This window comes from Hyperoodon ampullatus (assembly GCF_949752795.1).
Source record: "Hyperoodon ampullatus genome assembly, chromosome: 4".
In the NCBI taxonomy this organism is placed as follows: Eukaryota; Metazoa; Chordata; class Mammalia; order Artiodactyla; family Ziphiidae; genus Hyperoodon; species Hyperoodon ampullatus.
The window spans coordinates 106,270,731-106,559,088 of record NC_136917.1 but is presented as its reverse complement, the minus strand read 5'-3'; the positions used below and the strand labels follow the sequence as shown (position 1 = coordinate 106,559,088).

At 35.6% G+C, this 288,358-nt stretch overlaps 2 protein-coding genes and 1 pseudogene across 9 annotated transcripts; 2 read left to right on the top strand and 1 right to left on the bottom strand.

Moving 5' to 3' along the window:
• Positions 1–88,252: 88,252 nt before the first annotated feature.
• Positions 88,253–195,123, top strand: RASA1 (RAS p21 protein activator 1; the record flags this gene model as incomplete). Of its 3 annotated transcripts, none has more annotated exons than XM_079702325.1 (25): positions 88,253–88,770; positions 137,370–137,522; positions 138,514–138,653; positions 139,265–139,331; positions 143,046–143,160; positions 146,274–146,305; positions 150,639–150,691; positions 153,036–153,186; positions 157,071–157,149; positions 163,033–163,153; positions 163,767–163,923; positions 175,452–175,539; positions 177,570–177,647; positions 179,438–179,595; positions 180,101–180,177; positions 181,493–181,665; positions 182,193–182,352; positions 183,484–183,626; positions 185,094–185,209; positions 185,969–186,055; positions 188,547–188,614; positions 190,142–190,230; positions 191,496–191,573; positions 193,752–193,886; positions 195,040–195,123. In XM_079702325.1, the coding sequence occupies 25 exons, from the start codon at positions 88,253–88,255 to the stop codon at positions 195,121–195,123; spliced, it is 3,120 nt and encodes a 1,039-aa protein (XP_079558451.1). The 3 variants fall into 3 exon arrangements, with proteins under 3 accessions (XP_079558451.1, XP_079558450.1, XP_079558452.1); XM_079702324.1 differs by having other exon boundaries at positions 143,046–143,163; XM_079702326.1 differs by lacking the exon at positions 191,496–191,573 and having other exon boundaries at positions 143,046–143,163.
• A 1,549-nt stretch (positions 195,124–196,672) lies between these two features.
• CCNH (cyclin H) lies at positions 196,673–221,955 on the bottom strand (the record flags this gene model as incomplete). 5 transcript variants are annotated; one of them, XM_079702327.1, is made up of 10 exons in its annotated part: positions 196,673–197,072; positions 197,946–197,969; positions 198,536–198,611; positions 201,669–201,780; positions 203,943–204,013; positions 207,170–207,333; positions 210,507–210,717; positions 211,796–211,869; positions 219,854–219,976; positions 221,839–221,955. In XM_079702327.1, 10 exons carry the CDS (start codon positions 221,953–221,955, stop codon positions 197,028–197,030), a joined length of 1,017 nt encoding a protein of 338 aa, XP_079558453.1. In that variant the 3' UTR covers positions 196,673–197,027. The 5 variants fall into 5 exon arrangements, with proteins under 5 accessions (XP_079558453.1, XP_079558454.1, XP_079558455.1 ...); XM_079702328.1 differs by lacking the exon at positions 196,673–197,072 and having other exon boundaries at positions 197,812–197,969; positions 219,854–219,982; XM_079702329.1 differs by lacking the exon at positions 196,673–197,072 and having other exon boundaries at positions 197,812–197,969; positions 198,551–198,611.
• A 48,262-nt stretch (positions 221,956–270,217) lies between these two features.
• On the top strand, positions 270,218–271,363 carry LOC307051817 (large ribosomal subunit protein uL30-like; annotated as a pseudogene). The gene is made up of 2 exons: positions 270,218–270,282; positions 270,692–271,363. The product of its transcript is annotated as a large ribosomal subunit protein uL30-like (transcript).
• Positions 271,364–288,358: the final 16,995 nt, after the last annotated feature.

Below are 288,358 nucleotides of genomic sequence, written 5' to 3'. Positions count from 1 at the left end.
TTTAAATGGAATAGTGAGTTATTTCTGCACAGCAGCCCAGCTCCAAATACCTATTTGCTAAAAGAGTCCTGACTATCCTACAAAAAATAAGGGCCCATGATCCTCTCTTCAAGGCAACTGAGGTAATAAGACATGTGTTCCTGCTGCTGTTACTGAAACCTGAGACTCATGGGCAGAACTGCTCTTCATTCCCTGCAGGATGAGACAGGGGCAGTTTCTCCGGGGGCCTCTAGGCTGCCTTGACTGTGCCCATCCTCCTTTTATACTATCAGCTTGCCTAGTAACCTATCTGGAATAGTGAGAAAATATAATCATTTAATTCCCCTTCTACGAGTTTTTCTTCCCTACTGGGCCTAGGGCTTGCTTTGTTCTAATTGCATCATATAAATCTGTAAGACAAATTTTTAAGGATTTCTCCTCTTTTAACATTAATATACCTTGTTGAGATAATTCCTTAAGCCATTATTTGCTGATAACATTACAAGGATGGACTGAATCTGTGCTTCTTAAATTGAGGCACACATTCTGTGATTTATGCAGTAGTATGGTGGGTACCTAAAGCCACAAGGGAAATATATCACATCTACTGGTAGTATCAATTTTACTTGGTGAAGAGGAATTTAAAGGCTTACCTCATTGTGACCTAGACAGAACTACATAATCTGTATCTCCCCTCCACTCTTTTTTTTTTCCTCTGACCTCATCTCCTCCTATTCAATCCATCACTCACAGTGTTCCTGTCACACCTTGTTCCTTGAGCAACTCATGCTCCTGCCTCAGGGCCTTTGCACTTGCTGTTTACTCTGCCTGAAATGTTCTTCATGCAGATATCTGGATGGATGGCTATCTCACTTCCTTCAGGTCTTAACTCACTTGTCCCTTCTCAGTGAGGACTTTCTTGGCCACTCTATTAAAAATTATACATCTCCATCTTACATTTTCCAATCCTCCATGTTTGATTTACTTTTTCTCCATAGCACTTACTGCAATTTAAAATACTGTACATTTTATTATTTACTTTTGTTATCTTTATATTCCATTAAAATGTGAGCTCCATGAAAGCAGAGGGTTTTTTAATTATAGAAAGATACACAATAGTTGAAAGAATATTATAGTGAACCTCTACTATCACTCAGCTCTAATAATTTTTAATATTTAGCCAATCTTGTTTCTTCAATTTCCCTGACATATTTTATTTCTTATAAGTATTTAGAAGCAAATCTTAGACATAAGAGTTCATGTTATTTCACCTATAAATTCTTCAGTGTGTATCTTAACTGATATGACCGTGTTTTTGACATTTTTAAAGTTATCAGAGCATTATCACATTAAATTAATATTAACTCTCTTGTATTATTTATTCTGTTTGTATTCAAATTGTTCTGATTAATTACATATATACACATTTGATTTATTTCCACTGGGATCCTAACAAGATCCACACATTACACTTGATTTTTCCTCCTAAGTCTTTCTTTTCCCATGTGTTATACATGTGTTGGGAAAACTTTGTCCCCTAGCATGTCCCACATTCTGGATTTAGTAGATTGCTTTCTTGAAGTATCTTCCCCTTAATATTTTCTAAAGTCAAGTTGTTATATACAGAGATTTAATTAGATTCAGGTTCATCTTTATAGGCAAGAATTCTGTGTTATTTCCTGCTGTACAACATCACGGGGCACAGAATGACTGGTTGGCACACCTTAGTGATGCTGGGATAAATCAGAAGGTTAATGTAGTATGATCCCGATTCCTTCATTATGACATTTCCTGACAAAATTTTACTTGATGTGTAGCATCCAGTGATTATTGTTCCCTACATTAGTTATTTTATTCTGGTACTTCTTGTTCATTTATTATCTGGAATTCAGCTTTAAATGCCCATTCTCCTGAACCTCCCTCTTTGAGTGATATAAATTTTTGAAGTATTGTCTAGGATTCACATAAACATAGTAGTTAAGGGCTTTTGACTTCTCTTTACCAAATTTTGGCAGCCAAGATACACTTCTTCTATGAATCCTCCTTGGAAAACATTAAAAACCACTCATCTACACTATGATATCTTTATTTGTGATAATATAAAATTAGTTAATCAATTATTAAAAATTACTGAGACCTTACTATGTGTCAGACACTGTCTTAGGTGCTGGGAATACATTGTTGTCATGGACTGTCAGTATATAGTAGGATTAATAGAAATTAAAAATGGAAATGCACTCTGGTAGCCAGCATCAAAAATGGCTCCCAGCACATTCACAGAAAGAGAGACAAGATGAAAAGACAGAGGGCTATGTATCAGATGAAGGAAAAAGATGAAACCCCAGAAAAACAACTAAATGAAGTAGAGATAGGCAACCTTCCAGAAAAAGAATTCAGAATAATGATAGTGAAGATGATCCAAGACCTCGGAAACAGAATGGAGGAAAAGATCAAGAAGATGAAAGACATGTTTAACAAAGACCTAGAAGAATTAAAGAACAAACAAACAGAGATGAACAATACAATAAATGAAATGGAAAATACACTAGAAGAAATCAATAGCAGAATAACTGAGGCAGAAGAACGTTTAAGTGACCTGGAAGACAGAATGGTGGAATTCACTGCTGCGGAACAGAATAAAGAAAAAAGAATGAAAAGAAATGAAGACAGCCTAAGAGACCTCTGGGAAAACATTAAATGCAACAACATTCACATTATAGCAGTCCCAGAAGGAGACGAGAGAGAGAAAGGACCAGAGAAAATATTTGAAGAGATTATAGTTGAAAACTTCCCTAACATGGGAAAGGAAATAGCCACCCAAGTCCAGGAAGCACAGCGAGTCCCATACAGGATAAACCCAAGGAGAAACATGCCGAGACACATGGTAATCAAATTGGCAAAAAATAAAGACAAAGAAAAATTATTGAAAGCATCAAGGGAAAAATGACAAATAACGTACAATAGAACTCCCATAAGGTTAACAGCTGATTTCTCAGCAGAAACTCTACAAGCCAGAAGGGAGTCACATGATATACTTAAAGTGATGAAAGGGAAAAACCTACAATAAAGATTACTCTACCCAGCAAGGATCTCAATCAGATTCGATGGAGAAATCAAAAGCTTTACAGACAAGCAAAAACTAAGAGAATTCAGCACCACCAAACCAGCTCTACAACAAATGACAAAGAAACTTCCCTAAGAGGGAAACACAAGAGAAGAAAAGGACCTACATAAACAAACCCAAAACAATTAAGAAAATGCTAATAGGAACATACATATCAATAATTACCTTAAATGTGAATGGATTAAATGCTCCAACCAAAAGACTCAGGCTTGCTGAATGGATACAAAAACAAGACCCATATATATACTGTCTACAAGAGACGCACTTCAGACCTAGGGACACATATAGACTAAAAGTGAAGGGATGAAAAAAGATATTCCATGCAAATGGAAATCAGAAGAAAGCTGGAGTAGCAGTACTCATATCAGATAAAATAGACTTTAAAATAAAGAATGTTACAAGAGACAAGGAAGAACACTACATAATGATCAAAGGATCAATCCAAGAACAAGATATAACAATTATAAATATATATGTACCCAACACAGGAGCACCTCAATACATAAGGCAACTGCTAACAACTATAAAAGAGGAAATCGACAGTAACACAATAATAGTGGAGGACTTTAACACCTCACTTACACCAATGGACAGATCATCCAAAATGAAAGTAAATAAGGAAACAGAAGCTTTAAATGACACTGTAGACCATTTACATTTAATTGATATTCATAGGACATTCTTTTGAAAAACAGCAGATTACACTTTCTTCTCAAGTTTACACAGGACATTCTCCAGGATAGATCATTTCTTGGGTCACAAATCAAGCCTCAGTAGATTTAAGAATATTGAAATCATATCAAGCATCTTTTCTGACCACTATGCTATGAGATTAGAAATCAATGACAAGAAAAAAAACATAAAAAACACAAACACATGGAGGTTAAACACTATGTTACTAAATAACCAAAAGATCACTGAAGAAATCAAAGACGAAGTCAAAAAATACCTAGAGGCAAATGACAATGAAAACACGATGATCCAAAACCTATGGGATGCAGCAAAAGCAGTTCTAAGAGGGAAGTTTATAGCTATACAATCCTACCTCAAGAAACAAGAAAAATCTCAAATAAACAATCTAACCTTACACCTGAAGGAACTGGAGAAAGAAGAACAAACAAAACCCAAAGTTAGTAGAAGGAAAGAAACCATAAAGGTCAGAGCAGAAAGAAAAGAAATAGAAACAAAGAAAACAATAGCAAAGATCAATAAAACTAAAAGCTGGTTCTTTGAGAAGATAAACAAAATTGATAAAACATTACCAAGACTCATGAAAAAAAAAGAGGGAGAGGACTCAAATCAATAAAATTAGAAATGAAAAAGGAGCAGTTACAACAGACACCACAGAAATAAAAAGCATCCTAAGAGAATACTACAAGCAACTCTTTGCCAATAAAATGGAAAACCTGGAAGAAATAGACAAATTCTTAGAAAGGTATAACCTTCCAAGACTGAACCAGGAAGAGATAGGAAATATGAACAGAACAATCACAAGTAATGAAATTGAAACTGTGATTAAAAATCTTCCAACAAACAAAAGTCCAGGACCAGATGGCTTCACAGGTGAATTCTATCAAACATTTAGAGAAGAGCTAACACCCATCCTTCTCAAACTCTTCCAAAAAATTGCAGAGGAAGGAACACTCCCAAACCCATTCTATGAGGCCACCATCACCCTGATATCAAAACAAGACAACCATACTACAAAAAAAGAAAATTACAGACCAATATCACTGAAGAATATAGATGCAAAAATCCTCAGCAAAATACTAGCAAACAGAATCCAACAACACATTAAAAGGACCCTACCTCATGATCAAGTGGGATTTATCCCAGGGATGCAAGGATTCTTCAATATATGCAAATCAATCAATGTGATACACCATATTAACAAATTGAAGCATAAAAACCATATGATCATCTCAATAGATGCAGAAAAAGCTTTTGACAAAATTCAACACCCATGTATAATAAAAACTCTCCAGAAAGTGGGCATAGAGGGAACCTACCTCAACATAATTAAGGCCATATACGACAAACCCACAGCAAACATCATTCTCAATGGTGAAAAACTGAAACCATTTCCTCTAAGATCAGGAACAAAACAGGGGTGTCCACTCTCGCCACTTTTGTTCAACATAGTTTTGGAAGTCCTAGCCACAGCAATCAGAGAAAAAAAAAGAAATAAAAGGAATACAAATTGGAAAAGAAGCAGTAAAACTGTCACTGTTTGCAGATGACATGATACTATACTTGGAGAATCCTAAAGATGCCACCAGAAAACTACTAGAGCTAATCAATGAATTTGGTAAAGTTGCCAGATACAAAATTAATGCACAGAAATCTCTTACATTCCTATACACTAATGATGAAATATCTGAAAGAGAAATTAAGGAAACACTCCCATTTACCATTGCAACAAAAAGAATAAAATAGATAGGAATAAACCTACCTAGGGAGACAAAAGACCTGAGGCAGAAAACTATAAGACACTGTTGAAAGAAATTAAAGATGATACCAACAGATGGAGAGATATACCATGTTCTTGGATTGGAAGAATCAATACTGTGAAAATAACTAAACTACACAAAGCAATCTACAGCTTCAGTGCAATCCCTATCAAGTTACCAATGGCATTTTTTATGGAACTAGAACAAAAATTCTTAAAATTTATATGGAGACACAAAAGACCCCTAATAGCCAAAGCAGTCTTGAGGGGAAAAAGCAGAGCTGGAGGAATCAGACTCCCAGACTTCAGACTATACTACTAAGCTACAGTAATCAAGACAGTATGGTACTGGCACAAAAACAGAAACATAGATCAATGGAACAAGATAGAAAGCCCAGAGATAAACCCACACACCTATGATCAACTAATCTATGACAAAGGAAGCAAGGATATACAATGGAGAAAAGTCAGTGTCTTCAATAAGTGGTGCTAGGAAAACTGGACAGCTATGTGTAAAAGAATGAAATTAGAACGCTCCCTAACACCATACAGAAAAATAAACTCAAAATGGATTAGAGAACTAAATGTAAGACTGGACACTATAACACTCTTAGAGGAAAACATAGGAAGAGCACACTTTCACATAAATCACAACAAGATCTTTTTTGATCCACCTCCTACAGTAATGGAAATAAAAACAAAAATAAACAAATGGGACATAATGAGAGTTTAAAGCTTTGGCACAGCAAAGGAAACCATAAACAAGATGAAAAGACAACCCTCAGAATGGCAGAAAATATTTGCAAACGAATCAATGGAAAAAGGGTTAATCTCCAAAATATATAAACAGCTCATGCTGCTCACTGTTGAAAAAACAAACAACGCAATCCAAAAATGGGCTGACAACCTAAATAGACATTTCTCCAAAGAAGACATACAGATGGCGAAGAAACACATGAAAAGCTGCTCAACGTCACTAATTATTAGAGAAATGCAAATCAAAACTACAATGAGTTACCACCTCACACCATTTAGAATGGGCATCATCAGAAAATCTACAAACAACAAATGCTGGAGAAGGTGTGCAGAAAAGAGAACCCCCTCACACTGTTGGTGGGAATGTAAATTTTTACAGCCACTAAGGGGAACAGTATGGAGATTCCTTAAAAAACTAATAATAAAATTACCATATGATTCAGCAATCCCAGTACTGGGTATATACCTAGAGAAAAACCATAATTGAAAAAGACACATGCACCCCAATGTTCTTTGCAGCACTATTTACAATAGCCAGGTCATGGAAACAACCTAAATGCCCATTGACAGACAAATGGATAAAGATGTTGTACATATATACAATGGAATATTACTCAGCCATAAAACAAAATGAAATTGAGCTATTTGTAATGAGGTGGATAGACCTAGAGTCTGTCATACAGAGTGAAGTAAGTCAGAAAGAGAAAGACAAATACCGTATGCTAACACATATATATGGAATTTAAGAAAAAAAAATGTCATGAAGAACCTAGGGGTAAAACAGGAATAAAGACACAGACTTACTTGAGAATGGACTTGAAGATATGGGGAGGGGGAAGGGTAAGCTGTGACAAACGAGAGAGAGAGGCATGGACATATATACACTACAAAACGTAAGGTAGATAGATAGTGGGAAGCAGCCGCATAGCACAGGGAGATCAGCTCGGTGCTTTGTGACCCCCTGGAGGGGTGGGATAGGGAGGGTGGGAGGGAGGGGGATGCAAGAGGGAAGGGATATGGGAACAGATATATATGTACAACTGATTAACTTTGTTATAAAGCAGAAACTAATAAAAAAATTTTTAAAGAGCAACAAAAATATTAAACAACTAGAAATAGTTATTCCTAAAATAAATTGAAACATAACTTTTTAAAAAATGCATAATTTATAGTACAAAAACTTAAGTACTCCTAAAAAACCCAAAAGTTGATTTGAATGAACTGTGTCATTCCATGTTTTTAAATGGAAAAAAAATTATAAAGATATTAATTCTACCTAAGTTAGTTCACAAATTCAACCAAATCTCAATAAAATCCCAAGAGAAATTTTTTAAAGAAACGGCCAGACTGATACTAAAGTTCACACAGAAAAATTAAAAAGTAAGAATGGCCAGGAGAACTTTTATAAACAAGGGTGGTAAGGAGCAGCTCACCAAGCAATATATTAAATTATATTATGAAGCCTTGATCATTAACATAGTGTAGTAATGGTACATGAATAGACACACCAATGGAACAGAATATAAAGGTCAGAAATATACTCAATGTACATAAGAATTCAGTGGCATCTTAAATCAGTGAAATAAAGGTGGACTTTTTATTTCATTTTATTGTTTTTGAATTTTATTTTATTTTTTATACAGCAGGTTCTTATTACATATCCATTTTATACATAGTAGTGTATATATGTCAATCACAATCTCCCAATTCATCATACCACCACCAACCCCCCGCCCCCACCCACCACTTTCCCCCCTTGGTGTCCATACGTTTGTTCTCTACATCTGTGTCTCTATTTCTGCCCTGCAAACCAGTTCATCTGTACCATTTTTCTAGGTTTCACATATATATGTTAATATATGATATTTGTTTTTCTCTTTCTGACTTACTTCACTCTGTATGACAGTCTCTAGATCCAACCACATCTCTACAAATGACCCAATTTCATTCCTTTTTATGGCTGAGTAATATTCCATTGTATATATGTACCACATCTTCTTTATCAATTTGTCTGTCGATGGGCATTTAGGTTGCTTCCATGACCTAGCTATTGTACATACTGCTACACTGAACATTGGAGTGCATGCATCTTTTTGAATTATTTTTTTCTTGGGGTATATGCCCAGTAGTGGGATTGCTAGGTTGTATGGTAGTTCTAGTTTTAGTTTTTTAAGGAACATCCATACTGTTCTCCATAGTGGCTGTATCAATTTACATTCCCACCAACAGTGCAAGAGAGTTCCCTTTTCTCCACACCCTCTCCAGCATTTGTTGTTTGTAGATTTTCTGATGATGCCCATTCTAACTGGTGTGAGGTGGTACCTCATTGTAGTTCTGATTTACATTTCTCTAATAATTAGTGATGTTGAGCAGCTTTTCATGTGCTTCTTGGCCATCTGTATGTCTTCTTTGGAGAAATGTCTATTGAGGTCTCTGCCCATTTTTTGATTGGGTTGTTTGTTTTCATAATATTGAGCAGCATGAGCTGTTTTATATTTTGGATATTAATCCTTTGTCCATTGTTTCATTTGCAAATATTTTCCCCCATTCTGAGGGTTGTCTTTTTGTCTTGTTTGTAGTTTGCTTTGCTTTGCAAAAGCTTTTAAGTTTCATTAGGTCCCATTTGTTTATTTTTATTTCCATTACTGTAGGAGGTGGATCAAAAAATATCTTGCTGTGATTTATGTGAAAGTGTGTTCTTCCTATGTTTTCCTCTAAGAGTTTTATACTGTCCAGTCTTACATTTAGGTCTCTAATCCGTTTTGAGTTTATTTTTGTGTATGGTGTTAGGGAGTGTTCTAATTTCATTCTTTTACATGTAGCTGTCCAGTTTTCCTAGCACCATTTATTGAAGAGACTGTCTTTTCTCCATTGCCTCCTTGCCTCTTTTTTCATAGATTAATTGACCATAGGTGCATGAGTTTATCTCTGAGCTTTCTATCATGTTCCATTGATATATACTTTTGTTTTAATGCCAGTAAAAGGTAGACTTTTTAATAAATGGTGTTGAGATAATTGAGTAGCCAAGATAAGTTTAAATCAATACCCTACACTAAGATAAATTCTCAAAGGATATAATATTTAGATGAAAAAGCAAGGTCGCAAACATACAAGAAGAAGCATAGTTAATTTTTTTAATATTTATTTATTTTATTTATTTTTTTGGCTGCATTGGGTCTTAGTTGCAGTTTGTGGGGTCTTTGTTGAGGTATCTTTTGTTGCAGTGCAGACTCTTCGTTGTGGCACGCAGGTTTCTCTCTAGTTGTGACACCCAGGCTTCACTCTAATTGTGGGTTTTCTCTCTCCAGTTGTGGCACACGGGCTCCAGGGCACATGGGCTCTGTAGTTTGCAGCACACAGGCTCTCTTTGAGGCGCATGAGCTCAGTAGTTATGGTGCGCGGGCTTAGTTGCCCCACGGCATGTGGGATCTTAGTTCCCTGGCCAGAGATCAAACCTGTGTCCCCTGCATTGGAAGGTGGATTCTTTACCACTGGACCACCAGGGAAGTCCCAAAAGCATAGGTAATTTTTTTTATAACCTTGTAATGAAGAAGGCCTGTCTAGCTATGATTCAAATTCCAGAAGCCATTGAAAGCTGATAAAATTATGCTCCATAAAAATCATCTTTTATAAGGCAAACAAGGAGCATAAGTCAAAGACAAACTACAAAAGTAGGAAAAAATACATGTAATTCAGACACCAGAAAAAGAAGTAATTGCCCTTAAATTTTTTTTAAAAAGGTTGAGGGACAGACAAAATGCCACAATGGAAAAAATGGGCTAATGGGCAAAGGATAGGAACAGACAATTCACAGCAAAAGAAGTAAAGTTTGCCTTTAAACGTATGAAAAATGTCTGTACATCAAAAGACATGATAAAATTTATTTAAAAACTCAATAAAATATCTACACAGAGAATTTGTGTTCATCCTCAAATTAATGAGAAAAGGATGAACAACTCAACAGAACAAAGAGGCAAAATACTTGAACTGGCAATTCATAGTAAATATTAATCAGCAGTGAGAATATGAAAAACTCCCACTTCAGTACTAATCAGGAAAATGCAAATTAACACTATGACAGCATTTTACACCCATCAACTTGTCAAAAATTAAAAGCAGTTGCTACAAGTTGGAAATAACCTAAACATCTATCAACAAAAGACAGATCTTGGGGATTCCCTGGTGGCAGAGTGGTTAAGAATCCACCTGCCAATGCAGGGGACACGGGTTTGAGCCCTGGTCCAGGAAGATCCCACGTGCCGCAGAGTAACTAAGCCCGTGCGCCACAGCTACTGAGCCTATGCTCTAGAAGAGCCCGCAAGCCACAGCTACTGAAGCCTGCTCACCTAGAGTCGGTTCTCCACAGCAAGAGAAGCCACTGCAATGAGAAGCCCACGCACCTCAGCGAAGACCCAATGAAGCCAAAAATAAATTTAAAAAAAAAGACAGATCAAAAATAGTGTTCTATTCAAACAAAGAAATATTCTAGAACAATGAAAATAATATTGAGTGAAAATATAAGTTTTCACAACAGTATATGGAATTTTAAAACATGTCAAATAACACCAAATATTGCTTTGAGACACACATTTATTTAGTAAACATGTAAAGATATAAATAGGAATGAAAAACACAAATTCAGGACTCAGGAGAAAAAGAGAAAAGAGGGAAAATGGATTGGTAAATATAATTAGGGATTCAACTGTATTTATGATTTTCTATTTCTTTACAGTTTTTATATGTCTGAAATATTTCATGAAAAAGGAGATAAAAGGAAAAGAGAACATAAGCTTTTTGAAATCAAAACAAAACTCAATTCCAACCTCACCTCTGCAACTTACTCGTGTGGGACCTTGACTAGGTTGTTTGATTTCTCAGCTTCCTCAACTGTAAAATGAGGATAATAATATGCCTACTTCCTGAAACTGTATATCAGCAGCTAGCAAAGTAACAAGCACGTGATATGCACTTAATGTATTTGATATTTTCCTGAATTATTTCACTAAGGACAATATTGGTTAATAAGTGTGTATATGTATTGATACATTCCAAATGTGTGTGAATATGTTTGTGTGTTTACAGGGCATATACTTCTTAGTTTTTTTTGGAGCACAGCACTTGGGTTCTTAGAATTTTACTATCCTTTTTTACATATTACCTTTTTATTTTGCACTTCCTGTTTTAATTTTAAACATAAGAGGGACAATTTCTAGACAATCAATAGAACAGCTGCCAGGGGAAAAAATAGAAATGAAATGGCTAAATGATTGAAGGTTGACACTTAAAAGAATAGTTTTACCATTAACAGTTGTGTATCCCAGAAATAAAATATCTGATAAATACATAATAACAATGACCAAAATTGCTATCCAATACTGAAAATTCATAGCTACAGAGCTGAGAACTATTGAAAAACAATGACAAAATTTCAGTATTGACCTTAATTTTCGAAATGGGTTATAGTCAACGTGAATAGGAACAGGGAAAATAATAATAAATCCCCCACAAAGTCTAAATTTTATGCCATTTAAGACATAAATGAACACTGTGAAATATTCTTTAGCAATCATGTTAAGCTTTCAAAACATGTTTTGGAAATTGAACAAGTAAATGGCAATGTTCTCCTTTATCTCTAATAATTGGTCTCCATTCTTTCTGTTCTTGTCCTGTGATCTTGATGTACCCACAAATACCACACTGAGTCCCCCTCACACACATACACACACACACACACACACATCAGTCTTTTGTCTCTCCTCCTCTCAGTGGTGTAGTCCTTTTCTCTTCTCTATGTGATGAGAGAGCTTATGAAATTAGAAAGCCTGGGTACGCTTCTGTGAGGTCACATTTGCTGAATGTGACACATTGGATAACTTTTTGTCTCTCTGAGCTTTAGTTTTCTTACTGTAAAATAGGGATTAAAGTGAGCTTACATCTATCACAGACCTTTAAGGAAAAATTTTGAAGCATCATCCAAATGCACGATATTATTATTTATTTTGAGAAATACTGTGGCCTGAGTAGTAAAAAGGATCAGTTTCTCGGTACTTTTTCTCCCAGAAAACAAAATAAAACCTTGGTCTGTTTGGCTTTCTGTTTCTGTACCTCCCAGCTACAGCAAAAGTAGATATGTATGAAAATCACTGTATTGCCTTACTTAAGCTGATATGTACTTCCCAGTTCATGTGGATTACATAAACCTTCACTTATTCATTTAACAAATACTAATTGAGCACCTTTTGTACCTTGTACATGTCAGGCACTGTGGTAGGTATTTTGGACACATCTGTGAAAATAAAGATTCTTGCTCTCTTGGAGCTCAGCATTCAACTGGGGTGGAGGATGTAACAGATAATAAATAATAAATATTGAAAATAATTAACATTGACTGTATGTTAGAGGATGGTAGTGCTATGGGAAAAAGGATTAGAGCAGGTAGAGGGGCTTCAGAAAGCTGTTGGGAAGGGGTTGTCAGCTGATAGAAGGGGGGGGCTGGTTACATCATCTGTACGTCTCCATGAGAAAGTGACTTTTGAGCAAAAACTTGAAGGATGAGGGAATTACCCAGGAGAATATCTGGAGAAGAAAGTCCATGAAAGGGAATACGGTCTGCTTTTCATATCCCTGGGTTTAGCACCTGCATTCAATTCAATCCATAGTTGGTTGAATCCACAGATGCCAAAAGTGGATATGGAGAGCTGACTGTATTCATTGTTCTACTGCCATTTTATATAAGGAACTTGAGCATCCAGGGATTTGGCATCCATTCCTGGAACCAATACCCCACGGACACCGAGGGACAACTGTTCTGAAAGCCAAAGCCCCAAGATGGAGCTTTCTTGGCATGTTTGAAACCACAACTAAGCCCTTGTGTCTGGAGAGGAGTTCAGGGAGAGTAGCAGGAAAGGAAACTGGAAAATTACATCTTCCCTCAAACCACCTTACCTACAACTCATGACTCTTATCAAAACTTTCAAAGATAAACTTCTTTATTCTGTACATTTTTAAAGCAAGAAACCTTCAGTTTTTGTTCCAATGCCCAGAATTATTTCAATGAATATGTGACAATTTCTTATGTGTTACCCATTACTGGTAGGAGAACATACTTGGTGTCCTGCCATTTACTATTCTCCTTCAGCCCTTTCCCCCTTTATGACTATAATCATCTCACACACACCCTACATTTTCTTTAATAGCTGCTTCCAGTAGGTTATAGTTTGCTCTCCAGGTTTTATCCCTACTCTTCATCAAAGTCTCTCAAAATGATTATTCCAGAGGGAAAACCTTCTCTTTCCCTTTATGCCCTTCATCCATCTGCCCAAAGAAAACACCCATTAACCAGAGAGAAAACTTAATGGGTCCTCATTCCTGTTTCATTACAAGGGAGGGAAGAACATGACGAACCCAAGTTACGGATCACATAAATTTAAAAAATCAAATTTATATTTATTAGATAAACCTGTTCTGTATTTTGCCAGGTTTGCACTAGGAAAGGTTTAGATTTTTTCTGAGAAATTTTAATAAAACATAAACTGTTTCCACTAAGATTATCTTTAAAAATTTAGACTATCTGATCTTTAGGGCAGGACTTTTTGAAGAGTTGTAATTATTTTTTAACACCTCTGTAATACATCATTATGCTGTTTTATAGCACATTTGGGTAAAAACTATTTTATTCATTTTATCCAAATCCTGTCATCATATACATTGGCATTAAATGATTTTGTTTAGGATTCTACTTTTAAGTAGCTGAGTGTCAAAATAACAAAAATAACTTGAAAGAATGTTTTAAGAAAAATAAACAAAGAGAAAACAAGCCTCCTCCAGTGTGGCAGGTTTCTATGGATGCAATCCTGTATATTGTAGAAGATCATGTCACTGCGGAATTTAGTATAAGGAGGGCATTTGAGAGAGCTTGCCTTCTTTGCTGAGTCAGAGTCATTAATTGGTACAATTCAAAGAAAGAACCCTGAAAATTTATAGTCATCTATTCTTACCTAACTTGCTACCATCAGTATGCTTAATTCTGATTTATGCACTCTCCTCCCTCTTTGTAGACACATTTCCTCTCCTGGAAATGCTATATTTCCTAACGGCAATGGGTAGAATCATCACTATTTTCCAACCCTCTCAGAAGTAGCTAGACATTGTTTCTGATGCACTACCCTCCCAGAGATCAAGCTGATGGTTTCTACTTGTTGACAAAACCCAAGGTTTACATTGTGTGTGGGCCACCTTTCAGGTTCCCTTGAGAAGAGTAAAATGGATCTGGCCAAAACACACATGCTACAAAGTTCTCTTCTGCCAGTTTTCAAGACCAGCATGATTCTTCTTTGATCAAAATGATCATATTAACCAGTCAATCAATGATAAAGGATAGAGGAAAATAAAAAGTGCATATCTTGAAAGCGAAAGGGGAAAAAATAATGAAAAAAATATTAGCAGATTTAACTATATAATGAATTTGTCTTTATAAACTAAATTATTTCCATATATCAAAAATATCATAAATACATAAGGTGTGTCTCTGGAAAGAAATACAAGAAATGTGTTTCAGTGGTTGTCTCCACTGAAGGAAACACTAAGAGATTAATTTTAAAGACAATAGTCTACTTCCTTGATAGTAGCACAGTGAAATGGGCACTCTCATAAACTGTTAGTAAAAATCTAAACTGAGCACACTGTCAGAAAAGCATTTGCAATATCAATCAAGGACTTTAAAATTTCTTATGCCTTTTGTCCCAGTAATTCCATTTTTTAAGAATTTATTCTAAGAAAATAGGCTAAAATATAGAGGAGTGTTTTTATGCAAAGCCTGTTACTGAAATATTTTTTATAAAAGTGAAAAGGTAGGAAAACTTAAAGGCCCCAAATTAGGTAATCCTTTTCCTATTTCCTGATTATTTTGCACAGACATTTATTATAGCAGCCATCATACTGGGTTATTTTTATTTGCATGGATATCTCCTTAAGAAACTGAGTGCTCAGAGTGGGACAAAGAATTTTCATCTCTTAGATCCCATAGCCTGCTATAATATAATAATTGGGGTCCACAAAGCTCTCAGTTAACACTTGTAAAATTAGTGAAACTTCGTTCAACTATGCAATTCATAATGATCACTAAGATCATTATTTCTCCCCACCTCCCACTGCCTACATACCCATAAACATAATGAGAATAGTTCAATCCATTTGTCAGTTCAGCTAAATCAGACTTTCAAAAACAAACTGAATTTAAGGATGTCCATTTGTACATATAGATAGAGCTATTGGCACAGCCATAAACAAACTGAATTGTATCTCAGTGTATAACCATGGTTAGTATTGATGTAAAGATAATCAGTAAGACAAGATAAAATGTTTCAAGTCAGATTTAAAATTTGATATGAATATCAGTGCTTGGAAAGCCAACAGATTCTATGTTAGAGGGATCCCAGAAGACATGTGAAACTGACACAATGTGAAATAAAAAATTGCAGAGTTTAGACGTAAATTTATAAAAAATAATTACAGAGTTTAGAAAATCAATGTCATATATGCATATGTACATACCAAGCTTCAGGTAATTTTCTATACCTTAAAAATAATTGTTTTTAATACAATTAAAATAACTACTAAGCTGTTGTAAAAGGCATTCTATTAAATTTAAGCCTCCTAGCTGAGCTCAATCACATCCCAGGGCAATGAGAAAAATTTCAGGCCAGTTCACACAACGCTGTTGGAAAACTATTTTAGACTGTCATTTGGAAGTTGTCTGCACACAGAAGAGTAACAGCTGCAATTCACTTCAATCCAATTCTGCTCTTGGCAATTTACTCTAAGATGTGCCAATCTTCAGTAAATTATATGAGGAGGGAACAATTCAATCATTATTTACCCAAATTGTAACGCATTCCTATCTTACTCCAGGAATAAAATTCAATAAATCAATAATTGGAAGGGTTGATGTGTGGAGGATTAAAGTACCCACACATGCAACTTTTATTCAGGGTTTTGGAGTGGGAGGAGGTAGAAAATTATTTCAGTATTAAAGAATTGGAATATTAGTGGAGTTTTTTTAAAGCGTGAAGAATTAATTCCACTTAATTTCTGAGAATCTCTCAATGTCATATAACTGGATAATGTATTAAAATATACAAGAAAAAATAAATGATGGGAAAGAAGAGAAAATTTCCCTTAAACAACTCAAGCAATTCCTCTAAGAAGGAGAAAGTAGGAAAGGAGGGAGGGAGGGAGGAAGGGAAGGAGGGAGAGAGGGAGGGCAGCCAGAAGGAAAGAACTTTTATAGCACCTAAGCCACCATCTTTCAGAGCATTGACTACCTCCTGGCCAGGTGGGCAGCAGACAAGCTCATGGCCACCCTGAAGGCAGAGAGTATCGCACACCAGGAATATGAACCTTAAAGTAAAAAGCCCCAGAATTTTGAAACTCAGTTTTACTATTACCAGCTGAGACAATCTGTTCAAAATAATTTCTTTTAAGTCTCCACTTCTACATATGAAAATGAGCTTTATTCATACCGTAATACCTTATAGAGTAAAATAATATATTTTCTGCTTAACAAATGTTTATCTAAGTGCCACTCAGTAAATAACACATTTCCTTCTTCTCAGAGCTACAAGGGAAGAAAAGGTGCATACCAATCAAAACTATTTCCAGTTGCAGACTTTATTTTCTGAACTCTTCAAAGATTGGTGTTGGCACTTTTTAGATGAATGAAATGCATGTAGCTCTAGGAATCCTGTATATGAAGCTGAGTCTTAATTAAGGACTCATATGAGTCTAAGACTCCATGTAGAGTGCAACTGAGTTTTATATCCTAAGGAGGCTGTTTGAATATACAGTTGAGCCTTGAACATCACAGGGATTATGGGGTGCTAACTCCCTACACAAAAATCCAAGTATAATTTATATTTGGCCCTCCATATATTCAGTTCCCCCATATCTGAGGTTCCTCCCGTGTCTGCTGTTCTGCATCTGCAGATTGAACCAATCACAGATCGTGTAGTACTGTAGTAAGTATTTATTGAAGAAAAGTTGCATATGAGTGGACCTGTGCAGTTCAACCCCCTGTTATTGAAGGGTCAGTGGTATTTCCTTGCATTCAGTCATTCAGATAAAGTTTGTAATATAATTTTTAGATAATGTAGGTTTGAATATATTAAAGAAGTGGATAATTTAATATGACTTGGGAAAAATGATAGCACTCATAACCCATGTTTCCAGGCCATGTTGGCCTGAAGGAACAATTAAAGCATTGTGTCAGAGTCAGAGTAAAGACAACATCGAACAGCAAAATGAATGGAACATTTTTCCACTGGTCAATCCTTCATCAGTTCATTCATTCAACAAACATTTTATTGAGTATTGTATATGAAACAAACACTCTGCTAGGGCTAGGCCCGTGAGCCATGGCTGCTGAGCCTGCGTGTCCGGAGCCTGTGCTCCGCAACGGGAGAGGCCACAACAGTGAGAGGCCCGTGTACCGCAAAAAAAAAAAAAAATTGACAGGACATAGTAATGAATCGGGTATGGGTGCAAGACACAAGGGGTAGTCAAGGGTTTTGACAACTGGACAGAGGAGAATGCCATTCATTTGGAGAATACTGGAAACTTACAATGAACCCAGTGGGTAATATTTATTGAGCATTTATTATGCAAGTCATTTTTCTAAATCTTTTACACATTTCATAAAATGTATTCTTTACAACTCTATGACATAAGTATTATTACTGTCTTCTCCATCTCAAAGACGAGGAACTGAAGCAAAGAAAGATTAAGTGGCATGTCCATTTACACGTAGAAACAAGTAATGGTCTAGGTTTTGAGTCTGGAGCCAGGCTTTTAATCACTTTACTATGCTGCCCCCATGTTCATAAATGTCTCCAACTGCCCTGCCCCCAGATTTGTTGCCCTTGGGTTGCTCAAACAAAAGGAACTTGTTGTCCTTCCCACCTCATGGCTTTCATTCTCTGGTGTTCACAACAATAGCTTCCTAATAGCTAAATTGCTATCAATTCTCCACGCCAAAAAATATTTCTATCTCTGTGTTGATATCACCTTTCCAGGCCTTAAATTGGGGTTGAAGGAGGCAGACAAAAATATTCCAATTTGCATTCCTAAAAATCAAATATAGGTTTATGGACAAAACAGATGGTCTTAGTCTGCTCAGACTGCCATAGCAAAGTACCGTAGACTGACTTAACCAACAGAAATTTATTTATTCACAGTTCTTGAGGCTGGAAGTTCAAGATCAGGGTGCCAGTATGGTCAGGTTCTGGTAAGGTCTCCCTTCCTGACTTGCAGATGGCCACCTTCTTGCTGTAACCTCATGTGACCTTTCCGAAGTGTGTGCACTGGAGGAGAGAGAGACAGAGATTTTTGTTCCTTTTCTATAAGGCCACTGATCCTTTTAAAGTAGGATCCCAGCATTATGAATTTTTTTTTAACATTGGTTACCTCCTAAAAGCCCTATCTCTAAATACAGTCATATTAAGGTAAGGGCTTGGGCATATGATTTTGGCAGAGGGGAAACAATTTAGTCCATAGCGTGCACCCAGGGATATTCTTTTTTTTTTTTTTAACATCTTTATTGTATTATAATTGCTTTACAATGGTGTGTTAGTTTCTGCTTTATAACAAAGTGAATCAACTATATGTATACATATATCCTCATATGCCCTCCTTCTTGCATCTCCCTCCCACCCTCCCTATCCCACCCCTCTAGGTGGTCACAAAGCACCAAGCTGATCTCCCTGTGCTATGCTGCTTCTTCCCACTAGCTATCTGTTTTACATTTGGTAGTACATATAACTCCATGCCACTCTCTCACTTCATCCCAGCTTACCCTTCCCCCTCCCCATGTCCTCAAGCCATTCTCATTGTCTGCGTCTTTATTCCTGTCCTGCCCCTAGTTTCTTCATAACCTTTTTTTTTCATTCCATATATATGTGTTAACATATGGTATTTGTTTTTCTCTTTCTGACTTACTTCACTCTGTATGACAGACTCTAGGTCCATCCACCTCACTACAAATAACTCAATTTTGTTTCTTTTTATGACTGGGTAATATTCCATTGTATATATGTGCCACATCTTCTTTATCCATTCATCTGTCGATGAACACTTAGGTTGCTTCCACGTCCTGCACATTGTAAATAGAGCTACAATAATCATTGTGGTACATGTCTATTTTTGAATTATGGTTTTCTCAGGGTATATGCTCAGTAGTGGGATTGCTGGGTCACATGGTACTGCTATTTTTAGATTTTTAAGGAACCTCCATACTGTTCTCCAGAGTGGCTGTATTAATTTAGATTCCCACCAACAGTGCAAGAGGGTTCCCTTTTCTCCACACCCTCTCCAGCATTTATTGTTTGTAGATTTTTTGATGTTGGCCATTATGACTGGTATGAGGTGATCCCTCATTGTGGTTTTGATTTACATTTCTCTAATGATTAGCGATATTGAGCATCCTTTCATCTCTTCATTGGCAATCTGTATATCTTCTTTGGAGAAATGTCTATTTAGGTCTTCTGCTCATTTGTGGATTGGGTTGTTTGTTTTTTTGATTGAGCTGAATAAGCTGCTTGTATACTTTGGAGATTAATCCTTTGTCAGTTGCTTCGTTTGCAAATATTTTCTCCCATTCTGAAGGTTGTCTTTTCGTCTTGTTTATGGTTTCCTTTGCTGTGCAAAAGCTTTTAAGTTTCATTAGGTCCCATTTGTTGATTTTTGTTTTTATTTCCATTTCTCTAGGAGGTGGGTCAAAAAGGATCTTGCTATGATTTATGTCATAGAGTGTTCTGCCTATGTTTTCCTCTAAGAGTTTGATAGTGTCTGGCCTTACATTTAGGTCTTTAATCCAATTTGAGATTATTTTTCTGTATGGTGTTAGGGAGTTTTCTAATTTCATTCTTTTACATGTAGCTGTCCAGTTTTCTCAACACCACTTATTGAAGAGGCTGTCTTTTCTCCATTGTATATTCTTCCCTCCTTTATCAAAGATAAGGTGACCATATGTCTGTGGGTTTACCTCTGGACTTTCTGTCCTGTTCCATTGACCTATATTTCTGTTTTTGTGCCACTACCATACTGTCTTGATTACTGTAGCTTTGTAGTATAGTCTGAATTCCAGGAGCCTGATTCCTCCAGCTCCATTTTTCTTTCTCAAGATTGCTTTGGCTATTCAGTGTCTTTTGTGTTTCCATACAAACTGAAATTTTTTGTTCTAGTTCTGGAAAAAATGCCATTGGTAGTTTGATAGGGATTGCATTGAATCTGTAGATTGCCTTGGCTAGTATAGTCATTTTCACAATACTGATTCTTCAATTCAAGAACATGGTATAGCTCTCCATCTGTTTGTGTCATCTTTGATTTTTTCATCAGTGTCTTATAGTTTTCTGAGTACAGGTCTTTTGCCTCCTTAGGTAGGTTTATTCCTAGGTATTTTATTCTTTTTGTTGCAGTGATGAATGAGATTGTTTCCTTAATTTCTCTTCCTGATCTTTTGTTGTTAATGTATAGGAATGCAAGAGATTTCTGTGCACTAATTTTGTATCCTTCAACTTTACCAAATTCATTGATTAGCTCTAGTAGTTTTCTGGTAGCATCTTTAGGATTCTCTATGTATATTATCATGTCATCTGAAACCAGTGACAGTTTTACTTCTTCTTTTCCAATTTGGATTCCTTTTATTTCTTTTTCTTCTCTGATTGCTGTGGCTAAAATTTTCAAGCCTATGTTGAATAGTAGTGGTGTGATTGGGCAACCTTGTCTTGTTCCTGATCTTAGAGGAAATGGTTTCAGTTTTTCACCATTGAGAATGATGTTGGCTGTGGGTTTGTCATATATGGCCTTTATTATGTTGAGGTAGGTTCCCTCTATGCATACTTTCTGGAAAGTTTTTTATCATAAGTGGGTGTTGAATTTTGTCAAAAGCTTTTTCTGCATGAGATTATCATGTGGTTTTACTCCTTCAGTTTGTTAATATGGTGTATCACATTGATTGATTTGCATATATTGAAGAATCCTTGCATTCCTGGGATAAACCCCAATTGATCATGGTGTATGATCCTTTTAATGTGCTGTTGGATTCTGTTTGCTAGTATTTTGTTGAGAATTTTTGCATCTATGTTCATCAGTGATATTGACCTGAAAAACTGTAAAAAATACAAACTCATGGAGGCTAAACCATACACTACTAAATAACCAAGGTATCACTGAAGAAATCAAAGAGGAAATCAAAAAATACCTAGAAAGAAATGACAATGAAAACACGATGACCGAAAACCTATAGGATGCAGCAAAAGCAGTTCTAAGAGGGAAGTTTATAACAATACAATCCTACCTCAATAAACAAGAAATATCTCAAATAAACAAAGTAACCTTATACCTAAAGCAATTATAGAATGAAGAACCAAAAAAAAAAACACCCCAGAGTTAGCAGAAGGAAAGAAATCATAAAGATCAGATCAGAAATAAATGAAAAAGAAATGAAAGAAACAGTAGCAAAGATCAATAAAACTAAAACGTGGTTCTTTGAGAAGCTGAACAAAATTGATAAGCCATTAACCAGACTCATCAAGAAAAAAAGGGAGAAGACTCAAATCAACAGAATTCAAAATGTAAAAGGAGAAGTAAGAACTGATGCTGCAGAAATACAAAGGATCATGAGAGATTACTACAAGTAACTCTATGCCAATAAAATGGACAACCTGGAAGAAATGGACAAATTCTTAGAAAAGCACAACTTTTGGAGACTGAACCAGGAAGAAATAGAAAATATGAACAGACCAATCACAAGCACTGAAATTGAAACTGTGATTAAAAATCTTCCATCAAACCAAAGCTCAGGACCAGATGGCTTCACAGGCGAATTCTATCAAACATTTACAGAAGAGCTAACACCTATCCTCAAGCTCTTCCAAAATATAGCAGAGGGAGGAACACTCCCAAACTCATTCTACAAGGCCACCATCACCCTGATACCAAAACCAGACAAAGATGTCACAGAAAAGGGATATTCTTATTTAAGAAAAATAATACAGAATTAGTACAGGCCTCTCAAAGGCCCCTGAAACTGTACTTTCAACAGCTTCACAGTAATTCTGCCTATGTTTAGGAGGCCCATTAGACTTCCATTCAGATCTAACTTGGAGGGGTTGGGGAAAGAGTGCAGCAAACTCATTGAAAAGAAGACTTGGGAAGACTTATCTTAGTTCAATGAGCATGACTGAATAAAGCAGGAGGCCAACCCTGCAGGAAATGTTGACAACAGCTGCTTCTGGATGCTTCAGAAACCCCAAGCCCTCAATTGCAGTGATGATCACTAATGTCCATTTCAAAAATGGAGGCTAAGAGGACTTGCTCAATATCACAGATGCAGTACCTCCTACGGACTCCAGAAATAGAACAGGTTTTGAAGTGAGTTGGAAGGCCAAATATAGCAGGTGGGGGTATCTGCCAGAGAAGGCACTGAAACTGTGATTCTCCATGCCCCATTCCCGAACTGGTGAATCCTGGGGGCACATGAATTACATCCCCTTGTGACCTCACCCAAGTTAGCATGACTCTAATTCTAATAGTCAATTTAGACTAAAATATTCTTCTTCCACCAATGTTAAACTCTAAGAGTCAGTCTCATGCAGAGTATTCATGTATTCTCATTTTTAATAGCATGACTCTAAGCACATCCCCTCTATGAGGATGACCAACTGTTGTGGTTTGTCCAGGACTGAGGGGTTTGGGGGGATGCAGTCCTTTCAGTGCTAAAACCTGAACAGTCTGGGCCAACTGGGACACCTTGTCACCCTAAGTCTAACTCCTACTCTAAGCAGGTAGGAGATTCCTGCTAGATGGGACTGGTGAAAATATTGCCATCACGTCCCCAAAACAGGGTACCTGAACCCAGCAGGTAATTCTTAGTTCTGATTTCACTCAGAGGCAGATCTTTCTTCTTCTTTAGACTCCTGAGAGATAAAGAAAGGCTATGCTGCAAGTGCTGATTCTCTTTCCCTCTTCACGTAGCCTGCCTGGATTCCTCACCACTTCGCACCAAAATCATTTCTGTGACTTTAACATTTGTGGATCTAGAATTTTGTCTTAAGAAGTATATTGCACATATTTTCAATGTTTTAGAAAGAAAATAGTTATTTTTGTCATTGGACTATTAGGTTCAAAGTATAGTTTGTTTTGTATTCCCCTGAACTGTTTGATGTCTGAAAAGTAAACAATCAGGCTAAAGGTTTCTAAAATCCGATATGATTTTTGAGAAAATATTTATTGAGCACAGCAGTTTTCCTCTCCAGGTTCCCTTGATAATACTGGTTCTCTACTTCAGACTTCTAAATGCAAAATGTTGAGATTGGAATGCTGTGTTCAGTGCTCTCAACCAAGAGCTCCCCTTGGGCAAAACGACTTCCTCCCTCATGTTCTCGTCTGTCCGTGGGCTCGCCGCTTCTACAGTTCTTGCTTCCATCAGTTACTTCTCTGTAAGTTAAAACCTTTCCATCATCCTCATGCGGGGAAAAAACCACTCATAGAACAATCTCAATTATTTTCCAACATTAAAAAACAACAACAACTTGATTGAGAAAGTACATGATAAAAGAGGGTAGTAGTAAAATAATGATGGCAGCTTCTCTGGCTACTACTTTATGCAAGTCTAAGAATATAGGAGCAACCGTACTTTTTTAACCTCTTGTTTTATGCTACAACAATATCTTAAAGAACACTATATCTCAAAACAGACCATCATCTATTAATAATATCTACATTTCAGTGGGGAATACAACGTTCAGAATCTAGTTATTTGTTAGTGGTTCATTTTTTAATGAGATGCTATTATCTTTCCAGCAACTAATGGAAAATACCCCAAGACCTGGTGCCATCAGATGCATTTTAGAAAATTACTATTTTACTGTTTTATGAGAACTATTATGCTTATTTTAATTGATGGGGCTTACATTAACTCAACAGAAAATAAATATTTTAAAGGAACTAGTGGCAGTGATGTTTGCAATTTTTTTTTCAAAAAATTATAATGTCAGCAGCTGTCAAATAGCTTGTGTGTGTGTGTGTGTGTATGTGTGTGTATTGTGACATGCATAAGAGACTTCGTTTTATCTTCTGACCTTGACTTAATCACAGAGGCTGGAAGAAATCATAGAGATCTTCTAGTCCGACACCTCATTTTACAGACAGTGAACATTTTAATGACTTTCCCAAGGCCAAAAAGCTGGGCTGAGGCAGATCCAGAGCTAGGGCCCGGGTTTCCTGGTTTCCAAACCAGTGCTTGTCCCAACCAGCCAAACTCCACGATTTTTCAATGGAGTCCTTTCATCTTCCCGTCCACAAATATATTTACAGGATAAGGAGAATGAGCTACTCACATCATAGTCCCCTTCAGGAAAAAGTGGGGCTGAATGATAGCTTCAAAGTGGAAGGCTTAAGACCTGAATTCTAATAAAACAGATGACATAAGATATAAATATCTGTTGAAATTTCAGGCAAGAAGAGGCGCTCCTGTCTCTTTTTCTTGTCCTCTTCGGGAAACAAAATCGAAAACAAAACAAAGAAAGGAAAGAAAAGAAAAATTCTAAATTTCTTGAGTTTCAGGAAAAATGCTCTATTAGTGAGTCAGACTTTCAAAATAATGTTAGCAAAGGAAGTGACTGTCAATGTGTGGGAGAGATTTTTTTTTTAGAAGTCACATAAAAAAAATATCTCTGTGTGTACAGTTCTGAAACATTCTTCCTCCACTCTTAAAGGCTTCCTCAAATGTCCAGGCTGCCATGGACTAATTTAGATTTATTTTGCTTTTCCACCTCCTGCTTCATGCACCCCAAGATTCAGCCCAAGAACACTATTATTTTCTTCCAATAGTCCATGTACTTTAAAACTTCTGCAACTTTGCTATTGCTCTTTTTTTTTGCCTGAAATGTCATTTCCCTCCTTCTTCTCCACTTGCCAGAATCTTAAGCATCCTTCAACACCTGATTTAATATCACCTCTTCCTTAAAGCCTTTCTGATCTGCATATTTGTAATTAGTAACTACTCCCCGTAACTCTTTGGTTGTACCTCTTTGAGATATTAATCCAGTCTACCTTGTTCTGTAGAGTACATGTGTGTCGTCCCTGCTAGATTCCAATCTATATGAGGTGTGGGAAAATATCTCATTTTATACGTGCTAGGGACATGCTGTACCAGGGATTCCAGAGTCAAATGAACAGGCCCTTGGCTTCAAGAAACTATCTAATGTCTAGCGTGGGGACTTAGGTTATATTCCCCTGTCAGAAAGCAGACTTTGACAAAAGGATTTGGATGCTAGTAGTTTATCTGAGAAGTGAGGAGTGAGGAAGTGAGATAGTAAAGGAAAGAAAGCCAAAAGGGACACATTATTAGTGATCAGGTTTCCGTGGAAACAAAGAGTTGGGATTGCCAGGGGCTGGTGGGGGTAAGCGGGGGGGGGGGGGGCGGGGGCGGGGGGAGGAGTGTTAGTCAAAGGATACAAACTTTAGGTTATAAGATGAATAAGTTCTGTGGGTCTAATGTACAAATTCTGACTATAGTTAATAATACTGTATTGTGCACTTGAAATTTGCTAAGAGAGTAATCTTAAGCATTCTAGACATTCTCATGACAAAAAAAAACCATAGTAACTATGTGAGGGGATGGATGTGTTAATTAACTTGATTGTGGTAATCATTTCACAATGTCTATGCATATCAGATTATCTTATTGCACTTTAAATATTTACAATTGTATATGTCAATTATACCTCAGTAAAGCTGGGGAAAAAATAATGAACAGGTTTCCACTGTGGGCAGTCAGGGCCCAGTCCTGCTGGGGACCCTCTGAGAAACCATGTAGAACATGCCTGAGATGAGGAACTGAGGTATAAAGCCCACAGTTCTGCCCTCCTTGTTTGAGGGTTGCTCCTAGGTGGTTAACTGCAAGTCCCAGCTGTCCAGCCCGGCATTCCTCCCTGTAACCAGAGAAGGCCCTGGGGCAGAGACACAAGTGCTCGAGGCCAGGAAGCTGTCGCAGGTATTGCTTGTCCACCACCGCTGCAGATGACCTCAGGGTGGGCCAGAAGGACACAGATCAGCTGCGGGGCCATAAATGGTTACTGTTGAGTTTACTTAACCTGTTTAGTTCAAGTAAATCTAGTTACTACCCTTAATGATAGGTAAATGCTGAGAAAGTATTGACTTTACTCTTTTCTAAGGAAACTGAAGGTGTTTTTCTCAGTATAATTTCTTTACCAAACCGAAGTATGTATCAGATTTGATTTTCCATTAATTACTGAATTATAAAAAATTTTTAATCTCATGAAGAAATTAGATTGTTCCTGATATAGGCCACTTGCCAAGATTAGGTTTGGAAACTGAGTCTTGTCAGCAACATACTCTTCATTTTCCTTGAGACTTTATCTTTCTCTTTTTTAAGAGAAAGATGGTAATTATAGAAACATTATAAAATACATAAGAGAAAAAGAAAAAATAAAATAATTTATTGGTTCCACTAAATACCTGTACAGAAAAAATAACATAATATCATTCTGACTGTAGGTCCCAAGCATTTCCCCTTCAGTAATAAGACTATCTACTAAACTCTGCTTCACCTATGTTATATTAGTGGTAAATTTATTATATTATTAAAGGCTACACTAATTACCTATCATTTTAAAAAGACTTCTCTTCTTATGCATTATCAGCAGCCTAGAGAAAATATTGCTGCTTATATTGCAGACATGTAGAATTTTTAAAACTATTCGTTACTGATTTCTAATTATTCTATACTATGGTAAGAGATTATAGTTGACCTGATGTTAATATTTGGAACATGTTAAAACTTCATCCTGGCCTAATACATGACTTTTTTTGAATATTCCACAGATTTCTCAAAAACATTTTGTAGCCTCAGCTTTTTGAAGGGTATGTTTGTGCTACCTTCTTCACACTAAAATCTTGAGGATTTCTTAGGTAACAGTATTGTACTACACTTTGCGTATACATTTATTAACCAAACACTATAATAGCATTCAATGAGTGTACCAGTTTTGTCAGTTACGATGCCCTTAGAGAGGTTTTAGGTAGAATCTGTTCTTCTACTCATTACAAACTTGAAAGAATAAATTTCTCTGAATGTCATCCAGAGCATGTTGAGACAGATTTTTCCAGGAGGACAGCAGAATAGGGGAACTGTATGTTCAGAATATATGCATAGAAATACAATCCCTTCAATCCTAGTGCACACTGTGGAGGATGCAGGGAACACACTCTGTCAGAAGGATACCTCTGACAAAGTATACTGCTCAGAATTGAACCCCAAATTCAGAAAGCGTTCCTCAGTATTTCTCATGAGGCCAGCTGTATTCTTCCTGAAGCTCCCATGTTCCCTTAACGTTTACAGAGAACACAGTATTGATAAAGAAAGTTGTGAATATAAAAGAAGACATGTAGTCCTAGCATCTTCTAGTCATTCTCAAAGGGGATGACACAAAAACTATTTGGTAAATAATCTGTAACCAAAGTATGCCATCTGTTTAAAAAATGCATTATTGGCAGTTTTCAATAGATTTTCCATTACATTCTCTGAAGAACTAAGTACTTACAAATCCAGAAATGTTCCTGTAGCTATAAGAAAAAAATATTAAAGATATATAAAAGAAATGAACTTGGGTCCTTGTGCAATACATCTTTTGTGATACAGAGACCACAAGTGGATTGTGAAAAAGACTCTTTAAGTAGTAATGAAATTCAGCTCCTACAGACAGTCAACGACTTTCTATTCTTTCTGGGAAGAAAGTCTTTGTAAAACTTGACCTTGCTGGAGCTCTGAGTATGAATCCAACACTGGAGTCTTTTCCCAGGGTTTTAGCCACCCAATTGTCTATAAGACAGAAAGCCCTATATTTAATGCTGTTATCTTGCATACTTTAGCTTTCTGTCACGAAAGATCACCAATTGTATACCACCTCTCCTATTGATGTTAATATTAGAAAATGTGCTTCTCTGAGAAAATATGTTTGTCCCATGTTCAGCTAGCAGACTCATGACTTTGGGACAGTACCTGTGGTTAAACTGAGATATGGCTATAGTAATTTTGCCGGGCAGAGAAATTTTTCACTCAGGATAACAATGAGACATTAGATGACATTACTTCACAGTTTAAGAAACTGATTTCCTATCCTGAAAGAGTTAATTACTACGGTTTACCAAGAAATCCATATTCCAAGAAAGTGGTTTATAGATTAGAACAGTATCACCATTTTCTAATGTAAACTCTGAAATACATTGCCCAAGGCCTAAAGAAGTTAGTATCTGTGGGTTTTGGTGTTGTGTGGAGACATATCCCCCAATTTCTTAAGTACATTTGTACACACACACACACACACACACACACAATGCCAAACTGGAGAAAAGGGAATTTTCTTTTCTCCTCAAGAGCAGCAGCTAATTTTTTTTAATATCATGAGAGGGAGAGAGAGAGACAAAGAGAACTGGTTATAATATAATCTTTCCCCCTTTTCTGTAATATTTGACTATTACTCTGAGTTTAAGGAAGCTATACAATTCTCTTACTTCAATAGCTGATAATCCAAGCAAAGCCACATTTAGGGGACAATCTCCTGAACGTGTTATCAAGAACATCAAAATTAGTAATTTGATTCAGACTTAAAATGTATAAAGTTTAGAGTTGCAGAGGCAAAAACAAAGATTAATGCTGTCATTTCCAATGAGATAAATTAAAAACATCTTGAATGTTTTCACTTGTTCTATCTAAGCTTTCAAGGGTGCTAGAATGCTATTGCTAAAACAGAAAAATTCAGATGAAAAGAATTTAAATTTGTTCCCTAACATTGTGATGAAAGAATAGTCAGGCGTATTTTCATTCATGAGGGAAAAAATGTGACTAAAAATAAGATGTATCAACTATTAAATCTTGCTCTAAGTTACATTTAGTAGTTTAGAATATATACATTCTTACTGGCTTTTAAAATTAACACTAGAGGACTTCCCTGTTGGCACAGTGGCTAAGAATCCGCCTGCCAATGCAGGAGACACGGGTTCGAGCCATGGTCCAGGAAGATCCCATATGACGCGGAGCAACTAAGCCTATGTGCCACAACTTCTGAGCCTGTGCTCTAGAGCCTATGAGCCACAACTACTGAAGCTCATGCGCTTAGAGCCCGTGCTCCACAACAAGAGAAGCCACTGCAATGACAGGCCCGCACATCGCAACAAAGAGTAGCCCCGCTTGCGGCAACTAGAGAAAGCCTGCATGCAGGAACGAAGACCCAATGCAGCCAAAAAGAAATAAATAAATAAGTTTATAAAAATAAATAAATTAAATTAACACTGGAAATGTTAGAGTAATATTTTTTAATTACCCATTTCATCCTTAAAAATAAACGTATGAATCTACATTCTATATCCTAGAGGCTAAAAGTCTAGTGATTTAAATAATTGGCTAATCTAATGTGTTCTGTGTTCCAGAATATTCTGCCTCAGGTTTACTTGTAATATTATTTGATTTACTCTATATTCTCAGAATACACCAAAAATTTATATGTATTATAAACAGGTATATTGGAAACAGAACGTGTACACACATAAAAGACATTTCATCCAGCCAAGAAATAGTCACTGAGCATTTACCATGTTCTAGGCACAGTGATAGATCTCTTCAAATAATGTTTATTTAGAGAGTATCTTCATCTCATCAAGTAATTAGCTATTATGCTTAAGTATTTAGTATATTTGTGTATAGGGAATATTCCCTACACACACACACACACACACAGAATGCCAAAATAAAACACTTTAAAATTACTTAATTACTTATATTTTATTATTTTTCTGGAGAAAACCTATGCTGTTATAATTTATTTCAGATAGATAAAGGCTTACTTAAGAAGGGTTTACTTTTCTATTACAAAAGTGCATTTTTTATTCAATGATTTTTTAAGTGATAATATCAAATTCACATAATACACTGGTGTGGCTTTAAGACACAAACACAAAATGTAAAAGATCTGCTTATTAATATCGTAAGTCTGAGCTCAGTCATTCAACAAATATTTATTTAATACTTATTCTGTTCCGGGAATTGTTTTAAGCCCTGGAAATGCAGCAGTTAACTAAACAGAGATCCTGCCTTCATGGAACTTAGCACTATTATGCAATGCTGTGGAATCAGTCTTGCAGTTTTCTGGATTATCTTTATCATATGCTCTTAGAACTTCGATTATGCATCTTGCAATCAGACCATATGTCATACTCCATGGACTGTTAATAAATATTCATCAAGCAGTCTAATAAGTCCTAGAAAGAGAAAGCCTTCCATTCTGTTTTTGATGAACTATATACATGATAATCCAGATTGATGTCTGTGAGTCAGATGTATTATTTAAGTTGTTAGTTGGTTTTTATAGAACTGAAATTACATTATGAGTCTTAAAAGAATCAGTTACCAAGGTAAGAAAATGAGTATTGAAAGCATTCCTATGTGCTTGATTTATTTTCCAAGTAGACTTGTAAAATATTTACAAACTTGTCATCTTTATAAAGCCATTACTAATTGTTCCACTTGCAAACATAGAATTAAAAGCAAGGCTTATGACTCCAACACTATTACAGTAGCAGGAAAAAATGTCCAGCCATAGGGCTAGAAACGTGGAATTGGTTTTGGTTTGAGCAATGATAATTATTCTACTGACATCTAGAAATAATATATACCAGACTTTATCTTACTCTTACATAAAATGAATCACTATAATTAATAACATTTTTAAAATACCAATATTACCATGCACTGTACATTTCATATACATCGTCTTTTTTCTTTACAGTATGGCTCTCTACAAGATGGGCATTATTCTCCCATTTTGCTGATGAGGGAACTGAAACTAAGGGAGGTGAAGTGACCTGTTCAAAACCATAGAGCAAAGACAACATTCAGGATGTGCATTTTGAACCATTGGATCATTTGTCCCCAAAGTACCAAACTCATTGGTAACTATTTAGCCTACCAAGCACACTAAATCAGGCCTGGATGTCAAAGTAGAAAGTCTGTAGTACAGCATATAATTCAGTCAACTGGAGCAACATAAATGATTTGAAAATTTTTTTACTTGTATTAGTGTCTGAGATATTTTAGACAGAAGCTACCTATTTCCTCAGCTTTCTACTTTAACTTTTCTTCACATTAATCCATAAAAGGAATGAGCCTGAAAACACAGATAATCACAACTAAGCCCTTAGTCATTGTTATTTTATTATGAATGTACTTGGAGATAACCTTCTCTTAAATTCTCTGAGTTACCTAAACAGTCCCAGAAAATCCTATAACGTGACCAATGGTCTAAATTAAATACATACATACAATCATACATACATATACTATAAGCCAGATTTGTAGTATCTTAAACTACAACCAAGTACAGCTGAGTAATGGGATGTAACAACAGTTTCCAAATTCCACTCCTCCCCTTCCCTACAGTATCTTGCTCCCCTACTTCAGAAAAATAGTTTACTCAAGATGAAGTTACAGTTTAGCATGACAAATACATAAAAGGGAAAGAGGTTACTTTTCCCACTGCCAGTGTCTTTTGGAGATGATCCTAATACAAATTGTGTTTTTGGGGTGGCTTATACTTGCAATGTTTTTCTTAATTATGAATAAAAATGCTCAATGGGCAAACAGTGGAATATGTAGAAATAGTTCTCATTGAAGTCTTATGTTCTAGATGGTGAGAAACAGCTGGAACTTAGAATTGACAAATAGACATTTAAGGTAATGAAAAGTTTGGCAGTATACTTGGCCATAGTATACATTCAAGACAGCAATTTTGAAATCCATCTGCCTTATTTTGTAAGCAGCCTTTGTTGGAGCTGTTTCCAAGTGGGTGAGATTCATTTAAATCATTTCCTCCACCCAAAGAACCAGACCTTGACAGACATGGACTAAACGAATCTAACCTGTTTTCGAATATCAGGATCTACTAGGAAGCCAGCCAGCCAAGAAGAAATAACAACTTTCTAGTGTAGGAGAAACAAAATCACATAGAGCAGAGCCAAGGGAAAATGTAGTTAAGGAAGATCACACTGATCTCCATCAAAAGTAGGCTGAAATTGTAGGAGTCCCAAAATCAACTTTTGATTAATGATGTGGAAGAGAAGAGGGCAATGAAACATGTACGTGGAAAGAGAAAAAAAATGCCTTTCTTTAAATTGTTTGGTGAGTCCTTCAGAGGTAAGGCCTGGCTGAATGCCAAAAGCAACAAGAAGAATCTCTGGCAAGTATTTTGCCAACCCATACCTGAAGGCTAGTACTTGTGTGATGGGACCATGTTGGGATTAGCCTAGGGGCAGAGAGTGCTCTTAAAAAAAAAAAAAAAAAAGTATGTTTGAGGCAGAGGTAGTGCTAGAACTGGAAATTCTAGACTAAAATTAAGACAAGAAGAGAAATGATACTTTCATTTCCACTTTCCAATAAATACTGACATATGGACCTTGACAATATCATTAGATGGAATCTTTCAAAAAATTTGCAGAGAAACTGAGCCTATGGAAAACATGAAGATATTTTCATATAAACTCTGAAATGGGAATATAGCAGGTGAAAAACAAAGATTCTCACTGGTGTATATTTATGATGCTAAATTGCCCTATCCAAGAAGAGGTAATGTCTTTCTTTTTGTTGTGGGGTCTCCACAACATTTTTAGGTCCTTGTCCCCACAGTGAGCCACAGCCACCCCCTGCTGCTGCAAGAGACCCTCCAACACTAGCAGCCATGTGGCTGACAGGGTCTTGGTGCTCCAGCAGGGTGTCAGGCCTGTGTTTTTGAGGTGGGAGAGCCGAGTTCAGGACATTGGTCCACTAGAGACCTCCCAGCTCCACGTAATATCAAACGGCAAAAGCTCTCCCAGAGATCTCCATCTCAACGCTAAGAACCAGGTCCACTCAACAACCAGCAAGCTACAGTGCTGGACACCCTATGCCAAACAACTAGCAAGATGAGAACACAACCCCACCCATTAGAAGAAAGGCTGCCTAAAATCATAATAAGGTCACAAACACGCCAAAACATACCACCGGACATGGTCCTGCCCACCAGAAAGACAAGATCCAGCCTCATCCACCAGAACACAGGCACCAATTCCCTCCACCAGGAAGCTTACACAACCCACTGAACCAACCACAGCCCCTGGAGGCAGACACCAAAAACAACAGGAATTACAAACCTGCAGCCTGTGAAAAGGAGACCCCAAACACAGGAAGTTAAGCAAAATGAGAAGACAGAGGAACACACAGCAGATGAAGGAGCAAGGTAAAAACTCACCAGACCAAACAAATGAAGAGAAAATAGGCAGTCTACCTGAAAAAGAATTCATAATAATGACAGTAAGGATGATCCAAAATCTTGGAAATAGAATAGAGAAAATAAAAGAAACCTTTAACAAGGACCTAGAAGAACTGAAGAGCAAACAAACAATGATGAACAACACAATAAATGAAATTAAAAAATCTCTAGGAGGAATCAATAGCAGAATAACTCAGGCAGAAGAACAGAAAAGTGACCTGGAAGATAAAATAGTGGAAATAACTACCACAGAGCAGAATAAAGAAAAAAGAGTGAAAAGAATTGAGGACAGTCTCAGAGACCTCTGGGACAACATTAAATGCACCAATATTTGAATTATAGGGGTCCCAGGAGAAGAAGAGGAAAAGAAAGGGACTGAGAAGATATTTGAAGAGATTACAGTTGGAAACTTCCCTAATATGGGAAAGGAAATAGTCAATCAAGTCCAGGTAGCACAGAGAGTCCCATACAGGATAAATCCAAGGAGAAACACGCCAAGACACATATTAATCAAACTATCAAAAATTAAATACAAAGAAAAAATATTAAAGGCAGCAAAGGAAAAGCAACAAATAACATGCAAGGGAATCTCCATAAGGTTAACAGCTGATCTTTCAGCAGAAACTCTGCAAGCCAGAAGGGAGTGGCAGGACATATTTAAAGTGATGAAAGGGAAAAACCTACAACCAAGATTACTCTACCCAGCAAGGAATTCATTCAGATTCAATGGAGAATTTAAAACCTTTACAGACAAGCAAAAGCTAAGAGAATTCAGCACCACCAAACCAGCTTCACAGCAAATGCTAAAGGAACTACTCTAGGCAGGAAACACAAGAGAAGGAAAAGACCTACAATAAAAAACCCAACAATTAAGAAAATGGTAGTAGGAACATACATATCGATAATTATCTTAAATGTAAATGGATTAAATGCTCCAACCTAAAGACATAGACTGGCTGAATCGATACAAAAACAAGACCTGTATATATGCTATCTACAAGAGACCCACTTCAGACCTAGGGACACATACAGACGGAAAGTGAGGGGATGGAAAAAGATATTCCATGCAAATGGAAATCAAAGGAAAGATGGAGGAGCAATTCTCATATCAGACAAAATAGACTTTAAAATAAAGACTATTACAAGAGACAAAGAAGGACATGACATAATGATCAAGGGATCAATCCAAGAAGAAGATATAACAGTTGTAAATATTTATGCACCCAACATAGGAGCACCTCAACATAAGGCAAATACTAACAGCCATAAAAAGTGAAATCGACAGTAACACAATCAGAGTAGGGGAATTTAACACCCCACTTTCACCAATGGACAGATCATCCAAAATGAAAATAAATAAGGAAACACAAGCTTTAAATGATACATTAAGCAAGATGAACTTAATTGATATTTATAGGACATTCCATCCAAAACAACTGAATACACTTTCTTCTCAAGTGCTCATGGAACATTCTCCAGGATAGATCATATCTTGGGTCACAAATCAAGCCTTGGTAAATTTAAGAAAATTGAAATCGTATCAAGTATCTTTTCTGACCACAATGCTATGAGACTAGATATCAATTACAGGAAAAAATCTGTAAAAAATACAAACACATGGAGGCTAAATAATACACTACTTAATACCGAAGTGATCACTGAAGAAATCAAAGAGGAAATCAAAAAATACCTGGAAACAAATGACAATGAAAACACAACGACCCAAAACCTATGGGATGCAGCAAAAGCAGTTCTAAGAGGGAAGTTTATAGCAATACAATCCTACCTCAAGAAACAAGAAACACCTCAAATAAACAACCTAACCTTACACCTAAAGCAATTAGAGAAAGAAGAACAAAAAAACCCCCCAAAGTTAGCAGTCAGTGCTCTGAATCACCTCTCCACGCACACCCTGAAACAATGGTCCCTTGCCTCTTCAGCAGCTCCAGACTTTTTCGCGGACTCCCTCCCGGCTAGCTGTGGCGCACTAGCCCCCTTCAGGCTGTGTTCACGCCGCCAACCCCAGTCCTCTCTCTGGGATCTGACCTCCAAAACCCAAGCCTCTGCTCCCAGCTCCCACCCGCCCTGGCGGGTGAGCAGACAAGCCTCTCGGGCTGGTGAGTGCTGGTTGGCACCGATCCTCTGTGCAGGAATCTCTCCGTTTTGCCCTCTGCACCCCTGTTGCTGCGCTCTCCTCCGTGGCTCCGAAGCTTCCCCCCTCTGCCCAGCCCCCATCTCTGCCAGTGAAGGGGCTTCCTAGTGTGTGGAAACGTTTCCTCCTTCACAGCTCCCTCCAGAGGTGCAGGTCCCGTCCCTATTCTTTTGTCTCTGTTTTTTTCTTTTGCCCTACCCAGGTAGGTGGGGAGCTTCTTGCCTTTTGGGAAGACTGAGGTCTTCTGCCAGTGTTCAGTAGGTGTTCTGTGGGAGTTGTTCCACATGTAGATGTATTTCTGATGTATTTGTGGGGAGGAAGGTGATCTCCACGTCTTACTCCTCCGCCATCTTGAAAGTCTCTACTGAACAATTTTTACTAGGATTATTAAACTTTTTTAAAAGGATTCGATATTATGTATTCTCTATTCAAGTGCAATAGAATTTAAAGGAGAGAACAATAAATGTTAGTTGGAATAAATGGGAAGGATTAAAGGGATTTTCAAGGACAAGTGGAATTGAACATAAAGTGCTAAGGATGAGAGTATTTAGAAAAGCAAATATACACTATTAAGAACTGAAGTGTTGCATTTTGAGGGACTGTGAAACTAACTTGATTAACATGTGGCAGGGGTGCTGGTGAAGCTGTGAGAAGACAGTGGCAATAGTAGGGAATTCTGGGAAATAAATGCAGATGGTTAATGATTATTGAAAGTTTTGCCTGCCAATGACTTTTGCCCAAACTGTGGACAAATTGTTGTTGAATGGAATGCTGTTGGGTGTTTCTCAGCATGGTAACCTGATAAAAGTGGTCTTTAAGGGAAATTGATCTGCCATCGCTATGTACAATAAATAAGGGAAAGAGCCAAGGCAACCACTCTGCAGGAGGTTTTAGAGTAACTTATGCTTACAGTGCCTAAAGGTGGATTCCAAAAAATGGCAGATACTAGACTAGAGTGGGAGACATTAGTGTGTACTCAGGTTTAGCTTAATATAGATACAGATGGATACATATAGAAATATTTATAGATATGTGTATATACATAGACTAGTACACATACATATATTGCCTTTCTTTGTCAGGTGAGAGGCTCTAAAAGCAACAATATCCCAGCAGCAATGGGCACACCAAGTGCCCAAATCTTGGTTTCTGATACCATTCTCCAAAAAAGGAACTTGGACTCCTGGAGAAATGGTTGATTCAATAGCTATGCATTATGATAGAAAGAATAATGCACCCCCCAGGATGTTCACATCCTAATTCCCAGAACCTTTTAATGTTATTTTAAATGGCAAAGAGACATTAAGGTAGCAGACAGGGTTAAGGTTGCTGATCAGCTGACTTCAATATGCAGAGATTGTCGTGGATTTTCCGGGTAGGCCCAATGTAATTACAAGGGTCTTAAAATGTGGAAGAGGGAGGCAGAAGAGAAGAGCCGAAGAGATGACAGCATGAGAAGGATCCAAGCTGACATTGCTGGCTTTCAAGATGAAGGAATGAGGCTGTGAGTCAAGAATGCCACCAAACTTTAGAAGATGGGAAAGACAAAAAAAAAAAAGAAAGAAAGAAAGAAAGAAAGAAAAAAACAAATTCTCCTCTAGAGCCTCCAGAAGGAATGAAGCCCTACCTATACATCAGTGTTAGTCCAATGAGACCCATCTTGGAATTCTAACCTCCAGAATTATAAGATAATAACTTTTGTTTTATTTTAAGCCAGTAAGTTTGTGGTAAGTTTTTGCAATAGTAGTATGAAACTAGTACCACCAAAAATATACAAGATGACCCTAGCACATCTTAGTGTCAGAAAGTAAGGAAGTGTTACAAACTATAATGGAAAAGAATCAAAAACAAAAACAAAAACAAACAAAATATATATATATACATATATATGTGTATTATGAATCACTTTGCTGTACACCTGAAACTAACACAATATTGTAAATCAATTATACTTCAATAAAAAACAATTTTTTTAAGAAAGTAAGTAGGCATTTAAAATACACACACACATCAAGGAAATATGTCAAAGGGGAATAGGAGCTAAGTAGAAGATCTCCCAATTGCTGAAGCTGGAACAATTTGAACAAGAAAATTAATAGCATAGTATAGTATTATAACTCTAAGTATAAAACAAATATCCATGAGTCCATGTTGATATAAATTAAATAAATAAATGGGAAGACTATCCAAACTCCATGCAGAATTCCAAATAATTCATTAGATACTCTGTCTTCAAGGGGAGCATAACTACCTACTCTTTCAGTGTGGGCTGCACATAGTGACTTTCTTCCAAAAAATATGGTATAGAAAGGGGGAAAAGAGAGTAACTTGATAGTGGAGAAATCTGACTAACACAACCTCACCTAGATGATCAAGGTTAACACTAACAGTAGTTTAATCATGTTGACAGCATCTACTTTTTTTTTTTAACATCTTTATTGGAGTATAATTGCTTTACAATGGTGTGTTAGTTTCTGCTTTATAACAAAGTGAATCAGCTATACATATACATATATCCCCATATCTCCTCCCTCTTGCATCTCCCTCCCACCCACCCTATCCCACCCCTCTAGGTGGGCACAGAGCACTGAGCTGATCTCCCTGTGCTATGTGGCTGCTTCTCACTAGCTATCTATTTTACATTTGGTAGTATATATAAGTCCATGCCATCTCTCACTTCATCCCAGCTTACCCTTCCTCCTCCCGTGTGACAGCATCTACTTGTGATGTGATGTGATGTGATGAGAATAGCACCTTACTTTGGTAGTCTTCCTTTCCAAAACTTACCTCAGTCTAATCATGAGAAAAACTTTAGACAAACCCCAGCTGAGGGGAAATCTACAAAATACCTGACCAGTATTCCTCAAAACTGCAGGGTCATCAGCAACAAGGAAAGTCTGAGAAACTGTCACAGCCTAAATGAGCCTAAGGAGACATAAATGTAATGTGGTATCCTGGATGGGACTCTGAAACAGAAAAGACAGGTAAAAACTAAGGAAGTCTGAATAAAGTATGGAGTTTAGTGAATAATGCATCAATATTGTTTCATTAGTTGTACCAAATGTACCATACTAATGTTAAATGCTAATAATCGGGGAAATTTGGTATAGAGTATAATGGAACTCTTTGTACTAGCTTTCAATGTTTCTGTAATTCTAAAGCTATTCTAAGATAAAAGGGTTATTTTTTAATGGCAGAGAGACTTTATAGGAAGAAATGTTTTATGCAAGATTTTAGAGGAAGTAAAATCTGGGTTGGTGATTAATTGAATAAAGGAGATGAAAAAATAATGAATGAGTCATAGATAAGGCTTGAATGGCCAGGAGAATGTAATGCCAGTGACAAAGAGGAAAAATGAGAGAGGAAGCTTGCTGGTGGTTAAGCAAACGATAAATTTGGGACACAATAAATTTGAGACAAAAATGGATAACTCAAGTGTAAATATAATCAGTAGCTGGAGATAAAGAATTTGATGTTGGGCAAAAGTTCATGAATGGAAATGTGTATTTAGATTTAATTAGTCAACCAGTAGATATACATAGAACAAATGCTTTTAAGACCTTGTATGAAAAAGGGGAAGGGAGTGTATACTAACATGCAAATTATTGGAGAGTCAAGGCTTATGTCTCCATAAAGGGAACAACAGAAAAAAGTGCCTGTGTCAAATAAGTTCGGAAAAATAAGCAGCATTTAAGAGTTTAATATAGATTCCCCAGCATGCACACTTCGTTAGTATAAATGGGATCTCTGAGGAAACAGATGGCATTATAAACTGAATGTTTGTGTTCCCTCAAAATTCACGTGCTTAAGTCCTAACCCCCAATGTTGATGTATTTGGAGGTGGTGCCATTAAGAAAGTAATTAAAATTAAATGTGGTCATAAAGGAGGGGCCCTGATCCAATAGAATTAGGATCTTTATAAGAAGAGACACCAGAGAGCCCTTTCTCCACCCGCCTTCCCCCTCCCTGCGTACACACCAAGGAAACGCCATGTGAAGGCATAGTGAGAAGACAGCCACCTGCAAAGAAGGAATAGGGCCCTCATCAGAAACTAAATCAACTGAAACCTTAATCTTGGACTTTTAGGCTCCAGAACTGTAAGAAAATAAAATTCTGGTGTTTAAGCCTGTGATACTTTGTTATGGCAGCCTGAACAGACTAATACAGATGATCATAAGAGAGCAAATGAGGAAATGTGAATAAGAGAGTGGTAAGAAGAAAACCAAGATAATATAGCAGCAAGGAAACCAAGGAAATAGACTTTATTTATTCATATATATTTATTGAGAATTTATCTTGTGCCAGACACTGTATAAGACATAATACATAATAAATAATGCACAACTCCTACCTACATACAAGTTATATTCTGTGATGAATCACAAACAAGAAATAATAGATAAATAAGTAACCAGATAGAGATCATAATAAGTACTCTGAAGGGAGATGCAATAAAGAATAACTACATATGATGCAGGTATGTCTTGAATAGTCAAGGAAGAACTGTCTGGGGAGATGACATTTAAGCTGAGACCTAAAGAATGAAACTGAGCTAGATGTGCAAAATGCTGAGGTATGAGCTTTGTAGGCAAGGAAAACAGGAAGTACAAAGGCTGTGGTGTCAAAACGCACTTGGGGAATTTGAGAAACAGAAAAGAGGCCAATGGGATCGGCATATTGTAATCAAGGGAGAATGTGATGGAGATATCTTTGTAAAGATAGATGAAAGCCACATCATACAATCTTGTAGGCCAGCCTAAGAAGTATGGCTCTATTTCTAAGATGCTGAGAAGCCATTGAATGGATCTAAGGAACAAGAGACATGGCCTGATTCATGTTTTTAAGTGATACCTCTGATTAGAATGTGAAAAAATATTTTTGAATTAGAACAAGATGGGAGTCAAAGAGACCAGTTGAGACCTATTTCAAATTGCACAGAAAAAAGATTATGGTGGCTTAATTTAAGATGATGGTATATAGGTTGAGGGAAGTGGCAAAGTCAGATATTTTTTGGTCATAGAAACAAAAGAACTGGATGATGGCTGGATGTGGGGAATTGCAGAAAGAGAGGAATTAAAGCTGATAATTAAGTTTTATGCAAGAAAGTGGATGAATAGTGGTGCCAAATGCTGAGATGAAGAAGAGTAGGTGAAGATAGATTTGTGAAGAAAATCAAAATCTCAGTTTGGAACATTGGGCAAGAAATTTAATTTTGAAATCCATTAGCATACTTCAGTCAACCCTCTCTGTCCATGGGTTCTGGATACATGGATTCAACCAACCATGGATCAAAAATATTCAGAAAAAAAATTCCAGAAAGCCCCAAAAAGCAAAACTTGAATTTGCTGCTCTGGCAACTCTGACATAGTATTTACATTTTATTTACAACTGTTTACATAGCATTTACATTGTATCAGGTATTAAAGTAATCTAGAGATGATGTAGAGTATGCAGGAGGGTGTTTATTGGTTATATGCAAATACTATGCCATTTTATATAAGGGACTTGATCATCTGAAGATTTTAGTATTCGTGGGAGCTCCTGGAACCAATCCCTCGTGGATACCAAAGGACAACTGTAAAAATTCTTAAATCTATGAAAGTGAATAAGATCACTTAAGAAAAAGTTCTGACAGAATTTAAAAGAGGACTAGCTCTGAGCTTTGGCAAAGAGAAGGAACAACAGTGAGGTAAGAGAAAAATCAGGAGAGTGTGGTGTCAGAGAGCCAAGAGAAGAAAAGATTCCAAGTAGGGTGTGTCTGGCTGTGTCATATGCTGTCAAGGCATCTAGTGAGATGACAGAGGAGTTAAGTTTGGCGATATGGAGATGGTGGGAGATCTTGACAAAAGGAGTTTCAGTGCAGAGGTGGAAATGGAAGCTAGATTAGAATGGGGTGAAGAATTAATTAGAAGTAATAAAGAGGTGATAGTGAGCAATGATAACATGTTCCATATGTTTAACAGAAAGGTACAGAGAAATTAGGCAATATCTGTAAAAGAATGTGAGGTCAACAGAAGTGTGTTTATTTTTTTAACATGGGACATATTAGTATGTTAATTGGCATGATCCAGTAGAGAGGGTGAGAGGTAGAGGAGACAGATGTAGATCCTAGTTCACAAGAAAGCAAGAGAAGATTAAATCCAGAGAAAAGTAGAAGGGCTTGCACTTGATAGGGGCAGGGGTATTTCCTTCAGTGGAACCACAGGGCATAGGTTCTGTTTGGCTAGATTTAGGGTGGGAAGATGAGGAAGTTTGCCACTGATGCATCCTATTTTCTCAGTTAAGCTCAGGGAACAGGTGTTAAGGATAAAGAGAAGGTTTAAAACAGTCATCTGAAAAAGTGAAAAGCAAATTTACTAGGAAAACATACAAGAGTACTAGGCAGGATTGAATGGGCATTTGAAGTTTTGGTCATGAATTTCAAGTACTATCAGTCAGTCTTGCTTTTTTCCATCAATGTTAACCTACTGAAGTGCAAGCAAGGAGAGGGGTCTGTAGATTGGATTACAGTGGGTTAAAGAATTACAGCAATGGGAGAACAGGATGAGTGAAATAGAGCAGGAGGTGATGGTCATAAAGTAAGATACTTTAAATAAAGATTTAGGAGGTGGTTTATTTACTGATGATGACAAATTCCAGTGCTCATGTGAGTAGGTGGCAAAGGTGGAGTTGAGGAAGAGAGTGAAGGAGAGGTCAAGGAACAGAGAGGCTTAAGTTTAGGGTATTTCATCCACATGGTTCTTACAATCACTAAGAACAATGACAGGAATTAAGATATACAGGAAGGCAGTGAGTCAGTGGTTGAAATCTTAAATGAATGAGGAGAAATGATTAGGAAGGTAGCTAGGAATTATCACCAAGAAGTCATAGGTAGTAAAACTAGATAGGAACCCACAGAGTACACGTTCAGCTAAGTTTATAAGTCTATTGTCCTGAAGACAATGCAGCATGGCTCTATAAAGAAAAATGTATATATATATATATATACTATTACATAACCAATAATGTTTTCTAAAGTGAGTGTCTTTATTTTTGTAAATCACATACTCCTATCAATCAAGAATTTTGAGCATATACTATAATATTTATTTATTTCTAAATTACATATGTGCTACTCTAAAGATATTTATTATGAAAGACATTTTAAAGGATGAAATTTATATGAAATAAACTATACTTAAACCTATTTCATTATTACTATTACAAAATCTTTTTGCTCTCACTAGAAAATTACTATTAATAATTTTATAATTGAAAATATTTTTTTACATCCTGTAAAAAATATTTTTTTTACATCCTGATTTAAACTTTATAACTGAGTGATCTGACAGTCTGGTACTAAGTTTAGTTTATATCAATATATGTTTTTAATGACTTTCCTAACTGAAAGAGAAACTTCACAAAAATATTTACATCCAAATGAAAGAAGTTTTTTGTTGGCTGTGTTTACCAAATTCTGATACTCATTTTTTAATCCTATCTCCCAAGTATACAAATATTTTCAATAATTTTATATAGTAAATTTGTTCTTATTTTTTATTGAAATATAATTGATTTACAATGTTGTGTTGATTTCTGCTGTACAGCAAAGTGAGTCAGTTATACATACATATACATTCTTTTTTTAATATTCTTTTCCATTATGGATTATCATAGGATACTGAATATAGTTCTCTGCACCATACACTAGGACCTTGTTGTTTATCTATTCCATATATAATAGCTTACATCTGCTAATCCCACCCTCCCACTCCACCCCTCCCCCAACCCCCTCCCCCTTAGCAACCACAAGTCTGTTCTCTATGTCCATGAGTCTGTTTCTGTTTTGTAGATAGGTTCATTTGTGTGATATTATAGATTCCACATATAAGTGATATCATATGGTCTATGTCTTTCTCATTCTGTCTTACTTCACTTAGTATGATAATTCTAGTTGCATCCATGTTGCTGCAAATGGCATTATTTCATTCTTTTTTTATGGCTGAGTAGTATTCCATTGTGTATATGTACTACATCTTCTTTATCCATTCATCTGTCCATGTACATTTAGGTTGTTTCCATGTTTTGGCTATTGTGAATAGTGCTGCTATGAGCATAGGGGTGCATGTATCTTTTTGGATTAGAGTTTTGTCTGGATATATGCCCAAGAATGGGATTGCTGTATCATATGGTAATTCTATTTTTAGTTTTCTGAGGAACCTCCATACTGTTTTCCATAGTGGCTCTACCAACTTACATTTTCACCAACAGTGTAGGAGGGTTCCTTTTTCTCCATATCCTCTCCAACATTTGGATCTGTAGAGTTTTTAATGATGGCCATTCTGACCAGTGTGAGGTGGTACCTCATTATAGTTTTGATTTGCATTTCTTTAATAATTAGTGATGTTGAACATCTTTTCATGTGCCTGCTGGCCATATGTATGTCTTCTTCGGGAAAATGTCTATTTAGGTCTTCTGCTCATTTTTCAATTGTGTTGTTTTTTTGTTGTTGTTGTTATTGAGTTATATGAGCTTTTTGTATATTTTTGAAATTAAGCCTTGTTGGTCACATCATTCGTAAATATTTTCTGCCAGTCCATAGGTTATCTTTTCATTTTGTTTATGATTTCATTTGCTGTTACAAAAGCCTGTAATTTTGATTAGGTTTGTTTATTTTTGCTTTTATTTCTATTGCCTTGGGAGACTTATCTAAGAAAACACTGGTATGATTTATGTCAGAGAATATTTTGCCTATGATCTCTTCTAGTAGTTTTATGGTGCCAAGCCTTTAAGCCATTTTGAGTTTATTTTTGTGTATGGTGAGAGAGTGTGTTCTAACTTCACTGATTTACATGTGGCTGTCCAAATTTTCCAACACCACTTGCCAAAAAGACTGTCTTTTTCCCATTGTATATTCTAGCCTCTTTTGCTGAAGATTAGTTGATCATAGGTGCGTGGGTTTATTTCTCAGCTCTCTATTCTGTTCCAATGATCCATATGTCTATTTTTGTGCCAATATCACACTTTTTTTGATTACTGTAGCTTTGTAGTATTGTCTGAAGTCTGGGAGGGTTTTGTCTCCTGCTATGTTCTTTTTCTTCAGAATTGCTTTGGCAATTTTCTGTCTTTTATGGTTCCATATAAATTTTAATATTATTTGTTCTAGTTTTGTGGAAAATGTTATGAGTAATTTGATAAGGATTACATTAAGTCTGTAGCTTGCTTTGGGTAGCGTGGCCATTTAAACACTATTAATTCTTCCAATCCAAGAGCATAAGATATCTTTCCATTTCTTTGAATCATCTTCAGTTTCCTTTATTAATGTTTTATTGGTCTCAGCATTTAAGTCTTTCATGTCCTTGGTCAGGTTTATTCCTAAGTATTTTACTTTGGGGGGTGTGATTTTGAAAGGTATTGTTTTTTGACATTCCCTTTCTGATATTTCATTGTTAGTGTAAAGAAATGCAACTGATTTCTGTATGTTAATCTTGTATTCTCCTACCTTGCTGAATTCATTTATCAGTTTTAGTAGTTTTTGTGTGGAGTCTTTAGGGCTTTCTACATATAGAATCATGTCATCTGCATACGATGACAATTTTACCTCTTCCTTTCCAATTTGGATAATTTTATTTCTTTTTCTTGTCTGATTGCTGTGGCTAGGACTTCCAATACTATGTTGAATAGAAGAGGTAAGAGTGGACATCCTTGTCTTGTTCCAGATTTTAGTGGGAAGGCTTTCAGCTTTTCATCATTGAGTATTATACTGGCTGTGGGTTTGTCATAAATAATTTTTATTATATTGAAATACGTCCCCTTTGTCTCCACTTTGGTAAGAGTTTTTATCATGAATGGATGTTGAATTTGTCAAATGCTTTTTTTACATCTATTGAGATGATCATGTGGTTTTTGTCTTTTATTTATGTGGTGTATCACATTGATTAATTTGCATATATTGAACTTGTGAACTTGCGATGAATCCCCTTTGGTTGTGGTGTATGATCTTTTTTATGTGTTGTTGGATTCAGTTTACTAATATTTTGTTGAGAATTTTTGCATCTATATTCATCAAAGATATTGGCCTGTAATTTTCTTTTTTGGTGGTGTCTTTGTCTGGTTTTGTTATCAGGATGATGTTGGCTTCATAGAATGTCATTAGAAGTGTTCTCTCCTCTTCAGTTTTTTGGAAGAGTTTGAGAAGGATTGGTATAGTAAGCTCTTCTTTGTATGTTTGGTAGAATTCCCCTGTGAAGCCATCTGGTCCTGGACTTTTGTTTGTAGAGAGTTTTTAAATTACAGATTCTATTTCACCTCTAGTAATCAGTCTGTTCAAATTATCTATTTCTTCTTGATTCAATTTTGGTGGGCTACACGTTTCTAGAAACTTGTCCATTTCCTCTAGGTTGTCAAATTTGTTGGCATATAATTGTTCATAGTACTCCCTATGGTTTTTTTGTATTTCTGCAGTTAGTTGTTATGTCCACTTTTTCATTTCTTATTTTGTTCATTTGGGTTCTCTCTATTTTCTTCTCAGTAAGCCTGGCCAGAGGTTTGTCAGTCTTGTTTACCCTTTCAAAGAACCAGCTCTTGGTTTTATTGATTTTTTTCTATTTCTTTGTAATCTCTATATTATTTATTTCCTCTCTGTTCTTTATTATTTCCTTCCTTCTGCTGACTTCAGGTTTTGTTCCTCTTTTGCTAATTCTTTTAAGTGGTAGGTTACATTGTTTGAGATTTTTCTTGTTTTTTGAGGAAGGCCTGTATCGCTATGAACTTCCCTCTAAGAACTGCTTTCACTGCATCCCATAGATTTTGTATGATTGTGTTTTTAATTGTCATTTGTCTCAAGGTATTTTTAAATTTCCTCTTTGACTTCATCATTGACAGTAAATTTCAATTTACATTGATATCAATCAGCTTTCCTATAAACCAACAAAATGATATATTTTAACATTTGTAGCAAATGAATTTAAAACTCAGTAAATTATTTGGATCATTTAGAATAAATTGGAAAATTCTTTTTTAAGTGTGCAGATAAAGGAGCTTTATAGGTGCTGTACTTAATCATTTTCAGCCATGATATCCCATAAACATGGAAAATTTTACAAAGATTTGTATTCAAAATTCTCTCCCCATAACACACATTTCTCTCAAAAATAAGTTGATTTTTCACTAACTGCTAAAGTACTATTTTTATCTTTAAGGAACAAATTAAATATAAGCATTTTTTTTTCTAAAAAATCTTCTGGGTAAAATACATACTTGGAACAATTGTCTTTTTGTGATGAAAAATGACTTACTCATCTTGGCCTCATCAGTCCTTGGGACCTTTGTGCACTTACTCCAGCACCTATTGCAGCAACATTCTATGTGGACTTCAACCAACTTCACACACATGCAAGCTAACAGTGCCTCTCCTCCAGCCCTGGGACTCTCTTTTGATGCTGAAGCATAAGATGCTACAGGACTGCTTGGCAGTCATGCAAAAGTCAGAAGTGTAGGGGAATTAAAGCCCCACAGGCTGAACCTTTGTATTAGTTAGAGTTCTCCAGGGAAACAGAATCAATAGTATATATGCATATATAAAATGAGATTTATTATAAGATATTGGCTTGTGTGATGATGGGGCTAGGAAGTCCCACAATCTGCTATTTGCAAGATGAAGACCTAGGAAAGCCAGTGGTGCAGTTTGAAAGCCTGAGAGCTGGAGCCCTGCGTCTGAAGTTTTGAGAGCCAGGATCACCAAGGGCAGTAGAAGATCCATGTCCCATCTCAAGTATGCATTCAGGCAGACAGTGAATTCAACTTTTGTCTGCTTTTTGTTCTTTTTGAACCTTCTACAAATCAGATGGTCCCCCCAACCCCAACACTGGGGAGGACAATCTGCTTTAATTAGTGCACCAATTCAAATCTAATCTCTTCCAGAAACACCTTCACAGACACACCCAGAAATAATGTTTAACCAGGTGTCTTGGACATCCAGTGGCCAGATAAGTGGACAGATAACATTAACCATCACAATCTTTCATTAAAAGAAGGAGGCCAGAAGACTATCACTTCCTAATTTGTCTTCCCAAGGGATGATGAAGGGAGGATGAAGTCACTTATACTGTTTCATGGAAGATGATTTCATAGACTGAGCTGTGGCATTTGATACTAATGGTGACAAACTTGATAATGCAACTTAATATTGGCTCTTTCTCATTCCCTGCCACACTCCCCTTTTCTGTCACATGAGACTATAACACATAAACCTTCCCTTCAGACTCTGAACCTAATCTAATATAAATACTTTTCCCTGAGATAAGTTATAAACCTTTTATTGTATAAAATACATTCATGGTAATAGTTCTTCTAATTATATACTATTTCACATAATATAGGAGGTATAACCACCTGATCTATTCAACCAAAAACATATAAACTGCATTACGTGGTAATATGATTTTACACAAATGTGGATGCCAGTGTAAAATCTTCCACACTGTGGTACTCTTTCCTCAATCATACCTCACATTCTGTAAGTAAAGTGTGAACATCTGTCAGAAGGTCTGATTTTAGTCAGATCCATATATATGGATCTCCAGTCAATCCATATATTAAACATAAGTAAAGTTTAATATCTCTATCTGTATTGAGTTGACTACACACCCCTTCTTGGGGACATACATCTTACTAGGGAGATAAGTGTTCTAGAAGTTACAGTCAATGTCTCTATTGCAACAGTTACCTCCATGATAGTAGTGAAGTCATTAGTCAACTATTTCCCACAAAGAAAGAGTTATAGCCAAATAAGTGGGAAAAATAATATTCACAAATTGCCAAAATTAACTTTAATTGCTTCCTGAAATGATACAAGGCAATGCTTTTTAGAGCAGAGGATTATTTTCTTAAACAGTATTTCCTAACTTCTTACTCAACATCTAAATATAAATTAATTGTTCATTTTGAGATAAATTGTTCTATCAAAGATTTTGTGTATCATCTACCACTAATTTCATATTTTAAGTACAGCTATTAATTCTGAGCCTCAATTGAAAATATTTGGCATTATACCCAGACTTATTCAAATTATATCTCCTCTGATATTAGTCATCTCCTGCTCAACTCATTTATACTTTAGCATTTAAACTGATATTTTCTGTTCTATAAAAAGTAATATTATTTCACAAATTTTTAAGAATATGTGTTTAGTTCATAATAAATTTTTCAGACATTAGGGAAAGTTTACCTCAGAAAACAGGCAAAATTCTAACAGCTACATACTGGCTAAAGATAAAAAATCACAGATTAAGTAAATACTGTTGTTTAAAGTTATAATTTAAATACCATTCATAATTAAGTATATTAAAAAGTGTGATGTCTAACTTAAATAATTGTATATCAACAGATGACATTCCAATTATAACCTCCAATTAGCAGGAATATTATGTAGATCTTTTTAAAAATGTTCATTTGTTCACTCTCATCTTTCTAGTCTAAGATGACTGCCCTATGCAGCCAGTCATAGTATTGTTTTTACAAGTAATGTACTATTCACTATAACATTTATAAAGCAAACAAACTGTTTTCAGATTAACTCTTCCAGACAGATGGTTCATAATTAGGCCACTCTCTTAGCGTGGGTTCGCTGGAAACCATGGCCTGGTAACACCTTATGGGCTATTACTTTATCATAGATTCCAGTTCCAAGGAAGCAAGAGTGAGAAAAATAGTGTGTGAGGCAGAGCGCGTTAGAAGAGTGCATTACCCAGTTGCCATTGTTTGGTACTGAGCACAACTGATTGCTTGTCATAGGACTGTCTTCCAAGATACTATATAAATCACTTCTTCTCCAGACACTCCATAAAAGAAGGGAGAAGGATTTACATGCCAGTTCTTATTTCCCATTACAAGAAGTTCTCTGCACAGGAAATTACTCTGTTGCTCTCCCAAGCTAGGCCTGCCTGGGTTATGAGGGGGTCCTATAGCCTCTTATGATTCAGAGGCAACAGGGAAGTCCTGGTGTAGAAGGTGAGAGGCAAATGACACAGGCTTGAGGAGAAGTGCTGTTGCATTGTAGCCCTGAGGAATTGGTTATGTGGATGCAGCAGAGCACGGCCTATAGAGAGTTCATGACAACAGCAGTGGCTGGGGTAAGACAAGCATGTTTGAGGAAATGCCAAAGAGTTGTCTTATGGAGTTGCCAACTGTGTGTCTATTTTCCTCACTTAAAAAAAAAAAAATTCAAAAAGTAACACAGACTCAACATAGAAAAGGAATATTTTAGAAAGAAAAACACAACCAAAAATTACTATTTATGTTTACTTGAATTCTCTTCCAAAATTGTAGTTTCTTTTTATTGTTCACATAATGGATATCTAACTTTTTCTAAAACTACTTACTTAAGTATATAAACATACAGTCTCATGGTAAAATTTCAAAAATACAGAAAAATATAGTTACAAGTGAGAAAGCAACCTTCATTTCTCTAGCCTTCTTGCCCCAAACCCTCACCCTTGTCCAAAATAATAGTTTGGTGTAGTATTCTATCAACCCATTTTATATATATATATATATATATATATATATATATATATATATATATACACACACACACACACACACATATATACACATATAGTGTATAAATTATTCACTTTATTTTTTAATAAGTAAGGTTTTATATACATAAATAGTCTGTGACCCGCATTATTCAATTACATCTCTGATACATTTCCATGTTAGAATACCTCAAAATATGCCAATTTTTTAATAGTTTTAAGTATTACATAGTATGAATACATGTAATGAATGTAGCAGTAATGTTTTAATGAATATTTGTGAAGTTTTCATTTTTTCACCATTGTAAACAATTCTCAATGAACATTTTTGTATGTGTGTCTTTATACACATTATTTTTTAAGGGTATGGGTTCTGACAAATCACCTGGGTTCAAATCCCAGCTCTCCTACTTCCTAACTCTGTGTGACCATGGACACGTGGAAAACCTCTCTGGTCCTCAGTTTTCTCATTTGTAGAATAAACAATAGTAGTATTTACCTGATAGATAGTTGTGAGAATAAGTTTGGAGTATTCAGAAAATCCCTAGCACGTTGGAAGCATCCAATTTGTGTTAGATATTATTACATGCAAGTATTTCTGTAGATACGTTTCTTAAGTAGGATGGATAGTTAAAGGGTATATGCATTATACCTTTGTATAGATACTGCCAAGTTACCCTACAAAAAAGCAGTACCAATTTAAACTGCCATTAACAATGTATGAGAGTGCCCAAGTCCATACATCTTGTCAGTATTGGATATTATCACTTTTAATTTTTGTCAGTGTAATGAATAAAAAAATACTTTATTCTTGCATATTCCTGATTACTGGTAAACTTGATCATGTTTTCATAGCTGTTAGTCATTTATACTTCTGTGAATTGCTTGTTCATATCCTTTGGCCATGTTTACATTGGGTTGTCTTGATCTTATTTGTTTGTGGGTCTTTTTTATATAATATAGATATTAAAAATTGATATGTATAGTGCAAATACTTCTCTGCAGTCAGTGGTTTGTCTTTTAAGGTTTTTTTTTATGGTTTCCTTTATCTTGCAGACATTTTAATTTTATGTGCTCAAATCTACCAACATTTCCATTATGGTTTCTGATTTCTGGGCCTGGCTTAGTGAAGATTTCCCTATGTAAAAATTATGAAAATAGTTTCTTATATTTTCTTCTAATATATTTATATTCATTGGTTTTATTTAATGCTAATTTGTCTTGAAATTTTTTGTGTGTATGGACTAAACTTCAAGATTTTTAGTTGTTTTACTGATCTATTAATATATTCACATAAACACTTCTCCACTTCTGCTTTTCCTTCACTGTTTTTTAAATTTTTAAAATAATTTTTTGTTTTTATTGAAGTATATTTGATTTACAATATTGCACTAGTTTCAAGTGTACAGCATAGTGATTCATTTTTTGCAGATTATATTCCATTATCAGTTATTACAAGATATTGAATATAATTCCCTGTGCTATACAGTAAACCCTTGTTGCTTATCTATTGATATTTTATGTTTAGTAGTTTGTATCTGTTTATCCCATACTCTTAATTTGTCTGTCCACACTTCCTTCTCCCCTTTGGTAACCGTAAGTTTGTCTGTGAGTCTTTCTGTTTTGTATATAGATTTATATATATTATTTTTTAGATTCCACGTATAAGGGATATCATATAGTATTTGTCTTTGTCTACTGATTTCACTAAGTATAATATTCTCTAGGTCCATCCATGTTGCTGCAATGGCAATATTTCATTCTTTATTATGGCTAAGTAATATTTCATTTTATATATATGTATATATATACATATACATAAGATTTATATATATATATATATATACACATTTATATATATATATAACACATCTTCTTAAGCCAATTGTCTGTTGATGGGCACTTGGGTGACTTCTTATTAAAATGATACATTCTCAATATTAAAAGTTTAAACAATAAGGAAACTTGAAATAAAAACATCACCCCAGTTCCCACTGTCAACAAATTTTCACTGAGTGCCTACTTTGTACACTGAACTAGACACTGAAGATCTAGCAGTGAATAAATCCAATAAATTTTCCCGCCCTCATGGTACTTATATTCTAGAGGGTCAAAAATCATATTTAACATTGGAATAAAAATCATCCCAGACATCTCTTTACACAAATATATACAAATGAGAGAATAGTTTGATAGAGAGAAGAAATATGTTATAATGAGATGACACAGCCTGTTTCAAATAAAAATATTAAAGTTAATTTTACTGAATTTACCAAAGGTGAAAGGTCCTAAAGTGACTGAAACAATTAACATCAGATAAATATTTCTTGATCTCAAAAGATATTAAGGGGTTTTTGAATCACTCTAGCTTGAGGAAATATTAAAATCATTGAGTCTGAAGTCATTGTGTAGTTTTTTTAATTCCTTATTTTAATTTTAGCCATTTGTTGATTGACTCCCTAATAATAAATAGAGGAAACCAGCATGCTTAAAAGCTTCCTCCTGTCTCCTTTTTATCATCTCCCAATCCTATTGGTATTTATTCCCTCAGTTTGAATAATATCTACCCTCTGTCCTCTGACATAATATCCACATTGCTTAGTCTTAGTTCTGTATTTAAATGGATTTAATATTCAATAGAGTCCTTTTATCACAATTTCCCCATTCCTGAGTTGTATTGTAATTTTTTTTTTTTTTTTTTTTTTTTTTTTTTTGGTTTGGCTGGATTTATTTGAATCACACCTCTTCCCTGGGTCTCCAGCCTGCCAGCCCTACCTGCAGATTTGGACTTGCCAAACCTGCACAATTCTGTGAGCTAATTTATTTAAAAGTTCTCTCTCTCTCTTTTTATGTATATATCCTGTTGATTCTGTTTCTCTGGAGAACCCTGACTACTACAGTAGTAAGAATTCTTTCATTATTTTCTTCTCATAAATATTTCATGGTTATTCTCATATTCCAAATGAAATTAAAAGTTATCTTGTGAATTTCCATAAGAAATACTATTAGAATTTTTAATTGGATTACATTAAATTTGTATATTAATTTTTTAATAATTGATATTGTTACAAAAATTATTTTTTCCCTCCAGAAATAAGGCAAATCTTCCCAGTGATTCAGAGCTTTATGTATGTTCGTCCAAAACTTTTGTAACTTTCTTAATAGAAATTATACACATTCTCTTCTTTGCTTTTATTCTCAAATCATAAATATTTCAAGCATACTGTCAAATATGTAGAATAGTATAACGACCATATACTCAGAATTCAGATGTAAACAATATAAATGTATTCCCATGCTTGTTTTAAATTTTTATTTAAATAAATAAAACATTCGAATACACTTGCTACTCCTTTGGTAGTTGTCCCCAAATTCCATTTCCTTCACAACATTACTAATCACTAGTCTGTAGTTGATATTCCTTCTTACTCATATTTTTATGCCTTCTAGATAAATATGGGAGCCTAAACAATATGAAAATTAGTTTGTATGTTAAAATTTATATAAAAGGTTTGATATATTATATATATTATCATTTTGCAACTTGTTCTTTTGATTCAAAAATACATTTTTGAGAAATATCTGTATGGATACATATAGGTCTAATTTACTTATTTAACTTGATCTATATCATTCTACTGTGTAAATATTAAAAAATGTATTATTTGTTCATTAAGGGACAATTAGATTGTTTGCAGTGTTTTATGATCAATGTTGCGTTGTGGACCTTATGCATATCTCCTTGTACACATGTGCAAGATTTCCTATAGGATATAAAATAGATACCCAATTTCCAGTTTTTAGCATAAGAACATGTTCAGCTTTACTATATATTGACAAATTGCTCACCAATGCAGTTTGCCAAATAGGGTTGTTATCCAACCAAACTTAAGTCAACTCGCCCATGCAATAAGGCCAATCTACTGACACCAGGTTGTGGTGAAGGAAAGTGCAGCATTTATTGCAGGGCACCAAGCAAGGAGTACAAGGAGCTAGTGCTTAAAAGACCCGAACTCTCCTATGGATTTCAGGGAAAGGTTTTTAAAGACAGGGTGAGGGAGAGGGGTTGTGGGGTGCATGATCAGCTTGTGGACATTCTGATTGGTTAGTGGTGAGGTAGTCTGGAGTCAGTATCATCAGCCTTCTGGTTCCAACCCGTCTGGGGTCTATGTGCTTGTGGACAGCACACAGTTAAATTCTTCCACCTGGTGAGGGTTTCAGTATCTGCAAAACAGCTCAGAGGACGTGGCTCAGAATATTATCTATATCCCTTGAGAGGGAACTAAAGGTCTTGCTTGACTGTTTTCCTTTCTTTCTGCATTTTCTCATTTCTCTGATTAAAATTATTTTTTGGAACTTTGGGAAGGCCTAGGAGGCTAAAGTTTTTCTGCCAACAACAGACAGGTAGAGGAAATGGGGAGGGGTGGGGTCCTGCTCAGTTACAGGATGGCATTTGGCTGCATGTGTAAAAGAACCTAACTATAGCAACTGATATGTTTACAATTCTCTTTGTCTTTTATTCTTGGTGACGGGATAGTTGCCACAGCTCCAGCCATCATTTTTAAGTACAAATAAGGAAGTAGAGTGGATAGGACAGAGACAGCAAAAGTTTGCACAAAAACAACACCAAAATATTTCTCCTTATGTCTCATTGGCCAGAAAAGTTTCATACAGAGCTGCTATCTGCAAGGATGGCTGAGAGAGAGGGGAAAAGTCATGTCTGGGTCAGACTAGTCATGAGTCATCATTGGGACTCTACCTCTTTTTGTTCTGGACAATATTGTGCGTTTATTCTTTAGGAAGAAAGAGGGATGGATATTGGATAGGCAGTTAACAGTGTCTGCTATAGTAGTTGTTCAAATTCATGCTTTTATTAGCGACTTTTTGGTTTTGTTTGATTTGGGGGTATGTATGTGTGTGTGTGTGTGTGTTTTACATGCTAACACTTTAAGGCTTTTTTTTTTCTAGTTAATTCAAGTTTTGTATATCTGTTCTGTGTTATAGGTAAACTCAATTGTTCACACTGGCATTTTTCTTTTTTTTTTTTTTTTTTTTTTTTTTTTTTGCGGTATACGGGCCTCTCACTGTTGTGGCCTCTCCCGTTGCGGAGCACAGGCTCCGGACGTGCAGGCCCAGCGGCCACTGCTCACGGGCCCAGCCGCTCCGCAGCATGTGGGATCCTCCCGGACCGGGGCACGAACCCGTGTCCTCTGCATCGGCAGGCAGACTCCCAACCACTGCGCCACCAGGGAAGCCCCACACTGGCATTTTTCTGATACTAAAATAGTTGAGCATTTTTTCATATGTTTATTAGCCATCTGGGTCTCTTCTGTGAACTGTGTTTATGTCTCTTTTGTTATTCTTCATCTGTTTGAGGAGCTCTTTATGTAGTCTAGACATGAAGTATTTTATAAATTGTATACATTGTAAATATAACAAGTCTGTGACTAGTCTTTCAATTTTATTTTGATGTCTTTATTGGAACATAGATTATTAATTTAATGTTATCTAATTGTCAATATTTTCCTTTTTGTGCCTGGTTTATGAAATCCTTCCCTATCCTAAAGTCATAAATTCTCTGATATTTTTCTAAAACTTTTAAAGTTTTGCTCTTTACATTTAAATTTCATTCATCTAGATTATATTCTCAGAAATAGTGTAAAGCAGAGATTTTATTTTTTCCCATGCAGTAAACAGTTATCCCAGCATCATTTATTGAGTAGGGTTTTTGTTGTTGTTGTTGTTTTAGGTTGTTTTTAGCCCTGAATTATAATGTCATGCCTGTCATATACCAAGTTCTCACATATGTGTGTCTGTTCCTATTTCTGGGTTTTGTTTTATTGGTCTATAAATTTATTCATGAAACAACAACACAGCTTTACTAATTTAACTTTAGGATATCAATATTTAGTAGGGCTATATCAGTGACACATTTACGCATTGCATGGGAAAACATTAAGTCATCGTATAAACCTCATTAACAGCTGACATACAGATATTCTATTGATTTTGGCACCTTGCTCTTATATTCAGGAACTCTGCTTAACTTTCATATTAGTTCTAGTTGTTTGGTTGTAGATATTATTGGATTTCTGTACAAATAATCTTTGAATAATAAATATTTGATTCTTCCTAATTCATACAACTGTTATTTCTTTCTTATTTTATTTCACTGGTTAGAAACTCCAGAGCAATGATGATTACTGGTGGAGATAATAGGTATTATTTGCTCATTACTAATACTAATGGGAATGTTATAATGCTCAAACATTAATCCTGGGATAAACCATCCTCAACCATAATGTATTTTTTATTTTTTATTTTATTTTTTGTGTGTGTGTGTGTGGTACGCGGGCCTCTCACTGTTGTGGCCTCTCCCGTTGCGGAGCACAGGCTCCGGATGCGCAGGCTCAGCAGCCATGGCTCACGGGCCCAGCCGCTCTGTGGCATATGGGATCCTCCCAGACCGGGGCACGAACCCGTATCCCCTGCATCGGCAGGCGGACTCTCAACCACTGCGCCACCAGGGAGGCCCCATAATGTATTTTTTAAAATACTTGTTAGATACAATTGGTCAACACTTTAAGATATTTGCTTGTGTACTCATAACGGAGGTTAAGCTATCATTGTTCTTTCTCTTACTTGCTTTTCTAGTTCTGGTACGTAATATACATTAACCCCATAAAAGCAGCTGTAGAATTTCCCTCTTTTTCTACTTTAAAAAAAAATTTCTGCACAAAAAAGGAATTTTTCTGTCCTCTGAAGTATTGGTAAAGCCTGCCTGTAAGATATTCTGGACTTGGTGCCTTTATTTGTGATAGATTTTTGTCTGCTAACTCACTTTCTCTGGTGGTTGTTCCATCAGATACAAGTTTATTCCTTTTGAGTTAATTTAGGTAATCTAAATTTTTATAGAAAATTTTCCATTTGAGTTAGTCTTAAAATTTGTTTTTATAAAATTTAACATATAATTTTCTTATGATCTTGGTATTTTAATTTGTACTATACCTGTAATTATTTTATTTCTATTCTTAATATTATTTATTAATGTCCTCTCTTTGCATTATTCATCATTCTTTCTGATGGTCTTTTATTTTTATTACTCTTTGGGAAGATCCAGCTTTTGGTTTATTGATCAATGTACTTAGTCAAGGACCCAATCATCTTTCTTCTTATGGCATACAATCTTCATCATGTGGTCTCCACGGTCACCCCAAAATGGGAACAGAAAATGGAGGATGGGGCACATAAATTATTTCTGTGTACCAGGACTAGAAGTGACATAGGTCATTTCTGTCCACATCACCCCCAACCCAAGTGTAAGACATCTGAGAAATGTATTTGAACTGCTGGTCCAGAAGAAAAGGAGAAAAGGAATGTTATGTGACCATTTCACTCTTAGTTCTACATGAAGAATATACTCATCTTCTCCCCAGGGAAGACAACCCAAAGTGCCTTCCAGTCAGTGCATTCTAAGTCCAAAATATCCTAGGAATGTGCAGTCTTCTCCAATACGTGACTATTTGGCTTCTCCTAAAATGGAATCCTATGAATGAAAAACAAGCTTATCTTCACCACCACTCCCAAACACACAAACACACATCTAATATAAAATATTGGATCACAAACAGGATAACTGTGATAAAAACTCTGATCAGTATGGGGGAAAATGGAAGACATGTAGCAATACATAATGCATATCTGTCTTCAACAACATATCTCAAATATCACTGCAGAATGGAAGAGTCTGAAAGGTCACACATCAAAAGAGTTAATATATCAGACCTAGAAGTGGCAAATGTCACTTGGATATATTCCATTGGCTAAAATTCAGCTACACCGTTCTAATAAAATTATAGGAAGCCTATGGAAGAATTTTAGCTGCGCACCAAAAAAGAAGAGAAGAAAATGAATATTGTTAAGCTCCAGCAGTCCTTGTCTTCACAGTGAATTGATCCTTTTATCATTAAGTAGTCAGCTTCTTTAACCCTAATAGTGATATAGCTATAAAGTGTTTTTTCTAATACCAATATTACTCTGCCAGATTTATTTTGGTTTCTTTGTGTAACCTTTTTCACCCCATTATTATCACCTCATTACTTTCAATTTGTTGAGATTATTATATTTTAGGTGTGTTTCTTGAAAAAAAATTATAGCTTAAACTTAGATTTTTAAAAATCTAGTCTGAGAATCTCTGTATTTTGCAGGTGAAGTTAATCCATTTTCATTTTTACAAGTTTGGTGCTAGGAAACAAATATCTTCAAAGGATAAAACTGTCTTTTAAGATTTATTGCAAAATAAAGACAGTTATCAGGAAAAAAAACCTAGTTTACCACTTGCAGACCCTCCTTAAAAGAAATGCTAAAGTATATGGGATGCAAGAAGCAATCTCTGTGTTTTAAAAAACGTGGTAAACATGTTGATAAATCTTATTAAGCACTGTAAAAAATGACTAATCTTAGAGTGCTTAAAAACAAGGAGGACTTAAAATACAGTATAACTAAATATAGGAGTGGGATATCAAGCTTAAAATATTTCAAAGTAGTTGACTTTGGAGGGGACAGGAGAGAAATATTTGTGGAAACTGTGGGCTACAGGAATAGGTTTGGCAACTACTAATAAAGAGAGAAGAAAGTCACAGGAGTATTTCTGGATGAAGCACTTTCTCTAGCAGGACATGAATCAAAGTAATTCTAGGTAATATAGTAAGGTAGGCTAACAGCTCCGAAGAAAGAACTCAAAGTGTACAATGGCTCAGACACAATAAAACTTTATTTTTCTCGCAGTAAACAGACCAAGGCAGCTGCAGGTTCCTGGGTGGAGATGAAAGGGATTCTGCTCCATGCAATCATTCAGGGACCCAGACAGAAGAAGGCTTTTCCATATCTTCCACAAATAACTTCCAAGGTCACGTTGAGCATCAACATCTATCCAGTGAGAAGGAAAGGAGCATGTTGTGCCTTTCTCAATGCATCATAGCAGGAGGCAATGATGCTGATGTGTCTCAAAGTAACATCATCAGTATGGGACGTGTCAGCATCGTGAGCCTCCTGCTATGATGCAATGAGAAAGGCACATCAATTCTGTGGTGAACTTGCCAAAAATGCCTAACCTGAATGTAATCCTAAGGAGACGTTAGATAAACCCAAACTGAGTCAGATTCTTCAAAATATATGACTTGTACTCTTCAAAAGTGTCAAGGTCATTGAAGACAAGGAAAGACTGAGAATCTCTCAGATTGGAGGAGACCAAGGAGACATGACAACTAAATGTAATGTATGATCAATTAATGACACTTTAATAAGATCTACAGATTAATAGTTATTAATTTCCTGCTCTATAATCGTCCTGTGATGTTAACATTTGAACTATCTAGGTGAAGTAAATATAGAAATTCTTTGTAATATTTAATAATTTCTTATAATCCTGAAATTTTTTTTCAAAATGAAAAAAATTTTTTAATGAATAAGCAAATTAAGTCCCATCATGCTTCCACACAGATGGACAGCTGTTGTCTGACATAAAAAGTATTGTGAAGACCACTCAGGTGCCACTACTCTTTGTTTTTCATCCTATATCTAGAGTATCATTAGATTAGCTGCACCCGTGTAATTTTTTTTAATAACTAGGGTGACCCCTACCCTTTCTGGAGTGTAGCTAACACACACGTTTACCTGAGAATATAAGTGTTTAATCCCCAACTGTCCTGCAATAGCAGGCATCCAGATCACAAATCTAACGTCTTTGGAAGTTCCCACACTCTCTCAGTTATGCCTCCGGTATTCCTCTCGGGCTCTTTAGTGTCTGGAGAGCCAGGGAAGTCCAGTCTGCCTCCAAGCATTAGCTATAGAAGAGTGCGGTATAGAAGCTGGGTGACGTCTTGGGTTTTCTAATGCCTCAGATTCTAAGGTCGTATTGTCTCCAGCAATCTTGACTGGTCCTAATCCAGGATTATATTCAGGTAACAGAAGTTTTACCTGAACTAATCAGGGTCCTTTGAGTTAAAGGACATGGAACAGTTGAGATTAGGGATAGAGTGGACCAGTGCTGTTGAGCCCAAGATGAAATGGGAATACATCATTTTCTGTATGAGTGATACAAGCTCAGAGAGGAGGCAATAGTGAAGACTCTCAGGTGGAAAGGATGGGCTACAAGAAAAGAGTTGGCAAGTGTTCTCATTTATTAGAAAAGAAAATCAGAAGTGTGTTCTCTGATGGGGCACTTTGTCTAGGGTACTGAATTTAGTTAAGGTAGACTAAACTGACTAAGACTTGTAATAAGTTGACCCTAAATTTATAATTGTTCAAACATAATGGAAATTTATTTCTCTCATACATAAACAGACCAAGGCAGCTGAAGATTTTTAGGTGGCATTGGGGTTTATTTGCCCCACCACAGTCATTCAGCACTTCAAACTGTAGCAGACTTTACCAACTTCCACTTATGCCTTCCAAGATCATCCTTTAGCAAGTGAAAGAGGAAAGGAGAATGTAGGATCACATGGACCTGGTCTAAAAATGACACACTACACTTTCTTAGATTCCACTGACTAGAATTCAGTTGTATGGACATACCTAAATGCAAGGAACGCTGGGTAATGTTAGTGGTTTGTCCTGGAATAAAAGAAAAAGGTCATAGTGAGCAGAGGTTGTGCCTGTGTCAAAGACTCCCATACACGCATGTGCTTTGTAAACAACTAAATTTTTACCATTTCTTTCTAGGCGCTATTATTGCAACCCCCCCAAAGTTGGTTCCTCTTCACTACCTTTTTCAAATTCATCCTTCCTATCCTTCTGTAATGAACTTGGATGTTGTATGAAGTATTTAAACATCATGAAATCAATGTGAAGCATTCATCCCTTGCAAGATCCATCAGATTCCCTTTGTTTTGTAGTTGCTCCCTTTGATTTCTTTCAGTTGACACTGAGAGACAAAGCAAAGAAATTCATGCAAAGAAGTTTCTATGAAATAGTGCAAACCCTTCACCACTTTTGGAAAGAAGATGAATACAATTTTTTAATAATGCAAACCCCTAAGCATTATCTTTATAAATGAAATACAGCGTGCTGTAGTAAGAATACAGGCAAATTATGGGCTGTCTATATATTAAGATACTAAATGGAAACAAATTTATTTTTGCAACTATAGCCACTCTCTCTCTTGACTGTTCCATTCTTCAATCCAAAAGTGTATTGGATTCCAAAAGTGTATTGGATTCAGAATTAGAAGACTCAGTTCTAGTTCCTGTTCTGCCACTTAGTAACTGGAATTTTGGCAACCTAATTTCTCTATATAATTTATTCATCTGTAAAATGGGGATAACAAGAACTGCTTTGCCTCACCAGGATGTTATGAAGTAGAAATGAAATACAATATACGACAACCTTATAAATCACTATACATATTACATTTTTACATGATCACTAATGGTCTTAGGATCAGAGTGACAAGGATCTGATCCAGGGTGTTTTCTTATTTCTGACATTACCTCATGCTCTTGGCCATGGTTGTTGACCTTCAGGGCATTGTGCCAGAGATACCTTTTTGTGTTTTTATTCCGTTCCTGGTTTCCTGCTAGGATGTGTTTTTTTACTTCTGTTTTTTAAGCAAAATTTCATTCTTTAGCAAATGCACTTCAGTTGATTGTAGTTTTTATTTTTATACTACCAGAGCTCTGTCATTTGTAAATCTATTTTATTAAATTTAAAAATCAACTCATTTCAAAATGATTAAATAATTTTAAAAGACTATTAGAAATACTCCAAAGGTTTTACAAAAAAAAAAAAAGGAAATCCATTGCTGCATCTTAATTACAAAAAATTTTTGACAAAATTTAGTTAATATGAAAAGAAAACATTATAATGAAGGAAACGACTAAATTTCATATGATCAATGGTAATACATAAAAATATGTATGTATATCTAATTATTTAGTATAAGGAAAATATATATGAAAAGGCAATAAGTTTTCCATGCCCACAAATGTTCCTTTATTTTCAGATCACTGCTGCAAAGTTACTGGTTTACTCAGACTTTCCCTAGGAAACAGTCACCATCTGCCTGATTAGTCTGTTTCCTTGGTATCCTGCCCATTCTAGCTATTTAAGTTTCTGCTCTATTTTGAGAAATGTACTCATTAGGATGGTCACATCTGTTATCATTTGAAAAGAAGTACACATATTCAAAAAACATATAATAGAGCCTTGATATTTTATTAACTATAAACAGGAAAATCTCCTTTCAACTATCTTACCCTTAAGTGCTAACAAAAGATGGCATGATCTCTAAGGTCCCTCTCTCAAATTCCATGAATCTGAAATAAAAAAGGAGTGTTCAAATAGTAAAATGACAACTTATACATTTTCATTATGTACATATTTATAATCACATTAAAAAATACCATCTATTAAAATTATTTGACTGAATACTAGCAGAGAATAACATGTAAAACACCTATATTGGCCTATTCTGATGACAATTTATATCTGGTTATCTCCTAATGTTTCTGAAATGATAACATACTAGTATCTTACATATATATATATATATATATATATATATATATATACACACATATATATATATATATATATATATATATATATATATATATATGTATCCTAAACTTTCTAGAAATGTATGCTTCACATGCTTCATGTGGTATGGTATTTTTATATTGTTTTCCTCTAATGTATCCCATGTAACTGGCCACATAGTAAATATCTGACTCTTAGTTAGAATTCTTAGATGGCCTTCCAAGATTCCCGGCCCCTGATGTACGCATATCTTCTTCCACTTATTCAGTCAAAAAACATGTGTTGGTTTGAAGGGATTTTACAGATGTAATTAATGTCCCAAATCAATTGACTTTAAGATAAGGAAACCATCCTGGTGGGCCGGACCTGATCATATGAGTCTTTAATAACAGAGTTTTTCTCTGCTGATCACAGAAGAGGAAGTCAGAGAGACATATTTTGACTGGTCTACAAGATGGCAAAAGCCAGCTGTGCATAAGGTCATGTAGCAGGGAATGGTGGGCAGCTTCTAGGAGCTAAGAGCAGCCCACAGCTGAAGGCCAGCAAGAAAGCAGGGTGCTCAGTCCTGCAACCACAAGGGGTTGAATTCTGTCAACAACCTGAATGAGCTTGGATGGGAACCTGAGCCCCAGATAAGAAGTGCAGGCTCAGGTAACACCTTGACTTCAGCCCAGTGAGACCCGAAGCAGAGAATCCTATCATGTCGTGCCTGGACTTCTGACCTACAGAACTTACAAGTTCCCTTTGATCTGGCCACTCTTATGACCTCCTTTTTTTTTTAATCAAGAAAGAAGATCTACCACCCTTGGCAGATATATTTTGAGCAACTTTATATGTAGTAATTGGGAAGAAAAGTCAAAGAACATGTTATGAAAGTGACAACATGGTACAGTGAAAAACATTAATGAAACATCAAGGCAGAAAGAAGGGTTGCTAAACAACATTCTGATAGGGTTATGTTTCCCCTTGTCTTGGCCACTGATTACAAGAAGATTTTCTTAATTGAATTATTTAAATATAACAATGCCTGATTGAGTTCTGTAACTGTGATTTTTTTTTTTTTTTTTTTTTTTGGCTGTGTTGGGTCTTCATTGCTGTGCACAGGCTTTCTCTAGTTGTGGTGAGCGGGGGCTACTCTTCCTTGTGGTATACAGGCTTCTCATTGCAGTGGCTTCTCTTGTTGCAGAGCATGGGCTCTAGGCTGCACGGGCTTCAGTAGTTGTGGCACACAGGCTCAGTAGTTGTGGCTCTCAGGCTCTAGAGCACAGGCTCAGTAGTTGTAGTGTGTGGGCTTAGTTGCTCCTTGGCATGTGGGATTTTCCTGGACCAGGGATGGAACCCATGTCCCCTGAATTGGCAGGTGGATTCCTAACTACTGCACCATCAGGAAAGTCCTACCTGTGATTTTTTTAAAGGAAAAAAAGATTTGTTAAGGATTTCTATTCTATACAGAATAATAATTATATTCCATTAAACAGTTAATGTAAGTATATATATATATACTTTATTTAACAGTATATATATATGAATAAAGCATATTGACTATAAAGGCTAGTCAATGGGGTCCTCATCAATAAAATACTGAAAGTTATCATTAAGGACAGGTAAAAAATAATTTTTGTTCTGGTCTCTAAATTTCTCTTTTTGTACCATTGGTCTTCCATTGTTTCACTTTCAGTTAACCTCCTATCTTGATTCTATCTTTCATTACACAGAAATACAAACTGCTCTGGTTTTATTAGAATAAGTTCAATAGTTGAAGAAAGAGTGTTTGGGGTGTAACTGGAGCTGTTATTCAGTTATTTATGCTCTATTTAACAATATCTGTTCTGATTGGTTGCTATCCATGCATTACTAGTAGTTAAATATATTGACTGCAGTTACTTGGATATTAGTACCTTCAAATAAGCCTGGCCTAAAAAGGTAGGTTATGAAAATAATATGACATATATGAAAGTACTTTGAAAAAAGTTAAAAATATCATGTAAAACAAGATATTACTATACTGCACTTAAATGTATTATGTTGTCCCATAGTACCAGAAAACTTACTTACCTTTCACTTTGAGGAAGTCTAGGATTAAAACAACCTTGCTTTAGAGATCCTGAAATGGAACTAAAATATTCCTGTCATGATATCAGAACAAAGTGGACATAAAGGCAAGAAGCATTGTTAGAGATAAAGAGGAAATTTTATAACAATAAAGGGATTCATCCACTGGAAAAATATCATAATTCTAAATCTGTATGCACCTAAGAATATATATTTAAAATATATACAGCAAAAATTGACAAATCTCAAAGGAGAAATATACAAAGCCACAAACATAATAGGATACTAATAAAACTCCCAAGAGTCAATAAAAAGAGAAGATAGACTATCACTGTGGGTATAGAAAATTTAAACAACACAATGAACAAATTTGAACTAATCAGCATAGACAGAGCACTGCATCCAACAATGTCAGAATACAAATTCTTTTCAAGTGCTTATGAAATAAAATAAATAAAAAGCACAAAGATCATGAATAAATAAAACTGCTGTTGTTTGCAGATGATATGATTGTGTACACAGAATATCCAAAAGACAACATACCAAAATTAATCTCAGATGAATTGTAGAGCTAAATGTGAAAGGTAAATTATAAAGCTTCTAGAAGAAAACATAAAAGAATATCTTCATGTCTTTGGAGTAGACAAAGGTTTCTTAAATGGGACACAAAAGATGATAAACTAAAAGAAAAAAAGATGTTTGGCCTTCTTTAAAGCTTAAAAATTTTATTTACCAAAAGACACGATTAAGAAAGTAAAAAGGCAAGCTATAGCATGGAAAAATGTATTTGCTGTTTATATGTTTAACAAATACCTCATATCTAGAATACATAAAGAACTTATACAAATAAAAAAGAAAATGACTGATAATCCAATAGGTAACTGAACAAAAGACTTAATAAAGCACTTCACCAAAAATAGCCAATAAAATGCGAAGAAGGTGAACAACTTAAATATTTGTCAGGGTAATGCAAATTAAAACCATAAAGTAACAACACTCTATGTCACCAACATTGTTAAAATTAAAAAGAGACAATATCAAGTGCTGGTGAGGATGCAGAACAACTGGAACACATACATGCTCTTAAGAGTGTAAATTGGAGCAACCACTTTAGAAACGTTTGGCAGCATCTACTAAAGCTGAATATATGTATACCATATGTTCTAGGAATTCCACCTCTTGGCATAAACTCAAGAGAAATGTATATACATGTTCAACAAAAGACATGGGTAAAATGTAACATCACTATCTACAATAGCCAGAAACTGGAAACAAGCCAAATGTCCAACTATAGTGGAATCAATAATTATATGTTCATACTATAGAATAATATATGGCAATAAAAATGAATGAACTACAACTACAACAACATAAATGAATATCACAAACAAAATGTTGAGTAAAAGAATCCAGATATTAGAGAGAATATACTCTATGATTCTATTGATACAAGTGTAAAACAGGCAAAATGAATCTGTGGTGTTGGATTCAAGTTAGTGGTTACCACTGGGATAAAGGGTGTAGGAACTGGAAAGGGGTTTCTAAGATTCTATCATTGTTCTATTTATTGACCTTGTCACAGGTTACTTGGGAGTGCTCATTCTGTGAAAGTCAACTGAGCAGTACAGTTATTTGTATACTTCTATGCATATGTTATATATCAGTAATATTTTATTAAAAAGCAAAACTAAAGCACCATCCGTCTCACCAGCAAAAAACCTCAACAGAATAGCACTTCCCTTACCCGTCTCTATGTACCTGAAAATGTAGATTAACTGAAAATTAAACTTAAAATCTTGTTAAGCTGGGAAATGCAAATCAAAACCATAATAAGATATCATCCTCACACCAGTCAGAATGGCTATCATCAAAAAGAACCCAAAGAACAAATGTTGGTGAGGGTGTGGAGAAAAAAGACCTTCATACACTATTGGTGGGGGGAATGTAAATTGATGCAGCCACTGTGGGAAAAACATTATGGAGGTTTCTCAAACAACTAAAAATAGAACTACGTATAACCTGGCAATTCCACTCCTGAGTATATATCCCCAAAAACAAAAAACAAAAAACCCCCACTAATTTAAAAAGATACACATACCCCAGTGTTCATAGCAGCATTACTTACAATTGCCAAAATATGGAAGCAATCTAAGTGTCCAACAGATGAATGGATAAAGAAGATGTGGTACATATATACAATGGACTACTACTCAGCCATTAAAAAAGAATGAAACTTTGTCGTTTGTAACATGGATGGACTTGGAGGGCATTATGCTAAGTGAAATAAGCCAGACAGAGGAAGACAAATACTGTATGATATCTCTTATATGTGGAATCTAAAAAATAAAACAAACTAGTGAATATAACAAGAAAGAAACAGACCCACAGATATAGAGAACAAACTAGTGATTATCAGTGGGGAGAGGAAAGCAGGGAGGGCAAATATAGTGGTAGGGGATTAAGAGGTACAAACTATTAGGTATAAAATAAGCTACAAGGATATATTGTACAACACAGAGAATATAGCCAATATTTTATAACTATAAATGGAGTATAACCTTTAAAAATGGTGAGTCACTATACTGTACACCTGTAACTTATATAATATTGTACAACTATATACTTCAATAAAAAATAATAAAAATAAAAATAATAAAAAATTAAAATATACTCAATAACTACTAGAAAAATTTTAAAAAGATTGTTAAGCCTACTGCTAAAACTTCAGATAAAACTATATAAGCACTAAATATTCATTTGAAATCAAAAAGCATGCTACTAATCTATAGATATCACACACATACACACAAACATTTTCACTCCTTTGTTTGTAGTACCAAAGATGATTGTTTATAACTAATTAATATCTGGACATTAATTTGTACTTTAAACATGTGACTAAAAGTATTATCAATCAAATTATGTGATTAACAAATATTGAAGAGAAGGTTATGGTTTGTCAGTGATAATTAATCTTCTAATAGGATATTCTAAAAAATTAAAATGATAGTAATCCAGAGGCAATTCAGCTACTAATCTATGCCAGAGGCCATAAAGTCTAAGGTTTGGATAATTAAGGACAAAGAAATATATAAACTGGGGTAATCAGTGCCCCAAAATTTCAAAAGTAGGATAATGATACTAACATTTAGTATGCAAGATAAAGAAGCTGGTGGATTATAATAGAGTTATAGGTCCTGTGTTAGTTTTCTATTATTGCATAACGAATTGTCACAAATTTTGCAGCTTAAAAAAGGCACAAACTTTTTGTCATGGTTTCCGTGGGTCAGAAGTCAAGGTATGAGTTAACTGCATCCTCAACTCAGGCTCTCACCTGGGTGTCAGACGGAGTTCTGATCACATATAAAGCTCTGGAATCCCCTTCCAAGCTCACTGGTTATTGGCAGAATTCATTTTCTTGCCATTGCAGGACCGAGTTCCCTGCTTTTTTGCTGGCTGTCAGCTGGGACCTGTTCTCAGCTTCTAGAGGCTGCCCACCATTCCCTACCACATGGTTCTCTCCACAATATGGCAATTCTTCAAGGTCAGAAGGAGAATGTGTCCCTTCAGTCAGCTTAGGTGGAGTCGTATATAATATAACCTAATCAAGGGAGTAACTATCCTGTCATATTCATAGGTCCTGCCCATACTCTAGAGGAGGGTCTGTTTACCAGGGAGTGTGGATCCTAAGGTTCGTTTTAGAATCCTGCTTACATAGGTGCACATTAATCATATATGAATTTCCAACATAAGGAGACAATTTAATAAGCCATTCTGTCATGATGTGAAGATGAGAAAAGAATGTGAGAGACATATTTAAAGAAGGAGGAAGAGGAGGAGAAATAGTGATAGCTCAAAGTTAAAAACTACATAGATAAAACAATGCAAACATAAAATGATATAAATTGAACATTATTGTCCTAAAGTACAGTATACAATTTTAAAAGGGAAAGAAACCTATTTGGGTTACCAATATTTGCACTTTTTACCTTAAAATAGTTCATTTTAAGAAACATAACTCATGCAAGGATGTTTTTGAATTTTTATAATATCTTACAAAAAGGATAACTCTAGAGCTCATTCACAAAAAAATAGGACAAATTTTGTTGTAGCTAACATATCTGTGAAACATAAACTGTCATTGAATTTGTTTAATAACTACAAGTATTTACACATATCTTAAATTGTAGTCAACATTTCTAAAATAAAATGCAGCATTTTCTTCCCTGAAACCCCTGTTCCTTCCTAATTTATCTATTTCCATTCATGGCATCACCATCCTCCCAGTCACTAATAATAGAAACTTCAAAGTTATCTTCCATGCCCTTCCCTACCTTATCCCCATAACAAATAGAGTCACTAAGTTATATCATTCCCCTCATTCATTTAATAAACATTTACCAAGGACCTGCTGTCTTTAGGCACCATGCCAGGCATCAAAACTGGCACAATGAGTAAGTCATAACTCCTGCTTCTAGGACCTCAGGGCCCAGTATAGTGGTTTTACAATGTTTCCTTTAATTCCCATTGTCACTGCTCCTGCATTATGTCAAAAAACTCCAGACTAGTTGCCTTGCCTCTAAATTCTCCTTTTATCTAGTTTGCTCTGCATACTTCTGCCAGATGAATCATTCATTCATTCATTCAGTGGCCCCTCTGTTAGGCACTTGTCTAAATGCTAAGACTACAGCAGTGAAGAAGACAGCCAAAGTCCCTGCCCTCAGGGAGCATATGTTCTAGCAAGTAGGAGGATACATATGTAAAAGAGTGTATCATATAATATCGGAGAGCCACAATTACTCTACAGAGTCTCCTTCACTGTGTCACCCCATCTCAATCTTCATTTGCTTTTAATGCTTAAAAAATAAGTCCTTAACTTTTAGGACCTTCCTCAATGTGCTTTTTCCTCCTTTTCACTGCTCCTTTTTACAAATCATCCCCTTTAGTTAGGCTAGCTTTCTGACTTCATTTTACAGCTTACAAGCCCATGCCTACATTTCCTCCCTCTCTTCTGGCTTCTTTCTTCCCTCTACCTAATTCTACCTAAACATTCTCTCATTCATTACAAAATCTTTCCTGACTGATTCAACTCAAGGTGCTTTCCCTCTTCTGACCTACCCATAGTATTAAAGCTCATATTTTCTGGTAATATTGTTAGTTGCTTTTTTGAAAGTATATATGTTTCATATTTCCACCAGGTCTCCATCTCCTTTAGGGTAAGAACTGTTTCTTTTGTGTCTCAGAATCTTCAATACTAATTTTAATGAAGATACAAATGAACATTTCTGTCTTTCAGAATTAATCTCCTATCCAATACATAGTCCCTTTAGACAGTAGTCACTGTCAGATAATTAAATCATTTATATATAATTTTTCCTCACAAAATGGAGGGGTACTTCATGTAAAGAAAAAAATTACAATCACTAATACAAAAATAAGAAATTTGTGGGAAAAAAGTCTTGAAAAATTCCTATAGAAAGTCTATAAAAATAACAAGACCTCTGTGTCCAACCTATTTTTGTATTCCCCAGAGTGCATTCTTTCCAGAATTTTGTCATCTCCAAAGCACCATCATTTTGGCACCCTAGTCACTCACCCCATAATAACTATCTATATTGAGCACTAACTATGCTCTAGACACTGTTCTAAGCATTTTATGAATATTGTCTTCAAATCTTACACTCATCCTAAGATATCCACTATTACCGCCAAGTCACATAAAGACAGACTTCTGTTACCAGCAATATGGCAATCTATGTCTGAAAAACCTCCAAAAGAACACACCAAAAAAATGCTTGATAAAATATAAGAAACCTCCTTTTAAACACATAACTGAGCTTGCAACAAAGTAGAGGAAATCCCTAGATGTCAAACGTGAAGAGAAAACTAAAAACTATAGCTCAATGTGTGAACTGATGGTGGGGTTGTCTGAGGGAGGGCACAGGAATGGTTCTTACTCACTATAAGCATAGATATGGGGGGGACAAGAATTGGGCCAGGCAGGGTTGGGGGTTAGAACTGATCCTCTGCAAAAAGATGGACTCACTGCCATCCAGGGAAAGGGTGATGTAGAAAAAATTAACCAGTAACACTAAGAGACAGAAAAGCATGTCATCTCCCTGCATTCTGCTTGAGAAAATAGCCTCCCAGAATTTACCTCAGAACAGCACTCAGATTTGAGATTAGAATTTTTACTCTCTGTAGGGCCTGGAAAACTTTAAGCCAAGAAATTCCCAGCCTCGGTGCCAACTCCCTACCTCTTATTCATCTAAGGCCCACTCTCCTCTCCCTGTGTGTCCATTAATATCAAAGCTAATAATACTCATAGGGGGACTTGCAGAAGCAAACACCAAATCAGTCTATAAAATTTCTCTATCCTTGATAATATTCTTTGCTTTGGAATCTATTTTATCTGGTATTAACATAGCCACTCCAACCTTCTTTCCTTTGGTTAGTGTTAGCATTGTATATATTTTTTTCTGTCCTTTTACCTTAAAACTGTCTTGTTATTTAAAATGGGCTTTTTGTAGATAGTGCATAGTTAGGTCTTGCTTTTTATCCAATCTGTCAATCTCTGCCTTTTATTGTAATTAGGGTGCTTAGAGTTGAGGAGACTCTACAGGTCTCTAGAACTCTCTCTCTATGCAGCTCTCTCCTCCTTGATACTGTGCTGTATAAATTCCTGTCTCCTTGGCCTTTCACATTCCCAGTTCCACCTCTTTACCTCAAAAAACTGCCAGGCTCCTCCTGTGTGCTCTTTCTCTGGAAGGCTTCTTAATTGTGGAGCTCACCTCATTCATTTCCTATCTCTCAGGGGTCATTGTCTTTGTTCTTAATGTCTGTTGTCTTTAAAAACTGTTGCTCCATATGTTTTGTCCAGAATTTTAGCTGTTTCAGGCAGGAGAATAAATATAGTCCCTGTTACTTCATCTTGCCTACATGTAAAAATACAAACTTTTCTAGAAGCATAAGCATAGATATGGGGGGGACAAGGATTGGGCCAGGCAGGGTGTGTCCATGGTAGAAGGACACACCATGTAGGATTACCACAAATAAAGTTCTCATTACGATGCACTCACAATCCAAAATTATAAAACACATGAGGAAATAATCCATCATGTGTTAGTCAACACACACAAGAAATAGCATGCTTATATCCCAACAACTTTAGAAAGTAGAATTATTAGATATTGACTACAACTTAAGTATGTTACAAATAATTCAAGATTTTTTTAAGTAGAAAAATGACATTCTCAAACAGTATCAGTCAATTTTGAAAAAATACCAAGTGGAACTTCTAGAACTAAAAAATATAGTAATTTTAGTTATGTTATATAGAAATAGAAGTTTGTTAAGTTTGATTTGCTTAAAATCACCCTACCTGTATATGGTGAATGTGTGAAAACAATGCCTGTGATCTTTTTATTATACTGAATCCTGAGTTTAGTGGAAAAAATGAGTGAGCAAAGAGGGCTTTCCATATATAATGTCTCCTTCCAGTCTTTTGATTTTATATTAACTAATATTTGAGTCATTGATAATGAAATTAACATAACATCTTTATAATGGTGGCCTTAAAAAGCAGCATAAACACACGTGCTTTAGGCTAATGTGAGTGAAGCTCATTTTATAGAACTGAAACTTGAATAAAACTGGGACTACTTTATTTCAACTTCAGACCCATATCAACTTGGAAACACATCCAAAATAAATGTAGATGTAACTCTAAAAACAAATTACGCATATTCTGATCACCCTTCAAAAGTTCATGATAACCTTCTTTACACATCTTGCTTTCCCCCAAACTACTTTCTCTGCCTAATAAAATGAAACAAGCAACAATAACAAAACACAACTCTGCTCCCCTCCATATTGTTTTTTCTCCTGTCTATTCCTTCCTTATGATACCATTTCTTTATTATATAAAATCTTATTCCAGTTCCTCTCATTTACATCTTTGTGACATACTTGAAAACAATTTTGATTTTTAATTTTTGATTTTACTTGATCCCTTCTACCCCACTGTCTCCCTTTTTTTGTTGTTGTTGTTTTCTTAGATAGAGATGAAAATAAACATTATGTAGCTTTTGGTTTGAATCACGCATAGGAGGGATTTGGCTTAGCAACAAACCATACCACATTCAATAACCCTTGCCTCTTGTTCTTTTAATTAACATTTTTGCAGAAGTGAATCCTGGTAAAAATGAAGCTATATGATTAGAAAAATTTGAGTGAGAATTCAGTACAAGCATGGTTTTAATGTACATCATGCTATTTGTCTTAGCTCATTTCAAATCAAAGAGTATTTGAATCTTAGAATTGAAATGGAACTTAGAGGAGATATATATATATATATATATATATATATATATATATGTGTGTGTGTGTGTGTGTGTGTGTGTGTAATTGTTTTATTTATTTTGGTTCTTAACTAATCTAAATGCCATGCTGTTTTTATTTTAGATTCTAAATTTGCCTTAACGAGTCAAATGTATATTGAAGAGAAAGACCCAAAAGAAATAATAAATAGCTACAAAACTATGACATAATGTCCTAAAACTTGGGGTGTGATATTGACTCATAGAATCTAGTCAGTCACACTAATGGAGTGTTGTAATGTATCCTCAGTGTAATGAAAAGACCTTGTGTTTTCAAGAACTTTTGGTAGATGTCTTCAGATCCATTTTGTACTGTCCTACTTTCAGGCTTTTCCTTCTTCTGGGCTGGGCAAGTGTTATTTCCAAATGCTTGGGAAATGATAATTTTTTATTTCAGTTGTTGGTTGATATGAGTGCATCTCTCTGAGGTGAGCCCTTCTCAGCTCTTGCTGGAACCTCCTCCCCCATTGTTCTAAGGATCATTATACAAAGTGAGTTATAAATGACTAATCGAAGTTTAAAATGTTACTGTTTTCTATTCTATTTCTATGGAACTTTTCAGGTGTACATCAAAGTAGAGTGAATAGGATGATAAACCTACAAGTGTCATCATCACCCAGCTTCAACAAGTATTCACGTTTTGCCAAATTTTATAAAAAATTATGTTTTCTCAAATCTATTTATAAAGATGCATAATATTTTAAAGGAGCTCTTCCTATAATCTATGTGCCTAACTTAGATCAAAACTGCAAATGGTTGTATTCCATTTGTAAAGAGAATCATGATCCACTCAGAGGAAAAGGGGATGCATGAAGCATATCTCCACTACAGAAAGCAGTGAGTGATTCCTTCTTTTGTTAAAAAATACAGTGTTTAACTACAAAAAGCTCCTGTTTAATTTTCAAAAAATGCAGTGCCAGAAATCTTTTTGACACACAAAAAATTTTTCAACAAAATTTTGGATAAATCAATATATTTCACATATATTTATGGAAGTTTCTCTTTTCCTCCTTGGTATTTTCACTCTAAAGTGGATGTTTATATGAGGTGAAAGAAGGAAGAGGCATTTTGAGAAGGTCGATTTTGATCTCCCATTATCCAAACTTTTAAATATAATAAAAGCTTTCCCAAATGCCAAAGATAATTATAATATGAGAGGCTTATTGGTACTTCCTCATTTTAATAATACCTCACTCTGAGAGTCAAAGATTTTTTCAAAGCAGTGTAGGTGTGTAATGGGAGAAAAAGCAGACAGTAATAAATGCAGAAAAGGAGGAAGTTATATTTAGAGAGAGAGAGAGAAAAAAGGTGGATGACTACTTCACTCCTTATTCCAAAACAAATTCCAGATGAATTAAAGATTTGAAAAACACAGAAACTGAAACCATAAAAGCACCGGAAGATAACTTGGGAGAATTTCTAAAAATAGTCTTATAATGAAGGAGGTCTTTTTAACAATGACAAAAATCTAGAAGCCATAAAGAAACCCATATGGATCACGTGGCTGTGTTTAGTTGTAAGGATGTGTGGGAATTAAGTTTCTGTCAAATGGGAACAGGGTTGTTAAAGACTGGCTTGGAGCAGTTAGGATTCCTTGCTCAAGAGAGCTCATTGCTCTCCTGAAGAATTCATGATTCAATTAGCAGGAAAGGAGGTGGGAAGAGGTTTGTGGATAAACAACTAACAGGATCTGCCATAGTCACTGTGTCCATTCCCTGCAGAATCTTTAAATTTTGTCATAATATTTCCTGATCTTATCTTCTCCTAATATTTTAATTACAGAGGTAAAAATAAATGCTACTGTATCAAAAAATTAATCAAAAATATAAATTATAAAATATGTGCTATGATAGAATATGAGACTAACATAAAAGTTTTAGGTAAGTACTAATGTTATAACATGGAACAATGGAAGTCTTAATTAAAGAAAGTATATTTACCTAGTCTGTATAAAATGAAAGAAAATGTTAATATTTTATCAACTTAACCACAAAAGAAAAATTTCAAATCAATTTAAAAATAAAAATAATTACTATAAGGAAGAGCAAATTGTTTCAGATCAAAATGAATTACAGAAAATTAATTCCTTTAATAAATCTCAGAACTCTTCTTCACATCAGATGAATAATATAATATGAAATCTTTATAGCTGCAAAATATAGAAAAGAAAATAATAAGTATAACCATATAATCTTCCAATAATTATTTAGCTAGTTAAATTTATTCCTGTGATGTTATAATGATTGGTTTAGTAGAACATTTTATAAAGCTAAATATACTTACATCATCTAAGAACAAAGATTATATAAGCCACATATTGTGCATGACTTCAGTCAGAAAGCTCAGGAAATAAGCTCATCAATATATAATGCATTTAAGAAACTTCAGACCAAAATCATCTCATGGTTTGGTTAATGCCAAGTCTTAAAATTCTGATTATTTTACTTGAAGAAAGCACAATTTTAAACAAATCAGACTATGTGAATAAGTCATAAATTTTTAACTACTAGGAAAATAACATGGCACTGTATTTTTCAACCTACTATGTTTGTTTTGTTATTTCAGCAAAAAAATTCTTGACCAGATTTTCTGGTTTGTCAAGCATTCCAAAAAGTATAGAAATTTAGTGGATATCCTTTTTATTAAGTAAGACATAAAAAGTATTTATACCAAATATCAAAGTACAAATTCAGAAACCCTCATCAGCTTTAGGACTTATTAATAAACAAAGTGAATGGAGATATGGCAAAATTGAAAACATAAAATCAGTTCGAATACCAAGGTCTAAAAGAACAAAAAATCTAGACAAACAAAAATTAATTATCTATGATATCTATTACGATTGCTCAAAATCTGTAGAAAATTAATGCATCTTGACCTTCCAATGGCTCTGTAGACAGTTATGTAGATAAATCTGATTTTAAAGCCTTTTCATTCTTCAATAATCTTCATAATCTTATGGAAGATTTTTTTTGTTATTCCATATGGTAACAAAAGCTCATTTATAATTCAGATTTTAGGCTATATAAAGTTGCATCATTCTCAATCCATTAACATAATCCTAAATCACCATTACTTTTCACTATATTTGATTCTATTCATTATAGGCCCATCACCTTTATTAGTCAACTTTGCTTCAAGAACAAATGATCCTAGAAATCTGTTACTTAAAATAACAATGGCTTATTTCTTGCTCACATTACATGTTGGCCAACAAGTTTGCCTGTTATATTTTCTTATTCATATTCTGGGACCTCGACTGGAGGAACAGTCTCTGGGTAGAACACTCTGTTCTTATTGGCAATGAGAAAGAGCAAGATTGTTGGCAGAAATATCCAGTGGTATGTGTCGCTTCTGTTTACACATCATTGGCCAAAGCAAATCACATGACCAAACCTGACAGTGGGTCAGTAAAGTATACTTCACTGAGCAGGGGGCACTGCAAGTCCCAGGGCAATGAGTAGGGACACATAATCCCTCTTAAAGATAAGCAGGGAGCAACTCAGGAGGAATATAATCTACCAGTCCTATCCTCTTAGGCTTAATATATTGGAGTCATTAAAAAAAAAAAGGAGGGCTTCCCTGGTGGCGCAATGGTTGAGAATCCGCCTGCCGATGCAGGGGACATGGGTTCGTGCCCCGGTCTGGGAAGATCCCACATGCCGCGGAGCGGCTAGGCCCGTGAGCCATGGCCGCTGAGCCTGCGCATCCGGAGCCTGTGCTCCGCAACGGGAGAGGCCACAACAGTGAGAGGCCCGCGTACCGCAAAAAAAAAAAAAAAAAAAAAAAAAAGGAAAAGAAAAGCCTTTGTCTTCTTTGCTTCTCACACCCAGTCAGTTACAAACTCTCTTTAATTCTTCCCCTGGAGTATTGCTTGATTCGGAGATCATCCTAATAAGGATCTATAATCCAAGACAAGTTAGAGAATACTAAGTGGGAACATGGTTGCTTTGAATGGACTCCAAAAAATAGCTTCATAAAAATTACATCTTAGTCTACTGAAAGAATTTACAGATGTGATAATGGATTCCCTGATAAGCTGAATGAGTTGTTGTAATGATTACAAGAGAAACCAGAAGATAGATGTTGGATATATGTTCTGATTAGAAGAGCACTGTAGTATAGGGTGACCTGGCAAGTAGTTTAAACTTGGGAGCTTTGGTTTTCTTATTTACTGAATGGAAATAGTATTATTTCCATAAGTTCGCTGACAGGATTAAATGAGATGAGATGTAACACAGAGTAGAATTTTAAAATATTAGCTCTTTCCTCTATTAAAAAAAAAAGTTTCCAGAAATGCGTAATAAATATATCAGTGCTTAACAAAACGTTAGAAAACATCATTAACCAATTGTCTTGAGTTTAGAATGAAAACAATGATTAGTTATGTTCACCAAGAAGAAATTCATAACAAAATATATGAAGCTCTCCTTTGTTTCATTTTGGGTTTTTTTTGATAAAGTTATTAAATTGATAGATGGAAAAATGCTATAGACATTCTTTTTGAAATTAGAAAGTATTTTTCAAAATCACTTGTAATATACATAGAAATAAGATAAAGGTAGGTTAAGAGGATTTATTGCTTGTTGAAAAAATACTCCTAAATAGTATTTAAAAATGGATTCAGGTCCACACAGAGAGGTTTCTGCTTTGTAGTCTTTCATTGTATTATTGATTTGGATTTGAGTGATGATATACATGATTTGCTTTTCACATATTTGGACACTGTTTCTGCCAGAGTTCTCCAGAGAAACAGAACTAATATGAAATAGAAAGATGATAGTTATATAGATAGATAAATAGATAGATAGATAAATAGACCTACATATCTATCTATATCTATATCTCTCTAAAGAGATCTCTCTATAAATCTGTATTTATCTCTATCTATATAAGATATATGATGTGATATGATATTTATGATGTATATATGTGTGTGTGTGTATATATATATATCTATATATATATCTATATATATCTCTATATATATATCTCAGAGAGAGGAATTGAGATTTTATTTTTAGGAATTTCCTTACATAATTGTGGAGAAGGCCAGCTAAAAATCTATAGGGCAGGTCAGCAAACTGGAAACTTGATAGGGGCTGACAGTACAGTCTTGAGGCAGAATTTCTTCAGCAAGAAATCTGTTTTTGCTCTTAAAGCCTTAAGCTGATTGGATGAGGCCTACTCACATTAAGAGTACTCTTCTTTATTTATAGTCAACTGTTAACCACATCTTCAGAATTCCTTCACAGCAACACCTAGACAGTATTTAATTAAATAACTAAGTATCATAGCCTAGCCAGGTTGACACATAAAATTAATCAGCACAGATACCAAAAATGTGGAAGAAACAGTCAACATATTTTATTACATAATGTGGATTTTTTAAAAAAAATCTTAAAAGCTTGAAATATTAAACCCACATTTAAAGAATGCACCAGATTAAATTCTATGAGTTGCATAAACACAGCACTGGGGAGACTTCACTTGGTGAGCACTCAGAGGGAAAATATTTCAATAGTAATGACTCTAAACTCAACGTTTTTCAACAATGGGTGTGAATTGCCAAGAAGTCTATTCATTCCTTCCATTCTTCCTTCCTTCTTCCTTTTTTTTTCTATTCTTCTTTCTTTCCACAGAGATTTGTTGAGAACTTACTAGGTGGAAGGCACTGCCCTAGGCAAGCAGAACATAGCAGTTAATACAGGCAGAAATCCTGCACTCATGAAGCGTATGATCTATTTGTGGAGGTAGACAAGAAACAAGTAAACAAATGAAAATATGCCATAACTTCAGGCACTGAAAAGCACTAAGAAGGAAAGTCAAACAGTGTAAGTGGAGGTTTGTTGTAGTTAAAGTAGTCAGTGCAGGACTTTATGAGGATGTGACATTTGAGCAGGCTTCAGGGAAGGGAGGAAGTAAGCCAGCAAAGCTCTGTTGAAGAGCATTTCACGCAGAGTGTATAGTAAGTCTAAAGGCTCTGAGATAGTAGGCTTTTTGGTATATTCAGTAAACAGCAAGACATTCAGTGTGAGAAGACTACAGTAGAGGGGTAGAAGTGTGTGGTAGGTCTTAGGGTTATGAGAGAGGAAGAGGTCATGTCATGGAGGACCTTACAGATCCTCCTGTAAGGAGGAAGAAGTTTGCATTCTATTATGTGTGATAGGAGGATCTTAAAAAGGGATGTGAGGTGACTTGATTTACATTTTAAAAAGGTCATTCTGGCTAATGTGTATAGAATAGGCAAGAGGAGTAAAAGTGGAAACAGGAAGATTGTTAGAAGAGTCTATTATAAAAGTCTAGGTAAGAGATGATGGTAGCTTAGACTGGGGTGTTAGCAATTAAGATTGAAATATAGTTAAATACAGGGTATCTTTTGAAGGCAGAACTGACAGGACATGTAGATGAATTAAATGTGGGATGTGAGAAAAAGAGAGGAATCAATGATGTTATTTAGGTTTTTGGCCAGTAAAGGAGCGGAGATACCATTTGCTACCTGAGGATACTGGGGAGGAGCTTTTATGCATAGGAAATTCAAGAGTTCTAGTTTGAACATGAGATATTCAAATGGAGTTGCCAAGGGACAGTTTGAGCTAAGAGGAGATGCTGGGGTTGGAGATATTAATTTGGGAGTTATTTGCATATATATGGTATTTAAAGTTATGGATCTAGACCACATTATTTAGGAAGAGTAGTAGACAGTGAAAAAACCAAGGGTACTTCCAACATTTAGAACTTAAAAAGGTGTCTTGAAGAACTTATTAGTTATCTTCAAGTATTATAAGGGCTCTATGTTTAATATAAATTTAGAAACATGAATCAGGACTAATGTGAGGAAGTCACCAGGAGCACATTTCTGTTCATTAAAGGGAACCACTTTTTAACACTTATAGCTAATGCCATCTTATGAACATGGAATCACTGCAAATGTTCATATTTTCACCAAGTCACAGACTTTCTAGAAAGGCCTTTTGTATTGGGTAGGACTTATTCTATATAAATTCCAATGTCATGTTCAAGATTTAAGACTCAATGTTCATCCTTCAATTTTTGTTTTCATGATGGTTTTCCTTATTCAACAATCTTCAGAAGGTGCCTATTTGCATCAAGATAAAATCCAAATGCCTCTGATTAACTTTTAAAAACTTCCTTGACTTTGCCCTAACTTACAACTTCATCTTCCTTTGTGATTATGAATTCTCTGCTCTAGTAAGGCTGCTTCTTCCTTCTTTACCACAGAAAAATGTTCATCTTGTCTTCTTACCTTTTCTTATCTACTTGCCTGAGAGATCCAGTCCCTTTCCTTTCACTATTAAAGGAGTTAGAAACTCAAGGAAAAGCTTTGCCCTTTTTCTCTAGGACATAATCTATCTGACTCTTCTGAACTGCCATTGTGGTAATATAACATGTTAACTCATGTTAACAATCACATATTGAATTTTTCATTGTAGTGTGTTATTTTGTTACCACTTCATAAGTGCATATCTCATCCTCTCAACAAGAATTTTATTCATTGTAATAGATACAGTTTATTGAGTTCCTACTTTGTTCCATTATCTTCTTATCTCAAATCCTCATAAAAACCTCCTGAAGGTAGGTGTAGAAGCTCTCATCGCCTCACCCACATTCCCTTGTCACTCTCCATTCTAGTGCATGGCCATGGAATCTCCCTGGTAACTCTCTGGGAGCTTTGCTTTCTCTCACCTGCGACATGGGACATCTCAGAAGTACAGCAAGTTAAAGAATCTAGGAGCAGCCTTCACCAAAGGTGGAAGGGAGTTGGGGGATAAGTACCTCAGCTTCCTCACTCCTCATGTAGTATAACTCTGAGGTGTGTTTAACAAGATTTCCCCTAGTTCCTCATTGGATTGAGCTCGCACCCCTTGCCCACAGTGATTACCTACTTGATGACATACCCTTTATTGGCTTCCTTCCCTTCCCTGTCTCACTTCCCTCTGCAGTGGAGTTTCTTGGGATGATCTCTCAAATAATTTATAATCCAATTCTAGTCTTGGGGTCTGATTCTGGGGGAACCCAACCTCACATTAGGTATTGCTATCCACACAGGTAACAGATGAGGAAACTGAGACTCAGAGAGGTTAAGCAACTTGACCAGAGTTATAGAGCTAGCAGTGGCAGAGGAGGGATTTAAATACAATCTCTATGTCCAAGCAACTCAGGTTTGGAGCTGATTTACTATCTATGTTATCATACTGTAATGCTCTGTGAACACTCAACAAAGAATCTGTCAAGTGACTATAAAAACCATAAAGATTTCAAGTCAGTTTAGCTTTTATGTCCAATGCATAACCACTTTTGCTTCTATCCTATTATTTAGCTGAAAATACATGTTAAAAAAAAAGGACAAAATATATTTGAATCAAGCAATAAATAGTCCTAGAAAGTCACTCCCTCTGGTCAGCATTGCTCCAGTGATAATATTCATGACTGGGAAATGGGTTCTCATCCCAGCCACACCATGATTAACACTGAATAAGCTTCCTAGCCATTTGTGCTAAATAGCCTTAGTTAGATCATAGAATAGGATAACTGAAATACAAAATGACTCCAGTATAACAAACAACATGCCTATATTTACCAGAAATAAATTCTTCATCACAGGGGTTCTCAAACCCTGGTGTAAGTAGTGCCAAGCCCCTACCCTTTGGCATTCACCTGTTCTACGCAGGCAGTGGTCTCTCACTGCAAACACCAGTTCCTTTCTACCTGTGGGCTTTCTCTAGCCAGGGGAGATGCTCAGGCTGCACACAGGGCAGTCTGGAGGTGTTGGAAAGGAGATGCTTTCAGAAGCAGCCCTCAAGCAATGACAAACAGGAGCTCAAGAATAAAAACCAGTTTCAGTGTCCTTCAGGTGTGTCAGCTCTCAGAGTTCTGTGCTATCTCCCAGAGCTCCCCGGTAGGATCAAGCCCCAGCTGCTCTCAGCAGTGACCAGATCCTTAACACATCTTGTATTAACTTCCTTCCCTTCCCTACTCTCCTACTGAAATTTCCCGGGATCACCTCCCAAATAAACAATGTAACACTCAAGTCTTAGTTTCAGAGTCTGCTTCTGGGGAAACCCAAACTAGGATACCTGGTCTGCAAACCAATGCCAATTTTTAAAAGTACATGGAAAAATGAAAAAGGACATAATATACCATGCACATTTCATGAAGCTAAATTTATGTAATTCAAAAGACTTTGCTTATTTTCTGAAATTATTTCCTTCCCTTTTCTTTTTGTTTTTTCCCTCTCTCCCTGTCCCCTATTCCCCGACCCCGCTTTTCACTATTTCTGCTAGAAATGTCTTTTCCTTTTATGAAATAGAGTTGTGGGAAATGATAGTTAATAATAACAAAATACTCCTCACTTCACAAAATTCATAATTCAGTAGTCTCTCAATTATGTTGAAGCTTTAGTAGTCTGTAAAATCCAGAAATCTGGAAGTTACTGCTGTACTACATGTTATATTTCATTGTTATTTTCACAATCAAAGAATGAAGAGAAAGTTAAAATATTAAAAAGTTGTGTTAAGATAACAAGTGAAATTGAGTTCTTCAAAAATGTGAATTAAGAAATAATTATAGTTAGAAATATTAGAAAGGTAGTTTTAGTTAGGTAAAGTTACATTACTCACAATTTCTTTTGATGTACTTAAAACTCACCTTGGGGCTTCCCTGGTGGCGCAGTGGTTGAGAGTCCGCCTGCCGATGCAGGGGAAATGGGTTCGTGCCCCGGTCTGGGAAGATCCCACATGCCGCGGAGCGGCTGGGCCCGTGAGCCATGGCTGCTGGGCCTGTGTGTCCGGAGCCTGTGCTCCGCAACGGGAGAGGCCACAACAGTGAGAGGCCCACATACCGTAAAAAAAAAAAACAAAAAAAAAAAAACAAAAAAAAACCTCACCTTGTTTTATCTATAATTATCTCAAGGCTCTATTTAACCCTTTCATTGTATAGTTACTTTAAAGCCTATTAAAAAGGTTTGTGTATTTGATATACTAACTAAATTCAGAGATGAATGGGTTACTGGGAGATTCTCAGGTAGACCCAAGAATGCCACCTGAATTGAGACTTTGCAAGATTCCTAAGGTGAAGAGGCCAAAGGTTAGTTGGATTCCATGACTGTGTTTCAGGTGGTATTTAAATTGTTACAGACAGAGGCAAAGAATGGGAGTGTAATCATGAGGAGAATGTGAACTGGAGTCCTATACCACCTTGAGTCCCCCATTTCCCTTGCCCTGAAACCATTCCACTTCCTTTTCTCTCTTACTTCTAGCATGAAGCACTATCATGTAAAGGAACCAGGTTCAGAAAGGAAAAATAGAACTATTCCTGGTTAGAGGAAATTAGTAGGCAAAGAAAAACAGACTAAAATTGATGAAGGGGAAGAATTTCTGATATAGAATAATGAAAAATCAGCAAAATAAAGACCAAAGGATAAAAATAAACTAAATAATAAAAAATAAAGATATTTTTCTACTCTTCTTTCAAGAGAAGGGATATTTAGATCTAATTGATCTAAGTTCCTTTAACCATATGTAAGTTTAAATGTTTTAAGAGGGCTCCCAATAATTTTCTTTGAAGTTTATTTTACTGCCTCAGAGATCATACTATTCTTTAATTTCTCCATGGTGTTTATAATTTTCATCAAGCTTAGTTATTATACCACATACTGTAATCTCTGCAGAGCTATTTACTTTTTCATCAAAATAATTTCCATTAACCTGTATCTCCTCAATGTTATTTGCTCAAAACAACTCCCTAATAAGGAAATTTGTGCTCTTGAAAATTTTAAGATGAGGTCAACAAATGCAGTAAGGATATTAGGGGTTAGGAGTAAAGGCTTCTTTTCAAAATTCTGAGGTCAATGAAACCTTTTGACACTCTTTAGAGAAACTTGGAAGCCTATTTGTTTAGCTGAGTATGCACTAGGGCATGAAACACAATAATACTCTTTATCACTTCTTGCTTAGTTTTCCCTTCAGGAACTACTCAGATATTTGATCTAAATTCCTTGAGTTTCTCTAAAATTGTATTACTGAGTCAGAATACCTTTTCACATATTGAGTTATCAAAACTGCAAAATGTTTTGGAATGTATTACATTCATATTTGAGTGGCCAATAAAATAAGAATGAGCCAAATTCATTTTTTAAAAAATTGTGGGGCTTCCCTGGTGGCGCAGTGGTTGAGAGTCCGCCTGCAGATGCAGGGGACACGGGTTCGTGCCCCGATCCGGGAAGATCCCACATGCCGCGGAGTGGCTGGGCCCGTGAGCCATGGCCGCTCAGCCTGCACGTCCGGAGCCTGTGCTCCGCAACAGGAGAGGCCACAACAGTGAGAGGCCCGCGTACCGCAAAATAAATAAATAAATAAATAAATAAATAAATAAATAAATAAATAAATAAATAATTGTGTTCAGATTCTTTTCACCCATGTCTTTGCCCAGCATTTCTGATTGTTTATGCTTCATTAAATACTATGCTTAATTCCATATCTGGAATAACTTTTCTCAAATCACAGATATCAAAAATTGTTTTACTAAAAGTAAAAGCTATTTTGAATTTTCCTCTCTTTTGTATACTGTTTTTCAGTGCCTCCCTGTTTAATATTATCTGTGAATTTAATTAACAGACTGTTTACTTCCCTTTGTTAAGTAATGTTACATAACACCACACCTAACACCAGTCCCTGCAGAAACTCTGTAACGCCCTTCTCCAAATAAATATTTCATAGGTTTTTGGGTTTTTTTAGTTTTCTTCAGTTTTTGACTCGTGAAACTTCAAGGAGTGTATCTATGTCAGGAAATTCAGGGGCTTGGAAGAAAAGGAGAGGGAAACACAGAAGAAACTGAGAGAAATTAGCAGAAAAACAAAAACAAAAACATGAGACTATAGAGACTATAAATGAGAGATGGGCAGGTCAAGGTGAATAGAGAAAGAAAAAAGGCAATAGATAAAAATAAAGGAGGTAAAACATTTAGCCCTTTTGGACAAAATTAAAAGTCAGTGAAGATAGAAGACTGATTTGAGATTAGGGAAATACACAAAGAATAGTAAAGATCAAGGCCTAGATCCATCCAATAAATGGAGTATATAAAAAGATTTGAAAATATCTCATCAAAAATATTTGGTAATCTCTTTAGATGAAAAGGACAACACTACTCTAAGACTGAATATAATGTAAGATATTGGTATTGGTTGGTATAGGTTGATAGACAAATAGACATAGTAGATCCCACTGGTTGAGCAATTGATGTCTAAAGATGTGAGCTGATCTAATCCAGGATTTGTTAAAAGAATGGAGACCTGTTCAAAGCAATTGGCAAGGATGCATAGCATTGGGCTAGGCAGTAGGATAGACCACAGGTTGAATCTGCAGTATACCTTTGTAGTAACTAGAAAACAATATAAATCAGTATGTAATTGGTGTTGGACTACATTAAATATTGGCCTTTAGATGCTAAAGAATTTTCAAAAAGGGGGAAGGACATAATTCCGCAAATTAGAGTAGTGAATCTGACCTGGAATCTCAGGCATAATACCTATGTTGTGTGAGCACTTAGAAAATATCAGTAATAAGCCAGAGCTGGTGATTACCTACCAGTTTAATGTCCTACTTTCAGAGGCTGATGATGGTGTTGCATACCATTTTCTTGTTTAGCGTACTATAATATAGTGGTTCTTAAACTTAAATGTACAAATCTTGGAGGGCACATTAAAACACAGATTACTGCATTTTCTGATTCAGAGGGTCTAGGGTTGGATGGGGTCCAAGAATTTGCATTTCTAACAAGTTCCTAGGATATTGCTGATCTGAGACCACTCTTGGGATTAGTCAGTCCATCTTCACTCTCCCAGGTAGTATACTGCATAAGAGGTGAGCAGAATGAAGGAGTCCTTAGGATTACTGGTAATCACATTGTCACTGATTTGGCAAATAGCGTTATGGAAATAGACATTTCTAAAGGAAAATGTCTTGTGTGCACCTTGCCACCTTGTTTACTGGTCTTTTCCTTCTTCCCTTGGCCTCTATTTCAGACCCTTCCCATTCTTAATGTGCTTCTTGTTGACTATCCTTAGCAGAGAAAATATTGATCTCAAAGATCAATATTTAATGGTATTTAATGTGGGATTCCTCCTGGGAGAATGCAAAATATAAGAATAATATATGAATCCAAAAGGGCAAATCAGATACTGGAATTTCAAAAAATGGGAACGATTCCTCCACCTATGTTTATACATATTCCAGTAGAAAAGACAAAACAAAAACCATTCTCTTCGGCTATATTAAGAGTGAAATATATTAAGAGTGAAATTTCAGTTTATTGATAATTTTTGAAACCATACATAATAACTGACACTTTGGGACCTTCTTGACATCTGCCAGTTGAAAGTGCTCTGTGCATTCACATGTACATCGTGGAGTATGCCCTGCCGTGCTTTGCACACAAACGAGGACAAAAGCGCGTTGATTAGTGATGTCTGGGGCACCTCTCCTCTCCACACCTTATTAGCTACCCAACAGACTTGCAATGGCAAGGTAGTGTGTGTGAAAAAGAGAAAGAAAAAGAGAAAGGGAATAGAGGGGGAGAGTGGGAGAAGAAAACAAAACGTGTACGGTGGTAGAAATCTGACTTCAAACAACCACTATTTCTACTAAAATTCTTAGCCCTCCCCATATGCCCCCCCATTATCCATTTCGCTTTCTTTGAGTTTCAGAACCCAGTTTTAAAAATTTCATTTTATTTTTTAGCTTGTAAGAGTCATATAGCAATTTATACTATGAAAAGAAAACGGAAACAGTAACAGTACGGTCTCGACCTTCCAAGCGGGCCGCCCCCTCCAACCCCCCACCTCCGAGGGCCTTGAATGTCTGGTTTCTGCGCCGCCGGCCACGGGTGTTTGTTTTACCGGTCAGGAAGCAAGGAATTGGCTTCGCGGCATCTTCCTTTCCCTCTCCCCGGTATTCCCTCTTCAACCCCTCCTTGTCTCTCCCGTCTCTCCTGTTTTCACCCCGCTGAGCGGCCGCGTGCTCTGGACCCACTCCTCCCCTCCTCCGCCTCACCGGCCCTTCAAACAAAGCCCAGGGAGGCCGGCGCGCTAGAGATGCGGCCGCGCCGCCACGCGCTCCAACCGGAGCGGGACAGCAAGCGCGGCCGCGCACCGCGCGTCCCCGCCGCTTCCTTCCCTCCCGACTCTTCCTTTTCCTTCTCCAGGCCCAGCCCCCCAACCCCCGCGCCGGGAAGGCGCCTGCGCAGAAGCTGCCCTCTCTCTCCTCCTCCCTCGCCCTTCCTTCCCTCTGCTCCTCCTCCCGTGCCCCGCCTTCCTTTCTCTCTCGTCGATTTCACTGAGCGCTCCAGGTTGCGAGCAGTTCAGTCCGTTTCCCCACTACCCCGCCCCCCTTCCTCTTTTCTCCCCACCCCTCGCGTCTCAGCCCCGTGGAGGATGAAGCGGCTGCAGTGGCCCCAGCCCCAGCAGCGGCACCGGCGGTGGCTGCGGTGGGGGTGGCCGGAACTGGGGTGGTGAAGAAGCGGTGGCGGCGGCGGCCGTGGCGGTGGCTGAAGGAGCAGCAGCCGCCCCAGCCGCTTCCCCTGTGCTTCCCTTCCTCTTGAGTGCAGCCAGGAAGTTTTTCGCTTCTGTGCATGTGTGTGTGCGTGAGTGTGGGTGTGTAAGGTGAAGATTTGGGCGGCGTTTGTGCAGGCGTTGGGTTTTTTGCCCACTTCTCTTCCCGTAACCCGGGTAGCTCCCGAGCCTGGGCTGTGGCCCGAAGAGGGGGCGCGGCGGCGGGCTCTCTCCTTTTGTTGTTGTTTCCTCCGCCTGGGGAGCTGAAGAGGGGACGCGCCTGGGTGGGGCGGCTCGGAGCCCGGGCCTGGTGGCCCCCGGGGCTCCCGGGCGGGCAGGGTAGGGCAGAGTAGAGCGGGCTTCAACATGATGGCGGCCGAGGCCGGCAGTGAGGAGGGCGGCCCGGTCACCGCCGGGGCAGCAGGAGGCGGCGGGGCCGCGGGCTCCAGTGCCTATCCGGCAGTGTGCCGGGTGAAGATACCCGCCGCCCTGTCTGTGGCAGCCGCCCCCTTTCCTGGGCTGGCGGAGGCTGGAGTGGCCGGGACTCTGGGTGGCGGAGCCGCTTTGGGGTCAGGGTTCCTGGGACCCGGGTCTGTGGCGGGGGCACTCGGGGGAGCCGGACTGTCAGCGGGAGGTTCTGCTGCTGGCGTGGCTGGTGCTGCCGCCGCCGGACCTGGCGGGGAGATGGCTCTCACCAAGGGGACCACTTCGTTGCCTGCTGAGACCTTCGGGGCAGGCGGCGGATTCCCTCCTTTGCCGCCTCCTCCTCAGCTGCCCCCTTTGGGCGCGGGCCTGGGAACAGTGGACGAAGGTGACTCTCTGGATGGACCAGAATACGAGGAGGAAGAGGTGGCCATCCCGCTGACCGCTCCGCCAACTAACCAGTAAGTCAAAACCGGTGTTTTGGGGGAAGCTGACTCCTGGAAAGAAGTGGGAAAACATGCCTCGTTCTTTCAGCTGTTACTCGTTGTGAAAAGTTTTGAAGCTTATGGTTCTGTGCATAGGGATTTAATTTGATCACTCATCTTCCCTACAGGCACACTCCCTGGCGGCTTGGTATATTTACTGCTCCTCTGGGGAGATGTAAAGTTTTAAAGATGGGAAGCATGGGAAAATGTGTATCCAGTGAGAACCGGATATAGTTCTGCCCCTTCCAAATTGAGGTGGCGTCCTGGGATTCAGCTGAGCTTGCAGCTACCAAGGCAGTCGTAGTCTATATTAACCTGGTTGTGTTCCCTGTTGAAGCTAGATGACTAGTGAGAAGCTTCGAATACAAGCATTTAAATGAGTATTGTGTTAATATCATTCGAAACATGCATTGGTCAGAATGCTTTGTTTTTGTTGCACTGCAAATCCCAGCTTCTGCCTGTTGAAAGCATTGAGATGCAGAGAAGTCTTTGGATCACTTTTGAAAACGTGGGTCAGCGAGAAAGGGAAGGAGTTCTGTTAATTACAGGTGTGGTTAAGGGCTCATACTCCAACAATATTTGTAACTTGTGCCGTAGAATTCCCATTTATTAATATTAGTGTAATTATTCTATAAGTTGAAGCTTTCTAAGCACAATATTGGAGCAAAACAAAATTAATAGTGTGCTTCCCTTCAACACTTTGTTGGTGGCAAATACAGTATTCTATTTGAAAATTAATTTTGACAGTCTGCTGCGGAATATATATGACAAATGACTTTTCTATATATAGTACCTCCCCCTTGTTCTCTTCATAAGTGAACTTAGGTATGTATTTGTAAAGCTGGACCTTGATGAGAGGAAAATGTTGATAGGAAGAGGTAATAGTAGGTAAAACTTGCTTTATAGATCCCTCATATCTGTCTTAATTTTCCTTTAGAATGTTGACAACCTTGGTGAGTATCAGAAGAAGAAAGATTTGGTTTCTGTGTTGACAGTCACTCTAGACAATTCCAGGTTTTTTTGTTTTTTCGTGGGTTTTTTTTTTTTTGATAATCTTCTTTGGAAGATTTAAAAAGGACTTAACGAATGAGGACATTTTTGACTTAGGCTACATCTTTTGATGGAAAAGTAAAGTTAGTCTTACTTAGGTCAGCCATGGTATAGGGGTGTTGTATTCCTTTTGTATTATTCATTGTGAGTTCAATTTTTTGGTCTGATTTTATACCAACTTATCGTTTCACATCTGTGTATTGCAGACTTTTCTGAAGGTGTTCTGAGAGTGTTAAAAATTTAAAATATACTGCACTGTTTAAACACCTTCAAGCCTTTTTGAAAAAAACTTAAGTATTAAGGTTCCTGTGGTTTCGATAAAGTGCAACTTTTCATTACGAAAGAATATAGTCTTATGCCAGTTATTTACTAAATTGAATTAGGCATATTTAGTATATTGCAGTTTTAAATATTTTTAAAGATAGAATTTATTTTGTAGAGCAGTTTTAGCTTCACGGCAGAATTGAGCAGAAAACACGTAGTGTTCCCATTAAATATTTAATAATAAACATGAGTGAGTAGATAGGAAAAATGTTTCTGAGAAGTCCATTTGAGATTTTCATCATTATTGTTTGTATTTGGGAATAAAAATATTATTTGTGTGACTGTCTATATGAGAATTGTACCTGTTCTAAAAGGTATCCTCCATTTCTAGTATGTTTTTTAAATTTGCCACTGAGAAGTACAAATTTCCCTCTTTTCTTTATCTTAGATATCAACCCAAAGTCACTGGAGGCAATACAGTGTAGTGGTTAAGCGTGCAAATTCTGAAGTTAGACAAGATTTGGGTTGGAATCCTGACTCTGCTACTTACTAGCTGTGTGATCTTGGAAAGGTCAGTTTCCCCATCTGTAAAATGGGGACAATAATGGTGTCTCCCTCATATGGTCGTTTTTGTTTGTTTTTTTTTGCCGTGCGCGGGCCAATCACTGTTGTGACCTCTCCCGTTGCGGAGCACAGGCTCCGGACGCGCAGGCTCAGCGGCCATGGCTCACGGGCCCAGCCGCTCCGCGGCATGTGGGATCTTCCCGGACCGGGGCACGAACCCATGTCCCCTGCATCAGCAGGCGGACTCTCAACCACTGCGCCACCAGGGAAGCCCCATATGGTCGTTTTTAAGGTTAATGAGAACCCCCTGAACATATTCAGCACAGTACCTGGCACATAGTAAGTGTTCAATAAATTAGTAGTCTCCCCAAATAATAATATGTAATTTTATTGTCATTAAATTGCCTACTAATTCTATTGCTATAGGAACTCCCTTACTAATAACTATTTGAGAGAATGTTTTGAACTCTGAAGGCCTGTCTACCATGATTGATTATATCAAAAATTTTATTTTAAATTCATAAAGCTTCTAGCAGGCTAAGCAGGTTTAGAGATGGAATTCAAGTGTTTTCTATAAATTCCTATTTTTAAATAAAAGGAAAAGCCTAACGACTTTGTTAAATTATGTCAAATCTTTCATAAAAGTATTGAAGAAATGCTTTTGGACTAATATATGATTACTAGTGACTGGTCACCTTAGTTGTTGATAGCATGATATTAAGGAGGTTCAGGTCATAGGATCGAGTCCACAGTGGTTTGTTAGATAGACCAGGGTTCCCTGGTCATGGAGTTCAACCATGTGTCCAGCTGGTTCAGTGCTGTTGGTCACAAGAGAGTCAAGTGACAATATGTAGACAGACCAGTGCAAATATAATAACACTATTAGTATTTTGTACCTTGTCTTTCTGTGTGCATGGTGAATCATTAGTCTCATGTTTATTACTGAGCATTTTCATTAGTTGGGTTAAGGCCAGAAAAGTTTGTATAATTGTAACTATTACATGTATTTGAATATTCTTTTTTTTTTGCAAATTTTGAGGAAAAAAATTTTAAAAAGAAAAAAAATTCTCCCCATATATTTTTATGCTATAAAAGGTTCTGTATCTAAAACTGCTAACAAAGGTTTTTTTCAATACAGGTACTCCCTGTATTGTTATGTAGCTGCTTTTCATGGTCCTTGTTATTTCTTTCTCTTTTCCCCAGGGGTGAGGGGTTATAGGAAAGGAGAATAGTTCCCTTAGTCCACCATCAATTATGTATAGAGATTTTTAACTATGAGCCTGCAGTAGCAGGAGGCTCTTGGGCTGAATCCAACTGACAGATATATATTGCTTGCTCGTAGTGTATTTGGAGCATTTAGTGATTACTTGCCACCATTTAAGAATAGGAAAACTTCATGTTTAAGATACGAAGTCTCGATTTCTAGCATCACTTGAGAAATCAGAGGAGTTGGCTTTACCTGGTTGCTGTTCCTGCTTAAGAATAGATTTCTAGAGCTGAGTAGTGATTGCCCCATTTAGGTGAATTCTGAGCTCTACAGTTAACTGTGGTTTCTACCAGGCCTGTTTTGCCTTTGATGTTATTTGCCTGGCATCTGGCTTAACTAGATCTTACCCTGGACCTAAAACGCAGGCTTTCTCAAGCCTGAAAGTTGAAGACAAAAGAAATAAGGAATGTAAATAATACCTTTCTTTTCCTTAAGAATCATCTTACTGTTTCTACAAAAATAAAATCATTCTTAAGTCAAATAATTGTTAAATATTAGTACTAAGACATGTAGCATTCATTAACTTTGTCACCGATTGCATTGTAACTCTGGGTGAGTCATTATTTCTTAATAAAAATGGGGGTGAGAATTGAAGAGATTCGTTATGGACAAAGTGGTTTCTGACCAGGACCAGGTATTTTTGCTATGAGTGGTAGAGCAATGTAGTAGGAGCTTAATTTAAGGGATACAACAATGAGTAAGATACCCCTTTTCTTAATGAGTCTCTCTTCCCGGAGAGTTTTAGATCTAGTAGAAAGTTAAGTAACCAATTACTGTCATTCAGGTTAGCTTAAGATAAATATCATGAGTGAAGTATGAGCAAAGGGTCATGGGGGTTAAAAGAATAAGATATTTATATAATTAGGATCAGTAAAGTCTTAGAGGAAAAGTAGCAGGTATGTTTTCAATGCTGCTTAATTTATTCTGAACAAGAGGTACTTGGTTCCTATGCCCTTTGCCTAAAGATTCTGTCAGGTAAAAAAATTACAAATTAATGAGTATAAACTTTTGACCTTTAGTGAGGAGTCTGTCCTACTGAACTCTTAATTATTTACCTGTGGTCTGGGGTAGGTTGAAGGGGGTGCCTATAGTTACTGAGAATACACAGCACTACCAAAGACTTGAATTGGTCTGGATCATTGATTAGCCACTCTAGGGAAACCAGGCAAACATTATTGACAGAGCCAAAAAAAAAAAAAAAGACCCAAAAGCCAAAACAACAGCAACAAAAAAACCTGACAGGGGTAAGTTAGGAAGAAGAAGGGGAAAATAAAGAGGTCTTTTGGTTGCTTTGCTCCCTATCTCTTTACTAGCCATTAGGGAAATGAGGGAATGCCTTTAAGAGCAGCTCAAATACTCCAAACAGTACCTCGGTGGGGGCAGGTGATGGAACTTAGAGTGATTATTGTCAGGTATTACTGATGACATTTCTTGGTTGCTTACTACCTAACAGGAACTTGTCTAATTGGTTTACATGTGTTGTTGTAGTTGCCTATTGCTTCACTCCAAAACTTAGTTGCTGAAACATTTATTTGCTCTTGATTCTAAAATTTGGGCAGGGCTTGTTGGGGACTGCTCCATGTTTCACCTGTTGGCTATAATGTCCAAGGTATCTTTTTAACTCATAAGTCTGGTACCTCAGCTGGGATGGCTGGAACAGCTGGTGGATAGCTGGGCATCTGTGTGTGTATGTGTGTATCTGTATCCATGTCTCCCCCAACCCCAACCTCTCCATTTCATTAGCTTGAACTTCTCCACAGCATGGCAGATGTGTTCCATGAGGGAGCATTCCCAGAGGATAGGCCTCACCATGCCAACACTTATTAAGCCTCTCTGTTCTTCATGTTTGCTAACGTTCCAATGGCCAATGCTGATCACGTGAGTCAGTCTAGATTTAGTGTGGGAGTGGGCTATAAAAGGGCACCAATACTAGAAGGTGAGATTTCTTGGGGGCATCAGAGTAACTGCCTACTGCATATATTATTCATTTACAAGGAAATATTAGATAATATTAGAATACTAGTGGTTAGGGAGAGCGTGGGAGAAAGGGCAAGTACTTTGAAGTTTTTCCCTTAGGGTCTACAGGTAAATTGTCTTTCATCGAGTGGTCCAAATATCCCCACAATATATTTTGCTTCTGACCACCATTATCTTAATTTTAAACCAAAGATACTGAATATGGATGTTGGCTATGGCTCATTGTTTGAATATGCCAATGAATGTATGGTAGGTGTGTTATCTTGAAATCACCTGCAGTACATTTCAGTTGTGGGCTAAATAAAAAATAGTTGTTACCAGGTAAAATTTATGGATAACTTCTCCATATGTCTAATCACATCTCAATGGGGTTTGGAGTATGCTTTTAGGTGTTCCAGTGATTACATGATTTTGTGAGTAAAACAATGAACATTGTGGGGGACAGAAAGAAATATAAAAGAAAGTACAATGTAGCTGGACAATAAGGCATTAATGATATAGAAATAAGATGATAAAATTAATCTACGGACACATTGTACTAATTTTTCAAATTAGAGGATAGTTTTGGAAGAGTTGAAAGAATGAGAGTGTATGAAAGTGATTTTGAAATTTTATACTGTAATTCTCTTTTACTAAAGTTTTATAGAAAGTTTAATTAGCTTTTGTAGCATCAGTATTTGATGTTATAGTAGTCCCCCCTTATCCACGTCTTCACTTTCCACGATTTCAGTTGCTCTCGGTTGACCATGGCTCAAAAATATTAAGCAGAAAATTCCAGAAATAAGCAATTTATGAGTTTTAAGAATTGTACACCTTTCAGAGTAGTGTGATGAAATCCTGCTCCATCCCGCCCAGGCATGAATCATACCTTTGTCCAACGTATCCTGCCATCACTTAGTGGTCCTACCTTGGTCGTCAGGTTGACTGTTTGCACTATCACAGTGCTTGTGTTCAAGTAAGCCTTATTTTACTTAATAATGGCCCCAAAGCGGAAGAGTAGTGATGTTGGCAATTCGGATATTCCAGAGAAGCTGTAAAGTGCTTACTTTAAGTGAAAAGGTGAAAGTTTCCTACTTAATAGGGGATGAAAAAAATCATATGCAGAGCTTACTAAGATCTACAGTAAGAACGAATCTTCTATCTGTGAAATTGTGAAGGAAAAAGAAATTCATGATAGTTTTGCTGTTGCACCTCAAACTGCAAAAGTTATGACCACAGTGTGTGATAGTGCTTAGTTGAGGTGGAAAAGGCGTTACATTTTACAGAAAGATATTTTGAGAGAGACTACATTCATGTAATGTTTATTACAGTATATCGTTATAATTGTTCTATTTTATTATAGAACATATAATAAATGTTATTGTTATTGTTGTTAATCTCTTACTGTGCCTAATTTATAAATAGGTATCTATATATGGGAAAAATAGAGTATGTATGGGATTCGGTACTAATTTGAGGTTTCAGGCATGCCTGGGAGTCTTGGAATGTATCCCCTGAGGATAAGAGAAGACTACTGTGTAATCAGGAGAGTGATATGCATAGATACATAGTATTTTAGTGAAAGAGGAAACTCTTTCATTGACCATTGCAGAAGTAGACTCTGATAGAGTGGCTTGCTTAATGTCAAAGAGCTAGGTGGATCTGGGAGAGAATCCAGTTCCCATGATTTTTCAGATATGTTTAGATTTGAGTAATATTTAATTAATTTTTGTGGGGGAAGGAAGTGGAAAGGCAGAGGCCCATTACTGAGTATCATTTACTATATTCTAGGCACTTTACATAGGTTATCTCATTCTCATAACTATACAGTGAGAATAGATATTATCCACATTTTTTTTGTTGTTGAGAAAACTGGTGGAACTGGAATTCTAATGCAAATACTCTACTTGTTCCATTCCAGTGCATATAATACACACATATATACGTGCACCCATACAAAACTTAATATACTCCAGGACTGGCTAGTCATTGGGTGTTGGACTGAATTATATCTCTCCAAAATTCATAGGTTGAAGCCCTAACCCCCCATGTGACGGTGTATGGAGTTAGGACCTTTAAGGTGGTAATTAAGGTTAAATGAGGTCATAAAGGTGGATCCATAATTCTATAGGACTGGTGTTCTCATATGAAGAGGAGGAGACAAATGGGAGCACATGTGAACAGAGAAAAGGCCATATGAGTTCACAGTGAGAAGGTAGCTATCTATATGTAAGCCAAGGAGAGATGCCTCACTTAGAAACCAACTCTGTTGGCACCTTAATCTTGGACTCAGCCTCCAGAACTGTGAGAAAATAAATTTCTGTTGTTTAAGCCATCTAGTATATGGAATTTTGTTTTGATATCCTGAGTTGACTGATACACTGTGTAAACCTGCATCTTTAAAAATGGCTTTGGAGGATTTGGAGCAGATTAAATGCTCATTTACTACTTGAGAAACAGGGTCTTCATTCTTTTATTTCCTATTTTTCACCGTAGGAAAGAAGAACTTTCCTTATACTTTAGCTTCATTCTTCATGAGTTCGTGACTTAACATATCCTCTTTTGGCTATACTTGTCTTGAAAGTTGGAAAGCATTTAAATGCATGTCTGATTATTATAGTGTAAAAAGATCCTACACAAGACCGTGGGTGGTAGCTGTAGAAAACCTATGGGTGAGACATTACTCCAGCAGATTTTCTGTATTCACTCTGTGTTCATTGTTGTAACATTCAGTGTTACTTTTAAAATTCTTTTCTCTTATGTATCTGTCTCTAGCTAAGGGAAAGACCTAGAGATATCCCTCTCAATTCTTTTAAGTCTTCTTTGTAGGTATAGCCCACTACACTGGGTTCACAGTTAAGATACTTGTATGATAGTAGAACCATACCTCTCTTCCATCCATGTCTATCTACCTAAATATTGATTTGTCTCTCAGATTTTCCAGTTAAACTTCTTATTTTGAGGTAATTGTAGATTCATAGTTAGTTGTAAGAAATAATGCAGAGATGTTTCCTTCCCCTATTTTTCCAGATATATGGCAATATCTCGTGATATCACAACTAGGAATCAATTTCATTGATATAGTTCATTTATTCAGATTTCACCAGTTCTACATACACTGTGTGTGTGTGTGTGTGTGTGGTGTTTATTTAAATCTATGCAGTTTTTTGTTTGTTTGTTTGTTTGTTTTTGCGGTACGTGGGCCTCTCACTGCTGTGGCCTCTCCTGTTGCGGAGCACAGGCTCCGGACGCGCAGGCTCACCGGCCATGGCTCACGGGCCCAGCCGCTCCGTGGCATGTGGAATCCTCCCGGACCGGGGCCCGAACCCATGTCCCCTGCATCGGCAGGCGGACTCTCAACCACTGTGCCACCAGGGAAGCCCAAATCTATGCAGTTTTATCACATGGGTAGATTTGTGTAATCATCACCACAGTAAAGATACAGAACAATTTCATTACTCCCAGGATCCCTTGTGTTGGCCTTTTATAACTAGACCCACCTTTCTCCATCTTTAACCCCTGGCAACCACTAATCTGTTCTTCATTTTGTCATTTCCAAAAGATTATATAAATGGACTCATACAGCTTGTAACCTTTTTTTTTTTTTTGGTCAACATCTTTACTGGAGTATAATTGCTTTACATTGTTGTTAGTTGCCGCTGTATAACAAAGTGAATCAGCTGTACGTATACATATGTCCCCACATCCCCTCCCTGTTGTGTCTCCCTCCCACCCTCCCTATCCACCCCTCTAGGTGGTCACAAAGCACTGAGCTGATCTCCCTGTGCTATGCAGCTGCTTCCCACTAGCTATCTATTTTACATTTGGTAGTGTATATATGTCCATGCCACTCTCTCACTTCATCCCAGTTTACCCTTCCCCCTCCCCATGTCCTCAAGTCCATTCTCTATGTCTGCGTCTTTATTCCTGTCCTGCCCCTAGGTGCTTCAGAACCATTTTTTTTTTTTTTTTTTTTTTTAGATTCCATACATACACGTGTTAGCGTACAGTATTTGTTTTTCTTTTTCTGACTGACTTCACTCTGTGTGACAGTCTCTAGGTCCATCCACCTCACTACAAATAATTCAATTTCATTTCTTTTTATGGCTGAGTAATATTCCATTGTATATATGTGCCACATCTTCTTTATCCATTCATCTGTCGATGGAGACTTAGGTTGCTTCCATGTCCTGGCTATTATAAATAGTTCATACAGCATGTAACCTTTTGGAATAGCATTTGTCACTGAACACAGTTCCCTCAAGATTTATTCAAGTTGTTGCTTGTATCAATACTTTGTACCTTTTTGTTGCTGAGTACTATTCCATGGTATGGATATACTACAGTTTGTTTAATCATTCACTCATCAGAGAACATTTGGATAATTTCCAGTTTTAGATATTATGAAAAAAAGCTGCTATGAACCTTTGTGTTTATGTTTTTGTGTGAACATAAGTTTTCATTTCTGTCAGATAAATGTCCAGGAGTGCAAATGCTGGATCGTGTGGTAATTGCATATTGAGTTTTATAAGAAACTGCCGATCTGTTTTCTAGAGTAGCTGTATCCTTTTACATTCTCACTAACAATTCATGAGTGATCCTGATTCCCTATGTCCTCACTACTAACCATTTTTTATTTTAGCAATTCTCATTGCCTAGTGATCACTAGATGCCTAGTGATATCTCATTGTGGTTTTGATATGCATTTTTCCTAACGATTGATGATATTGAAACTCTTTATGTGCTAATTTGCTATCTGTATATCCTCTTGTGTGAAATGTCTGTTCATCTCTTTTGCCCATTTTCCAATAAGATTGTTTGTTTATTATTGAGTTTTAAGAGTTCTTTATGTATTCTAAATATTAGTCCTTTATCTGATAATGTGGTTTGCAAATATTTTCTCCTATTCTGTAGCTTGTCTTTTTCTCCTTTTAACAGGGTCTTTCACAGAGCAAAAGTTTTTAATTTTTATAAGGCTTAAGTTATTAATATTTTCTTCTATAGGTTGTGCTTTTAGAGGCAAGTCTAAGAACTCTTTGCCTAGCCTGGATCACAAAGATTTTCTCCTATGATTGTTTCCAAATGTTTTGTATTTTTATGTTTTACAGTTAAGTCCATGATCCATTTTGATTTCTTTTTTATAAAAGGTATGGTTTAGATTGAGGTTCATATTTTTGCCCAGGAATATCCGATTACTCTAACACCATTTGTTGAAAAGGCAAATATCTTTCTTCCATTGAATTGCTTTTGCACTTTCATAAAAAATTAATTGGGCATATATGTGTGGGTTTACTTCTGGGTTCTTTATTGTATTCTGTTGTTCTGTATGTCTCCATTTGCTGATATCACACCTTGATAACCATAGCTACGTAGTAAGCCTTAATATTGGGTAGAGTGATTCCCTTTTCAATATGTTTTTAGCTATTCTAAGACATGTCTTTATGTATAAATTTTAGAACAAGCTTGTCCATGTCTACAAAAACTTTGTTGAAATTTCATAGGAATTGCATTAAACCTATAGATCAGTTTTGGGAGAACTGACATCTTTACTATATTGACATGGTATGTTTCCATTTATTTAGTTCTTCTTTGATTGCTTTAATCAGCATTTTGTAATTTTTAGTATATCAATCCTGTATGCCTATTGTTTAATTTGTACTTATTTTTTGTTTTGTTTTGTTTTATTTGGAGCAATTTTGTAAATGTTATTATGTTTTTAAGTTTCCACATGTTTCTTGTTAGTATATAGAAATGCTTGATTGATTTTTGTATGTTGGTCTTCTATCTTGTGACCTTGCTAAACTCATCTTTTAGTTCTAAGAGACTTTTTACAGATTCCTTGGGATTTTCTACATAGACAATCATGTCTACTGCAAATAGGGGCCGTTTTTTTCTTTCTTTCTGATCTGTATGACTTTTATTTCTTTTTCTTGTCATATTGCAGTGGCTAGAACTTATAGTACTACATTGAATGAGAGTGGTGAGAGCAGACATCCTTGCTTTGTTCCTTGTCTTAGGTGGAAAGCATTTAAATGTGTTTTACCATTAAATATGATGTTAACTGTAGCTGTTTTGGGGGGAGAGTGGATAGATACTCTTTATCAAGTTGAGGTTAATCACCTCTCTTCCTAGTTTACTGTGAGTTTTTACCATGAATGGGTGCTGGATATTTTCAAATTCTCTTTTCTTGGTCAATTTATAGGATCATATGATATTTTCCTTAGCATGTTGAGATGGTAGCTTACACTGATTTTTTTAATGTTGAACCAGCCTTGCATAGCTGGAATAAATCTCAGTAGGTTATAGTGTATAATGTTTTTCAAGAATTGCTGAAACTCATGTTTTTGATGTGTTGAGAGTGTTTGTGTCTAAGTTCATGAGAGATATTGGTCTGTAGTTTTCTTGTGATATCTTTGTCTTGTTTCACTATTTGAATAATACTGGCCTCATAGTACGGGGTAGGACATGTTCCCTACTCTTCTGTTCTTTGGAAGAGTTTGTGAAGTATTGGTATTAATATTTGGTAGAATTCTCTAGTGAAAACATCTCAGTCTGGGATTTATTTTTTTTGGAGATTTTAAATTATGAATTCATTTTAAATAGTTATACGGTTATACATCTTATTTATATTATTTTGGTTGGATTTTGGTAGTAAGTGGGTTCATTTCTTCTAATTTGTCTAACATAGCAGAATAAACTTGTTTGCATTATTACCTAGTACCCTTTTGATGGCTGTAGAATAGTTAGTGATATTCTCTTTTATTCTTGATACTTGAATTTGTGTCTTAACTCTGTTTTGTTTTATCAGTCTTGTTAAAGCGTTATCATTTCTATTAATTTTTTCAAAGGGTTAGCTTTTTGTTTCATTGATTTTTTTTCTTTATGGCCTTGTTTTCAATTTCATTGATTTTTGCTCTTATTTTTATTGTTCTTTTTTTCTGATTGCTTTGGGTTTATTTTGTTCTTGTTTTTCTAGTTTCTTGAGGAAGGAATTTAAGATTATTGATTTGAGACTTTCCCTGTTTCCTAGAGTAAGCATTTAATGCTATACTTTTCCCTCTTAACACTTCTTTAGCCATATTCTGCATCTTTTGATATGTTGCCTTTTCATTTTCACTCAGTTCTGTTTCTTTTTTTAACTTTACGTTGAGACTTACGTTTTGACTCATGAATTGTTTGAAGTGTGTTGTTTCATTTCCAAGTGTTTTAAGATTTACCAGTTGTTTTTCTGTTATTGATTTTTCGTTAGAGTCCATTATGGTCAGAGAACATACCCTTATGATTTCAGTACTTTTAAATTTGTTGAAGTTTTTTTTATAGTCTGGGATTTGGATATGGTCTATCTTGGTGAATGTTCCATGGATGCTTGAAAAAAATGTGTATTTGGCTGTTCTTTGGTGGAATGTTCTATATATGTCAATTAGATTCTTCTGTTTGATTGTTTTGTTTAGAACTTTTAAATCTTTCCTCATTTTCTGTTTAGTATTTCTGTGAGTTTCTGAGATAGGAGTCTTAAAGTTCCCACTATAATTTTGAATTTATCTATTTTTTCTTTCAGCTCTATCAGTTTTTGCTTCATGTATTTTGGAGCTCTGTTGTTTGGGTGTACACATTTAGGATTGTTATGTATTTCTGGTGGATAGATCCTTTTATCATTATTTAATGTCTCTAGCAATTTTGTCTCGTCTCTAGCAATTGTCTTTGCTCTAAAGTCTATCTAATATTAATATAGCAACTCCTGCTTTTATTTTGTTTACATGTACATTTTTACATCATTTTACTTTCAATGTGTCTTATTTTAAGTGATCTAATTATAGAGAGCTTATAGTTGGGTCTTTTTTTTTTTAGTTCATGCTGTTAATCTGTCTTTACTTGGTGTATTAAATATTTATGTTTACAGTAATTATTGATATTTTAGGGCTTAAGTCTGCCATTTTACTTTTTGTTTTCTGTTTGTTCTCTTTCTCATTTCTCTTTTCTTGCTTTCCTATGGGTTACTCAAACATTTGTTAGGATTTCATCCTGACGTATTTATAGTGTTTTTTCAATATATCACTTTGTAGATACTAAAATAACATATGTAATTTACCACAGTCTATGGGTATAAGCATTTTATCAATTCAAGTGAAGTGGGGAAACTATTCTTCCACTTAGATCCCTTTACCTTCCCACTTTGTAAATATGTTCTCTTGACTATTTCTTCTACATACATTGGGCAGCTTTTCAGATGGTGTTAATATTTTTGTTATTGTGGTAAAATATACATGACATAAAACTTATTTTAATCATTTTTAGGTGTATAGTTCTGTGGTATAAAGTACATTCACATTGTTGTTCAACCATTATCACCATCTTTCTCCAGAACTTTTCCATCTTCCCCAGCTAAAACTGTACCCATTATACACTAACTTTCCGATCCCCTTTTCCTCAGCCCCTGGCAACCACCATTTTACTTTCTGTTTCTATGAATTTGACTACTCTAGGTACCTCACATAAATGGAATCATAGAATATTTTCCTTTTGTAACTGACTTGTTTCACTTAGCATGTCTTCAAGGTTCATCTGTGTTGTAGCATTTGTTAGAACTTGTTTCTAAAGTCTGAATACCATTCTAGCCTTATCGCACATTTTGTTTATCCATTTATCTGTTTCTGGGCGCTTGGGTTGCTTCCACTTTTTGGATATTGTGAATAATGCTGCTTGAACATAGTGTATAAATATCTGTTTTAGTCACTGCTTTCATTTTGGGAATAGGAATTTTTGGGTCATAGGGTATTTCTGTGTTTAAGTTTTTGAGGAATTGCCATATCATTTTCGATAGCAGCTATACCATTTTATAGTCTCATTAGCAATGTATGAGGGTTCTAACTGCTCCATATCCTCACCATCACTTGTATTTTCTTTTTTTTTTTCTTTGTTTGTTTTTTGGATTTTTTTGGAGATGAAATAGCTATCCTGATGGGTGTGAAATGGTTTCTCATTGTGCTTTTGACTTGCATTTTCCTAATGAATAGTGATATTGAGCATCTTTTCATGTACTTATTGTCCTTTTTTCTATCTTCATTGTAGAAATGTCTCTTTTCAAGTCCTTTGCCCATTTTTAAATCAGGTTTGTTTTTGTTAAGTTGTAGGAGTTCTTTATATATTCTGGATATCAGTCCCTTTTCAGGTAAATTGTTTGCAAATATTTTCTCCTGTTCTAAGGGATTGCTTTTTCACTCTTTTGATAGTGTCTTTTGATATGCAGAGGTTTTTAATTTTGATGAACTCCAGTTTTTTATGCTTGTATAATTTTTATTCCATTCATCTGTTATGGTTTTAAAACCTCTTGAGTAGAAAGTTAGTCTGTTGCATTTACCCATATTTTTGCTTTTCTCATTGTGCTTTCTTCTTTCCTGATGTTCCAAGAGTCCTTGTTTTATCAATTGAAGAACTTCCATAGGCATTCTTGAAGGATACATCTGGTAGTGACAATTTCTTTTAGTTTTCCTTTGTCTGCTGTGTCTTTATTTCCCCTTCATTCCTGAAAGATAATTTTGTCAGACACAGAATTCATGGTTAACAGTTCTTTTCTTTAAGCACTTGAAAAATTTTTTGTTACTTTCTTCTGACCTTTGTGGTTTCAGATTAGAAAACTGCTGTCATTTGAGTTGGTGTTCCCTATAGGTAATGCGTCCTTTCGATGTGGTTGCTTTCAGGTTTTTCTTTGTCTTTGGTTTCAGATATGTATGTGAAGGTGTAACTTCTGTGGGTTTACCTGTTTGTGGTTTGCTCACTTTAATCTGTAGCTTTACATCTTTCTCCAAATTTGGAAGTTTTCAGCCATTTGTTGAATACTCTTCAACTCTACTCTTTTTCTCTTCTTTTCATGGGGCTCAAAATGATATGGATCTAGATCTTTCATTATTGCCCCATCCATCTACGAGACCTTGTTGTTTTCAGTGATTTTTCTCTTTTTTGTTCATATTGGGTAAATTCTGTTGATCTGTCCTCAAGTTCACTTATTCTGTTCTCCATAATTCCTACTATTGAGCCCATCTAATAAGTTTTTGGTTTTCTTTCTCATTGTAGTTTTCAGCTCTGTAATTTCTTTTTGGTTTTTTTTTTTTATAATTTCTATTTCTTGGATTGAATTTTGTCTGTTTCAAGAGAATTTGTAATTGATTGATGGAAAATTTTTATGATGGCTGCTTTACAATCTTTGTCATATAATTCCAATGTCTGATTCATATCAGTGTTGGCATCTGTTAATTGTCTTTTTCTCATTCAAGTAGTGATTTTTTTGGTTCTTAGCATGATGGATGATTTTTGATTGTATGTTGGACATTTTGTCTTCCATGTAATGTTTTTAAAATCAGTTTGTCCCGTAAGTATGTTTTTTTTTTTTTTTTAATTTGGCTGCACTGGGTCTTAGTTGCAGCATGCAGGATCGTTTTTCTGTTACGGCATGTGGGCTGTTTAGTTGCAGCATGTGGGCTCTATTAGTTGCGGCATGCAGGATCTAGTTCCCTGACCAGGGATTGAACCCGGGCCCCGTGCATTGGGAGCGCAGAGTCTTAGCCACTGGAACCCCACCAGGGAACTCCCCCCATAAGTATGATTAATATATATTTACTGTAGAAAATTTGGGGACTATTGAGAAATACAAAGAAAAAAATCACTTCTATTGCCAAAGATAGTTCCTGTTATGAATAATACATAACATTTATCTGAAAGGAAATAGGTACAGGTATGCTTTGGAGGTATTATATTGCAAGTTCCATTTCAGACTACCACAATAAAGTGAACATCACAATAAAGCAAGTCACAGGAATTTTTTTGATATACTATTAAATTAATTTTAATTTATCCATATTAAAATTATGTTTATGGTGGTGGGATGAATTGGGAGATTGGGATTGACATATATACACTAATATGTATAAAATAGATAACTAATAAGAACCTGCTGTATAAAAAATAAAGTAAAATTCAAAAAAAAGGTACAGAAAATTATATATGAATTCAGAGAATACATGTGATCATTAAAAAAAATTATGTTTACACTGAACTGTAGTGTCTGTTAAGAGTGCAATAGCATTATGTCTAAAAAATGCACATACCTTAATTAAAAAATACTTTATTGCTAAAAAAAATTAACCATTATCTAAACCTTTAGCAAGTCATAGTAGTAACATCAAAGATCACTGATCACAGATCACCATAACAAATCAGTAATAATGAAAAAGTTTGAAATATTGTGAGAATTACCAAAATGTGACACAGAGACACAAAGTGAGCAAATGCTGTTGGAAAGATGGACTTGCTCCATGCAGGGTTACCACAAACCGTCAATATGTTAAAAAACAATTATTTGCAAAGGACAATAAAGTAAAGCACAATAAAATGAGATATGCCTGTGTATATCCCCATCCCCTCAAATATAATTGTAGCTAACACTTTCACAGATGAGGAAATTCAGGTAAGGAGAGTTTTAGGTAACTTTCCCAGATCACAAAACTACCAAATGATTCAAACGCAAACTTTTGATTCCTGGGTTTATGCGTTTAACCACTGTGGTACAGTCTCTCTTGTTCTGTTTTTTTCTTTCTCCCCCCATACCACTTCAGAAAAATTGTTTCAATAGGAGAATGAACTTACTTTGGGAGGGATAATCAATAGGTTAACAGCCCTCTAAAAGGCATTTTGAATAGTGTTTAAGTAGTTCAATATATATGTCTATAGATACTTGAATGTGTTTATATACATATATATACACATATGTGTGTGTGTGTGTGTATATACACACATGCATTTTGGAAGATTATCTTAGGTAATAGAGAAAGGAGTTTTGATACCTCTTGTTAGGCATCCACTTGGGAATATTTAAATAAATGAATACCTCCTTCCATTTGAATGGGAAGCAATAACAGGCTTTTTTTTCTTTTTACAGGCTTTTATGTTCCTTGAAAAGAAAGTTGTGTTTTTGTTTTTGTTTTAAGTAAGTCACTATTAGCTTCCTTACTCATTTATTGAGGAACAAATTGTGTAGAAATTCTTCCATGCATTATTTCACTTAGGTGACTATAAGGTCACCCATCACATGTATGTAGTGAGCTTGGTTGTTTATCCATATCAGCGAGTTTTAGGGTAGCTGTCTAAGAATGGATTTAGGGGAAATTCCTAATTATTGGGTTAAATAGTGACTGTATGAGGGCTTAGGAATAACTCACTACCTTTTAGTTTCTACGTAAGAAAACTAATCCAGTTATCTAAAGTGCAATTGCTACTTTATGTATTTACTTATGGGACACAGCAATGGTAGGATGATGGTAAGAGAAATTAAATATCAAGAGAAATTAAATCTTCAGCAATTCTTTGGAATCCTATTAGAATTCTCTACATTTGTCATTGCTGGCAACTAAAGATGAGTTAACGATGTGGTTTGATGTTTGCTTTTAGTCATTACATAAATTTGACTTTTCATGGAATTCAGGAAAAAGGAACACACTTGACAGGGGCTGTATCCTCTAGTTAATAGTAGAATTCATGAATATTATCCTCAGAATATTTTCATCATGAAACCATTTTTGAAATAACTATAAAAGTGAATAGCATTTAAAATACCTAATCATTTTATTTGACACTGTTTTTTAGGGACCTATTCTGTGTAATTTGATGAAATAACATTTATCACTATAGAGTCAGAAATCATACAAAGTCTTAGAGTTCTGTGGAGAAATAGCACAATACGTTTTAATAAATTAATATTAACTTTCATGGAAATAATATTGTTTGCCTAGTGCACAGGGCCTGTGAATGAGTATAGTGGATGAGAGGTTGAAATGTAATAGCTAGCAGACATATCTTGATATGTTGTAAATGCCATGGTAAGGAAGGAGCCTGAGCATTGTCCTGTAGGCATGTGGAATCCATAGAATGCAATCTTTTTCTACTTTTCAAAAATTTTTTTTAAGATTGCAGTCAATTTGTCCTTTTCTCCTTTCCCACTTCAATGTAATCATTTACTGCGATGGTTCTTTTCTACTTCCTAAATTGTTTTGGAATCTAACTTTTAAAAAATCTCCTGTGGCTTCAAACCCTCATTTTCTCTTTCCTTCTGTTGGGGCAATCATTAATTTTTCCCTGTCCCTGATCTCTCTCTTTGCCAATTAATAATTCATTTTGCAGTGGTTTTCAAAATTTTCTAATTTCATCCAAGTAAAAATTAAGAAATTTATTGTACATTGTGACAAAACTTGGGTGTGCGTAAATACAAAAAAAAAACCCCAAAAATTGCATGAAAAATACCCCTATTTATTTATTTATTTATTTATGGCTGTGTTGGGTCTTCGTTTCTGTGCGAGGGCTTTCTCTAGTTGCGGCGAGCGGGGGCCACTCTTCATCGCGGTGCGCGGGCCTCTCACTGTCGCGGCCCCTCCCGTTGCGGAGCACAGGCTCCAGACGCGCAGGCTCAGTAGTTGTGGCGCACGGGCTTAGTTGCTCCGCGGCATGTGGGATCTTCCCAGACCAGGGCCCGAACCCGTGTCCCCTGCATTGGCAGGGAGATTCTTAACCACTGCGCCACCAGGGAAGCCCCGAAAAATACCCTTTTTAATGACTACTTCTGATACATTTTGCTGTCTTTTTTTTTTTAACTCTGTTCTATTCTACTTAAAAAAAAAAACAAAAACATATTGGTGGAGAGTAACTAAATTGAATTTGAGACTCCCAGCAGTTTTCAAAACTGCTTTATATTACTACCAGCATGATTTTTTAAATACAGACTTTATTGTACACTCTCTTGAGACCTTTCCGTGAGTCTCCATTGTCTAAGTGAGTAGTGGCTTTCAAACCTAATTTTGACCGTGACTCACCAGAAGAAATAGATTTTACATTTGTGACCCATCGCACACATATAAACAAACATATATAACAGAAACAAAGTTTAATGAAACAGTACTTACTCTTACTACCTGGGATACACTCTATTTATTGTTCTTTTCTATTTCACTTTATTCGAAAAAAGAGAACAAAACTGATTGTGACCTACTAAATTGATTTCTTGACCCAATGGCTTGAGACCTGCAGGTTGAGATAAGAAAATTAAAGCTTTATTATGACATATAATGCCATTTTACACTGTTCTCCAATAATTAATTTTTAATCAATACTATGCTGTTTATTCCTTAAACTTGCCATGGTATTTTCTATTGCTCCATTTACTATTCTGTCTGGGGTGCCCTCTCTCTTCCTTGATTGTGTGACAAACTTTGTTCATTCTTCTGAATTTAGCTGAGACGTTACTGAAGGTGGTGGAGAATGACAAAAATAAAAGCTTCTCAAGAAATGATGACAGGGATCTCATCAAACAAACTCGGGAAGAAATGTTTTCTTAGAGAAGTAAACCACAATATCTCAAATTAATGTGGTGACTTAAAGATGCTTTCTGTTTAGAAAGATCTGACAGTAACAAGTTGGTGGTATTGACATATTTAAAGAATGGAGATTATAGCAAGTGACATAGTCATATTGGACTCATAGAAAATGGAGCTTTATTCAGGGTAAGTGTGTCAGTGATCATCTAAGTTCAAGGGAGTGGGAGCCGAAGGATGAAACCTCTTTGTTTCTGGTGCAGTTTTTTTTTTTTTATTTTTTAAAAAATGTTTTCATTCTATATATGAATTATATATATCCTTTGTGCAGATTTCGTGCTCAGTAAGCAACCTCCCCCCACAATTTTTTAAGTTGGAAAATCTGCAGAAAAGTTATAAGAAAAGTGTACCGAGTAACTATATATCCTTTACCTTGACAGTTTGCCACATTTCGTTTAGCCTTTTATCTTTATACATCCACATATTGTATATTATTTTTACTAAACTGTGAGTTACTTGCAGAGATAATGTCACTTTCCTCTTAAATACCTTATCTTATATATCCTAAGAATAAGGGCAATAGCTCACATAGTCAACTATAATGAATTAAACACTAACATAGTATTCATATTCAGATATCTTCAGTTATTCCTGTAATGTCCTATATATCTGTTTTTTTGTTTGTTTAATTCCATTTAATTGCTATATCTCTTTAGTCTCCTTTAACCTAGAATATTCCCATCAACTTCTTTTCCTTCCATGATATTGACCTTTTTTAAGAGTCTAGGACAGTTGTTTTGTAGGATATATCTCTATTTGTATTTGTCTGATTGCTTCCTCATAATTAGATTCAGGTTAACCATTCTTGGCAGGAATACTCCATTGGTTCTTGGTACATCATGTCCAGGGCATATGATGTCAGTTGTCTTATTGATGATGTATATAAGTTCGAACTTGTTTTAGGTAGATTCTACCATATTTTGCTATTAAAAGGTAATTAATAAATAATAAGTACCCAGGGGTTTTAGTATTCATTGATGATTTTTACCTGAATCAGTTATTACTCTGTTGTAATGGTATGGTAAAATGGTGATTATTATTTTTTCCTATTTATCATTCCTTTGAAATTTATTAGTTAGCATTCTTCATTACACAACCTTATAATTATAATTTGGCTTCCCACTTAACAGGCTTTCAGGGGGAAAGTAAGCTGGGAAAAGATGTGTGAAGACATTTTTTGTCGTTGTTAATAGAAAAATTGTTATTTTGGTTTCTGTATTAGTCACTTGTGAGCTTTGTTAGGATGGATCAACAGCCTCGAATCCAGTCTACTGTCGAAACTTGACTAATTTGAATTTGAGTAGCAGATCCTGGAGAAGTCACCTTGGCTATTGCTACTCTATGAGTCTCTTGGCAGCCAGCACCTTACCCTTTTGTTTCAGTGTTTTACAATGCTCTTTTCAAAATAATAAGGGCTGGGAGGATGCATATCAGAAAAGGTGTTAGATTTAATATTAAAGGTGATGGGTAATTAACAGGAATGCTATTTGGATATTAGAAAATAGTAAATGCTTGTAGATAGGCTTAAAGGAGTATTTTTTTTTTCCAACTCAGTTTTTTTAAAGTTAATAAACTTTATTATTTTTTTACAGTAATTTAAAGTTCAAGGAAAAATTGAACAAAAAGTACAGAGAGTTATTATATATCCCCTGTCCCCACACATGTACAACTTCCCCCACTATCAGCATCCCATACCACACTGGTACATTTGTTACACTCGAACCTACATTGACACATCCTTATCACTCAAAGTTCATGGTTTACATTAGGATTCACTGTTGGTGTTGTACATTTTATGGTTTTTGACAAATGTAAATGACGTGTGTCCACCACTGTAGTAACACAGGGAATAATTTCATTGCTTGTTCTGTCTGTTCATCCCTCCCCAACCCCCCTCAATCCTTGACAATCTTTTGTACTATCTCCATAGTTTTGCCTTTTCTGGAAGGTCATATAGTTGGAATCCTACAGTATGTAGCCTTTTCATCTTGGTTTTGTATACTTAGTAATATGTATTTAAGGTTCCTGTATGTCTTTTCATTGCTTGGTAGCTCATCTCTTTTTAGTGCTGAATATTTTTGCATTGTCTGAATATACTTCATTTTATTTATCCCTTCACCTACTGAAGGACATCTGGGTTGCTTCCATGTTTTGGCAGTTACCAATAAAGCTGCTATAAACATCCGTGGGCAGGTTTTTGTATGGACATAAGTTTTCAATTCATTTGACTAAATACCAAAGAGCGTAATTGCTGGGTTATGTGGTAAAGGGTATGTTTAGTTTTTGGAAACCCTGAACCTGCCCTCCAAAGTGGCTGTACCATTTTGCATTCCCACTATCAGTGAATGAAAGTTCCTGTTACTCCCCATTCAGGCCAGCATTTGTGTTGTCAACGTTCTAGATTTTGGCCATTCTACTAGTTGTCAGTCCTTTGGTAAATGTCTTTTGCAAATATTTTCTCTTACTCTGTGGCTTGCCTTTTCATTCTGTTGACATTGTCTTTCACAGGTCAGATATTTTGAATTTTAATGAAGTTTAGCTTACCTATTATTTTAATGCCTTTGGTGTTGTATCTTGAAAGTCATCACAATACCCACGCTCATTTAGATTTTCATCTATGTTATCTTCCAGGAGTTTTATAGTATTGTGCTTTACATTTAGGTCTGTGATCCGTTTTGAGTTGATTTTTGTGAAGGATGTAAAATCAGCCTAGATTCCTTTAGCTTATTTTATTTTTTTTGGCATTTGAATGTTCAGTTGTTCCAGCACCATTTGTTGAAAAGACTATCTTTCCTCTATTATATTGCCTTTGTTCCTTTGTCCAAGATCAGTTTGCCTATATTTATGTGAGTCTGGTACTGGGTTTTCTGTTTGTTTTCCATTAATCTGTTTGTTTATTCTTTCACCAATACCACTCTGTTTTGATTACTGTGGCTTTGTAGTAAATCTTGAAGTCAAATAATGTCAGTCCTCTGACTTTGTTTTTCTCTTTCAATATTGAGTTGGCTATTCTGGGTCTTTTGTCTCTCCATATAAACTGTATTTTATTTTATTTTTTTTTTTTGCGGTACACGGGCCTCTCACTGTTGTGGCCTCTCCCGTTGCAGAGCACAGGTGGCTCCAGACGCGCAGGCTCAGCGGCCATGGCTCATGGGCCCAGCCGCTCCGCGGCATGTGGGATCTTCCTAGACCGGGGCATGAACCTGTGTCCCCTGCATCGGCAGGTGGACGCTCAACCACTGAGCCACCAGGGAAGCCCTCCATATAAATTTTAGAGTTAGTTTGTTGATAGCCATAAAATAACTTGCTGGGGTTTCTTTGTGTGTGTGTGGTACATGGGCCTCTCACTGTTGTGGCCTCTCCCATTGCAGAGCACAGGCTCTGGACACGCAGGCTCAGCAGCCACAGCTCACGGGCCCAGCCGCTCCACGGCATGTGAGGTCTTCCTGGACCGGGGCACGAACCCGTGTCCCTGCATTAGCAGGCGGACTCTCAACCACTGTGCCACCAGGGAAGCCCCTTGCTGGGGTTTTGATTGAGATTTCCTAGAATGTATACATCAAGTTAGGAAGAAATGACATCTTGACAATAGTGAGTCTACTTAACTGTGGACATGGAATATTTCTCCATTTATTTAGTTCCTCCATGATTTTGTTCATCAGAGTTTTGTAGTTTTCCTCATATAGATCTTACACGTGTTCTGTTAGATTTATACCTGAGTATTTAATTTTTTGCTAATATAAATGGTAATGTGTTTTAAATTTAAAATTCCATTTGTTCATAGCTTGTATATAGGAAAGCTATATTTACCTTGTATCCTGAAATCTTGCTAAAATCTCTTATTAGTTCTAGCAGGTTTTTTGTTGATTGATTTGAATTTTCTTCATAGATAATCATTCCATATGTGAACAATGAGACAGTTTTCTTTCTTTCTTCCCAATTATATGCCTCTTATTTCCTTTTCTTGTCTAATGCATTAAGACTTCCAGTACAATATTGAAAAGGAGTGGTGTGAAAAGACATCCTTGGCTTGTTCCAAACTTAGTGAAAAACTTCAATTTTCTCACCATTAAGTGTGGTGTCACCTGTAGGTTTTTTGTAAAGTTCTTTAAAGTTGTGAGATCTTTATCACGTAAAGGAAGTTCCTTTGTGTTTCTAGATATTTGAGCAATTTTCTCTTATCATTAGTGAGTGTTGGACTTTGTCAAATGTTTTTCCTGCATCTATATGCTCATATGATTTTTTCTTTAGTGTGGTGATGTAATGGATTACATTGATTAATTTCCAAATGTTGAACCAGCGTTGCATACTTGGGAAAAATCTCACTTCCCCATGGTGTATAATTATTTTAATGTATTGTTGGATTTGATTTACTAATATTTTGTTAAGGAGTTTTACATCTGTGTTCATGAGATATTGGTCTGTAGTTTTTTCTTGAAATGTCTTTGTCTGGTTTTGGTTTTAGGATAATGCTGGTCTCATGGAAACAGGAAGTATTCCCTCTACTGTCTTCTGGAAGAGATTGTAGAGAATTGGTATAATTTCTTTCTTAAATGTTTGATGTTTGGTAGAATTAATCAGTGAACCCATCTAGGTCTCATGCTTTCTGGTTTTGAAGGTTAGTAATTATTGACTCAGTTTCTTTAGTTGATATAGGCCTATTCATATCATCTATTTCTTCTTGTGTGAATTTTGGCAAATTGTGTTTTTCACGGAATTGATCCATTTGATCTAGGTTATCAAATTGTGGGTGTAGAGTTTTTCATAGTGTTCCTTTATTATCCTTTTAATGTCCAGGGAATCAGTCATGATGTCCTATCTTTAATTTCTGATATTAATAATCTGTGTCTTCTTTCCTTTTTTCTTAGGCTGGTTAGAGGTTTTTCAGCTTTATTGATCTTTTCAAAGAACCAGCTTTGGATTCATTGATTTTTCTCTACTGATTTCCTATTTTCAATTTCAAAAAAACTGAGTTTTGCTCTAATTTATATTATTTATTTTCTTCTTACTTTGGGTTTAATTTGCTCTTCTTTTTCTAGTTTCCTAACATGGAAGTTTAGATCATTTATTTTATATCTTTTCTAATTTATGTATTTAGTGCTATAAATTTCCTTCTAAAAACTGTTTATGCTACATCCTGCTAATTTAATGAGTTGTATTTTCATTTTCATTTAGTTAAAAATATTTTTAAATTTCTTGAGATTTCTTCTTTGATGCATGTGTTATTTTAGAAGTGTGTTGTTCAGTCTCCAAGCATTTTGGAATTCTTGAGCTATCTTTCTGTTACTAATTCCTTTTTTAATCCCATTGTTGTATCATCTCTATTTTAAATTTAAGATGTTTTTATGGCCCATAATATGGTCTGTCTTGGTGAATGTTCCATGTGGGCTTTGGGAAGAACATGTTAACTGCTGTTGGATGAAATAGTCTATAGATGTCAGTTATATCCAGTTGATTGATGGTGTTGTTGAGTGTAACTGTGTCCTGATTTTCTGCTTGCTGGGTCTGTCCATTTCTGATAGAGGATTGCTGAAGTCTCCAACTATAACTGTGAATTCATGTGTTTCACCTTGCTGTTCCATCAGTTTTTTCCTCACAAATTTTGCTGCTCTGTTGTTAGGCATGTACACACTAAGGATTGCTATGTCTTCTTGGAATATTGATCTCTGTATCATTATTTAATGCCCCTCTCTATTCTATCCTTAATAAATTTCCTTGCTCTGTAATCTGCTCTGTCTGAAAGTAATATAGCTACTCCAGATTTTTTTTTTTTGATTAGTGTTAGCAAGGTATTTTTTCTGGATCTCTTTACTTTTTTTTCTTTTTTTTAACACATATTTACCTAGTTACTTTTTTGGGGTGGGTGGGTAATAAGAAAGTTTAAGCTCTCCATCTCTATCTTTTTAACTTTTAGTCTTTATGTGTCTTTATATTTAAAGTTGGTTTCTTATAGGAAACATACAGTTGGGTCTTGCTCTTTGATCCACTCTGACAATCTCTGTCTTCTAATTGGTACGTTAGATAATTGACTTTTAAAGTATTGATAATTATTACTATGATTAGATTAGTATCTACCATATTTGTTACTGTTTTCTATTTGTTGTCCTTGTTTTTGTTCTATTTATGTCTAACACATTTTTTTCCTGCCTTTTGTGGTTTCAATTGAGCATTTATATGATTCCATTTTCTCTCCTTTCTTAGCATGTCTGTCATAATTCTCATTTTACTTTTTTTAGTTTTTGCCCTAGAGGTTGCACTATACATTTACAACTAATCCAGGTCCACTTTCAAATAATATTATCCTGCTTCACAGATAGTGCAAGTACTTTACCATAACAAAGTATTACTAATTCCTCCCTCCTGTCCCTTGTATCATTCATTTTATTTATATATATGATATGTACATAAGCATACATAGTCAAATATATTGTTGCTATTATTTGGGACAGACTTTTATTTGTTAGATTAATTAAGAATAAGAAAAATACAACTTTCAGTCATACCTTCACTCATACGCTTCCTTTCTTTATGTAGATCTGAGCTTTTGACCTATATCATTTTTCTTTTCTTTGAAGAATTTTTAACATTTCTTGCAAAGCAGATCCATTGTGAACAAATTCCCTCAATTTTTGTCTGAGAAAGTATTTCTCCTGCACATTTTGCAGGGTACAGATTTCTAGGTTGGTTGTTTCTCTCAACACTTCAAATATTTCACTCCGTGTTCCTCTTGCTTGCATGGTTTCTGAGGATGTTAGATTTAATTTTAATCTTTGCTCCTCTCTAGGTGTAAGGTGTGTGTTTTTTTTCCCCTCTCTTGCTTCTTTCAAGATTTTTTCTTTGTCTTTGATTTTCTGAAGTTTGAATATGCTATGCCCAGGTGTAGTTCTTTTGGCATTTATCTTGCTTGGTGTTTTGAGTTGCCTGGATCTAGGGTTTGATATCTGACATTAAGGGAAATTCTCAGTCATTATTGCTTGGATATTGCTTCTCCTCCTTTCTCTTTTGTTTCTCCTTACGGTGTTCCCATTACATGTATATTATATCTTTTGTATTTGTCTCACAACTATATCTAAAAATCTGAACTCTCAAAAGTCTATTTTTTTAACTGAAAATGTAAATTTATAAATATATTTAGGAATTAGAACATTGTAGGTGGCAATTTTTGTATGCTATGAACATGCAGTTCATTATTTTGTGGTTTTATTTTACTTTGTACTTGTGTTTGCTTAAACAAAATGACGGCTTATAAACACATAGAATGCACTTTATTGCCCATGAGATATATATATATATATATATATATATATATATATCCTTCAGAAAAATTAAAAAGAAAATTAAAAATAAACCAACTAAATTCACAACTAAGTTCTTTGGATATTTAAAAGAATTTTTTTTTCCCCAGTTTTTTTCTCGTTGCTTTTCAGTTTCAGAAGTTTCTATTGTCATATCTTCAAGTTCAGAGATTTTTTTCCTCAGTTGTTTCCAGTCTACTAATGAACCTATCAAAGATCAAAGGCAGTCTTCATTTCTGTTACAGTGTTTTTGATCTCTAACATTTCTTTTTGAGTCTTTTGTAAAATTTGCATTTTTCTGCTTACATTATTCTTTTGTTTTTGCATGTTGTTTACTTTTTTCCATTAAAACTCTTAGCATATTAATCATGGTTTTTTAAAAAAGATTTCTGGTCTGATAATTCCAGCATTCCTGCCATATCTGACTCTGGTTCGGGGGCTTGCTCTATCTCTTCAAATTGTTTTTTTTTTTTTTTGCCTTTTAATGTGCCTTGTAATTTTTTGTTGAAAGGTGGACATGATGTACTGGGAAAAAGTAACTGTGGTACATAAACCTTTAATAAGGTAGTGCTAAGGTCTGGGAGGCAGAGGGAGGAAGTGTTCTATAGTGCTATGGTTAAGTCTTAGTCTTCTGGTGATCTCATGCCCCTGGATTGTGAACTTCAGTGCCTCTCAGTTGTTTCATTAAAACAGGATGGCTCTAGAGGATTGGACTTGGGTATTTCCCTTGCTTCAGGTGGGTTGGGACTCCTGATAAAACCCTAGCAAATTAGCCTCTGGTAAATTAATTTCTCCTGGGGACAGGCCTTGTTAAGAAAAACAGAATGCTCTGGTATATTTCAAAATGGTTTCTTTCCTTCTGCCTCCCAAAAGCATGAGGTGGTTTTTCTCAGATATTCACTGTGAGGACCTAGTAGAGCTTCTGAAAGTGTTGGGGTGCCCCCTTAATGCCTGGGTCACCCTGGAGTTAAAACTCCACAAGTTGTCCACACTGAGCCTTCAGTAATTTGTCAGATACAGTTCAGGTTTCCCTACTCTGGTGCTGGTTCTCTGGGGAGATTTCTGCTCAGGTAAAGTATGATTTGCTTCATCTGGCTGTCTGTCTCTCAATTTGGGGGGCAGCAGTTTGCCTTGTGGCCTCACTTCTCTGATGGATCTAAGAAGAATTGTTGATTTCTCAGTTTGTTCAGCTTTTTACTTGTTAGGACAGAGTAGCAGCTTCTTAGTTCCTAATATGCCTGATTGGAAACTGGAAGTGGCTTAAAGAGGTTTTAACTTAAAAGTTTTTTAGCAATTAAAAAAATTTTTTTTTTCTTTTTTAAAAAAATTAATTAATTTTTTGGCTGCATTGGGTCTTCGTTGCTGTGCACGGGCTTTCTCTAGTTGCGGCGAGCAGGGGGTGCTCTTCTTTCGATGCGCAGGCTTCTCAGTGCAGTGGCTTCTCTTGTTGCAGAGCATGGGCTCTAGAGCGCGTGGGCTTCAGTGGTTGAGGTGTGTGGTCTCAGTCGTTGTGGCTTATGGACTCTAGAGCGCAGGCTCGGTAGTTGTGGCACACGGGCTTAGTTGCTCCGCGGCATGTGTGATCTTCCCGGACCAGGTCTCGAGCCTGTGTCTCCTGCATTGGCAGGCGGATTCCTAACGTCTGTGCCACCAGGGAAGTCCTTAAGTTAAAAGTTTTAAAGAGGTTAAATAGTTTGGTTTATGGGAACTTGGAGGATAAATCCTTCAAGAGAATGGTAGCTAGAGGAGATAGCAAAGTAAGGGGAGCAACTTTTTCAAAGTAGAAGCAGAATGAGTATTTTTATTCCTAACAGTGAATATTTAGGTGTCTTTTGAAGCAATCACTTGGGTTGAATTTCTTGTTTTTACTCAAATATATTCAAAAGCAAGTTGTGCTTTATTTTTCAATCTATGTTAATACATTTAATCAAAATCTAGAGAATTAAGGCAGAGACTTTATCATTAGAAGAAAGTAGTTTGAAAAAAGAGGTAATTACTAGCCAGCCAACAAGAGTCCACTGTTTGTGTCTCGTAGCGTTTTATAAATTGCACACTGCATTGTTCAATTATAGGAATTGGTATTCTGTGACTTTTTTTGACAGTTAAATAATTTGGGTCTGTGTTTTTGGAATTCCAGAATGCACACAGTACAAGATTCCTGAATCTTTAATATACTAAGCAAAGCTTTTTGTTAACTCTGCTTTTCCTAAACTTAAGTACACTCTTGACGAACATTCTTTGGAGCATGCTTTGAGAAACATAGTAATAGCAAGTAGCTAGGTTTCTGTCCTCTTGGTGCTTATAGGGGAAGTGTAGTATAGAGGAAGAACCCATAGTTTAGTCTTTGGAAAAGTTGAGTTTCTGTTTTTAATGCTTTTAGTGAATCACTGTATTGGAAAGTTTATTTAATTTCCTCATGCTTTAATTTTCCTTTTGTGAAATATGGTAACTTTTCTCCTTCTCTAATTCACAGTGATGCTGATGTTTTATAATTATCAAAAAAGCTTTAGTAAAACATATATAAGATTTGTGTATGGTTCTTATAGAAGGTGAACATTTGACGCCTACCTTCTGGGGGCAGGTGACATTGATGTGAATTGTCATAGAAACCAGGAACCTGTGTAAATATTGAAATAGTAAATGAATCAAGTACATAAGTGAATGGCTTGTTAATGTTAAGTCGAAGCAGGAGTGCTAAGAACTTATGTTTTCATGTAATTTTTTTCTTTGTACATACTATAACATGTGACCACAATAAGATGACAATAAAGCAAGAGTAAATATACATTTTAGTGTTACTACTTAAGATTTACAGGGATAAGAGAAAGCTTCCTTAGCAAGGAAGTTTATCCTGATTATTAATGACACAAATATGACAGAAACAGGATAGAACATTTTGGGGTAAAATCATGCAGTTGTTTTTGAGATGACATATACACTTTTAATTGCTTTGTTCTAAGGAAGTTAAAACTGAGTTTTAGAATAATGCCTACAATAATTTGGGGTGGAAGAGCTTTCTATATGAAGAGAGACTGAAGTATTCACAATTTTTTTTTATTATTGAAAAAGCTTAAAAGTGATGGATATGAGTAAAGTTTACATAATTACTTAATGAATAAAGTGAAAAATGGTGACAAAATCCCTAGAGGTATAAAAATACGCATGCCAAAGAGGCAAAAGCATGTATTCCCATCATATCTCTGACCTCAGTGGTCATAAGTCATGGGAAGACAACAGGTAAGATGGGGCTAGAGCCTGGCTCTGTGTCATCCATTGACTCTGCTAGTACTGACCATAGACTCTCAGGCTGTTGAGCAGAAGATAATGTAAATTTGCAAAAGTTACCACAGTCTTGACCTGTGCAAATATTTGGTGGTATTGGGGGTTAAGGGAGTTTGAGTCCAAGATATAATAGATGAGGAGAGGGCAACAGTATGCTGGACAGTTGTACAGTATACTGCTATGAGGTATGTAATATAGATATAATTTTGACTACATAATGTTGTTTGTGTGTGTATAAAAATGTATTTAAGCATGTTCCCCTTTAATATCAAATTAAAGTTTTAGTGTAAAGAGTTTTTCTGTATTTCAAGTTACTTCTTTTTTTAATTTTTTTTTTGAATTTTTGAATTCTATTTTATTTATTTTTTATACAGTAGGTTCTTATTAGTTATCTATTTTATACATATTAGTGTATATATGTCAATCCCAATCAAGTTACTTCTTTTTAAGTATGCTTTTTTTCTGACGTATAATGTACATAAAGTATAGCATCGTAAGTTTTCATCTCAATGAATTTTAGCAATGTTACTAATAGGTGTTGTATATACATAATATTATGTATTAATACTTATTAATGCATTATTATTTGCTAATAATACCTATGTAATCCAGCTTTAAATCAAGGAACAGTATTACCAGCATCCTAGAAGTCCTTTTGTGTCCCAGTCTAATACCCATACCACTTATCCCAAAGATAAACACAATACTAACTTCTTATACCAGAGATTATTTTGGGGTTTTTGAATTTTCTATAAATTGAGTTTTATATAAATTAAGTGATATAATATGAATTCTTTTGTGTTACTTCATAAACTTTATGAGGTTTATCCATGTTGTTGCATGTAGCAATATTTCACTCTTTCATTGCTTGTATTGTTACACTGTGACTAACACATTTATTATCTTTTCTACTATAGATATACATGACATTTAGGTTGTATCCAGTTTTGTCTATTACAAATTGTACTACTATGAATTTTTATTGTATTGTTTTTTGATCAACATATATATGCAGTTAGGATTAGAACTGCTGGTCATAGGATGTTCATATGATAAGGTCAGTAGATACTGTTATTTTTGCAAAGGGCTTATACCAATTTACATTCTCAGTAGCAATGTATGAGAATTCCAGTTACTCCACATTCTTGCTAATGGTTGGTATTGTTTATTCTTTTTATTGTAGCTATTTTGGTGGGTGTGTAATGAAATAGCCCTTGTGGTTTTAATTGGTATTTTCCAGATGTAATGATTAATGATGGTGTGTATCTTTTCATATTTATTGACTTATCTGGATCACTTCCTCCATAAATTGGCTGTTCAAGCCCTTTGCCATTTTTTCTGTTGGCTTTTCTTCTTTCTCCTTCCTGATTTCTAGTTGGTCTTTTTCCTGGCTCTGAGTCCTTCATTGGATATACATCTTATAGATATCAACTTTGTATCTTGCTTCATTCTCCTTCCTCCTCCTCCTCCCCCTCCTCTTCCTTTCTTCCCCCTACCCCCTCATTCCCCCCTCCTCCTTTTTAAAATATTGATATCCAGTTGACCCAGCAACATTATCTGAATGACCATATTTTTCAGGTTTGTTATTGTCATAAATTAATGGCAGGCTATGTGTGAGCCTGTTACAACTCAATTTTATTCCTTTGGTTTACTTGTTTGTCTTTTCAATAAGTCTTGATAAATGATAGTGTACCTATCATTTGTATCAATTGTTCTTCTGTAGGACCTTTGATTTTCTCCCTTTTCATTACTGAAAATGAGAATTTATGACTTTTTTCTTCTTTTGATTAGTTTTTCTAGAATTAACAATTTTGTTAATCTTTCCTGAAACCAACTTTTGATTTGCTGTCTGAAGTTTTGTTATACCTTTGCTTTTGAATTCATTAATCCTGTTCTTTTCTACTTTCTGCCTTTTTCAGATTTAACTTTTTGTTCTTTCTCTAATTTCTTTAGATAGGTACTTAAATAATTATTGTCATTCTCCTTTTTTGATATAAACATTTAGGGCTACAGATTTAACTCTTAAGTATAGCTTAGGCTGCATGTCACAACTTCTTATATGTCCTATCTTCATTATCATTTATTTAAATACTACCTATTTTCCATTGTGATTTCTTCTTTGATTCAATAGTTAGGAGGTATATTGCTTAATTTCCAAATAGCTGTATGTAGTGTTTTTTGTTTTTTTAAATTTTGTTTTAGTAACTTGTTAGTATCATTAAGTCCAGAGAACATACTCTGAATATCAGTCCTTTGAAATGAGGCTTCCTTTTTGATTTAGCATATGGCAGTTTTGATAAATGTTGCATGTTCACTTGAAAGGAATATATATTCTTTTGTTATCAGATGTTATTTCTGTGTAGGTCTTTACATTATATTTATGAATCTTGGTCATATGTTTACTGTTCTTTTCATTTGTTTGTTTGCTTCTTTTAACAACTATTAAGAGGAGCATGTTAAAGTTTCCCAACCTACTGTGCTTTATATTTTGATGTTCCATTATTGGGTATATGCGCCACCAGCTTAGCTTAAATTCCTGGTGAATTGGTCCCTTAATTATTATGAAATGCCCCTTATTTTCTGTAATAATACTTCTTGCCTTAAAATCTAGTTTGTCTGACATCATTTTTCGTTTGATTTTGCTAGCATGGTATAACTTTTTCCATCCTTTCACTTTCAACTTTCCTATGTTCATTCATTTAAGATATACCTCTTACAAGTGTGTTTTATTTTTTATCCTTTCTGACAATCTTGATCTTTTAGTGGTTGCCCTAGAGATTACAACACATATCATTGACTTATTGCAATCTACATAAAATATTTACTCTTACCACTTCCTTAACAACGCTAAGAACTTAGATCACTTTAACTCTACTTATGCTTCTCCTGCTTTTTACATTATTGTTGTGAATTTTCATTTATGCTTCAGTACTCATTAGATAGTATTGCTTTATACAGTCAGTGTTTATTTAGATTTACCCATATGTTTACCTTTTTTACTTTTTACTACATTTCCATGCTTTTCCGTGGGAACCTTTTTTTTTTCCTATAGAACTTCTTTGAGTATTTCTTTTGCTAAACATCAACTGTCAACAAATTTGCTTTGTTTACCTAAAAACATGCTAGTTTTGGTTTTTGAAGGATATTGTCTTGGGCATAAAATTCTAGGTTTGTAGTTATTTTCCTTTAAAAACGTAAAGATATTCTAGTCTCTTGCTTCCAGCAGAGTCAGTGAGGAGTTTTATTCTTTCTTTGGCTATAATGTCTTTTTGTTCTGAGTGCTTTTAAAATTTAGTCTTGTCTTTGGTTTTTAGCATCTTTACTGTAATGTACCTAGATGAGGCAGTTTTGTCTTTTTCTTTCTTTCTTCCTTCCTCCCTCCCTCCCTCTCTCTTTTTCTCTTTCTTTTCTTTCTTTCTGTCTCTCTCTCTCTCTCTCTCATCTTTGGGTTGATATCTTTCATTGGATTTGGAAAATTCTTGGTCATTTTCTCTTCAGATTTTGCCTTTGCTCCATTCTCTTCCTCTTTCTTCTGAGATGCCACATAAATGGCATAAACAACCACTTAAAAAGTTATGTCCCATTTATCTTTTTTTTTTCATATAAATTTTTATTTATTTATTTTTGGCTGCTTTGGGTCTTCATTGCTGCGTACAGGCTTTCTCTAGTTGTGGTGAGCGGGGGCTACTCTTCCTTGTGATGCACATGGGCTTCTCATTGTGGTGGCTTCTCTTGTTGCAGAGCATGGGCTGTAAGCATGCGGGCTTTGGCAGTTGCGGCACACTGGCTCAGTAGTTGTGGCGCACGGGCTTAGTTGCTCCGCGGCATGTAGGATCTTCCCGGACCAGGGCTCAAACCTGTGTCCCCTGCATTGGCAGGCGGATTCTTAACCACTGCGCCACCAGGAAAGTCCCTGTCCCATTTATCTTATGTGCTCTTTTCTCTATATTCTGTCCTCTTCTTTTTGTGCTTCAGTAAGTATACTTTCTATGAAAGTTGTCCATTTATTAGCTTTTTAAAAATATACCTAATCTGCTGTTACTCTAATATATATTGAGTCCTTAATTTTGTAAAATCAACTTTTTTTTTTTTTTTTTTTTTTTTTTTTTGCGGTATGCGGGCCTCTCACTGTTGTGGCCTGTCCCGTTGTGGAGCACAGGCTCCAGACACGCAGGCTCAGCGGCCATGGCTCACGGGCCCAGCCACTCCACGGCATGTGGGATCTTCCCGGACCGGGGCACGAACCCTTGTCCCCTGCATCGGCAGGCGGACTCTCAACCACTGCGCCACCAGGGAAACCCCTCAACTACTTTTTAATCATTCCAGTTTTGTGGCTAAATTCCAGCTTTACCTTTTCACATATTTTCTTGGATTGTTAAAGTCTCTGTTTATTAATTTCAAATTAATTCACCTGTGAGTCTGAGATTGATAATTTGTGACATTTTTCTTTTTCTGATCAGTCTTTTTAGAATTTCTCCAAGTTATTAGTCTTTCCAAGAACCAACTTTGATTTTTTTGAAGTTTTATATTGTATCTTTGTTTTATTTTGCTTATTTGTTTCATTTTATTGGGTCCTGTCTCTTGGCATGCTGTTAATTTTTAATTAAGTGCCAGACCTGTTTGACAATTTATAGAGGATCTGAATGATAATTTGATACAGAAGATGGCTCACCTTTTCCTCTGCTAAGCAGATAGAATGCAGTCAAATTACTTTCATCACAAAATTTTCAAATACTTCATTTTCCTCTGCAGTTTTTGCTGAGCTTCTTATCCCTGTAGCTTCAGAATTCAGTCTCTAGGAGGGAATTAGTTCAGCCTATGGTTCAATTTTCTGTTTCCTTTATAACAAGAATCCTGGCCCTTCAAGTCTCTAATATGTTTCACTAGCTTTGTGAGACTGTCGAAAAGCTCTACTGGATCCCTTTCCTCCTACTAGGACCCAGGCAGAAGAAGTGGTCTTTTGCATGGATTATCAGCCTCTTGCTTTGTGACTGCAATCAGCAAATACTCTGAGGGGAAAGGTAGGCAAGTGGCTACTGAACGGCACTCTGACTTTCTCTGAAATTTTGGCTCCTCAGATTCTAATTGCCTTACCAGTTCTTGAATGACTTCAAATGGACAAACCTTTTTTTTTTTTTTTCTCGTATTCTATTTGCCATTTCTGGTTTTCTTGGTTGGAGGATTATTCTGCTGCAAGTAATGTGACAAGAATTAATAAATACCTCTTGTTAAAAAAAAAATACAGGAAAATGTCTACTCCATTTCTTCATACCTCCCTAATCTCACTGTTCTTAGTAGTAGCCATTGCTATTATATAGTATATACATGATATATATTTTCATTCACACACATATATGTATCATATTGAATACATATTTTTATGAGCATTAAGATTATTAAGTTTTCAGTAGGCAATATATACTTGCACACACGGTAAAAAATGCAGTATGTACAGAAATGTATACAAAATTATTCTTTAGTTAAAAAAAAAATCCCTGTCTACCATTGGCTCTCAGTTCTCTAGTTAGACTTTCTAAGCTCAACTATGTCATTTTTTTGTGTATTTATTTATTTAACAGATAAACTTTTTAGAACCTATCATATACCAGGTACTGTTCTAGATGCTTAGGATAAATGAATGAACAGATGAAGATACTTGCTTCTTTGGCGGTTACATTTTGCTGGGGGAAAGACATAAACATAGTAAATAAATCATACAAAATATTAGAGGTAATAAGTGCTATGGTAAAAAAAAAAAATAAGAAGAAGAAAAAATTGGATAGGATAAAGGGGTATTAATAGTGCCAGAAGGGAGGGTGCAAATTTTAATTAGGGTAGTCAGAATAGGACTCATTGAGGAGATTTTGTACTTGTGTACATTTGGATTATTCTTTTAAGTAGCTCCATAGTTTTCTATTGGATGTACATAGTTTATTTACTCATCTCTAGTTATTTTTATTTAATCTTTTGGAATTGAAAACAACTACAGTGATGTTCCTTGTTTGTGTTATATGAGCACATGTGTGCATTTAAAATTTTGCTTACTTTTATTTTGTCATACCAAGTTTTTGTGCTGTCAAATCAATCTTTGTAGCTTTTTGTTTTGGCTTTTAAGCATGGATTATCATATTAAGATTTATATGTAAACCTATAGTTTTTATAGTTTGATTTAAAAAATAATTATTTAATTTCTCCTGCACTTATTTTGTGTATTTTGTTTGGAAATCTTTGCCTGATGACTTTCCAAACAGCTAATTGGTTGTGGCAGGACTATTAATGAATACTTTTTGTAATATGCCTCCCACTGCATATTCAGTTTTTATGTGCCACAGGGTTATTTTCTGGAATTGATGTGTGTGAGGTGGTTGACAGATGTGCTGCTGGCTGGGTTATCTGGAGAGAAGGCTTTGGGGGGGGGAAGAGGAAGGAGGCATATGTAATGTTTTGACTAGAGGAAAGGCTCAGATTGTTCACTATGGCAAGTCATGTCAAGGAGCTTATTGACGTTGAAGGTCAATTAGATGATAATTGGCTGGCTTGAAGTTCATTTCTTTGAGCATAATTTAGAGTCATCTGTAAGACATTCCAAAATAATTGCTGAAATTATGTTAAAGGTAAGGAATCAAACCATCAAGTGGAAACTAAGGAATTTAAAGAATTCCATAAACCTGTAATTCAACTAAAGAAAAATTAGTAATCTAAAGAGAATGGAATTATTCATCAAAATATTAGTAGAGAAAGATGTCAAAGCTAGGAAGTTTAAAAAAACTGAAACGTCAATAAAATAAAATAATGTTTGAATTAATAAAATATTTGGAGATAGGGTGCTTCATAACAGAGTTGATCTTATATAAAAACAATGACAACCTAAAATTCATAACTAATGGAGGCTGGGTGAGCTTGGCATAAAGAAATAGAAAGAGAAGAATTAAAATTTTGGTTATAATATTGGCAATGGCCTTGTCTTCCATATTAAAGGTGACAGGCTTAGCTGAGATGCTTCAAGAGGTTGGAATAGCTTCCCTAGGATTCTTTTAGTCTGCTTTGACTAGGATATTGGCTTCAAGGAACCCTGGGGTTCCTTGAGACCCTTTCGGAGGTCTGTAAAGGTTTTCATAATACTAAGTCATTATTTACCATTTCCATTTTGTTGACATTTGCACTGATGGTGCAAAGCAATAGGAGGTAAAAACTTCTGGTACTTCAGTATAAATTAATGCAGTGTCACCAAACTATACTACTAGGCATTTTATTTATCACTGCCATACACTTGTAAAGAAAAAGAAAAAAGCCAGTTTCAATTAAGAATGTCTTTGATGGAGCAGTGAAAATTATTAATTTTATTAAGTTGCAATTCTTGAGCATATGTCTTTTTAATATTTAGTGTGATGAAATGGAAAATTCACATAATGCTGCATCCCTAAGTACTTTGTCTTGAAATGAAGTGGTGTGATTATTTGAGCTGAGAGCTGAACTGACCCCTTCTTTTATGGCACACTATTTTACTATAAAGAATGATTGACAGACAAACCTTGGTTAGTCAAACTTGAGTATTTGGCAGAAACTTTTTTGGGAAAAGAACAAAGTGAGCCTCTACTCTAAGGGAAATAGCTGACAGTATTTGGTGCTTTCAAGCAAAATTTGAGCATTCAAGTAAAAATTAGAATTTTGGAAATCTTGTTATCTGCAACTGTAAATTTGAGAGCTTCCTAAATACTTAATGTCTTTTCTGATAATATTTTTCTTTCTGGACAAAGATTTCTTATGGCATTACTAAACTATTTAACATTTTTTCAAAATATAAGAACTAGTTGGATGAAATATTACATCCTATAATCTTCGTATACCTTACGAAGGTATACGAAGCTTCAATGAGCTGCGCTCATTTACAAACTGTATGTAGTTTAACAGATATTTTTGCAGTTTATTTTTTCCAAAGAGAAAAATCATTTGTGAGGAATTCTTTTCTTGTTCCAAGATAAAATTGCATGCTTATATTTAAATTCCTAATATATTTAAAAGAATAAATCTAATATTAAAGCTATAATTAAAAAATAATTCAGACTCTTGAGCTGAGAAAAAATGTCAATTGATAAGCATATCAAAAAATTTCAGGTCAGTATTTAAATATACCATTTATTTGAAATGCTACCAATCCATAAACTACAATATAGATATTTTTCACACGTGCAACTATAATAGCTAGAATTAGCAACAGACATGGCATTTCACTAAAACAAAACAAAACAAAAATTAGAACTTTTATGCTGAACTCTACCAACTTACTTTTTTTTTTTTTTTTTTTTTTTTTTTTGCGGTACGCTGGCCTCTCACTGCTGCGGCCTCTCCCGTCGCGGAGCACAGGCTCCGGACTATGCTGAACTCTAGAACAAATCTGTGGTCAGCTAGAAAGGATGTATAATGTACACATGTGATGCTTTTTATTTCTTGAAGAACACCACCAAACCCAAGGTCAGATCACTTTTTTGAAGACAGTGCCACTTTTTCTTCAAGGTTACACTTACTACCTGAAAAGAGTTGTGACACCCATGTTATATTGATGCCTGTTGTTGGAGGTTCCTAAAACCACCCTCAGATTCAGTGATTTTCTAGAGGGACAAACAGAACTCAGCAGAGCTGTTACACTCACAGTAACAGTTTATTATAGCCAAAGGACACATTAAAATCAGCTAAGAAAGAAAGTGCATAGGGCAGAGTCCAGGAGAGAATAGATGCAAGCTTCTAGTTGTTCTTTCCCAGTGAAGTCACACAGACAGTGCTTAATTCTCTCAGTAACAATGTGGGACAACACATGTGAAGTATTGCCAATCAGGAAAGCTCACCTGAGCCTTGCGGTTTAAAATTTTTATTAAGGTGTAGTCATGTGGGCCTGGCGCCCCCTTGTGGCAGACCTTAGTTACTGCATCAGTTTGACTTCAGAGGTGGACCAAATACCCCACCATAAAATCATATTAGCATAAATGATCTGGCATGGCCCAAGGTTCTCAGTAAACAAAGACACTCTTACTGGGCAGGATATTTCAAGGGCTTCGAGGTTATCTCCTACGAGCTGGGCAAGGGGGAGATAGGCAGTTTAGACAACCCAAGCCTACCTTATTGTGTAGTGGTGATATAAAGAATGTGATATTTTGATATTATAAAATAAAACATGTTAACACTTGGAAGCTCTTCATAACTCAGTGAACCAATATTGCCAAGTGACTATTGCATAATGCTACAAAATATGCATGAATAAATGGTACACCAATGGATTTTAATAGCAGAGTGGAATATTTATAGGTGTGGTTAGATTGTACATTTTATTTAACTTTTAAGTAGCTTCATTGAGTAGCAGTTTTCGTAACCTATGAACCAAAACAATATACAGCAACTGATTGAATTCAGAAACAGATATGAGAATCCAGCTGTCTTCTATTAAGTGAGCTATGAAAGAGTATATAAAATTTAAAATAAGGCTACTCTTTTCACTAAATGTTTTTGGGAAATTATAGTTATCTTATATAAAGAATATGTTTTCTATATTGACAATATTAACTCCACTATGTGTTAATTTAAAATTGTAAACATTTAGAATGTACTCAGTTTTAATTTCTATTAATATTGATAGAAACTACCTACATAAACACATTTCTTCGGGGTCCAGTAATTTTTTAAATATGTGAAAGGACCTGGAGATCAAAAAACTGGTCTAGAGGTAATAGATGGGTGAGATGAACAGCTAAACTAAGGGAAGGGTAGGCTTGTAACTGGGATCTCAGAGATAAGTGCAACAGGGATTTGAATGTTCTCATGAATCTTTAGTTCCATCTCTGTATCTGTTTGGCCCTGTCACCTTCATTCTTTCTTAGAAGACTGGGTCTTCCAAGTGGTGGAAAACCTAGCAAGTAAATAAACAAAAACCCTTTCTTTGACCTTGCTTCCTATAGCTTTTGCCTTCAGAAAAAGACTGACTGTCAGTTTCAGCGTGAAGAACTCTGCTTGGTTCAGGTGCTCACCATGGAATGATCGATTTTGACTAGGCTGCATTCTTCAAAGAAAATGAAAGCTTCCTCGGAAGTGGGGGAGGAAGAGTATCCAGAGGGTGGTGTGAGTGTGTTTTCCCCGAATGGGATGGGTGCTGAATAGGCAACAACCAAATCAATGTCTTTGAGTGTCAACAATTTGTATAAATTGCCAGTATTGTGGAAGTTCAGAGTAGGAGAGGTCGGGGGTATTTAGGTGAGTGAACTAATATTTCTACTCAGTTTTTCTACTGAGAAAATAGATGTGACTACAAGGCATATACTAGATGATTTTTAGACTTGAAACATCACTTTGGGCAGAATGGTCTTTGGAAGATTCCTTTGAGGGGGTGGCATTTAGGCTCAGCCTGGAGTCACGGTGTCCCCTGGAGGGAAGAGTGATAAAAGATCTCTAGAATGCAGGTGGGAGGACAGTGCAGCTTGAGGAAATAGTTTGAATGGGAGAATGCAAGGCATTCTCCGTGTGGATTCCAGTAAGGGATTATGATTTGAGAATTTCAGCGTAGGCAGGAATTTTTGACAAATTTGTTTTTCTTGGCCTCCCACCTGTCAACGCCTACCATGCTGAAAGCATTGTGCCAAGGGCTAGAGTAGAGAATGTGAAGATGACTTAACGTGCCCAATGTCCTCAAGTACTTTTCAATCTAATGGAAAAACTAGATGTGAAAATGACTAACTTTATTACAGTAAGATAAAATATCAAAAAAGAGTATAAGAAATAGGCTGGGAGTATGATAGAAGAAGATTAATTATGCCCAGAGGTTCAAGGAGATAGCACGTGAGGTAGGCATTGAAGAATGACATGGATTTCCGTAGGCAGGCAATAAGGGCATTTCAAATGAAAAGAATAGCATGATCAAAGGGAGAGAGGCTTCAAAGTATGTGCTTGATGTGTTTAGGAAGTGGCAAGTAGTCCTGTGAAGACTGGAAAAGTCATAAGAATTACTGAATGTCATGTCAAAAGTTCGGATTTTATTCTGTAAGCAATGGGACCATTTCAGTTTTTGAGATGCGGTTTCAAGCATAGCTGTTTGGGGAGGTATTATTACAGATGCATAAGGAAATAGAAGAGCAGTGAAGCTAGAAGACCTAATGCAGGAATTACTACAGGACATGATGAGGAAGGATGTTGACAGTGGGAAGGGAAAAGACTAGATAGATAAAAGGGTATTGAGAATTTGGAATTGTTAAGGCTTTTTGACTAATTGGATATGAGGTAAATAGAATAGAGGAATAAGTCAGAGGTACTGACGAGAGGTTTCCACTAGGTTGAACCATACGTAATTTTTTTTTTTGACCTTAAAAAACACAGCAGTATATAGTTTTACCTAATAGCTTGGGTGAGTGGATTGATGTGTGACATAAGTCAAGATGAGAAGCAGGAGAGAAAGAAGAGAAGGGATGTGGGAAAGAATGATGGGGAAGTCTTTTTTCTTTTTTTTTTAACGTCTTTATTGGAGTATAATCTTTGCATAGTTGTAGAACGGGTTGAAATAGAGAGAAAAAGAGGGCCTGAACGAGAGTAATTGGTGAGGTTGGAGATGCAATATGCGAGTTGGCAGTAGTGTTATGGGTAGAGAGATAGGAAGGAATCAGTGTTGCTTTTGAAGTTTTGAGTCTAAACGCTAGGAAAGATGCTGGTGCCATTAACAGGATAGAGGAGTAAAGAGGAAGAGGTGTGTGTGTGTGTGTGCACGCGTGCATGTGTATGTGTTTGTAAGGATAGTTGCTGATATTTTAGATTTGGCTATAGTCATCTTAAGGTGAAGCTTCTTAGCAGGTACTTGGTAACTTAGGCCTGAAGCTTAGGAGGAAAGCCAGCTTTAGGGAGAACAATTTGGGAATTATCCTCATAGAGAAGTTATAATTTGAGCTGAAGAGATACTGATATTTCTATGAGTGAGAATAGAGAAATAGAAATTTCTGAGGGGAAATAAAAACATAGAAAATACCTTAATTTTAGGACGACTTTTGGCTAAATTGCATAATCTTTTCACCTTATTTAAAAAAATGTTACATAGGAAAAACATTTTGAGAAAGCATAGGGAGAAAACCTATGTCTAAAACAGTGCCTAAATATAGCAGGTGCTTAAAAAATATTTGTTGAATGAATAAATGTAATTTGTTTGGGATATAGGGGAAATAGGAGAGAATAATGGACTTACGGTGGAGAACTTTGAGTGCTGTGTTCTAATGCCTGCCCCCACCTTGGGTTATTGGTGGGAGCAGATGAGTGGATAGATCTGAGAATATTTTGAACTTTTAAAATGTTCTTTGAGGTACATTTCTCTTTGAGGTACTGAAAGAAGTTCAGCAAGTAAGGTTATAAATCTAGTCTAATTCAGAAGGTTATATTCTTTCCATATTATCTGATAAGAATTAGGCTTGCAAAGTATATTTTGAAAGTTTAAAGTATTCTCATATTCCCATATCTGTATATGAACATTTTTTGGCCTTTGCTTGTCTTTACTTTTTCCCTCTGCCAGTGACATCTTTCTCACCTTCTCAGTCCCTTGCTTTCTCTGAATTAGTTGCTACTTGTCTTGTAGGTTTCCGTTTAGCCATCAGTTTTTTCAGGAAGTGTATACTAAAATGCTAAGACTGAAGGTTTTCCATATGCCCCCGCATTCTAGTACTTGCTGTATCAGATTGCAGTTGCCTGATTTGTCTGTGTTCTCCATGAGACCTATGTCATGGAGTTCTGTGGTATTAACTTGTTTTTCTACCACGTAGCCCAATGCTTGACACATAGTTTGTTGGAGATGGACTAAATAAAAGGCCATGCCAGACTAAAGTTTGCTTTTAAACTTCAGATTCAGTGTTTTAAAGGTATATCTTAAAATACAGGTTAAGAAATGTTATAGTTGCAGTAGGTAGCCACTGAATCACCATACCCTCCAAAGTTTTAGATTGAACATTGTGAAATTAAACAAAGCAAAACAAAAAAATCAGTGTTTCTTTTAAGTAGAAAAACTACCCTTCAAGATAGTTTACAGCTGTGTTGCAGTAATGCATTTGTTGGACCAGATGGTCACAAGTCATTCGTTGCCCTCTTTTCATGTACTTAGTTACTGATATGACCCTGTAATTGTTGAAGTTCTAAGAAAAGGTCAACTGTAAGAATTGGTAGTTTTTTTGAGAAATGAAATTTCACTGATATAAGGGATAGAGGCTGTGAGGTAGGAACTGATGTTAGCCTCCGGCTAGTAAGTATTGTGCTTTTCCTTTTCCTTTGTTTTTTTAAATAAATATGTTTGATTAGTGTATAACATTTTTTGGAGAGGGTGTGGCTCTTTCTACTCTTCATTTTCTGTTTTCTAGGGTGATGGGAGTTAAGGTTAGTGAGAATGAGACTATCTTGGTCAAGTGTACTTCAATATAAACTCTTTTTAAGTCTTTACTGAATTTGTTACAATATTGCTTTTGTTTTATGTTTTGGTTTTTCGCCTGTGAGGTATGTGGGATCTTAGCTCCCCTACCAAGGATTGAACCCGCACTCCTGCATTGGAAGGCAAAGTCTTAACCACTGGACCACCAGGGAGTCCAATATAAACTTTTGATTGCATAAGCATTGTGTTGTTGGTCCCACCTTTAGTATATTAGTCTTTCAGTAAACTGAATTTTTGGGTGGATGGACATGTAACAGTGCTGTTTCTTTAAAAAATACTCCCACAGAACTTAAACCTCCTTTGGACCCTGTAAATATGTTACCTGTGGCAAAAGGGAATAGAATTTCTGTTCTTTTCTTGAGCTAATTTGATCTGAGATATGTAACTAAATGCATAGACAAACACACAGACATACACACGTACTTCTTATTTGCCTGAACACACAAATATACTCAAGATGTCAAACATACACATGAATATTTCTTAAGTAATGCAGTTGGTCTAAGGGGTACTACACCTCTTATGCTTAGTCTAGTGGTTGTTCAGGTGAATTTACTAGTGACCAAATTTTAGTCTGTCTGCATAACAATGTGGGGGGAAAAAGACAATAAAATCATTTACTATAAGGTATCTTTTCTATACTTTGCCTTCACTTTAAAAAGTCAGTTTATTTTTCTTGACCACCAGCTCAGACCGTATGACTGTGGGGACTACGTTAGTTAAAAAGAAATATGGAGGGCTTCCCTGTTGGCGCAGTGGTTGGGAGTCCGCCTGCCGATGCAGGGGACGCGGGTTCGTGCCCCGGTCCGGGAGGATCTCACATGCCGCGGAGCGGCTGGGCCCGTGAGCCATGGCCGCTGGGCCTGCGCGTCCAGAGCCTGTGCTCCGCAACGGGAGAGGCCACAACAGTGAGAAGCCCAAGTACCGCAAACAAACAAACAAACAAAAGAAATATGGAGGTTTTAGGAGATTTATAGTAGATTTAGCAAATGTTTTTAGTATATGTCTTAACCAGACTGAAATAACCAATTTAATTTCAGAAAGGACAGCATGTGTGAGAAAATACGATTAACATCTTTGAGAGTTACAGAAAAACTTTAGAAGTTCACGGTATGATCAGGCACACAGAGTTCCAGGTAATTCAGGTGACAAGAGATTTTTTGGCAATTAGATTTCTGCACTTATGTTTCTCTCTGAGAACTTCAGTGCCTGTCAGTGACATAACTAGGAAGAAGAACATAGTGGAAAGTAAAAGTGATCTGCTGGGAACTTCAATTTAGTTTCCTTTTTAGACAAAGGAAGCTTGTTGATGGTAGTGCTATTTTAATTGTTTTCTACTGTAGTAGACAGTTTCCATTTAGTATTGTCACGTTAGTTTTAAATACTTGTGTAGTTTGAGTTGTGTCTGTCTATATTCACACCAGGTTGTTTTCCCATTGTATAGATTTCTATATTATTCTACCTGATTAGGAGAGACTAAAAAACACAAAGGCCCTCCCAAGGCCCCTTAAATATACTGCACCAATGTACAACATGTTTATAAAAACATTCATGTAATTCCAAATTTAAAAGTAAAATGATTCCTGCAGCTTGTCCAACTTGTCTCTTGTTGACTTATTTAATACGTAGTTTCATGTTGGATGTTTTATTTTAGATAAACTGATTGTGTAGTGTCTAAGAAAATGAAATCAAGAGACTCCATATCTGTAAGATTTTGCAACCAAAAATTGCAAAACTAGCTGAGAAAAATGTATTTACTTCTTAAATTTCCTGCTGTTTCTTTTCCCAATCTTCCTTGAAAGAGAGAGAGAACAAGAGAGAGGGATAGTTTACTTTTAAATAGGAGAACATTAGATATTTTATTATTAAAGTATTAATTTAGGCAAATTTAAGTCACAGTATCTCAAATGCATATTGTCTTTGCCATTCCTCCAAAGAATATATCCACATTGGGGAAAGAGTGGGGCTATTTGAGGGTTTCCTTCTATAATTGCCAGGAGAAGTGGAAGAATTTCTAGTTTATGAATACTTCGGAGCTTCCAACGTCAATTAATATGTATGATCCGTTACTGTTCAAAAAAGACGCTTTGGAAAAAGAAATTTCCTCTTAAAAATCAATGTTTTAGCAGAAATGAAGATTGGTTTCTCCTGTTCTCTTCCCAAAATTAGATGCAGTGTAAACAGAACTGGAAGGTAGGAAGATAACAGAGGCTTAGGTGATCTACAAATTAATCATCCATTATGCAACAGTATAAAATTTGATATTTTCATTGATGAAGCTGAATTAGCCCCATAGTCTATGTATATTGTATATAATTTATATAATTTTGTATGTATTATCTCATTTATAATAATATCATGCAACCTTCTATGAAGCAGGTACTGTTATTATGTGCCTTTTTTAGATGAGGAAACTCAGGCTAAGAAATTAAGACATTTGCCCATATTTGTACAGCCAAGTGGCAGAGCTAGGATTCAAACACAAGCAGTGACTCTGGAGTCTTTACTCTTAACCATTATACTATACAGCCTATGGAGTGCTTTTTCAGTTTTGTTTTTCTCTGAAGGAGTTTAGGACAAATATTTAATGTGTTCTGAGGTTGAGATGGAAATTATTTTCCCTTTTTTTTTTTTTTACAAGTGATAGTAATGAGGTACAAAGTATAGAGACTTGACCATAATTATGGCGGTTTCTGATAAGTCCTAGTCTCACCAGTCAGCTTAATCTCTTCTGAAGACGTTTAGGAGGTATCAGTGCAGCCATCTTATCTGTGCAGATATATTTAAAATAGTCTTGTTAGTATGATTCACCTTGATAATTTGAAGTGAACAATAAAGATAATTCAAGAAATTCTAAGTTTTGATTAAGACCATTCAATTTTTTTCCTAGAACAGTTGGAGACTTGTAACAATGGAATGTTTTGAGGATCACGCTCAACTACATATGTGCTCATAAGCCTATTATTGGATAATTTAATTTCAGTTTATAGTCATAATCAAGAATTGACATGTTTTACCTAATGTGTTCAAAACTTAAGAGCTTTTGGCATAAAAGGAATTAGTAATAATCAGGAAACAAAGTTGTTTATTAAGATTTATGTCTCTGTCTTGAACTGAATATCTGTTTTAATGCCAGAATCTTATAGAAAGTACATAGATGTAAAAACTGAAAATCACAAATATATAAAAGTCTTTAGTCAAGTATTTATTATAAATTAGTTGTTGTGTAATGCCTCATGCACCTTTGTGTATCATCTTATGGTGAGTTCACTAGATGAATGAGATTAAAAAATCTTTTAATCTTGACATTTTGCTTAAAACACACCAGAAATTTAACAAGTATCAAGTATACAAAAATAGGTACTTTGTTTAAAATTGTCCTTAACTTTGTCTTTGTTCAGTGTGTAAATCTGCTCTGCGGGTTAGCTCCACTACTTTAGGTAATAAGGAATGTACCAGGTTCACATTCCAAGGTTGTCCCATATATTTTCACAGTTAAATAAACTTCTAGCCTAGAATTTCAAAATATTGTCCTGATTATCTATCATTAAATTTTAGCTCTTCAAGGAATTTTAATGATCATTGGTCCAAGTTTTTCCTATTAGAATTAAAAAAACAAAACAAAACAAAACCACAAACAGCTCTTAAAAGCTAAATTCGCTTGTCAGTAGCCTCAAAGACAGTGGTTGAACTAAGACTATAATTTTAGAGGAATGCAATGTTTATTGTTCTTTCCTTTCTTCCCCTAATACTAATGGTTTACAATTATGTTTTTTCTGTTCAGTTATGATGAAGCTTCATGATTGTTTTTCATCATTTATTTTATTTCTGTCTTATATACAAACTGTCAAATAAATGGGTTGGTTTTTAGAAGAAAATTAACAATAATTCTTTGGGGAAGTTCTAAGTTAAAAAAAAGAAAAAACTAAGGAGTCAATGTAAGCTTTCATTACAGCAACCTTACAAAAATAGTCATAGTTTTATTATAGTCTTGACTGTCAACTTATGGCTAGATATTAAGTATATCAATGTAATATGAATGTTTATTGTTCTCCTCTGAATGTTTCAAGTTAGACAAGTACCAAAGGAAAGTGTAAAAATATTTCATAACAATTACTTTGTAGATTTGTTACCATGACCATATGAAAATTCCAGTCTGTTTCTAAGTGTGCTTCTGTTTATATCAATCCATGTGGCTTTTATAGGCATAGATTGGTAGTATGGATAATGCTAGAGTTGTAGCCATGATATAGCCAGTCATTTAAGCAAATCATCTAGTAGTATGGTAGATAGAAGATAGTTAAATTGAGAGCAGGAAAGTTAAAGGGACAAAGGTATTATTTATTGGTTTGGCCAAAAAGTTCTTTTGGGTTTTTCTGTAAGATGTTATGGAGAAACCAAACGAACTTTTTGGCCAACCCAGTATTTCCCACATGTTTGTTAAGTAAATTTGAAGAGTTCAAATGTGTGGTTATGGAGTGGATCATCTTAAGACAAAAGAGAATAATCAGCTTCATATTGAAATAGGAAATTAGAATAGCAGCCTTTAGACAGTGTCATTCTGTTTTCCTATTTTAGGGCACAAACATTAAAATGAAATAAAGTTTTATTTTCTCCCAGGTACCATGTGCCTTGTTATATCAAGTCTTGGTTCCTTAATATATAGAGAGGCAGTAAATGAACCATTTGTTTCCATTTGTCCATCTTACTCTTATTTTTCTAGGTAGGCATTAGATTGTAATAAGTGTTTGTATCTTGAACAGGTAGACAGTCCTGGAGGTAGAGAGATGGGCAGAAATAGAAGAGGTGAATATGTGAGGTGATTAGGCCTGAGCTTATCGAACAGATTAAAAACTGAGTAAATGAATTATTTTTGAGAGACTGAGAAATTAAAAACAATTGAATTAAAATTGGAATGACTGGTTCAGAGTAAAATGTAAATGTCTAAGTTACATGTAGGTATGTAAAATCTGTAGTAGTATGTTTTTCAACTGCCAATAGTAATTTTATGGTTGCTATTTTTATTCTAATCTCTTAACCTTTTTTCTTAGGTGGTATCATGGAAAACTTGATAGAACTATAGCAGAAGAACGCCTCAGGCAGGCAGGGAAGTCCGGCAGTTACCTTATAAGAGAGAGTGATCGGAGGCCAGGGTCCTTTGTACTTTCATTTCTTAGCCAGACAAATGTTGTCAACCATTTTAGGTAAGTCTTTATTCCTATTATGAGGCTACATACTGTAGCTATTTTGCTGTAGTATTCATAAATATACCTGCTTTAGTGACATTTAAATAATGGAGAAAGAAATGTGTTTTCAATTAAATGATTTAATAAGTGATTTAGAGTAGATACTATTGAATGCTTACATTTTTTAAAAAAAAACAGTATTATTGGACTTTTTTGTGCTAATCATAAGTGTAGTTATCACTTTTAAAGTATAAAGAACTACAAAGAAACCTTGAGTGGTAAAGCAGAAACAAAGGAAATGTATACTTTCAGACCACAGAGTAACAGAAAATACAGAAACAGTATTTTAAGAGGGCAGTTTAATTCATTTTAGCTTCACTGTTCTGAAGCTCGTTGCAGACATTCATTTCAATTAAACAGGCATCTAGATTTTCAAGTACAGATATCAAAGTTTGTATCAACATATTTACATATATTGTTGTCTTTGATTTCATTTTTATGGGAGCCATTGAAAAAAAAATCATCTAGTGCCTGTAAAGTTAACTGATAAAATGTTTGTATACCCTTAATTTTCAGATTTTAAAATAGACTTTAAGAGTAGTCATACCACGTGTAAAATGTGAAATTATTATTATACTCTGTAAATATTTCAAGAGATCTGTAAACTACTTTTAGCCAAAGAAAAGTAATTAAAATTGCTATTTTGTCTTAAATATGGAAAGTAAGAGTTATCTGAGGATGGATTTATAAATATTTTAATGAATTATGTAATTGAGATTTGTAAGTCAGATATGTATTTCATATCAAATGCATACATATATCTTTTCAAAAGAAATAACCTCAAGTAATTTGCATATGGTGAAGGTATTAGTAAGTGGTGTTTTAATATAAGGATGCAGATAAAGGAAAAGTATGAAAATTATCGGTTTATAATTTCTATGGAACTTGGTCTTAAAAATTGGTTATAAAGGTTTTTGTTTTACTGTATTTTTTTTTCCTGTACAAATAGGATTATTGCTATGTGTGGGGATTACTACATTGGTGGAAGACGTTTTTCTTCTCTGTCAGACCTAATAGGTTATTACAGTCATGTTTCCTGTTTGCTTAAAGGAGAAAAATTGCTTTATCCAGTTGCACCGCCAGAGGCAAGTAAAATATCTTTCAAAACTTTATTATTTCACTTTACTAATGGGGTTAGCTCTTGTTCAGTTTCTCGTGATGTTTATTATAATATAATTCAAGATTTAATTCTGGTTGTAGTGTCAGAGCATAACTGGCAACTTCTTTAAAAAAAGAAAGAGTAATTTTCCTGCTACTTTGTATTTAAGTTACTAGATTTTTTTTATTGTACTGTATGGTGATACCCTAACAAATATTTCTGAATGAATGAGGAGTAATTACTGATATCCTAGTGCTAATGCTGAAGTTGCTGCAAGATTCTGAAATGTCTTCTGCATCATTGGAGAAAGGTTACTTTATATGTTGTGTAGTGTATTTAAAATTAAATGATAACTCATATTACCTGATTAAAAACATATTGGTTATACTGTTAAAGAATTTCTGTACAAACAACAACAAAACAAGATGAGCATTTCCAGGGTTTGGGTATTTAGAGCCTCAGTAAAAAATAGTTTGAATGATCCTACAGAATTTATAATGTGGGGTTTTACTGGCTTTACCTTTGTGTGGACATACCCAATTTGACTTTGACATAGAAAGGTTATCTTTTGTAAATCAATTTTTTTATGGTTTCTAGCCAGTAGAAGATAGAAGGCGTGTTCGAGCCATTCTCCCTTACACAAAAGTACCAGACACTGATGAAATAAGGTATTTTATAATATAATCTCGTTTATAGGCATTTGAAAGACTGAAAATTTGTTGCTCTTGGACTAGGAAGGTTTTGGAAATTGAGGAAATAGCATCCAGCAAAGCATGCCCTTAATATTAAGTCCATTGTTCCTGTCCCCCTGTGTTGGCTTATCTGTTCAGACTGTGAATTTCGATCAGAGAGGCCACAGTGAAGATGACAGGAGAAATAACTTAGCTTTTATTAGACTATCTCTGACAAAGTAAGGAGAGTTCTTATATATAATTTGTTTTTATTATTTCTATAGAATTTGATTTATTATATAATTTGATAATTATTACCAAATTATCTGTATCTTTTTATAAGTTTAGCTTTCTGATAGAAAATTTGTTTATTATTGGTAAAATGTTAAGGCTACTTTGAATAATTACTAATTCTGAGTTTACAGCTTCTCATTGAAATCAATAACAGTATTTAAAATGTAGTGATAACTTTTGGGAAGTACTAAAAATTTCTGGAAATATGGTATTTTAAAAAACAAAGATTCAACTATCTGAAATCTCCAAGTAGGCATTCCATTTTTATATGATTGTCCTCAAAATAACTTCTCATTTAGTTCTTATTGGCACACCTTTATTTGTGATCTAAGCTGGAAAAGCCAGTGAAAGAAAGAGAAGGGAAAGAAAAACAGCACTGAACTGCAAATTCGGGAATTTTGGATGATTTGTAAATTCCCAGTGGGGTCATCTAGGACAGCAGCTCTCAAAGTGTGATCCATGTAACCCTGGGGATCCTTGAGATCCATTCAGAAGATTCATAAGATCAAAACTATTTTCATAATAATACTAAGACATAATTTGCCTTTTTCACTGTGACATTTATATGATGGTTCAGAAGCCATGGATAGTAAAACTGCTGGTGTCTTAGCACAAATCAAGGCAGTGGTAACAAATGTATATCGTTTTTCACTGCCCCATGCTTGCAGTTAAACAAAAAAAGCCAGTTTCTCTTACGAATATTCTTGGTGAGACAATAAAAAATATTTGTTTTATAAACCTCAACCTATGGCTACACATCTTTTTAATATCTTTGTGATGAAATGGGACATACTCATAAAGCACCTCTACTGTGTACCACAGTTCAATGTCTTGAGGAAAAGAGGTGCTTTGAGAGCTGAACTAGCTGCTTTTTTTTTTTTGTGCACATCATTTTCACTTAGAAGAATTACTGACAGGCAAATTATGGTTATTCAGACTTGAATATCTGACTTTTTTTTTATTTTTTAAAGAACAAAGTGAATCTGTTACTTCAAGGGAAATAACTGGCAGTATTTGTTGCCAATGACAATTTGAGCTTTCGAGGAAAAATTAGTATTTTGGAAACCCTATATTTGCCATCAGGAGTTTGACAGCTTCCTAGACACTTAATGACTTTTCTGATGAAATTGGTGCTGATATTGAAGAATGTGATGTTTTGATACTGTATAATGTGTTTATATCTGGATGATCTGCACATCTCAGTGAATCAGTATTTTCTAAATGATCAATGCATGATGTTACAAAATTATGGCTGGGTAAAAGATCCATTCACAGTGCAAAATAGACCAATAGAGGTTATTGGAATGGTACAGAAAGTTCATTGATACATAGTTTTAGATTCCACATTACAACCAACCTCCAAGAAAATACCACTAGTCAAGTTTTGGGGTTAATGTAATAGAATATCTATAATTATCTGGAAAGCTATTAAAATATTCATCCCTTTCACAACTACATATTTGTATAAAGCCAGATTTTCCTCATATACTTTAAGCAAAAAAACCATATAACAACAGATTGAATAAAGAAATGGATATGAGAATCCAGCAGTTTTCAGTTAAGCCAGACATGAGATTTGCAAAAATGCAAGGCAATAATATTCTTACTAAACTTGTAAAGATTATAATTATTTTTCATTTTTTATGTTACCATGTTAATAGGGTATATTAATATTTTAAAAGGAATTAATAAATATTTTTAAACATTTACATTTTAAATTCTAATATGGTAATTATCAATGGATATAATCCATGTAAATGAGTAAATGAAAGCCTGTTAGGGTATCAATTTTTAAAACTGTAAAGTGGTCCTGAGAGACCTTCCAAAAATTGAGTACTTCTGATCTAGGAAGATGAAAATTTAAACAAGAATTAGAATGACAGAAATATGTATGAAGTTATGAGTCTTTTTAAATTTATATATACCTGAGAAGTATTTTTTTTTAAGTAAAAACATCTGAAGATTAATGAGATTTAATAAAGCACTTTAACCTGTTTTGAGGAAAAATGCAAAATAATGCATAATTAATCTTAGGATTATGATGTTTCCGCCAGTAAGCTTTTTATTTTTCATATTTTTGTTTTTTGCATCATAAAAAGTTTGTAGTATACAAACAAGTCAAAATTAAAAAAAAAAACTCTTAGGACTGCTTTTGACCAAAAATGAAACTTGTCATTTCTCATTTCTCTTTGACTTCTATTTTAATATATTTATTTGGGTGGTTGGTTCCGGAAGGGAACAATTTATACTTGGCTAAGTGGTTATGTCTGCCCCCTTTCAGCTAGTGAAATACTGGTCATTGTTAAGGGTTGTAGAATCAAGGTAGAATGCAGTATTCTGTGCTTATTCAAAAAGAGTGCATCTGAAGCATCGTGTACAAGTTTTTATTCTTGAACTGGTCCAAGTATCAGTGAAGCTTCAGATATTTCAGAGAAAAACAAAGTTTTCAAAGGTATGAGAAGAAATTTACTTACTATAACTTTGGTTTATGAATATTAAGACTTAAAGGAAAATTTATTTAAAAAATACATATATATTACAGATAGGGATATAGATACAGGGTCAATGGTAGCATCCAGTCAATCTTAAAACCTTAAGCACTCAAAGGCATTTGTTCAAGCCTAAAAGGAAAAGTTCAAGGAATTACTGATGGTTTTATATTGATGACATACATCAACAACTTTTTAATCCTGTGATTGTGTGGAGGTTGAAAACATCTAGATTCCAATGAAAAGAAACTAGATTGTGTATACATCCCTCCACTCAGGTATTGGTAACAGAAAAAACATGCATGCATTCTCATTATATATACCCTTTGGTACCACTTTCGGAGAAAGAATGCTCTACTTGTTGGACCATGGATAGCTGAGTGAATTAAATAAACCCTAATGTCTTTTATGAGAAAAAGGTTACTCTCATAAGCATCTGTGTGATAAGGCTAATTATGCTTATTTAAAATAAACTTCTTCTAAAGTAACCTTATCCTGTATACGTGGAATGAGTTAATAATATTTATTTAATGTTTATAATTTTATGTCTAACCTATATCTGAAAGAGTAATAACATTGAAACTTAAATTTTAAAGTTCAGTTTTCTTGTAGTTACACCCCAAAGCCTGTAATATATGTATAATTACTGTTTACATAAATTCCAGTTTGAATCTAACAATAATCCAGTGATACAGATAGTATAGGTACTGTTATTAAACCCATTTTGTGCATGTCGAAATTAAGATTCAGATAAGTGTCTTTTACATGTAGATGATGACAGAAACAGGACAAAAATCTAGAGTATTTGACTTTAACCCCTTGCGTTTTCCAGTATCATATTATCTCTGTGAGGTGGTACATAATCAATTAAATTTCCATGTATAAAAATTTTATTTAATTTTAATAACTTCATAATTGCTATTTTCAGTTTCTTAAAAGGAGATATGTTCATTGTTCATAACGAGTTAGAAGATGGATGGATGTGGGTTACAAATCTAAGAACAGATGAACAAGGTCTTATTGTTGAAGACCTAGTAGAAGAGGTGGTAAGTTTTGTTCTTTTCTTCTCCTTCTCAGAATTCTAAATACTTTTTAAATTTTGGAACTTGTCCATAATCAGGGAAATTAGCTATGGATTTATTTCTTTTATGAAAAACCTCAATTCATAAGTACAAGTAATTTTTCATTAAAACGTATTTACTGTTGGTAAATGCTATTTATTTGTAAAGAGCACAACCAAGCAAGCATGTTTTAATCTGTAGTTGCCAATATTCAGGATGTTTTCATGAGTTTCTAAAAATTAAAAATGTATTAACATGTGTGCTTATTTGTATCCCTTTTTGTCTTCTTGGACTTCCTCATAAATGATATTATGTCCAACTGATCATGGAATCTCAAATGGTTGCACGTTTGCTTTCAAACTCTTTATCTCCCAAATATATGTATAATTTTCTAGTAACCTTGGAAAAATGGAGTTATATTACACATATATTATCACATGGTTCTATATTTTGAATATTTCCCTTGTTTTCAATGTCATCACAAAATACATTATCAGTAGTCTTAGACACTATAAATAATCGTGTTTGTGCATTTTTAGATACAGATCAGCGTTCAAGCGGCATATGTATTTCAGATACAGTATTGAGTATCACTGAAACATATTAAACATTGTATTATAGTTTTGGAATTCACTCTTCTCTTTCGGATTTGTCCAGCAGGATGGAATGGTTGTCTGTTATTTTTTACAACCCTCAGAGTGACTGTTTTTAAATTATGCCTTGAACCTGGTAATATACTGAAACCTGTGCTCTGATTATTGTTCCAGGAGGACGGCAGTGGAGAATATTTTTCTTTGCTATTAATTCTCTTGTCTGCCTATTCTGGCAGCCAGATCTTGATATGTAGCAGTAAAACATACTGAGGAAAAGTGGGAGGAGTTGAGGAAATGGTATGATACGTTCCATACTCATAGTCACATAGTTACTTAGTGGAAGAGCTGGGATTAGAACTAATTCCTAGATTAGAATTCTGTATTCTACAGCAAGAGTGATATTTATTCTGTAAGGACAGGAAGTGTTCAAACTGAAGAATCTTAACATCTACGTTAGTTTTACTACAAAGTTTCTTAGTAGTATGTTGGATTTTCTTTCTGCTGTAACCCCCCTACCCCCATTATTCTGATTATTTAAAGGAATTGAGGTGTAGTTGAACTTTTCCCTCAGGCTCTTCGAACTCTGGGTCAAATTTAACAAGATAAATTTTAATAAGAATAAGTGAAAGTTATCCATTGAATATAGGGGGGAAAAAAGCCCAGTTTAAGATAAGGAGACATGACCTAACATACAAGGAAAGAAAAAAAAAGGAGAACAAGTTAACAACTCAGTGTGAGTGAACAATGTGATGTGGCTGTTAAAAATGAATATGGTCATACTTTGAATTACTAGTGGAATGGTTCCAAGTTAGAATTATAAACAGTTTTTACTTCAGTATTTAGAATAATTTTTCATAATGGTCTTCACTGGAACATAGTGAATCCTTGTAGATTGGAGAGCCATTTGGAGATTGTCTAGATTTCAGACATTTGGCTGCTGGATGGATTTAAGGAATTTCCCACCCAAAAATTCTAATTTTCATTACTGTTCCCCAAGCACATTTGTACTATATTATGTCTTAATTCCAGAATGTAAGCTCTGTGAGGATTTTTGTCTCTGATTCAATGTGTCCCTGTTGCCTAGAATAATAATAATCTGGCATTAGCAGGCATTCAGTAAATGTTTGTTGAATGAATGGATGTCTCTATGCCTATTCTTTCCCCTCTTCCTTGACACTCCTGCCCTGCTAAACTGCTTTGTAAAATTTGATTCATCTATCAATTCGGCTCAGATGTTGCCCCTTTTTTCACACCCTTTCTTAGGCTAAATTGTTTCTTTGTGTGTTTCCATAGCACCTTAACTTTATATCCCATTACATTTAAAATTAATTTATTCTGTAAACCTCTTATATAGAGATTAACTCCTTTTGGGCAGTGATAATGCATTTTGTTTTTATGTAATTTGTTTTTAGCATTTTATAATATAGAAGGCATTTAGCAAGTGTTTGATTTTAATTTGGTTAGATATTTGATATTTGAGTGAGTACCAAATTTAGAGAAGTAAATCCATGTGTACTTAGTTCATTTTTCTACCCTCTCCTTCGTTATTCAATGGAAACTTGATGTCAGGTACTGTGCTGGGTACTAGGACTACAATTCAACAGATATTCAGTGAAAATTATGTGCCAAGCGTTGTGCTAGTGGTTGTGGTAGTCAGTGTTAACAAAAAATGGCTCAGGTCTTAAGATGCTTATAGCCACGATAATGGAATGAATATCACCTAGTATATCTTAAATAATGGCAATATCAAATAGAGTAGGGTAAAGTTCAAAAGATGAAAAAAGAAGGATGTCTTTTCTATTCAGAGTAAAAGTTCATGTTTATGTTTTAGGGACTCAGTGTCTTACTGAGGAGGTAGTGTTTGAGATAGATCCTGACTAGATGGTTTAGGTTTTAACTAACGGGTAGGAAGTACTGAGTGGAAAGGACATTCTAAGTAAAAAAGAGCAAGCTACAGTGGTGGGAAAATGTAGATTAGCAAAGAGGTAGTTTATGAGTGACCATGGTATAGATACCTAAAGAGAAATGGTAGTATGAGACAGGAAACGTAGACTTGAGTCATATGGTAAAGGATTCTGGTTGTAAACTGAGGAGTTTGTGGGCAGTAGAGAGGTACTGAAGGTCTGGTTTTTAAAATGTGTTTATTTTTGTTTGGTTTGGTGTTTCTTAATGCAGAGCAAAGTTGCAGTTGAAACTGATGAATCCAGATTGGAGTGGTGGGGTGGGATGGGGCACAGAAGTAATTATACTAGTTGGCTGTTGTTAAAAGTTTAAGAAAAGAGAGGAGAAGGGCCTGGATTAGAGTAATCACAACAAAGAGAGAAGAGGACTAAGGGGGAGAGTTTTGGAAAGACCTTTCATGAATAGAAACACCTTTTCTTGTATATACATAAATACATATGAAGGGCAGGGTGTAGATATGTTTGAAGATAAGATTTTATTAATTTTAATAAAAGTATATTAATAATTACATAAAAACTGTCTTAATGTCTTTCCCTTTAGGGCCGGGAAGAAGATCCACATGAAGGCAAAATGTAAGTCTGTGTTAACTATTAAAAGGGAAAAAAATATATTGTAAACTTACTAATTGGAAAACTTTGATCTAAAAATATTTTAAAAGAAAATTGATACTTCTTGAGCTGACTTAAAATTTTTTTTTATTTGGCTCGAGTTGATTTCTATTTTCTTAAGGACCTAGTGATCATGAAGGTGGCTTATACCTACATATAACTCATATCACCAAACTAAAGACTTTTTGATAAACAGTACATTAATAACATTATGAATGTCATAATTCCTCACTTTTTTTTGTTTTCTTACTGATTTATTCATAGTGTTTCTTGTTTTTGTTGCCATTACCTTTTATGTACTTTATGGTTCAGTTTTTTTTTTTTTTTTTTTAAGTCAGAGAGCTTTTCCCCCAAATTATGGTTCTTTACCATATTAATAAGATTCTGCAAGGACTTTATTTTCATTTTTTCAGGCTGATTTTAAGTATAAGGGCTAATTCAAAGACCAGGTATTACTATACCTACTACTTGCCACCATTCTTATCTTATATTCCTACTATTTGCTACATTCTTCTCTTATATTCCAGAAGTTATTAGTTGCTTTTATGGGAGATCACTCCACATGGTGTTTCAGCTTTGCTCTAATTTTATTAATGTCATCGAAGATCTTTTTTAGTGTCCTTCTCATCCCTCTTGATATTTATTTGTATATATGTTTTCTTTTACAGGGCTTAACTTAAAAAAAAAATTTTTTTTTCTTTTTTTTTTTTTAACATCTTTATTGGAGTATAATTGCCTTTCAATGGTGTGTTAGTTTCTGCTGTATAACAAAGTGAATCAGCTATATGTATACATATATCCCCATATCCCCGCCCTCTTGCGTCTCCCTCCCACCCTCCCTATCCCACCCCTCTAGGTGGTCACAAAGCACCGAGATGATCTCCCTGTTCTATGCAGCTGCTTCCCACTAGCTATCTATTTTACATTTGGTAGTGTATATATGTCAGTGCTACTCTCTCACTTCATCCCAGTTTACCCTTCCCCCTCCCCATATCTAAGGGGCTTAACTCTTAATCCAAATTCTGTTTTACTCATATTATTTTAATGAACTGTTCATCTAATATGTTTTCAGTGGAATATTTTTTTCTTACCTTCCTGTCGGCAATTATGGATGGAATTTAAGGCTTGCCTCTCAAGTATTTGCTTATTCTGAATTCTAACCATTAGAACATGAAAACAAACTGAATACTCCACTTTTAGTCATCTAATTTAGTTCCCACCCTTTCTTAAGTGGAACATATGAGATTTTCTGAGTTCATTTTCCTTATTGTTCTGTGTAGCTGCAAAGTAGCCTTCATCAGTGAGACTGTACTTTGTTGATTGTACTAGTTTGAAGTCTTCTCACTACCTATGTGAGGAGTTGCAAATTCTAATTAATGTTTGGAGGAGGCATACAGATAATGTAAGCAAATGAACTGGGTCAGGTGTATATATTCCCATTTTTCTCAAATTACAATAATCTTGATCTTTCTTATTTTCACACTTTGATAGCGATCAAGGAACATGGAACTGTTTCGCTACTGTAAGAAAATAACACTGCAAGTGTGGTAGTAAATGGAAACTAACATTCACTGTTTGTATCACAGAAGACTGCAGGAAGTCAAAAACTAGACCGTGTTTGCCGGCAGTGAGGTGACCGGTCTAATTGATGTGTGAAAGTGTGTGAGTCTAGTGTTATGAGAGCCTCTTGATTTTCAAGAGAAGCAAGAAATCTATATTTTTATCCCTATTTAAAATAATACCATAAATTCTTTTTAAAAAGAAAAGAAAAAAAAGAGAGGTCAAATACCAATAAACATTTAAAGCTATATCCAGTTTTCTTATAACATAAAGTATAAATCCCAGTTTCACTGGGAAATCTTTTTTTAAAATTTAATACATTTGTGATCGTTCCATATTCTGAACTTTATAGTTTTCTACTCATTTGGTATTTAGCATAAGCTAAATTTGCATTGTTGGTTTATTTTCTGTATTTGTCAGCTCCCTCTGATTTCTTAAGGTGTTGACTGGCAGTGAAGCATCCTCAGTAACATCCCCGAATGCCTTTTGAGACTAAATAGATTGTATAACTTTAGCTGTGTTCCTTTTCAGCTCCATATTTCCAAGACACAAGTACCAAGTCCTGCTATTTTTATCTTCTAAAATATGTCTTGAATGTGTGCCTTCTTCTCAGTCTTAAGCAACCATATTCTAGTTCAGACCCTTTTCATCTTGTACCAGGACTTTGATGTAGCAATAACCTCTAAGTTGGTCTTGCTTGACACTTTAGTCTCCTCAAATCCTTTCTTCTAACAGCTAGAATAATCTACCTAAAACATATGTCTGACTGTATTACTTTCTCACTTAAAATTCTTGCCTGATTCTCTTTACCTTAGCAGAGTCTGAAAAGATCTGATCCAGGTCTTGTGTCCTTTATAAGTCCTATCTCTTGTCATTTGTAGTTTTATATTCTACTCTCCAGCTTGTAGATCTTCAAATGCTTAGTACTGTTTTTCTCCTTCGCTCAAGCTACTTCCTAGGCCAGAATTCCCCTCCATTGTATTTGGTTAATGCCTATTCTTACTTAGAGACTTAACCCATTTATCACTCTTCCCAAGAAGTCTTCTGTTATCTTCCCCCTGATTCACCCTACAGAAATGGTGCCCTTCTCTGTTATTCTAAAAATGCCCTCAGCATGTACCTATCACTGCTCTTTGTTATATTTTCTACATTCTTTTTATAGTTATACAGTATTTATGTTCCTTTTTCTTACTAGAATGGGGACTTCCTAAGGTCACAGTCTCGTTTTTCTATTATTGGTACAAACCATGTGCTTGAAATATACTCATTTTACATGTGGTAATAAATGACTGAATGAGGAAACTCAGATCCAATCCTTTCAGAAAACAGTATTGCCAATTTGTTCTCTAAATGCTATTTTTTGCCCCCTCCCCCTTTTAAATTCCCTTTTTCTCCTTTATTCTAGCTATAGAGAAATATAGGATGCGCCTTCGAGATCATCTAATCAACTATCCACTAGAATATAGAAATGCTGTTTTAGCATTTGTAGTAAATGGTCATTTCAGCTGTGTTTGAATGCAGTATGGAACTTTACTGCCTTTTAAGGCAGCCTGGACTGCTCCAGTTATTGTATACTTGTTTTAAATTATTCATAATTAGCATTGGGAGCCTCAGGAAATCTGAATTAGTGAGTTAAGGGTTGGAATAAAGTTAAAGAGAGAAAGTAAAAGTTTAACATTTTATTCATGTGAAAAGGTAAAAATTCAGTTATATTTTATACTCTGACCAGTAATAATATGGATAATTTAAAACAGTATGAACAGCCTCTAAACCTGTAACATTGGATTTTAGGGCATTTATATATTTTAGTCTTGTAGTGTTTTTACTTTCCAACTTGTTCTTTAAGCCACGATTAAATATAATTATAGACCCTAAGAATATATGGCAAAGTGGTAGAGAGGTAATCTGGAGTTGTCAGCTTGGTATTAACATATAACATGTCTTAATCAGCAAGATAGATAATAGTCCTTCAGATGAGAGATTTTAAGTAATCTGATTACTAGTAATTAATTTTTAAACCAGATGTATCATTTTATTTTAAGGTAAATTATTTAAATACTTTAGTTATTATATGCAGTAGATTTTGACTATAATGCCTTTTATAATAATTTCTAAAGGCTTATTTTAAGTATGCAGAATATAAAATATTCTGACAATCTGATATGATAGGCCATTAGCTCCAATAGAATTAGTAATACTAAGTCATTCTTTTCTTTCAGTTCTTGATGTTGGTATCTCTTCTTTCTCATCATTCAGACTTATTTTCTGGCTTTCAGTAAAGTATGAATCAACCATGTTGATTTGAAGAGAGAACTTATAGGGAAATTCACTTTGAGAGAAGTATGAGAAAAATTAATCCACTAATTTTTTTTCTGGGCAGTTCTGGTGGGCTCTACCTCTACCACTCCCCCCTCCTAATAAAAAGAAAAAAGAATGCTAGTTATGATGTAAGCTTAACAATTTGTCATTATCAGAGTTAAACTCATTGCTGTTTTTGTATTGGTAATTAATATGGAAATTGTAGTTCATACTAGATAGTCCCTAATTTTTCTATATTTTGTTGAACTTAGGCATGTTTACAAAGTGTAGTAAAAAATGTAAAAGGAATGAGGTCATTTGATCAATTGCATTAATCAAATGCAATTGAATTAAACTTATTATGTTAGTTGTTTAGTTTTGATGGTATAACAGCAAAAAAGACTTTTGATTTACATATTTAATTTATTCTCTTTTCAAGATGGTTCCATGGGAAAATTTCCAAACAAGAAGCTTATAATTTACTAATGACAGGTATTTATATATTCACTTTCCTTTTGTAATGTTGTTATTTAAAAAGAATAAAAAAGTGAACCAACCATTTATCATGTATTTGCCTTTAGCATTCATTTGATATTTATGTATATTGTAATTTCTTGCCCAGCACAGAGAAATTGGTGTTCTTGGTTTTGGGTGTTTTTTAGTTGAAAACATGCAGTATAAAATTCAGTGCAGTGCGTTTTCCTTCTGCACCAGGCCCCTGTATTCTTCCTTAGAAGCAGTGCCAGATGAGTGTTTTTTCCTGTGTTTCTAGAAGTTTCGTGTCTGTCTTTCTTCCTCACCCCTACTTACCCCGCTACACATACCCCCCCACACACCCTCACAGGAACATACAACACACTTTTTTCATGTTAAGATGTATTTTGGGAAATCATACCGTATCTGCATATATAAATTTTCATTATTCTTTTAATGACCATAAGCTTTCCATTGTATAAATACCATAATTTATTATCAGTCTCTTATAGAGGAATATCATGTTGTTTTCATTTTCTTGCTGTTCAGGTGCAGCAAATGTTCTTGAATTTATCTTTGTACACTTGTAGAATTATAAAATTGGGCCTTATTTAAAATATGTTGATTTTAACATTTCCTAAAACTGTGTGGTTACAGAGATATGCAAAATAAAAATTGAATTGTACTGTGGGTTTATTATTTAAAACAAAAACTATTCCATTATCACTTATCCTAACTAAAATTTAAGACTGAATTAATTTAGTTACCAAATATCTCTTCAGGAAACCATGCTTTAGAAGGACTTGAGACAAGTTTAAGCAGTAATGTGTAATTTAGAAGTCTTAGTTCTTTAAAAATGACCAGAGTTCAATGTATATGATGAATAAACCACTGATCATTTAAAGATCTTATCTGAGTTACTGTTCAAGCCATAAGGCATTGCCTTTAATTAATAGTGGGCTCTTTTGAAAGATTTATGGCAGTTTTAGGAAGTATTCAATTTTATTGTGGGGATATAGGTTAAAAATTCATTAAAGAACATGGTAATTCTGTATGGTAGTAACAGAGACCAAATGCTCAACCAAAATGACATGCTACCTGCTTTCAAAGTGGGACCAAAATATTTATTTTAGTGAATTTACTGAATTTTGAATATACATTTATGATTTTGAACTTGCACCACCAAATACCTGAGGCACTCACTCTTGTTTTAGACATGTAAATTGAAAAAGAGCTAAACTTAATTTCCTTAGGTTAGTTTTTATTTTCTTTCGGTCATGTGCTCTTTTAAGAGTCTGATGATTTTCTCCCAGGAAAAATACACATAAGCACTTGCATGCACAGTTTTGCAGTAATTCCTATTCTTTGTATTGAACATGAAATTACTTGGTAGTAAGTGCCTTGGATAGATGATTGGAACTATTAGTAATTTACATAAAAATGACGTCTGATATTCTAAGTGTTCATTGTGCTTTCCTAAAAGCAATCATGTTCTGATCTTTTCTGTCATTAGGACTTAAACAGAGAAAAGGTAAAAAAGCATCTTAGTGGTAAAAGTCACTGCCAATTGCAGATGTCAAAAAGACTTCTCTAAAATTAATATGAAAATATTTAATACATGATAATTTGCTTCTGTATGACTTTTCAAGATCGTGCCTATTAAATGAAATATAGTGCATGTGTATTGATTTTGATTAGGTACACAAATATTTCAGTTGTTTTGAATCTACTTTTGTAAGCTTTTGGTACTATTTTATTATAGTTATGACTTTTTAATGTTTAATCGGAAGCATTACTTAAGTACAGAGTATTCTTAAGTAAAATTCCCTTTAACTTTTTTAGACTTTTCTTTTGCAAACAGAATATAGTAGTTTTAGCCAGTAACCCCATCTGTGTTTAGAGTATTCTTTCCAAGTTATGACAGGTGTAGACTTATTAACCAGAAGTCAGTGCTGCACATTTCTGCCCTGTATTTTTATGTAATAAAGACAAGCAACGTCATGGGTGGTTGTGCCTCATAAACCAGAAAATACAAAAAGAAATTGCCTTAAAATTATCTTTATTTTAAAAAAGTTTCAGGAATTCTCTGGTGGTCCAGTGGTTAGGACTCAGCGCTTTCATTGCCCTGCAGTGAAATCTAGGTTCAATCCCTGGTCGGGGAACTAAATCCTGCAAGCCGTGCAGTGCGGCCAAAAAAAAAAAAAAAAAAAAAAAAAAACCAAACCAAAACAAACAGAAGTTCCCGGTGAAAATTTTACATATGTTTTTGACTTTCGAATGTATTTTGTAATTATACTACTTAACGCTTTTTCTTTTTTAATTTGATAATTAGGGAATAAAACTAACAGCTTAATTTTTATAGTTGGTCAAGTCTGCAGTTTTCTTGTGAGGCCATCAGATAATACTCCTGGTGACTATTCACTTTATTTTCGGACCAATGAAAATATTCAGCGATTTAAAATATGTCCAACACCAAACAATCAGTTTATGATGGGAGGCCGATATTATAACAGGTAAGTTGTGAGAAATTTTTAGTTTTACTTTTGGCAAGGAGAGTTGAAATCTTGATAATATAATATCAGAATCAAAATTATATAAAAGTTTCTGACTTTGTAATATTTAAAATTATAGGACATTTTATATAATTTAGTAGTAGTCATATCCAAGAATTCTTTAGCTAGTGTCAAATGTGAATATAAATTAATAACTTTTTATTTCCTTCCAAAATTATGTAATTTTTTGATTATTTATGCACAAGTTATTTGCAGCAAATTTGCTAAGTCCATACATTATCTGTAGGACAGCAGAACATTTAAGAAAAAGAAAATATATTACCATTTTTTATCAGTGAGACATTTTAATAGGTCACTCTTTAAGAACCTTTTTACCTGAGACTTATTAATAATGTTACCCAAAAATAATTGGGTTGTTCTCAAGTTGGTATTATTTGTAATTATTGGTTCCTATTTCTCACCTTTAAAATTCTTGGTAAACTCTTTGCTTGTCCCAAAACTCAGGTTGGACTTCACTCACTTGATTAGGAAAACCAGTTAATAGAAAAAACCATATGATAGAATGTCAGCTGTTTTTTTTTCTGCATAATAGAAAGTAATCTTTCATTTTATTTCTGAGTGTAAACGTTTTCCCATTCCGGATAACTCTGGAGTAGCATGATTTTCCTGTTTTGGAGGCTAGTGTAAGCTAAAATGCCGGCATTTTCCTAGTTTAATGCCTTAAAATAAAACAAAGCAAAAAACCAAAAACAAGTTCTGTTACTTGCTGGTTGTTCAGTGGGTAGTGATACGACATCAAATGGAAGATGAGTGTAGACGATTGGACCCTTTCACACACCTCATATATGAGCTGCTTGAACCCCTTCTAGCATTACAGTCTGATCTAGACATCCTCACTGAAAATCTAGCTAGGTGCAATTTGAGCCCTCTATGAAGGTAAATTAAATTTTCCCATTGTCCAGGTTTCTAGGGGCATGGAATATATAAAACAATAAATTGAAAACATATTCTTAACTGAATTGATAAATGTTTGCATGGAGTTTTTTTTTTAAGATAAAGTATTTTACATTAATTCTGGGGGAAGTTTGTTTTGTTTGATTTAAACTTCTTTATGATACACATTCTCTAAAGATGAAAATTCTTCCTACATAATGGAGGCAGCCTGTAAAATATATAAAGGTAGTCTCTTTTGTTGATAAAGACCAGAATGAAACAGGAAGAAATACATATTTGAAGTATATTTCTTTCCAAATTATTGCAAATTAGTCTGCTTGCAAAATTATGATTTAAATTTTTTAAAAATATGTTAATGTAGTGTCCGTGGTCATTCCCCCAAATTAGACTCTTTATTCCCCTTGTATATGTTCATCTTATAAAGTTCAGGAGTATTGTTGCTGTTAGCTTTAATATTAAAAATATCATTTTTAAAGGAAAGCCGGAATTATGTGACTCTCATGCCTAGAAAATGGCAGTTTTTATAATTGTTTTGGAAATACATACTCCATTTCAGCATTAATGTCAGTAATGAAGTAATTTCTAAGAAGATACACCTTTGTGATTATCACTTATTGTTTAGATATGGAAGTGTAAAGTTGGATTATCCAATAAATCTATGTAACAGAGCCAAATTCTGCTGACCTGTCTCCACATTAACTCTACATTAGTCTTCGGGCAAAGAGAAGTAGCAGTTATGTCCGTTTCATTTAGAAACTACATTGTTGAGACATAACTTTAATATTCCTATATTTTAAATTTTAGAAAAGTAGAGGCATTTAACAACAAATATAATTCAGTAAACATTTATTGACTGATCTACTTTTTGAAGTGTATTATACAAATCTGTGAATATAGTGTAAAGAAAAAAGATACTGTTCCTGCGTTATTAGTGCTCAGGTCTTCTAGAAAAGATGGTAAGCTGACATAAATTCAAGGATGTACAAATATGCATAGGAGAATCAGTGGGAAGAGAGTAGTTCAGATGGCGATTAAGAAGGGAGCGGGAAGATTTTGGTCAGACCTTTAAGATTACTAACATGTAGTGTTCAAGAAGAGAGAGAGAGTTATATTTATTAAAAAGTAAATTATTAAAATGAAAGTACAGGATATAGTATCTCTAGAAACTTACAGTTATTTTACAGATTTATAGTTAACATGTTTTAATTTTCTGAGTTGTAAATCTGATTTCATGGCTAGAGCTATGGAATGTGTAGGAAATTTTTGTTTGTTGTGTCTCTCTTGACGGTTTCCTTAGGCATATCTGGGTAGACTATGAACTAAAGAGTAATTAAAAAAAAAAAAAACTTCTTGGAAGTCCAGGTCATTGGTAAAAAATATATCTGATTGGTTGCCACATGCTTGTAAATTTGCTCCTGCACAGTCTGAACTGTATGTACTCCATGCAGTAGTATTCTATTCTTTCAGTTCATGGTCAAGAATTATATCGTAACATTGAGGTGCTACACAGGATAGATTGCATTTACAGTTGTGGAGCCAGAGACCTTGGATATTTTCTCAGATTTGGTGCCTTCTGCTTTGAAACACATAGTCATCTCTGTTGTGGTACCTAGCTATCTTCAAATGTATTCTTTCTGATTTTCGTTTTTCTTTAGTGTTACATTTTTCCTTTAAAAACTTATAACCTTCTTTGTCCTTCTTGTGATAATACCTTTTTACTTTTCTCATCCCCCTACCCCCTCCTGTTAAATGCTACCTCTGGTATTTAGTTCATATTCATCTGTAATTTTTTATTAATCTTTCAAATCTTCTATTTGCTTTTTAACATTAAACTTTATTTATATTTAGTTTAAAATAATTTTGTAGTATAGCAGATATTTTATTATCAGAGATATATATGTGTGGGTATATATGTATATGTATCTCCAAAGATAAAATACAACATATGTTCCAATTATTTTTTCAGTAGGAAGAACTGAAAAAAATCAAGTGATAAATATATATAATTATATATATATAAAAATATATATATATAAATATATATGTGTGTGTATGTATTTCAATTATTGGATCAGTGGGAAGAACATGAAAAAAACCAAGTGGTAAATTAATGAGATCTGTTTTGAGAAATGTTGCCTAGCTGTCGTTAAATACCAATTCCTCTAGTGTATTAAAGGAAAGTTTAAAATTCTAGGATTTACATATTCAGGACAATAAAATGACAAACTGATTATGAGTAACATTTTATATTTTAAAAACTCATTATATCATGTTAAAATTTGTGTTAAAATACATTATATAATGTTTTCAGTTTTGTTTTACTTGTAGTATTTCCCAAATATTAATATTTTATAGCTCTTTTTATCAAAATCATCAATAGGCCTTTCCTACTGTAGTGATAATCCTACATATAAGGTTAGCTCCTGGTCTTTTTCTTCTTTTTTTTTAATTTGTTTCTGCTTTCACCTGCTATTTATGTCTCATGACCTAACTCCATCTGATTAATATAAAAGCAGAATATGTAAATTTTTGATGATAAAAATTCTTGAAGTTTACCTGAATTCACTACTTGCTAAATAAATGCCATTTGTCTGTCGGTTTTTCTTTCTCAGTCTCTCAGATACTTTTGTTTAAAAAAAAAATTTTTTTTAATCATTTCCTCACGTATAGTGGTGCTTTGAGTACATTTATGGAAAATTGAAATCTCTGACTCAAGTATTTCTGATCTGTTAACCAATATTAGGAACATTCTTGTTTTTCTAAAGTAATGTGACTATAATGATCATATAGTCTGTTAATGTATTCTGGTTATATACTTTGGAAAAAACTTGTAAATAGAGAATCCTTGCTAACAAGGTTTGGTGTATCTTTAAGGTTTGCAATTTTTATGAGACAAATTATGTCAATGTTAGTAATTTTTATTTTAACAGCATTGGGGACATCATAGATCACTATCGAAAAGAACAAATTGTTGAAGGGTATTATCTTAAGGAACCTGTACCAATGCAGGTCAGTGTTGTTTTTCTTTTAGCAATAATTAGCATTTTATTTTAAAATGCATTTTTGGTGGTATGTTTATGCACACATCCATGCATTTGAAATTGGGTAAAATTTAAAACTGCAGATTATTCAGATTCTTTCAGAAAATGAATACTTATAAGCGAATCTCTTAGTTTTTATTTATGTTGGTTCTAGATAATTAGGAAGTCCTTGGTGGCTTTTTGAGAATCGAAGCAGTGGTGGGGACAGAAGCCTAGTTGGACTGGGTCAAGGAGTGAGTTTGTTGGAGGCAAAAGTGGAGACAGCCAGGATAAATCACAGCCAGGCTTATCTAGGTGAAATTGGTAAGAAAAGAAAATAAATAAAAAATGATAGCTAGAAGATGATGTAGGGCCAAAAGGCCTTTAAACTTTTTATTTCTTTATTTTATTTGCCCGTAGTTTTATGGTGAGAAATTTTTGAGCATGTCTCTGTACTCGGGAGGAGAGTGATAGTGGTGGGTGAGGGATGGGGTAATGGCAATACCCCACATACAGGGTCCTAGAGAAGGCAAGAGTGGCTGAAGTCCAGAACATAAGAAGAAAGACTGGCCTTGAACAAGAGGGCCTGTTGAATACTAGTTGCTTAATGCATAGGGTGGTTGATTAGCTTCTCTTTCTTGCCCATGATACTTCCTAAAGTGTGGTGGGAAAAGGTTGTAGCAGGGGTTAGAAAAAGGTACTTCAAAGGAGTGATTAAGAATTTTCCTATGTGGAAAATGGAGGTAGTGATATTCTAGGGACATAAAGAAGGATTGTGAGAGGTTTTGGGTACCCCACTAAACTTTCACAGTGATTTGTAGTGTCTCGAGCTTCTCAATATTTCTTCCTCTGAACAAGTTAGTTTCTGATGGTTATAGCCTACTATTCATTGCAACTGCTGAAGGGGGGGGCATCATTATTCTGATGCTTAATATAAATTTAAGAATCATCATCTTGTCACATTTTAATGTATCTTGCTTCACTTCCTCATGCTTTTCTGGTAGAATGTAAAGTTCAGGAGGGCAAGTGTTTTGTGTTGTATTCCTAGTGCCTAGAATAGTACTAGGCATTAGGTATTCAATCAATATTAATTGAATGAATAGCTCCTCTCCAACAGGAAGCACTCACTTCATCCTCTGAATTATCACTAATGTATCTTATTGTGTTTGTTGCTGTCTCCATGTCAGTTTTTTCCTCTCTCCCTATCTAAATCCTGCAAGTTTAAGATCCATCTCAAGTTTTACTTCCTTGTTGACACCCTCCTAGTATCTGTAGTTAGCAATGATGTACCACTTTTGTTGGCAGTTCTGGCAGACTTGGACCAATTTTTTTTAAAACCACATAGTGTGGTACGTACTTTCTAGAAACCACAGCTTAGGATCTTTTTATTAGGGATCAGAGGTGCCTTTACCTACAAATGACAGACCTGCCACTCAGTCCCATTGCTATATCCTGAATTCTGATTCACATTGGCTGTTTGAATTAATGATGATTTTAAACTGTTTCCTAAGTCAACAAATTTTATTTTATTGGCCCACAAGTTAAGTCATGCATTTTTCCCATCCTGAATTTATGCTTAGAATTTTCTAATTTAATTTTTTACGTTATAAAAATAACATTTGACATCTAGTGAACTTAAACTTTATACTTAAGTTATAAGATAGTTTTAAGAATTACTTCAAATATACAGTGAGCCTCATTCTTACTTGTGTTACTGTTTCATAACTGAACAAACCTCAGATTATTGTCATTTGCAAAAATGCCTATAACGCTTTGAATACTTCAGAAATAACAGATGCTGATTACAGAGCAATTTGATTACTTCACAAAAACCATTAAATGCTATTTGAAGTCAATTATTTTGGGCCTGGAGTAAAAGTAGGTTACAGTAGAAGTTTGAGAATCATAACACTTACCTATCCTTCCTAGCAGGATTCTAACTATTAGAGAACCCAAAGGCTAATAATGTCCTTTTATTAATGTAAAAGTGACTAGCTAGCAGAATCATCTCATTCCCTCTGAGGTGACCCTGCATACTCCCACTCCGGGTAAGATGCTGGAAGAGAAAGAGCAGAGTCCTAGCTAGGTGTGCTTACTTAGTGGAACTAACACTTCAGACAAATTAGAGGAAAAGAAGGAGCCTTTTGAGACAATGCACCCCACACTAAAAATACTGATATCTAACATTTTTTGAGCACTATGTTTTAGGCACTGTTTCTTATATGTATTAATTTATTTAACTTTTTAAACAATTTGATGAGGTTGATCCTGTAATTATGCCCATTTTACAGATACGGAAACTGGAACCAGAGAGTAAATTACTTAAGGCATCAAGTCATCCTTGACTCTTCTTTTTCTCTCCTACACTCTGTATCCAAACTGTCAAGAACATCATGCTGTCTCTGCCTTCAAAATATATCTAGAATACAACCATCACCAGAATCTGGCTTCATCTCTCTGTTTCTACTTTTGCCCCCCACCCCCTTAACACTGCACTGCAGTCAGAGGGATCCATTTAGAATGTGTCAGACCATTTCACACCTCTGTTTAATACTTAGAGTTGTTCTACATTTCATTCAGAGTACAAGCCAGAGTCCCTGCAGTGGCATGCAAAACTGCCCTACCCTGTAGAGCACTTACCACCTATTAACACACAGTACAATTTGCTTATTATGTTTATTATCTCTTTTCTTCATTGGTATATAGTAAGTTCCTTGGAGGTAAAGATATTTATTTACTGATGTATCTCAAGAACTAGAACAGTACCTGGCACTCAACAAACATTTATTGAATTAATTTATTAAATGAGTTTTCTTAGCCATTACATGACAAAGGCAGGATTTACAACTGAGGTCTGGTTACAGGAGCCTGCACACCTAACCGCTATGCAAAAGCTTGCTTCAGTGGCTGTTAGACTCTCACCCGATTATTTACTTCCCTTGGGGAGTAATATATAAGACTTCCTTCTTCAGAACTGTGTACAAAGAGTAGGCTGAGAAGCCTTCCCTACTATCATCCAGTAATTTACTAGAACTTGGACCGTGAGGTTGCGTCCTTGCCTGTAGTGTCTTCTAATGTAGGAGTTACAGATCAGTTGATCAGCCCCTATCTTAAGATAAGTAGGAAAGGCTTATATAGATTATCTTGAAATCAGATATTTAAATCCAAATGTTAGTGTAGTAATATGTCTTAAATAATAAACTACAAATGCGCCCCATTCTGCACCTAATAGTAAATATTATCACTACTGTAATAAAGACTGGTAAGCACAAATCTATACAACTAGGGAGGTAGTCATCACTATTTATCATCTGGGTGCAATGTATCTTTAAAATTTTTTTATGTTCTTAGTCATTTTCTGAATAATTTGTAGAAGTAAGAATAAAGGTTTAGTACAAAAAAACTTTATTAGAAAATTTAATAAGAATTTAAATGTAGCAAACCCCAATTTTTGTTCCATATTTTCTTGGTTATAAAGGGTTACATACCTGAAATAGAAGGCAGCTAACTGTTCATCCACTGTCATGCAGGGACTTGGAACATATCCATCTTGTAAATCCAAATTTCAGATACATCTTTTATAAGTTCTTGCTTATGATTACTCTGGTTCTTCTTACGTTTTTACTGTCAAAATGCAGTACTGATTCCAGATTTTAAATATATTTCAACTGGGTTCTAGTTTATGATTCTTTCTTGCTGTTCTTGGGTCATCAACTGCAATACTTTTGAAAACTTTGATGGTTCATAATTTTGTTGGATAGTACAGTCTTTATTGCTTCATAAGTGTAATACATTTTTATGTTTAGACTTATAAACATCAGAATGATCAATATGGTGAATTTTTAAATTTCTATATTATATGTTTCCTTCTAGTAACCTTTGTCTATTTACAAATCATACTGAATAAATCTTGGTGCACAATCATAAAAATTTAAAGAATCCTCATTTCCTTTTAGGAAACAGGATAATCTAGATTCTTGTTACAAATTATTGCATGATGATGTCCTTCCTATTGAATCACTAACTAGATGAGAGCACTATATTTCTTTTCCCCTAGAAATATATCATTCACTCAGCGATTCTTAGTTTGAGAAAATTCACCAAGGAGATTACCATCTGAAAAATTATAGTCTGAGATTTTGCTTATCAAAATCAATTTTATCATCACAATAGATCCCAGAGTCTTGCTGTTTCTTTGCATTTATCATCTGAGTCTTTTTATAATTGTCAAGCATCTTTCTTTGTCAATTTTTTTCTCTTTGCTGTTATGATCAGAAAATTAAGAATTATGAATTTTCTTATGTGTTCAATGAAAACTAATAAAAATACAACAAAGATGGCCTTTTATACTTTTTTGAAAGATGCTACAATAGTTGGCCACACAGTAAAAAATGCCAAAGGGTGATGCAATAGAGATGATTTATTAAACTGTTGCATCACCCTCTAGACCAAGGGCTGGCAGACTTTTCTGTAAAGGACCAGATAATAAACATTTTAGGTTTTGTGGGCCATTCAGTCTCTGTCTCAGTTACTAAACTCTGCTTTGTAGTGTGAAAGCAACCACAGACAGTATGTAAAGGAATGAGCCATGGCTGTGTTCCAGTAAAACCTTATGTCCAAAAACAGGCAGTAGGCTAGATTTGGTCCATGTGCTGTGGTTTGCCAGTGCCTGCTCTTCGGCATACTTGAGAATAATTGTTAAGTCATGGTGAAATGGTTCCTACGATGATGAAATAGCAGAGTGTTTCAAGATATAGGAAAAATATGATTCGTGAAAATCCCATAACGTATCTTAGATTTATAAAATGATCAGCTGGATCTATAAGTCTCTAAGAAAACAAAGTCATAAAATATTAATTCTTGCAAATAGTAAGAGCTGCTCAAGAAAGAAACTAAAAAAACTAAAATTGGGTCCATTGGACCTTGATGGTAATATTGAAAATTGACTTATTTTGGGAAGATCATTTATAAAGGCACTCTTCTCTTTGTATTCTTCCTGACATCATAATTCTTTTTGTTACTTGCGGGGGCGGGGCAGGGATTTAGCATTTAACACACATGCATTCCTGTAAGTCACGGTGTTATATGAAATCATGCAATAAAAACCACAGGATTATGGAAAAAGGGGGGGTTAAGGGTGCAACACTCAAAACCTTCATCAGTGACACATAAAGAAGCTAGTAAAAATGTAGCGTAGTTTTTATACATGCTAAATGGATAAGAAATATTTAAATATTACAATAAATAAGGCACTTTACCTTGAAAAAGACCTGAAGTTTACTTGTGGAAGAGGCCATCAGAAGGGCTGTAAATAGCGGGAAGTGGTACAAGAAGGATTATCTGAAATCAGACACATTAGAACACCAGATGTGGATGGATGGGTATGGCGTGTAACACTCGGTGAAGCTGGGGAGGCTTTTAGGCTTTTGAGATGTATTTTGCATATTCCTAGGCATCTCAGTTCAGCTGGGTGCAATTTTCTGCATTCACATAGAGTTTCTCATGGATATAATTGTCTGTAAGCAAACATGAATTTGCTTTATGCTCAAATTGGTTCTAATCAATTATGCTTGGACAAATTCATGTTTTGAAAACAGTGTTGCTTGTAAAATGTAAAAAAACCCTGTATTTTTCCAAAAAAAAAAAAGCTTATTAGTTGTCCATGTTCTTGAGAAATGGTAAGTGCACCTTTTTGAAAATTTCTTTGGAAAGCAAAGGATCTCTTAATCTATATGTTACATCATTTTAGGTTTTAGTATTAAAACTTTTTTTAATGTCTAGACAGACAATCTGGTTTTTAAATTGGTAGTTTAGTAGGTTTTCATTTCCATCAAGAATTCATGAAATAATTTTAGTATTTTTGAAAATTCAGGATCAAGAACAAGTACTCAATGATACAGTGGATGGCAAGGAAATTTATAATACAATTCGTCGTAAAACAAAGGATGCCTTTTATAAAAACATTGTTAAAAAAGGTTATCTTCTAAAAAAAGGTAAGTGTGAAACTTTTAAGACTAAAGATGCAATTTCAGTATTTTACCATTAACATTTATTAGAAGCATTTTAAATATTGGGCATAAAACTTATCATTGAGATACGTATTTAATAAGTTGGTATCTGATTCTTGAGCCCCTCTCTACCACATAACTTTTTTTTTAAGAGAAAATTCTTATTGGCACTTGGCACATTCATAGTATTGATGTTTCTATTTTATGTATTTGCCTCAGTTTGGCATTAAGAAATGTTGGGGCATTGAGGGGTGCATGATTAGTAGAAGAGTTTTTTTTCTCATGACTGGAAAAGAATGAATCCTAAGCAAGAATTTTAAAGATTTTATCATAATGAAATCTCTAAACATACTGTTAAGGTACCCTTGTCAACTTACTCACTGACTCACTAAAGCAAGCAATATAACAAAAGATATTTTTCTACAGATATATTACAGACATTTTCTCGTTTTGTAAAGATTGGTGTTATTTAAGCTTTGGAATAAAAATTGAAATATATTTAATTTTTAGTTTTTAGCAACAATAATTTTTATGATTTTACTATATGTGACTTCATAGTTCATTATTTGGCTAAGGGGAAACAATTTTTTTTTAACAGGCAAAGGAAAAAGGTGGAAAAATTTATATTTTATCTTAGAGGGCAGTGATGCCCAACTTATTTATTTTGAAAGTGAAAAACGAGCTACAAAACCAAAAGGATTAATAGATCTCAGCGTGTGTTCTGTCTATGTTGTTCATGATAGTCTCTTTGGCAGGTAAGAAATTAGTTTCCTATTTCTTTCTGGAATTGTTTTAATAAAAAAAAAATAGTATGTTCAGATCATTTCAAAGCATAGCAAACCAATTTGTGACATCTGAAAATATCACATATACTCTCTAGGGTAATTTCTGTCTTCCTTATTTTAGACTAACCTATTCATAAAATTCTACTCCACTATATCACATAGAAACCTTTGGAATCTATGCCTCTCCTGTAGTGAGACTTGATCTGTATGTAGTGTGTTTCCTGCCTGCACCTACCACCAATCTTTTGAGTGACTTACTTTGAGTCTTATCTCCTTTCCCCTATTTTATCATTCTTAGTTAACTCAGTGCATCTGATGGTAGTAGATACACTCAGTTGTACTATTAACTTGATTCCTAAGAAAGTTGACATTGAGAGACAACTGTAGTATAAAAATTATTTCAATAGGAAAGAGGAGAGTATTTCAGATTTGAAATTAAAACATTTTTTCTTAGAGTTTAAAAAAAAAAAAAATACTCGTCTAAACTGAAGGTAAATCCTGAACAGCACAAGGCAAATTCAGCTCTTGATTACATCTAGTTTTTTGTAATAAGGGCCTTTGTATTTCACCATCAGTATTATCAATAATCCATTCTAGAGTGTTTTTAGATATATTTAGCATTTTTATTACCTATTGATATGATGAATAAAACGCAGGCAACTAAAACAAATTTTTTTAACAACTTATGCTGCAGGATGGCATTTCTACTAGGCAACCCTAGTTTATCCTATTTAAGTTTGGAAATCTTCAAGAGAAATACCTGTGGAGCATAAAAGCTTGTCATTTCTTTTTTCCAAACTGTGTTTAGGAGATCACATTAGTGATTTTAACAGACAGTTCATTTTTTAAATGGTCAGATAGGTTTGGGAAATGCTGAATTGAACAAATAATTTTCCTTACAGAGGGGCATTTTGGAGTTTTAGCCAGTGTTTGTATTGTGAATCACCAAGGGGGGAGCATAATATGCAGTATTTCATAAACTCATTGGACCTTGTTACTCTCCCTTTTTTTCTCCCAAACCCTTCTTAATATCTCCTAAAAACAGCTGTCCCCCCCCCCAAAAAAAAAGCAAAAAATTTGGGCAAGGTAGGATTTCATAGGATTCTTTTCCCCTCCCTTAACAGTATGGGAACCTTGGCCTTTAGATGCAGTTGGATCAGACCTCTGGCTTCTTAGTCTTTCTGCTCTGCCTTACTTTGTGTGTACTGGATTTTTCTCACAAAGCTGCTTCCTTCATGATAGTGAGGTGGCAAACAGTACCAGAGAAAGGAGAAGTGAACTATTGAAAATCCTGAGAATACACTATTTGTTGTTTTATCAAATAGATAGCAGTCATTGAATATTTCTCGCTTTGTGTAAGCATAGAACCCAATACGCTGACTGACCTTGAGCATGTAGGGGAAGTCTAATGTGAAAGTTAATGGCAGCCCTCACCAGTAGAGATGACTGGTATGCATGCCTAGCCTGTGGTGTAGGGACACTGGACAGCACTGCTCGTTCGGCTGGTTTCCCCAGCGCTTTACTTGCACAGCTCTGCAATTTTTCCAGCTTATTTTCAGTATTATTAACAGGTCTCTAAGCATTCTATCTCTTTGTATTAAACTTCTTTTAATACTGCTTTACTTTTACTTTTTAACAATTTTGTTGCAGTATAAGTGCTTTACAATGGTGTATTAGTTTCTGCTTTATAACAACGTGAATCAGTTATACATATATCCCCATATCTCTTCCCTCTTGCGTCTCCCTCCCTCCCACCCTCCCTATCCCACCCCTCTAGGTGGTCACAAAGCACCAAGATGATTTCCCTGTGCTATGCGGCTGCTTCCTACTAGCTATCTATTTTATGTTTGGTAGTGTATATATGTCCATGCCTCTCTCTCGCTTTGTCACAGCTTACCCTTCCCCCTCCCCATATCCTCAAGTCCATTCTCTAGTAGGTCTGCATCTTTATTCCCGTCTTGCCCCTAGGTTCTTCGTGACCATTTTTTGTTTTGTTTTAGATTCCATATATATGTGTTAGCATCCGGTATTTGTCTTTCTCTTTCTGACTTACTTCATTCTGTATGACAGACTCTAGGTCCATCCACCTCACTACAAATAACCCAGTTTCGTTTCTTTTTATGGTTGAGTAATATTCCATTGTATAGATGTGCCACATCTTCTTTATCCATTAATCTGTTGATGGACACTTAGGTTGCTTCCATGTCCTGGCTATAGTAAATAAACCTGCAATGAACATTGTGGTACATGACTCTTTTTGAATTATGGTTTTCTCATGGTATATGCCCAGTAGTAGGATTGCTGGGTCGTATGCTAGTTCTATTTTTAGTTTTTTAAGGAACATCCATATTGATCTCCATAGTGGTTGTATCAATTTACATTCCCACCAACAGTGCAAGAGGGTTCCCTTTTTCCCACACCCTCTCCAGCATTTATTGTTTGTAGATTGTTTTGATGACGGCCATTCTGACCAGTGTGAGATGATATCTCATTGTAGTTGTGATTTGTATTTCTCTAGTGATTAATGATGTTGAGCATCCTTTCATGTGTTTGTTGGCAATCTATATATTTTCTTTGGAGAAATGTCCATTTAGGTCTTCTGCCCATTTTTGGATTGGGTTCTTTGTTTTTTTGTTGAGCTGCATGAGCTGCTTGTAAATTTTGGAGATTAATCCTTTGTCAGTTGCTTCATTTGCAAATATTTTCTCCCATTCTGAGGGTTGTCTTTTCGTCTTGTTTCTGGTTTCCTATGCTGTGCAAAAGCTTTTAAGTTTCATTGGGTCCCATTTGTTTATTTTTGTTTTTATTTCCATTTCTCTAGGACCCACTAGGAGGTGGGTCAAAAAGGATCTTGCTGTGATTTATGTCATGAAGTGTTCTGCCTATGTTTTCCTCTTAAGAGTTTAATAGTGTCTGTCCTTACATTTAGGTCTTTAATCCATTTTGAGTTTATTTTTGTGTGAGGTGTTAGGGAGTGTTCTAATATCATTATTTTACATATAGCAGTCCAGTTTTCCCAGAACCACTTATTGAAGAGGCTGTCTTTTATCTATTGTATATTCTTGCCACCTTTATCAAAAATAAGGTGACCATATGTGTGTGAGTTTATCTCTGGGCTTTCCATCCTGTTCCATTGATCCATATTTCTGTTTTTATGCCAGTACCATACTGTCTTGATTACTGTAGCTTTGTAGTATAATCTGAAGTCAGGGAGCCTGATTCCTCCAGCTCCGTTTTTCTTTCTCAAGATTACTTTGGCTATTCGGGGTCTTTTGTGTTTCCACACAAATTGTGAGATTTTTTGTTCTAGTTCTGTAAAAAATGCCAGTGGTAGTTTGATAGGGATTGCATTGAATCTGTAGATTGCTTTGGATAGTAGAGTCATTTTGACAATGTTGATTCTTCCAATCCAAGAACATGGTATATCTCTCCATCTATTTGTATCATCTTTAATTTCTTTCATCAGTGTCTTATACTTTTCTGCATACAGGGCTTTTGTCTCCTTAGGTAGGTTTATTCCTAGATATTTTATTCTTTTTGTTGCAGTGGTAAATGGGAGTGTTTTCTTAATTTCACTTTCAGATTTTTCATCATTAGTGTATAGGAATGCAAGAGATTTCTGTGCATTAATTTTGTATCCTGCCACTTTACCAAATTCATTGATTAGCTCTAGAAGTTTTCTGGTGGCATCTTTAGGATTCTCTATGTATAGTATCATGTCATCTGCAAACAGTGACAGCTTTACTTGTTTTCCGATTTGGATTCCTTTTATTTCCTTTTCTTCTCTAATTGCTGTGGCTAAAACTTCCAAAACTATGTTGAATAAGAGTGGTGAGAGTGGGCAACCTTGTCTTGTTCCTGCTCTTACTGGAAATGGTTTCAGTTTTTCATCATTGAGGATGATGTTGGCTGTGAGTTTGTCATATATGGCCTTTATTATGTTGAGGTAAGTTCCCTCTATGCCTACTTTCTGGAGGGTTCTTATCACAAATGGGTGTTGAATTTTGTTGAAAGCTTACTCTGCGTCTATTGAGATGACCATATGGTTTTTCTCCTTCAATTTGTTAATATGATGTATCACATTGATTGATTTGCATATATTGAAGAATCCTTGCATTCCTGGGATAAACCCCACTTTATCATGGTGTATGATCCTTTTAATGTGCTGTTGGATTCTGTTTGCCAGTATTTTGTTGAGGATTTCTGCATCTATGTTCATCAGTGGTTTTGGCCTGTAGTTTTCTTTCTTTGTGACTTCTTTGTCTGGTTTTGGTATCAGGGTGATGGTGACCTCGTAGAATGAGTTTGGGAGTGTTCCTCCCTCTGCTATATTTTGGAAGAGTTTGAGAAGGACAGGTGTTAGCTCTTCTCTAAATGTTTGATAGAATTCGCCAGTGAAGCCATCTGGTCCTGGGCTTTTATTTGTTGGAAGATTTTTAATGACAGTTTCAATTTCAGTGCTTGTGATTAGCCTGTTTATATTTTCTATTTCTTCCTGGTTCAGTGTTGGAAGGTTGTGCATTTCTAAGAATTTGTCCATTTCTTCCAAGTTGTCCGTTTTATTGCCATATAGTTGCTTGTAGTAATCTCTCATGATCCTTTGTATTTCTGCAGTGTCAATTGTTACTTCTCCTTTTTCATTTCTAATTCTATTGATTTGAGTCTTCTCCCTTTTTTTCTTGATGCGTCTGGCTAATGGTTTATCAATTTTGTTTATCTTCTCAAAGAACCAGCTTTTAGTTTTATTGATCTTTGCTATAGTTTCCTTTCTTTCTTTTTCATTTATTTCTGATCTGATCTTTATGATTTCTTTCCTTCTGCTAAGTTTGGGGTTTTTTTGTTCTTCTTTCTCTAATTGCTTTCAGTGTAAGGTTAGGTTGTTTACTTGAGATGTTTCTTGTTTTTTTTTTTTTAGATGTTGGGTGTAGGAGTTTATTAATTTTATTTTTATTTATTTTTGCTGTGTTGGGTCTTTCTGTGCAAGGACTATCTCTAGTTGTGGCAAGCGGGGGCCACTCTTCATCGCGGTGCGCGGGCCTCTATCACGGCCTCTCTTGTTGCGGAGCACAGGCTCCAGGCGTGCAGGCTCAGCAGTTGTGGCTCACGGGCCTAGTTGCTCCGCGGCGTGTGGGATCCTCCCAGACCAGGGCACGAACCCGTGTCCCCTGCATTAGCAGGCAGATTCTCAACCACTGCGCCACCAGAGAAGCCCTCTTGTTTCTTAAGGTAGTATTCTATTGCTATAAACTTTCCTCTTAGAACTGCTTTTGCTGCATCCCATAGGTTTTGGGTTGTCGTGTTTTCATTGTCATTTGTTTCTAGGTATTTTTTGATTTCTTCAGTGATCTCTTGGTTATTAAGTAGTTTATTGTTTAGCCTCCATGTGTTTCTATTTTTTTACAGATTTTTTTCCTGTAATTGATATCTAGTCTCATAGCGTTTTGGTCGGAAAAGATACTTGATACAATTTCAATTCTCTTAAATTTACCAAGGCTTGATTTGTGACCCAAGATATGATCTATCCTGGAGAATGTTCCGTGAGCACTTGAGAAGTGTATTCTGTTGTTTTTGAATGGAATGTCCTATAAATATCAATTAAGTCCATCTTGTTTAATGTATCATTTAAAGCTTGTGTTTCCTTATTTATTTTCATTTTGGATGATCTGTCCATTGGTGAAAGTGGGATGTTACAGTCCCCTACTATGGTTGTGTTACTGTCGATTTCCCCTTTTATGGCTGTTAGTATTTGCCTTATGTTGAGGTGCTCCCATGTTGGGTGCATAAATATTTACCATTGTTATGTCTTCTTCTTGGATTAATCCCTTGATCATTATGTAGTGTCTTTCTTTGTCTCTTGTAATAGTATTGGTTTTAGTCTATTTTGTCTGATATGAGAATTGCTACTCCAGCTTTCTTTTGATTTCCATTTGCATGGAATATCTTTTTCCATCCCCTCACTTTCAGTCTGTATGTGTCTCTAGGTCTGAAGTGGGTCTCTTGTAGACAGCATATATATGGGTCTTGTTTTTGTGTCCATTCAGCCAGTCTATGTCTTTTGGCTGGAGCATTTAATCTATTTACATTCAAGGTAATTATCATTATTTATGTTCCTATTACCATTTTCTTAATTGTTTTGGGTTTTTTATTGTAGATCTTTTCCTTCTCTTGTGTTTCCTGCCTAGAGAAGTTCCTTTAGCATTTGTTGTAAAGCTGGTTTGGTGGTGCTGAATTCTCTTAGCTTTTGCTTGTCTGTAAAGGTTTTAATTTCTCCACAGAATCTGAATGAGATCCTTGCTGGGTAGAAGTAATCTTGGTTGTAGGTTTTTCCTGTTCATCAGTTTAAATATGTCCTGCCACTCCCTTCTGGCTTGCAGAGTTTCTGCTGAAAGATCAGCTGTTAACCTTTTGGGGATTCCCTTGTGTGTTATTTGTTGTTTTCCCCTTGCTGCTTTTAATATTTTTTCTTTGTATTTAATTTTTGATAGTTTAATATGTGTCTTGGCATGTTTCTCCGTGGATTTATCCTGTATGGGACTCTCTGTGCTTCCTAGACTTGATTAACTATTTCCTTTCCCATATTAGGGAAGTTTTCAACTATAATCTCTTCAAATATTTTCTCAGTCCCTTTCTTTTTCTTTCTTCTGGGACCCCTATAATTCGAATGTTGGTGTGTTTAATGTTGTCCCAGAGGTCTCTGAGACTGTCCTCAATTCTTTTATTTTTTTTTTTCTTTATTCTGCTCTGCAGTAGTTATTTCCACTATTTTATCTTCCAGGTCACTTATCTGTTTTTCTGCTTCAGTTATTCTGCTATTGATCCCTTCTAGAAAATTTTTAATTTCATTTATTGTGTTGTTCATCACTGTTTGCTCTGTAGTTCTTCTACATCCTTGTTGAACGTTTCTTGTATCATCTCCATTATATTTCCAAGATTTTGTATTCTCTTTACTATCATTATTCTGAGTTCTTTTTCAGGTAGACTGCCTATTTCCTCTTCATTTGTTAGGTCTGGTGGGTTTTTATCTTGTTCCTTCATCTGCTGTGTGTTTCTCTGTCTTCTCATTTTGCTTAACTTACTGTGTTTTGGGTCTCCTTTTTGCAGGCTGCAGGTTCGTAGTTCCCGTTGTTTTGGGTGTCTGCCCCCAGTGGCTAAGGTTGGTTCAGTGGGTGTGTAGGCTTCCTGGTGGAGGGGAGTAGTGCCTGTGTTCTGGTGGATGAGGCTGGATCTTGTCTATCTGATGGGCAGGTCCACGTCTGGTGGTGTGTTTTGGGGTGTCTGTGGCCTTGTTATGATTTTCGGCAGGTCTCTGCTATTGGGTGGGGTTGTGTTCATGCCTTGCTAGTTGTTTGGCATAGGGTGTCCAGCACTGGCACTTGCTGGTCGTTGAGTGGAGGTGGTTCTTGGCGTTGAGATGGAGATCTCTGTGAGATTTTCGCCGTTTGATATATGTGGAGCTGGGAGGTCTCTTGTGGACCAACGTCCTGAACTTGTCTCTCCCACCTCAGAGGCACAGCCCTGACGCCTGGCTGGAGCACCAAGAGCCTGTCATCCATACGTCTCAGAATAAAAGGGAGATAAAAAAGAAAGAAAGAAGATAAAATGAAATAAAATTGTTATTAAAATTAAAAATTAAAAAAAAATTTTTAAGTAATTGAAAAAAAAGGAGAGAGCAACCAAACCAAAAGACAAATCCACCAATGATAACAAGCACTAAAAACTATAGTATAACAAAAGAACAACACAACAAAAAAACCAGACAGAACCCTAGGACAAGTGGTAAAAGCAAATCTATACAGACAAAATCACACACAGAAGCATACACATACACACTCACAAAAACAGAAAAAGGGAAAAAAATATATATATTGTTGCTCCCAAAGTCCACCTCCTCAATTTGGGATGATGTGTTGTCTCTTCAGGTATTCCACAGATGCAGGGTACATCAAGTTATTGTGGAGATTTAATCCGCTGCTCCTGAGGGTGCTGGGAGAGATTTCCCTTTCTTTTCTTTGTTGGCACAGGTCCTGGGGTTCAGCTTTGGATTTGGCCCCGCCTCTGCATGTATGTCACCTGAGGGCATCTGTTCTTTGCTCAGACAGGATGGGGTTAAAGGAGTAGCTGATTCGGAGGCTCTGGCTAACTCAGGCCATGGCAAGGGAGGGGTACGGAGTTCGGGGCGAGCCTGTAGCGGCGGAGGCCGGCATGATGTTGCACCAGCCTGAGGTGTGCCACATATTCTCCCGGGGAAGTTGTCCCTGGATCACGGGACCCTGGTAGTGGCTGGCTGCACAGGCTCCTGGGAGGGGAGGTGTGGACAGTGACCTGTGCTTGCACACAGGCTTCTTGGTGGCTGCAGAAGCTGCCTTAGCATCTCATGCCTGTCTGTGGGGTCCACACTTATAGCCGCGGCTCGTGCCCGTTTCTGGAGCGCCTCAAAGCAGCGCTCTTAATCCCCTTTCCTCGCGCAGCAGGAAACAAAGAGGCAAGAAAAAGTCTCTTGCCTCTTCGGCAGCTCCAGACTTTTCCCCGGACTCCCTCCCGGCTAGCTGTGACGCACTAGCCCCCTTCAGGCTGTGTTCATGCAGCCAACCCCAGTCCTGTCCCTGCGATCCGACCGAAGCCCGAGCCTCAGTTCCCAGCCCCCGCCCATCCCGGCGGGTGAGCAGACAAGCCTCTGGGGCTGGTGAGTGCTGGTCGGCACCGATCCTCTGTGCAGGAATCTCTGCTTTGCCCTCCGCACCCGTTGCTGCGTTCTCCTCCGTGGCTCCGAAGCTCCCCCCCTCCACCACCCGCAGTCTCCGCCTGCGAAGGGGCTCCTAGTGTGTGGAGACCTTTCCTCCTTCACAGCTCCCTCCCACTGGTGCAGGTCCTGTCCCTATTCTTTTGTCTGTTTTTTCTTTTGGCCTACCCAGGTACTTGGGGAGTTTCTTACCTTTTGGGAGGTCTGAGGTCTCTGCCAGCATTCAGTAGGTGTTCTGTAGGAGTTGTTCCACATGTAGATGTATTTCTGATGTATTTGTGGGGAGGAAGGTGATCTCCATGTCTTACTCTTCTGCCATCTTGAAGCTCCTCCCTGCTTTACTTTAAATATAAATGATTTCAGAAGCACAAGTTTGAAGATATTCAGTCATACAGAGTTATTACTGTAGTGAATATTTATGTGGGAATTTTATACCTTTATCTTTCCTTAGGCTGCATCTTTTACTGTGGCAGTATTTATTGTTTTATCTACATTTAGGAAGGATGTTTTTGCTGGATATTAAGTTTTAGGTTGGTAATTATTTTCTTTCAGCATTTTAAAGATTTTCTACTTTTCAACATTTTGTCATTGTTTCTCTTTTAGAGATAATGTATCTTTTTTCCTTCAAGATGTACTGTATTTCATCTTTCTCTGGAAGCTTTGAGATTTTTCCTTTCCTTAGATTTTCAAAAGTTAAACCAAATATGCCTACTGTAAAAAATATATATTTTTTAAATGTATCTTAATGTTTGTAGAGCTTCTTCAACCTGAGACCTGATGTCTGTTGTCATTTTTGGAAAATTCTTCATTAGTATCTCTTTAAACAGTTCTACTGCCACATTCTCTTTAATTCTCTTTAATCTTCTGGGACTCATGTTACATGTTATATTCCTTTTACTATGTCCCATGTGTCTATTAAACGGTTTTCTATGTTTCTCATAATTTTTTTCCTCTCTGTGCCTCAGGCTGGATATTTTCTTCTGATTTGCCTTCAGCTCACAAATCTATTCTTCTGTAGTTAAATGCATTTGTTGAGGTCTTAATTTATTACTTTTGCCACTTTAGAATTTCCATTTGATTCTTGTTTTAAATATCTAGTTACCTGGCAGAATTCTCTATTTTGTTATCTTTTTAAGCACTTTAATTACAGATATTTGAAAGTTGTATCTGTCCTCAATATCTGGATTATATGTAGGTCTTTCTTGTGTTTTTCTTTTGGCTTTTCAATCATTTGATCCTGATTCCTGTAATGTCTACTTATGTTTGACTGAATAGTGGATACAGTGTATGAAAAACTGTGGAAGCTATGGATAATGTTATTGTCTCCAGAAAGGACTGTTCTTTTGCCAGATAAGTTAGAATAGGGTTAGTTCATATTGATCCCCTCAGGGATCAACTGGAGGTATCGGCGAAGGCTGTTCTATTTCTGGTTTGCTCTTATTCTGAAGGCATAGCCCTTCAGGGGTCTCAACTGAAAGCTTTCTCTTTTAAAGGCCCTGAACTCAATTGTCTCTCTCAGCACTGTGAAACTCTGAATGTGCTTCGTTAGCTTTTTAGCCTCTTAGATGCTGTTTTCTGCTTATTGCCCCAGATTCCTGCCCTACACGGTTTAGGAATTGGCAAACACCTTGAAAAGAAAAGCTGTGGAGAATGTCAGTCTCACCTCACTATGATCTTGGTCCCTTCAGTCTGAGCTGCTTGTTCTCCAGTGACTTCAAACAGTTGTGTTTTGTTTGGTTTATACTTTATCTTGCCAGGAGGGTTAGTCTGGTACAAACCACTTTCAGAATCAGAAGTTTTCAACTGACAAATTCCATTGTTTTATGGTATTCTCAAAGCATTGAAGAGATGGTTTTTTATCTTTAATAAATGTTAAGCTTGTACTCTGGGTATTTTGCTATGACCTTCTAACACTAAAGCGTAAGATAAGATATACTCTTTGGTTAAAGCAAGAAATAGAAATAATATTTATTGAATTTCAAAAACTTGAAGGCCCTTATTAAACATTTTATAAACATTTTCAAATCTAGTTGGAAAGGCAGCACATCTTCAAAAAAGATATAAGCTACTATCTAATATTGTACTTACATGTCAAATGAATTATACTACAGTGCATACTATAGGAAGATAAGAACTAATATTTATTGCACACCACTGTTAGGTCATTTGATCCTCAAAATAAGCTTACGATATTTCCATTAAAATGGAATGAGGAAAAATGGCCAGTTGTAAAAAAAAAAAAATTGAAAATAAGTAAAATTATAAAGAAGAAAATTAAAATCACCCACAATCTACTGAGAGATAACCATTAAGAACATTTTAGGCCTAAAGAACATGTCTAGTCTTTTCCCAGTACATATAAATGTATATTATATATCATCCTGAAGCACTGAGTTTAGTAACATTTTATTTGCTTTAAAGTCTTTAGATTAGCTATACGCAATTCTAGCACTCCTGCTTCAATTTTATTGTAACTTTTCTATTTCTAATGCCTTTTAAAATTAATCTACACAGTACTGTGAAATATTTTTAAACTTTGATAGTTTGATAAAATTCAGTAGTGCAGACAAAAAGCTTTCTAAAATATATGAAGCTGACATTTTCTTTTTAGTAATCTAGTACAATGGATTATTTCTCTAAATTAAGAATTTTGTTAAGTTTATATAAATTATATAATTATATTGATTTTTTTTTCTAAAGTTAGTGTAAAGTTGGTATGTTAAAACTTCCTAATAACTTTTTTGTTTGTATTTTAAAGGCCAAACTGTTTTCAGATAGTGGTTCAGCACTTTAGTGAAGAACATTACATCTTCTACTTTGCAGGAGAAACTCCAGAACAAGCAGAGGTAAGTTAACTGTTTTTTCAACTACTGTCAACTTTATTCAGCCCTTGTTTTCTTTTTTAACTGGAATAGAAAGCTGTTGCATTTAAGATAATGTGATAAAAAGGATGCCTGAAATCTAATCATGTTTTATTTTAAGGAATGAGAAACTTTCATGTGTAAAAAAAATTTTTTTTGAAAGAAATGCAGAAAAACAGTGTAGGGTTATTAGGAAAACTCCATTTTAAATTGACCTTTAAATGGGCTATGATGTTGAGTCCAACTGAGAATGTTCATTGAAAATCCTCTCTGCAGAAAGGTTATATTCTCAGTACAGTCAAAAAGGTAAGCCAGTTAGTTTTGCTAATAAGCATTGTTGTTATTCACTGGTTGAACTGTGTCTAAAAATAGAAATTCAGTCATCACAAGGAAAAAATTTTGAGGAATCCTGTTTTTCTCTAAGTCTAGATATAATGTTTACTTTCAGCACTAGCCATTGATCCATGTGCAATGCCCTTATTAAAACTTTTATTAAGTTTTAAGTAATGCTGTGAAGAAATGTTTTTAAAAATCTCCTTTTAAAAGTACTTTGATTTCTTTGAACCATAATATTTCTGGGGTGTTTAGAGGTATTTTGTAGAAATATGGCTATATTTCTTCTGCTTATACTCTATAGAAGGAACCCGAAGGTAGTTTAGAGGTGAAAGAAAGTGACTTTGTTGAAAAAAAAGAAGATAATTTGCCAACCTTGGATATGAGGCAGATGCTCCTAAAACTCTGGATCCTGGCATGGGCCCCTGACTCATAAATTATGAAAATATCTTAGGGTGTAGAATAAATTTGATGAATGAGCCACTGTGTTTTATGGCTTATAATTGAATATTTTTCCATCATGGAAAAATATCTCAATTGAATACTCATTATTAACTTATAAAACCTTGTTTTGTGGGTATGTAGCCCTAATTTTCAAAAATTGGGCTCATAATATTTTGCTGTTTGACTTTTTTTTTTAATGTTAGATATTGAGTTAGAAAAGAAACTTAAACTTGAGTATCCTATCTTCCAGTTATTTTATCATGTTCTTTCTAAAGATGTGTTACTTACACACCTGGATGACATTTCAATGTGTTTTGCATGTCTCACATAAATATAACATTTTCTCATTGGATTTATCTATACTCTTTCCATATTCTGTTTCCATATATCCCTTAAAGTTCAAAAATACCACTGATAGTCCCAGTTTTTTATTACTTTGGTGGCCTGTGGTATCTCTGGTTATTGTCTTCTCTTTCTAAAAGCTATGGTAATCGATTTAGTCTTAAGTTTGCTCCATTAAAAGACGTTCTCTAAACACTGACAGAATTCAGATTCATTGAAATAGCCAACAAACTAAAGACCAAATTGAGTGAAGCAGTAGTACAGAGCTTTCTAGAAACATGTATGCCAAATAAAATATTTAGATTTATTTCGGGTAAACCTAAAATTGTTCTCTCCTTTCTCCAGAGTACTAGATCACTAAACATTTTAGAATATAGCTGCAACTTAATATTAGGCTGAAATATTGTTTTAAATATGATGTTATATTTGAAAGGCTTATAAATCACCCACACCCCCTTATACATTTCTACCTATATCATGGTCTAAGGTAAAGATTAGAATGTTTGTCATCAAATCAGTCATCACCTTATCAGTCGGTTTTGCAGTCAGCCTTCCTTTCACAAAATGTATCAAGTTTAGGGTGCCTCAAGTTTAACTGCTTAAATATACGTAAATTTATTTTCTGGCTAATAAATTATCACTCATTGGTACTTAAGATTAATATAGAGATTCTACAATAATACAATCAATATTTTACAGAATTATAATTGTTTTGGTCACTGTTTTATTTTGTTGGAGCACAGATGTATTTAAAGCACAGGATATTCTGAGTTTAGAAATGGCAGTCTAGAAAAGGAAGGAACTATTGAATTTGGGGAAAAAACCCAAACTGTTGATTGGAAACTGCATAAACTATTGTATACTATATTTCTTTGAAATGCTGTTATTTTTCATAGGACTGGATGAAAGGCCTGCAGGCATTTTGCAATTTACGGAAAAGTAGTCCGGGGACATCTAATAAACGCCTGCGTCAGGTGAAACTTGATTTTCTTTGATTTGTGATTGTCACAAATTTGTGATTGTATTTTGCTTTATCACTTTGCTCTTTATTTTTATTTCTCTATGAACTATTTTGGGCAACATTTCAAACACTTTAGAATTCTTGAGAGGTGAATCTTTTCAGGCATTTTAAAGCCATGCTCCCACTTGCTTCAGCAGCAGGAGAAATAGTTATTTCTTTATGAAAGAGAATATTCTTTATATACTTGCTGGATACTTAGCCCATAATGCCATCTTTTGAATACATACCAAGGACTTTTTTTCTTCCACTTAAAGTAACAATACCAAGCCAACAGAAACTATTCTGTTCGGCACTATTATTATTTTTTTCTTCAAAAAATTATTTTGGCCTGTGTCAGAAAGGTACTTAGTGAAAAAATCATCTGACTGAAAGTACTAATCCTGGTAAACGTTAGGGTTTTTCATTTTATAGTAATTGCTTTTGAAACCTATTACATAACTTATGGGTAGTATCCTGTCTTATTTGAAACCTTCACATGCCTGCATGTTCATTTATGGAGAGTTAAGCTAGGCTTTCTCTTTCATTCTAGGTATGTAAACTCAACTTTATACCCTCCATTTCTTTGCTTTTTTCTTTTAGTTATCCCCAGATAATTGGGAAAAGTTAGGTAAATTTAATATTCTTGGAGTTTTGAGGAAAGTTTCTTTTTTGTACAGTATTTATTGACTAAAGTGACTCTTGTTTTACTTATGGGAATTTCCAATAAGCTTGGTGAATTTAACATACTGTTCTATTGGAAGTGGATAAATGGTTATTATTTAGATGACTGAAAGTTTTATTCCCTGTAACCATAAGTCTGATACTTTCCCAGGAACATTTAATTATATGTATAATCACTATGTGTCCTCAAAACATGTTTTAACATTTTGAAAGCTATAGAAAATCAGATTCAATTTTTGTAGATTGTATCTTGTGAGAAATTTCAGGCATGAATTATTTGTAGGTATAATATTATATATATATATATATATATATATATATATATATAAATAAAATAGCTAACAATGTCTTGAGCCCTTTTTATGTGCCAGGTACTCTGCTTGTGCTTTTATACATATCATTTCTAATCTTCACAACAACTTGCAGTGCAGACTTTATCCTAATTTTATATCTGAGGAAGCTGAGGCTCATAGAAACTGACTTGTGCAAGGCCACACAAGTAGTATGTAGCAAGAGGGAAAGAGAACCTGATACTAGAAGATAGATGGTTTAAGTTTTGCATCAAAACTGAAAAATAACTTTGCTTCTTTGGATCTGTATCCTTTTCTGTAAAATGAGAAAATAACTTTGCTTCTTTGGATCTGTATCCTTTTCTGTAAAATGAGATGGTAGAATCAGTATTTTAAAAATATTTTCTAGCTGTGGAACTCTGTATAGAAAGAAAATCTTCCAGATGAGCATTATATAGCATGTTAGATTTTGATTTGGGTGGTAACAGTTATTTACTTAAATTAATAAAGAATCCTCTTCTCAACTTCATTTTCTCTGAACCATTGTTTTATGGCAGAAAAGGTGTATTTCATTATTTTTGCAGGAATGTAATTAGAGAAATAACTTGTAAAATACAATCGTATTTATTTTTTTAAGTGGGAAGAATTTATTAAAAGGGAAAAATAACTGAAGGTCATGTTTTCTGAAAAAAGGGGAAAATAAGTCACTATTTTGGGTTTTTATAATAATTGTCTTTGAAACCTAATGCATAATTCTTGAAATCTGGGGTAACGAATTCTGTGTTTTCTTTAGGTCAGCAGCCTTGTTTTACATATTGAAGAAGCCCATAAACTCCCAGTAAAACATTTTACTAATCCATATTGTAACATCTACCTGAATAGTGTCCAGGTAGCAAAAACTCATGCAAGGGAAGGGCAAAACCCTGTATGGTCAGAAGAATTTGTCTTTGAGTAAGTCTTATTTTATCATTACATTAGATGATTTCCTTTTGCTGTAACGCATTTTCTTTCCTTTTTAAATTTTTTTTAAACTCTGTATCTAAATCACTCAGAACATGGTGCCAAGCTCAGGCATTTTAATAATACACTTTTTTTTTCTCTATTGTATTTGTTCACTTTTACTAGTAAAGTGCTGTGTCCTTGGTTTTTCACCTAGTTATTAATATGAATTACCATTAGTGATGAATCCAAAAACATTTACTAATATACACAGACAAAATGTTTACAAGGGTTTCCAGGATTTACTCGAGGAAGTTAAAGACAGTAGGGAACGTGTAATTTGCTTGTCTGTATTCCTGTGTACCAAATAATAAAACATGTTTTGAATCTAGTTTTAAATCTAGCACTTTCAGCTGGGTTAGCAGCAGAAATAGGGGGTTTATTCAATACTAATAAAGGAATTAGATAGTTTTATGCCAGGACATTTTCTTAATTCTTTTTCTCCTTGCTGCTTTAGTGATCTTCCTCCTGACATCAACAGATTTGAAATAACTCTTAGTAATAAAACGAAGAAAAGCAAAGATCCTGATATCTGTAAGTTGACACAGAAATTTCTGAAGTAAAAAAGCATGTTTTATATACTTTGGAAATTCACAATGAAGTATAGTCTAAAATGGAAATTAAAAAGGTGTGTAAGCAGTGTAACTTGAGATAGCTTTTTATACTTCTAAAAGTATTGATTGCTGTATCTAAAAAAGAAAAAATAAAAAGACCAAAAAGGCTAAATTGTATATACTGTAAACTTAAGCCCTTAGGATTAAAGTAGATCTGCTCACCCTCCCTCCACAACGTATAGGAACAAAAAGAAAACAGTAACAGTGGTCATCTTTCTGTGGTGCTTCCTTATCCCTTCTTCCTACTTTTTAGGTTTCTCCTACCTTCCTATACTTTGCATGTAAATGAAAAAAAGCACTCTTAAATTTTTTTCTTTAAACTAAGTTACACTGCTCACTTCTGGTAGTCAGTACTGGTTCTCGGCAGCACAACTTTTCCCAGCCTGTTTCTGAAACAGGCGGCAATGGGATTTAGCAATTCACACCAGAGTGAATTAGGTTAATCCTTAAATACCTTCTTAAAAATCAGGCTTAGGGGGAAAAAAAGTGATATGTGTTAACAGAATCAAAGCCTGAATTTTTTTGCTATAAATAATATTTATTCTGTAATTTCTGTACTATTAAAATGCTTAACATTTTTAGTGGTTCCCCATTATTTTTAAGATAAAATCTAACCCCCCAGCAGTGATACAGAAGAAAGGCTCTTTCCTGATCCACTCCTCCCCACTCTTACTTTCACTGTGTAATCTTTTGTATATCCTTCTCTCCAGCTACACCAGCTTTCTTATAGCTCTTAAATTGTTCATGGATTTTTAAAACCACCCACCACACCTTCTGTTCAGACTGCACACACTCTTTTTCTCTGTTTCTACTTAGCTACACTTCCAGATCCTGTTACAAGTCAGCTTAAGGGGGTACCTGTTTGGAATGGATGTTTAACCTCCACAGAATGAATTAGATATTATTTCTCTGTACTTCATTAGCATACACCACTTTACAGCACTTAGCATGGGGTATCATAATTGACTTCTTGCCTCCTTGGCTAGACTGTTACCTCCATGCAAGTCAGAGACTATATCTTAATCATGTCTGTATCCCACATCCCTGCCTATCAGAGTCTGGCACATAGTAGGCATTCAGTAAATGAATGAAGTAAGCATTTAGTATTAAATTTATATTACTGAAAAGTCCTTTAATAAAAAGCATTTTAGATAAGATAGAACATTAGGAAAATTTGTGTGACTAATTACAGTCACCTTTTCAGACAGTAATCATTTGATATTTTTCTGTCACAGTATTTATGCGCTGCCAGTTGAGCCGGCTGCAGAAAGGGCATGCCACAGATGAATGGTTTTTGCTCAGCTCCCATATACCATTGAAAGGTATTGAGCCAGGATCCCTGCGCGTCCGAGCACGATATTCTATGGAAAAAATCATGCCAGAAGAAGAGTACAGCGAATTTAAAGAGGTATTACAGTTATTTACCAGTCCAATTATTTTTAAAGGCATTAAGAAAAATAATTAACTTTTTTTTCCCCCAGCATCCCTACTGGAGTATAATCGCTCCACAATGCTGTTAGTCTCTGCCGTACAACAAAGTGAATCAGCCACACGCACACATATATCCCCATATCTCTTCCCTCTTGCGTCTCCCTCCCTCCCACTCTCCCTATCCCACCCCTCTAGGTGGTCACAAAGCACCGAGCTCATCTCCCTGTGCTATGCGGCTGCTTCCCACCATACCCATTGAGTTAAACATCGTAATTTCATAGTTTAGTGGCACAGTGACAGGCAGAGAAGGTTGAAAAGCCTTGCAACAGTATGACATTGCTTTTAAAAGACTATAAATATGTAGGTTACAAACTCATTCTGTTTTTAATAAATTTATTCAATAAAACATATTCCTAAATGTATATAGAACGTATTTCCTGTTAATGTTACTGAGAATGCTTAATGCTGTATACTTTCAACAATCTTTCTTGATGTCATTTTTAGCTTATACTGCAAAAGGAGCTCCACGTAGTCTATGCTTTATCACATGTATGTGGACAGGACCGAACACTACTGGCTAGCATCCTACTGAGGATTTTTCTTCATGAAAGGCTTGAATCGTTGCTGTTATGTACACTAAATGACAGAGAAATAAGCATGGAAGGTACAGTATGGATGTGTTAGTATGATACTTTTAAAAACTGGTTAATGATTAGATTTTATATATCAAATATATATGTACTCTATCTTAGAACATATTAAACAGTTAAATCATTTTACAAAGTTACTCAGTTTTTCATTCATTAAAAATTACAGTTGGAATGTCATTTCTGATTCTTAGGCTGGCTAATATCGGGGGGGGGGGGGTAATATCTCTAATACAACTTTCTGTCATGGCAAATTAGAAGCTGTAAGAAAGTGACTTCCGTGTCCAGATCAATGGCTCATACTGCTTGGTTATTAAGAATAGTTTGGTATGCTTACCATGTTCTCGTTTGTTTTTTGCTTATAAATTCATTGCACAAAAGTTGGGTGTTAGCTGCATTTTATTTCTGCCTTCTATAGGTAGGTAGTTTCCAGGCAATTTAGCTGGACCCACAGTAGTTTGTAACAGCTTATAAATATGTCAGAATAACCCATTTCAAACCAGCCCTTTGACTCAATAACAGTACTTGCTTCTAGGTTCCCCAAATAAACTGTAAAATCTAAAACTATTTCCTCCTAATCATAGAAAATATAAAAATATATAGATTTGTCAGAAAAGATAAAGTGGTGGTACATATTTTACACTGAGATTGTCTTTTCTGACAATATTTGTGTTTTTTTACAATTTTATTAAAAGTCACGAATAGCCATATTTTAGGCAAATAAGTTAATTTATACTGGGGTTTTACATTATTCTTGTTTGTAAATTAACTCAGATTTTTCAAAGTGTGGGCTCAGTGGACACCAAAGGTGGATTCTAGTCCTAGTTTTGTCACTATTTGGCTCTTTAGTCTTAGATAAGTCATATAACCATCCAGAGCCTTTGTTTGTTCACATAATGTGGCAGTGTTAATTCCTTCTCCTGTTTATGATCTAATGAAGTGAAGGAATAGAAAATCTTTTGAAGAGTTAAGTTTATAGGAATATAGGATGTCATTATAATCAATATTTAATGCTACATGCAAATAAACATACTTACTTAAATAGCTGTAATTATCTGAGGAAAAAATGAATTCATTTAATTTCCAATTTGGTTCACATCAGTACAATCCTTTACAGATAATTTTTTAATATATATATATTTATGTAGATGAAGCCACTACCCTATTTCGAGCTACAACACTTGCGAGTACCTTGATGGAGCAGTATATGAAAGCCACTGCTACACAATTTGTTCATCACGCTTTGAAAGACTGTATCTTAAAGATAATGGAAAGCAAGCAGTCTTGCGAGGTGAGTATTGCAGCAAAGAGCATATTTTAATAGGTAATGCTTTATAGCTAACTGCACTTCAAGGCAAATATATTAGCTGTCTGAAGCTGTTCATCAGAACAGTTACACCTTTTGTAATAACGTTTAGAAAAATGTTATGCAAAACAGACTTTTTAAGAAAGATGTACTTCATTTGGAGATTAAAAACCTCGAATTGCACCAGAAATACATGAAAGTACTTTATCATTTCTCCTGCTGTACTAATGATAAAAGTGTATGCTACTTTCAGAAAGTGTGCAAACATAAATTGAAGTTATTGTTAGAGATTTCTGTTGTGTAAGTTCTATGTGACACTTGCTAATAACATCTAGGTTTCTCCTCAAAGGTTTTTTTGAAGTAGGGGTGGTGGTGGGAGGGTCAGAAGTACAAGATAACCCCCTCAAAAGCAAATAAAAACATCCTTTTAGAATATTGAGGCTTCAGTGTAAACTCATAACAAACCATCAAGAAGAAAAGGAGTAGAATCTCATTTATATGGCTATTCCATCATTTTGTTTTGAAGGCAGAGCAACTACAGAAGGAGGATATTAAATATATTTTTTATGTCTGATACAAAATAAAGGAACTGCTTTTGATAATGTACACTGGGAGCACTCAAATTGTTAATTCTGCACCAAGTTGCCAATTTTTACTAATTAACTTAAGGGGAAGAAATGGATAATTTAGTGTTGGAAACCTGGGGTTAACACCATAGTTGGTCTAATAAGTGTAAAGGATACAGAAATGCAGCAAGTCTGCAGAAAGTCTCCGGATGTTAAATCCAGGCTAGGGAATTTAGATTCCTATAGATAAATCTACTCCATTAATTCTAGGTAAGAATTCTTAGATTTTAGAAGTTACTGGAAAGTTTTTAGAAGGGTTCATGATGCTGCCTCTGAGGCATTTGGTATTTTATTAGTCATTTAAAAAGTCTTATCTCATTCAGAAAAACCTTTCAATTTTAATCAGCTTTTTTCCTCAAATAAATGGATTTAAGATAGGTTTTATAATAATATACAGTGATCTTTCTTTCCAATTAAATACTCCTAGTATATTTGTGCATGTGGCCACTGAAGCTGGGATTTTGTCTTCTGGTTGGGAATATTATATTTAAAATAAAGTCTAATACAGTTTTATGCGCCTCTAAAAATCTGTGGTAAAATGTGGTAAATGAATAAAAGAAAACTTCATTAATGGTATTAACCCAAAGCAACTGAAAACTGTTGAATAATCATTGCTCTTCAGTTGAGTAGATGGGAATTAATGGTAATAAGTCCATTAGGAGTTCCACAGAGCAAACCCCAGTTAGCCCCACACCACCACCAAAAGACTAATACAGTTTGAAAAATGGAAAAATAGAGAACCTTGAAAACAACTGCTTGATTACCTTGATTCATTTGCATTTATCATTGCCAAGATGCATTTATATTGATTTATTCCTTCTCTTAGTTAAGTCCATCAAAGTTAGAAAAAAATGAAGATGTGAACACTAATTTAGCACACCTATTGAACATACTTTCAGAGCTTGTGGAGAAAATATTCATGGCTTCAGAAATACTTCCACCGTAAGTGGTGAAATTTTAATTTGACAAGAAATTGTATATTTGCATTTTAAAAAATTTGTATTTCTAAAACATGTGTAAGCTTTTCCACTGTCCTGATGTTATTATACTCTGAAGAAGTTAGGGTTTTTAATCTTTACACGATGAATTGTGTTTAAGGAAAAAGAGTGACTTGAAGAAACCAAACTGAAATATTTGCACTAAAATAAAACAAATCATGTTTTTATACAGGCCAGTATGTCTGGTTTATATAGTAACTTGGGGAAAGAATAGAAGCTTACCTCAGATTTGAGGAGGTCATAAAAGACATGTACCTCTCCAGTCTGTAGTTGAACATCTTGCTCAAAATGTACACGAGATAATTACTCGGTGTCTGCTTAGCGGCTTCCGGTGTTAGCTTATTCAGGTAGAAGTTAACTTACATTAAAATCTGTCTCCCTGGAACCTGTACTCATTAGTTCCTCTATATCCTCATTCCAGTACTTTTTCATACTTTTCTTTAATACAGAAGTAATCTAAAAATGGTAGGATTTCTTCCAAAGTAAATGTAAAGAACTGGTTAAATGAATTGATGATGAAAACTTTTTAAAGTTTTCCTTATCCTTTGCTAAATATCACTACTTGTAACAGAGAACTTTTTTGGGGAAAATGGCCAGTTGCATTTAAAAATGTCATGTATTTCGTAAATTAAGCTTTAGGCTGCAACGAGATCAGTATTTTTCAATTGCTTTCTGTATTGAGATGGTTGTGTTATCTTGGCAGGACACTGAGGTATATTTATGGGTGTTTACAGAAATCTGTTCAGCACAAGTGGCCTACAAATACTACCATGAGAACAAGAGTTGTTAGGTAAGACTTACTGTTTTGTTAAATCATATAGCCTGCACTGAGAGTCAAGTGGGTAATTGTGAAAATGTGGAGACTAACAGTATACAGTATACAATTCCAGACCTTTTTTCTTTGACTTTTATGTCAGAGCCCTGTTGAATATTTTCTGAATTCAGATAGCTCCTAAACTTTAACTTACTTTGTGTTTTTGTTTTTGTTTTTGTTTTGAAGTTACTTAGCTAGCAAGCTACCTTTTTGCATTTTCTAAAAACCTCAACATTCACTGATGGGAGGAAAGAAAGACTGGTTGATTTGTGCTGAGAACGAAAAGCAATAATTGAACAGTTTAGATATTAATTAATTGGTTTGTAACAGTTTGTGACTCAGGGCTAATCTCCAACCAGAGTCTACTTAGTTCTGAAGCTGTTACAGTGTGTTCATTGTGCAGTAATTAGGAGGAATTGCTTTGTCAAATCATAGCATTTTGTAGCTTATATAGGGGGACTTTGTTGTCATTTAGGTAACTTTTCCAATGAGGAAGCAGATCTGTAGAGATTAAATTGTTTGCTTAAGGTTATACAGAAAGGTAGTGGCTAAGGCAGAACTAAAGGCAAAACATCTAAGACCCAATCTAATATCCTTAACACTCCTGTACGCTTTTGTTAAGCACACCCCAACCCATTCAAGACAGTAGGAAATTAGTGCAAAAGCATCAGAGAATTCAGGAGTCTAATAATAAAATTTATCATATAGAATATATGCTGCCCCTCATGTTATATACACTATTAAAAAAAACTGGGCAACTACTGAAGACACCAATATCATATAATTAGTTTTGAAAATGTGTGTTAATCCTGCCCCCAACCTAAATCTTGTAAAGAGCCTTCTACTCTTTTTGCAGATAAAATCTCTCTTGGTTAGTAACGATATGACATAAATGTTTTAAGAACTGTAGATTCTGTATTTCTTGGCTTTAGTAGTGATTGAGAGGAACAGAAACGTATTATAAGCATATAATGTTGAAGCACAGCCGTGTGTGATGTAAATGAAAACTTTTGTAAGTTTCAAACAAGTATATTTGTTAAGCAAATAGCTGGAAATTCTGCTATGTGGATTATCTGATACTACAGGGTCTTTTAAGGGGCATTTATGGCCCAGGTGGTGATTTCTATCCCTAGTTAAGCTTTTAAATATATGTGTAGATACCTAGTATCCCTCTTAAATTTAAAATCACCTCTAAAAATTCCCAGAAAGTGGATTTGCACACTGAAATTCTTTTATGGTTCGGTGTTGCTAGGTTGTATTTCAGATTCAAAGACAAAGATATCAAAATGTTTTCAAGCAAAATTTATGCAAGATTCTTCATAAATTACCTGCTATAAAGAAATCGAAAGACTTAATAATTGTATATTAAGAATAAATGCTATCTGAGAAGCAACACATTAATTTTTCTAAGACTCCCCAAAATTAGCAAACAACATCATTGGGAGGTAAATGCTGAGAAGCTGGGTTAAATTCACTCTAATAGAGAACAGAGACTGTGTCAATTATTTTAATCTCTAAAAGGAATTTTATCAACTTGGAAATAATGCTTGTCTTTACAAGGGCAGGTGCGAGGTCAATTATTAGTGTGGATTCCTCTTAAGAGGAAATTAGAGAAATATTATCTACACAAAAACATAAACTCTACCAGTAACTGAAGAAGGGAGCAGACTAGGAATAGCTATATACACTTGTAGTTTTACTTTGTACTTTGTTCCCAGAGTAAGATTAGCAGGTAAAATCATATATGACAACTGTTATTAAGCCATGTGCTTTTATACTAATTTTTGGTTTTGCTATTAATATTTTGTAATTTGAGAACTCTTTTTTTTAACTTTAGAAAGCTTGATGTCTTTTTCTTCATTGCCTTAAAAGCTTTTCAACATTGTTTGTATATATTTTCATTTATCAAGAAGTCACTTTTTCCCTAGTACAATGGATTCTTAATTTTTATGTAACTCAACAAAATCAGTATAACCAACTTCATTTATAACAGACTTTACTGAGCTGTTCTGTTTAAAGAAAGAAAGAGAAGTTAGAGAATGTTAGTTTTAGGACCTTACAGGACTATGTGTCTATTAAAAGGGTTTATTTGTACTCCTACAGTATTTCAGAAATTCTTAGTGTTCCTAAGGACACTCCTTCCTCAAAGTAAGTATAAAATGCACTACTAGCTTGGAATAAGTAAATAGTAGCCAAAACAGTAAATGTTACAGATACAACTTAAATATTCCCAAAGTAAATCTAAAAATCTAAATTTGAGAAAAGTGAATAATGTTTAAGCAGCAACTATATGTTCTTAAAGTAAGATACTTTAGCTTATTATTTTCATAAAGTTGCATATTTTGTCTTCCCTACATTAGTTCAAAGTTCATGGTTCTACAGGTACTAACATTTTTGTTTATATATATTATTTTAATGTAACACATATTGTAGTTTTCTAAAAAAACAAAATTTCCCTCCCATTCAGTGGTTTTGTTTTTCTTCGACTTATCTGTCCTGCCATCCTGAACCCACGGATGTTTAATATCATCTCAGGTAATAAGCTTTTAATAAATTTTGAAATTAAAAAATAGTTTCATACTCTTTAGTAAGGTTACTCATTTTTTCTTTTAAATCTTTTTTTTAATCCAATTATAAGACTTGGTATAAAACATTCCAAAGCACCCCTTTCTTCTTCCTTTTGCTACTTTACCTTTTCTTTCCATTTTGTTTCTTAACCTTTCTTTCCATCTAATATTTGAAGCCTGAGATGGCATGATTAGACACAAATCATTTTTTTCCTATCCCTACCTATGTCTCAAACTCTTCTGATGACTTTTCCAGCCTGCAACGTTGGCTTTTTCAAGTTGGGAAGAAGAGCTTCCTGTGTGCTTTTAACCCATGCTAGACCCTGTCACTACCATTGCAAGTTGGATTTTAAAATTATAGCTGCAGTTGCAGTAGTACTCTGTGTATACTTATGAAGAAAGTAGCCCTTTGAGATTTCCCAGTAGAGATTTCTTGTCACCAGCTATATAATGTTAATTGGCATTTTAAACTCCAACAAACCAGATTCAGTTTTGCTCATTACCCAAATGCCCATTATGGATTGACTTTCAGATGTTGTAGACTTTTCAAATAAAGGATAAGAATGATATTTGTGACTACAAATGTAATCATGGGCCATCATTAGCAGAAGGAATCTGAAGTATTTTTGTCTTAATAATTTGAAGTTCAAAATTGTATTAAAATTTTTTGGAGTATCTTACCTTTATAGCCATCATATCTCTGTAATTATCTTCAATTGCTACTAAAATGGTTAAATCTATGGGTCTATTAAGAATTAAGGGTTTAGGATTCTTTTGGAGAGATTTATCTATCTGAATGTTAGACTCTGAACCACTAGGCAATATTATTTATAGCTTAGCAACTTCAGATAAAACGAGACAGTCTAAAATCAGGCAGCCAGATAGACTATCTATAGGTTTTTACTGTTAAGTAATTATGTTTCAGAGCTTAAAATTAATAGAGACAAATATTTTTCATTTACATCCTATTATCTATATAGGGCAGTGCTTCCTGATTAACCTTTAAAGTATTTTTTTAAAATTAGTAAATTGCATGTTTTTCTCCTCAAAATAAAGCAGAGATTCCAGACTTTATCTTTGTTATTGAGCTTTAAAGTGAATTATGTGAGTCAGTGGAGGCTGGGAGCAAGGAATTGCTCATATTGCAAATTGCTAACCTTGGATGGGTTGAAATTAGCTTTGTGGATTGTCCTGAAGGTTATGTGGAGTAACAAGTCTTTTTAGCAATAAGATAAAGCTTTGAAGTATTTTGAAATATCCTGTAGTACCCTTTTCACAAACTAAAAGCACTGATAAGTGTATTCAGTTTTTCCCCCTTTAAATCAAGCTCTTTTGAATTATACAGGTCATACTTTTTCCAAAAAACACTGAGTTCTGAATGGAGGAATATTAGTATTTTTAACAGTAAAGAAATATTAAAGTGCTAAATTTATACTGGTTTACTTGGAAGTACCTTTGGAGTTGGTGTCATTAGCTGTACCCAATTCTCTTATAGATTCCCCATCTCCTATTGCTGCAAGAACACTGATATTAGTGGCTAAGTCTGTGCAGAACTTAGCAAATCTTGTGGAATTTGGAGCTAAGGTAAAAACATTTTGATACTTTAAAATGTCATTTATGAATGAAACTTTGACACGATAAAACCATAAAATATGGCATAAGTAAATTTTCAACAGTGGATATATTTCATAAAGATAATTTATGATTTTGTTGATATGTTCATATTTTTAGATGCTTTTAGATTTTACTTTTTAATAGTGGAATTTTAAAAACCACCATTTTAGCTAGTAGTATAGAAAGGTATTTTTTCAGTATAATTTCCAGTATAATCAGATTCTTCCACTTTTAAATATAAATGAGCATATTTTTAAATGCACCCCAATCAATTTTATTATGTATTGCACAATAAACATTCTCTGTAAATATTAAAATTCGGATGAGTTTTTAAAACACCCATATGTGATCCCACTGTCTAAAGATAATGACTGTTAATGTTCTGGTAGGGATAATACTATGTCATCTGCTTTTGTTAATATTAACAGATAAGTATCCTTATATGTACTTCCTTTCAAACTTGTCCAGTTATTTCCTTAAATGAACTTTGGAGTAAAAGTACTAAGTAAGAAGACATTTTGCTCCCCACAGCCTTGCCAAAACTCAACTAGTATTACTTTTTTATTTTTGACAATCTGATAAGCATGTTACTTTTTGTATCATTATTTCATTACTCTTAGAACTGTATGATTTTTCATGTCTATTTCTTTGGAATTGACTATTGAGGTCCTTATCTCATCTTACTGATTTTAAGAGAGTGTGTATTAATACTAAACCTTTCCCGTTTTACAACATAGCATATTTTCTAATCGGTTTAAGATTTTAGAATGAAGCAGTTTATAGTATGACTCAGCTTTTGAACTTATCTGAACCCTGAGGCAGGTTATGAGTACTAATTTTTTATTGCAGTCCCTACCACACTCTATTTTAATTCCCTGTATTCTTTGCTAGGTTCTAATAACCTCTGAGTACTTGGCAAATATTGATAGTTTCTCACTAATTATTTTTGAATGACCTACATATAAGAAATTGTGTTTGCTAGGCTATGTGTGCTTTTTTTATCCAGAATGTTTGTTCATTAAAAGTACTCCATACTCCTATTCCTCAGAATAGCTGCTTGCTTATATTAGAAGGGAAAATATGGTCATTGTATGATTAAGTTAATTCTTATGAATAATGTGCTGCTACTGATAATTTGATTTATAAGAATTTTTGCTACATGTATGGTTTTTGTTATGGACGAGATAAATGTTTTTGATGCATATATAGTAAGCTTTTTATTTTTATATTTTTAGGAGCCTTACATGGAAGGTGTCAATCCATTCATCAAAAGTAACAAACAACGTATGATCATGTTTTTAGATGAACTTGGGGTATGCATATAATTTTTCAAGTACTTTGACATCTAAACTTAATATAGCTGAGTATAACTCATTTAAGCAACAACCTTTAGAAAGCTTTTCTATCCAGAGCTTAAAAAAAAAAAAAAGCTGCATATTTTTGTCTACCTTCCTAAACAAATTACTTCATTTGATATAATTATAACAATTTATTCTTACACTGAATGATTTACACCAAGAATAGAGGACTGTGGCTTTTGAACTGCCTGTGTCAATTTTTAGTTTGTCCCACCTCACCACTATGACATTCTGTTGCTGCTTTAGCTACTTTAACTTTGCTGCAACTGTGTGGAATTTGAAATAAGATGGATGACCCACAGTTCTGGCCAGTTTTAATAAGTAAACGGACTGGAGAATGTATGTTCCTGTGGCTTTTCTAAGAATAAAATACATGGATTTGGTGTTAAACTTCATTCAGAGGGACTACATATGCCTTACTTAGGCATTTATAAATAAGTTGTGATTATAAAATTAAGAATGGGATTTTTAAAATAATTCTTAAGACCCTGGATTTCTTAGTAAAGTTAAATTTTCTTGTTATAGATCTTCAGATAGTGAATCAATTAAAAACTAAATAAATTCATTAGCAATTCAGTTCATATATATAGAAACCAGAAAAGAGATGTGAATTTAGCCAGGTGTATGGCACTCGGGAATGCTAGGGTAGGAGAATGTTCTGCTTTAATACAGTCAGATTCACTTAAAAGCACAAGTAAACAACCACCACACCACTGTACAGTCAAACCAGTCAGGACAGCCTGTGGGCCCCTAGTTTGCAGCTGCAGGTATATGAAATTTACAGTGTTGATCCATATTGATAATGAAATTGAGAAATAAAGGAGCAGATGCTAAATGTCCATCATGTTCCTATATGTGAACTCCTGGGAAGTTTTGAAGAATATAAATATTTCCAATTACCAAAAAAATATAGTTGGTCCATGACTGAATTTTTTTTTTTTACTATAGTGATATTTAAGGAGCTGTATGAAACTGTCCAATATTTAAGGCTAGCTAGTTTTACCTCAAGCCACATTTCTAGGTGTAGATTCAAGATTAGGATTCCATTTACTTTCCATAATCACATGTCTACAGTCCAGCTTTCTCTATCACTTTCCTAGTTATGCCACACAATCTAGCCTTTCAGATTGCTTAGAATTCCAATATTATAATACTTTTCCAGTCTCCTCATGCTCTTTCACTGCTTTACACCTATATAAGTCAAATTTATCTTTCAAGACTCACCTCAAACATCTCCTTCAGGCAGGCTTTGCTGAGCCCTAAACCTGAACTAAATAATACCTTTTGTTCTGCTTCTTAAGTATCCTCTGCATATCCTTTGATATATATAACTCTGATCAGTTTACATCTAGTCTATGTCTTCTCTACTAGGTTGTAAACTCTTTAAAGGCAAATATGGTTGTCTTTCATCCCATCTCTAGAAGCCTTCATTCACTGAATAAATGAATTATATTCTAATTATTTTTTTATACCATAGAAAACTGAGTGTTTGCAGTTTTTAGGAGTGTATAACAAATACTGTCACCATTAGGGAGAGGAATAGATTTGTTTAAAACTACTGGTGATCTAAACTCGTGTTAAATTTTATTCCAGTGCTCAAAATGAAATCAATACTTAGTTACTATAACAAGTTGGTAGTACTATATTGGCACTAATTTACTTTATGAACCTTATCTGAAGATACCATAATTAACACATCATTTCCACACGTTAGCAAGTGTTTTGGGCAGAGTCCACAGATAATTATAGGCCTGAAAGGTTCTCATCAATGCTTTCGTAATGTAGCTCTTACTTATATATGCTGATCAATCTGGACAAACTATAGCAGTTTAATAATGAAACTTAGTCTGAAGGAGTGGAGGAATTTTAAGTTTAGGTTGCATTTAATCCAGATTGGCAGTTAATGCTTGCATTATTTATGTTCCAGTTTAAAAAAAAATATTGCACAATGTTCTGCCATGTGGTTGAAGAAAATGAAACTTGGTTTTGGTGTGAATACTGAGGTCACAAAATCTAAGAGCATTTTAAGAGAATATTATGTGTTAAATTTTATCTACTGTACCAGTTAGGATCTTTTCAGAAGAGATTATAAAGAGTTGTATTTCTAAATGCAGTTTTATGATTCCCTTAAAGAATGTACCTGAACTTCCGGACACTACAGAGCATTCTAGAACTGACCTTTCCCGTGATTTAGCAGCATTGCATGAGATTTGTGTGGCCCATTCAGATGAACTGCGAACGCTCAGTAACGAGCGTGGTGCACAGCAGGTAGGTTTTTGCCAACCTTTTTTAACAATGATGTTCCTCACACTTAAGCAGAATGTCAACATAAGATTCTTTGGGAGGTGATAAATAGCTGAATTAGTCTTATTAATTATATTAAATTTTTAATTTAATGAATCATAATCCACAAAGATCTCAGCAAACAGGAATAATGAGCCCAGACTAAGATTACGTATTTCTGATACTGCAAAATGTCAAATCTTGCTTTTAAGTTAATGTGAACTCTACTGAAAAATGGTGGTGTTCATGCACTTCACTGGCATGTATGAAAATGGTAAGTGAGCTAATGATAAGTCAGTAGTGATGTGGCTTTTTCTGTCTCTTCTGTCACATACACGGTGCATGGCCAAGTAATTTTCAAACTGTCAAACACATGAGAATTAGGAAGATTGGTAAAAATATTTCAAGCCCCAGATCCAGAGATTGTGTAGTGTGGCCTTAGAAGAGCTTATCAAAAATGGCAGTTTCTAAGAACGGTCACCACAGTGGCCAACCATTTGGCAAGGACCTTATAGAAGAGATTAACACATTGAGAGTGGTGATTCTGAGTTCTCCTCAATCTGAGATTCTAAAATTCTCAAGGTTTTTCGAGTTTAGATAACAGCATGGATCATTTAGGTTCCAGTCACTTGAGAAACTTATGCAGAATATGTGCCATGGACCTACTTATATGCCCTTGGCATGTACAATGCCTTCTTGCTACACTGACCTGCTTTAAATATTAAAAAAAAAAAATCTTATTGGAGAATTATTAGGCTGTATCCTGACTGCCCTCATGTGCTCCTATAGGGCTTGAGATGTGTCATTTATAATGATAAATCTTTCTTCCGTAAGGTGTTCTATTCTAGAGAGAGTTCTGGCCTAAGTAGGTATGAGAATGCCAAACACAAATGAGTTTCTATTTATTTTAGTGTACAAAAATTCTCTTCTATCTCGACCAAAATAATATGACCAGAAATAGTCAAGGGCTGGATGATACATACTTATAATTTTATGCTTTGTTTTGAGTAGAATGGTATTATTTTATTTATTCCTTTGTGTTTATATGGCTTTTTTCAAATCCAGGTTCCCATCCCTGAGATCTGACCAAGCTTTCACTTATTTACTAATTATTTTCATACTGTTTTTCCTTGTCTAGCACGTACTGAAAAAGCTTCTGGCTATAACAGAGCTGCTTCAGCAAAAACAAAACCAGTATACAAAAACTAATGATGTCAGGTAGCAGCCTTCGCCGCAGTGTTCTGCATGGATTCAGCATGCCCAACATGGTAATTTACATCAGTATAATGTCTCCTTTGCTCTTGCCAAAAAATAGCACACCTTTCCACATTCCAGTGATGTGTGAACTATGCAAACAAAACTCGAGATTCTGCTGGTGAGTAACTGCGCCAGCAGCTTTGTAAGCTATCTGTGCAGGATATTTGCACTTTTTCCACATATGGAATCTTTACCAACCTCTGAGCCTTGGTGTACAGATCACCTTTCACACAATGCTATGACCGTATCTTGAACTTGGAAAATATATTTTCAGTACATTCAATTGCCAAAGTTTTGCTGTCTCTTGGAAACAGAACTATGAAAAAAAGCATTCTCTGTTGACAATTGAGTATAACTGGATTGCAGACTGCTCTTACTGTTACTTCTTCCTGAATTAGGAATATGACCGTTTGACTGTTCAATGACTATTTGTATTTACAGTTTCCAGAGTTTACCATTACAATAGGAACAATCTTTGCTGTATACTTTTTTAAAAATAACTGCTATTTCTCTTTGCTGGAACTGTTGAAAGAAAATATATAGAATGGATCTATTGCTCATCAGCTTTATTTTTTAAACATACCACTTATTTTGTTCGAATTGTCAAAGACTGTATTTAGATCTCATAATGCTTTTTTGTTAAATGTTTACAACAGTAAATAGTTTGAATTCAATAAATATTATTGGTCACTGTGTACTGATCAACGCATGTTACCCATTCAACCGTTTTATAGATTACCGATTACTTTTATATGTTTAAAAACCCTAGAATGCTTTCATTGAAAGTATTCATTAATTCCAAGTTGATTTTTTAAATTATGCAAACAATTTCATCAGCCACTGAACAGCTATCCATCTTTGCCCTTCTGACTACTTGTTGTATCTGCTGGATATTTAGTTTGACTGTATAGTTTTATTTGCTTCTGTATGTGTATTTTTGTGAAGTATTCACAAGGGTTAAGTTAAAATAAAACCAAGGGATACATAAATATCTGATTACTTCTATCTAAATACAGCTAAACATTTAATTTCATTTTCTTTCTCCTTTTAGGGGCAGTTCAAATTTAGTACCAGAGCAAGGCCCCTTTTGAAGGATTCCATTATGTATTTGTTAACGATTCTTTCCCTCCCATAACTGTGCAGGGTAGAGAAGGCCTACAAGGAGAGCCAGACAGGGATGTACTGGGAAAAGCATTTCCCCAGTAAAAAAAAATTTTCTAAAGGCCTAGGTTCTAAGAGCAACACTTTGTTTCTTCCTGTATTTTAAGCAATAAAGTGTTAAAACTATACTATGCAGAAATTTTGTGAACCCTCAGTTAGCTGCAAGTATTAAATGCTGTTATTTATATATAGGTAGCTAGCCCTGAAGTAGCTGCAATCACAGTTGAACAGTGATAGCAAAACACTAACAAACACACCAGGTGCTCCTTTTTCTTGATGTCAACCCAATTCCATATTTTCCCCTCTGCTTTTCAGTTAGTTAGTTAGACAATATAGTATGCCATTTGGTCTCCTTCCAGGATAGATTAAAAGGGATATGGACATCTCCAAAAACATTTCAACAATATGCAAAAACGTCTAGATTCTAGTGCTCAGCAATTTGTTCTCTCCCACTACTCACATCTCAGTTTTAACCATACTGACCTGCCATTTCTCAATCTGAACTGCTTCTCCTGCCTTTTATTTCTAAAAAAACCCACAAACCTAAAGACACTCTACTTTTTTTTTATTTTAATGACATGCTTATTATCTCTTAAGCTGGAATAGGAAACTTGTCATTTACCTTTGTAGGCCTTGGAGTAACTTAGCTGGTCAATGATGAAATGAAACCTCGAAACATTTTTTTAAAGGGGCTGGGTAGGAAAATTTTCAGAGATAAATGTGGACCATGCTCTGACGCCAAACTTTAGTGACCTAAAAAAGAAACAAGATAAATTCTGAACAGTTTGCCTTTCTGTCTAGAGCCTGGCAGGACCACTGCTTCACCAGGACTGCAGTGAAGGACTGTCAATTTCGGCTTCTTCCCCTCCACTTTTATAAAATCACACTTCGTGAATTTTATTCCTCATTCCTCAATGAGAAGGAAATTAAAACAACGCAAACCTAAAATATAAAGAATTATTAAAGGATGTGCATATAGTAAATACTACCTTCAAATACTGCAATGTAATTAAATGGTACCTACACTTTATGGAAAAGTACATCCTGGGATGCACTGACACTGAGGAGAGGTTTGCATCTGTAAAACTTACTTAGATTTAGGGCAATTGAGTTTCTCAGAATTCCTTCAACCCCATTTTCCAGAAACAATCTGACAGACCTTCATAATTTGGTTCCAACTCTAGAAACTGAATAAGATCACAGTTAAATACCTGAATGCTATAGTAGCCAACATTCCTTAGCACTTTTAAAACTGACTACTAAGTTTTGTTTTTTGTGGTGCCTTTTCAGAAAAGGGTAAGTTTGCTTAATGACATCCTGTATAAACAATATAGGCAAATAAATTACAGCTTTAATTTGGCTACCATAGAAAGACTGATTTGATATTAGTCATGGTGGCACAAGATTACCCAAACCAGGTGCTATTCTGGCTCCTTTGAAGATGTTTTATTTCACATAAAGCTACCCTGAAAGGAAAACCTTTTAAATAACATAAATAGAAAAGTTTCATATATTTTGATGCTTTCACATTACTTCGTTTTTAAAGTTAAATGCCAGATATGCTTCATCCTTCTGTTGATTAGTTAGCATTGACAAATCAATTTCAGATGGTTAGAGGGAATCTACCAGGTCATCGTCAGTCCATTCTTCCTAAGAAGGAAAGAAAATGTTATAAGGATAACATTATACTGAAGCATAACCAGTACTGTTTACCTTTTTGCCTCCTTGCCTCCCTTTAGGAAAATGTTCTCCTTTCACTATGCTGATTATAACAGGTAAATAAACCAGGAAAATGTGTAGCAGTTTAACCTTATAATAATATGGCATGGTCTCACCAGACTAGTCCAGTGACAGGAATAAACGTTACAATTGTGAACTTCTGCTTCTGATTATTCATTTTTATCTGACTTGCCAGGTACAATTTTTTTTTAAACAAGGGTAGGAGAAGAATCCTTGAAGATCAAAAAATATATCCCTACTGCCTTCTATGACCTTAGGAGGGATTCTTCATCATGTAACTATTATACTGCTTCAGAACAGGCCAAGAGAGAAGTGAGACAAATTCCTCTAATAATGGACAATGTACATAAAGGATGCAAAAAAAGAAAGCTTTCCAATAGCCAACACCTCTGTCTATAATGCTTGCACTCTGGAACAGTAAAATCTTAACATTATGGTTGTACCAGAATATACAGCAATGATAACTTAAAATTTACCTTTGGAGAACATACCTCCTCATGTTTGGATTTCTTTGAGACATAATCATCATCTTCATAACCTTTCCTCTTTTTCCTGTAATTAAGCAACCATCAACAAGCAATCTTATACTGGCAACAGAATCTATAAGCTAGCAAGGCTATGAGATACATCTATTGAAGAACAAAGCCTGGATAAAGGGAAGAGTTGAAAAATTATGGACAGGAAGACAATATCTTTCAAATTCCTCTGAATTCAATGCAATTCTAATTCAAATTCTAAAAAAAATTTCATGGAGCTTATCAAGTCAAACTCTGACCTGGGAAAGATGCTGCAAAAATAGCAAAAGAATCTGAAAAAGAACAAAGCATGGGGAGCTCGTCCCACTTAACGTCAAAACACACACTATATATGTAAACTAAGTAATTAAAAGTGTGGTAGTTGTCCCTTGGTATGAGGGGGACTGGTTCCAGGACCCCCCATGGATACCAAAATCCTTGGATGCTCAAGTCCTTTATATTAAAATGGCAACAGGACAGTTGGTGCTCTGCATCTGCACATACGGAGGGCTGACTGTATCAGCAAAGAGTTACAAGTATCAATGATCAGAGCAGACAGGCAAAAAACAACAAAGTATATACAGGGATTTAATCTGTAATAAATGAGTATTTAAAATAACTAGAGAAAATCATGAAATATTTTTAAATGGCTGGCACAACAGGTTACTTATTTGAACAAAAATTAATATTATGTGATTTCTACCTCAAACCAGGCACAAACAATTGTAAATTGCTTTTACAGCTGAACAAAAAGCAAAATAAAATACTGATTTAGGGTAAGAAAGGTGTTCAGATGTAAGAGTGTGAAGCAAAAGACAAGGTGCCTAAATAACAAAGTGAAAGAAACAATAGAAGAAAATAGCTATATGATATATATATAGAAAGATGGGTATATAAAAAGAACTACAAGAAAATAACACCAGAAAGTTGTGCACGGGTTATAATTATGCAATACAGAAGAAACACAAATGATTGTTAAACACAGAAGTATCAATGCTTCAAAGTATTAGGGGAAATGCAAATTAAAATACCAACATGATACTATTTTTTCACCCAGACTGGCAAAAGTTAAAGACTGATACTATTAAATGTTATACAATTTATATGAAAACAATGAAAAGAAAATTTATTTCATATACACATACACAGAGAAAAGCTTGGCAAAGGTAAAACACCAACTATAAGTTACCTCTCAGTTGAAACTGGAATTTAGGTTTTGGTCAAAGAGAACTTTGGTTTACCTGTATTAACTGGCTTTAATAATGACAATATATTATTGTGTGTTGAAAAAGATAAAAGAATTTTAAAGACCAAGGAAAGATATTTTACCCTAAAGTAGTACTTATAAGTGTGGTCCATGGACCAATGCTGCTGGTCCATGAACCATTTCCAGTGTGCAATGAGATAAGTACAGAAATTAAGTGTATGTTTAGAAACTTTTATAGCAATTTGATAGATTTATGACTGTTGATTCTAATAAAATTTAAGCTTATTTTTTATGTCTTTTTATTTTGTTTTTCTAAGTAATTGGTTGTTACATTTTACAGAAGTATAGGTCTGTAATGGGTTAAAAAGAAAACCAACAGTCCTTTACAGACAGTTTGAGAAGCACCCCTCAAGTACTCATAGATATGCAAGATTTGCTTGACACAGTGCAAAGCAAATGGCCACCTGGAGTAAGATGTAAATTCTGGCAATTAGGAATTTTGGATTATGGTCCATTACCTAGGTGGAAGGGTAGGATTAATAGTTCAATGGTCTAATTCAGAGGTTGACAAAATTTTCTTTGAAAAGGTCAGAGAGTAAATATTTTAGGCCTCGTAGGCCATGCAGTTTCTGTGACAACTACCCAACTCTTCTGCTATAGTGTGAAAACAGCAGTAGACAATAATGCAAACTACTGGGTGTACCTCTGTTCCAATAAAACTACTACTATAAACAGGTAGTGGCCTAGATTTGGCCCATGGGCCATAGTTTGCCAACGCCTGGTCTAAGCCCATTTCAAAATCAATGTGAAAAGATTATAAATCAGTGCTTTAATACTTTCACTCATTAAAGTCAACATTTTTCTTTACCTCTCTGCCACCACTCCTTCCTTCCTCTTAGTTACCACTGAAACCCAGGAACGAAATTTACCAATTTTAAGTTCTATGCTAAGCCATGTTTTACAGTTACAGCTACAAATATAATATAGTCCCATATGTTGCACACTTGATAAGTCCTTGGATATTCTCCTACTACAACTTTATAGTTAAAGAATTTGAGTCATGTATTCCTGATTTGAAGACCTTGGAATGCTGTTCTGGCTTCTCATATATTATACAATAGGATACAGTCTCCGATTAGAGATCAGAAACATCTCAAATGCATATTACTGTTCAGATGCCAGAGCTAACCCCCAGTAAATTTTACAGAATGCATTCCACGGAATAGAAAATAATAGTTTTACCATTCCTATACCTGCCCATATCCTCAATTGTTTTATATGTCAAAAGGGTTAAGTAGATCCTTCAAACTGCAAAGCATAAAGAACCTGAAAATGGTGATTTCCACATTCAGCCTACATATCAATAAGACACATTAACAGTGTTCCTTATGGCTGCAAGAAGAGATCGAACAGCACATTTTCCTATTGGTTCTGTCTTCAATATAAAGTTACCACTGAGAGAAAATATGCCAAGTTTCCCCACCCTAGCTAACAGAAATAAGTGTGGAACAGTATACTTGTTCTTCCGAGGAGATACCAGACCTACAAAGAACCGAAAGATTAAAAGGGCAAGAAGAGGTGCAGGATTTCCCTAGGAAGACTGCCCACGGGACCCCACAAGGAGTAACAGAACGGGACAGGGCCCACAAGCCAAAGAACACATTAGTCATAGCAGGAGCAGAATGTACTGTGAAAGCCAAATTCGTAATTTATTATCTCGTGTTTAATCCTATTAGAAATCTCCAGTCAATAAAAAAAATCTGATTTAATGGGTAAGTCAGTTTTCCCCACATGAGCAAACATTTACCAATTAAGTTAATTTAAGGACTAGCTGGAGACAGTAACAATTATATCTATTCTTGAATTAACAGTCTCACATCTACTTACGTAATTATGTTAAGTGCAAGCTCAGCAGAGTGACATCTCTCCAACTTCTGTTTCAGAACAGCGACTTCTTCAGGTCTGGGTGGTTCATATTTTTTTACCAAGGTCCTCATGTCTATGTGGAGATAAAAAAAGCATTTATACCAGATAATAAAAAGCCTTGTTCTCATAAGAGAGTTGAATGATGTTTCCCCATCTAGTTTTGGGAACAAAAAACACTCTTGAAATGTGATTATTCTTACCAGGATTAATACTGTTCCACATTAAAATCCACTGAACACCATACTTCTAGTTCAAGTTATTATAGCTGTCTGCTGCTTAACCCACATCATGTACAGCCTAAAGATAAGCATGCTCTACTAGTTAGTATTTTTTTTAAATCCTACCATGGTCACTTTTTGCTTAGTTTTAATAAGGCTTTTAAAAAATCCCTACATGACTTAGTAAACAAGCTTTGTTCCCTGCCACCAACCATATTCTTAAGATTCTATCCTACAGATGGTAGGCCAAGAGTGTACTACTTATTTACAAAGAAAACCATTATTATATAACATGTAATGAAGGGAAGGTGCTTAGTAAAAACATGTCAGTGATCCTTTGCTTTAACAAAATACAAAACCTATACAATGAAGTATATGACCAAGAAAACAAATATGTCCTCTTTAGGGTAACAGCACTGACTTTAAAATCGCAGAAACATCCTCTACCCTGATCCATTTTGTTATTCAACTACAATAAACCAAAGAACACAAATCTCAAGATTTATTAGGGAAATGATGAGAGATCCAGGGCTTATTATTAGCCAGCCACGTGCTCCAAATGAGTGTCTTATCTCATAATGCAAATAAAGCAGTGTTTGCAATTGAATTAATACTAGTGACTTAACACCCTTAGGAAAATACCTTTGTGTGAAAAATGATGAATAAGATACCTTTATCAAGAGCTATTCTTATTTTTTACTAAAACAAATGGAATAAAATAAAGGTACTGAGACAAAATCAGTAATAAAACTGTCAGCTATAAAATGAGCACAGTGAGTTACCTTTAAGACCTCTTCTACCTACTAAATTCCCTGATCCAAATGTCTATGGCCAAACTGCGATTAGCTTTGGAAGTGAACCCTCTAGTGGTATAACTGAAAACCTACCTTATGATTCGTAAATCACAAATCCATTTTTCTCAAAGAGGGAAGGCATCAAAGATCATTTCAAGCAAAGAAATAAGAAATGATACTTCCACACCCTGAAGCATGTTGACTTTTGAAACATAAAACATGTAAGAAGTACTCCCTGTCATCCAAGATCAAGATATTCAATCTCATATTTTATTGGTTTATTCAGTATTTAAACCACAAATTTTATTAACAAGGACAATTGGCACAAAAGGTTTGGAAACAAACAAACACACTGTTTTTAACCCTAACGAGTACTCTAGTAGCCATGAGCATGCAGTGTGACATGAGCAAGTATGAAAATGGAAAGGACTGGCTAACCTAGCCAACCAGTTTAGTGGAGGTTCTGACTCAACAAGTACCTACTGCACAGCTAAGGAAACTATATTCAATATCTTGTAATAACCTATAATGGAAAAGAATCTGAATCACTTTGCTGTACACCTGAAACTAACACACCACTGTAAACCAACTATATTTTTAAAAAGTGAAAGAAGAAAAAAAAGCCCCTTAAGACAGTGTTTCACAGCATCGACACTAGTTGGGGCTGGATAATTCTTTGTTGTGAGGAGCTATGTTAGTTTCCTGAGGCTGCTATTAAAAATTACCACAAACTTAGTAAGGCTTATTAAAACAACAGAATGGATTCTCCCACAGTTCTGAAGCCCAAGAGCCTGAAATCAGTTTCATTGGGCCAAATTCAAAATACTGGCAGAACTAGCAAATGACACATATTAACTAGTTAAAGCTAATTTACCTACAAAATGGAAGTTTCAAATTTAATTAGGCTTTAATTCCCTGAGATCTTTTTCAGTGCTCATCATATTTGGGTATACTTTAAAGGGACCCTGTTCTGAATCTCAATCCTTTCTGAATCTGATTATATTTTCACTTTCCTAAAAAGTTCTATGTAAAAACTACTTTCTTTCATGTACCTTCTATTTGTTCTTCACCAATGTAACCTTCATGCCTCCATGATACAATAATTCAATATAAGTAAATCTAAACAATAGTCTGTTATCTCAAGTTAAATACCAGGATGTTATTTACTTAGAAAGTAGCTTTGTGATAGAAGAGTATTTTATAAAGTGTTCTGTTTTACTTACTTTTCATTATATCTAGTAACTGTGACAAGCAAGTTCTGTTCTCTTTTAGCATCAGACTTTCTGATAAATAACTGGAAAAGAAAGGAAAAAAATTTAAATCTATTGAACACATAGCATCTTGAGAAAATATGACATCATAAATTATTTTCCTCCATGTTCACTTCATCATCAAGGTCAGTTTTTAAATAAATTTACTTTAAAACTGTTAAATAACAATACTTTGAACTCTATTAAACTATAATCTGTGTCTCTTACAATCTTAAGGATTTACTACAATTTATACTAGATCCAAAATGCTTTATGTTCAAGTTAATTTAACTTCCATAATATATTCAGAGAGAAAATGATATGAAACTAACAGGAGCAATACTCAGTGCTTTTTTTTTTTTTTTTTTTTTTTTGCGGTACGCGGGCCTCTCACTGTTGTGGCCTCTCCCGTTGCGGAGCACAGGCTCCGGACGCACAGGCCCAGCGGCCATGGCTCACGGGCCCAGCCGCTCCGCGGCATGTGGGATCTTCCCGGACCGGGGCACGAACCCATGTCCCCTGCATCGGCAGGCGGACTCTCAACCACTGCGCCACCAGGGAAGCCCCAATACTCAGTACTTTTAATGTTAAGTGTTTAATATTTAGACCTATGAGTCTAATTTCACTCATTTTACAGGTGAGGAATCTGAGTCACAGGGACAGAGAAGTTATGAATAAAGTCAGGTAGCAGCAGAGCTAAAACCTGGCACTAGTAAGGATTCTCTCTCCCCTTAATATCAAGTCCATGTTAACTATAATTGCTCTTCTTGGGACAAACAGGTATTCAAACCAATAAGAACATCACCCCACGCTTTACAAATCTATTACATCTTTTATGCATCAAGTCCAGATTAAAGGTGTTAATACTATTCCATAAATGTACATAAAGCCCAATTATCTGTTTTCTTGGAACTAATGACAGTATAAAAATATAATTTCTATTTTTAAATATTTAGTTACTCTGAGGTTTTATATACTTGAACTTAATCTATAACTGATAAAAGCCCAAGTGAACAGATTCTCAAGGCAATGTAATCTTTCAAACATGAATGTAAAAAAAACTATTAATTTTTCTCTTGGGTGAAATAAAATTACAAAAATTAGAAAGACGATTCTTTAAGAAATTTTGTTGCTGAATGTCTTTTAAACTATCAAAATCATTTAAACTATATTACAAAGTTTTGATAACTACCTTTGCTGTTACATCTTCATCGTCTATTGTGGGAGTTTCATTTTAGATATGGAAATCAATAACTCCCCTAACAACTAATACATTCCTCGTTATCAGTAATTCAAAATAACAATTAGTTTTTTCCTTTCACTTTTCTCCGTAAAACTCCTGACACTTTTGACATCTTTTTTTGTTTTTTTTCATTACCTAAGAAGTCAAACTAGGAGATGCAAAATAAAGCTCTAAATCCAATGAAAAAGAAGAAACCTCTAATCAACAACAATGTAACATTCTATGACTAATAATCTTAAGCCTCATTCAGAATATAACAACAGCACAAGGACTCCCCCCTTTTGAAATCAGTAATAAATAAAAAGGCAATTTCCATGTATCTCAAAAGCTGCAAAGGATGTCAGAAGCTAAAAATGATTTGAAAGCATTTCCTCAAGGGAAAAAAATGCCCAAATGTCTATAGTCCCTGGGAATGCAACAAAAGTGTATTCAATTTGCAATGAGCCCAAGGTACCACAATTTCACTTTCACCTGCCTATCTGAAATTATAACTAACTAAACTTCTAAGATGAAATACACTCTAATTTGGACCTTAGGATCCTTCATCCCTCTCTACTGACGTAAGGAAAATCTCACCACTGAAAAATTAGCATATACCTGCATAAGATACAATGCTTAAACAGATTAAGCAAACAACTGGTTGTTTGAATTGTGAAAAAGAGGCTTTTTCCCTTACACTATGGAAGCTCCATACCCGCAAACTCCACAGGTATCAATTTGCATGGCCACCCTTCCTACAAGGATAGCTTGTTCATTCTTATATTTCTACATTATAGTACAGTGCATGGTACATAGAAGGCAATGTAAAAAAAAACCTCCATAAGGGTTTGCTTAGTAAATAAATGAAGGTATAGATCACTTTGGGATTAAATGTATATACTTATATACAGTTGGTGAGCTGTGTTTATACAGAAGAGGCATACCATAAATTAAACAAAATACAAGCCCACAATCCTTTATCTTGGATTTGTTTTGAAATTCAGAATTATTCATGTCTTAGAAACTTAACATGGTGTATATACCATGAAATGTGAAATACTTCAGTGATATCCTGGGGCAGTATCTTGTAATCAGTAACACTAATATTTCTGCACAGAAACCTAAAACTATTCCCATTCAGTTGAATAAAGACTAAATCACATCTGTTCATGTTTCCTGCCACTGTATCAATGGATTATGAAATTACAGACGAGGGATTACAAACATGCAGAAAAGTTTAAATTTAGAAAGTTTTATCATCTTTCCTCAGCTATTTCTAGGAATGAATCAAGCAGAACTTCGAAGGTATAAAGAAATTAAATTGCTAGAAAGAAATTAAATGTAAAGACTTTTAAAGTCTAACTTACTGCTAGCTTGTGCTTGAGTTAGTTATAAATGAATATAATAAATATGTAATTGACCTTCGCACAAGATATTATCGTAAGAATCAAGTGAATTTAATTCATGTAAAGTGCTTATCACAGAGCCTGGTTCTCAGTGCGCACTTACGTATCAGCTATTAGTATCTATAGCTCACTAAAATTCATTTGGACATTCCCTAAAGTATTATTCATTCAACAAATCTTTACTGAATTCCATGTGCCATACATGCTCCACAGCAGGAGATTAATGATAAAACAAGGCAGACGTATTTGTTGCACTCATGCTGCTTACCAGTTCACAAAACTTCTAAATTTGCCATATATTGGTAGCTGTTATCAGTCTTTTGAGGATCACCTAATTTAATTCTACTTCAGTCACAAATGGATCCTCTTAGCTCAAAAATATTTTACTGAATTTTAAAATATTTCCTTAAAAGGTGATTCCATTTCTTCCCTCAGTTGCCCTCAACAACCCTCAACCACAGGAGATATGAAGGACTAATGTTACAAAGTGAACCTTACTTAAAAACTTGGGACTCAAGGAAGGAATAAACTGAGGGACTGAGTCTAATCTAAGTTAAAACACAAAATAATACCTTTCCATAGTAATTCCTGCTCTGGATGCACTAGATAAAATGGCAGTCAGAGCAATCTGGGAAGGTGTGTATAAAAGGTGAGCATCCGTCAGTGCAACTCTATTAAGAAAGTCATCAGCTGTTTTCCTCAAAATCTCTGGATTCTCCAACATGGGATAGCGAGTCTAGAAAGAAAGTTTGCAAATGTTATCACTTCTGAGGGTCTCATGGAGTAATAACAGTACAAAACTATTCCTATAAACCAGATAGTGCTTAACACAGGATACTTTTAGTAACTCCTGTAAGATCACATTCAGAAACCAAAGCACCACCTCATTTTGATTTGAAATTCCTTCTACTAAAAATTTACTTTTGGGAAATGAATCTTTGATTGCAGAATTATTTTTAGTATATGCCCAAGAAATATGGATTATCCCCTATTTTCTAACCATTCTTACCCTGTAAATTGAACCCTAAATCCTAAAACCTCAGATATATTTCAGATATCTACATTCAAGTTCCAAAGCAGTAAGAAATCTTTTCTATACTCTGAAACAAAATAGCCAGAGTCAACTGTACAATCACACACAGGTCTTGTCATCCCAAAATGCCTGACCTCTGATATGACAAATCCAACATTCTACTCTGACCACAGCATTCCCTTCCCCAGTACGTACATTTGCTCAATTACTTCACAGCTGTTCTTTGACTTCCTCCTCAGGACCTCTGGTTCCTTATCCCTATACTTGCTTCTACTCACCAGTGTCCACTGGTTCTCATTTCCCTCTTCCATTCCCTGCCCCAGTATGCTGCCAACATATTTCCAGCAAAACTTCAACAGTGGTCGAATTCAACCAACCTTCTGCTTTGCAACTATACCCAGATTTCTGGGTGCTGCTAGAGAAAACAATACAACCAACAGGTCTGGTAGTATTACTATAAATTCAAGTTCACTGACCTCAACAAGGCTCTCAACACTGCCTAGCTAAAATATTCCACAGAAAATGTATTCTCCCATTTTTCAGTGATTATGTTAAACACTTTCTACCTGACTCAATGTCTTTGATAATTCTCAGGAACTCCACTGCTCTCAGAAAATGATCTCTGTTGATAACAAAGACACTATTTCCTGCTATGGCCAAATCCCCAAACATAACGTTATCCTCACCCATGCTTTCCTCTTTCCCTCCGTTAAGAGAAACAGCCAGTTCTTCTACCTTGCTTCAAAATCCCATGCCAGGCCCTTCTACCACACTCCAAAGGAAAACTTGAGCTACACATGTTCCATTAAGCTTTCTCTACTAGCGTCTAAATCAGTTTCTCGTGCAAAACAAAACATGACAAAAATTGTTCCTTTCTTCTACTTCTAGCAGTTCCCCCATCTTCTCAATCATCCCATCTTCTTTTTCCACTTCAAAGACAAGCTGTTTAATCCAAGTTATATACACTTGTCTTCTCACCTTCTATTCCCCAACCAGCTCCAATCTGCTTTTTTCCTTCACACTCCAAGAAGACTAATTTCACCAAGATCACAAGTCACCTTTCTGGCACTAAATCTAGCAAATGTCAACCTTTACTGTGCCTGAATTCTGAGCGGGATTGGAGGGCTTATCCTGATCATATTCTAAAAGTATTCTACTTCCCTTCACTTCTCCAAAAGTCCTACCTCTTTGGATATTCTTCAGTCTTCTTACTAGCTTCTTACTTTTCTCTAGCTACCCTTTAAATGGTCCTTATGGCCAATCCACTTTAAATCTTCCTGGGGCGGCAGTGATGCCCAAATCTATGCCTTCAGCCTAGCCATCTTCTCTGGCCTCCAGACACAAATATCTACCAACCTGAATGTCTTGCAAGCAATGGAAATTCATCATGTCCCAAACCAAATTCATCAAATCCCTACCCCACCACCATCAATAAATCTCTCCTGCGTCACTGTTTCCTGTATAAATGTACCACCATTCACCGATACGCTCAGGCCAGAAACCCGGGGGTTCTTCCACTGTCCTCGCTCTCTGTACGCAATCATTCCTCAAGCTCTACTGATTCTAAAGCCCAAGAAGCTCTCTCTGTACCCACTACCACTTCATGAGTCAAACCAACCACTGTCTTTCTGCCTGAACTACTGTAACAGCATCCCAACTGGTATCCCTTCATCCATTCGAATCCATACGGCATGTTATGCCTGACACATACAGGTGTGCAATAAACATCTGACGCAGGCTGATGCATGAGTTTGCCAACATGTTTTTTATAGCTGCAAACCTAATCACGCCACTCATTAGACTTGACCCTTTCACTGGTATCCCATTGCTCTATTCAAAATCTGTAATGTTACCTCCACTGTCTATACTCTGCCTTCCACTCAGGCAGCACTCCGTGGCAGTCCTCCCCATTTACCTCTAGGTTCTGTTTGGGGTCTTTAGTACACCATGGTTTGTTAAGTCTGGGTCTTTGACCAGAAAAGTCTCTCTGAATGGGATGCTCTTCCACCATACTCTTGCTCTGAATTCTACTTCAAATTACACTTTCTCAGAACTGTCTCCCCTTCCTGTCAATCTGCTATCTCCTTCTAAAGTACCCTGTATTTCCCCTTCTGTTAACACTTAGCACACTGAATATATGACTGTCTTTCCCATTAGACTGTAAGGCCTATAAAGTGGAGACTGTTCCTATCTTGTTCTTGACTACATCCTCAAGCACCATGTTTGACATATAGAAGGCACCCAAATTTGGCCACTCAAGATGAATGAACCAGTTTTTGACTTCTGTTCACTTAACTCACACTATCCAAAGTCCTTCTTCAGGGCCAAAACAAGTTGCTTTTGTCAATGTTCTGACAAAACATTTATATACTGTTATTTTTGATGCCCACATATTGACTTCAGTTCACAACGCCCTAAAAATAGAAGTCACTTAGCAATCTTCTAGTTTAAAATTAAGAATTCTGTAAAATTTCTAAAAATAGAAGTCAGTTAACAATCTTGTAGTTTAGAATTAAGAATTTTGTATGTATGAAGATCCAAGACAGTATACTTGAGTTAGAAGAGTTATCTTAAGTCTTTAAAAGCATCACAATTGTCCTCATTATGGTCCCTGGACCAGTATTTGCAAATCTACTACATCAGAAGCTCAAGAACTACAGTCTGACAATCTCAGTTAATAAGCCCTCCATGTGATTCTGATGCACACTGAAGTTTGAGAACCATTGCCCTAGAAGTCCAGGCCAAACACATTTTAGCAAGCCTAACTGTGTAACAATTAGGATCATTACTAGTTATAATAAAATTTTGATTATTTTGGTTAAAGAACAATAGCAAAGGAGTTTACTCCACCAGTTTACTTTAGTCAGCAAGATTACCTTTAAATCAATGAGAAAGCCCTCAAAGGGTCTATAAGGATTGTGGACAATAAGGTGGAAATTAAGTTGCTGTATAAGAAGTAGTTCATATTCCAAAATCTGTTCGAGTGCCTTCTCTTGTCCAAGAGGACTCTCCCGCAGATTTCCAACAAACTGTGGACTAGACACATTGAATTCATCCACTTTGCAGGCCAAAAATGCACAAGTGAGCCTAGAGGAAAAAATAAGGGGAAGGTTATGTATCTACTTTGAGAAATACCAAAATATTTCTAAAATATGTTCTAAAATTGCCTAATATTCACAAATGACTATACTAGACGTCTAAGGAAATTGATTTAAAACAAAGAGAGAGTTTCCTATTTAATCTTTTTATCCATACGGAGACTATAAAAATTAGGCTGAACTGTATAACAGTGCCACAGCATTCAATCATTAATAACTTAATGCCAGTTTTATATAGTTCAGCCTAAGTATCTGGAAAAACAAAATAACTGAAGAATAAGGGTACTCAGCATCATGAAATACAGATGGAAGAGAAAAAAAAAATAGTACACACATATGTACATATGGGCCTGAGAAGAAAGGTATGTTAAAGAAACATTATGGAAAGCCATCAGTGGAAATCTCCAAGGACATTTAAATAGGGGATTATTACCTCAGGAACAAACCTATGAAACTCTCATGGCTACTACATAAATTTCAGAGTGAGAAATTAGTAATAAGATTACCACAAAAACCAAGACTGGAAGTAACAAGGGCCTGACCTAGACTGGTAGAAATGGAAATGAAAAAGAGAAAATGTACAGGGACAGCACAATTGACAGCAAGTTCTTTGATGAGTCTCATACTAACTTCATCCTTATTTTTAACGATAAGCACAGTGCTTAGCAGAGGGCAGAAACACAACAGACCTTTGTTCAAGTGAAATGACTATGGAACTATAGGACTTGTAAACTGACGGGATGTACAGGAAGAGGAGTTACCGTAAATGATTCTCAGTCAGAGCAAATGGGCAAAGACAGGTTCAGCTAACAGAAAGGGATATTATGGAAGCCAGCTTAAAAAAATCAGAATTTGAATTTGGACAAGTGCCAATACAGATGCCATGAGTATTACAGGGAAGGAGGAATTATACAGGTATATTAATGAGTATCAGGAGGGATCTTAAGTTCAGAATAGAATGCAAGTCTAAATTACCCTTTATTAGGAAGTCATTTTTTCACACACACATGCTCAAATAGTATAAAAGTCTTCTTAAATGAAAATCAATAAATTAGACTTATACTCACATTATTATCCGGGGGTGATATTCCATTACTGAGTTATTAAGATAAAAGCGCTTGAAATACATACAAGCTGTACCCTAAGATTAAAAATACATATATTATCAGAACCTATTCACACATACAAGTTAAATTTTGTATTAAAAAAAAAACTTATTTATGCAGAGGTTTCTCTGAAAAAGTCACCTGCAAAAAAACCCAAAACTTATCACTTAAGTCAAAGTAAATTGTGATAAATTACAACAGAAAAACCACAGCCAAGCCTTTTTTGTCCTTCCCCACCCATCCTGGTTTATCCTTCCTATGGTCACTGGCTTAATTTTAAAAATGTGGCGGGGGGGTTACACAATTATATATATTTGTATAATTTATACAAATGATCACAGCTTAAGCAGTCAATCTAGTAAAATACTGGCAGAATAACATGGTCAGGGCAATGAGTCTTCTCTCTAAATCTACTCTGGTTCTGTGATCTAACCTGCTGCCAAACCAAACAGGAGAAGCAGCACCTACCATTTACTGACTGCACTCCATGTGCCACACTCTGTGCCAAGTATAAAACTATCATCTTATTTTAATTCTTATAACAGCTTGGTGAAGTACTGCTATCTCTATAGAAAAAGAAACTGAATATCAATGAGGTTAACTGACTTGTTCAAGGTCACAAATCTAATAAGGGACAGGGTTGTTTTCAACCAAGGTCTGCCTGTACTTTTAAAAACTATTTCATTTGGCTAGAACCAATGAAATAAATATTTATCTACTTTAGAATAGAAAAAAATACATTTCTTTTTAAATATTTTAAAAGTTTAGTTTTGTCATTTTATGTGAAACAAAAACCAAAACTAACAGTTATAAATAAGCAAGTTATATAAAGGCAAATTCCACAAAGAAGTTCATTCAAGGATTCAGTTTCTTCATCTGAAAAGATCACTTAAACCTACCACCTTGTGTTACAGTTTTCTTATCAGAAAAGACTAAGACCAAATCTGGAAATAGAAAGCAAGCACATCTAAACTTTTTCATGAATCAGACCTCTTAGATAAAGGTCCAGTAAAAAAACAGAAAACACTATGAATACTTTTGGACTTGGTATTTTCAATATACTTCAGTTTTTTCAACTGTAAAAACGGAGAATATTTTCTAGGAGCTTATTCTTTTCTGGGCCATAAATTATTCACTTGGTATAACTTTAAAATGTATGATCTACTTTCACTTAAGACAAAACTTTCATATTTGATATTCACAACAAATTTGTGAGATAAGAGAAAAATATTTTATACACCTTTCCCCCTTTTTAATCTTTCAGCTTTTAAATTTCAGTTTAATTTTCTATCAACAAAAATACACAAATCCAGGCAAAGGAACAAAATAATACCCCAGTTGGGCAACTAAGTGAAGTGGAGATAGGTAATCTACCTGAATAAAACGTCAGAGTAATGAGGTAAAGATGATCCAAAATCGGAAAAAAAAATGGAGGCACAGATCAAGAAGACACAAGAAATGTTTAACAAAGAGCCAGAAAATGTAAAGAACAAACAAACAGATGAACAATACCTTAACTCAAATGAAAAATACATTAGAAGGAATCGATAGCAAAATAAATAACCCAGAAAAATGGATAAGTGAGCTGGAAGACAGAATGGTGGAAATCACTGATGCAGAACAGATTAAAGAAAAAAGAATGAAAAGAAATGAGGACAGTTTAAGAGACCTCTGGGACAACATTTAAGTCCACCAACATTCACATTATAGGGGTTCCAGAAGGAGAGACAGGGAAAGGGCCTGAGAAAATATCTGAAGAGATTATAGCTGAAAACTTCCCTAAAATGGGAAAGGAAACAGTCACCCAAGTCCAGGAAGCACAGAGGATAAACCCAAGGAGGAACACAATGAGACACATACTAATCAAACTGACAAAAATTAAAGACAGAGAAAATATTAAAAAGCAACAAGGGGGAAAAAACAACAAATAACATACAAAGGAATCCCCATAAGGTTATCATCTGATTTTTCAGCAGAAATTCTATAGGACAGAAAGGAGTGTCACGATACATTTAAAGTGATGAAAGAGAAAAACATACAACCAAAAATACTCTACCCAGCAAGGCTCTCGTTCAGATTCGACAGAGGAATCAAAGCTTTACAGACAAGAAAAAGCTACAAGAATTCAGCACCACCAAACCAGCTTTCCAAAAAATGCCAAAAGAATGCCTTTTCTATCGGAAAAGAAAAGGCCACAACTAGAAACAAGAAAATTACGAATGGGACAGCTCACCGGTAAAAGCAAACATAAAGGTAGGAAATCATCCACACATAAATCAAAAGTAGCAACTGTGAGGAGAACACAAATGAAGGATATTGGAAATGCATTTGAAATTAAGAGACCAGGAACTTAATCTTTGTGTGTGTGTGTGTGTGTGTGTGTGTGTGTGTGTGTGTGTGTGTGTGTAGACTACTATACCAAATCCTCATGGTAACCACAAACCAAAAATCTACAATAGAAAAAGCAATCCAAACACAACACTAAAGATAGTCATAAAATCACAAGAGAGGAGAACAAAAGAGGAAGGGAAGAAAAAAGACCTATGAAAACAATCCCAGGGACTTCCCTGGTGGTGCAGTGGTTAGGAATCTGCCTGCCAATGCAGGGGACACGGGTTCAATCCCTGGTCCAGGAAGATCCCACATGCCGTGGAGGAACGAAGCCCATGTGCCACAACTACTGAGCCTGCACTCTAGAGCCCGCGAGCCACAACTACTGAGCCCATGTGCCACAAATGCTGAAGCCCGTGTGCCTACAGCCCGTGCTCTGCAACAAGAGAAGCCACCACAATGAGAAGCCGGTGCACCGCAACATGAGTAGCTCTCGCTCGCTGCAACTAGAGAAAGCCGGCACACAGCAACAAAGACCCAATGCAGCCAAAAATAAATAAGTTAATTAATTTAAAAAAAATATTCAAACTCCATCTAAGGGTCCATAGCTTAAAACAAAAAAAAATCCCAAAACAATTAACAAAATGGCAATAAGAACATACATATCAGTAATTACCTTAAATGTAAATGGATTAAACACTCCAACCAAAAGACACACACTGGCTGAATGGATACAAAAACAAGACCCATATATATGCTGTCTACAAGAGACCCACTTCAGACCTAGGGACACATACAGACTGAAAGTGAGGGGATTGAAAAAGATATCCCATGCAAATGGAAATCAAAAGAAAGCTGGAGTAGCAAGACTCAGACAAAACAGACTTTAAAATAAAGACTGTTGCAAGATTCAAAAAAGGCCACTACATAATGATAAAGGGATCAATCCAAGAAAAAGATATGACAATTGTAAATATATATGCACCCAGCACAGGAGCACCTCAATAAATAAGGCAAATGCTAACAGCCAGAAAAGGAGAAATCGTGGGGGATTTTAACACCCCACTTATACCAACAGACAGAGCATCCAAACAAAATCAATAAGGAAACACAGGCCTTAAATGACACATTAGACCAGATGGACTTAATTGATATTTCTAGAGCATTCCACCTGAAAGCAGCAGAATACACATTCTTCTCAGGTGCACACAGAACATTCTCCAGGATAGATCACATGATGGGACATAAAGCAAGCCTAGATAAATTTAAGAAAACTGAAATCATGTCAAGCATCTTTTCCAACCACAATGCTGTGAGATTAAAAATCAACCACAAGAAAAAAAACGTAAAAAACACAAAACACCTGGAGGCTAAACAATATGCTACTAAACAACCAATGGATCACTGAAGAAATCAAAGAGGAAATCAAATTCCTAGAGACAAATGAAAATGAAAGTATGATGACCCCAAACCTATGGGACACAGGAAAAGCAGTTCTAGGAGGGAAGTTTATAGCAATACGATCTTACCTCAGGAAATAAGAAAAATCTCAAATAAACAACCTAGCCTTACACCTAAAGCAACTAGAGAAAGAACAAACAAAACCCCAAGTTATCAGAAGGACAGATATCATAAAGATCAGAACAGAAATAAATGAAATAGAGACGAAGAAAACAAAAGATCAATGAAACTAAAAACTGGTTCTTTGAAAAGATAAACAAAACTGATAAAGCTTTAGCCAGACTCATCAAGAAAAAAAGGGAAAGGGCTCAAATCAATAAAAGTAGAAATGAAAAAGGAGAAGTTAGAATGGACACCACAGAAATACAAAGCATCCTAAGAGACTACTACAAGCAACTATATGCCAATAAAATGGACAACCCAGAAGAAATGGACAAATTCTTTGCACGGTAAAATCAAGCAAAACTGAACCAGGAAGAAATGGAAAATATGAATAGACCAATCACAAGCACTGAAATTAAAACTGTGGTTAAAAAACTCCCAACAAACAAAAGTCCAGGACCAGATGGCTTCACAGGCAAATTCTATCAAATACTTAGAGAAGAGTTAACACCTACCCTTCAGAAAGTATTTCAAAAAATTGCAGAGGAAGAAACACTCCCAAACTCATTCTATGAGTCCACCATCACCCTGATACCATTAGTAGACAAAGATACCACAAAAGAAAATTATAGGCCAATATCACTGATGAACATAGACTCAAAAATCCTCAACAAAATACTAGCAAACCGAATCCAACAATACATTAAAAAGATCATACACCATCATCAAGTGGGATTTATCTTAGGATGCAAGGATTTTTCAATATCTGCAAATTAATTAGTGTGATACACCATATTAACAAATTGAAGAATAAAAACTATATGATCATCTCAATAGACACAGAAAAAGCTTGAAAAAATCCAACACCCATTCATGATAAATACTCTCCAGAAAGTGGGCATAAAGGGAACATACTTCAACATAGTTACGGCCATATATGACAAACGCACAGCTAACATCATACTCAACAGTAAAAAGCTGAAAGCATTTCCTCTATGATCAGGAACAAGACAAGGATGTCCACTCTCGACACTGTTACTGAACATAGTTTTGGAAGTCTTAGCCATGGCAATCAAAGAAGAAAAAGAAACAAAAGGAATCCAAATTGGAAAAGTAGTAAAACTGTCACTGTTTGCAGATGACATGATACTATACTTAGGAAATCCTAAAGATGCTACCAGAAAACTACTAGAGCTCATCAATTAATCTGGTAAAGTTGCAGGATACAAAATTAATACACAGAAATCCCTTGCATTTCTATACACTAACAATGAAAGACCAGAAAGAGATATTAAGAAAACAATCCCATTTACCATCACACGAAAAAGAATAAAACACCTATGAAGAAACCTACCTAAGGAGGCAAAAGACCTGTACTCTGAAAACTATAAGATGCTGATGAAAGAAATTGAAGATGACACAAACAGATGGAAAGATACACCATGTTCCTGGATTGGAAGAATCAGTATTGTCAAAATGACTGCACAGTTAAGTCCCCTACATCTGAATGAGTTCCATTCAGAGTGCGTTCGTAAGTCCAATTTGTTCGTAAGTCCAATTAAGTTAGCCTAGGTACCCAACTAACACGATTGGGAAACTATATAAGTACTATATTGTAATAGATTTATAATACTTTTCACACAAATAATACATAAAAAACAAACAAAAAATAAAACATTTTTAATCTTACAGTACAGTGCCTTGAAAAGTACAGTAGTACCAGTTACATCTCCACTGCTTTTTCGCTTGCTTCTGGACATCCTGGGTTTGAAATAAAGATACTGTACTACTGTACTCTATACAGTACTGTACTGTAAAGTACACAAAAGCACAACCACTTGTAGAGGATGCACACATATGACAATGTATGCCAGACATGTGAACTAACTTAATGTGATTGGACATGTAAATGCATGTTCGCATCTTTGAAAGTTCGCAACTTGAAGGTTCATATGTAGTGGACTTACTGTACTACCCAAAGTAATCTACAGATTCAATACAATCCCTATCAAATTACCAATGGCAGTTTTTGCACATCTAGAACCAAAAATCTTAAAATTTGTATTGAAACACAGAAGACCCCAAACAGCCAAAGCAATCTTAAGAAAAATGGAGCTGAAGGAATCATGCTCCCTGACTTCAGACTATACTATAAAGCTACAGTAATCAAAACAGTATGGTACTGGCACACTAACAGACACATAGACCAATGGAACAGCATAGAAAGCCCAGATAAACCCACACACCTATGGTCAATTAATCTACGACAAAGGAGGCAAGACTATACAATGGAGAAAAGACAGTCTCTTCAATAGTGGTCCTGGGAAAACTGGACAGCTACATGTACAAGAATGAAATTAGAACACTAACACCATACACAAAAATAAATTCAAAATGGATTAAAGACCTAAATGTGAAACCAGACACTATAAAACTCTTAGAGGAAAACATAGGCAAAACAGTCTTTGACATAAATAATGGTAATTTCTTTTTTGACCCACCTCCCAGGGTAATGAAAATCAAAACAAAATAAACAAATAGGACCTAATTAAACTTGAAAAGCTTTTTGCACAGCAAAGGAAACCATAAATGAGAAGACAACCCTCAGAATGGGAGAAAATATTTGCAAACGAAGCGACCAACGAGGGATTAATCTCTGAAATATACAAAGAGCTCATGTAGCTCAATATCCAAAAAACTGACAACCCAATCAAAAAATGGGCAGAAGATCTAAATAGACATTTCTCCAAAGAACACATATAGATGGCCAAAAAGCACATGAAAAGATCCCTGACATTGCTAATTATTACAGAAATGCAAATCAAAACTACGATGAGGTATCACCTCACACAGCTCAGAATGGCCATCATCAAAATATCCACATACAATAAATGCTGAAGAGGGTGTGGAGAGAAGGGAACCCTCCTACACTGTTGGTAGGAATGTAAATTGGTACAGGCACTGTGGAGAACAGCATGAAGTTTCCTTAAAAAACTAAAAATGGAGCTACCATATGATCCAGCAATCTCACTCCTGGGTATACACCTGGACAAAACTATAATTCAAAAAGATACATGCACCCCTGTGTTCACAGCAGCACTATTCACAATAGCCAAGACATGGAAACAACCTAAATGTCCACTGAAAGATTAATGGATAAAGCTGTGGTACATATATACCATGGAATTCTACTCAGCCACAAAAAAGAACAAAATCATGCCATTTGCAGCAACACGGATGGACTTAGAGATTATTGTACTAAGTGAAGTACGTCAGAGAAAGACAAATATCTTATGATATCACTTATATGTAGAATCTAAAAAAATGATGCAAATGAACTTATTTACAAAACAGAAATAGACTTACGGACTTAGAAAACAAACTTATGGTTACCAAAAGGGAAAGGTGGGGGGTGAGGGATAAATTAAGAGGTTAGGATTAACATATACATGCTACTATATATAAAATAATCAACAAGGACCTACTGTATAACACAGGGAACTCTACTCAGTACTCTGTAACAACCTATATGGGAAAAGAATGTTAAAAAGAATAGATATATGTATATGTGTAACTAAATCACTTTGCTGTACACCTGAAACTAATACAACACTGTAAATCAAATATACTGCAATTAAAACAAAAAAACACACACAATAGGAACAATTATAGGGACAGCATACACAAATCCATATAGCCAAAAAGTTCTAACCACCTGTTTCTCCTCACCATTACCACACCACAGTACACACACACACACACAAAAATAGGGTCCTCAGAACCACACATCTGAAACAACCACATGAGAACCTAGAGGGAAAGTAATTTGATTTTTTCTTTCTCTATAAAATGAGGATGTCATGACCTACCTAGCCGACCTCAAAATTCTTTAAATATGGAATGATTCTTGAAACACTGTGTAAGATACAACACAGGAATTCATAATTTAATGCCTTTATTGAAAAATATGTGACAAAACTTAAATACATAAATTATATATTTATATAAATATATAACTCAGGTGCATTTTTGAGTAAAGTGGATAGAAAATTTATTTAAATATTTATAAGAAGTCAGATTTCGTAAGTTAGCTAAAGGATATTATACTTCATCACTGTAACTTACCACAACAGACCTTGGCATTGCTGGCTTAAACACCGAACAGAATTCCAATAATCTTTTCTCATAATACTTGCAGAGCGTCATTTCTTCAGGAGGCTCAAGAAAGACTGGGTCATTTGGAAGAACCTTTGGGTCAGAAGTTACAACAAAAATTCAATTAGATAATATGTACCACACCTCATTTTCTCTTTATAGAATTGCTAATATTACACAAAATAGCTCTTAAGAAAATATTTAATAAACTAAAACTATACTGTAATTGCATAATTTCTTGGAATGTTGGCTAAATATTTGCTTCACTAATGTATAAGCAATCATGAGGAGTGTGTGCATATGTTCACAGATTTGATGTCACTATTTATAAATCAAAAAGAAGATACACATTGTCAATGGTTGGACAATATCTCTTTCTCAGTCACTTATTAAGTCACACAGGTTGAGGTAAAAATCAACAAGTGCCTCAGGATAATTCTGACCCGTAACACATTAACTCTTCTCCATCTTTATAAAATCTCTACAGAATACACTACATGGTTGATAAATACTACAATTTTACAACAAATATCTATTTGGTGCTGTTATTGGTTTAATTACGACTGCCAAAAAAGGTATGTTGAGTCCTAACCCCCAGTACCTCAGAATGTGAGGAAATAAGGTCTCTGCAGATGTAATTAGTTAAGATGAGGTCCTACTGAAGTAGAATGGGCTCCTAATCCAATATGAGGGGTAGCTTTATAAGAAGAACATGTGAAGAGACAGAAACACAGGGAGAACACTATGTAAAGATGGAGCTAGAGACCGGAGTTAGTTGCCACAAGCAAAGGAACACCTGGAGTTACCAGAAGCTGGAAGAGGAAAAGAAGCTGCACAGAGCACCACTCGGCCAACACCTTGATCTCAGACTTCTAGCCTCCAGAACTGTAAAACAATAAATTTCTGGTGTTTTAAGCCACCTAGTTTGTGGTAATTTTTTTATGGAGTAATTTTTCCTAGTTTCCTAGGAAATTAACACAGGTGCTGATTTTATAGAGACAGCATGGCATTGTGGTTTACAGAAGGACTGCTGAAACTAGATTCCATGGTTTCAAATCTTGGCTCTGCCACTTACTAGCAATATAGCCTGAGAAGTTATTCAACCTCTCTGTAGTTTCCTAAGACGTAATGCAAGGATAATAATAGTATCTACCTCATGGGGTAGTTGTGAGAATTATATGAGCTAACACTTGCTAAATACTTAGAATTTAGCACAATATGTACTACTTTGTGCAGCACAAAAATAAAGTGATGTGAAACAGACGAGACTTCCAGGTAAAAGTAAAACAGGAAGGACGTGGCTGACAGACCATACAGTCCAAACCAACTGTGGTCAATTGGTTTGTGCTAATAGTCTCTCATCCCCCTGCCTCCACCCTGCCCCCACCCAATCGATCCATTCCTTCCCAGAAAGCTCTTTCTAGAACAGACTCTGATAAGGTTTATTTCCCATTTAAAATTTTTCAAAGGTTTCCCTATTCCTCCATCACAAAGTTCAAACTATTTACCTCCGCTTACAAGTTCCCTGCTTACCTTCTCCAACCTTTCATACACAAATACTCAGCTTCCGCCACACACGATCATGAGCAGTCCGGGGACCAACCCTGAAATTTCTGGCCTCCTACTTTGCACCTGTGGCTCTGTCCACCAGGACAGTCCTCTCCCCATTATCTCCACAACAGCCACTAAGAAAAGCCTCCCCCCACTACATTAGCATGCTACAAAGTCTTCTTCGCCATGTTACTGGTTATTTGTCTGCCACTCGATTACGGGGATGGATGGCCTTGTCCGTCTCCGTACCCACTGCACCTAGCAAGGTGCTCACTGTTTATTAAACAGATAAACGCACGCCGCGCAGAGGAGGTGGGAGGGAGGTGCGCGGGAAGTCCCGGTGGAGAGGGACGGGCAAAAGTTTATAGAGCTCGAGGAAGAAGGGCGGCAGCCGGAGCCCTCACCTTCCCGTTCGCCACAGCTTTGCATTTGAATTTGCGGTTGGCGTCGGCCCGCAATCGCGCCAGCTGCTCCTCACTAGCAAAAGTCCAGTGCCGCTTCTGGCTACTGTTGTGGTACATGGTGAAGTCGGAGGCAAGGCCCAGGGAGCCTGGAGAGAAGACCGCCAACGGCACAAAACCGGGACGTAAAGCAGCTAAACCGCCACCAGGATCCCGCGGAAGCCCAAGGATTCAGGCCGGTCGGCGCGGGCGCGACGACGTCAAGGTCACGTGTTAATTCCGTCCGCAATCGCGTTTCCGGAGCGGATTAGGAGGAGGAAGTCTCGCGGGGTCTCTGGCCACCGCCCGCGAATCAAATGGGCGTAGCCAATCGACACGCTCCTCCTTTTTTGTGAGCCTCGGCCCTAGCTCCGCCCCTTTCCGACAAGATTTAAAGGAGACACGACAGACAGGGATATCCAAAAGGGAAGTACATTGAGGGCATGTGGAGGCTAACCTAAACAAAACACAAGGGATAATCAGAAGTAAGTAAAGCACTCTGGAGGAGGTCAACTTTTAAATAGGATGTTCAGAGGAGGCCTCAGTGAGAAGGTGACATTTGAGCAAAGACTTGAAAGAGTTGAGGGAGTAGGACTACCAATCAAGTGGGGATGATCTTGGGGCAGATGAAACAGCCAAGATCCTAAGGCAGAAACATTCCTGGCTCTTTTAAGGAAGAGTGTGTCTGGAGCGCTATCTAAATTCTTGACCTGAGAGAGACTGAAACATGGTAGGAAAACTAGAAACAGTGCATGTGTATCGTTCTTTATTGTTCTGACACTAATGTGTCCCTGTCTATTCTTTTTCTGTGCCTTTTTCCTTCTGCTTCTGTTGATAACTAGCCAATCCTCTCCCCCTATTTCCATCTCTGAAGCCACTATGTATAGTAGTTTTAGGGTTTTCTTGAGATCCCCATCTTTATTATTGACCCCAAGGGAGCCTTACACCTTACAATAAGCTATTATTAACACTTAAGAGATTTTTTTTTTAACTATTAGTGCTTTCAAAATTGCATTTGAGATACAAAATTTACATTGATTACAAAAGCCTTTACTGGTTTTGAAATTTGTCCCATTTAGGCATAACTATGCATCATACATGGGGTTAGAAAGGTGGATTTACCCACATCAAATTGTTTTTCTAAAAACAAACAAAAAAAGAGATAAAGATGATGATACAGAGAGTTGAAAAGGTCACACAGGAAAAAGGGGGCAGAATATTTCCAACTTTGCTTTCAATGAAAATATTTTTAAAGGCTTAAGAAAGAGCACTTTTTCTTCTTTTCTGTTTAATTTGGGTGGGTGCAGTTGAGGGTAGACTTTGCCAGAGTTATTTGAATTCCTTCTCAAACTTATACCATTTGTAGTTAATAACTTTGGAGATCCAGACACTCCTTAAACATATGTCAGTAATTTAGTCTAGTAAATTGGCTGAGAAAAAGAGAAAGAAGGAGAAAATGTGATGATGTTAAGGAAGGACATGGCAAGTTATGAGTCCAGTGGATTGTGAGAACCCTAAGAGATTGTATAATGGGAAAGAATAATTTAAAAGGAAAAACAGAAAGACAGGACCAGAAGAGATTTAGAGAAATAAATGTATGTATAAAATCTTAGAACCATGACAGTTATGTATACCCTGTCAATTCTTTTTATTTTGTTTTTCTGAAAGTCATTTGACAACTCCTTTAGTTTCCTGTAAAGGGAAATAAAAATGGGCATTTGAGAGATGGCAGAATATGATTTCCACAGGCATAAGAGTAAAATTGCTGAGTGTCATAGTTCATTTAGGAAGACAAATATGAAAACCTGGTGTTGCTGGTATAGCTATTTTTTTAAGCCTTTAACAAATCTTAGTCTATGAAAATAAGCATTGACCATATCTGGGGAAATGTAGAAGAAATTGTAGCTGAATTAACCATCTACAGAATAAAGTTGTTGCTGATGTCCTGACATGAAGGCTCATACATGATTTCTTCTTCTTAAAGTGAGCAAGCTGGATGCTGCATTTTCAGTCTGCCTGAGTGACCTTCCCTTGTTCAGCCTATTGAGCATAAGTTTACTTTTTGTGCTATTTCTACAGTGGAAAGCAGACTGTGGACTTAGAATGTGGTGCCTTACTTATCTCCATTTCTTTCCAACTAAAAAGCAGCAAGCATTTCTCTCTACTCTATTTTATTTACGGAAAAGTTCAAACATAAAGAATAGAGAGAAATGTATTTCCACAATATCAATTCATGGCCAATTCCTACCTAACCCCTGCCTCCATCCCCATTACTTTTTTTTTCTTCCAGTTTTGTTCAGAGATAATTGACACGAGCACTGTAAAAGTTTAAGGTGTACAGCATAATGATTTGACTTACATAATTAAATGATTATCACAATAAGGTAGTGAACAGCCATCATATCATGTAGATACAAGATTAAAGACACAGAAAGAAATTTTTTGTCTGTGATGTGAACTCTCAGGATTTACTCTCTTAACAACTTTCATACGTAACATACAGCAGTGTTCATTATATTTGTCATGTTGGTAAGTGTATATTTATCATCCCAAGCACTTAGTTGTCTGGAAGTTTGTACCTTTTGACTACCTTCATCTTTCATCCCCATTACCTTTTTTACTTTTTTATTTTTTTAAACAGCAGGTTCTTATTTAGTTATCCATTTTATACATATTAGTGTATACATGTCAATCCCAATCTCCCAATTCATCCCACCCCACCCCACCCCCGCACCGTTTCCCCTCCTTGGTGTCCATACATTTGTTCTCTGCATCTGTGTCTCAATTTCTGCCTTGCAAACTGGTTCATCTGTACCATGTTTCTAGGTTCCACATATATGCATTAATATATGATATTTGTGTTTCTCTTTCTGACTTACTTCACTCTGTATGACAGTCTCTAGATTCATCCACGTCTCTACAAATGACCCAATTTCATTCCTTTTTATGGCTGAGTAATATTCCATTGTATATATGTACCACATCTTCTTTATCCATTTGTCTGTCGATGGGCATTTAGGTTGCTTCCATGACCTGACTATTGTAGATAGTGCTGCAATGAACATTGGGGTGCATGTGTCTTTTTGAATTATGGTTTTCTGTGGGTATATGCCCAGTAGTGGGATTGCTGGGTCATATGGTAGTTCTATTTTTAGTTTTTTAAGGAACCTCCATATAGTTCTCCATAGTGGCTGTGTCAGTTTACATTCCCACCAACAGTGCAAGAGGGTTCCCTTTTCTCCACACCCTCTCCAGCATTTGCTGTTTGTAGATTTTCTGATGATGCCCATTCTAACTGGTGTGAGGTGATACCTCATTGTGGTTTTTATTTGCATTTCTCTAATAATTAGTGATGTTGAGCAGCTTTTCATGTGCTTCTTGGCCATCTGTATGTCTTCTTTGGAGAAATGTTTATTTAGGTCTTCTGCCCATTTTTGAATTGGGTTGTTTGTTTTTTTACTATTGAGCTGCATGAGCTCTTTATATATCTTGGAGTTTAATCCTTTATCCATTGATTCATTAGCAAATATTTTCTCCCATTCTGAGGGTTGTCTTTTCATCTTTTTTATGGTTTCCTTTGCTGTGCAAAAGCTTTTAAGTTTCAGTAGGTCCCATTTGTTTATTTTTGTTTTTATTTCCGTTACTCTAGGAGGTGGGTAAAAAAGATCTTGCTGTGATTTATGTCAAATAGTGTTCTTCCTATGTTTTCCTCTAAGAGATTTATAGCGTCCAGTCTTACATTTAGTTCTCTAATCCATTTTGAGTTTATTTTTCTGTATGGTGTTAGGGAGAGTTCTACTTTCATTCTTTTACATGTAGCTGTCCAGTTTTCCCAGCACCACTTATTGAAGAGACTGTCTTTTCTCCATTGTATATCCTTGCCTCCTCTGTCATAGATTAGTTGACCATAAGTGCGTGGGTTTATCTCTGGGCTTTCTATCTTTTTCCATTGATCTATGTTTCTTCTTTTGTGCCAGTACCATATTATCTTGATTACTGCAGCTTTGTAGTATAGTCTGAAATCAGGGAGTCTGATTTCTCCAGCTCTGTTTTTTTCCCTCAAAACTGCTTTGGCTATTTGGGGTCTTTTGTGTCTCCATACAAATTTTAAGATTTTTTGTTCTAGTTCTGTAAAATATGCCATTGGTAATTTGATAGGGATTGTGTTGAATCTGTAGATTGCTTTGGGTAGGACAGTCATTTTCACAATATGGATTCTTCCAATCCAAGAACATTGTATATCTCTGATCTGTTTGTATCATCTTTAATTTCTTTCATCACTGTCTTATAGTTTTCTGCATACAGGTCTTTTTTCTCCCTATGTAGGTTTATTCCTAGGTATTTTATTCTTTTTTGTTGCAATGGTAAATGGGAGTGTTTCCTTAATTTCTCTTTCAGATTTTTCATCATTACTGTATAGGAATGCAAGACATTTCTGTGCATTAATTTTGTATCCTGCAACTTCACCAAATTCATTGATTAGCTCTAGTAGTTTTCTGGTAGCATCTTTAGGATTCTCTATGAATAGTATCATGGCATCTGCAGACAGTGACAGTTTTACTTCTTCTTTTCCAATTTGTATTCCTTTTATTTCTTTTTCTTCTCTGATTGCCATGGCTAGGACTTCCAAAACTATGTTGAATAATAGTGGTGAGAGTGGATATCCCTGTCTTGTTCCTGATCTTAGAGGAAATGCTTTCAGTTTTTCACCATTGAGAATGATGTTTGCTGTGGGTTTGTCATATATGGCCTTTATTATGTTAAGGTAGGTTCCCTCTATGCCCACTTTCTGGAGAGTTTTTATCATAAATCGGTGTTGAATTTTGTCAAAAGCTTTTTCTGCATCCATTGAGATGATGATATGATTTTTATTCTTCAATTTGTTCATATGGTTTATCAAATTGATTGATTTGCATATATTGAAGAATCCTTGCATCCCTGGGATAAATCCCACCTGATCCTAGTGTGTATCCTTTTAATATGTTGTTGGATTCTGTTTGCTAGTATTTTGTTGAGGATTTTTGCATCTATATTCATCAGTGATACTGGTCTGTAATTTTGTTTTTTTGTAGCATCTTTGTCTGGTTTTGGTATCAGGGTGCTAGTGGCCTCATAGAATGAGTTTGGGAGTGTCCCTTCCTCTGCAATTTTTTGGAAGAGTTTGAGAAGGATGGGTGTTAGCTCTTCTCTAAATGTTTGGTAGAATTCACCTGTGAAGCCATCTGGTCCTGGACTTTTGTTTGTTGGAAGATTTTTAACCACAGTTTCAATTTCATTACTTCTGATTGTTCTGTTCATATTTCCTGTTTCTTCCTGGTTCAGTCTTGGAAGGTTATACCTTTCTCAGAATTTGTCCATTTCTTCCAGGTTGTCCACTTTATTGGCATAGAGTTGCTTGTAGTAGTCTCTTAGGATGCTTTGGATTTCTGTGGTGTCTGTGGTAATTTCTCCTTTTTCATTTCTAATTTTATTGATTTGAGTCCTCTCCCTCTTTTTCTTGATGAGTCTGGCTAATGGTTTATGCATTTTGTTTATCTTCTCAAAGAACCAGCTTTTAGTTTTATTGATCTTTGCTATTGTTTTCTTTGTTTCTATTTCATTTATTTCTGCTCTGATCTTTATGACTTCTTTCCTTCTGGTAACTTTGGGTCTTGTTTGTTCTTCTCTTTCCAGTTCCTTCAGGTTTACGGTTAGATTGTTTATTTGAGATTATTCTTATTTCTTGAGGTAGGCTTGTATTGCTATAAACTTCCCTCTTAGAATTGCTTTTGCTGCATCCCATAGGTTTTGGATAGTCGTGTTTTCATTGTCATTTGTCTCTAGATATTTTTTGATTTCCTCTTTGATTTCTTCAGTGATCTCTTGGTTATTTAGTAACGTATTGTTTAGCCTCCATGTGTTTGTGTTTTTTATGTTTTTTTCCCTGTAATTGATTTCTAATCTCATAGCGTTGTGGTCAGAAAAGATGCTTGATATGATTTCAATTTTCTTAAATTTACTGAGGCTTGATTTGTGACCCAAGGTGTGATCTATCCTGGAGAATGTTCCATGCTCACTTGAGAAGAAAGTGTAATCTGCTGTTTTTGGATGGAATGTCCTATAAATATCAATTAAATCTATCTGGTCTATTGTGTCATTTAAAGCTTGTGTTTCCTTAGTAATTTTCTGTTTGGATGATCTGTCCATTGGTGTAAGTGAGGTGTTAAAGTCCCTAACTATTATTGTGTTACGGTCAATTTCCTCTTTTATAGCTGTTAGCAGTTGCCTTATGTATTGATGTGCTCCTATATTGGGAGCATATATGTTCATAATTGTTATATCTTCTTCTTAGATTGACCCCTTGGTCATTATGTAGTGTCCTTCCTTGTCTCTTCTAACATTCTTTATTTTAAAGTCTATTTTATCTGATATGAGTATTGCTACTCCAGCTTTCTTTTGATTTCTATTTGCATGGAATATCTTTTTCCATCCCCTCACTTTCAGTCTGTATGTGTCCCTAGGTCTGAAGTGGGTCTCTTGTAGACAGCATATATATGGGTCTTGTTTCTGTATCCATTCAGCGAGCCTGTGTCTTTTGGTTGGAGCATTTAATCCATTCATGTTTAAGGTAATTCTTGATATGTATGTCCCTATTACCATTTTCTTAATTGTTTTGGGTTTGTTTTTGCAGGTCCTTTTCTTCTCTTGTGTTTCCCACTTAGAGAAGTTCCTTTAACATTTATTGTAGAGCTGGTTTGGTGGTGTTGAATTCTCTTAGCTTTTGCTTGTCTGTAAAGCTTTTGATTTGTCCATCGAATCTGAATGAGATCCTTGCTGGGTAGAGTAATCTTGGTTGTAGGTGCTTCCCTTTCATCACTTTAAATATGTCATACCACTCCCTTCTGGCTTGTAGAGTTTCTGCTGAGAAATAAGCTGTTAACCTTATGGGAGTTCCCTTGTACGTTATTTGTCGTTTTTTCCTTGCTGCTTTCAATAAGTTTTCTTTGTCTTAATTTTTGCCAATTTGATCACTATGTGTCTTGGCGTGTTTCTCCTTGGGTTTATCCTGTATGGGACTCTTTGTGCTTCCTGGACTTGGGTGGCTATTTCCTTCCCATTTTAGGGAAGTTTCCGACTATAATATCTTCAAATATTTTCTCGGATTGTTTCTCTCTCTCTTCTCCTTTTGGGACCCCTATAATGTGAATGTCATTATGTTTAATGTTGTCCCAGAGGTCTCTAAGGCTGTCTTCATGTTTTTTCATTCTTTTTTCTTTATTATTTTCCGCAGCAGTGAATTCCACCATTCTGTCTTCCAGGTCACCTATCCGTTCTTCTGCCTCAGTTTTTCTGTTATTGATTCCTTCCAGTGTATTTTTCATTTCAGTTACTGTATTGTTCATCTCTGTTTGTTTGTTCTTTAATTCTTCTAGATCTTTGTTAAACATTTCTTGCATCTTCTTGATCTTTGCCTCCATTCTTTTTCCGAGGTCCTGGATCATCTTCAGTATCATTATTCTGAATTCTTTTTCTGGAAGGTTGTCTATCTCCACTTTATTTAGTTGTTTTTCTGGGGTTTTATCTTCTTCCTTCATCCGGTACATAGCCCTCTGCCTTTTCATCTTGTCTGTCTTTCTGTGAATGTGGTTTTTGTTCCACAGGCTGCAGGATTGTAGTTCTTCTTGCTTCTGCTGTCTGCCGTCTGGTGGATGAGGCTATCTAAGAGGCTTGAGCAAGTTTCCTGATAGGGCATCCCCATCACCTTTAAATCACAATTTCCCTGCTACTAGATGGATAAATTTCAAACAAAGAAACAAACCAAAATGAAACAAAAACCCAAACAGAATCTACACTTCCTAGAAGAGTAATGGAAATATTCAAAACTTGAAAACAAAGGTGTAGTATTTCATTAGGCACTACCCAGAAGTGAACGTTAACAGGAAAGATTACAGTGACTTGTTTACATAAACACAATCTCTTTCATTTTGCTGCTGTTATTAAATTGGAAAGGCTCTGTACTTACCCACATGCTATGCCAAAGTTTCCCACAAGAGTATTAGAAATTCCTCTCTTGCTTTAGGACAATCTTCTCTCTTCTTTAGGCTCTGCCCCAGTGATCTTAATGTTTTAGGAAAAATAAAGAATATCAGACTGCCTGATCTTAGGAGTAAAGGAAGAGAAGGGCAATTAGGAGGGTGAGCGAGTGACCAATAAATATGTGTGGGACTGGGAATAATTTTGCAGTCTAATAAAACAAATGATTAAGTTCCCTGACTAATTTATAGTTCTTATTTCTCAAACACATTAGCACACACATATCCATATAGTTTTAGTTTTCAGGGCCACAAAGACAAAAAGGGGTGGTAGTGGGGGATGGGAATAAACCACATCTATGCTCACAAAAACATACAATGTCTTTCTTACTTTAAGATATGACATGAAACTACTCCTTCAGCTACTGACACAGGTTTCTCACATTCTAAATACAGCATTGCAACGATATTCAAAAACAGTTAAGCCCCTTGCAGTTCTATTTGATTTATACAATTAGCATTGGCTCTAATATCCTTTCCTAGTTTTTTTTTTAACCAGTTGTCAGGTTACAACTAAGAGAAGAAAAGGAGTTGCCTGCAGTAAATACCTAGCTTCTCCAAAACAGGGTACTACTAAAGGAAAGGAAGTAAAAAAAAGAAGAAATAGCATTTAAAAAATATCCTTGATCTAAATTTAACCCCCCAAAATTGAAACATTTTTTCTTTTATTTTTTAGGACTATTGAAAATTAAGGTGTAAAGACAACTTATTGAGGAGCAAATTCTATAAATCCATGTTCAATTCAAAATGTCTTACTCAATCACCACTATACTGAAGACCTGGTACTAATTGTTAGGTGGTGGTGATGATGGCAATGAGGACATGAAAATGGCTATTTTGCAGTCCTACCTCAGGGTCCTTAAAGTGTAGTAGCACGATTATGACGTAGACAAATACAGCCCCTTCTCAATGATAGTAACCTTGAGTAGGGCCCAGTAGGGAGCTGGGTAATATTTCTTATCCCTGAGTGCTGATACCTGGTACTAGTGTAGATAAGACCCTTTAGGTAGCTTGAAACCAATGGAAGACCCAAGGTTCATTCAGCCCCAACTAGCCATGGTTTAGTCCAAAGGCTTAGTGTCTCTTCTGCTAGCCAGGGGTATGTGGTCAACATGAAGGTAATTCCAGTGGGGTCTTTTTAAAATCACTGTTAAAACAACAAACAAATGAATAAACAGAGTTGGCCTTAGTTCTGTTACAACCATGACTGGGAGTGATTTTTTACCACCTCATCCCTTTTTTATACCAATTCATCAAGAGTGAATAGAACTATAATATTATATAAAGTACCATATGGTCATTTCCAACACAGTTTTACAGCAATTTAACCAGGTGGAAAGATCTCATTTGTGATTCAGTAGATCTAGTGTTTCAGAGCTCAGGTTCTGAAATCAGAATCCTAGCTTTACTGCTTGCTACTGAGTATTCTTGGGAGAGCTACTTCAATCTATTTTACCCTGAGTTTCATCCTTTGAACGGTGAAGAAAGTAGGTGTAGCTACCTGATAAGGTGGTTTTGAGGAGTAAATTAGTTACTCCATGTGAAGATTATAGCAGTGTGACTGGCCTCTGCAAATTGTTCAATAAATGTTAAGTTATTACTTAACTGACACATGGAATAGGCTAGTTGGGGGATATAACATTTGTGTGAACTTGTATTTGTTATTGATACTGAGGGAGGGCATGCTGTAGGTAGATGGGATGTGACTGGGCAAAGTAGAGGAACACAAAGTACAAGGTGTATCCAGAGACCAGAAAAAGAGCATAGCTTGGTTGGCTGGACAAGAAGGTGAATTAACTGAGATATGAATTTGTAAGAAGATTAGCAGAGGGTCTTGAATGTCAAGCTGAGTAATCTGTATGTAATAGAGTCCAAAATTTTTGAGTGGGAGAGTAAAATTATCAGAGTTGTATAACTTTAATCTGGAAATTATTTGTGATTTTCATAATGAGGACTTTATGAGGTCCAAATTAAAATATATTGAAACACAAGGGGGTCAATTCTAATAGTGAGGCTCAAATGTCTACCCTTGAGTAGCTACATCAGATTTAAGATTATAAGGGTAAATTCCTCACCATGTTCCCAGATGGACAGATAGTATATCATGTATATCGTATGTATCATATAACATGTTATATGAGATGTAATACATTTATGTATTACATTTTTCTGTGTAATTCTGGAGCAGGGCCTGGGAACCTGTGTTTATAAAAATCTGAGGTTTTTCTGATGATTATCATTAGGTTTGGAAGTTTTTGCAAATGTAAAATTTATAGGACTTGGCCAAGGTCTTATAGGTTGGATGGCGTGGTGGGATGAAAGAGAAGCAGCAACTCTATAAAGCAGTGACTTTAAAATATGAATGAGCTTAACAGTCATCTGGGAGCCTGTTAAAATGCAAACCAGAGATTCCCACTCAATAGGTCTGGAGTAGAAACCCAGGAATCTGGATTCTTATCAAGAGTTGTCTTGAGTTTGGCAGTTTTCAAACTTTAATGTTCAACATACCCACTTGGAGAACTTTTAAAACGTAGACTGCTGGGCCCCGTCCTTCCTCCCACCCCACCCCTCCTGTCTGCCCCCATGCCACCTCCCTGTCTTGGGCAGGCCCAAGAATTAGCATTTCTAACTAGTTCCCAGCTGATGCTGGGAACTTGGATAAGCTTCAAGAACTACCATTCCAATTGCTTCAATGTGATTGATTTTTAAAGCCCAAGTAATAGGGAGAATGACAGTGATCTTATCATGGAGAGTCTTTACCTTTTCTGTTAGGTTGATTGAAGGAAACCATAATATATTCCAGGTTGCCTTTGTGAGAGAAAAAAATGGAAGATGCTTAAATACCCATTTGAAAAAAATTAATAACCACTTTCCTACTAGCTTAAAAAAAAAGGTGAAGAAAAATATTATTCTCCTATTATTGGATTAAATATCCCTGGCTATAGAGTAATAAAAATTATCCTTTGGCTATAGAGTAGTAAACACCTCTATAGTTATTACTATTCTATTGTTGTAGAATTTCGAATTTAGACAATAAAAATAATTGAAGGGCTAACTTGTTTTCGGGATCTCTACTATGTTCAATGTTCTAAGACATAGTTGGCAAACTATGGCTCACAGACCAAATCCATCCAATGTCTGTTTTTGTATGCCCTGCAAGCTCAGAATTATTTTTAAATTTTTAAATGTTTGAAAAAAATCAAAAGAAAAATAGTATTTCATGACACATGAAAATTATATGAAATTCAAATTTTGGTGTCCATAACTGTATTAATCAGGGCTCTCCAGAGAAACAGAACCAATAGAATATATATATATATATATATATATATATATATATATACACACACACACACACACACATACCTATATATTATAATAGGATATAATAATATACATTTATTATAAGGAATTGACTCAGGTAATTATGGAGGCTGAGAAGTTCCATGATCAGGTGTCTGCAAACTGGAGACCCAGTAGAAACAATGCTGTAAATTGCAGTGTGAATACAGGAGAAGATCAACACCCCAGGCTCTAAGCAGTCAGGCAGAGAGAACAAATTCATCCTTACCTCTCCTTTTGTTCCATTCAGGCCTCCACAGATTGGAAAGGCCCACTCACATCGAGGAGGGCAATCTGCTTCACTCAGTCTACAAATTCAAATGTTATCTTATCCAGAAACATTCTCACAGGCACACCCACAACAGTGTTTAACCAAATACCTGGGAATCCCCTGTCCTAGTCAAGTTGATACATGAAATTAACCATCACAATAATAAAGTTTTATTGGAACCCATCCATGCTTTTTCATTTATATGGTATCATCTGTGCTGCTTTCATGCTAAGTAGCAGAGTAGTCTGAAAAGCCAAAAATATTTATTATCTGACTCTTTACAGAAAAAAATTTACTGATGATATTCTGAGAGAGTGCTTTAAAATGTTTAATGTCAGTACAAATCACCTAGCATTCTTGCTAAAATGCAAAATTGGATTCAGGAGGCCAAGACCAAGATTCTCCGTTTCTAACATGCTCCTGGGTGAGGCCGATGCTGCTTCCCTGCAAACTCTATCCTAATTCTCAGTTTTTGCTCTTGTCAGTGTCCCTGACTACAATGCCCCAAACTCCTTCTGCCTATACATATTTCTTTTAGGTCCATCTAACTTAAACCCTGTTACTTCTATGACTTCTCCTAACCATTCCAGCTGACTGTGATCTCTCCTTCCTCATTGCACTTAGTTTGCTTCACTCTTTTGGCTTTTTTATGTAATCTGTTTGCTTTGACTCCTGGAGATGTGACTCTCTTACCTCCCCTCAGAGACTTAAACTCTCTTGAAGTAGGGATCCTGTTTTTAGACATCTGTCACCTGTGATGCTCATAGAGTACTTTACATCTGACAGATATTCTAAAAATATTTATTGACTTAATCAGTGTCTCACACCTAGAAAAGACATTTTTTGTTAACAGGACATCATCACAGTAAGTGAGGCAATATTCTTATCCATTCATGTTTTTAGAACTAATTTATTTTTTTCTTTGATAGATTTTGATACATTTCAGTGGTAAGGATCATGTTTCTCCCCAAATAGAGACAATTTTGAAGTAAAGTATACATCTTTGAATTGATATATTAAACCAGGTTATAAAACTGAAATTTTAAACTTGGTTCAAACCTTGAGATGAAAAGTAAAACTTAATTATGAACTGAAAAACTGCTTATTGAGCAAATTGTCTGGAGGCTGGAGAATTAGAAATGCAATGTTAATTTCACTAGTTTAATAATCTCATTTTCAGAATTTGCTTGAAGAGATATTGATAAATGACAATAGCCAATCAAGTATGAAAGTTTACAGACTATGAAGATGTTTTATTTTGCCATTAAGAATCACACATTTCAAGCTTTTAAAGAGAATTATGTGAGTAGTTAAATAAGATGAGAAACTTCCGCAGTCATAAAAATTAATCAATTTATTTTGCTCTTTTTCTAATCACTTTAAAATTTCTACCTGGGTTATTTCAGTATATCCCAAGAATAAGAGTGATATGATTATGAAGCTACTTTCAAGGAATCCTATCGAGATAAAAAGCAATTATAAATGTTTAGCATTTCAAGTCTTCAACACTCTTTACAAATCTTTTTCCCAAAAACAAATGTGATAATTTCACAATCCAATAGATTTTTAGACTTATTAAATACAAATAAATACCCTTTTCATAAATGTTGTGCCCAAGGAAAAATTCTAAAGCAATTTCATATGTAAAGCATTATATCATATTTGAGTGAAGTATTTGGGTTCTAAATCTTTTCAGGTGCCTATACATATTTTTCTTCTAATCAACACATTATTTTTGACTTTTTAACTTGTTTCTACTAGTTTTCTCATGTTATGGCGAGCAGCATCTGAAGGAAAAAAGCAATCAGCTGATTTGATACATCACAGTTCATCCACATGGTGGAGCTATGTGGCTAGATCCTGGAGACACCAGTTTTATTATACTCACCGTTTTGAAATAAGTCATGGTAAATCCAACCAACCAAATTTTTTGTTCCTGCATACAGTTTTCTCTGGTACTATTAATTTAGTTCCTTTTTATCTCTTACTTAGCATAGGGCAGTCTTGTTCCATCCCACTTTTCCGTAGCAGTGGTTCTCCAACTTTGGCTGCACATTAGAATCACCTGGGCTGTTTTTAAAAGCCCTTATCTTTGGGGCCCTACCTGAGACTAATTGAACAGGAATCTTTGCAGGGTGAGGTTTGAGCACTGGCAAGTTTCAGGGTTCCACAAGTGATTCAATCTTGAAATCATACTACTACTATAAATATCTCTCTAAATTATAAATTTAATCACATCATTCCTCATTAAAATCATTCATTGGCTCCTCAACAACTTTAGGATAAAATCAACTTCCTTAACAAGGCAAACAAGCCCCATCAAAGACTGACCATTGCCTTCCTAAGTGTCATTACCGTCTCCCACCTTCCAACACACAAAGACGTAGCTTGCAGAATTACTTGCAGGCTTCTAAAATCACCAGGGTTTTCACTCCTTGAGGCTTGGGCTTATGGCCCTAGCAACTAATACAGTAAGCACTAATTAATATTCATTGAATGACTAAATGAATACTGTAAAATGGCTTCATCTTACTTAAGACAGGGATGTTTATTTCTGTCAAACAGCTTCCAAGTGTTTGCTTATTTTTCGTTGCTTGGGCTGCAGAATGTGGCACTGGATTAACCAACAAATGTTAAGTATATTCTAAAGTAGACACTGTGTTCTGCCAACTTATTCGATCCAAAGGGAACATTTGAAAGCTTCCCTAGGAATAGCTGCTTCTACATTGTACTTCTTTTCCATCTAAATTTTTCAACTCTAACATTTGTGTTTAAGTCAACAGCAAAATGGACTGCTTGTCTGTGGGTGATGATGCTTTTCAGTTATTCTTTTTAAATTGGTAGATCGTTGGACTCATGGCTAGTCATTTAGAATCTTTGGTCTTATGATAGTTCTCACCCCAGAAGTGCCAAGAACCTAACTGAACTAGAGTTTCAAGGTTGGATGTTCTTGAAGAGAAGAGGTGTAGTTTGGGGGAAGACCACCTTATCTACTGGGCATGGTAGGGCACGGTGCCTGGTGGCCACAATGCTTTTAGTGGTCCATGAACACGTTTTAATGTCTCTTAAATCAGAATTAAAAACAGAATTTCAGGTCAAAAATGTTTTAATGTGAGATAGTAATATACTCATCTTTATGCCAGCAGAGTGATAAAATACAATTTGTAATTATTTTTATGGAGGAAAGGGCGCACAAAGGCAAAAGTGCCTGGGGCCCCAGAATGTCATGTAGCCCTGATTTCAGGGAAACTAGAGAAGGGGTCTCCAGCCCTAAACTGTCTCCCCATTCGTGCCTGCCAGCTGACATAAATGCTTATAGTGGCTACCAGGGAATCTTGGCCTTTTTCAAGCCATCAATATCTATCCCAATACAATTTTGTTTTGAGGGGAAGAGGTGGAGGTCACTGCTGGCACTCATTATGCCAGACAACTATAAAATGTCCCTCTAGTCATTCCCTTAACCTGCATATTTACTACTATGGCATATACCTTTCCTTTGGATAAAAGTGAGGCATTTGGCATGTAGAAACCACTTTTTTTTGAACTGACACATCTTCATGTTACTCTGATAAAAAGGTGCCAATACTAGCAATAGGTGCAAACAGTCATAAAAAAATATAGTCCTGTCAGGTTTACTCAGCCTTCAAAAGCAGTGTTCTAAAATGGTCTCTAGTGAAAGAGGTTGCCAAAGTTTTCAAGTTTATGAAAATAAATGTTTTTGAAAGTGTTCATCATTGCAAAGAGCTCATGTTTAGCTGAGCACCTTTGATATCAAAATCTGTGATTAGAATATGGATGCTATTTGTGTACAATACCAAACAAGTGGTTTTGCTTTTCTAATGTAAATTCAAATATGCTGTTGAATCAATTAACTAGTGTGTCTGTGACATTGGATAGGCTTAATATAGTTTTTTATTAAAGATAAATAATAAAACTCTACTGCCTTTATTGGCCTTATCAGGCAATTGCTCTTTGGTAATAGGAATATTTTAGGGTTCATGATCCTTGATAACTACAATGTGTTTAGAATATATTTCTTGGCTATATAGAACATTATTATTATTTTTAACCTCCTGTATCATGCTCAAAAATATGAGGAGCCTCTTAGCTACTTAGGTTCTGACTTCCCAGATGGCATTCAAGTTACATACTTGAGTAACAGTTGAACTTTCTTTGCAAAAACTAAACCAATGATATTGGTAAGATTAGTTCATAATTTTAAAGTAAAGATAGATCTAATCTATTGTTGTGGATATTTGTTTGCTTGGTTTGCCCAGAATCTTTCTCTTCTGGGATTTAAACTTGCCATTCAGCAAACGTTGCAAATTATAGTACACTGTGCCAAGGAGTGAGCACCTGATATGTACTGTGCCAATCAGACTCCTTCCTAGTAATTTAAAATAAGTTAGAGAGATAGGCCATTTTATCTCAAGTGGTGAAGACGTGAGGATATGAATCCAGGAGTTGCCAGTGGTGGTAATTCGGCATGGACTGTGAATTCTAAGCAGAGGAAATAAAAGACAAGAATGAACCAGAGGAAAAAAAAAAAAAACAGAGAAAAGAAGGCAAGAAACTGAGTCCTGAGGAGGACATTCACATCGCTACTTCCAATACCTGATGTCCTTGAAAACCTTGGTTTTTGCAGTTCCTGGTCCATTGTTCCAATCTATGAGCTAATCCAATGTCCTCCAAATACATCCACAAGATACACCCCTCTTCTTTAACACCCTCCTTACCCTAAGCTTTAATCTACCCATATCTTTCAGTAGAATATTTTAAAATATTAACTAAGGATGAAACATCAGACATGTTGTTAACTGCTTGAAAAAAATTGAGGATAACAAGATTTTAGGATTAAATGAAATAATATATATATCAAACATTTGATCAGTAGCTGAAATATAATTCAATAAAATGTGAGTTATTATTTTTAAATTATTACTTTCCTGGTTACTTACACATTTTGAGAACTATAATAATAACATGATTATATTATTTTGGAACTCTTAGTTTCACCAGACAAAAAGCTGACTTGGATACATTTTCTACTTATTAGCATAAGTAGCCATTCAAATCATGGAAACCTACCTAGGGCTATCCCTAGAGTGTACAGAGTCCAGGGCAAATAATTTTTTGTTGGGCTTCTACGTGGCTAGTTTGATTTTAAAATGTATTATGAAATTCATAGGCCCATGTTGAGTCATAGTGACATACTGATAATAATTTAGGATAATCAGCAGAGAAGAGATTTTTTTTTATTTGTTTACTGTCCAATTCAGGCACCTGAACATTCTTAATATCTGCCAAAGCCTGTGAAGGCTGTGAGAATTTACCCTCCTTGCAATCTAACATGTTAATTTGTTTCCATTTCAAGGGTGCTAGCAGAAGACAGGAGACTCCTGGGTTAGAGACAAAGGACTTACTGGTTCACAGCATAGAAAACAGCATGATCATCAGCATATTTGTCCTGGTTGTTTTGCCACATCCCACCAAATGATGCTATGGGCCCAGATGACACCTGCACATGCCGTGGGTCACATTACAGGAGAGGACCCAAGGGCCAAGAGTGCAGAACTTTTCAAGCAAGTTGCAAATCATTGCAGCAAGCAGCAAACCACTCAGCCCTACCCTCCACCTCCAGTCTTGCTGCAGTCACCTTGACCTACTTAGTATCTATGTGACTAGTTACGGAAACTGATCAGGAGCTGGATAACCTTGCAATCTAGCACACAGAGCAACAACATGCAGGATGGCTCAGGGCCCATGGGCAACGGCCTTTCCCAATAAGATCCAGGCATTATTTCTTCCTGTTCAGGTTCAGGACCATCTCTTCATGTTCTGTATTGTCAAATGCTTCATTTGTGGCTAATTTCATATCTCTCCTTGAGAAAAAAGTCATTAACGTTGTTATGACTCACGGGTCATAGCTCTTCAGAACCTGCTTATATTGAAAAATATATCTCTTGCCTCTGCAGTACCGTAATACCATTTATTTAATTCTGGTTACATGATTACTCATGACTGCATTATCCACAGTGCCTTTCATTATTGCTGGCTTCTGAGGACTCTCTCAAATGTTGTCACTATACTTCGATGACCACAATGTAAGCTTTACTCAGCCCATGCAGGAAAATGTGAACAACAATTTATTTTCCACTCATGTTAAGTTTACCATTTAGAATGTTATAAACACAGAACAACGTGTCTTCCAAACATGTCTTCTCTTGAACTCTTTATGCCACAGTCACTGCATTCCTAGAGTGTGATCTCTTTCAATTTTGACTGCCCGTCTTCCTTCCATACACTGCCATCAGCAAATAGGTAAGGGGCTTGGGGGAGGGGAAAGCAGAAGAGTAGTCCAATTTGTGCAAGGAAATTCAATTCAGAAAAGCATGGCATCCATCATCAAAAAATCCACAAATAATAAATGCTGGAGAGGGTGTGGAAAAATGGGAACCCTCCTACACTGTTGGTGGGAATGTAAACTGGTACAGCCACTATGGAGAACAGCATGGCAGTTCCTTGAAAAACTAAAAACAGAGCTACCATATGATCCAGCAATCCCACTCCTGGGCATATAGCCAGAGAAAGCTGTAATTCAAAAAGATACATGCACCCCAATGTTCTTTGCAGCACCATTTACAATAGCCAGGACATGGAAGCAACCTAAATGTCCATCAACAGAGGAATGGGTAAAGAAGATGTGGTACAATATATACAATGGAATATTACTTAGCCATAAAAAAGAATGAAATAATGCCATTTGCAGCAACATGGATGGACCTAGAGATTATCATACTAAGTGGAGTAAGCCAGAGAAAGACAAATATCATATATTGCTTATATGTGGAATCTAAAAAAAGGGTACAAATGAACGTATCTACAGAATAGAAATAGAGTTACAGATGTAGGAAACAAACCTATGGTTACCAGGGGGTAAGCGGGGGAGGGATAAATTGGAAGATTGGGATTGACATTTACACACTACTATTAGATAACTAATAAGGACCTACTCTATAGCACAGGGAACTCTACTCAATATGCCATAATGGCCTATTTGGGAAAAGAATCTAAGAAAGAGCAGATACATGTATATGTATAACTGATTCACTTTGCTACACATCTGAAACTAATACAACATTGTAAATCAACTATACTCCAATAAAAATTTTTTAAAAAAAGAGCATGACATTACATTGATCAAAGGCAAGAGCGATATCCATCTAAATCCCTTGGATAGATAAGTACAACCACCTCCATAGATGTGTCAGACATGTAGCATGGAGTCTGCAGAGGGGACAGGTGACTGCACTAGGGGCCAATAGCCAGAGGTGCACAGGGTAAAGGGCACCCTTGGATGCTAGACCAGACATGGCATTGTGGTCAGAGCAGAGATGAGTGGGAGCTCATTCACAAGCCCACACACACATAGCTCAAGTCCACAGTTTGCCAGTGGATGCTTGGTAGCCCAGTCTTGAACTTGTCTTATGTCTGTTGATAGAGTCAACCAACATCTGCTGTTTGTCACTGCCATTCTGACAACCCAAACTCACGTGATCCTGCAAAAAGAAATGCTGTACTGACCATTGGGAGTTATCCACTCACCAGACCACTCTCTTGAAACAGTGACCAACTCTGGGGTGCAGGGCAACTGAATCAGTGTGAAGCCCAGAGCTCCTCAGGGCATTTGGTTGACTTTACACCTTGGGAAGAAGTTTGGAGAGTTCCCCAAAGAAGAGAAATGGGGACTGAAGCCCTTTGTGGTTCATGATTTGAGCTCAGAGAGCACTGTCTTACTGTTTCAATGTTCCTCTCACTCCTGTTTAAATGCTCATATTTAATACTTGTGTTTTCTAATTTTACATGTGTGGCTCAACTGATTTGTAGTTGCTAATTAAAATAATTCTGTGGTTAATGAGTAGAATTTGGCTATAATAGATGTATTATTTCATTAAACCATTAGATTAACTTGTATTTTTATAATAGTTTGCTGTGATTGTGCCCATTACTTTATTTGCTCCTCACAATAATCATAGGTCATATGATGAGCTGCTTCTGACAGATGAGGAAACTAAGGAAATTACTTAAGGTTGTCCAAGGTTACATGTTTGGTGTCACAGTCATGAGCAGAACTGGGCTTGCTGGACCTCCTCATCTTATGCTCTTGCTCTTTTAGTAACTACCACTTGCTTTCCCCAGGCACATCTGTCATGAGTAAGTTAGTATTTATTCTGAGTCTTTTTCAGTGTTCACTACATCAAAGAAGATAACATGTCACTTTTCTTTCTTTCTTGATGCCTTTACTGCTTCAAGGGAATATAGTTTTAATATTCAATAGTGAATATTAAATACACCTATTAAACATGATATATGACAAGAAATCTATATCCTGCATTAAGAATGTTATTGTTACTCAACATTCTGATATGTATGTCAATGCAATGAACACAGTGGATCCTCCTGCCAGTCACCTATTAACTACCTAAATCTCATAGCTTCTCAGGGCTGCAGGTAGGAGGACCTTGCTGCATGTCAGATTTGATGCCCCCATGCCCCTTTCTTAATTCTGCATAAAGAACAAAGAGTGTTAGTATCCTTATGGGCTTGGTAACTGATAAGCAGAGCTCTGCTCTACATTTTCAAAAGAAGTGATGCTGTCACACCTGCCCTCCGGGTTCCAGCACAGCTTCTTGTCACTGTATAAGATCCTAGGGAACTGATACGTTCATGATGATCTCCTAGGTGTTCAGGCCGACTTTATACAGTTAGGGGGTGGTACAGCATAGTGGGGTACAGCAAGAGTTCTGGAATTGATGAAACTGAGCAGACTCTTACTTTATTTACTAATTGTGGGTTATGGTCAAGTCATGTGTTTAACATCCATTTGTGCTCACATCAACATGTATTTTTCCAACAGAATTTCCCAAATGAAAACCATTTCTCTTTCTTCTTGAAATGACTTGAAACATTGGCTTCTTTGGCATCAAAATCTCCAAGGTTCTAACAGTGGTTTTAGGATAGCCCATGTTCATCAGCAGAAGGTTGGGACAGAAGTAAGATCAGTGACTTCTGGGAACAAAAGTTCAACGTTCTACACTATTTCTTTCTAGTTATTTCTCCCCTCCCCTTTTTGATGATAAAAGTTCAGTTTTAAAAACATTTTTTTCATTAATAATTAGTGATGTTGAGCATCTTCCTCAAACCAGTCAGAATGGCCATCATCAAGAAGTCTACAAACAATATTTGCTGGAGAGGATGTGGAGAAAAGGGAAACCTCCTACACTATTGGTGGGAATGCAAGCTGATCGAGCCAATATGGAGAACAGTATGGAGGTTCCTTAAAAAACTAAAAATAGAACTACCATATGATCCAGCAATCCCACTCCTGGGCATATAGCCAGAGGAAACTGTAATTCAAAAAGATACATGCACCTCAATGTTCCTTGCAGCACCATTTACAATAGCCAGGACATGGAAGCAACCTAAATGTCTATCAACAGAGGAATGGATAAAGGAGATGTGGTACATATATACAATGGAATATTATTCAGCCATAAAAGAGAATGAAATAATGCCATTTGCAGCAACATGGATGGACCTAGAGCCTGTCATACTGAATGAAGTCAGACAGAGAAAGACAAATATCATGTGACATCACTCTTTTGTGGAATCTAAAAAAAGGGTACAAATGAACTTATCTACAAAGCAGAAATAGAGTTACAGATGTAGAAAACAAACCTATGGTTACCGGGGGTAAGCAGGGGAGGGATAAATTGGAAGATTGGAATTGACATATACACACTACTCTATATAAAACAGATAACTAATAAGGACCTATTGTATAGCACAGAGAACTCTACTTAATACTCTGTAATGGCCTATATGGGAAAAGAATAAAAAACAGAGTGCATATATGTATATGTATAACCAATTCACTTTGCTGTACACCTGAAACTAACACAACACTGTAAATTAACCATACTCCAATAAAAATTTTAAAAAACATTTTTTTCCATGATACCTAATGTAGTATATAGGAAGAAGAGGCATGGCCGGCAATGGTGTACATTAGAAAAAACAGATGCAAGACTTTACTTTGACTTTTTTTTTTAATCATGTTGATGCACTTTAGGTCCCCCTCAGGAAAATGATGCTACTTGCTAATGTCCCTTGCAGAAGATGTGTGTGAGAGAAGTGGTGCATGCCAATCATCTTTATGATCCTACTTTTTCCTTACTTCTATATCACAACCTAAGTGATTAAGTCAATCTGAATTTATTAAATGGTTAACAAAAACTAAAAGTAATGGAGAAAGAATTGTAAATGAGTATGTTAGATATGGCTTTCCCTTAGTCCAAAGGGAAACCACCCAAGAATTTTCACCTTTCTTGAGGGTCCTCTTAGTAAGGTATCCCAGTTCCCAACCTCATTCTATCCCCAGATTTTTAAGAGTTTCCCCTTGGCAATCTCTCCAATCACTGTTAGAAACTCTGTATATTATCCACAAGGGCTAGTTTTACTCCAGAATCTATTTCCTTCACTTCCAGAAGGAAATAGATTCTGGAGTATTCTTCCCAGTGTGAGTTAGAATAATTCCATGGGAGCTCAGGAAGGAAGTTCCAATTTGGCATTCACAACCCACATCTCATAGAAAGGTCCAAGCTTTGTCTCTAAGAGTCTCCTAAATGGTGTGAGTTGAAGATGGGCATCTTCACTCAATGTTCAGTGAGTAGCTGTTGAATCATACATACACACACACACACACACACACACACACACTCTCTCTCTCTCTCTCTCTCTCTCTCTCTCTCTCTCTCTCACTCAGTCACATATGCACATACCCCTGTCCAAAGGCAAATATTAATGTTCATGGATAGGAAAGACCAAACCCATAAAGAGGAAGAGGATTGATTTCCTTCCCTATAATTTTTCCCATTATCCAAAATTTTTCTTAGCATTAATTCTTTTCATTTACCTCTCATTTTCATTTAACTCTCATTTCCAAATTGTGTCTCCAAAAGCTACTAGAGATTGGTAAGTAACTGATTCATGTTTCTTATGGCTGCTTCCTTAGCTGTGTATGACAAAATCAAAACACAGACATTATTGCTTGTAAATAATGTACCATTCCTCTCTCTGGCCTGGGGGCAGGGTGGCGGGTAGATGTAGTGAAGAGGCAAGAAGTGGGAAAAGAGGTTTCATTTTTTCTAGTTAATAACTGTAGAACCGAATTGTTTTGGCTAATGAACTTACAGGGATAATGTTTGAAGTAATAGCCAAATAAAATTTGTTTTTTAGGAATACTGGAAACAAAACTCTTTGGGTACTTAACAGTATAAGGTAAGCACTAAACTCGATACTGAATTTTAGCTATGCAACTGTAACTCTTTTAACACAAATGTAGTTAAGGGGCAGAACCAATTATTTGCATTTTGTTAAAAGATAAACTTCTCTTAAATGATAAATTTAATTATTGAAATAACAATGAAGAAGTAATGTCATTTGAGACTAGAAAAACTCAGAGAGTGTCTGTGAATCTGCTATATTGAAGAGTATTTTCTGGGACTTCCCTCGTGGTCCAGTGGTTAAGAATCCACCTTCCATTGGTAGTCTGATAGGGATTTCATTGAGTAGTATAGTCATTTTCACAATGTTGATTCTTCCAATCCAAGAACATGGTATATCTCTCCATCTGTTTGTATCATCTTTAATTTTTTTCATCAGTGTCTTATAGTTTTCTGCATACAGGTCTTTTGTCTCCTTAGGTAGGTTTATTCCTAGGTATTCTATTCTTTTTGTTGCAATGGTAAATGGGAGTGTTTCCTTAATTTCTCTTTCAGATTTTTCATCATTAGTGTATAGGAATGCAAGAGATTTCTGTGCATTAATTTTGTATCCTGATACTTTACCAAATTCATTGATTAGCTCTAGTAGTTTTCTGGTAGCATCTTTAGGATTATCTATGTATAGTATCATGTCATTTGCAAACAGTGACAGTTTTACTTCTTTTCCAATTTGGATTCCTTTTATTTATTTTTCTTCTCTGATTGCTGTGGCTAAAACTCCCAAAACTATGTTGAATAATAGTGGTGAGAGTGGGCAACCTTTGACAGATGAATGGATAAAGAAGATGTGGCACATATATACAATGGAATATTACTCAGCCATAAAAAGAAACAAAATTGAGTTATTTGTAGTGAGGTAGATGGACCTAGAGTCTGTCATACAGAGTGAAGTCAGAAAGAGAAAATCAAATACCATATGCTAACACATATATATGGAATCTAAAGAGAAAAAAAATGGTTCTAATGAACCTAGCGGCAGGACAGGAATAGAGATGCAGATGCAGATGCAGAGAATGGACTTGAGGACATGGGGAGGGGGAAAGGTAAGCTGGGACGAAGTGAGAGAGTGGCATGGACATATATACACTACCAAATGTAAAACAGGTAGCTAGTGGGAAGCAGCTGCATAGCACAGGGAGATCAGCTTGGTGCTTTGTGACCACCTAGAGGGGTGGGATAGGGAGAATGAGAGGGAGGTACAATAGGAGGGGATATGGGGATATATGTATACATATAGCTGATTCACTGTTATACAGCAAAAACTAACACAACATTGTAAAGCAATTATACTCCAATAAAGATGTTAAAAAAAAAAAAAGGAGAATCCGCCTTCCAATGCAGGGGACACAGGTTCGATCCCAGGTCAGGAAACTAAGATCCCACATGCTGCTGGGCAACTAAGCCTGCATGCTGAAACTACAGAGCCCATGCACTCTGGAGCCCTCCGGCCACAACTACAGAGCCCACGTGTTCGGGAGCTCGTGCGCCAGAGTTAGAGAGCCCAGGCATGGCAACCAAGAGCCTAAACACCACAATGAAAGATCCTGCATGCAGCAACTAAGACCCGACGCAGCCATAAATAAATAAATAAATAAATAAATAAATTTAAAAAGAAGAGTATTTTCTATTTTTCATGTGAATTTCCCTTATATAGAAACATTGCTGTTAATTTAATTTTTGACATGCAAAATCATAGAAAGAGCAAGGAGTTGACTAGCTAGCTGACAAATATCAGGGCAAAAAACAAGAGATGTAATTATAGCTCCAGGTGATGTCTAATTTTCCCATGGCAAGTAACACAAATTCCTGAAATCAGGGCCAAATGAAATCTAAATTTTATACTTGGCCTGGGAGATATAAAGTTCCTTTTATATTATATCATCCTTTAAACCTTTTAGAAATGTAACATAAAATAGTGACTGAACTTAAGACTTTCACCTTAACTCTCTTATTCTGGGTGAAGGTCAGATATAAAGGTTGATTTTTTTTTACTGAGTTATTGATTTCAGAAATTTATATTTCCATCACTCTCTCAGTGTTTGGGATAACTGTGTACATATTTTATCATCTCTTTTCTTTTTTTTTTTTTTTCCGGTATGTGGGCCTCTCACTGTTGTGGCCTCTCCCGTTGCGGAGCACAGGCTCCAGACGCCCAGGCTCAGCAGCCATGGCTCATGGGCCCAGCCACTCCGCGGCATGTGGGCTCTTCCCGGACCAGGGCACGAATCCGTGTCCCCTGCATCGGCAGGTGGACTCTCAACCACTGCGCCACCAGGGAAGCTCTATCATCTCTTTTCTTGCACTAATATATTTTTGTGGGAAAAACTCTTGCCCTTTCGCTGATATATATCATGACTGCCTAAAATTTTGAGTGTTTTTCACACAAGCTTCTCAAATTTTAACTCTCTGTCCCGGACGTTTATATATTCCAGGCAGATCCTCTTTTAAATGGTTTTGTCCTGTTTATGGGATGGGATGGTTTGGGTTTCTGGTGCAAAGTAAATAACGCAGAGATATATCTTGTAAAAATGAACAACAGACCAAAATCAAATATCTATTCAAGCCTATCCTCCATGCTATTAATTAATCTAGCCAGTTAATATATGTTAAGCACTTATAAAAGTGGTATGTAGCCAGAGCCCAAGAACTGCTAGGCTCAAGCAGCTGTAATCCCCCACCCCCGACATAACTGTAAAATAATATTTTTGAACCACTGCAGTGGTTTTTGACTTAAGCATTATCTGGTGATGTTCAAAATTCTCCAGGTTAGGCTTCACCCCAACTGATTGGCTGGTAGGACTATGACATCAATTTTTTGCCAACACTTTATTTCAAAATAAAGTATGTCAAGCCTACATAATATCCACTAGAATAGTAAATTAACGTCCACATTCCCTTGCAACGTTTGCTTTAGCTCTCTAGGTAAGTATTAATATATATATGTTTACTCTTGAAACATTTGAGAGTAACTTACTCTCAAATTATGAAATTTTACCTCCAAACATTTTCTCATGTAACTTGAAGAATAGGACTTTTTTTTTTTTTTTTTTTTTTTTTTTTTGTGGTACGCAGGCCTCTCACTGTTGTGGCCTCTCCCGTTGTGGAGCACAGGCTCCGGACGCGCAGGCTCAGCGGCCATGGCCCACGGGCCTAGCCGCTCCGCGGCATGTGGGATCTTCCCGGACTGGGGTACGAACCCGTGTCCCCTGCGTCGGCAGGTGGACTCTCAACCACTGCACCACCAGGGAAGCCTGGACATTTTTCTATATAAGCACAACACAGTGATTACAATCTGGAAATTTAACAATGATATATCATTTTCTGATATATGGTCCATATTCAAAATTCTCCACTTATCCCAATTAAGTCCTTTATAGCATTTTTTTCTTTTTAAATCAGGCTCCAGTCAAAGATCTCACATTATATTAATTTGCCTTGTCTTTTTTTTCTCCTTTAATCGAGAACAGTTCTCCAGCCTGTCACTGACCTTCATGAAATTCGGTATGTCCTTCAACTTGGATTTGTATGGTTTATCTTCATGATTAGATCTGGTTAAACATTTTGGGCAAGAAGACTATTTCCCTATATGAGGTCACGCGATGTTGCTTGTCCTATTATTGGTGATATTAGCTCTGATCCCTTGGTTGGAAGTTTCTACAATAAAATGTACCCTTTTTACTTTGTGATTTATAACTTGATAAATGGGGTGACACTTTGAGACTGGATCAACATCCCATTTCCCAAAAACCTGATGGTTTTAGCACCCATTGCTAATTCTCGCCTGAATCAGTTATTACAATGGTGTTGGTAAAACTGATGATTTTCAAAATGCTTATTACGCCTTGTATATTTATAAGTTGGTATTCTACAGAAATCTAAAGAACTGCTTTCCTTAAGAAACAAGTGAGATCCTCAGGACTGGAGATGGAAGGTGCAGAGACAGATGACTTATTTTTTCCTCTGGTAGTTTAAGTTTCTCTTTATCTCACCTCAGTTTGCGGTCATATCTTCAAATCTCACTTTTCAGGGTTTTGGAGAAATTTTCTTTTCCTAAGAGAATCTTTGCTAGGAAAAGTATTTTTCAACCTTCTTGCATTGAAATTCATAAGAATACAAAATTCCTCTGGTGTTATTATTATTTTTTAAATAGAAACCTGATCCTATTCTATATATTCGTCCTTGGTCACTTTTGAAGTGTAGAAGCAACTCCTTGGCATGGGATACTAGGCTTCTACTTGCCTCTTCTGCCTCAGTTTCCAGCCCCCAGGCTCCAGCCATCTGGAATTACTTCTTGTCATAGATGCCTCTCTGGCTTGACAGACTGTTGTCTTCACCTGAAATGATGTGACCTCACATTTTTGGCGAGTGAACTTCTACCCAGTCTCCCAAATGCAGCTCCTCCATGAACCCTCTTTTTTGACATTCCCTTCACCAAGCAGAGCTAATCATTCCTCCCTTTTTACCCCTTTACAATTGACCCTTCAATAGATGTCCTTCTATTAGAGCACTTACACTGGGTTTATTTCTTTTTTCCATGGTCCCTGCCCTTTGCGATTGTGGGCTCTTTGAGGTAAGAAACTTTCTTAATCATGTTATTTCTCTAGTTTTGAGTCCAGAGCTTTAAACATAGCAGTGCTTCATAAATATCTAACAGAAGAATGAACGCTCACAAACCCAATTATTAATTCCATAGTGGTGAGAACCTAGGTAGTGTTCAATACATTTCAGTTCTCTAAAATAATGTTTCTTGAGCTTTAGTCATGTTTGTGGCCATATCTGATATCCCATATTATAATATTTTAGTTTAAAATTATTATTTTTAAAACTGAAATGCTTGCTTTCAACCCTATCTAAAGCAACATTAACTATGGCGTGGTTTTGATGTGACAGTTTATTTTTTCTAATGTACATTATAATGTATTCATAACAATTAAAGATTTTCTTTTTGGCTGCATCACACAGCTTTCAGGATCCTAGTTCCCTGACCAGGGATTGTACTTGGGCCACGGCAGTGAAAGTGCCAAGTCCTCACCACTGGACCACCAGGGAATTCCCACAATTAAAGATTTTTCAACAGCCTGTCTCTATAGCACCCAAAATCAACTTTTCTGCCTGCAATGGTATACATAGTATTCTTTTGGAAAATTTCTTGGGTATAAAGCTTAGGCAAGTCTTAAAAACACACAGCACAGCACATTTTGTAGCTATGAAGTAGATTTTATGACATTTGAGTTTAGAAAACCAACAAAAATTTATAGGCCAAATGAGTCTCCTATTCTTGATACTTAAAGTTAGATTCAAGAGATATATTGCCTAACCAACATTTTTACTGGGCCATCACATTTTTATTAGCTTCATCCACTCTTCCTAATATCACAACAGTTGCTCTAGTGGTAGCAAAAATCATCCAGATTTACCAGATCAGTCGATCAAATCATTGCACATACACTTATACACATATGTGTATGTTAGGTGATGTACAGAATACTTAAAAGCATAAACTCAACACTTGCCTTCAAGGAATGTGGCATTTAATTGGCTATATTAGTATATTAAAGATATTTAATCAGATGATTACATACTAAGTGTAGTATAGAAGAAGAATACAGGATTTTATAATAAGACACAGAAGTATTTCCACCTAGGTAAGTCAAGGAAGCCTGATGGAGTTGACCTTTGATCTGAGAATTAAAAGGATGGCTAAGATTTAGATAGGCAACTCTGAGATAAAGTTCCACAATAGAAAAAAGTGTGTCAAGTGGATTGTGAATAGACTCATTTGATTGATTCATTTATTCACTCAATCATTTAATTATGCATTAAACAACTACATATTGAGCACTAGGTGTGTGCCAGGTGTTCAAGCAGACTCTGAGATAAAATGGTAAAGAAAATGGGCACAGTATCTGCCATCTTGGAGTTATAGTAGGGCGTGGTGAGGGGAATAGGAAATAAGGCTGGAGCTTGACCACAGGGACTTGCTGTATTAAAGACTTTTGTCTTTATTGTAAGAGCAATGGGAAACAACAGAAGGATTTTAAGCCGGATGGTGACATGATCAGATTTGTGTTTGGAAAATAATTCTGGCTGTAGTATGGAGAATGATGGATTGGTTGGCAACTATAGTGGCTACAGGTCTTTGGAGACTAATAGAATAAAATCAAGAGATGATGGTATTCTAGACCAAGACTACTGTGGTAGAGCTAGAGAGAAACAGAAGGAGGAGTGTATTTAGGAAGTAAGACCAACATGATTTGATGATGAATTGGATATGTGGGATGGGCAATAAGAAATGTTAAGGACAAACTGGTTTCTGGCTGGCACAACCAAATGGATGCTAGGACTATCCACTGATATGGAACATTGGAACAGAAAAATATTTAGGAGAAAATTATGAGTTCAGGTTCCACTTAAGGTGTCTTTGAGACATCCAGGAGATTACTTAATAGATGTATATATTTATAGGTTTGGAAATCCAAGCAGATGTAAATTTGTGAGTTAACTGGTATGTCATCTTGGTTTCTCTGAGAATCAGATGCTGATTTGGAGTTACAAAAAAAGATTTATTGATCAGAGACGTGGAGGGTTGATAATGCCTATGAAAGGTAAAGGAGTGAAGAAAAAAAAAAATGGTCATGGAACACTTTCACATCATGATGTTGATCTGACACCAGGCAGGACAGAGGAAGAATTGGGCAGTGAGATCCTTAGGATGACAAAGTCCTGGCCAACTCAATGCTGAGCCCCAGATTAAAGACTGACCACTAGAAGAGTCCCTCATAGGGCAGAAGGTCCTCATCACAGGCTGGGTGCTCCCCAAGGAAAGCATGGCCTTGGCTCAGATACCGTAGTGAGTTCTGAAAGGGCTGCAGCTGGAGGCTCTCACCTAACAGTCCTCCTCACTGCTGAATGACAGGCTCTTTCTTGAACAGAGATCTGAGTGTTGCACCTTCCTGAATTTCACATCTAGCATAGGTGCTGGCTGGAGACATGTATGTGGTAAAGATGCCCTATCAAGAAAACTGAATGTGAGAAGATAAAGAAGGGTTTATTGAAGAATGATTGTATCTAGGTGAAAAGTGGAAAAGTTAGGTGAAAACCATGTTCTGAAGTATCATAATGACAAATAAGAGGTTTGACTGATGCATTTATACATTTATGTATTTTTCAAATTGTTCAAGAGTAATTAAGTCTGTTTCTACAAATATGTTCAGTATAATAATAAAATAAAATTTAAAATTTAATGAAGAAAACAGGACAAAGAGAATAATGAGAGTAGGTGAAAACAATGCAGCATGAGTAAGTTCTTTCAAAAATCACATCATAAAATTATATACACTGAGTAGAAGTGAAAACATGGCTCTGAAATTTCTAGTTGCCAACAAACAAGGAAAATATAATCAGCTATGATTCACAGTGTACATGAGACAAAAACAAATCAATTGCTTAAGAGAAACCCATTTTTTTTTCTGATACCAAGATGAGGAAGGACCTATGGGTCTTCATAAAAAGCACACTACATAAGGAACTGAGCAACATCTTCACAATAATTTTTACAACAAACACAGTAAGGAGTTACATAACTCTGATTCTTAAATTTCCCTCCAGGATGACTAACACAATTCTATGTGGGGGCCTAATGACTAATTCAGAAAGAGATTTAACAGAATTTAGAGGGGAAAAAATAGACTGAATGTCCTAGAGACAATCCAAAATGGATTAGGATTGAAATAATCTCATAAAAATCTGAGGACCCTGGTCAGAAGAATAAGCCACTCTACTTCCCATAGAATTGTCTTGAGGGGCTATCAGTGAACCAAACCAATAATCTAATCAAGAAGTAGATTTTGTTTCTTTGAGTTACACAAACAAGAACAGCTTGCCCTAAACATTGCCTGCCTTTGACCATGGTTGCAGAAATATCAGCATTAAAAAAAAAGTAAAACAGTGAGCTAAATATTTATCTCTTTTTTAAAAGAAAATATTTAAAAAGAAACCCCCCTACTCTCAATAAAGTGTTCATAGGACATCTAACCTATGGTATTTTTAGCTTCACTTCATGAACTCCTCATATGAAACCATCTATGTTTAAGATTTTCTCCTGATTAAATTTTTTTCTGTAGTGGTTTTAAATTGTGTCAACAAATTCTATGATTCTCCCTTCAGGATGTAGAGCTTAATTCCTCTTCTTATTTAGTGACTCCCTTCTAATGAATACAATACAGCCCAAGTGATGATTTGTTTTAGGGAATATTCTTCTTAAATATATTTAGTAAATATGATGTGTTCTCTTTAAATTTTAGTCAATAGATATATCCTTCCTAGCAGTATATTAAGAAATATTTAAACCTTTGAAAGCAGAGAGTAACAACTGATTTGATCTCCTTATATTTTGATATATTGAATACATTCTTAAATAAAATCATTAATATAATTCTGTGAATGTCATTTTATGAGCCAGAATGGCATAGTAGGTCCAACTCTGCACTTTTGGCTGTGTAACCTTGGGAACGTTACTCAACGGAACTGTGCCTCTGTTTTCTTCTCTAAAAATGGGGATAATAATAGAATATAACTTATAGGATAGTTGTGAAGAGTATATAAATTAATTTATATTAAATACTCAAAATAGTGCCTGACATATTGTAAGTCCTCCATAAATGTTAGGGGGGAAAAAGATTGATTCAGTAGATGTATAAAAAATTCATTTTCATTAAATATATTCTAAAAGAATATTTCTTAAAGCAAGTTTTTGGTAAATTTGATCGATTGAACAGTCAACTTTGCCAGTCAGGAATTGGTTATTCAGTAACTGATTTTTATCATTTAATTTTCTATTAATTTCTATGCTATCTGTTGATGATGATTATTTATGTATTTATTGTTTGTGATTGTGCTTTAAAATTTTATTTCTCCAAAAATCATGCCGTAGATGCCGTACATGATTAAATATGTAATCACTATTTTAAAAGGCAGTAATCAGTATAAGAAGTCCTTGAAGATTTCAAAAACTGGTATTCAGAGCATATATGATTAGAAGTCTGATTCATCGACCAACCAGAGAAGGTTTCTCTGTTATTTTACGTCCCTAACTGAAAAATGAAATATTAAGAACATTTTATTATATTATTTTCACACTTGAATATAAAGTTGCAGAAATAGATATGGAAGGTATGAGTTATAAGTAAAGTACAGGAGTTTGCTGAAGAAAAAATACACACCCTGAGTCTGCTAGATGACAAGTAATCCAGAGTCACAAGAACATCTTCCTCTTTGCAGTACTGTACAATGTTTCCTAATTGCATTTAATGGAAAATTTTTATCAGATCATTCTTTAAACTAAGGGAATGAGAATACAAATCTCTGCCTTGTTTGATTTTGTTGGTAGCCCAGTGCACACTGGACATTAATTAATAGTTAATAGCTGAACAATTCAGGCAGCCTGTTTTGGATCCAAAAATATTCTTAAAGATGGGAAAGCCATATTAACTACAGTAAGCTGTAATATCCAGCTGGTTCTGCTGATCCCAAATCACAGGATTTTTGCCTTGCAAGGGGCTCTGTAAATCATCTAGCCCGAACCTTCAATTGAGGCTATTTAAGGGAAGTTTTTAGAGACTTCAAAGTCTTCATAAGACCGTATATTTGCTAGGACTACTTATTACAGCTAAATCCTCCAAGGCTTTTGAATGTACCCATGTACTGAAGAAATTATTCAGCTAGTTGAAGGTCACTTATTAAAATGTGGCTCTGGGCTACTTGGAGAGAAAGAAAAGTATAAAAGGCAAGGAGAGACTGGAGGAAACTCTCATGTCGGGTAACTGCGGCTGCTGCCCAGGCTGTGGTTGGGTGTGCGAGGATGATTTTAGACACAATACACAGGCTTCCAGTTCACCAGCAGACAAGGCATACTTGATTGTCACACATGAACATGATGCTACTACAGTCTTCCAAGTTATGGAATTGTTTTATCATTTTCTTTAGCCTTTTTTCCCCCAAAGGAAACACTTGGTTTGAGAAACTTCATCTAAAGAAACTGATGACAATATCATGGATATGTACTGTTACATAATACTTGGAAAACTGAGACCCAAAGGGTCTAGTCTTGCATTGGTGTAGCATTTCAAGAACATCCTAAACAGGGATTCCTATCTTCTTACACATCCCTTCTCCCCTCCAGCCTCTTATGCTCCCTGAGTTTACTGTCCATCCTACTGTGCATTCCTACAAGGAGCCCACCAGACACTTCACTACCTCCCACCACTGTCAGCCTCCTGTGAAAGGTAGTTTGTCTTTTACTATTTCCCTCAAGACTTGACTGAGTGGATTTAGACCTCTTTCTCTTGGAGAGCAGGGAGCAGGGGAAGCTAAACGGGATATGACCAAATGCATTTTCACTGGGGATTGGCGTGGGGCACGAGATGGTGAAGGAAAGGGTACACATTTCACTCAAAAATGCTTGTCCCACTGGAGGTTACGTAAACTATCAAACATTATGTAACCACATATTCTGACTCTTTGATTAGCTCTGTTTTATGCATTGGTGACTGACGTTTGAACCAATCAAACAAACCACAAAGGTAATTCAACCCTTTGCAACTTGTCAATGCCCTGATTGGTCAAGCACAGAGTTGATGCCTTATGATGGATGGTTATCAGAACAAAATTCCTAAATTTTATTTGTGGTTTGTGCCTAACATTAAAACGATAAGATTATACTCATATTAGGAATATTATGGGTAGGAGGAAGACATCATCACAAAGGGCTGTACACTTGCATCAGATTATGAATTAAAATAAAGGCAGACAACTTTGTAGCTTGTCTTGCATATGGCTCTCTCTTTGGTGCTGTGATATTAAAGCTACATTTTGGGGAGCAGAAACAGGTCAGATTTAGACAGACACTTTTGAATGTTACCTGCCTCTTTTTTTCTCTCTCTCTATTGGCATGCGTAGCTCCTACATTACATGGGAATTGGGTATTTATTACATTTGCAACTAATTTCTCAGATTTTCAGGAAGGGAATCCTGTATTTAGTACTGGGTTACTGGGAAGATAACCTTTATCTAGAAAAAAAGTGAATTAAAATTAGTACAGTCGATAGAAATTTATTATTTTCCTGTTCACAATCATTTAAAAATAAATTTGGATTTCTATCTCGGAGACCTCAAGTATATCTAAAACGCTCAAAGATGATGAGAAAAACATGTAAAAAGGGAGTTCCAGAAGATAATTTGGAGATGTCTACAGGAGGAAACTTTGAGGGCACCTCTCTGTTTTGTGAGACTGCCTATAAGAGCAGTCAAGAAACTGATGGATGAATTTTGGTTCTGACTGGGCTGACAAAGATTTGGAGACAACTTGCTTCTGTTTTTGTAAATTGGATAGGTTACTATTACATTTTGGGATGTAGGTTTGCACAGAAGGTCGCTCTTGAGAGCCTAAGAGAAACAACTTTTAAGTTAGTATGGTTATCTGGGGAGGTCTTCTAAGGTACTCTGTATAGTAGCAACATTCAGGGACCACTGTCTAGCACTTTATTTATTTATTTATTTATTTATTTTTTGCGGTACGCGGCCCTCTCACTGTTGCGGCCTCTCCCGTTGCGGAGCACAGGCTCCGGACAAGCAAGCCCAGCGGCCATGGCTCACGGGCCCAGCCGCTCCGCGGCATGTGGGATCTTCCCACACCGGGGGCACAAACCCGCGTCCCCTGCATTGGCAGGCAGATTCCCAACCACTGCGCCACCAGGGAAGCCCGGGACCACTGTCTATTATCATTCGAGAAGACACAAGTATATATATGTTATATGGCAGTAAGTACAGTATGAGATGAAGTTCCAGGTTCATAAAAGAATAAAGGAAGCTGACTGACTGAATAGTGTCTTTTACCAAGCTGTACCCATGACTACATCTGGTTCACATAAGCAACTTTTGGTTTTTATGGTTCTTTCAGATTAAATTTTTTTTTTTTTTTGGTAATCCTGTAGGTGGGCTACTTGCATAATTATTTACTATGGCTACAGCTTTTTTTATAGCACCACTGACTTCAGAATTTGGTAAACATTGCTTGCCCTCTGCCATACTAAGTTTTGTACATTCAATTCAATTTAATGGATGTTTGAAGAACACAACGATAAATGCTAGAAAACCAGAGTAAAACAAAAACAAAAAGCAGTAGAGGAATTGATTATTTGGTGTCTTAGAGATGCACAGGTGATAACAGAACTGTGCTTTTAACTGTATTCATCCAAAGTAGTTACTGTGTATTATCATTTTTTAGAGTTTTGGTTTTTGTTTGTTTCGTAGAACCAGTTTGGGTCTTTGAGTGTGTTGCTAAGGGGTCCAAGAGGAAGCCAATATTGGATTTATAATAATAGTTACCTTCATGACGTATGGTTCTTTTACCAGCACATATCAGCTTTCTTTTTATTTACTCACGATGCTCTCGTTTGGCTAGCTGGCTTGTTTCATAACTCAGCCTGACCTCAGGACCCAAGAAATCTCAGTCCTTCTTATATTGGTTTTTAGAGTCTACTCCCATAAAGTCCCTTCACTGATTACACTGCCTGCCAGGGACTCTGCCTCTCAGAAAGATCACAGGGCTCCATACTGACCCAGAAAGCCCTGGGACTCTGATCTGCCAAGCCCTGTCCTGTCCGGGCCTGACACATGATATTCTCTTCTGCAATCACAAGTCTGACTTGGAAATTGGTGTTTTTGCATGATTGAATGTGTGAATGTGGTAACTTGTAGCCACTAGCACATGTACATATAGCAGCTTCAGAGGACTGATTCTGTTTTTCGTTTCCCAGAAGTCACTACCATGCAGATTTTCTGAGAAACATTTGTGTGTAGCAGGATAATGTACCGCTTTCTGTCCTTTTTGTTTCCTGTTCTTATGCCATGCTGTGATGTTGCCCTTCTTGAGAGGCAATGATGCCAGATACTGGTATGGACAGGACAAACACAAGGATTAGAAGAAAGTGGTTTCCCTGGCAACAATAACCATGCAAGGGGAGCCACACTACTTATCCACTACGCATGTCTCTTTTCCTCTGCTTTAAATAACACAGAGGATCTGAATGCTATGTATCTGATTCTGAATCATTTCCAGTGGATGGAACTACAGCAAACCAGCACAGTTTAAAAAGAATTTGGATATTTGACCAGTGTGCCATATACTTTTTCTATGTTAATAGACACCTCCCAAAGTATCTCCTTTCTATTAGTGGGTCATTGCTTTTGCACTTTTCATGACATGAAGCTGAGAAATAGTTTTCTCTTTCAAAGACAAAGCAGGTAAAGAATTTGCAAAAATACCAGATATTTAAAAAATTATAAGAAAACTCTAATTATATCTCTTAACATTTCAAAATTATCCTTTCTACACCAGTGGCCAAAAACAATCTGTAGATGATACGATAAGAAAGGCAAGATAGTCACTCTAAGTTAATAACTTCATTCTAGTTCTTTATAGTGCTTTTTAAAAAAAAGTCTTTAAATTATTCTTTTCTGAATTCTGCATTTATTTTATTGGTATCTTGACATTAGTTTATTAACATTTTGATGTGATTATTAGTCATTGCTGATTAAATATTAATTAAACGGGAAGAAGTGTGCTGAATAATGCTCTCCATATTTGCTGGTCAGCACTTTACATTTATCTATCTATCTATCTATCTATATATCATCCCACACAACCAGGTATAATTTTGGTATCAGAGTATTGCACACAGCCTAAAGTCAAAAAACTGTCATTATATCTAAAAACAACTAACTATTGTTGAAAGAAACGATCACTTTTTAAAATACTACTTCTCAAATGCTGACCCATCTTTGAAAAATCAGTCATTATCCATTACTTTCTTAAATTTTCTGACTTATTATTAATAACTGGTAAAATCTGAAGTACTGAATAGTTATACATTCCTGAAAAAAAAATCTAATTTGAGCTAAACTGGGTAAAAGTATAGGACAATACTACCAATGCTTGGGTTATATTTCTATACTATATAGAAATATAACCCAAGTCACAAACACAAGCTACATGTGAAATTTTAAACTTTCTAATAGTTGCTCTTATAAAAAGGAAGAACAGGTGAGATTAATGTTAATAATATATTATTTAAGCAAACATCTAAAATATTACCATTTCTATATAAAACCAATATAAAAGTTACTAGTGAGATTTTACATTATATTTTTCATACTCAGTCTTCAACATCTGACTTGTATTTTACATTTAAGCACATCTCAGTTTGGCCCAGCTGTATTTCTAGTGTTCAACAGCCACATGTGGCTAGTGGTTACCATATGGGACAGCACAGGTCTAGAACATAAAATATCACCCAAGTCATTTGAGGTTCAGTTCCTTAAAAGTTAAAATGCTGATCCTATAAGTAAGATTAAAAAAAATCTATCTCTTGAGCAGTTTGGAAAAGTTAATAGATTGACAATGTTTTCTGGATTCAACTACTAGGTGCTCCTGAAAAAATGTTTAAATAATCAATAATCATAAGAACTTTTCCAAGGTTCTTCCCAGAGATATTAATTAAGTTGGTGATAATATGATTTCAGAGACTAGAAAGCACTGACAAATTTAGCTAATTCTGTTAATCCCATAAGATATTCTTGGAAAAAAATTCTTTGCAGATTTAGTATATCAGTGTGTTGTATGAGAATAATTGAACTGAGAATATCTTACAGAAACCAGCTCTTTGCTGAATTTCATTAAAACCAAAATTTTGGGGATGTAAATATACACTGCAGACTGAGTGACTAAACTGAGGAAACCATGAGTTTTTCTAAAGGAGGTTTCATTCCAGTCTCCTAAATTAGAGATATACTTGCCTTCTTCTGAATGACATTACAGACAAGAAATAGAGAAAGAAAGGGTATGAATGGTTTATCTCTGCCAATGGGCTGAGTGAAGAAAATGTCCTTTTCTCCCAATTTGCTGTAATATTTAGAAATCATATTTAGAAAGACTGGCTAGCAGGAATTACAAGTAAAATTTTAATAATTTCCATGGATATAATAATTACAAAGATATTTGGAATAAATAAGGAACTATTATGTGAGCTCACAAACTCATTTATAAGCTTTCTCTTTTCAAAAAAATTCGAGACAAGTGTTTCATTTGGCGATTCTGCCTCTTACCATTTATTAATTCTATCAACAGCCCAATGAGGTTTCTGAGAACCTATTCTCATTAGACAACTTGAACAAGTCCAAATTGTCAACAATTAACAGTAACCAATTTGTGAATTCAAGTGAAAAGTTATCTATTATAAAATGGATCAGACTAATAGAAGAACTAGATTTCTACAGGGATGAAAGTGGCTTGTGAGATATAAAAGCAAGCAGCAACAAATAATTGGTGGTACATTACCGGTATACAATCATTTATTTAATTTACTGAGCCAATAGATGTTTTTTAGAACTCCTACTATAAGCAAATTGCTTGTCTTGGATGAAGTAGGAACTCAAAGACAAATCGGATGTGAATTCTACATTTAAGGATTTATAATGTAGTGGGTGGAAAAAGACCATAAATAGCTATAATGGAGGCCCAAGAATTTTGAGAGATCTGAAGAAGGGAGACCAGCTTCAAGGGTAGGAGCTGGTATTGTCAGGTAAGTAGACAGAGCAACTTCCCAGGGGAAGTAGATTTGAGCTGGGCCTTGATGAATGGAACGAATTTAGTCTTACAAAAAAGGAGGAGGCATTTAGGTAGAGAAAATGCTAGCAAAGGCAAGACTCTTACGGGAACACAGGAAAAATTTGATCTAGAAGTGGTGATATATGTCTATGCATTTTCAAAGATCCTGTTCTGCATGGAAAAAAGTTTTACCACATTAAGCTTTAGCCAGCAAAAGGAAAATAATTTATTTATATCAAATGGGAAAGGAGCTTAGTTAAAATAATATGAATTAGAATTTGATGTTATTATCAGTAACAAATACAGGCAATATTTTATCCAGTAAATTTTGGCTTTATATTTTGTTGCTGATATTTTGTTTTTATGCTATCTATATCAGATCTATAGATAATTTTCTTAGAGATTTCTTATATTACTTATAAGTTTAGCTTGAACTCGCTCTACCCCTCTCCGAAAATTTGGTGAGTATTCAATTGGTCTTATTCTAATTATTCTATGGCTTGATTATACCTAATTTAAAACGTGAGCTTTTTGCGTCTTTACTGCATCTTGGCTAGACAGCAGGCAGGTAGGTATTGATTTATTTTTATAATTCATCTTCTTTGCTGATATCATGGCCCTAATATTTGGGATTCTTTTTTGCTCCCCCAATAATGTCATTTTCCCTGCAATAGGCTAAGACACTTCTTGCCACAGCACACTTTTTTTCTTTTCTCTTTTCTTTTCCTTCCTCCCTCCCTCCCTCCCTTTCTATTGAAATATAGTTGATTTGCAATATTATATTAGTTTCAGGTGTACAGCACAGTGATTCAGTATTTTTACAGATTATACTCCATAAAAGTTAATACAAGATAACAGCTATGATTCCCTGTACTGTACAATACATCCTTGTTGCTTATCTATCTTATACATAGTAGTTCGTATCTCTTAATCCTATAAACCTAACTTGCCCCTCTCCCCTTCCCTTTCACCTTTGGTAACCACTAGTTTGTTTCTATATCTGTGAATCTGTTTCTGTTTTGCTATATACATTCATTTGTATTATATTTTAGATTCCACATATAAGTGATATAATAGTTGTCTTTCTCTGTCTGACTTATTTCACTGAGCATAATATTCTCTAGGACCATTGATGTTGCTACAAATGGCAGAATTTCATTCTTTTTTATGGCTGAATAATATCCCATAGTATTTGTGTATATATGTGTGTGTGCATATATATATTTATACACCACATCTTTTTTATCCATTTGTCTATTGATGGACACTTGATGGACACTTCCATATCCTGGCTTTTGTAAGTAGTGTTGCTATGAACATTGGGGTGCATGTATCTTTTCAAATCATGTATGTTTTCATTTTTTCTGGATATATACCCAGGAGTAGAACTGCTGGGTCATATGGTTGTTCTATTTTTAGTTTTTTGAGAAACCTCCGTATTGTTTTCCACAGTGGCTGCCTCAATTTACATTCCCACCAACAGTACAAGGGCTCCCTTTTCTCAATATCCTCTCCAATGTTTGTGATTTGTAGACTTTTTGATGATAGCCATTCTGACAGGTGTGAGATGACATCTCATTGTTGTATCGATTTGAATTTCTCTGATAACTAGCAACAGTGAGCATATTTTCCTGTAACTGGGAACCTAGCCATCATTGTGATGTGTTTCCAGCTGTTAGCCAGCTGTAAGTCTTCTTTGGAAAAATGTCTATTTAGGTCTTCTGCCCATTTTTTGATTAGGCTTTTTTGTTGTTGTTATTGAGTTGTATGAGCTGTTTATATATTTTGGATATTAGTCCCTTGTTGGTCATATCATTTGCAAATATTTTCTCCCATCCAGTAGGTTGTCTTTTCATTTCGTGGATGATTTCCTTTGTTGTGCAAAAGCTTTTAATTTTAATTAGGTCCCATTTGTTTATTTTTGCTTTTATTTATTTTGCCTTAGGAGACAGATCCAAAAAATATTGCTACAATTTATATCTAAGAGTGTTCTTCCTATGTTCTCTTCTATGAGTTTTATGGTCTCAGGACAGACACTGTTTTTAGATTGTTGAGATATGTATTGGTAACGGATGCCTTTTGTGCCCCTATGTCACATCCCCTCAGCCTGCCTCTGACTTAAGCAACAAGCTATGGTGGATAGTTTCTATGCATAGCACCACGGCCCCACCTCAAGTGACTACCAGGTCTCTCTGCTTTTATAGTTTAGGATTTTTGCAAGCAAAGGACCATTCAGCCAGGAGCAGGGCAGTATGGAATTGCAGGGGAGTTAACACCTCTGGGAGCAACCCTCAACTAGTGGAGAATGGGAGGTGATGGACAAGCCTCAGCCATCATCTTCCCTCCATCATATGTGGAGGGAAGTTCTAAGGCCATGGGGGCTCAGAGGGTCCCTAACTGTACAGAGCCACAGCTGTCCACAACATTAATAGCTCACTACCGCACCCTTTACTGGCTTTGTCTTTTTCCCTGTCTCACTCTCCAGCCCCCTCACTCCTGCTTCTGGGTATCACCTCCCAAATAAACCATCTGCACCCAAGTCCTTGTTTTGGGCTCAGTTTTGTGAAAGAACCAAATATCACCATTCCCATAAAAAAGTAGGTACTTTTTAAAGAAAATCAAGGTTGAGTAACAAAATGACTAAAGAACTTAGCCCCTCAGAAGAAAGCTGAGATGAGAAAGTCTGAGTCCCACTGCATGAATGGATTGTAACTAAAGGGCTAATTTATAAATCAGTTGTTTTAAACCTGGAATATATTTCCTAATGGAAACACATCACAATGATGGCTCGGTTCCCAGTTAACAGAAATGAATTAAGCTTGTGAATAACTTAAAATATTAAGTACTAGATATAATTTAATTTATCCTGTTTTCTGGAATCACACTGTACTAGTTAGCTGAGGCTACTATAACAAAATACCAGACTGTGTGACTTAAACAACAGAAACGTATTTTCTCACTGTTTTGGGGGCCAGAAGTCCAAGACCAAGGTGTTGGCATTGTTGGTGTCTTCTGAGGCCTCTCTCCTTGGCTCATAGATCCACCTTTCCCCCGTGTATTCACATGTTCTTCCCTCTGTACATGTCTGCGTCCAAATCTCCTTTTCCTATAAGGACACCAGGCATATTAGATTAGGGCTCCAAATGATCTCATTTGATTTAAGTGTCTCTTTTACAACCCCATCTCCAAATATATCCACATTCTGAGGTACTTGGGGTTAGGATTTCAACACATGAATTTGGGGAGAGGGACACAATTCAGCCCATAACACATATTTATCTTTAAGTTTTTAGTTACAAAGTATTTGATACATGTAAATGAATAAAATAAACACCAATGAAATCACAATTCAGCTTAGCAATTAGAGCATTATAGATACCTTTGCAACCACCTGCGTTCTCCTTCTTCTCCTATCTTCCTCTTTCCCCCCAAGAAGTAAATACTATCCTGAATTTTGTTTACCAACTACTTGCTTTTTAACAGATTTATCACATATAAATGTATAATTAAGCAATACATTGTGCTTTTTTGAGCTTTATAAAAATAGCATCATTTGGTATATAGTTTTATATGACTTTTCCCTCTAAACAGTATGTGTCTAAGATTTATCCATACTGAAGCTAGTACGTATGGTTCATTCATTTCACTACTGCATAATATTCCACTAAGCGACTATACATATACATATCTATTCATTCTCCTATTGAGAGCATTTAACTTGTTTCCAGGTCTTTTGTTATTAATTATGCTGCTCTTGCTGTATGTATTTCTTTCATATGTGTAAGACAGATGCTCTGTACCCAGGAGTAGAATTGCTGGGTTATAAGGAATGTGATTACTCACCAGAACAAGATAGTTACCAAATTGTTTTCAGAGTGGTAGTGCCAGTTTATGTTCACACCAACAGTGTCTAAGATCCCTTTGATGATTTGTACTGTGGCCAATACATGACATTGTCAGGCTTGTAAATTTATGCCAATGATGTTATGATGTCAAATGATAGCAAATTATTTATAATTTACATTTTCCTAACAACTAATAATTGTTATGAACCTCTTTTATTATGTTTACGTATACATGTTTTCTCTTCTATGAAATACCTGTTTTCTTTTTTGGCCCATTTTTCTTCTAAATCTTCTTTTGTCTTCTTTTTATTTACAAGAGTTTTTCTGTACCTATTTTCTAATCCTTTTCTGCCTACTTGTTGAAAATATCTTATTTCAGTTTGTAGTATCTTTTTATTTCGTTTATGTGTATTTTGATGAACAGAGATTCTTAATTTTAATGTAGTTAAACTTAGTGGTCTCTTCTTTTATAATTATCATTTTTTGTGCATTGCGTGAAAAATTCTTCCCTATCCTGAGGTCATAGTTTTCTCCTAAACTTTTTATCTTATGGATATTTCTTTTTATGTCTTAAGAAATCCTTTCCTATGATGTCACAAATATATTTTCTCTAAAATGTTTATGGTTTATCCTTCACACTTATGTTTATTTCTTCAGTAATGGAATTTTGCATATGGCATAAGGTAGAAACCTAATTGCATTTTCCTTCTACATGGATAATCAATTATTCTATCAATGTTAGAATAAAGCCACCACTAAGTTTTTGTACCTATTGCTAAGTATTCCTGTTAAATCTGAAACTTTAGAAAGAGGAGGAGGTATATATGCAGTCATAAGCATAAAAATATATCAACAGTCAGAAGCCATTCAGTCTTTTTGTTAGCTGAACAGCTAGTGGAGGTTATGAAAAAGAAGGAAGAATGATTTCCACTGCAGAGAACTTTCAATGCTATATTGAAAGGGAGAAGGTAGAAGAAAGGAAAAAACAAAAAGGAAATGGGTGTCCAGTTAGGGTGAAGACAGTGAGATGTATCCTAAATAGGAATCATTTATAATGTACAGGATATTCATAAGCCTGAATGTGGAATCAGAAACCATCTGACCTTAACTTTAAAATATATATGTTTCTAAGAAGCCTTTATTTATTGTCTACTTTAATTCCTTCATCTTGTCAGATATACATGGAAGAAACAGAGATATGAAGTGACTACCCAAAAGATACACTGTGGGTTAGGGGCAAAGCTGTGATTATAGTTTAGGTCAGACTTGTGAGGGTAGTAGCCCTATAGCCAAATAAAAATGACAGGGATATACATTATTTGTTTTTATCCATCAACACAGTTTGAAAACTTTTCTGACTTTTCTTTATTTGCTAAATGTATAGAAATGTAAACCCTAGCATAATGTAAAAGATACATTTTGAAAATTTTATTCTATATGCCTCTACCAAGAAGGAACTTTAAGCCTAAAGATAATTTCTATCATATTCTTAGCATGAGTGGATTTCATCTTTTAAAGCTTATCAGTTGGCTTCAGTGTGGAAAACATAAGCAATAAAATATTTCTCTCTTGATAAACAAGTTGAACATTCTCACCGCTGGTTAGCATGAATAGTTTTGTTTGGCTACTGACCGATAACAGTTTGAGGATAGCATAAAAGAGTAACCCAAAAACACACGTTTAACTTCACTAGACTTCTTTTATAGCTGATAAAATGTTACAAAGCTCACAAGCTATGATCCATGTATTTATGACTTGAGGTTCTATAACTTTATTTTCTCTTGTGGACAAAACACACAATAGCCATAATAATTTGTCTTATAGATAGAATTTTCATTCTTTGACAAAGATGTACCATTGTGGGTTATAGCACTTGACTGCCCAGAAATTATTTCTCAGCCTACTATCTACAAAAGCAACTTTTACTTTATAGATATGCATCAGGAACTTGGAACTCCGGAGGGAGTTTCTTCCTTTCTTCTTTAAAACAAAATTGTTCTGCAAATAGCTAGTGAGTCATCATCTTCTTAGGTTTATGAAGTACTGTTCAAGTTACTTCTTAATTTTTTGCATCCTTAAAACTTGACTCTATCTTAACATTGTTGCTATATCAAAAGATGGACCAAAACCACAAAGTGAGACCAGATCATTCTATAGGAAAGTGAAATACAGATTAGAGCAAAGGGAATGTTATTGGTAAGAATTTATCTTTAAATAAAGATTATAATAAGAGCTTTAAATACAAATTTAAAATAGTCTTATAGGTGCCTGGCAAGATGGCAGAGTAGGAAGACCTTGAGCTCACCTCCTCTCAGAGTCACACCAAAATTACAACTATTTACAGAGCAACTGCTGATGAACGATACTGGAATCTAGCAGAAAAGATCTTCTATTATACAACTAAAGATATAAAGAAGGAAACACAATGAGAGACAGGTAGGAGTTAAGACCCATACCCTCGAGTGGGCGATACACAAACAGGAGGACAATCAGAACTGCAGATGTTCTCCCCAAGGAGCAATGGGTCTCTGCAGCCCAGGGGTGCTTCACCAGGACGACAAGCCCCCAGAGCGTTTGGCTTTGAAGGCCAGATGGACATACTTTTGGAGACACAGAGGGCTGTGGGAAATAGAGAAATCTCACGTGCTCCAGGATCCAAGGTAGAAGCAGTAATTTGAAAGGATCCTGGGTCAGACCTACCTTTTCATCATGGAGAGCCTCCCAGACAGGCAGGAGGCAACTGGAGCTCACCCTGGGGACATGACACTGGTGGCAGCTATTTTGGGGAGCTTTTTCTACCATGTGGACACTCTTGCTGGTAAGCATCATTTTGGAATCCTCCCTCTAGGTTATTAATACTAGGACCCAAATCTGCCCACCAGCCTGTTGGCACCAGTACTCAGATGCCTCAGGCCAAGCAGCTAGAAACACAGAACCATCTACCAACAGCCCTTCTGCCTTAAGACTCCCTGAGCCCACAGCTGCCCGAGGACGTAGCCCTGTTCACCAGAGGGACCAAGACCCAGCAGCACATACCAGTGCAACAGCACTAGCCCCGGGACCCCCAGGGCCCTGCAGCCAGAGACCTCAGGACCCAGCTCTGCCCACCAGTGGGCAGGCACCACCCCTAGGACCCCCTGCTCCCTGGCTGTATCCATCAGTGAGCTGGCACTAGCCTCAGGACCAGCCTCACCCACCGGTGGACAGAAATTAGCCCTGCGACCCCCTGGGCCCCAGCCCCACCAACAAGCAGGTGGACACCAGCCCCAGGACAACTGGAACCCCACAGCCTGTCATGACAGGACTCAGCCCATCCACCAGCAGGGTGGCATCAACCCTGGGACCACCTAGGCTCCAGTCCTGCTCACCATCAGGCCAACACCAACTCTGAGATACCTTGGACCCCTCAGCCAGCCATCCCAGGATTCAGCCTCAACCCCTAACAGGCTGACACAAGCTTTGGGACACCCTGCACCCTGCAGCCAGCCATGTCAGGAATAGGCCTCACCCACAAGAGGGCCAACACCAGCTCCAGGACCCCCAGGGCCTGCAGCCAGAGACACTAGGATCCAGCTTTGCCTACCAGTGGGCTGGCACTAACACCAGGACTTGGCTTCACCCATTGGTGGGCAGGTACCAGGCCCAGGATTTCCTGGGCCCTGACACCACCCATCAGCAGGTAGACAGCGAACCCAGGACAACCACAGCCCTTCACCCTCCCTTGTCAGGACCCAGCCAACCCACCAGCAAGCTGGCACCAGACCCAGGATGCCATGGGTCCTGGCCCCATCAAACAGCAGGCCAACACTAGCTCTGAGATACCTTTGACCCCTCAGCCAGCTGCCTAGGATCCCGCCCTATTTACCAGTGGGCCAGTACCAGCTTTGGGACACCCTAGAACCTGTAGCTAGTCATATTAGGAATTGACCCCATGCACCAGCAGGCCAACACTAGATCTGGGAATCCTGGCCTCACAACCACCCACCCCAGAACCTGGTTCTGCCTACCAGTGGGCCAGCACTAGTCCTGGGTTCCCCCAGGGTTCCATAGCCAGCTACCTCATGACCTATCCCTGCCAACCAGTGGCCAGTAGCCTCTGCACAAGGCAGGGCTGGCTACCAACTGGACCAGGGGCCAGCCATGCCTACCAGACTGCAAACAGTAGTCAGCCAGCCACAACAGAGGGACCCACACAGTCCAAATAGGGAGTACCACTAGAGAATATAGCTCTGATGACCAGAGGAGAATGCACTGCTAAGATGCATAGGATGTCTCCTACAAAAGGCCACTTCTCCAAGTTGGGAAATGTAAACAACCTACAAGATACATAGGAATAAAGTCAGGAAATTAGGTAAAAAGAGATGACAGAGGAACATGTTTCAAAGGAAGGAATAAGACAAACCCCCAGAAGAACTACATAAAATGGAGATGGTAATGATTATAAAGATTATCAGAGACTCAGAGAAGGATGAACACAGTGAGAAGTTTAACAAAAAGTTAGAAAATATAAAGAAGAACCAAAAAGAGCTGAAGAATACAAAATTGAAATGAAAAACCACACTAGAAGGAATCAATATAGATTATAAGATACAGAGGAATAAGAATGGATCATTAAGCTGGAAGGCAGAGTAGTAGAAATCACTGAAGCTGAACAGAAAAAAAGAAAAAAACAACAAAAAGAAATTAGGACAGTTTAAGAAAGCTCTGGGACATCAAGCATACTAACATTCACATTATAGGGATCCCAGAAGAGAGAAAGAAAGGGGCAGAGAACATATTTGAACATAACAGCTGAAAACTTCCCTAACCTGCGAAAGAAAACAGATATCCAGGTCCAGGAACCACAGAGAGTCCCACACAGGATCAACCCAAAGAGGACCAAACCAAGACACACTGTAATTAAAATGGCAAAAGTTAAAGAGAGGATATTAAAAACAGCAAGGAAAAGCAACAAATTACATACAAGGGAACTCTCATAAGGCTATGATCTGACCTTTTCAGCAGAAACTCTGCAGGCTAGAAGTGGATGGCACAATATATTTAAAGCAATGAAAGGGAAAAATCTAAAACCAAGAATACTCTACCTGGAAAGGCTTTCATTCAGATTTGATGGAGAGATCAAAAGTTTTACAGACAAGCAAAATCTAAGAGTTCAGCACCACCAAACCAGCTTTATGAGAAATATTACAGGAACTTTTGTAAGTGAAAATGGAAAGGACACAACTACAAATGTGAAAATTACAAAAGGAAAAAGCTCATCAGTAAAGGCAAATGTACAGTAAAGGTAGTAAATCAACCACATATAAAGTTAGTAGGAAGGTTAAAAGACAATGGTAGTAAAATCATCTATAGCTGCAATAAGTAGTTAAGGGATACACAAAACACAAATGTATAAAATATGATGTCAAAAACAGCAATCATGGGTGAGGGGAGTAAAAATGTAGGTCTGTTGAAATGAGTTTGAAATTAAGAGATAATTAACTTAAAATAATCACACACACACATATATATGTATATATATACACACACACACACACACACACACACACACAGATTGCTATATATAAACCTTATGGTAACTACAAACCAAAAATCTATAAAAGATACACAAAAAAGAGAAAATAATCCAAATATAAACTAAAGATAGTCATCAAATCAGAAGGGAAGAGAACAAAAGAAGAACAAAAAGAACTACAAGACAACCCCCAAATTGGCAATAAGTACATACCTATCAATAATTACTTTAAATGTAAATAGACTAGACACTCCAATCAAAAGTCATACGGTGCTCTTTCCTGGCTGGAACCATGGAGGGTGCAGAAGAGAAGAAAAAGAAGGTTCCTGCTGTGCCAGAAACCCTTAAGAAAAAGTGAAAGATGGGACTTCCCTGGTGGTCCAGTGGTTAAGAATGCCTTCCAATGCAGCGGACACAGGTTTGATCCCTGGTTGGGGAACTAAGATCCTACATGCCACAGGGCAACTAAGCCTGCGCACTCTACAGCCTGTGCACCACAACTAGAGAGCCCATGTGTTGCAACTACTGAGCCCATGTGCTCTGGAGCCCGCATGCCACAACTAGAGAGCCTGCACACTGCAACTACTGAGCCTGGGCACTCTGGAGCCCATGCGCCACAACTAGAGAGAAGACTGTGTGCCACAGTGAAAGATCTCACATGCCGCAATGGAGATCCCACATGCTGTAACTAAGACCCGATCCAGCCAAATAAATAAATGGATAAATGAATAAATAAATATTTTTTTTAAAAAAAGAAAAAGAGAAAGAATTTCATAGAGCTTAAGATCAAGAGCCTAAGAAAGAAATCTGCCCAAAAGATGTTTTGAAAGGCAAGGAGGAAGCTTATCTATGATAATGCTAAGCACTATCACAAGGAATACAGGCAGACTGAAATTTGAACGGCTAGGATGACAAGAAAAGCTGGCAACTTCCAGGTACCCACAGAACCCAAATTGGCATTTGTTCTCAGTATCAGACGTATCAGTGGTGTGAGCCCAAAGGTTTGAAAGGTGTTGCAGCTCCTTCACCTCTGTCAGATCTTCAATCGCACCTTTGTAAAGCTCAACAAGGCTTCAAGTAACATGCTGAGAATTGTGGAACCATACATTGCATGGGGGTACTCAAAACTGAAGTCAGTAAATGAATTGATCTACAAGCATGGTTTTGGTAAAATCAACAAGAAGCAAATTGCCCTGATGTATAATGTGTTGATTGCTTGATCTCTTGGCAAACATGGCATCATCTGCGTGGAGGATCTGATTCATGAGATCTATACTGTTGGAAAACTATTCAAAGAAGTAAACAACTTCTGTGGCCCTTCAAATTGTCTTCTCCATGAGGCAGAATGAAGAAAAAGACTACCCATTTTGTAGAAGGTGGAGATGCTGGCAACAGGAAAGACCAGATCAACAGGCTTATTAGAAGGATGAACTAAGGTATCTACCATGATTATTTTTGTAATCTAGTCAGTTAATAAACAGTGACTGTTTTCAAATTGAAAAAAAATTTCACAGAATGGCTGAATGGATACAAAAACATGATCCATATATATGCTGCCTACAAGAGACTCACTTCACATCTAAAAATACACACAGGCTGAAAGTAGTGGATGGAAAAGGTATTCCATGCAAATGAAAATGAAAAGAAAGCCAGGGTAGCAATATTTATATTAGACAAAATGACTTTAAAACAAAGACTGTAACAAGAGATAAAGAAGGATATTACCTAATGATCAAGTGATGAATCCAAGAAGAAAACATAACAATTTAAGATATACATGCACACAACATAAGAGCACCTAAATACATAAAGCATATATTAACAGACACAAGGGAGAAATTGACAGCAACACAATAATAGTAAGGGCCTTTAACAGCCCCACTTAAATCAATGGACAAATCATCCAGATAGAAAATTAATAAGGAAACACTGGCCTCAAATAACACATTAGACCAAATGGATTTTATACACATATATAGACCATTCTATCAAAAAGCAGTAGAGTACACGTTCATTTCAAGTGCACATGGAACATTCTCCAGGATAGATTACATGTTAGGCAACAAAACAAACTCTCACTAAATTTAAGAAAACTGAAATTATATCGAGTATCTTTTCTGACCACAAGTCTATGAGACTAGAAATCAACTACAATGAAAAAACTGCAAAAAACACAAACATGTGGAGCTAAACAATATGCTACTAAACAACCAATGGATTACTGAAGAAATTTAAAAAGAAATTTAAAAATACCTGGAGACAAATGAAAATGGAAGCACAAAGATCCAAATCCATGGGAAGCAGCAAAAGCAGTTCTAAGAGGGAAGTGTATAGAAATATAAGCCTAAGAAATCTCAAGTAAACAAACTAACCTCACAACTAAAGGAACCAGAAAAAAGAAAACACAAAACCCAAAGTTAGAAGATATAGAAGAAATCTAAGTGTCCATTAACAGATGAATGGACAAAGAAGATGTGGAATATGGAATGGAATACTACTCAGCCATTAAAAAGAATGAAATTTTGTCATTTGCAGCAGCATGGATGGACTTGAAAGGTATTATGCTAAGTGAAATAAGTCAGAGAGAGAAAGACAAATACTGTATGATATCACTTATATGTAGAATCTAAAAAAACACAACCAACTAGTGAATATAACAAAAAAGAAACAGGCTCACAGATATAGAGATCAAATTAGTGGTTACCAGTGGGGAGAGGCAAGAGGGAAGGGGCAATACAGGAGGGTAAGGGATTAAGAGGTACAAACTATTATGTATAAAATAAACTACAAGGATATATTGTACAATACATGAAATACAGAAAATATTTTATAACTACAAATAGAGCAAAATCTTTAAAAATTTTGAATCATTACATTGTTCACATGTAACTTATCTAATATTGTATATTAACTATACTTCAATTAAAAAATAGGATTAAAAAAGGGGGTCCTTGTTTGTGGAAGGTTCAGTGCTTCAATAAAATGCAATACAACTTTGATTAAAAGATCTGAAATGATACCTTGTCCCCATTGGCCACAAATTGAGCTTTGAGGTTAGAATCACAACATTTCCCTGGCAAATCATTCAAATATCTAGTCACCATTTGAAAGAAAAACTGTTCCAAATGTAATGTTATACATTATGGTACTATTAAACCTTCCTCTGTTAAAAACAAAACAAAACAAAAAACCCAAAGTTAGTAGAACAACACAAACAATAAGATTAGAGATCAAGGCAGAAATAAATGAAATAGAGACTAAAAAAAATTAGAAAAGATCAATGAAACTAAGATCTGGTTCTTCAAAAAGATAAGCAAAATTTATAAATCTTCAGTCAGTCTAAGCAAGAAAAAGGAGAGCCCATATCAATAAAATTAGAAATGAAAAAGAAGTTAACAACTGATGCTCAAGAAATACAAAGGATTATAAGAGATTACTATGAACAATTATATGCCAATAAAATGGACAACCTAGAAGACATGAACAAATTCCTAGAAATGTATAATCTCTCAAGACTGAAACAGGAAGAAATAGAAAATACAAACAGACTAACTACCAGTAATGAAAATGTCAGTAAAAAAACAAACAAAAAACCCTCCCAACAAACATAAATCCAGGAAGAGCTTCACAGGTGAATTATACCAAACATTTGAGAAGAGTTAACACCTATCCTTCTCAAACTATTTCAAAGAATAGCAGAGGAAGGAATGTTTCTTAACTCATTCTATGAGGCCAGCATCACCTGATACCAAAATCAGAGAAAGATATCACAAAAAAGGAAAGGACAGGCTAATATCACTGATGAATATAGACTCAAAAATACTCAACAAAATATTAGCAAACTGAATTCAACAATATATTAAAAGGATCATACATCATGATTAAGTGGGATTTATCCCAGGGATGCAAGGATGATTCAATATCCACAAATCAATGTGATACACCACATTAACAAAATGAAGAATAAAAATCATATGATCATCTCAACAGATGCAGAAAAAAACATCTGACAAAATTCAACATTCATTTATGATAAAACCCTCCAGAAAGTGGGTATAGAGGGAACATACCCAACATAATAAAGACCATTATGATAAGCCCATAGCTAACATCATACTCAAGATGAAAAGCTGAAAGCATTTTCTCTAAGATTGGGAGCAAGACAAGGATGCCCACTCTCACCACTGTAATTCAACATAGTACAGGAAGTCCTAGTCACAGCAATCAGATGAGAAAAAGAAATAAAAGGAATCCAAATTGGAAGGGAAGAAGTAAAACACTCACTGTTTGCAGAAGACATGATACTATACATAGAAAATCCTAAAGTTGCCACCAAAAACTATGAGAGCTTGTCAATGAATTTGATGTAGTTGCAGGATACACAATTAATATACAGAAATCTGTTGCATTTCTATACACTAACAATCAACTAGAAGAAAGAGAAATTAAGAAAATAATCCAGTTTACCATCACATCAAAAAGAATTAAAGAACCTAGAAATAAATCTAAGGAAGTAAAAAACCTGTACTCAGAAAACTATGAGACACTGATGAAAGAAACTGAAGACGATACAAACGGATGGAAAATTACACTGTATTCATGGATTAGAAGAATTATTATTGTTAAAATAACCATACTACCCGAGGTGATCTACAAATTTAATGCAATCCTTATCAAAATACCAATGTCTTTTTTCACAGAACTAGAACAAATAATTTAAAACACAAAAGAGCCCAAATAGCTACAACAATCTTGAGAAAAAAGAATAGAGCTGGAGGAATCCTGTCCCTGACTATACCACAAAGCTACAGTAATCAAAACAGTATGGTATTGGCACAAAAGCAGACATATAGCTCAATGGAACAGAATTGAGAACCTGTAAATAAACTCATACACTTATGGTCAATTAATCTATGACAAAGGAGGCATGAATATACAGTAAGGAAATGACAGTCTCTTCAATAAATGGTGCTGGGAAAACTGGACTGCTACATGTAAAAGAATGAAATTGGAACATTTTCTTACACATATACAAAAATAAACTCAAAATGGATTAAAGACCTAAATATAATACCAGAAACTTTAAAACTCCTAGAATTCAACATAGGCAGAAGAGTCTTTGACATGAACTGTAGCAATATTTTTTTGGGATCTGTCTCCTAAGGCAAAATATATAAAAGCAAAAATACACAAATGGGACCTAATGAAACTTAAAAGCTTTTGCACAGCATAGGAAACTATCCACAAAATGAAAGGACAACCTACTGAACGGGAGAAAATATTTGCAAATGATATGACCAACAAGCAGTTAATAGCCAAAATACATAAACAGCCCATACAACTCAACATCAAAAAAACAAACAACTTGATTAAAAAAATGGGTAGAAGAACTGAATAGACATTTTTCCAAAGAAGACATACATATGGCCAACTGGCACATGAAAAGATGTGCAACATTGCTAATTATTAGAGAAATGTAAAACAAAACCACAATGAGATACCGTGTCACATCTGTCAGAATGGCCATCACCAAACAGACCATAAATAACAACTGTTGGCGGGGATGTGAAGAAAAGGGAACTCTTGTACACTGCTGATGGGAATGTAAATTGGTGCTTCTGCTATGGAAAACTTTATGGAAGTTTCTCAAAAAACTAAAAATAGAACTACCATATAACCCAGCAATTCCACTCCTAGATATATATCCCAAAAAAACCCAAAACACTGATTTGAAAAGATACATGCACTCCAATGTTCATAGCAGTATTATTTACAATTGCCAAGATATGGAAGCAAGCTGATTGTCCATCAACAGACAAATGGATAAAGAAGATGTGGTACATATATACAATGGAATATTACTTAGCCATAAAAAAGAATGAAAATTTTGCCATTTTTAACAATATGGATGAATTTGGAGTGCATTATGCTAAATGAAATAAGTCAGAGAAAGACAATTACTATATGTTATCACTTATATGTGGAATATAAAAAATAAAACAAATGAATATAATGAAACAGAAACAGACTCAGATATAAATTAGTGATTACAGTGGGGAAAGGGAAGGGGGAGGGGCAAGATAGGGATTAAGAGGTACAAACTACTATGTGTAAAATAAATAAGCTACAAGGATATATTGTACCACACAGGGAATATAGCCAATATTTTATAATAGCTTTAAATGAAGCATAACTTATAAAAATTTTGAATCACTATGGTGCACACCTAAAACTATTATAATACTGTAAATCAACTATAATTCAATAAAAACTAAAATAAAATGCAAAAAAAGAAGTCTTGTAATCCTACTCAAAATTTTTTTGCTCTCACTAAATTTAAAAAAAAGTCCTAAACTTCATTGAAGTATAATTTACATACAATGAATGCATTCATTTTAAGTGAACAGTTTGGTGACTTTTGACAAATAAGTACAACCATGTAACCACCACAATCAAGATACAGAACATTTCCAACATCCCCAAAAGATTCCCTTGTGTTTTTCCTTAGTTTGTCCCTCCCCTCCTCACTAGACCCAGACAACCAGTGATCTTTCTATCATTATAGATTAAATTTGTCTCTTTTAGTGTTTCATATATATGAATCAAAAGGTTTATACTCTTTAGTATCTAAAGTCTTTCACTCAGCGTAATGTTTTTGATATTTATTCAGTTGTTGAATGTAGCAGACGTTCAGTCCTTGTTATTGCTAAGGAGTATCCCATTGTATGGATATCATAATTTATTTATGCATTTACTTGGGTATGGACAGTAGGTTGTTCTGATTTGGAGCTATTAAAACTGTGTACAAGCCCCTGTGTCCTTGCCTTTTAAAGTAAAAGGCTGACTCAAGAATTAATGATTGGGAAACGTGAAGATGTAGAAGCAAAGAATAGCTGTTGGGCTGTCACAATTTAGACCATAAATACGCCACAGAGCAGAATCACCGAACTCACACTTCCCTGAGAGATATAAAGGCCTGACACACATTCCTAAATTGTTTTAATAGGAAGCAGACCCCCACCAGATGAAAACTGCTGACTGCAAGAACACAGACCCTAGACTGGTTGGAAGCAGAAGGTTGATGATGCTGATTCCCAATTACGTCACTACCAACTAATCAGAAGAATGTCTTCAAGCCGATCATGTCCAGCTCCTTGAACCACTACTATCACACTCCCCTCACTACCTGCTTCAGGATGGGGATACAGTCTTGAGGACATTAGCCTTTGCCTGGCAAAGCAATGAAAGCTATCCTTTTCTGCTTCACCCAAAACTCTGTCTCCAAGATTCAATTTGGTGCCAGTGTACAGAGGCCGGGTTTGGCAACACTATTATGAATAAATCTATGAAACTTCATAAACAAATCTTTGTGTGGACCTGTTTTTATTGCTGTTGGGTGAATACCTAAGGATAGAATTGCTGGGTCATATGGTAAATGGATGTTTAACTTTATAAGAAACTGCCTAAGTGTTTCCTACAGTGATTGTACCACTGTACATCCCCACCAAAAATGTATGAGAATTCCTATTCTATATATTTGCTTATACTTAGTATTATTAGTTTAAAATTATTTTACCTATTCTGATGGGCTTGTGCTATGTCTCATTGTGGTTTTAATTTGCATTTCACTAATAATTAAGAGCATTTTTTATTTCCTTATTTGCTATTTTCTTTTATGAAATTTCTGTTAAAATATTTGCCTAATTTTAACTAGATTGCATATGTTCTTATTATTCAGTTTTAAGAGTTCTTTACATTCTGGATATAGTCCTTAGTTGGAGATACTTATTACAAATATTTTCTCTCTGTTTGTGGTATTTTATTTTTTTATTGGTGTCTGTCATTGAGCAGAAGTTTAAATGTTGATAATGTCCAATATACCTTTTTTTTTTGTCTTTTATGGTTTGTACTTTTTTGCCCTAAGAAATTTTCAACAAGCTTAAGGTTGCAAAGCTTTTTCTTACATTTTCTTCCAGAAGCTTCATCATTTAGAGTTCATATTTAGTACTATGGTTCATTTCAAACTATTGTTGTGTATCACATGAGATGAGGATCAAGACTCAGTTTTTCTCTATATAGTTGTCTAGTTGTTCCAATACTATTTGTTGTAAAGACTATCTTTTCCTCATTGAATTACCTTCATGCTGTGTAGAAAATTAATTGAGGTTATATTATGTGAGTCAATTATTGTACTCCATTTTGTTCCATTGATTTATTTCTCTATCCTTATGCCAAATATCACATTGTCTTGATTACTGCAGCTTTATAATAAGTCTTGAAACCAGATAGTATAAGTTCTTCAACACTGTTCTTTTTTAAAAAATTCTTTTGGTTATTTTTAGTTCTTTGCATTTCAATATGAATTTTATATGAGTCTGTCAATTTTCAACAAAAGCCTGGGGGGTTCTGATTGGAACTGCATTAAATCTATTGACCAATGCTGACCAATGGGATACAATGTTTCTTAGTCCATTCAGGGTACTATAAAAAAAAAAATAGCACAAACTGGGTATCTTATAAACAGCAAAAATCTGTTTCTCACTGTTCTGGAGGTTGGAAGTTTGAGATCAAGGTGCCTGCATATTTAGGTTCTGTGTTTGTTGAGGGCCTGCATCTGGTTTATAAAAAGTAGTATTCTAGCTGTAACTTCACATGTCAGAACAGGCAAGGAATCTTTCTCAGGCTACTTTTATAAGGGCACTAATCTCATTCATAAGGGCAGAGCCTTCATGACCTAATCACCTTGAAAGGCCCCACTTCTTAATACCATCACATTAGGGGATAGTTTTCAACCTATGAATTGGGGGAAACACAAACATTCAGATCATAGTACCATCCAAGACAAAATATGAGGCACATACATAATTTAAATTTTTCTGGTAGCAACACCAAAAAAGTAAAAAAATAACCTGACTGGTAACATGGCTCTAGACAACTCCAGACCAAAAATCTTTCATCTATATAACTCAAAAATCAAAAGGAGATCCTGACAATTTACAATTAGACCCTACTAAGAAGTCCTCTGGTCCAGCTTAAGTCACCAATTTGTGTTGGGACAATCACTGTAGCCCCAGGGATGGGGCAGTATGTTGGGCTCATTATGAGTCAGGGACCCACCCAGCTTTTGGCTAGGGAAGTGGATACTAATGGCAGTTCCCACTAGAAACATATGGATGGATTAGGAAAGGAGAAATTCCACAAAAGAAGGGGATATTTCTATTAGGATAATGTAATACGGGGCAGAGTATTAGTTTAACAAAACAGCTGCTGTACACTATGTCATGCAAGCATTTCTAGAAACTGGGATTTTTGGGGTTCCTCTTTTTTTAAAAAAGGAAGCTTTAGGGGCAAAGTGGTGTTGATTTGAAGGGTTATCCACTTTCCCTTTAGACTTAAGAGATTTGACTTCCTCAACTATGCAAGATATAGAATTAGAAGCACTTTCAATTCTACAGCCAAACTCATTCCCATAGAGGTAGAAGATCCAGTTCAGTTCTCAATGAACAAATACTCAAGCCAAAGATTATTTAAATAACAACAATCATATTTCAGATACACCACATGAACTGTTATGTCCTCATAAGCTACCCATTTCTAGAAATAATTCTCAATTTGAATTCGTGTTTTAAAAATGCCACAAGACCTTATAATGCTACAACAGGGTTTAGTTCTTCAGAGAAACTCGTATCACCCAAAGGATGCCAAGCTCCAGGTCAAAGAATATATGACTTTGAAGACTGAACTCTTAATTTAAAATTCCTCTTTAATTCATGTTAGATTACACCATAATACAAGAAAAGAGAGAGGCTGCGTATGTTGTCAAATTTAATGGCAAAAGTTACATAGATTTGGCTAATTAAATAATAAGTGGATTCTGACTTATATTGAGGTGAATGTCAGAATTCATCAGTGTGAGTGTTATTTGACAGGGGTGATAAATCCTGTTCTCTAGGGTTGATATTTTTCATTACCCTTGCGCATCCTAGGGCATTTCAAATATACTGAGAGGGCTGAATTAGCAACGCCTGATTTACTGATACCTTTAGGGTGGCCACTCTAATTAGCACATATCTGAGATCTTTAAAGAGCTTAAACTGGATTCATGCAAAGTGAAAAGAGATGGCAAAGATAACAGTACATGATTATATGCATATATAGAATATTATAGATGCTTCATATGAAAGGAGATGCTGATGGAGGCTGGAGTGGGATAAGAAAGCAAAATGGTTATATTGAGAGAGTTTCTAAGGATGAGGAAAATTGAGACAAACTATTTTCAGGTCTTACAATTCACTGCCAAAACCTCAAATAACTGAATTTCAACTAGCCAATGATAACATTTTACAGTAAATCATTGATTTGGAACCTAAATTGTCCAAGGAAGTGAACATACAGAGATATTTTATATTTATGGAGTTCTGATCATTCTTTTAGTTCCCCCTTTCCTCCCTCTATGATATTTTCCTACTGTCATCACCTCCACTTTCCTCCAGACCCCACAGCCTGAATCTGTTGTGATAGACCACATACTAGCCTGCAGGAAATGTTATAAGCTCATTTATTCTTAATACAAAAATGCAGAAATATAAGATAAGAGAAGAAGAAATACCATGTTATTAGTGTTGGGGCCCTCTGCTCATGTAACCTTGGCCTTTATGAAGTCACAGGGACAATCCAGTAAAGACTAACTAGTCTGATTTACAGAATCCAAGGAAACCTACTGATCTCATGGTGTACAATGGGATCATGGTAAATATGATGTAACACATCACGCTGAGCTCTCAGAAATTTCACAAAACTTTATATATTCTCTTTCCCCATTGAAACAGTTTTCACTTTGCCACACTGTTTAGCCTTCTTCTCAACATTATCAAGAGTGGAGGAAGAAGCTTGCAAGTAAGAACTTCACTTGCAATTGGGAGGTGGTTGTCTTTAGTAGCCCCATTTGCTGAAGACTTGCAGATGGTGACCTCTTATAATTCTAGCCAATCCACACTTAAAGGCTGAAGGACTCCAGTAACTGGGGTCCAGTGATACCATTCAGGTCATATGTGTTTTGCCTATTATCCAGCACAAATAAATAAGGTGAAGACCAAGAATATATTGGTACTCTATAGCAGATATGTTAAACCATAAAGAATATAGGTTGTTAATGAAAATGCAGCATGTTTAAATGCCAGCAGTAATTGACATTATCTGTAAAGGGCAAAGGACTGAGGGCATTATTTAGAGTATAAGAATGGAGAGGAATTTAGGCCAGAGTAATAAGGGGATGTGAGTTACTCACTGTAAGATCTTTGTCCGTGGCCTGGGCACACAAGATTGCTTACCTCAATTCAAGTTGTATAGACCAATTTTTAAAGTCTTTCCAAAAATCCTACCAAGGGCTAAGGCTTAGATATTTTGTTTTACTACTCAATATTTGTTGAACTCTATTTTGGAGTTAACTCAAATATATATTAACTTTCCCAAGTTATTGAGGAGCAATACAGTGAAGCAGAAATCAAGATAATTTTCTTATCAATTTTATCAATGAGAGTAGAAGCAGCAGTGGCAGCAACAAACAAACTTTTTGTGTGTGTTTGGCACTGTGGATGAAGAGAAGCATATACTTTAGCCCCTTAATGGGTTTATAGTTAATTTCTAAATATCCTTTGTAAAAGGAAGTATTTGAGTAAATTAGATGCAAAACAAAAAAAAAATTACTATCTACTTATGAATGGTACTTTTAAAACTTTTACATATACCGTAGTCTTAAATAATTTTTAGCATCAGCATTTAGGATTACATTCCTAAGTATGCCTTTGAAAAATAAAAGAAAACAAGCTTCTGTATACATTAGCTCAACTCAGCTTCTTCATGGACTCTTAACTTTCTTAATATTAGAGTCTAATAATTAAAAAACTACTAAGAGGCCTTTCACCTTTTAAAAGGTCACATTTATTATGAGTTTAATCCACTAGTGTACAAATTCTTATCAATTACTTAAAAGAAGAAATATATCATTAAAAATAACTAAGCAGGGCTTCCCTGGTGGCGCAGTGGTTGAGAATCTGCCTGCCAATGCAGGGGACACGAGTTCGAGCCCCGGTCTGGGAAGATCCCACATGCCGCAGAGCAACTGGGCCCGTGAGCCACAACTACTGAGCCTGCGCATCTGGAGCTTGTGCTCCGCAACAAGAGAGGCCGCGATGGTGAGAGGCCCGCGCACCGCGATGAAGAGTGGCCCCACTTGCCGCAACTAGAGAAAGCCCTTGCCCAGAAAACGAAGACCCAACACAGCCAAAAATAAATAAATTAATTAATTTTAAAAAAATAACTAAGCAAAATTCAAGGAGCAATTTCAATATCTGTAAGAAACACAGTCGTTATTCTAGGCATGGGATGCTAATATATTACAGTTACTATTATACCTATGTAGAAATCCAATTTAAAGATATGCAAAGCACCAGTACATTTAAAAGTTTTGTAAGATATATGTAGTATGGAAAGTAGTCTACAAAAAATCAGATGCATAATATGATCTCAATTTTGGTAGGCTGTATGTATATATTTATGAAGAGATATACATTGAAATGTAAAGTTTGTGGTAGGCTTACAGATGAACATTATAAATTCTTTATACTTTGTTTTCCAAAATTTCCACAATAAACAATTATTATGTTAAAAGTCATTAAAGATAAAATTGTTCAGGTATTATGAGTACATGTGGGTTGATTAGCTGATAAATGATTCAAGAAAATTGTGGGTGGAGTCTGAACTCTGTGCACTAGGCTATCCTATGTTCATTATGAAACATGGCACTAGCAGTACATGGGAATTTTCAGCCACAGTTGCACTTCCAAATCATAATATATTATTTCATAGTGTCATAAACAAAGAATAACAGCAAAAGATGTATACAGAAATATTAAGAATATAAGTATCAGCAAGGAATCCAATAGGACTTAAAACCAGTATTTTTTAAAGCTATTAAGTATATATGTAGGTGATGACAGACAGAGTTGGCTATAACTGATAGTGTATTTTCATTTTAAAATTTAAAATCAGATAATTTGAGCATCATATAACTATGTAAGCAAAATTTCCTACTTATTTCTTGTCATGGGTTCCTTGTGTAATTACAGAATAGTTTTAGTTCTCTTCTTTGTCAAAAGATGAACATCCTGAGAAAATAAAAACAGGTATTTAAAAACTCTAAGACAGATCAGCAAAGCACAGAGAAATCATGTACTACTATCTGTAGCAACTTCCTAAATTGCTACTTACTCATCTGTCTTTAGCTGGTGAAAAACTGTGCTAGGCGAATGGTGACAAATGAGTGGCTTCTGAATCTACTGTAAGCAAAACAGTGAAACTGCTGTGGGTTTAACATGTATTTGCAAGCATGATTTAAGATAATTCAAAACTTATTGCTCGCAAGAAGTATATGAGTTATGAGAAATATATCTTTTATATTTTGCTATGGTTGATCAGTAAAATACTGTAGGTTGCAAGAGAGAGCATTGGAACATTAACTTACTGTTTGTAATTTTGAAAACTGGAGAAAAATACTTTTAGAGAAAAATATCCTTTGCAATAGATATTTTTGGAAGTATGTGGGGAAAGTGTCTTCAACATATACTGCTGAGACTGGCTGGCTGGGGAGCCTGGCAGCAGGTGTGTGTCCCTGTGGGAAAAATCACAGCCCAGTCCTTGGGTGCCTGTGAGGGTCTGCACTTGCCCAGAAGTACTGTCATCTCCAGAGGGCATGACAGGTCAAAGAAGAGACTGTGGGAAAAAGGAAAACTTTTGATATTTTACTTCCTTTCATGGTACACTTTTCCTGCATTTTGCATAAGGGACCCCACGTTTTCATTTTGCTCTTGGCCCCAAAAATTATGTAGCTGATCCTGGTGTCAGGAAACACAATACAAAGGGTCTATAATTTATGATTGTGAGCAGAGCATAAACAAATTTCATCTTACTTGGGACCATGGGTTTACTCAGATAATGCTTTATTTCCAAGTTCAGAGACTTGTAACTATTTTCTATTTTTCTTTTCAGGATAGAGAAAGGCTGCTTATAGCAAAGCTTCTGAATAAACAAAAGGTTTATTAGATTCTTTTTTTTATTGTGCAAGATTCCTGGTCCATATCACGCTGTGATTTGCAGTTTCCTACAAATTAAAGCTGTACAAAAGGCTCAAAGGAGATTTTTGAATAATAAAAATGAAGGAACCATACTTAAATATGGTAAAGATTATTTGTGCAAAATCAACAGCAAATATCACTCTAAAGGGTGAAAAGCTAAAAATTAAAATTAGTGATAATATACATCATCATTATAATACAACTTGTTTTGGGGGTTGTAGAGAATGGAGTAAATCAGAAAAGTGAGTCAGAATAGAGATCCTAGTATATATGGGATCAGTATATATGGCACTTGAATATCTCAAAGATAAGTTTATCAATTCTTTGGGGGAGGGGTACATTTTAAATAAGTGGCAGCATAGGCTATCTATTTGGAAGAAAATAGAATCATCCTTTAACTTTTGTAAAAAGCAGAAAATAATTCCAGACGCAGTTAAAACTTGAATTTGAGAACAATACAAATTTTAAAAGAAAACTTAGGAGAGTACAGGCTGAGGTACTGGTAACATTTTAATCAAGACAAACCATTATAGAAAAGTAATAAACACTTAACCATACAAAATGTTTTAAAGTAGCAAGATATCAAAACCAAAGTAAATAAAAATGAAAATATTAGAAGATATTTTCAAATTAAAGATTTATGTACAATATACAAAGAGCTCATAAATTATTAACAAAATAATTTAAAATGGAAAAACAAAAGCTATTGAAGGCAGTTCACCAAAAAGTAAATTCAAAATTGCTAATAAACAAATGAACATACACTCAACCACTTTTATGAAAGGAAATGTAAAATAATGTAAAAATAGCTTATTATTTCATATCTGTTTGGCCAAATTTACAAAGAGAGGTGACATCTACCGGTAGATGGGATTCAGGGGAAAGGGTATTCTACCTGCTGGTAGAAATATGAATTATTTTGAGGAAAACTTGATCAATAGCTATTAAAACTGAAAATAGCCCTTGCCCTTTGGCCCCCAAATCCCATCCCTATGCCATAGGGAAAGAAAGCACTACACATGCAAGGAAATATATAGAGAGGCTCAAATATATACAAAATATATAATATTTAGTGACCAAGAAAGTACATAAAAGAAATGTCTATCAACAGGAGAATGGATGAATAATTTCTGAGCATATTTATTATAGAATATTATGTAGCTATTATAAATACTGAGGTAGACCTATACCAGTTGACTTGGACGGTTTCTGTGATGTGTATAAAAAAGCAGATGCAGGGTGGTGCAGTGGTTAAGAATCCACCTGCCAGTGCAGGGGACATGGGCTCAATCCCTGGTCTGGGAAGATCCCACATGCTGCGGAGCAACTAAGCCTGTGCGCCACAACTACTGAGCCTGCGCTCTAGAGTTTACAAGCCACAACTACTGAGCCTGAGAGCTACAACTACTGTGCCTGTGTTCCACAACTACTGAAACCCGTGCACCTAGAGTCCATGCTCTTTAACAAGAGAATCCACTGCAATGAGAAGCCTGTGCACTGCAATGAAGAGTAGCCCCCACTCGCCACAACGAGAGAAAGCCCACATGCAGCAACGAAGATCCAATGCAGCCAAAAATAAATTAATTAATTAATTTTAAAAAAAGAAAAAAAAAGCAGATGCACAGAAAAATGTGTCTATTACCTCCTTAACATATATAATGCACATAAACACATCATATATATGATTATATGGCATTTGTTTACTGAGAACGTGATTTTTAAAATTATAGTCCTTTCTCTTGCCACTTTTATTCAACATAGTTTTGGAAGTCCTAATCATGGCAATCAAAGAAGAAATAGAAATAAAAGGGGCTTCCCTGATGGCACAGTGGTTGAGAGTCCGCCTGCCAATGCAGGGGACACGGGTTCGTGCCCCGGTCCGGGAGGATCCCACATGCCGCGGAGCAGCTGGGCCCGTGAGCCGTGGCCGCTGAGGCTGTGCGTCCAGAGCCTGTGCTCCGCAACAGGAGAGGCCACAGCAGTGAGAGGCCCGTGTACCACAAAAAAAAATAAAAATAAAAAAAAAGAGAAAGAAATAAAAGGAATCCAAACTAGAAACGAAGTAAAACTGTCACTGTTTGCAGATAAAATGATACTATATGTAGAAAATCCTAAAGATTCTGACAGAAAACTATTAGAGCTTATCAATGAATTCAGTAAAGTGGCAGGATACAAAATTAATACACAGAAATCTGTTGCATTCCTATACACTAACAACAAAAGATCATAAAGAGAAATTAAGGAAACAATCTCATTTACCATCACATCAAAAAGAATAAAATGCCTAGGAATAAACCTATCTAAGGAGGCAAAAGACCTGTACTCAGAAAACTATAAGATGCTGATGAAAGAAACCGAAGATGACACAAACAGATGGAAAGATATACCATGTTCTTGGATTAGAAGAATCAATATTGTCAAAATGACTGTACTACCCAAGGTAATCTACAGATTCAATGCAATTCCTATCAAATTACCAATGTCATTTTTTGCAGATCTAGAATAAAAAAATCTTAAAATTTGTATGTAAGCACAAAAGACCCTGAATAGCCACAGCAATCTTGAGAAAGAAAAATGGAGCTGGAGGAATCAGGCTCCCTTCTTCAGACTGTACTATAAAGCTACAGTAATCAAAACAGTATGGTACTGGCACATAAACAGACACATAGATCAGTGGAACAGGATAGGAAGCCCAAAAATAAATCCATGCACCTCTGGTCAATTAATCTATGAAAAAGGAGGCAAGACTATACAATGCAGAAGAGACAGGCTCTTCAATAAGAGGTACTGGGAAAACTGGACAGCTACATGCACAAGAATAAAATTAGAAATTCTCTAAACCATACACAAAAACAAACTCAAAATGGATTAAAGACCTAAAGATAAGACCAGATACTATAAAACTCTTAGAGGAAAACACAGGCAAAACACTCTTTGACATAAATCGCAGCAATATCTTTTCAGATCCACCTCTGAGAGTAATGAAAATAAAACCAAAAATAAACAAATAGGACACAATTAAACTTAAAAGCTTTTGCACAGTAAAGGAAACCATAAACAAAATGAAAAGACAACTTGCAGAATGGGAGAACATATTTGCAGATGATGCAACCAACAAGGGATTAATTTCCCAAACATACAATCTGCTCATGCAGCTCAATATCAGAAAAACAAACAACCCAATAAAAGAAATGGGCAGAAGATCTAAACAGACATTTCTCCAAAGAAGACATACAGGTGGCCAAAAAACACATGAAAAAGTGCTCAACATTGCTAATTTTTAGAGAAATGCAAATCAAGCTACAATGAGATATCACTTCACACAGGTCAGAAAATGGTCATCATCAAAAAGTCTACAAATAATAAATGCTGGAGAGGGTGTGGAGAAAAGGGAACCCTCCTACACTGTTGGTGGGAATGGAATTTGATAGAGCCACTACGGAGAGCAGTATGGAGGTTCCTTAAGGAACTAAAAATAGAGCTACCATGTGATCCAGCAAGCCCACTCCTGGGCATAGATCCAGAGATAACTATAATTCAAAAACATATATGCACCTCAATGTTCACTGAAGCACTATTTACAATAGCCAAGACACGGAAGCAACCTAAATGCCCATCAACAGATGAATGAATAAAGAAGAGGTGGTAAATATATACAATGGAATATTACTCAGCTATAAAAAGAATGAAATAATGCCATTTGTAGCAACATGGATGGACCTCCAGATTATCATACTAAGTGAAGTAAGCCAGAGAAAGACAAATATCATATGATATCACTTATATGTGGAATCTAAAAAAATGATACAAATGAACTTATTTACAAAATAGAAACAGACTCACAGACTTTGAAAACAAACTTATGGTTACCACAGAGGAAATGTGTGTGGGGGGGAATAAATTAGGAGGTTGGGATTAACATATACACACTAATATATATAAAATAGATAATCAGAAAGGACCTATGTATGGCACAGGGAACTCTATTCAATACTGTAATAACCCATATAGGAAAAAAATGTGAAAAAGAATAGATACATGTATATGTATAACTAAATAACTTTGCTATACATCTGAAACTAACACAACACTGTTAATCAAATACACTCTAACATAAAAAGAGAATTAAAAAATAAAGTTAAATAATAAAAATTATAGTCTTTTCTAAAAATTACAAAATTATTAAACCTTGTCAAAATTAAAACAATATAGATATGCATAAGGTGAAATATGAAAATTTCTTTTTACCCCTTCCCCATGGCACTGTTAAGAGTTTGATGTGCATTCTTCCAGAACTT